At 38.9% G+C, this 288176-nt stretch overlaps 11 protein-coding genes and 1 long non-coding RNA gene across 13 annotated transcripts; 7 read left to right on the top strand and 5 right to left on the bottom strand.

Moving 5' to 3' along the window:
* The first annotated feature begins 3305 nt into the window (after window positions 1–3305).
* Window positions 3306–4899, top strand: creld1a (CRELD disulfide isomerase 1a). The gene is made up of 5 exons (XM_084745022.1): window positions 3306–3508; window positions 3619–3702; window positions 4114–4209; window positions 4335–4481; window positions 4589–4899. The coding sequence occupies exons 1-5, from the start codon at window positions 3328–3330 to the stop codon at window positions 4807–4809; spliced, it is 729 nt and encodes a 242-aa protein (XP_084601148.1). The 5' UTR covers window positions 3306–3327; the 3' UTR covers window positions 4810–4899.
* Window positions 4900–14385: 9486 nt separating this feature from the next.
* On the bottom strand, window positions 14386–69942 carry erc2 (ELKS/RAB6-interacting/CAST family member 2). Its single transcript, XM_084734824.1, has 21 exons — window positions 69806–69942; window positions 61573–62388; window positions 47181–47204; window positions 44210–44644; window positions 42704–42778; window positions 39012–39167; window positions 36795–36962; window positions 35820–35987; window positions 34224–34361; window positions 32909–33049; window positions 32545–32685; window positions 30287–30322; window positions 26803–27005; window positions 24758–24880; window positions 21568–21579; window positions 21029–21152; window positions 19423–19583; window positions 17524–17671; window positions 15215–15829; window positions 14638–14705; window positions 14386–14524 (listed from the first exon to the last, which is right to left on the bottom strand). The coding sequence occupies exons 2-20, from the start codon at window positions 62245–62247 to the stop codon at window positions 14679–14681; spliced, it is 3570 nt and encodes a 1189-aa protein (XP_084590950.1). The 5' UTR covers window positions 62248–62388; window positions 69806–69942; the 3' UTR covers window positions 14386–14524; window positions 14638–14678.
* Window positions 69943–84886: 14944 nt separating this feature from the next.
* Window positions 84887–92126, bottom strand: LOC146331730 (uncharacterized). The gene is made up of 3 exons (XR_014771793.1): window positions 92006–92126; window positions 91314–91525; window positions 84887–88275 (listed from the first exon to the last, which is right to left on the bottom strand). It is a non-coding gene; the product is annotated as an uncharacterized LOC146331730 (long non-coding RNA).
* A 177-nt stretch (window positions 92127–92303) lies between these two features.
* On the bottom strand, window positions 92304–184787 carry bsnb (bassoon (presynaptic cytomatrix protein) b). The gene is made up of 10 exons (XM_084734842.1): window positions 184509–184787; window positions 171429–171819; window positions 147021–147839; window positions 109314–110105; window positions 101065–107379; window positions 95800–97894; window positions 94598–95451; window positions 93937–94048; window positions 93689–93835; window positions 92304–92421 (listed from the first exon to the last, which is right to left on the bottom strand). Exons 1-10 carry the CDS (start codon window positions 184685–184687, stop codon window positions 92381–92383), a joined length of 11745 nt encoding a protein of 3914 aa, XP_084590968.1. The 5' UTR covers window positions 184688–184787; the 3' UTR covers window positions 92304–92380.
* A 2832-nt stretch (window positions 184788–187619) lies between these two features.
* bap1 (BRCA1 associated deubiquitinase 1) lies at window positions 187620–201325 on the bottom strand. 2 transcript variants are annotated; one of them, XM_084734860.1, is made up of 17 exons: window positions 201115–201325; window positions 200777–200806; window positions 200605–200659; window positions 200087–200219; window positions 198991–199110; window positions 198797–198858; window positions 198496–198638; window positions 197218–197296; window positions 196990–197113; window positions 195930–196071; window positions 194789–194973; window positions 193052–193185; window positions 192464–192927; window positions 190476–190714; window positions 190193–190285; window positions 190009–190081; window positions 187620–188635 (listed from the first exon to the last, which is right to left on the bottom strand). In XM_084734860.1, the coding sequence occupies exons 1-17, from the start codon at window positions 201149–201151 to the stop codon at window positions 188502–188504; spliced, it is 2247 nt and encodes a 748-aa protein (XP_084590986.1). In that variant the 5' UTR covers window positions 201152–201325; the 3' UTR covers window positions 187620–188501. The 2 variants fall into 2 exon arrangements, with proteins under 2 accessions (XP_084590986.1, XP_084590978.1); XM_084734852.1 differs by having other exon boundaries at window positions 190476–190717.
* A 1392-nt stretch (window positions 201326–202717) lies between these two features.
* Window positions 202718–217274, top strand: rad54l2 (RAD54 like 2). The gene is made up of 22 exons (XM_084734873.1): window positions 202718–202940; window positions 205122–205320; window positions 205540–205849; window positions 206469–206605; window positions 206717–206857; window positions 206943–207175; window positions 207289–207471; window positions 207975–208108; window positions 208205–208401; window positions 208555–208897; window positions 209000–209177; window positions 210032–210262; window positions 210518–210636; window positions 211505–211623; window positions 212086–212185; window positions 212272–212477; window positions 212739–212908; window positions 213710–213906; window positions 214232–214416; window positions 214523–214612; window positions 214699–214791; window positions 216096–217274. Exons 2-22 carry the CDS (start codon window positions 205173–205175, stop codon window positions 217088–217090), a joined length of 4509 nt encoding a protein of 1502 aa, XP_084590999.1. The 5' UTR covers window positions 202718–202940; window positions 205122–205172; the 3' UTR covers window positions 217091–217274.
* A 5639-nt stretch (window positions 217275–222913) lies between these two features.
* On the bottom strand, window positions 222914–225164 carry cyb561d2 (cytochrome b561 family, member D2). Its single transcript, XM_084745034.1, has 3 exons — window positions 224774–225164; window positions 224651–224688; window positions 222914–223870 (listed from the first exon to the last, which is right to left on the bottom strand). The coding sequence occupies exons 1-3, from the start codon at window positions 224904–224906 to the stop codon at window positions 223367–223369; spliced, it is 675 nt and encodes a 224-aa protein (XP_084601160.1). The 5' UTR covers window positions 224907–225164; the 3' UTR covers window positions 222914–223366.
* Window positions 225165–229347: 4183 nt separating this feature from the next.
* rassf1 (Ras association domain family member 1) lies at window positions 229348–239313 on the top strand. Its single transcript, XM_084745047.1, has 7 exons — window positions 229348–229467; window positions 231634–232152; window positions 235008–235132; window positions 237142–237246; window positions 237373–237661; window positions 238448–238563; window positions 238685–239313. The coding sequence occupies exons 2-7, from the start codon at window positions 231861–231863 to the stop codon at window positions 238832–238834; spliced, it is 1077 nt and encodes a 358-aa protein (XP_084601173.1). The 5' UTR covers window positions 229348–229467; window positions 231634–231860; the 3' UTR covers window positions 238835–239313.
* Window positions 239314–240836: 1523 nt separating this feature from the next.
* Window positions 240837–245742, top strand: tusc2b (tumor suppressor 2, mitochondrial calcium regulator b). The gene is made up of 4 exons (XM_084734885.1): window positions 240837–240993; window positions 242745–242991; window positions 244706–244826; window positions 244936–245742. Exons 2-4 carry the CDS (start codon window positions 242843–242845, stop codon window positions 244999–245001), a joined length of 336 nt encoding a protein of 111 aa, XP_084591011.1. The 5' UTR covers window positions 240837–240993; window positions 242745–242842; the 3' UTR covers window positions 245002–245742.
* A 4250-nt stretch (window positions 245743–249992) lies between these two features.
* hyal2b (hyaluronidase 2b) lies at window positions 249993–257468 on the top strand. Its single transcript, XM_084734897.1, has 4 exons — window positions 249993–250179; window positions 252290–253269; window positions 254038–254127; window positions 254210–257468. The coding sequence occupies exons 2-4, from the start codon at window positions 252319–252321 to the stop codon at window positions 254597–254599; spliced, it is 1431 nt and encodes a 476-aa protein (XP_084591023.1). The 5' UTR covers window positions 249993–250179; window positions 252290–252318; the 3' UTR covers window positions 254600–257468.
* Window positions 257469–258259: 791 nt separating this feature from the next.
* On the top strand, window positions 258260–264025 carry abhd14a (abhydrolase domain containing 14A). Its single transcript, XM_084734909.1, has 5 exons — window positions 258260–258694; window positions 259941–260221; window positions 260427–260542; window positions 261161–261396; window positions 263007–264025. Exons 2-5 carry the CDS (start codon window positions 259959–259961, stop codon window positions 263187–263189), a joined length of 798 nt encoding a protein of 265 aa, XP_084591035.1. The 5' UTR covers window positions 258260–258694; window positions 259941–259958; the 3' UTR covers window positions 263190–264025.
* Window positions 264026–269429: 5404 nt separating this feature from the next.
* Window positions 269430–285274, top strand: LOC146331739 (aminoacylase-1A-like). The gene is made up of 14 exons (XM_084734922.1): window positions 269430–269827; window positions 273439–273503; window positions 273614–273718; window positions 273812–273906; window positions 274106–274182; window positions 277200–277289; window positions 278657–278713; window positions 278816–278889; window positions 279002–279051; window positions 280730–280874; window positions 281345–281413; window positions 281502–281581; window positions 284432–284492; window positions 284630–285274. The coding sequence occupies exons 1-14, from the start codon at window positions 269701–269703 to the stop codon at window positions 284792–284794; spliced, it is 1260 nt and encodes a 419-aa protein (XP_084591048.1). The 5' UTR covers window positions 269430–269700; the 3' UTR covers window positions 284795–285274.
* Window positions 285275–288176: the final 2902 nt, after the last annotated feature.

The raw sequence follows: 288176 nt of genomic DNA on the forward strand, positions 1-288176 counted from the left end.
TCAGCTGGGTGCATCGCTGCGGAGGAGAGCAGGGAAAAGAGGCGTGCTTACCCATCTTGGATTTAAGACTGCATCTGGATTATGTTGGGAATGGAACAGATAAAACTGCCAAACAACAGGAAATCAGAGACTGTTGCGACCACGTCTCACAGAAGTCTGTTCCACCACAACATCCCAGAACAGGCTGCTGGACTTCATTAGAGGATGGCTCATACCCTGAGCTGACAGGACGCAACATGGAAGACTCTGCAAGGACGAGGGGAGGAAGGTTTTGTGTTACATGTTTCATGCTCAGACTCAGACAAAGTTCAGCATTTCCCAGACGTCGAACTTTTTATGTGAAGATGTCAACCATATTATTCTTTATTCTTTATTTGGATGCCCATTAGCTTCCAGAAAACAGTTGTTAGTCTCCCTGGGGTCCACATAAAATTACAAATAACATTAAATACTGACAGCACACAGACATAACAACAACACACAAAGATATACTGAACATCGTTAGTCTAGCCCTAATTTACATATTAAGAGCAGGACTATAAAATATTAAATAACTTCATCAGTGTATGTACAGAAATTATCTGACAAATTGTTGATTAAATCAACACATCATACAAAACATCAGGCAGCCTTATTCCAGTTTTATAGTCTGACTCACTAGTTTTTGTTTAAGAGATTTTTGAACAGATATTTGCTATTGGTTTGTTTACTGTTTACTGTATGTATTGATCTTTAACATTTTGTTTTATATTTTTAACCTGTTCTATTATGAATTTAATTTATTATCTGTATTACATATGAGTAGCATGAAGGAACTGCTAAGTGTCATTTCACTGTGCAAACCCGTGTTGAATGATGTTAATGAATTACCCTGACACCTCCATAAACATAGGACACTATTAAAGGATGGATGGCAATAATTTATAGTATTACTATTGGAAATGCCATCAAATGACCAAAACCAACAATAAGTTAGCCCGTCTCTCAATGTTTTCCAGCTTCACTTCCCTGTCTCCCCCAGTTTCCAGCTCCAAACCAGTTTATTCATGCTGGAGATGTTAAATTAAAGCTGCTGGGAACTCCCTGGCTTGCCCACAGAGACTGAAGACTAGCTATCATGATTTCAACATTTGGAATTATTCACTGCTGGGAGCTTTTTGCCCTGCAGCTGTGGAACTGTCTGCTCCAGGATTAGAAACTTGCCAAATCAGTAACTTCTTTTAAATCACTTCGCAAAATTTACCTCAAAAAAATCCTTCTATTAACTCAAGCACATCACTTTCTTGCATTTTCTAGCACATCACTTTTTTCTTGTCTTTTCTGTTTTATTATGATTTGTTTTGTGTTTTTTTTTTACCCCAGTTTTATTCTTTTTTTCCACTTCAACATTTTAATTGCCTGATTTTGCCCCACCCTTGAAATGTTTTAATGCTACCATGTAAAGCACTTTGTAATTTTGTTTTGAAAAGCGCTGTATAAGTAAAATCTATCATTATTATTATTATTATTATTATTATTATTATTATTATTATTATTATTATTTAGTGTTTAGATGTGGCCACATGACGCAGAGAAATACGTTATATCAGTACTGATATCATGATAAATTATTGTTTACTTTGGTCTGTTCGTGGGATTTGTTGGAAAATACAGAATACGACCAGATTTATCCTTTGCACCAACAAATGTTTCACCTAATTAATCCTACAAACGAATTATATCCATGTGCAAAGAGTCTGTCAACACTTGTCTATAAATAAATGTAACTATTTTTGTGCAGCCGGCTGTCGGATTGTGATTGGTCAGCTCTCAGTGAAGAACGGTGAATCTTATTGGTGGAATCCAGCGTCAGTGTGCGGACACAGAGGAGCGCTTGTTTCATTGTTCAGCTCATGCTAGCGGAGCGGAGCGGTGCATTGAAGCCGTTGCACACTCCGCTCGCTCGGGATGTTTGTAACTTATAATCAAACATACAGGAGTCTAGAAATGTGACAAACGCGTCTCAGCTGTGCTTGATGCGTTTAAAGTTTACTAAAGACAGCTGACAGTCAGTCGACGCTCAAAAAGGAGGTAAAGAAACATCTTAAATCACGTCTAGATTTTGTTTTTAGGTTAAGTTTGTTCCTTATGGAATATAAGTTATATAATAATATCGTATTAGTAGATCAGTTAGTTGGTCTCCTCTTTACTTATGAAGACTTTCTGTTAAATATAATATTCCTGTTGGGATAATGCAAAAGTATTTGGTGCGTTACCCTCTGGAGTCAGGCTGTTTAAATTTCAGGGGTTAATTTCTCTAACAGTTGCCATTGTTATCTCATTGTTATTCTAGTAATAACAACAAATATATAAGAACTTTGCTCCAGAGAAATATTACTACATTACTATATGTGATTTCATATTGGAATCAAATTGCATATGATTTAATGTGGCAAAAGGGATGACCTCTAACTGATCAATACTCAATCGCCAATAAAATTAAGGGAATTTCTTTTAAACTCGTTCATAAATTGTTTCCAGCTCAAGACTATGTTAAAAAAAAATAAAAATAAAAAAAATAAGCGAGACATTGTAGTTGTAGTTTCTGTTATGGTTGTCCATAATCTGTTGTGCATTTCTCTTAGCATTGCCCCTTATGAAGAATTTCTGGCAAAACTTGTGTTTTTATTGCTGAAAATACTGATGAGGGTTTTTGCATGCTCTGGAAGACTATGGTTTGAAGAGTGTATGGTTTGAAGAGTGTATGGTTTGAAGAGTGTATGGTTTGGTCTCATGAAGGATGGTGCACAGTGGGACACTTACAGTGTATTTGTTATTAATCATTTACAGGTAGAGTCATGCTTTGTCTCCTTTAGTAAGGAATTCAAACGAAACATTTATTCAGTTTTACTACACTCTGAAACTAAAAGCAAATTAAAATATAACAGTTTTTAGTATGTTAAAAATATAGATATATATCTTAGATTTTTATATTTTATGTATGTATCCCCCATAGTGTAAAAAATGTATTTTTGTTCTTAAAAAATCATACTTTGCCCATGTGTGAGGTCCTGCTCACAGAGCCATGCAGCAGTGCCTGCATGTACCACGCTGCATTGCAGACAAGCAAGGGTCAAGGGTCGATAGAATATAAACTATATAATTATATAATTATATAACTATATAAAGCTATGTTTTTGAATTTTCAGTTTTTTTTTTTTATCCCTCATGTATGTTATTTTGCCAGCAATCTGTTCCTAGTTCTTATGATCTAAACTTGCAAGCACCATTTAACAAATTTGGATATGATATTTTGGATTAGATAAACAACTTTATCGTGTGGTCTTGATGGGGCAGATGGGAGTGAGGATGCTTCACAGGAACCTGCTGCAGGCTGCTTGGCTGTGTTGTCTGCTGGTGGTTCAGGTGCACAGCTGTCCAGATGTCTGCAGTAAGTGTTCAGGCCCAGAAAATGACCAGTGTGAGGAATGCAGAGCAGGATGGATCCTCCATAATAACACCTGTGTAGGTACTGTATACAGAACTCTGTGCATGAGACCAGACATCATCATATATATGTTTGTATACACTATACATGTTTTCAAGCAGACTAATCATGTATATCTGTGTTTGTTTCAGACATTGATGAGTGTGGCACTGAGTTGGGTATCTGTCCTGCAAACACCTACTGCCTCAATACAAAAGGTTCCTTTGAGTGCAGAGGTAAGTGGTGTAGAAATGCTATAAAAACACAATACAGTTCAGTTTTTCTTACAAAATGACCAATACTCAAAAAGATTTATCAACTATCAAAATAGCTTGTGATAAATTAATTGGTTGACTTTATTGGTTGATCAATTAATTGACTTATCATTGCAACTCTAGTTTGTTTGACATTATGACAAAGGAGATATTACATCAGAAACGAACGAAATATAGAGCATAACACTGTAGCCCCAGATGAAACGTTAACGAAGTAGCTCCATTGGAAAGATTAAATATCACATATTACTCCCTGTCTGACTGATCTGATCATGTTTTGTAATATTTTTTACTCATATAGAGCTTTAACATTGACTGAGAACACAGTGCAGGCTGTAAATGAAGAAATTAAATGTTCACTCTCTTCCTCAGACTGTGATCCGGCCTGCGTGGGCTGTATGGGTGGCGGACCAGCACGCTGCAAGAAATGTGCCTCTGGATACAGATTGACAGGGTTTAAGTGTTTAGGTAACTGCACAAAAGAGAAGACTTTTATTTCATTGGCATGCATTAATGATGTGCATCTGAGGAGCAGCAGTAATCTATAAGATTATGATGAGTTTACATCATGTGCCTCTGTTTCTTTCTTTCAGATATCGATGAATGTAGTGACAGGGTTCTCGCCTGTCATGGTCTGGATGAGATTTGTGTGAACACAGAGGGCTCCTTCCGCTGTGACTGTGCCAAAGGATTCATCCGCAGGGACCGTGTTTGTTTGAAGAAGCAGCAGCAGCAGCCGAGTGAGTTTCATCACATACACACACACACACACACTCACACAGAGGGATGTTTGCACCCACAGTCATAACCACACTGCAGCCTTTCACATGTCTACCTCCCTGTGCAGGTGTTGAGGAGAAAGGTTTGTTTGAGGACATCCAGGATGATGAGGTGGAGGTTCTGCAGCAGATGTTCTTTGGGGTGGTGCTTTGTGCTCTGGCCACGCTGGCTGCTAAAGGAGATATGGTTTACACATCTGTGTTCATTGGAGCGGTGGCGGCCATGGCAGGGTACTGGCTGTCTGACAGGGGAGACCGTTTGTTAAACAACTTTCTAAAGGTACGTTAAAGCTCAAAACTGCTGCAAGAAGAACATTTAAAATGGCAGATGCACAAATGCATTTACCTGTATTTTGCACAGTATAAATTATTGATATGAAAAGACATTTTGAATGTGATACTTGTCCATCTGTTAGATAAATTATCATTTTATTCTATTTAAGGGGAGACAGTACAGGTGAATAGGGTAAAACGTTTTACTAATAAACTTCCCCAGCTGAATACTTATATTAAGAAAATAATTTTTTGTATTATTAAGTTTTCTTAAATGTATGTTTAATTATGCAAATGAGGCATTATCTCATGCTAACTCACAGATGCAAATTGATAAAGTGTAGTAAACACCTAAATGTGTTATTTGAATGTTTACTTTTTACTAGTCTGAAAGACAACTGTAAGATTCATGTTGCTGTGTATCACCATCCTGGCCTATACCCATTACTTTTTGGCCAGAACATGGCATTGGACAAGAAAAATACTCAGCTCTCTCTAGAAATCCAAGCTGAAATAGCCTGTAGATTTCCTTAACACCAACAACGTCACTGTGACATCACTGGTGCAGGAAGAACAGATTTTGCAGCAGGAGAACTCAACTTTCTTGGTCAATATAGCACATGCAAGGAATTTATTGCTTTATTTGATTACATTTACAGTCAACACTGATTCCACATTCACATAAATGGATGCATTTTTCCTTTAAAGAGAAAGAAAGACACTTTAAGAGATTCTAATGATTATCCAGCTGTAACATTTTCCTGTTTTGAGCTGGGAATAATCTTCTGAACATCTGGAATTTTTATTGTGTTCAAGTTGCTACTTTGTGCTGGTCGTGTCTAGGAGGGAGACTGATCATTTTAACTAAAACCGTGGTCTTCCCAGAACCCTTATCAGTGTGTTTTTGTCCCTAAATCTCACCACAACACATTTTCACATTATAAAACATGATTAGTTTCTCTCCTTTGTGCACAATGAATAAATAACGCATACAAATCTAGTGAGAATTTAACAAATCTGTTTCCCTTCAAAACATGACCCTTTGCTCTGCCTGCATACAATGTAGCAAATTGCATCTTGATTAAAGAATTTACACCTTGCTTGTATTTAAATGTATATTAATGTGTGTGCAGAAACCCTGTTTTAGATTTGATTTATACTGTATGAGTAACACTGTGTTTGCACTCGTATACAGTGTAGCATATAAATAAGATTTTTAATGCCCCTTTTCTTCAAGTGCACATTTATATGTATATCTTAGGAGTTAGAAATAAATATGTCCAGTGTTAACAAACATACACAGGATTTCTCTTTTTTCACTTTAAAGGCTGATGCTGATGTTAATGATAATTTTTTGTTAAGTAATATAGCATTACTGAAATTTAAAATCCAGCACTTTTGATGATTTTTGAAAGCTTTTAATAAGACAAGAAGACAAATATATGAGTTAGAAGAATTGTATACACACAAAGTGGAGCTTAAAGGGAGAGTTCACCCCAAAATCCAAAATACGCTCTAGATGACACTCGGCTTGTGTTGCTCAAAGTGCCAAAAAAAAAAAATACATCTGAAAAAACTCAACAGCAGTGTCTCTTCACAGAAAGCAGACCCTGGGCGCACAAGATAATCCACAGGCTTTGTTGTGAGCACTATCATGTATGAACTATTTTTTTTTTACACTGAACAACTGTCCCATTACTTAATGAGCTTAAAGGATCTGGTTGGCAGATTTTCTCACATCTTACATCATGATTTTAATTTTTTTGTGGAACTGTTTCTTTAAGTAATGTAAGTAAGAATATTAGTAGAAATTTGAGAAAGTGACCATGTTTGCTAAATTACTACAATTCTAACCACATAGTGTTATTCATACGTACTGTTTTTTGCATCACTGAGCAGAAATAGATTATTGCAATAAATTATTTAAATGTGCTTGCATGCATTATGTGACAGTATCATACCATGTTTTCAAGTCAGACATTAAGGTAGGTAACAAAACAAAACAGGCTATATTAAGTCTGCTAGTAAGGTGGTGTCCTTATGTTATATAGGCCATGTTTTACAGCTAAACTAAACCATTCTGGCTCAATTAGATTGACTGAAATGTTCAATATAATCTGATGATTAAAGGAGACAAAATGTCAACAGCTTCCATTGTTTAAAACTAGACTAAAACAGAAACAGTTGTGTTTGACAAAGATCAGACTAAACTGACCAAATATTTAGTCAACAAAAACTTGACCAAGAATGAGGTTGACAAAATATGATTAAAAACTAACAAGGACTGCAGACAGAGGACTGCAGACAAAATAAACACTGGTTTAAGTTTTATACAGTGATTGTATTAGTACTAATGGAGTATAAAATTACAAACAGAGACAGAAAGAAAGTCACCTTTATTTGATGGATATAAACAAGCTGGCCAACACTCAATAGTAATATTCTGATACAGCACATACAATAGCAAACTGGGGCACTGAGGACAGCCTCCTAGGTTTAAAAAACAAAAAACAGTACAGAGTATCCATGCTTCATTCAAAACTTTGACTCAGTCTCGCTTTTTTTCTCTAGGGACTTCCTCTGATAAAGTTCTTTTTTTAAATAGATTTTTCTCTTGTGCAATCATAACACAGACACACACACACACACACACACACACACACATACTGACACACAAACACCCCCCACACCCATAAAAGCAGCTTTGCGCACACACACACTCTCACACAAAGATGCACACACACACACACACACACTCACTCTCTCTTTTCTGAATACGTTAACACAAGCAACCCCAAATACATGCTGCACTCTCACAAAACTGCACAGGCTGTCTACTAATGGGACACAGTAAGTGAGACACACACATCACTCTCAAACACAACATCACACCGTCACAATGCACGATGCAGATGCAAGTAATGAGTGAGGAATGATGCTTCATGGGAGATTAGCTCATCACGTTCACACAAGTAATCATTCAGCATGCTGGACACTCACATTTAACTTGTTCCTAGGTTTTTACTGTACAGCTCAAAACATTTACTTATACAAATAGTACAGTCTCAAACTGGCATATTCAAGAAGCTGAAACCATAGAAAAAATAAAGCTCAAAACTTAAAAAAAAAAAAAAATGAACAATAAAAAAGTAAACACAATATTTGTTCTGTCAAACAAAAATGTTTCTGGCATTGGTCACAGTGATTTGTTTAATCCAAAGTTTTCAGCAATGTACAAGAAAAGAAAAACAACCTGTATACAACAATAAAGTGAAAATGTATGTTAGGCTTTTCAGTAACACTTTACAATAGGAGTACAAATCATATACTTAATGCTTAACTAATGCAAGATTAATAGTGATTTAATGAATGAATTAATGCAGGATGTATCAAGAATTCTTGTTGTTGTTCAGCATTGACTCACTCAAGTCACCACAACTTTCTGTGGTTTGTTCACACTTAAACATCAGTTGAGGAATGTTAATTCACAGTTACTTCATACATTCATCAATATGCATCAAGTTAGACAGATTAAAGCTAACTGAGAATTACGTCACCCCCATTAGTACAGATGCCTACTGTTTAATAAATCTAATGGAGGTGATGTCTAATGAAGATGTTAATATTTTTTTTTATTTCACAGTAGTGAGTGGTTATTTTATTCAGTTTTCTAAATGGTAATGAAAATACACACTTAAAAGGTCTACACAGTTGACATGTTATGACTGAGATACATGTGATGGTTATACTATTGAATGAATTTGTCAGAAAATAGAAAGTAAACATGCTTATAATAGCATATTACACCTATGTTAGGAAAAGGTATTCTTAGTTTTAGATTTTGAAGGCTTTTAACACTTTTTTTTAATATTGTTTGAACTTGTGAATTCTTGGGTGACATGATTTGTCCCAGTTCTCAAGAATGGGTGTAGTGATTAATGTGCATCAAGTTAGCTGGATTTCAGTTACATAAAACTGTATTCATGTTTATTATGTAAATGTCTGCATCTGTTGACCAGTTTGATTAAACACAAACTTCATATTTCTATGAGAATGGGTATTGTTCTGCTTGGAGAGGCTGAGTGAATACATGGGTCTGAAATAAAGTTTTATGCAACTGGAATCCAACTAATTATGTTGCTTAATGCACAAAGTAATGCTGGATAACATTTCTTAACTGATGATCTATTACTAATCACACAAAGTCATTGTGACTTTATAATTTGTTGATGGGGAGCAACAAGTATTCATTATACTTCCTGCATTAATTTGTGCATTAAAACAATACGAGTCATGCATTAGTCAAGTATTACTTAAGTGTGTGATCTGTACCATTATTGTAAAGTGTTACAGGCTTTTCATACTTTTTCTCGAAGGCCTTTAAGAATTACTGGTGAATCTACAGGCCTTTCAGCTCAAGTCTTTCTACACGGCTGCTTCTAGGCACAGATGCAGACTTGACTTTTTGACTCCACCTCACACTGAGCGCGACGTCAGTCATCCACAACCAGGATTAGTCTTTTAGTCTAAGCCCAGAAAACCAGCCTCTAAGCCTCTAAGTGTCTCCTAAACTTTTTGACACAACGGTTTGAGAAATCGCTCTGCATAGAGAACAGGAGATTATCCTTACATCATCACTTTCAGTTGGCACATTATGTAAAAATCAGCATGCATGGGCACAATTGAAATGTTTCATGTTTTCTACCATGTAAATCATATATATGGTATTTCATGGTAGGAGAACCCCCTACTTCAAGTATTCAGTAGATTAGGACCTGAAAATGGAGGATTCGTACTCACTCCGCCCCCCTGATGGTGAAAGTGAGAGGATTTTTTTGCTCCTCTGTCTGTTTGCATTGTCTTCCCTTTTTGTTAAAAAAAAACTCCAACTCAGGACCTTTCTCATAACATTTGTAAACACAAACACCAACGTTTCACACTTCAATCTGTTGATTCTTGGTCAGTGACAGGAGCTGTGAAGCAGACACGTAAAAAGATGACGAGTGGATCACCTCGATTTGTGAAAGATGGGGGAGATGGAAAAGACATTTATATACAACAATACAACACTTGGCCATACAAGGGAGAGACACAGGCACCATGAGGGGAGGGAGGAGAGGAAAGTGGGGATAAGTAACAGTCTAATTCAATTTTCCACTATACTGTAACAATGTGTGTTGGTTTTTCTACTTTAATCAGCTGTCACGGTCACATACGTCACCACTTCTGTTTACAAGACGACAACGACAACAAACACGCGAAAGAAATGCATCCCGACAGAGTCACTCAAACCTCCACTTCTTGGATGTTATAATAGTGATAGTCCTCGCTCACAAGTGCAAGTTACAGACATAATCTCGTCGCTACTTTTGTGAGCTGCAAAGTTTTTTTTTTGTTTTGAAGTTGCCACCCCAAGCCGAGTGGTCTTCAACTGAATGTTTTCACATTAAGAAAGGAATGTAATAATGTCATCTTTTCTAGACTTTTCTAGATAGATTTGGATACACTTCTTCTTCTCTGTTTCCCATAAAGCTCTTATTTTTTTTTTCTTCTTCTTCTTCTTCTGGGCTGTCCTGTGTTTTCAGACAGGGAATGTTACTTGCTGCTGAGGGGTTTTCTCACAATGTATATAAATCAGAGGAAAATCACACCACTCAACACTCTTAATTAAATAAGACATCTCTCCGACCTCCAGCCAGTTAGAAAAATAACCATGAAGAAAAAACATATATTATCTCGTCAGTTTGAAACGATTTTCTGACCACGTATAGACACACTCTATAGATTTCTCTCTATATGTATAATATATGCATATCTATCATATATGTGTACAGTTTTTACGAGGCACAGACCACCTTGTTGAGAAGGAGAAAACAAGTCACTATGTTTTGGGGGGAGGTCACACAGACTACTGCTGGAAGAGGAGGAAAATTACAAGGGAGGGGGGAGTAGGAGCATACTGTAGGTAAGAGACTCGGGGTGTCAATGGTACAAATAGACCTGCAGGGAAAACATCTACTGAACTCCACTTTGTATTCTATAAGGGTATTTATAGTAGCAGTAATCACCTCTGTGTGGGTCTTTTAAAGTGCCCCCCAAGGTCAAATCGTATGTACAAAGCAGTCTTTACAGTTGTTTGTGAAGCCCGTTGTGGGATCGAGTCCCTCGACTGTAAAAGGACTAAAAGATGCTCTTGACCAGGTCTTCTGACACCATTTAGTTTGAGCACCAGCAGAAGCACCATTAGTAAAAATTCCTGCAACATGGAGGAGGTGCATAGGTGCATAGTCTCAGAACCTCAAAATAATCTGACTGATGAGCATTTTCTGACCACTCTCTTGGCCGCTCTGATTGGATGGTTAATTACACTTTGATTGATTAATTTCAATAAAAATGGGAGGGGGGAAATAAAATTTCATTCACTCTACGTTGACACCTGCATAGATTGATTTTTTTTTGACTACTTAAAATGAGGTAACATGAAGAGAAACGTCGATGGCAGCCACAGCCTTAAGGCTAAAACACGCCCGAGAACTTGGAGGGCCCTGCTCATGCAGCCAAGGAAACCTCAGATGCTGCAGGCAAGGCTGAAGGCGTACTATCAGTAAACTCTAAGCTCTTCCTTTTGCAAACAAGAAATGACAAAAGAATCACTCAAATCTGGTGTGTGCAACATGCTATACTCAGGTTTTCAGGAGAAAGCAAATGAATGGGCCACTACATCACTTTAAGAAATGCTGAACATGAGGTTCTCCAGAAATGGATGGTGGGTGGGGCATGTATAAAGTAGAGCCCGACCAATATCGGCCTATCACAGCTATATTTGTCTATATACATATCAGCACATATGTTGTCTGACATGTCTGGTACATTGAACAACTCAGTAGTAAGTAAATTATCTCACTAAAAATCTGCAAAAACTTTATTTCAAAACTTACAAGAGTGTGAGTTTGATTCAAAACTCAAAAATTGTAGTGAAGGTTGCCATGAAATTGTGAACTTTTTTACAGTGTATATTTTGCTCTTTGTGTTTTTTTATTTATAGTAGTTTCTGTTAAATACCTGTGAAAGTTTACTGCTTCATTGCCCTGATGTAATATTACATAATAAAGTGTATTGTTAAACTAATATCCAGCCTCCATTACATATTATATCATGTGTGTGATAACCACATTTGAGGCATCACTGCAAAAATACAAAAATATGTTTATGTATGTATGTATTTATGTTCTATATTCTGTATTTTATGTTCTATATTATATATTCTAATATGTTCTATTATATATGTGAGAGATTCTGTATAAGAATATCGGACATTATCGGAATCTTTTCACTCCCTAATATTGACTCCAAAAATCCAGTATCAGTCGGGCTCTAGTATAAAGGTAAAACGAGGTCACTGTGTGACAAAAGGGTAAAATAGCTCATCGACACGATCAGATGATTAAAAAAACAGAGGAGACTCTGCACACTGAGGATCATGAAAGCCAGGTAGAGGGGTCAGATGTCACCAGGTGGATCAGCAGGGCAGTGAGGATCAAGAAACCATGACAGAGTCAACCAGAGCCAGAGGAGTCAGTCAGGCAGGTGAAACAGACAGCAAGACAAACCATGATCTTGAAGCAGTCAAAGGCAGAAAGATGAAAAAAATAAATAAATAAACAAAATACTGGGCTGGCAGACAGTCATGAGATCTCTGCTGGGAGGATCAAGAGGGGCGTTGTTGGCCTGAAGAGGTGCAGCGTCCAGCAGGCGACAGACAGGTGAGGTGACCGCTGTGAGACCTCTGGTGCAGGGCTGCCATGTTGATCACATGGCCTGTCCACACAAGAATCTGACATCTGTCTCTCCATCAAAAACATGTGTCTTTCTTGCCACTTCAGTCCTGTATCTATGATCCCATATGGAGGAAGTAGATGACATCAACTCCTGTTCACACAAAGAAGAGGTCCCAGGTCACCTTCAGCAGAAAATGAAGAAGAGCATGGTGTAAGGTGAAGTTTGGAGATGTATTTGAAATTACTGGATAAATCAATAGTGTGTTCCGTTACACATTATTTGTCTAAGAGGCTGTTTATACCTAGTTTTAATGTGTCTTAGGTGATCCGATCATAAGTCGACAGCAGTATGAGTTCATATATTACAATGCATCAAGAGTGACCATTTTTATTGGGGCTCACTTTGCTCTATATACAAATAAACACAAGGGTTGTTTTATTCATTACTGATCATTTGGCCTTTCAATACAAAGAGTCAAATATTCATTGCTTTTTTTGCTGTTGTTGTTGGGGAGAGTGAGTGCATCCCAGTGCACAACGGAGTGTCCCATCTGCTCTTTACAGCAACACCATGTTTTTTGCAAGGAAAGAAAGAAGGTATGAATATACTGTATGTAATGCAGTTTAAAGTTTTCAAGAAAGTGCAAATGATTAAACATTTGTCTTAGCCTGTTTACTTCCCCACTCTACATGGAAATAACACGTTGGCAAAATGCATTGTTCTTTTAATTATGTGGACCAACATTAGTGGACCAACATTAGTAGCCAGCATGCTGGGACTTGCTGCATGAGCAGCATGTGAGTGTTGCTCAAACCTGTTGGTTTTTATTTTGGGACCCGTATTAACAATTAAATTCTCCACAGAGCTCATGCATCTGTTACACGCAGCTGCAGCCACGCTTCATCCTTTCACCTGTTTTTTCCCATGTGATGTGCTGGGCTTTCAGCAAAAATACACAGAGAAAATGGTCTGTTATCATCATACCAGCAACATGACACCTTTCACTTCAGTGTGAAACAACACAACTCAGTGTAGAAAGATAAGGCTGGCAGTAGCAGCACTGCAGCAGGAACACTGCCTGTTTGAGTGTGACCCAGAGCCCAAACACATAATTTGCATTACAGTGAACCAAATTATGTATGTACAGAACCTGAGCAAAGTAGGTGGTCCTTCAGTGTGACCCAGGATTAGAGCTGGGTATTGTTTAATTTAGATATCAGTACCAATACCAGTATCCTTGAAGTGATACTAATACCAATAGAGTACAGACAGAAAAAGAAGAAGTAGCAAATGCAGTGATAAACTACATCAAATACACCATGCTCAACTTCATTCCACCAGACTGTATGGGTTGTAGCTGGGGTGTAGCCGCCACTCACACGTCACATCAAACCACAGAACGATTGAAGGGACTGGCTGCAGACAAAACCATATTAATAAGTCTTTTTTTTAGATCCGGGAACAAAAAGGATCATTTGCAGATGTTGTTTGACTGAAGAAGTTGTTTCAGTCGATACCTTTAAGGTATTGAGTACTGATACCCAGCCCTACCCAGGACAAACTGAGTACACACAGCTGAAATAATGTGGTCACGTGTGACCCAGACCACCTCCAAATGTAGTCTGAGCGATCAGATCGGACTTTAGATGTGTTTTCAATGTGTCTTGGGTGCATTCACACCTGTGCTTAGAGCTGTCCACTTGTGATTGGATCACTCAGTATGCGTGTTAATACCAGGTGGAAACAGGCTCTCTCATGAATTGCGTGGAATTACCTGCTCAGCTGTCAGTCTCCCCGCATGACCTGCACACCCGAGTGTCCTCTCCTCTTCACCGGAAAATAAACAAAGGTCCCATTGCTGAGTGTTGATTGAGTGGAGGTAATAAATGTTTGGTTGGGTAGTGTTTCAACATCATGGCATGGCTGTGCTCCTCCAGTAGTGACTGAATCATCTGAATGTGAGAGGTAACAAAACACAAATATCCAAACGTTATAAAATACAGCAGACAATGCAGTCAGAGAGAAAAATGAGAAATAGAAAGTGGTAGTCTTAAATATTTCTCACCCCTCAAAACAACATTAGAGCTTTGGTTGTCACAGCAAGGATTATGCCCAAATGCCCTCATCGTCATCCTGTTGTTGACAGTGTTTCCGGCCGACAGCAGTGATGTGCAAGACGGAAAGAAAGCAGACAGAAACCAGAGTAAGTGCAGATCAAAAGACACGACTGGAACACCAGGCAGTGTGACAGAAAAATAATCACTGTTAAAAGTAACAGAAGCATCAAAGAATGTATTAATGCTCTAAGTAGTTACAGTCCTGATTTTACGGGGCTACACTTTACAGTGTATGGATTTGCATCGTCACATGAGAAAAGAGAGAAAGAGTTGTTTTCTACAGCAGTTTTTTTTCCCTCAGTGGGTGCAGTAGCACTGAGGGGAGGAACTAGAATCAGACAGTATAATGAAAGCAGCACGGTTTTTTATGATAGCGGAGGCCTGATGTTGCACACAGCATGTCTCATCTGCAGAACATTTGGGAACCAGTGTTCTTCAGTTTGCACCACTGAAATCTTTTGGCAATGTGGAATAATGTAAGACTTCATTTAAATTCTAACACAGATAAAATGGGAGACATCTAACCTGGTCCGGGGCAGGGCGGTGACCAGCATGTGGGGGTCCTCGAGCCGACCCTCCACGATGATGGGGCAACGGGTGACGTAGATGCTGGACGTGGTGTGGGTGCTGTGGGTGTTGAGGGTGCTGAGGATGCTGGGGATGTGGATGTTGGGGGTGTGGTCCTTGTTGGGGAGGGCCGTGTGGGTGCTGAGGGTGAGGGTGCTGCGGAGGGGGATGTCCGTGTGGGTGCTGTGGAGGATGCTGTGGGTGCTGTTGGTGAGGGTGTTGGGGTCCTGGGGGACGAGGGTGCTGTTGGTGTTGGGGAGGCGGCTGCGGGTGCTGAGGGTGCTGCTGGGGGTGCTGCTGAGGGTGCTGCGGGTGAGGAGGGTGAGGATACTGGGGTTGTGGCTGCTGTGGATGCGGGTGCTGTGGGGGGGCCTGTGGGTGCTGCGGGTGCTGTGGGTGTTGCGGATGCATGGCGTGTGGATATGGAGTCTGCTGGGCGTGGGGAGTGTGAGGGTACTGAGGCTGGGCCTGAGGCTGAGCATGTGGGGGCTGAGGCTGCGGGTGGTGTGGAGCGTGTGGATGATATTGCTCATCTTCGTAGTTGTCCGCTATCAGCTTCATTCTGCTTTGTGTCTGTAGAAAGAGGAAACTGGTCAGTGCACAATGATCTGCAGCTGTTAAAACGAATATTAATCCCTCATAATGAGCATCAAATGACTCTATGACTGGAGAAAGACCATATTTTCAGTATATGTAGGTGGACACAAAAACACCTTACAGTGTAATACAATCCAGCGCAATAACCATACAACCAACACTGAGGCTTATACAGTTCAGACTTCAGACTGTGTTAATTTAATCACTGTGGTCATTTTAGGGTCATTGACTGAGCAAGGAGTTTTCAACTCATTATGAAACAGTTTAATACTGATGCCTTTAAATGACCTACATAAACAAGACTCAAGGAGAAGACTGGCAAATGCTAGATGTTCTTAATGACTGCCACTGAGTCAGACTCTCCTTGAAACAATTTACAGTATGCAGATGGGAAGAAACTGTGTTTACATTCTCCAAGGCAAAATTACATTGGCCAGCTAAAAATAAGCAAGAGGAGATTTTTCTTTGTTATATTTTGAGGTTATTACAGTGGAAACACCACCTCTTCTGTCCGCAGAGGCCTTCAAAATCAACACATTATGAAAGTTCCTTAAAGAAGCCATAAGAACGTCCACCATTAAAGGAAAAATTAAAAACTCTGGAGGAGCACATTGATACCACCCGCACACCAAATATGAGTGAATGATTAGCTTAGCTTAGTATAAAGACTGGACAAAGGGGGGAAAAGCTAGCCTGGCTCAGTCCAAAGGTAACAAAATCTGCCATCCAGCACCTCTAAAGCACACATATTAACATCTTATATCAGTACAAAAACAAAATGTTAAAACTGATATGTTCTGGTTTAAGGTGAGCTACTTGCTACTTGCAGTGACTTCCTGGAGTCTCCACTGTTTGCATGGGGATTTGGGATGCTAGGTTAAAATAACAGCCTGTTCTCATCCCAAACGCATCAAATACAGCAGCTTGGTTAGTGCCCCTGGGTGTCAAACTATGACGATGACTGGATGATTTAGGAGTGAGACCATGTTCAAAATCTCCTGGCTTTACTGTCATGTTTTTCAATATTGTTGTTGCCTAAATTCCTGGTGTATAATTTATACCAGAGCTACAGACCTGAGACTTCGATTTGAGAGACTCAAGTAAAAAACATGACTTGAGACTTCACTTGGACTTGACTGCTGCAAGACTTTACTTACTTGAGACTTGACTCCTTGACGACCTGACATGACTTGAGGATTGAAAGCAAAAACATTTAAGACTCAAGTTTTAACCTGGTAAACACACCTTGAATATTACATTATAGGCCTATGTATTGAATGGATTTGACCTCAGCTGTGCACATGGACAGAGCTTTGATAGGAAAAATGACTGGCATGGAAAAGCACAAATGAAATTGCAATTGACTTGCAATTTGCTGACAGAAATTTGACTTGGAATTGCGTGGAATGACTTGAGACTTGGCTAAAAAAAAAAACGCACAAACAACCCTGACCCATACTGCAAAATGAGACACTGCATTTGGGAAAAGTGCCAAAATTGAACTAGCAGCGAGGATCAGTCGCCATGCGTGTGCACCACTCCCTGTAGATGAAATGGAGAAAATGGCTAGTTGCCTTGTGCAGCTATATTTCTCATTTTGATTAACGTTGCCTTGACAACCAGCGACAGTGCAGACAGGATTTTCTTTGACATTGTGCTGCAGTACTAACGTGTTGTTTGAGCTGGTGCATCAGTTTGTCCCGCTCCCTCTTGAGGGACAGCACCTCCTCTTGAGTCTTCTTTTTATTGGAGGCAGACAGTTCCAGCAGTGCAATATTGGCATCTTTCTCACTGATGGCTGCCAGCAGAGCTTGTTGCCTGATGAAGAAAAAACAATATTATGGCATCAGCACTTATACCATTCTATAAAATAGAAAGAACATTAGATAAATGGTATAGATAAGCCATCCCATGAAATGTTTTTAACTAAGCAGCACCAATTCAGTTTGATTAAATCAATTTTAATACTGTTTAAATGCAAGTAAAACTACTTATGGCGACTTATATCAGAAGATGATCAATGACACGTTCTTATTTTTTCAAGAAAAACATTTATTCCACTTGTAGATGCTCAAGTGAAAAGACACGTCAGTGTCACTTGCTGTCTAGACAGGTCTTTAAACAGACAACATAAAACAGTTTTTCCCCTAACATAGCACAATAACTCAATTCTCTCTCTGTATTTTATGATGCTGCACTGTCTTGTCAATGTTAAGTGTATTTAATATACCACTGGTAAAAACTTATTTCAGTAATTACCCTTTTCCGAAATTAACTTCGCAAAGTGATAAGCTAACTGGCTAGCCTAGCTAGCATGCCCTATGAACACACAGTTAACATGGTCACTGAAACAGTTGTTTAGTATTCACACAGTCACACAGAGAGCACGCTGTTCTCATTTTTAAGTCCGTAAATGCTTTTAGTTAATTATGGCTATCGCTAACAAGTCACTGATATGCAGAAAAAGAGCTGAAATCCAACTCATGACTCTGTTCTTTGAACTCAGTAGTATGTATTGTATGCATGTTGAATTAAAAGTATGTTTTGTACAACATTGTGTTAGTGTGATTGATGAAGCCACTGAGATTGTTCCGAAGCAAAGCAAAGACATGTGAATGCAGCATGACATGAATGCATAGGGGAATAAGAGCAAGTGAATCGTTGTCAGAAATGAGGTTGTTAGAAATGAGGTCATTTACATATATGAATCGAGATTGTGATTTTTTTGACGATTAGTCGTGCAGCCCTTTTGTCACTTGTCTTCTTTTTCCTGTGATTCTCTTATATTTTACCCTTCTCTCCCGCTGTCTTCCCATTGAAATTTTAAGCCGCATTAAGGTTGATGCGTAAAAAAGACGTGTGGTTTTATGGGGGATTATGTTTATGTGTGGGACTGTTTCTTGGCCAGGCAAAGTTTCTTTAAGTCTGTAAAAACATCTTCTGACAATCAATAAGCCTGATCATAATCTGCAAATAAGCAAATTATGATGTGACTATAAATTTAAACTTGATATAAAATGAATTATGAGCTGTCACTTCAAATGCATTTGGTGTGGTCCTTGGTGAAGTGGTGTTATCTGTTGCCCAGTCAAATACCATAGCCTTTTCATCACTGTTGCTCAACACCTGGTGCAATTAAGCTTGAAAATTTTAAATAGTCAACCAGGGGACCCACCCAGGGATTTTGCAGGGTCTGGCAGCCATTTTTGGATTACTTTGACTTAGAATTCCCTGAAACATGGTACTATGATTTAACTGACTGATAATCTCTGAAATAAGTGTAACAAGTTGTATTCCTTTTTTGTAAGCCTTTTTTTTTCATTTTCTCTATATCCTGTGAGTGTTATTTATGGTCAGCTGTATGTAGTGTATGTGTTTGCATTTAAAAAGCAGATACAAATATTTGAATGATATATTCAGAACTTATTTTGTTGGATATTTTGGGGAGAATCAGACTACATTAGTAAAGAAATGAATCCTTAGTTAGAAATCAAATCAAATCAATCAAGAGAAATTAAGTAATGGGCAGTCTTTGTGAGGCTGACGTCAAATATCATGTTGGCACTAACTTCATCTCCAGGATCTCCTCCAGCTGTTTCCTGCGCTCTTGTCTCATGTTGGTCAGGTGGGTGTCCCTCTCCTGCAGGGACTGCTGTGTGGAGGAGAGACGCTGCTTGGTGGAATCCAGCTCCTGCCTCGTCCTCTCCAGCGTGTTCATCAGCTCCTCCAGCTGATGGACACCAAGCATTATGGGAATACACAACAAATGTATAAATGAGATGCAAAGACATGTATACACATGCTTCATTGACTACAGACAGAGAGATCAAAGCCAAGTGCATTTCTGAATTAATTTAACCCTAATCCCACCTTTTTTTTCTCTTCTTTGCTGATCTGAAAAGTGATTTGATCTGTGATTCAAAATCATGATGTGATCCAAACTGTGAGTTTTGTGATCTACTGCACCGCCACAGCGCAATATAACATAATACACCGTTTTTGCATGATTACTTTTGAAACATAATAGGTTACAGATAAGTAGTTATCCTGTTAACAATGTAACATAGGTAATAAATAACTATTCTAACTACTTCAACAAAGTAACGTATTATTTTTATTACTTTGATTACTTTAACATCTTGAACACATGGTGGAGTGGGAGGCACTTTATTTTATTTATTTGTGACTGAACTTAGGCCACCTGTAGATGTTTCCTCAGGTTTGACACTGAGCATTTCAGTATTGACATCATCTGTGCCACTGGTAAACAAGCTTTACACTGTACAGTAAAGCACCTTTTTAAATAGCCTTTTTCTGATTTCAGAAGAAAAATATTGTTGAATTTCTAGCACTGACAAGCATTCCTGTCCAACAACATGGCCAACTGCCTTGACATGGTCAGCTGGTTGCCGGCATGGAAGAGTCAGGTTAGCTAGAGACAGGTGATGCAAATCCAACCAAGAACCAATCAACTGCAACGCTAAAAATTTGACCACATACCGCCCAAAGAACCAAGCCTGTCTACATGTGGAGACAGCTCACTGTAAGCCATCCTACCCTGGATGGTATCACACTAAAATTTGTCTAAGCAACATTGTCCTGAAATAAGCCAAGAGAAGGAATTCCTGTACATTGAAACGATGCAAAGCAACAGAATAGATGTTATATTCTATGCATAAAATTTTTACTTCAAAAATATATTTGTCTGTAACACCTTTGTAATCACCAGCATTTTGCTTAGAAACTAACTGTATTTTTTTCTTCAAAACAGTGACAGATTAAATTACATTTACTGACTCATGACAGAGTCTTCTAAGTCCAAGATGACAGCGGGGCAGGACTGAGACAATAAGGTGAAATTACAAATCTGTCTGATATACCACAGACAGCTTGATATTTCATCCATGGTCGAGGCCATAGATCCTCACTTATACCACCATAAGTCAGAGAAAGTATTTCTGAGTAAGGCAGAGTAGATTAACTTAATCAACTAAACAACACGGCTCTTAACACTGCACTCTCTCTGTGGAGGGATGGCAGGTTAATAAGGGGGAGGCAATTTTTGGTCGTTTTACTATCAAGGGGGATGACATCCCTCATCATCCCCCCCTCAAATCACCTACTGGATGTACCTAAACTGGCAACTGAGTGCATTTCTCAAGATTAAATCCGCACCTTTAAGTGGTGGCCACTGTCCATGGAGCTGTCCTTACGGGAGTCTTGTCCTAAGCCTTTCTTGTCCCCTTGTGGTCCCAGTTTGATGTTTGAACCCTTCTTAGTCTGGTCTTTGCCTCCTTGTCTGTAAAACCACATAAATGTGAGACCTTTTCCATGCCAATCACTTTTCTGAATTCCATTCTGTAGTTAGTGAACTATTTATCTATCAGGCAATGCAAAATACATTCTCGAGACAGAGTGTTATTTAAAAAGCAGGTACATGTGTGAGTAGGGTACCATACATACCCATATACCACAACAAACATTAGACACAAACAAGTTGAACAAGTAGATCATAATGGACAATCATGTCGGGTGTATTTTGAATTAGTCTTTTTTCAAAATCGACTGGACTGCAACAAGACATGAGCATCACAGATGAACAGATAGGTTCATGTTAACATGACTCTGCTGAGATGATTCACAGGTTTAAGCACCAGAGTTAGGATGGATATGGGTAGAGATGGGTGCTTGATGGGGGGAGGGACATTACTTACCTGGGAGCTAGACTGCAGATGGGGAAAGGAAAAGGTAGAAGAGAAGGGGATGACACGACAAGTGGTGGAGACGAGAGCACACAAAAGAAAAAGTAAAAAAAAAAGAGACATTAGAACCTGAACATAAAGAAACATCCACAAGAAAACAACACAGAGGACCCAGAGGAGATCACAGTGTTTTCATCGTCAAACAACATGGAAGATTAGAAGGCGCCCGTGACAGCCGCTGCAGCCTCTGCAGCCTGACACAGTGAATGCAGGATGCACCTTCTCTGAAAACACGGAACCATGTGCATCTGCTGCCAAGCCTGGGAGTGGCAGACATGCAGTCGGACAGGCAACAATCAGCCGGGCAAAAGAAGAGGGGGGAGGAGGAGGAGAGGTCTGAGTGCCGAGCAAAACGAGGGGAAGCCGACAGTGGATTGACCAATAGAAGGAGTGAACTGGTGAGAGAATCAGTTATGGATGCAGGGTTGTTCAGACAGAAGAGACCCGACTGAATTGACACAGTTCAGGACCGAGGGTTCAGTCCAGACCCTACCTACTACAGCACCTCACTTACTGAGCGCGTGTAGACCGGGAGCACAGCAGCTCTATTCATGCAGGCCACTAGGCTGATCATTTCCCTTAGTATCTGGTAGATCAAGCTAGGCAGGGAAGGACGGGGCGGGGCAGGGAAGGTTGGGAGGGAGAGCAGGAAGGTGGGCACCGGGAAAGATCACTAGAGAAGAGAGGGGCTGTCGGGTGATGTTACTGGAACTATTTGAAGATGAGAGGGTGACTGAGAGTTACAGAGAGGGGAGGGTGACGAAGGGTGAAGTGGGCAGATGGGTGGATGGAATGAGTAGGGGAAGCGTGCTCACGGCAGGAGGAGGCCTCAGCTCTAGGAACAGAAACTTTCTACAACAAACAGCCAACACCATAAAAAGACACAAAAAGTGTGTGTGTGTGTGTGTGTGTGTGTGTGTGTGCGTGTGTGTGTGTGTGTGCGTGCAAGTGTAAGTGTGCATATACAGATATTTCAACAAAGGACACAGAAGGACAAAAAGTACAGTATAGTCAACAAAAATGGATGAAAGAAGCGAGAGCAGTTGGGAAAATCACACCAAGTTCTACAAACTCTCAAGACTGCTAAAAATACAATATATAACGTACTGTTTACAGTGAGGTTGCCAGAAATATTGATAATTCAATACTTTTCAAATGGTTAAAAAAATAAATAAATAAATAAATAAATAAAAATCTAAGTGCATTGAAGATTTAAGTTCAGTTCAGTCTTTACTGTCCTGCCTGAATTTGGCTTTGGTTTGGCTTGCAGCAAAACTAGACAGTATTTTATCAAAGTTTAAAATTCTGGCACTCTGGACAACTCTAATTTACATTATTGCTTAGAAATTAATATCTATATACAAGTGCAAATTTTGATTCACTTACAACTGTGAAAATTGCTGAGTTCTTGGTGTGATTGGATTTATTGTGTGACTTTACCATGCAATTTTACAGAAACAGGCCACAACAGAAACCCCAGAGTGAAATAAAGTCCACTGTTATGAAAAATAGCACAGAATATATGACCACTATTGAAGTTTTGTACTCATGAGCTAGCTGAGGTTCAAACCTTAAATTTTAAGGTTTGAACTTCATATTAACTTCCATTATTTAAAACATACAGTATTTGAGCCACATGTAGAATTAATCATACTCTACAATGTGGTGCTTTAATTTGCTCTTTAGAGATTGTAGTGTGATTTCACCAGTGTTGGGGAAACAACTTGTAGACTTAGAAACTGTGGTCTACCATACCACTAGCAACCTAACAAAGAAAAGTAGTTCAACTACATATTACCTACTCTTAATATAATTTATCTTGTCAAAATAAAACCAGTTCCAAAAAGTAGTTCAACTACATCCAAACAACATCATGGTAAATTATCAGAATCAAGTCTGGAATCTCATTGCTACATGGAGGTATGACTGAACTCACACTGAGTAAAGTGTAGGTGCACATGATTCAGGGACTAGGAAATCCTCAGCCGAAAAAGTTGTTTTCAACAGAAAATAGGGAGCAATCGTTGAGGTAGAATAGATTGCAGATATCTTTGTTGCAAACCACAGGTGATTAGGATCAGGATCAATAGATATAATTGGGTGTTATCTGCATAACAATGAAGGTTTCTGGAGTGTTTCCTTATTATATTGCCAAAGGGAAGCATATATATAGCTGGGACCAAGTCAAACTATCATTCAGATTTATAAAAAAAAAAAAAAAAAGCATAAAGAAAGGTAGGCTAAGTTATGTTATTGCTGATCATTGTGATAAACAATGATGACACAGGTGACATAAAGCTATGTACCAAATGTAAATAAAGTTACCTTAAATCCACATTAGCTAATGTCAGCTGTGACATAAACGCGACATGTTGCGGTACCATTCCCTCACTTGGGTAAGAGAGCTAGAGATGTGCCAGAACTTGACCTTGTCTTGGCCTTGATATTCTCTGGTCCTAGAAATGTCTCAGTTTTGGTGGTCTTGACTACAATTATGTCATATTGTACAGCAAAAAACATAATGAAAATACTATGAATGTACTTTTTAATTAACTACCTAAACTACATGACTCAAAGTAGTGAACTGAAAAAAAAGAAAAAAAAAACAAAAAAAAAACACTGAGATTTGAATGCAGTTGAACTACTACCCAATGACAGCAGATTGTAATTGAACTCCATGTAGTTACACCCCAACACTGGCTTTCACTCAGACAACAAAATCTTTGATGAGTTAATTCCCCATTCTGTTAGTGCAGAGATATATAGCGACTAATGCTGGTTGCCACATGCATTCTGAAAAAAACTAAACATGCAGATAAACTCTCACACACATACAGTCGCTCACACAAGCGGATCAAAAACCATTCATGGCACATACACATACAGCTAACCACAAAGCAAACACATGCTAAAGAAATAAAAGCAAACATTGATCCAGGGATCTTTGTATCATGTGTATGGGTACAGCAATAACATCACAGACTAAAAACAGAGCCCGTCACTGTGATACAAAGATCTTTGAATCCTTTAGATTATAGCAGGCAGACCCAGACACACAGGTGAAACCAGATGCAGTTGCAGCAGTCGCAGTCGGAGACTTTAACCACGCAGCCGAGCTGAAGTGCCAGGGCAGAGCACTCACTTTCCCAGGAAATCCCACACCATGCCCCCTATCTGCTGGGGAGCAGCGGACACAGAAGGGAGCGGGTCAGGGGGAGCTCTGCCACCGGGACGAGGGGTGGGGCGAGGGGCAGAGGGAGGGGGGCTGGTGTCGGAGGGAGGGCACAACAGAGAAAGAGTCGTGTGGGAGATGGGAAAGAGGTTTTGAAAGCAGAATCGGATTTGAGAAAAGAAAAGAAAGAAGGTTGAAGACGGAGGTGAAGAAAGGGACAGGTGGGCATGAAACGGAAGATAGAAAGAGGAACGGGACAGAAGAAAGTGGGTAAAGATGGCAAAAAAAAGGACAAGAACACTCAATTAATCAAACACCACTAACAAATTAGCATGACACTGAAACACTAACTCACTAAGTGGTAGGGGAGAACAGACAGTGACAAGTGTTTGTCTCAGTCCCATCCATTTATATTCTTGTCCAGGTGAATGCCGATGGTCTCCTCCATCAGACAAACCAAAGCCAAAAGCTGCTTCCAGTGCGGAGACTCTGGACCACATACCACACTAAGAGGTGAGCCAAGAGCTGATGAGGCCACCAGCTTTATTTATGTGCTCCATTAACTGAAACCAGTTTGACCTCCTCCATTAACAGGGTGACTGAGTAGCAGTTTGTGCTCTAATATCACAGCTAACACAGCGTCACAACTTTTGCAGAAAGCCTTCTGGTGTATCTCAACATGCAGCTGCAACTACTGTCCATCAAGAGGTGTATTTCTGACTGTATTAAATAAGACCATGACTGGGATCCAGAACAAAATTGAGCTGACACATCCCCATGACATCACACTTGCACATAACAACAGGAAAATGACAGCACAAGTATACAAAGGAGCATTAAAACATGGAGACCACAGTACAGGAAACTTGCAAAAGTGCTATTTGAACTTTGCTGTCCTGTATTGTCTAGGATCATAACATTAAAGGGTGAATTCACCCAAATTGCTATGCTATGTGCTAGGCTTGTCTATTTTGAAAAGAAAACCACATTTCCTGCAAAACCCACTTATAGTTGCATCTTAAGTTAGCTAATGTGAGCAGAATCTAGCTGAATGGCTAGGTAATGATTAACGTTGATTAGCTAATTAGTTAGCTGGTGTTTTGCTAACTTTAGCTTTCAGATGTAGCTAGCTGGCTAACGATTGATTTAGACTACCTAGCTAACTACCTAGTTAATAATTGATATAAGGTAGCTAGCATTTTGCTAACATTAGCTTTAGATGTGTCTTTTATAGGTCCACCAATAACATCTTTTACCACCTTGAAAATTAGCCTTATCTAAGTCAGGAAACAGGAAAGGAGAAAGACCGATTTTTCAAAAGGGGTGGGACTAAGGAAGGGTCAATTAAATAACTGGGGGGAGGGGGGGGGGTGTTGAAGAAACCTCAGGGACGACATTTCAAAATTTCATCAGTTAAAACACAAACTATCTGTTTGGCCACAGCACACAACACAGCACACAGTGAAGAAGGAAGAAGAGTATACATTGTACATTGTATATGTATATTGGTTGTATTATTGTAACCACTTTGGTTTAGTGATAACGGTGCTCCGACATGATTTTTAATTTAAAAATCATGTAACAACAAAGCTCCATCATATGTTTTTACAAGAAGTCCCCAAATACCTAAATATACAATGTTGTTAAGAACAGTTAAATAAATGATACGGCACGAAAAAAGTAAGATGGCTTCAAATAGACCCCATAATCGGTGATCAGTATTGGCCAATACTGCTTCCAGTGATCATCCCCAAAATTTCTGATCAGAGCACCCTTATTTAGGGACATTATACAGAAAAACCAATAAACAGAGTGATAACAGCTCTTGTTCCTATCAAGTTTGAATACACTTAGTCGCTTTGGACAAAAGACAAATAATGTCACAATTTACTATAACAATAGAAGACAAGATATACTCAAAGACAAAAAGGAGTGATTCCATCAGGGTAAACTGAGGGTTGATGTCTTTGATTACTTTAACAAACTTGTCTATAGAGTCAGTCAGAGTTAATTACCTTTCCAGCTCAGCGATCTTCTTGTCCTTATCATTCTTTTCTGTCTCCACCTCCCGCAGGATGTCCAGCAGTCTTTCCACCTCCGTCTGAGCCTTGTTGGCCTCATCCTTGTAGTAGCTCACCTCCTTCTCCAGCAGCTTTACTCGGTCCACATACTCCGGGTTCCCTCTGGAGCCGGACTGCTGCTCCACCTCATGGGCTTTCTGCATCCACACGCCAGGGACAGACACGAACAAACATGCACACATGCACGCACACACGCAAAGATACACTCAGTTAACATTATAACATCAGAATAAGAACCATGCAGGTACAGCACAGGGTGTTTTACTGCCAATGGAAGAGAGATACATACAGTACACTACAGTCCATCAGTGTTTCATATTAACTAATCCCCTCACTCTCTTTCTGAATGAGTGAATGAAGCAGAGTAAAATGTTGTGGACAAGGGCATCATTACTGGCACTGGCTCATTAGCTTTAACAGAGCTATTATTTAGCTCCATTTAACGGCCCTCTGAGACTCCCAGTCACTTCACACACTTGGTGAGTATGCAGAATACAGTGTGTGTGTATGTGTGTGTTTGTGTGTCTCGTGTTTGTACGGCACTTTAAAAATAGCAAAAAAAATCATTGGCAGTAGGATGCTAAATCATGATTCTGTCTCACTTGTTGTCTGTCACAAGCTGATCAGAGCTCAATATGGACTTCTCTCACCATTATTGTAACAGTTTGTAACTCTCCATGAAGTACATTACAGCGGTACACATCACCCTCGAGACAATATGCAGCCACACATGTCAACACAGGTCGCAGAAGTGCAAGATCTGTACAGAGCCAGAGAGCATCCACCAAAACACTGCAGTGATCTCCAACCACGGCTGATACCTCGGTTAACCGCACGCACGCACCACACTGAGATGAAAGAAAAGCGTGGCAACACTGACAGTCACAACATGCAACAAGGTTGACCATGTCATGCACACCCAACGAAGCTGCACAGTCTCTGTGAGCGTCAGTCAAAAGAATGGAGGAACAGAAGCAACAAAGACCAAGTCGATATGTCGGCTAACAGTAAGTGTCATATTTTAAGCATGAGGAGCAATTTTAGGATTTAAATTATACAAGAATTTTGCTCAATTATTCAAATTGTAAAATGTGCATTAAGTCATTTTAGATCCACTAATCAATGTGGAAATATATTTAAAGTACATCTTCAAAAGGAGGTTTATTGGACATACAATTAAGCTCCAGACTGTGTTTAAATGTGGATTTTGATGTGAGCATTGTCCTAAAAATGTTAATAACTGATGTGTTTGAGCGTTGTAGGAACTCCACTTTATTTTACGGGTCTGATAGCTTCCTGTATTGATTTATCCTCTGTCTTTGTGATGTATTTTATTTGTTCATGAAAGTATCATCAAAAAATCTGTGACATCAGAATAATTTCAGGACCACTGTGTAAGATATGGCCACCTGTCAGCGTTCACTTCAAACAAATAGGGGGCAACACATCACCAAAGTAACTATGTTAACTATTGCTCACTATACTACTAGCTATCTGGCTGTAGTGACTAGATGCAGTTTGCTCATTCAGTCAGCCGTGCAGCTAGTGGCCCCTATTAGCTGACTCAAGTCTGTGCAGACCTGGAGTTTGGAGCACCTGCGGGCAACAGAACTGGTTTCAGCAGCCTTCTGGTGAACACGGCCTGATCAGAACTAAACACAGCCTGCGAGACCAACAGAGATCAGTCTGACAGTAGGGAATACTGTACAGAGGTTATTTACAGTGGCTCTGACCAGAAATCTGCCTCCAGGGATGACTAAGACACAGCAGGCAGGGGCAGGAGAGGCATGAAGCAGAGGACCAAGAGGGAAGTTGGGCATCAGCAGCATGTAGAGACAGAATATTTTCACATCTGACGCAGGGAAATTAAGTTTGACCAAACCAGAGTGGGGTGACTGTTGAATAGTGGAAAGACTAACCAAGGTGGTTCTGGTGAGTTATATCATTTTTCAGTTTGAAGTGTGTTTTACGAACAAGTTTGTCTTAGTTCGCTAAAAGAGAAAAACTTAACTCAGACAGTGAACTGTTTAAGAATATTTGCATTCTTGACATTGTGTGAGTTTATTTTGTTTATTCTCTAGGCTAAAAAAGCTTAGAGAGCTTGTGAAAAGCAGCAAACTCATCATACAAATACATAAAGTAAGGCGGGGAGGCCTGAGCTGTACTATCAGACTATCAACTGTTGAGGTGGTATTACCTGACAGGACAGGCTTGGGGCTTTCTCTCTGGAAAAAAAATAGGCCTACACAGGTTTTCAGCATCAGTGCGAAACAGAGTTAAAAAAACAACATGCCTGTTTAATTTGGAACTGGATCTCATCTGGAGCAGGTTATCAATTCCCATCTCTAAATATTTGTATAGCATTCGTTTGCACTTATATTTTGTTAGTCAAAGAAAACATCTGCTAAGGCTGCTTGCACGGTGCCAGTATTGTTATGGCAGGGTATTTGTCCAGTGGCACTGGTGTGTAGTGTCAATTACATGGAATTTTTATTTTGATGTTGCATTAAAAAACATTTCAGCATCCACACTTACTTGAAATGATCATTTTACAGATTACTCAATGATTTCTTCATGATTTTACTGAGTTTAGAAAAGCCTTTTTTCCATTGTGCACTTGCAACCTGGAATGACTTGCAGAACAAGCTAATATTTCACTTCCAGATGTTTTTGTTTTGGGTCATTCACTTTGAATTTTAACTGTTTTTATTCATTACTTTTTTTGCCACTTTTATCAAAGTATCTTAATGGTGTTTCTCTTTGTCTAAGAGCACATTTTTACCCTGCTACATTGTAGGTGAGTGTCAGTTTATTCCCATAGAGACCTGAGTTTAACATCATTATTTTGCAATGCACAACAGTCAGAAAAACATGCCGGCATCAATAAAGGGATTCGATAAGGTTGAAGGTATTTGTTTCCGATGTACCAGACAATTTTGAACCAGTTCTCAACTGGAACCGCTTCTTGATTCCCATCCCTTCAGAAAACTTGGCCTAGTGTGCAGGGCCTTGTGCATAAGAAGAAGAAAATCTCACTGTAGTTAAACAAAGGAATCACAGTCAAATCAACTACAGAGCCACAGTTTAAGAAAAGTTACAAATAAATTCATATACTGCACACTATATAATTCCAACTGACCAAATAAAGTGAACTTAAAACACTGTATATGTAGCACCAGTTTCACCACGTGTCACAAACACAAACAGCTGCAGAATGAGCACGTTGCACAGGACTCTGAGTGCAGCATAAAGCTCAGTATATCAGTACAGTGCGATGACCAACATGCATCTGGGTGGGTCGGTGGGTGGAAGCAGAACCTGTGCCGGGGGGGCTGGCATGATCACCATCTAGCACGTTTCAAAGAAGTGTCCTCATGCTTTCAATATGTGCCTCAGACAGCTCAAGAGAGGGACTTACAGGATTGTTCATGTGACTGAATAGCTGCTCAGCTTGCTACATTGCAAACGGAGAGGTCGAGGAGGGGAGTGGGGTGGAGGGGGGGGGGGAAACCCGGGAGAGTAAGTGTTAGGATTTAGTTTGAGCCAGAGGAGAGAACAGCAGGATCAGACATGTTACAGTACATGTTTGACAGAGAGCAGTAACACAGTCACAGTAAAGCACATGTTGTTACAGGTTAAGGGAAACACGCCACAGACAAATGCAGAGGAACAGACACAGGGAGAGTCTGTGGATTATGGACGAATAGGAGGAGGTGGAGGGGGGGTATCTAATGGACTGTCTGCTCCCTGCAGCGGCCTAACAAAGCAGTGCAGCCTCTTACAGCAGAGAAAGCATGATGGTAGCCATTATCCTGATTAAATGTGTTTTTTAAGAGCCAGGTTTACATTCCCAGATTAGTGATACTTACAGAAGTTTGCTTTTTTCAAACAAGAAATTAGTTTGATTTTCATATAAAACAGAGAAAAACACTAAATCCAGTATTCAAGCTCTTTTAACTCTAAGAATAAAATTAATTATTTGTTACTTATGAACTCTTCAATTATCTAACACTCTCCATTCAAGTAGTCCCTGGACTCACAATGAGCTAATTCCTGTCTTCACAGCGAACACACAGCTCTGGCTTTTTATCTACAGTTCAGTTCAATTAATGATGGACGTCTCTACAGTCTTCATTCAGGGCAGACAAGCTCTCCACAGTTCAACTAATGTTCAAGCATTGATCAGAAGATATTCCAGTGTTTCACTACTAAAATAAGCAAAATCATCTGTGTAAATTCCTTTTCACAGAATATGGATATTTCCTTTTTGTAACAGCTTGAATGTTTGAAACACAGGATAATACTTTTATAATAAATTGATTTTCTTCTGCTTCATATCTGATTTATTTGTTTATTCTTTCTTTTTTGCAGCCAAGTAATTATAAGGGCATCAGAGAAAGGTGGTTCAGGTTTAGCTTTTAATTTTGGTGAGATGATGATACCTCTTTGTTTGTGATTAGACGTATCTGGGTATTTAATTATAGGGTCTATGTTCCTTGTATAAGCATCCTTGAATATGCATTCAGTCAACTGTACATTTGACAGTGAAAGTTAATTCTTGACCTTGGAAACATTTTTTTTTTTGCAAAAAAGGCGATATTTGTCATTTTATTTTGCCCGCAGAGCTGCCCTGCACCGTGCTCTCATCCAGCGGCACAGCACACACCCACTCACTGGACTATGAGCGCTCTGAGCTAGGTGAGGACTGAGAGATAAACAGCGTGCAGAATTAGGCTCTTTGCATTCTTTTTTCCCATGGTGAATTAAGGATTTAATTCCATCAAACCACAGTTGGTGGTTGTTGGAAGAGTGGACAGACTAACAAAGATGGTTTTGGTGAGTTTTACATCGGTCGAGTTTGAATGAAGTGAATTTTCCAAGGATTTAACGAGCCAGTTAAGTTCATCTTAGTTCGTTAAAAGAGAGAAGCTTGAATTTGGAAAGTGTATGGTTGTATTTCTCTGTTTAAAAGGAAAATAAGTGTAAGAATATTTAATTTCTTGATACTTTGGAAGTTTATTTTGTTTATTGGACATAGTGAAGATAAATAGTATGCATAATGCAATGCATTTGCCGCTTGTTTACACTCCCAGTTGAAACCTGAGAGGACGGGAGGAAGGATGAAGATATCAACAATCACCAATTGATAGCCTGATTATGGCCATTTGGAAAATCTTAACATATCGCCCACCTCTTTTGTATCACCAACAACTGTACATTTATATGAACATCACTATGATAGACTGCTGTGGCATTGTGTTACTGAACTGTGGAGGTTTTTTGCCCTGTTTTAGGACTGTGGATTTTTCCCTTTTTAACAAAACTACTGACTGAATGATAAAGCTTTGAGTCTAGTATAACAAAAAGTAGGCAAGATTGTGACAATCAAACACCCCTGTGTGAGTTCTGTGTTATATAACCGTTGAGTAAAAACTACGGACCAACTTTAACAATCCTGAATAATTGATGTATTTGAGAGTTGCAGGCAATTCAGCTGATTGTTATATATATAATCTGTGTATTATTTCTTCTGAACTCTTCCAAGACTGCTTACTGTGCTGACACTACAATAAACTAAACACAAAATATAGATCTAGGTTTCCTAAAGTCAAAATCAAATCTACACATTATCTTGCGCTCATATGAGTGTTTCTGCACTGTGGGACGCACACCTACCTTCTGTAACTGCGTCTCCAACTTACTACACTCCTCTTTTTTCTGCTCGATGGCGATCTCCAGTGACTTGAGCTTTGAATCCTTCTTTAGGCCTGAAGACGCGAGCGATGAGGCGTGTTCCTTCAAATCGATGAGACTGGACTGCAGGTGGAAGGACAGCACAGACAATTAGCAGATTTAAACCAGGAAGTCTAACTAGGCCACAGAGCCAGAGGCAGCAGCTTAAATGTCATATAAAGGCCTACGGAAAGAAAGAGGTACAATATATGCTGTACAGTACAGTAGAGTAAAGAAACATAAAGGCGCAGCATCTATAATAATATGCAGTCATGTGGACACACCTCTACACCGTCAGGTCACTGACCTCTTTCTCTGTTAATTCTATCTGCAGGCTGTTGACTTTCTCCTTCAGATCCTTGTTCTCCTTCTTATAGGACTCCACTTCTTCCAGACGTTCTCTGTCTTCCCTCTCTCTTTGGTCCTTTAAGCGCTCTATAATCCTCTCCTAATGCACACAGAGACACACAAAATCAGAATTAAAAGGATTACGCTTAAAAATGCCAAACTCAGCAGTTTAAAATGTGGCTGAGTGTGAGCAATAAGACACATCTATCAAGCGACACACTCACAGTTACTGTTAGGTGTAAGAGTATTTCTTTCAGGGCCAATACCAATATTCGCAATACCACATTAGTATTAAAAATGAACATTTTGGTGTCAAAATTTAGAACGACCATTTTCTGAGGCTTTATAATTCCATTCCACTACATTTTGTAGGCAAGTATTTTTTAACTAGGCCACATTTATTGAATAACTATCAATTTGCCGTTTCCAATTCTTAATACAAAATATAAACATACATTGCGAACAATTATTATGTATTCTTATGGATTAAGCTCCCCAGCAGCATAGCAAGTAGCACTGTGGCTGAGGTACTGAATGAGACCACAGAGAGGCGGTTGCATCAGAGCCAAAGTAACACATTTTTCAATTAATTTATTTTATCAGATTTTCAAACTGTTTACTTGGACAGCAACATGAATCGTCACTGGGATGGCAGTCTCAGCCAAGCCATCACGCAGAGTTCACAACAAGCACAACAACCCTACCCTCTGTCCACAGTACAACTTAAAAACTCACAAAACTGGAAGAAAGACTTCCCAATTTGTGAGATGGAGCACGAGAATGCTCTATCTGTCCAACACTCTGTTAAAAATCTACCACCCAGCACCTCTAAAGCTCACTAATTAACACATTATATATCTAGTTGTACGAAAACGCAAGCAATACAGAAACAACAATTGGCCATTTTACAGGGGGTTGTGTGCTTGACTGTTTCTTCAGTAACCAGTACCTGCTGGTTGCTGGCAGTAGCTTCATATTTACCAAACTAACATGGCACTCGTATTAATATTCTCATCTAACTCTCAGCAAGACAGAAAAAAGTGTGTTTATTAATATGTTGAACACTTCCTTTATATTTCAATTTCAGCAGTTTGACAAATACACAAGCTCTGAAGTCAAACCTAATCTGTGTCAGTGGGACAGACACTTCACTGTATGCTCTCGTTAAAATGACTTCCCAACGAGGGAGAATGATTTAGTTGTGCGGCAGCTGTTCACATCTCAACCGTGAACGCTTATTTCATGCACCCTGACGCTACAGCGCTGTACCGCACCTTCTCTGACAGCGCCTCCTCCAGGGTGGCCAGGGCAGTGTCTGTGTTACTGGAGTCGGTCTGCAGAGACTTGACCCTGTCTTTCAGGTTCCCCAGCTGCTTGTCTTTGTCCCGCAGCTGCTCCTGCAGGTTCTCAATCTGACACAGCGAGGAGGAGGAAGGGGAGGCCAAGAGGATGGACGTGGCACAGTGGGGAGAGGGAAGAAAAAAAGCAGAGAAACAGAGGTAAATACTATGATCTCAAAACCAAAGCTGTGTTTAAAGTTGGTTTAGTTGCTGGACTTGGAGATTACAAAAGCCTTTGAAGATTAACACCCTGAACATCATGTTCATAGTTTGGAATGTGCTGCGGCTTTACAGGGAAGCGTTTTCCATTTCAGGACGAAATACATCAAAAGTGTAAGACTTTAAAGAGTTTGTGAAGTAGGAAAAAAGAGTGGAATATAAATTAAACAGTGAGTGAATAGGAATTGTGCATTAAAGGGACAGTTAACTCCAAAAACAAAAAATCATATTTTTCCTCTACCCTGTGGTGTTAGTTTTGGTGTGAGTTGCAACAAAGTCTGTGGATTATCTTGAGTAACCGGTTCATGATTTCCGTGTTTCTTGAGTTTTTCAAATGTAGTTCCATCATATTCATATTCTGATATCTCCAAAACTCAAAAAACTCAAAAACAGCACTACAGGCAAGAAGAGAAATATGCATTTTTGATTTGGAGGTGAGCCGTCCCTTTAAGACGCATGTAAAGACGATTGAGAGCAAAATACACGCACTGACCTAATAAACTATGTGACTGACACAACAGAGAAACAAAACCAGGTAACCAGATGAGAGGAAAACAATGATGTAGAACTCACGAGAGATGCCAGAGAGAGATAAAAGTGAACAGATGAGCGAGAGGAGGTGTGATAGAACAACAGAAGAGAGAAAAAAGCAAAGACAATGAGAGAGCAGGCCAGGGTGAGAGAGGGAGTAACACTCTGTGAGTATTTATAGCACACACACACACACACACACACAAACACACACACACACACACTAGAGCCAGTGAGGCAGAAATATCTTGCTTGTCTTTCTATGGACACTTTCCCCTGAGAGCAACAGACACTCTCACACTCTTAATGGAGAGAGTAACCACTCTGCTGTGTATTTTCAGAGTGGCCGACTGGTTTAGTCCAGGACACGAGAAGTATCTGACAGAGCAACCAGCTCCACTCATCGTTCATTTCTAATTTCAAATTATAGCTGGAGTAAACCTACAGAGATGTCCTCCTGCACATCATGGTTTGGTGAAACCGATATATAATAATAAACATTTTCCTCAGTTTGTATTCCCACCTTCCAATTTTAAAGCCTCCAGAAATTTGGCTTGAAATAGTAAAAATTCATCTTAATGAGACATTCAAAGTTGAATGTCTCATTAAGCATCCACAAGAATCTGAGTGGAAATAAACATTCAGAACTATTAGAAAACCAGTTTAAAAAAAACAGTTAATTTAGCTATTTAGACCATTTTTCAAGACTGTGTAACCGGCAGGTCACGTTTAATTGACATCTTCCTCAGAAGTACTGTTAAGGAACCCTAACCCTCTCACCTTCTTCTGCAGGACATTGATCTTCCGCTCTTTGACCTCTAGCATGTCCTTCATGTCCCTGATTTCTCCAGCGAGAGTGCCCTTCTCCTCCGTCAGGTCCTGCAGCTGCTTGGTTTTCTTGTTCAGGAAGGACTCTTTCTCCTCCAGACGAAGACGCAGAGCATCCACCTTAAGCATGACACAGACGATAATAATATCTTTATCTTTGTATAGCACTTATCAAAACATAGTTACAAAGTGCTTCAAATAGCAAGCAAAGACCACATAAAACATACCATAAAAACACATAAAATCAAAGCAATAAAAAAGTACTTAGTGTTCTTAATTAACCACATAAAACAAATTAAAAATGGAAAAACATAAATAAAATCAGATCAAATCAAGGAAGGCAGTAGGATAAAGGTGTGTTTTAAACTTAGATCTAAAAGAGGACACCGACTTAGGCTACTGTATTTCCTCAGGCAGGATGAAAACACCTCAGAGAAAAAAGTCCATATGCTGTAGTGAGCCAACTTAAAAGAAAAGAGCTTTATATAACGTGGATGAAGAAGTTATTAAACACAAAATTCAGTTACATATTAATTCGTCTTAACTTAATCTCCAAGCAAACTGTAGAAAAACACAGTGCTGACTGAGTATTTCTTCGTGTGGTGGTATTCTCCAGTATCTGTAATGCTTCCACAGTTATTTATTTATTACTGCAGCTTTTTGATGTTTTTGATCTTTATTGGATGTGCTGTGACAGTACACTGAGCATTACCGTTTCTATGGTGGAGCCCTGAGTCACAGCTCAGTTAGTTCCAACTCCCAAAGTAAATAAAGTGCTGATATGATTTGCAGTAATAAGCCTCAGACCCGGGAAAGCCTGTTATTATTTGCTCAGTGTGGCTCAGGAGTATGAAAATGTTTGCGAGACGGTGTATTGTTAGGTTGATTTACTGCATGTGTACAAACAAATTAAGGGTTTTTCATTACCTCTGTTTGCAGGATGGCAGCACGTTGCTCCTTGGCAGTGAGAGACTCTTTGAGCACCTCGATATGCTGTTTGCAGTCGGAGTTCTGGTTGTTGAGGGTCTCTAGTTTGGTCTGCAGAGCCAGCAGCTCTGACTCCTTTTTTGACAACTCCTGCTTCAGCTGGTCAATCTATACATGTGTGAAACAGACAAGAACCACCACTTACATAAGCAATGTAATGTTTTAAAGGGATCGTTCACTCCAAAATCAAAAATACATATTTTTTTTTTCTGACTTGTAGTGCTCTTTATCCATCTAGATTGTTTTGGTGTTAGTTGCAAAGGTTTGGAGATGTCAGGTGCAGAGATGCGTGGCTTCTCTCAAATACAATGGAACTAAATGACATTTAGCCTGCAAAAATCCTACATTTTTTGTGCTTTTTTTCATACAAAGGGCTTGTACGAACATGCCATGTCAGATACAGCAAACACTCGTGTAACTTCAGATACTTATGCAACTGATCTGCCTGTACGTAACTGAGTGCATGTGTATGAGAATTGTAAATTAGCATAATTAATGCCCTTATAATACCAAATAAGGCTATACGTCCTGTCTGTATGTCAGGAAGTGTGTTCATGAAAATGACATCAAAGAGTAAAAAGAACTTCATGAGTTCAGATATGTGGAATTAAGGGACCTGCTTAACCCAAATAAAAAGAAAAAATTTGTAGTTAATGCTGCATTACCTGAGGGTCATTCTGTCACTGAAATAAAGAAGAAATGGCTCAATATGAAAATGGATTGAAAGAAAGAAAACACCTTGCCACAGCAAGCCAATGGATGACTACAATGAGAGGAGGGAGTCAAGGTGAAGTCTCATTCACAGAGATAGAAGAAAAATACATGCCATAACAGTTAGAGATGATGTTGCAATGGAGGATCACGTAATTATGAAGTTTAATTATTTTTTCCAAAACAGTCTAGATGGATAAATAATACTACAGGTACAAGGAAAAATACACAGTTTTGATTTTGGAGTGAACTGTTCCTTTAACATCACGGTATATGTATGTGAGAGAGACAGAAAAACAGTAAGAAACCTCTTTTTACCAAACAGCGAGCTAGTCAGTGCAGCTTTTGCACTATTTTCATCAACGCGCTTTTCTCTCATTAAAAATGCATTTGGGACTGACTCCCCTGCATTCATCATATATTATACATCATCTCTATTCATGATTGATGAAAAGAGGTCTAAAAATAGAAGAACAAAACTGTGGCTGGTCTGTGCCTGGTCGACTAATACGCAGAGCGGTATGTAAACACAGAGCCAAAGCTACGGAGAGACATATGAGCCCAAGAGAGCAGCGGCAGACGCATACACACACCTTAACACGATTACAGATTTCAAGTCGGTATGCTGGTGTTTTGACAGTGTAGCTGCAACTACTGACACGCAGCAGCAGCAGCAGCAGCAGCAGCAGCAGCAGCAGCAGCAGCAGCTGCTGCCAAAAATACAAGTTATCATATCGTCACGTAGCGTGGGCAAGAAGAAACACTGACTGGTCTGAAAATTAAAGCAGGTGAAGTCGATTCAGTCACTTTGCATGCAGGCGTACATTTTAGTCTTTGATAATAATGTATATCAAAATGTCTGTTGGCAGGAGAAAAATAAAATAATTAGAACTAATGATTATTTCCATTATTGTTTAATCTGTTGATAATTTTCTTGATTAAAGGATTAATTTTTTGGTCTATTGATGTAGTTTACTGTTTTAGAAGACTAAAATATTCACATTTGAGGAACTGAAATCAGAGAATTTGGACATTTAATAAATATAAAATGACTCAGAAGTGATCATCAATTACCAATTATCAAAATAGTAGGAAATTACTTTTCTAAACGATAACCCATTGGAGCTCTATAGCTTTTATATGTAATAAAGGAAGAAAAGTTTATTATGCCAGAGCATGCACTTGCTGATTTTGCCTTTCTTGGTATCCTTGACACTGAGCTCTTCTCAGGCTTCTCTCAGATAGTTGCCAACAGGACACTTTGCTGATGACACTACATGCTAAAGCAGCTAATTTAAGTGACACATCAGCTTCATTTAGTATTCTCCTCTTTGCACAGGTCTGCCTGTACGCCAAACAACACAGTCGTGTTCGTTTCAGAGCCATATTTCCACAGGATCTGTTTTTCAGCAAGCGCATGCATCAGTGCAGATGGACAGCCACTACCTTGGTCTTCATAAACTTTGAGTGGTTCTTGTAGACCTCCATCTGTTTGATCTCCTCCTCTCTGTCCTCTGTGTTCAGTAAGCCGTTCGCCTTCAGCATTTGGATCTCATCCTCCAGATCTCGGATGTTGCGCTCCAAAGAGGCAATTTTGGTGTCCTGCACAAAAACATGCAGAGGAGACACACCTCAAAACCCTGACTGCCATGTCCACAAGTTGCATGCTGCAGAAAATAAACCTGAACTAAAGACAAAAGTCCAGGACAAACAGACAACAAAAAAGATACAGAGAGCCAGAGGGAGAAAGACGGAAAGACAGAGATGTAGCGAGATAAAAGAAGCTCTTTGGTGAGGCTGAGAGAGCAACTGCAGTATCTGTCGGTGAAATCTTTCTACCCAGCTCCTTGCAGCAGCTCAGAGGATTAATCACCATTGGGAAATATTGAGCGCACATCCAGCACGGAGAGATCAGCCAGGACCAGAGAGAAACGTGCAGAGGGGGAGAGGAAGAGGAAAAGTAACAAGCCGTAGCTTTTTGCTGTAGTTGCTTGCAGATCAATGCAGAATCCAGCCTCTGGACTGCGACTGTGAGTGCAGCTTTAGCTTCACGGCTTTTTAAATAAATAATACAACGTCTTTAAGATTAGCCATGGTCCATCTCCCTCTCCAGCAGAGCAGAGAGCAACCTTGTTCCTTCCTGTCTTTCTCTCTTTTTGTGTCCCTCCTCCTTTGGCTCCAAGTGGCTCTGAACTTATGAACTTGTGGCCATTGGTAGGGTCAGTCCTAGCCCACTGCAGAGGAGTATGGGTAATGTATCGTGATGAGGGATGATAGGCTATACGAGAAGGATCTGAGGGGTTAACGTGTGCATGCACTTCGCCCTGCCGTTGCATCTCACCTCAGTCTCCGCGTTACGAGACGAACATCAATTAGCTAACATCGCGGCGACAGATACAAGATACCGTACCTTCAAAAGAGGGAGATTTTACTCCATCCACATGGAATCACTGGTACACACCGACCTGGTCAGTAAATCCTGCTCTTTATCTCTCTTTCCCTGCCGCTGTGTGTCTCTCTTTCTATCTATCTCCCTGCACACTGGCCTCTCACTGTCATAAACAACCACACCTGTTTCCATGGCAGCAGCAGGCAGGCTATATACTGTGCACTGTCTCTGGTGAGTGAGGAGAGGAGGAGAGGGCGGGAGGAGAGATGTAAGGGGAGAGAAGGAGGGAGGGAGGATTATTCGTGCTTCCATCAGCATCAGCAGCAACACAGCAGAGGAGGAGAGGAGAGGGGAGAGATGCAGGGTCTTCCGGCACAGCACAGGAGGAGGAGGAGAAGGCGGGTCTTCCCTCGCTCTGTATGCAAATCAACAGGATCCCAGAGCACAGATGTCACATGACCGTGCCGGAGGGGGGGGTGGGGGGCTGGGGCCTGCACAGCGCCGATCCAGCTGAGTGAGAGGGGCTATGTCAGCTCAGCGATGATGTCATGATTTATTTTGAGGAAGTGATGTCAGGGCTCTGCAGTGAGGCTGGTGGTGTCTACGGCGGTCGATCAACACAAATCAGCTGTACAACAAGTGTTGATCCAGACGGATGCGTTCACCCTGAGAATTGAATTTAGGCAGCATGTTTGCATGTTGCAGCTGCATCACATTCACAGAATGGAATATGGATGTATGTAAAGTGCGATTAGCTTGAGCTGGAAGCAAAAAGCAGTGACGCTTGATGGTGGTGGTGGGTGGGGCCTTAAAAACTGCAATGAAAGTCTGTTCTGTAAAATATTTGCTAATGTAATATGGCTTTACGAAAGGTATTTCACTGTTATATTTTAAGTGGGTTATTCAAATCTGACATGCTGTTTTAAAACATGCATGTTCAGCTTACATCAAATAGAAAATTCTAAATATTTTAAAAGATGATCATTTTATCGGTAGGCTAATGAGCCCATTCATTGGTTATGTCTGTTGTTCGTACTTTGCGCATAATTTGTATTTTCCAATTGTGAAAACTCATAAACTGGAGAAAAAATATAGAGGTACATTGCTTTATAAATTTATATTCTAAATTCACAGGTCAGAGGAAATAGGAAATGTAATGCATCGCTTTACTTTATTTGGCCATTTAAAAAAAAAAATTGAAAAAACCCAACCTAAGGCATCCATTGGTACCAACAATGTCATGCCAACTTGCCAGTCAGTTGGTAAAATGATAGTCTCATCTGAATAAAAATGGGTTCTGTGGGTACCCAGGCATCTCCCCTTTACAAACCCCACCACTTTATGTTAATCTCATGCAGTTTTCATTTTCGTTTGCATACTAGAGGCCTTTAACAGTACTGGAATTTATATGTATATAATCACAGCCTAATGAGACTTTGCAACCAAAAGCTAAAGACTTTGGCCATTCAGAGAATGTATGGCTTTTCCTGGGTATAAGGGGTTTCTGAGAAATCTCTGAACAGAAGTTCCCACCATCTAATCTCAGAAATTACCAGTTCTTACAGAAATCTTCATTTTTAATACCAAATGTCAACATCAAATTTTCTATGGTGTTCTTCAATGTCTTGGTGTCTTTATGGTGCATTTTAAAGGGAATTTATATCAATTCCTGAGTGCCCAAAAATCCGTCTAAAAATGGTATCAACCCACAAACTTCTGAAATAACTTATGAGAATTACTGAGCATAGAAAAGGCCATCAAATACTTCCATCATAATGTTTCAGGCCTCACACCCTAAATGTCCAAAATCTGGATTGGTGCCTCACCAAAACACAATGTTTATTACAGGTATTATGATTAGAAAAAGTTAACGCACAGTGCTGACCTGCAAATTTATTAAAATTAATTCAGTAAGTCAAATTAATCTTCAGGTTCCCAGCTTTCAGATGATGTATACCAATCTAAGTGCCTTATACTGTTGACCTGCTATTTTCCCTGAAAGATCACCTGTCACCTCTCTGCAATTTCAGCTGAAATGTCAGCCCTGCAGCCTGTGATTTGTTTGCAGACAGTCTGTGATGCTGAAGAATTGATTACTGGCATTAAATGTGCCATTTCTTGTCATGAAACAAGTGTGACGCAGCCTGGCATGACCAGCTACTGCTCCTCTCCAGCGAGCCACGACAGCTGAAATGTTGAACAGTAATATTGATTCTTGTTGATGTTTACACAACTGCTTTGAGAACGGATACACAGTGTGTCTGCGTGTGTGTGTGTGTGAGGGAGAGGTGGAGAGATGTGTCAGTGTGTTTACTATTGACTCAGCTGCTGATGATCACAATGACAACAATAGATTCAGAAGAATACACACCAGCGTCGGCCTCTGTTTAGACATGCAGCGGTTCACAAAATACAAGGCCTGTAAATGTCACTGACTCAAACACATATATACAACATCTGTCTTTCAACATCTATTTTATACAGATAATTTGCTTGTTTGCTGGTCTATAGTCATACTTAGAAGGGCCTTCATAAAACAATGAATAAAAAAAATTACTGTATCTGATTTGTTCAAAGGATTTTCTTTTTTTTTCAAGACTTAACGTAGCTGGATTAAGAAAATCACTAGCTAAAAATTACTCCAAGAACCGTTACTTTGAAGAGTAACGCAGAATTGAATAATTATTTTCTAATGCTGACTGTTGCATGTGTTTATGGCCAGGCTGTATATTGTGAGTCAGGTTCTTACTTTCATCTCTATGATGGTCTGCAGGGCCTTGGTTTTGCTTGGATCTTGATGCAGCTGATTTCTTCTGTGGAGCTCCTTTAAGAAAAGACACAACATGATGTGACACCAGTCCAGCAGAATCTATTGAATCTCTACTGAAAGCAAGATTATACTGCATGACCCCACCAAAAATGAAGATAAAGTCTACACATGTAAAATGTTTCATGCAACTGATTTGCAGTTTTCAGTTTATGCTCAGCAGCACAACTGAGCATATTGATTATATGACACATAACACTGCCATCTAGTGACAACAAAGTAAAAAACAGTGAATTCTAAGTCTTGAATCCTTAAACTACAACTAGGTGTGGGAAAAAAAAACATTTTAACTAACTGAAATCAATAACTAGACCCAAAAAAAGTAAAAGTAACTGAAACTGTATTGTTACTTATCAAAATAAAATAAACTGATAAAATAAAATAAAATAAAATAAAATAACAAGAAATGTAGATTTAGTCTGTCACTTTGGTCAAATTTCTCAACACAACAAGTATGAGGAGGCATCGGTGCACGCCATAATGAGATCAGGACATCTACATGACTCTGAGTCGACTGCCTTCACAAAGTGTTGTCCTCATATCATAACGACAATATTGAACTTCTTAAATCTTGCCTCTGACAAATACCCCCCCATTTTATAAAAAATAACTCAACGCTTTTAAACAATAAAAACTAAACTGAAATGAGCAAACTCACTCTAGAAATTAAGTGAAATTAAACTAGATTGAAATTAAAAACAAAATCAATAATGTCAGTGATGACTTTAACTGGAACAAACAATCCCCTTCTTAATCACATCAATATGTCTGGTTTTGTCCCAAATTAACAAATTTCTAGTCAAACATATTTGAAACTATAAGCCGGGCTTATGGTGTGGTCATCACTCCTAACGCTCTATCTGCCATCTTTGGCACTCCACTTGATGATGGCCTCCCTGTTGCCACACAACAAGCCTTAGCTTTCACAACTTTGTTGGCCAGGCATTTGATTCTGTTAAAATGGAAGCACAATTCTTTCCCCCGGCACACGACTGACAGATTAGTAAGTTTTATGCAACACCTCAAACAATTTTTTGGAACATGTTGACCATCTCACCAGACACAGGAGAGGACTGAACAAACCCCTGAATTCCTCGTTTCCCTTCTCTGACTTTTTGTTCATTTTTTTTCTTCAAATTTATTCATGTATTTATTTTCTTCTCTTTCTTTTTTGCCTTTATGTATCTCATGACCCGAGCTGGGTGAGGTTGGGGTGGGGGGGTGACGGAAAGAGGGTTCTGTGTTGTTCAGGAAATGCCCTTTCATTTTGCACGGTCTGTGTTTTACTAATTGTCAAAAGACTTTAAAAATCAATAAAAACAATCTGAAAAAAAGAAAGAAAGAAACATAAAGACTAATGAAAAATATGAAACTCTAATAACTGTGATCAGTGAATCTCATATATTATTAAACCTGGTCATAGAGTACCTCTCTCAGATGAATGTTCTCCTTCTCCTTTTGATCCAGAATGACCTCCAGGTGTCCGAGCTGGGCCTCCGCCTCTGCGATGCGCCTGGCTCTCTCCTGCTCCTCTTCCTCGGAGGCCCTGCCTGGCCCCGGGGGCAGCCCTTTACTCTGAAGCATCTCCAGGAGCTTCTTGATAGATTCGTCTCTGGCACCCAGGGTCTGTTTCTGGGTCTCGATCCTCAGCTCCATCTCTTCCAGGGTCTTCCTCAGCAAGAAGAGCTCCTTGGCCTGCCGGTCGTGTTCGGCCTGCAGCCGACGGAAGTTTTCCTCCGTCAGCTCGATGGTGGTGAAGTGCTCGGAGGCGGAGCGGTTACCACTCTCCTGCTGAAGCAGGTGGTTCAGGTCTCGCTGTGTGCGTAGCTCATCCTGTAGAGCCTGGATGGTCATCTGGAGATGCTGACCAAGTTCAGACAAAATTATTAAAATTATAATCAGGAATAAACGCAATGCAAAGTGTTCATGAAAACACAACATGAATGTCACCACATATAAACACACTTCTGAGATGCTGTTGCACGTGGTTCTGTGGAAAAATGCAAGTCAAACATGGGGAAAATATCACTTACCAAAAACTGTATCTTTAGAAGCAAACAGACTGTAAACTGATATTGTCAAAAGGTTGTGGAAGCCCATTGACTGCAGTGTGATGGAAACAAGATCCTGGTCATTATAATGAGAAACTTTCTCAAAATAATGATTTAGTATCTCAAAATAATGAGGAAGTCTAATTATCTCATTGATTTAAGCTAGTAAGTAATTTCAAGAGAAATAAGACATTTTTAATATATTTCACAATATTTTGAGATGCTAAGCAATTATTTGTCAGATTTTGGGAAATTATATCATCATTTTAGGATCATTAAATCATTTTTTGACATACTTAGTTATTATTTTAGGAAACTAAATCATTATTTTAAGATGATTAGGTGCCCCTAAAGCTCAGTTGGTAGAATGTGTGCACCATGTACTGAGGCTGTCAGTCCTCTGCAGCGGCTGCTGGTTTGATTCCCGCCTGCGGCCCATGTACCGCGTGTGATCCCTTCTCTCTCCGCCCCCTTTCCTGTCATATCTTCAGCTGTCCTATCACAATAAAGGCAAAAAGCCCCCAAAAAATAATCTTTAAAAAAAAAGATGATTATTTTCACTTTTTTTCTTCATTGTAAGTCCAAGTTTATTTTTCCTTATTCAACAAATGGCTCCAGCAGACAAAACAGTGTCAAAATATAATATAAATAACCATGAATACATTTTTAATTTTTTAAATTCTTAACTGCAATTCATTGATTAATGCTTAATTATTAACCTCCTACTTTCAAATGTGTGTTGCTGCAGCATCTTGTTTCATTTATCACTTTTTTCATTGGCTCATTTGTGATCAGATCACCTGACTGGCCACTAAAATGCAGATGAAAGGTTTGGATATTAATTCAAATTGTACTCAATACTCAACTATGGGTTTAAAAGTAACTAAGTAGATTACATCTTGTAATGCATACATAAGTATGTGTAAAAGTTCAGATTTGAAAATCTACCGATAAAAGTACAAGTACCCAAAACAACTACTTAATAGGTTAAACAAAGTGTATCCATTATCAGGTATTAATAAATTAATGGTATTATTAACAGCTTAGTTGTTTAAGAGAGGGGGAAAAAATGGTATTAGTTTGTATCAGTAGATACTCAGTGTTGTAGTATCGATATCGTTAGTGGATATGAAAAAGTTTTAATGCGACGTCCCTATTATTTTTGTAATTCTAAGTCGTTATTTTAAGGGAGCTTCCCATTATTTTATTTTAAGGATGTTTCTCGTTATGCTGCAATACTAGGTCATCATTTTGATAAAGTTTCTCATTATAATAACTTATAGGGTATTTTTTCATCACAGTGGTGGAAATGGGCTTGAATAAAATAGAGCGTGTCTTATTTGAGGAAAAATATGAGATTTTTTTTTCTTTATTCTGCAACAAGAATCAAATTTTCTGTCACACCTTTAAGTGTATTAATGTGCTGTGAATAGCTGCTGTGTTTTTCAGTATGTGAGCAGAATGGAGGTTGTTAACTTGTTAATCAAAGCAGAATACCTCCCTGATGCTTCCCTGCAGTGCAGCAGAGGTCTCTGCTCTCTGACACTCAGCCTGAGACGCCTGGATACAAATACTGTGTTTCAAGCCTCAGAGGAGGCATCTGGTTATAATGAAAAGGGTTCTGCAAGTTAATCCAGTATTATGTAGCAAAAGGCTGTATGATTATGCTTATTTATTAGATGAGCTATGCCACCTGTGGACATACAGTAGACTGAAGCTCAATTATGTGTGTGTGTGTGTGTGTGTGTTAGGGCGTACTTGTCTGTGCATTTGTGTGTCCAGAATAAAATACAATCAAACACACACCACTGAGCTTAATATATCTTAGTGTTTGTAGGGGTGTTTGTTTTGTGTGTAGGGGAACAATGTTAGGGCTGAGTTTTTGTCACACACTGACTAAAGCTTGGTCTCTTGCCTCTTGAATTTTTCTTGCAGCAGGAATCTCCAGAGAGAAATTAATCTGTAATGTCCAGAAAGTGTCCCAATCAGGATTTATAGCAGAAGAAACTGAAATAAAACCCACTTTACAGGCAGTCTGGGGTTGTAGGGGTCTAGGTTTGTGGTTCTACAGAGGGATGGAGCACCAGACACATTTGGATTGACACAGTTGAACAAACGACTCACTCTTTATAGTTTTACAGCGTTTATAGGGGAAGATATGAGGGTTCAGAGGAAAAGGAGGCAGACTCAACTGCTGGAAATAATTCACTTTCTTTTAGAGGTTCATTAGGAGAGGAGGTTATACATTCATGGTGCAAAGGGATTGCCAGGTGTCTGAAAAATACACGGCACACTGCAGGTGACTCTATGTTGTGCACACAGCAAGTGTTGCAAACATAGGGACAAACCTTGGTTCTCCTGGCATCCAGCAGCTGCAGAGCATGGGCAGAATGAACAGAAAAACAAATGTATGGTAAAACAGAGCGTCAGAGCATGATGCAACAGAGATGGATGATCAACACAAACCAGCAGGCAGAGATTTCAAATGAGAGCCACCCATTAGTCTGTCCAGCTGTCTGCATATCAGCCTCCAGCCCTCAGTCAGAACATCATATTCACAATATACAGACAGAGACGTGACTTACTGAGAGTACCTTTCTGGAAAGAGATGAAGACAAGGGTTAAAATGGTTGTAAAAATGGTCCCAATCAACGAACATGATATATATGTTGTGTTGCATTGAATTAGAGATCAGGGTTGAGTGAGCGCTCCGCTGAAAAGAGGATGATTACCATCAGAGTAAAATGTGTCAGTATCCATCAAATGTGCATTAGGTAGCTAATACTGCATGTGTTATGTCCACTGATTCACTGTTTCACAAGTTTATTCATCCAAGTTTAGAAAAGAAATTGTTCCGTAACTAATTCTCTTACTTATGTGATCAAACTTTGGCCTCAAACTCAATTCTGAGGCTGTTTTGTAAATAGTTTTCTAATAAATACATCCACTTCTGATAAATCCATATCAATTTCAGGCTTAAACTTCCTAATTTTCAAATTTCCAGTTAGTCCCACTCACTCTCAGTTTAAGCATCACCCGTGAACTTTTTTTGGCTTCTGGGGGCATCCCATAAAAAGAACCACTGTATTAGCCTAATAACATTAGTAGTAGTGTAGTAGTGATAACTAATGATGAGATGATATGATTTAAGTTATTGAGGAGCAACTGATAATCAATAAGTTGATCTGTAGCAAATTAATCTGCAACTATATTTAGAATTGATTTGTAATTATTATTATTATATAAGTAATTTTTTCAAGCAAAAACTCTAAACATACTGGAAAAAAACCCTTCTTTAAATATTTGTGACTTTTGTTGTCTTATGTGAGGTTAACTTGAACATATTTTAGTTTCGGATTGTGGTTCTGACAAAACAAGACATTCATAGATGTCACCTTGTACAAAAGAAGTATTAGAGCCAGGTTTAAGGAAAAATATGACTAATTTTTTTTATTTTGCCTTCCAATGAGCAAAGTGTTTAGAATTAAGTCAAACTTTAGTAAAAGTGCCAGGCCTAAGAAGAAATAAATCAGGAGCTTTTTTTCCTTTTTCCATTTTGACAATAAATAAAATTGCTTAAAATAAAGTTGAAATGCTGTGAATAATAGAGGACAAAGTTGAATTGTTGAGCATAAGGTATACTATTTCAAGAATAAAGTCAAAACTGTTTTCAGCTTAATTCTCATTTCTGATTTTATTCTCAAAATGCAAATGATGCAATAGATCTTCTCCCTCTCTTTTTTCTTTAAAGTGGCCCTAACACTGTCATGCAGCTTGGCCTCTGGAAAACTGTAATGACTGAATGTTCTTCACTATTTTCTGACAATAACAGATTTACACACACATAGGCAGACTAAGAACAGTCATTAGCTGCAGCTCTGATTTATCGATGATATTAACACAGTGGATAAAGACGAAGCATACTAATTTTGAAACATTTAAAGAACAAACATAAAAGTAAAAAAATAACCCCGCTTTTCATCCCTTTAACATTCCTTATTGGTTCACTTCCTCAGTGCAGAACAGATAGGATCCTGTGAAGCTTGTGCTCTTCCGTCCACCGGGGGGCAGTGTTTGTGTTAGCAGAGGGAGCTGGTGAATTTTCTGCTGACTGCAGGACTGCTGCTATCTTCAACAGTTTTGGTCACACTCCTTAATGTGAGTCAGTGCTATTTGGTAACAGAAACGACCAAGTACATCTCAATTTCACACTGAGTGTAGTCCAGCCATTTACATACACACTCACACCACATGCCACATGCTGACAGTCCGCCTGTCATCTCTTGGAAACATAATTTACAGTAAAGAAAACGATCTGTACCCTGAGCTTCAATTCAACAGTCACCTTCCTCACATGTGGAATAATCCTTGATAAAACAACGCTGTACTAATACTTTGAAATACCTCTTCTTAATCATAAATAAATCACGCAGTACATGCTGTAATCAATCAAAAAGAGAAATGACTGGTTTCCTTTATGAGTTACGACCATGTAGAGATTAAGTATTGACCTGCCGCTACCCTGCTTGTACCAAATCCATTTCATATGGCCCAGAGCAATATTAAAACTGTTAAACTGAAACCTTTTTTTCTCTCTCCTCATATCCTCTCTCTGTAATCTCACCTGACAGTGCTCCCTCTGCCTTCCCCATCAGTGCTCCCTCGCTCTGCTCTGATCAATAACCTGCCGTCTTGGAACTAAACTGCAGGAGGCACTCCAATGATTCCATTTACATAATTGCACTGTGGGTTAAAATGACTATATGGCCAATCCTCCTTGACATCTACAGCAGAACTAGTTGGGGTGAGTCAGTCATGACTCAGCAGATATTGGCGCTGTGGTCACCGTGCCTCCAGAGGAAGCTTCTCTTTCGCTGCATATCCTGAAAATGAGCTTCCAGAGGTTTTCACAGAGTCACGGAGAGATGTTGAGCTACAGTGCTCCCGTCTCTAACCGACACCTGGGGCAGTCAGGGGTAACTGCCTGTCAGAAAGCCTTTTGTGCAGAAACACAAAATCCTTCTGAGAGCTACAACAGACAAGGAGTCACATTCTGTCATTTTGCCCCCAAAAATCAAACTTCAAAATGCCAGAAGCCATGTCTGCTCACACACAGGTTAATTACACATACAGAAGCAAACTCCAGGTACAGTACTTTGTACAATGTTTGTTTTGTCACATGGGTAAAACTGTGAATTAACAAGACAAAAAGTCTACAGGCGTGCTAACAGCTCTGTGAGGCTGCATTCAGGACTCAAGGCACAGCGCTCCCTAAAAACTTCGCCTGGGTGCGGTGCCTCATGTCGCGTGTCACACAATGTTCAGTGCCTGACACGTGTTCTTGTCAGCTTGCTCAGGGTCTTCTCATAATTTTCTGGATGTGCTAGAACAACCATAGCCTAAAAAAGCTGTTTATTAACAAAATATTTGCCCTAACTGCAATATAAAACCACAGAAGCCACCTCATTGTAACTTCAAGCAGAGATGTTTTTACTTTTTTTATGTGTGATCATTAATTTACAAAGATACACTTAAGATTTTTACTCCTTCAACAGCTGGCACAACTTCCACCATGACTAAACAACTTACCTGTAGATTTCAACTGTTTCATTTTTACCTGTCTGTTGATAGATTCTAAAACTGACCATTATAATGTTATATTGGAAATATGCACAACTAAACTGTCTAAACTATGATGAACACATGACGTCTTCAGACGGGGACGGGAGGTGTGAAGTGACTGAGGAGTGAGTTTGTACTGAGTTAATTTGTAAGTATACATCATCCGTCATGTTGATAAGTCAGAAAGTATTTGTTTTTGTTACGTTTTAAGTTATTTATTCTCATATCTTGAACAAAGAGACTTGTGTGAGGTTATACTGTGCTGAAATAAACTAACAATATGTTCAGTCTAGTTGCTGATTGTTCCAACACTTTCAGAATCATTATTTCTTTTTTTCATTAGCATTTAACAGGCAGTTCAAACATATATATAAAAATAATTATATTAAAGCTACTACAAAGAGTTTTAACTGGTTATGAAACGGTCTCCATTTAATACGGATGCCTCTATATGACCTAGTTAAAATTAACGAGAAAAAATATCTTGTGTTTCCATAAAGTTATTCTTAATTTAATGCCTGCCACCGGGTCATATTCTTTATGAAATCACATATAACAGCCTGTGTTTCCATTTTCACAGCTGAAGTTAAAGGGGTCGTATGTTTGGTAGTTCAAAGGAAGAAGGATGAAATTTTTATTTAGATAACTTTATTTTTTGATGTTATATTTTGTGGTTGTTATGGTGGAAACCCTATGGTTTTTGTCCATAGAGGTCTCCAGAATAAAATAAACATGAGAGTTCAATGTGGTAGCTTTAATATCAAAAATGTGCAATAACTAGTTGACTAAGGGCTTTAACTTACATACTAGCCTGACAAGGAAAATCTCTAGGCGGGTGCAGCCCTACCTTGTTCAGTCTTAATTTATCATGTTAGCAAGATAACATTTTCTAATTAGCACTACAGCTGAGGGTGATGTGAATGTAATTAGCCTTGCAGGTAATTGGTTATAAACCAAAGAATTGGACAAACTCGGTGGTAGATGAAAAGTCAGGGGATCATTAAAGTTATTACAGTTCCTCCTGTGGGGGATGTAAATGTCTGTATCAAATTTCATGAGAATCCATCCAATACTTGTGACATTTCTCTTAAAACCACAAATTTCAATCTCACGATGGAGCTAGAGGAAATGTCAGGAGATCGCTAAAGTCATTAGGATACACCGTTTTAAGACCATGGAGGTCTTGACAGGATTTTGTGTTAATCTATCCAGGAGATGTGGGAATACGTCACTGAATTTCACAAAACAAGATGTAGAAAATTGTGACCCGCTGGTTGCGCCTAAGAAAAACCGAGGGGATCACCAAAGTCATTAGGACTCATCCATACCATAAATGTTCCAGAAACAGGAATCCACTCATTGAAATCAAAGTTTGCAGGTTTCTTCATCTGGTGACAACAATTATCCAGACTTTCATGGCGATTGAGATATTTCAGTGTGGACCAAAGTGGTCAACTGACCAACATCTGTAGAACCTCTTCACTGTTCTGTTTAAAATGTTTTTAAAGACATAAACTGTTAACACATAAAGCTATTCTGTACACAGATTAAAACTCAAAGCGGGCACCTATAGAGCAGCTATATGTGTAGCATACTGTATGTGTGTTAAGAGAGAGTGGGTGTTTGTGTCTGACAGATGGACAGCTCCAAAGCGCTGAGTCAGAGCAGCCTACTGCTTACTACATTCCTAATCTCTGTGTTGTATGTCGTGATGGCTGACAATATACAATTACACCCACAGCAATGGCAGTGAATGTAGCATTTATTCATCTCCGCTCAGCTAAAAGGAAGGTAGAAAACAGCACGAAGGCAGAAATCTGAGAGTTAGGACAGCACACAGGAGTTTAGAAATGCTAAATGCTGAATTCTGAATATTTTCTTCAAAGTACTTATGAGCACTCACCCAGTGTGCAGAAGGTCATTTAATATCTTTTATCTATATTGCTGTTGATCAAAGAGTTTAGGACGTGCCAGTGCAGATATTAGAAGTCCTTCTCATATAACAGCACAGTCGATTGTGATACTTGATCATTATTCAGTTTGATAAATCCAAACACTGTTCACTGACCTTAGGCTTCCTTTAATCTGCTGAGTGTCACTGTTAAAGTGTTTTTAACCTCAGCATTTACAGCATCAAGTCTCTAAAAGATGAAAAGGTGGCAGTCTCTAAGCAGTACTAATGTACATGGGAAATACAAAGTGAGTTGTATAAAGCTTTTTCTGGCTCCAGAGGGAGCTGCCTCAACGGATGTCACTTAAGACAGCGTCAGTTGGGGATGAAGACTACAAGTTTGAAAATGAAAACCACCTGCAGGTGTGGAGTTAGAAAGCAGCAGGTTTACAGCCTGCTTCTCACCTCTGTTCGAGGCTAGCAGCTTGAGGCTAAATGAACTGCTAATAGCATCACACACCTGAATGTTCAAACCAGATGGAAAGCAGTCCAGTTACGTTGTTAGTAATGAATAGGCGGGGAATAAAAAGACAATATCTATTTGTTGCATTAAGCTTAATATATGTTATATATATGTTTGGTTTAAAGAGCAACAAATACAGTCGTCATCTTTCAAACATGCAGTCAGATCAACTGGATGCACCGCAGTGTGTGACCACCCCAGGTGGAGAGGAGCTGGGACTGCTGGAAAATGAGATGGACGAAATGGCACTCAATCTGACCAAACAACAGGAAACTAGAGACTGTTTGTGCCCACACAAAGGGACCTGCTCCACAACATCCTCGATCGGGCCGTTGCATCTGAGGAGCAGGTCACACTTCGAGCTGACAGGACACAACACACAAGACTACAGTAGGACAAAGGACAGGTGAATTCTGTATTTTTACATCGGTGATCCCTCATAAGTAAGACGCTTCATGCTCAAAACAATCAAAGTTAATGAACAATGTTTTCCCAGATGTTGAACTTTTAATATGAAGATGTACACCATATTATATCACCATTTTCTTGCTGCTGTTTACATTCAACTTGGTGTAAATGCAAAAATTGTACTACAGAATTCTGAATTTAATTAATCATCTGTGTTGTATTCTGTGTGTATTATGAAAGAATTGTACAACACTGTGTTGTATAATGATAATAAATGTGAGATCTGAGTGCTCTTTCGGGACATCAGTTCAGTTCAGTCTTCGTTGTCATGCCTGGGATCTGGCACACAGCGTGGCAAGACCAGACAGTGTTCAGTGACTTATTTCTGCCAGCACTTTGTGCAGATGGTAGAAAAAACAGAAAGAAAGGAATTGTTCTACTTTCTTACTTTCTGTTTAGTACTTTTTTGTTTTACAGTGGTATTGAGGGAGTTATCGAGTATTGTTTTCTGTTTTTTAACTTTTACATATGTACTTGAAATTCTGGTATCATGACAACTCTAGCTGTAAAGTAACCATAATGGACAGATCACCTATTTCCACTGTAAATTTATGTTTTAAATAACATGCAAAATAACGTTTTTCTTCAAGATGTGCAAAATAATTTGTGTTGTGACTGTGCACTACTTTTTTTCATTTTTTCTTTCTTCTAGAGATGTGCAATACATTAGTGGAACATTTAAATATACTGAAACCAAACAGATGTGCAATGTGGAGTACTCTATTAAAGATAGAGCTGCATTTTTTCCATTTAATTCATATTATAAGGTGCAGAAACAGTCTTCAGCTGTGAACGTGGGATGTTATTTCTATTTGCTGCATTGTTGGTGGAATATCAGTCACTATATAAGAGCTGTAAAAGGACACTACAGGCTGCACACGCACCACTACATCTGCCATATGTTCTATGAATCACATCTACAGTATGTGATTTAATGCTATATACTAAATCATTCACTTCCCACTGATGCAAAATACTCAGTGGTACACAGCTTCTGGTGAGGTAAAGCCATAATTTCACAGTGATTTTGCATGAAAACCAGACAGCCAGTCTACCAGAGCAGGTAATCAATAAACTATTAAAATAAATACAAAGGCTGAGTTTTATAGCAATGTCACCAAATTAATGCCTTTCAAATTACAAAACTATTCTTGTAAAGAGTTAATTAAAAATAGGGTTTGAGGTAAACAACCTTTTGTTCAAGCAGTATTTATTCCTATTTGTGGTCATGAGAGCATGACGCAGTGGAAAGTTACACAGCTCCAGACCGCACGGAGCAGAGGAACAAGGACAATGATCCTTAATGAGCTGCTACATTTATGTACATATATACTGCATACATCAGCCAAGATACACAGATACACAAGACAGACCATCAGTAACACATACTCTTCTTCTCAGATCTACCTCACTTCATCATTCCTGCATACCTTGTCTACTTGTTATGGAACGTATAAATGACATGACAGGGATCATGGCTCTGATGCGTCACCGAGCCATATGTCAGGTCAGGTCGGCCCGAGAAATCCTGAACACAGAAATCATGAACAATATTTTAATGGTCTAATGACACAGTTCTCTGTCTTTTCACATGTTTTCACAAACTATTTTCTAACATATAAAATGTGTTTACAAGAAAAACAGAATTTTCTCTGCACAGACTTGAAAATAATAATTTGGTCAATAGCCGATACTGATGTTTTTGATTTTTTTTGTTATTTTGCTGTAGTTTATTTGTTTTTTTGGTTATTTATTCCCCTTTTGTGCCAAAAAATCTTAACTATAAAAATAACTTTACTGTTTTAAAGTCATTCAGTCTTATATTACACAATATTTGAATGAGCAAATCATACATCATGTCGTGTCTGTGTCCAGTCAGTGACTTCTCCAAATCAGCAACTGGGTATGCTAGCAACTGTTGTCTGAGTCGACCCACAAATAACCAGCACAAAATTCATCATTCAATTACAGTCAGATTCAGCATTGACACAACAGATAAACACAGGCCACTGACACCGGTGAACATTAACATTATTTGCTGAAAGGCTGGTAGTATTCAACAAGACGAATATCAGCTGACACCTCTGTTCAGCCAATACAGGTGCATCCCCCCAGAATATCAGAGACCAGTGAAAAATAGCTTTGACACATTGACATGTGGACACGAAGAACCAGGCATCAAACTTCAACCTCGCAATCAGTAGGCGACCTTTCATGAGTACCTCCTGAGCCACGGTCACCCCTGAAAAGACGTAGAATTTCAGTGTTGTTCAATTCTTTTTTTCCTGCTTCAAAAGCAGAATACATCTTTATTATTGGATTCTCACTTTACTTGTTAAGATGGACATTTTTGCACCGTTGGCTCTGATCTAATCTGAAACTGTGCTGTTCTGGAGAAAAAGACACCAGCAGACTTATCCGCTTTGCTTTGTTCTTCCATCCTCCACTCCCACCTTAATCTCACCAGCACTGCACTCAGTAAATGTTCCCTGCCTCTGTGCATTTCATCTCTGCGTTGAGATGAAGTGAGGAGAGAGACTCCTCATTTCATCACCCTCCTGTCCTCCGGATGAAGCCATTATGTGCTCAGACGAGGGGGTGGCTGCCACAGGAAGCTCCTTTGACTGTTCACATGATGCATCCTGTGTCCACATGAGCTCACTGTGTCACGACATCGCCAAATACGTCAATACCTTGGCTCATCGTATACGTTTATATGATAGCTGCATGCTTGTTTGCCACCAACAGAACAGACATACTGCGTTAATGTACACTGTGTTGTGTACACACCTGCTGAATCATCTGTGCAAACAAATAATTGTGACTCTCACACAAAATACAGACTGGTTCTGATGACTAAACCTCTGCACACATTAGCAGCTGGCACAGCTACAAAGGGAAGAAATGTCTAATCTAAAATGCTCCCAGTTCACACACATACAGTACACACCACAGACTGCATGGTGCACACACACACACACACACACACACACACACACACACACACACACACACACACAATCCACACTAAAGCTCCAACTAACAATTATTTCTATTGTTGATTAATCATTTTCTAGATTAAATGATTGGTTCTTTGGTACATAAAATGTCAGAAAAAGGTTAAAAATGTTTGATCCCTGTTTTCCAAAGCCCAAGGTGACGTCCTAAAATGTTTTGTCCACCGCCCAAAGATATTCAGTTTTCTGTCACAAGTTATGTTTAGATGGACATTATTTCTTCAATCTGATTGAAATAATCCTGTTTAGAAAATTCAAGTTAAAGGCATAATATGCATAATTTTCCTAATTAATAATGTAGACTCATATAAAGGTAATCACTTTTAATCGTCACTTATGACTCGGCTGTTTTTCTGATTATTGTGGAATATTAGGGTTCATTTGAATGCAGCTATAGAGGCAGGGTGGAAGATAAACTGTTTTAAATGTGAATATCTAATAATCTCATATCTAATCTAATAAATCATTATTTTGTGTCTGAAATCCCACCAGCTGCTTCCGTATTTTACCAGCATTTGGCTGTTGCTAATTTCCCACCCCGCATAGAGACTAAATAAACCAGAAAATATTCACATTTCTGGAGCTGAAATCAGAGAATTGATATAGTTTTTCTTAAGAAAATAACTCGAAATGATAAACTGCTACAGCCTTACAGCCTAAATTTTCATTTTCACTGAAAAAAGCTACTGAAATAATGATGATGTGATATTTACTTAATTCTGTACCAAATAAACATTTCCTATGTCTGGAGAACTAGACTGCCGGCCAGGGTATCTCTACAGAACTACAATACTTCATTATAATGCTTTTTTTTGTCACAAATTTTTCCTTTAGCAAAAAATTGCAGCTTCTGCAATTTGGATATTGCACTTGGCCATATTAAGATTTTGATAATATTTCAATTAAAGGCGTAATATGCAACATTTTCTTTAAAAAACAACAACAACAATGTGCACTCATTTAAATATAATCCCTTTCATTCATCACTTCTACATGTGTGTGGTGATGTCTGTATCTGTATCTGCAGAAACACTCAACAACCAGTTATCTTTCTGGTGTGTTTATGAATAGCTCAGACAAATCTTACCTCTAACTGTACAGCCCTAATGGTGAGTAATGCACATGCATCCACATTTGCATATGCATACACCTTTATTCACAATATTCTCCAAATATATCCACCCTGTTCACATGTTCACGATTTTATTGCTGCTCAGCGACATGTAACAATCTGCAGCTCACAGTAAAGAATTAAAAAAACATGTCTGAGGTTCAGTCTCCATGCACAGACAGAGCACTGTGATATGGGAAGCTCAGCCTCCATTTTGGGGATTGCATTGATGAGGGCTGACTGGGTGGCTGAGCAGCAGTGGTCATGACTCAGTCAGATATGGTACGCTCTAGCTCACACACTTCCCTCCAGCAGCAGTTGTCCAGCTTCAGCACGACAAAAAATTCTGCTTAATCCAAGTCAAACGGTTCAGCGTTATAAGAGCCTGGGCCGGTTGCATTAAAAATGCTCTTCACAAAACCGTCCTGAGCTAATCATCACCTCCAGTCATGACCATCGACTGTGTTGATTAAAGCTCTGCAGGCTGTGGCTGGTATTTCACTCACAGCTTTCCAAATCAGACGAAAGACAAACACTAATGCCTGAATGGTTTCCCCTCTTTTCCTAAAATGTGGTAAAGAAAGAGGAGCACATATTCCCAGATCTTATTTTTCAGTAAATAAATAATGCATGGCATTTGCTCAAGCTAATAGAAGCCTGAGGCACCTGATGCAACTGTGAAGGGTGCTACAAGACAGATGTAATGATTGGCCTGAAATTACTCCATTATTAATGAGGCAATGTGCCCCTCAGTCAGCCTCTAAAACCATCCCACCGTAAGTACATACTTACGTAAGGACGCCTGCCTCACAGCCCAGAAATCAAGATAGAAAAGACCAATTATAGTAACAAGGCACATCTGCCTTTTATTAGCCGACATACTTCATTAATGAACCCTACCAGGAGGGATATAAATATAATTCAGTGCAGCAGAGTCAGAGCGAACGCTGATGGACAAGGCTGGCAATAAAAAGAAGAGTCCTCTCTTTGTATCGAGCACAAAGGCATGAAAGCCCACACTGTACAGCTTTCATATTCAGCTGGACACATTCAGCTCCTACAGTGGATGAAGCTGAGCTAAAAATATATACAAGGATTCACACTGAGTGTTAAATCGCACTCAACATAAGGAATAAGTGAAATGATGAATGGCTAAGGCCCTGTCAGTGGCACATTCTCCTCCCAAACACTGGCCCTACACATTTTCATGAATCATAAAGATATAAAGGAGTGATGACAGCACCTCTGGCTCCCCTCTGGGGGATCACCAGCAGGTAAAAACCATCCAATCGAAAAGCAGAGAGCTCGACATTCTTTCCTTTAGCAGCATGGCGCCGCTTTAGGCGAACTCTTTAAATTCCAGTCGAATATGTGATTTTTTTTTAAAAGGGAATGTCCATCATATACACAAATGCACGCAGACCTTGCACAAAGACATTAAGACAGGTCTCATTTAAAGGGTCACGCTAATGGCACCCTGTCGTGACCTTGAAGGGTGGAGTGACAGTGTCTGCCGCTCTGAGTAATGAGTGGCCTACTGGCTGCCCGGTGTCTGACAGCATCACTCAAGCAGACAGACAGAAACGCTGACAGACTGGCACAAAGACCACAACCAGCTGGCAAAATTCAACCTTTACGTTGCTTCAGACGTTGTGCAATTAGCTTCATCATGCCACCACAGCCTGCCTCAAAAAGAAGAAATAAAAGGAAAATGGTGTAAAGCCCAGTGAAGCAATACGCTGACCTATTCCACAATCTACCTGTGTGTGTGTGTTGTACACTTTTCCTTGCAGCTGAAATATCAAACTAAACCAAATGATTTATCCAAACATTGTCAGTACTATAAGTCAGCCAATTATTTGCTGTTTTACTTCATACATCCCATAGATGGAAACAGGCTGACGCTAATGTAATTAGGGCTGTGGCTAAACCAGGGGTGTCAAACTCAATCACAGAAGGGGACGAAATTTACAACACAGTCTAAGTCACGAGCCAAACAGGATTAATATTTATTGAACAGTCTAAAACTGACTGTTTTTTGAACGGCCAAACTGCAACAACTTTATCCTCAATAAAATAAATACAATTTAAAATATTTTTTTTCTTCCACAGTAATATAAAGTAAAATGAGAACATCCCACCTCAGAATATTTAAGCTCACATATCCAGTCAGTATTGACAGTATTATAACAGTATTTCTGCTGAGACTTACATTTGAAAATGCTTGCTTTTTGTCTGGACACAAGACGTCGCACACTTTAATCATGCATTGTTTCAAAAACTTTCCCTCCGTAAATAGCCAGGCTCATTTGACTGATTTGATCTCTTCTGCTACTATAAAACCAGCTTTCACGGCAGCTTCACTTTGTGACTTTGCTTTTGTGAACATAGCCTGCTGTGACACCAGAATCTTTTTAAACTCTTCTGTAGCTTCTGCTGTGTGTCCAGGTTTTTGTACTCGTCCTGATGTTATGTCTCATAGTGTCGTCTTATGTTATATTCTTTAATTATGGCCACATTAGCTCCACAAACAAGGCACACAGGTTTACCTCCGATGTCGACAAACAGGTACTGCTTTGAAAGTCAGTCCACTTTTTGTTTGGCCATTTATTTGGAGGGTTAGCTTAAGTGTCACTGTAAAAGCGCTGACCGATGCATTCATCTGATCACCACCGATCAGTGTGTCATCAAAGCAATGGGAGGAGGGGTTGGTGCGCAGGTCTTGACTTGCGCAGCAGCTGTTGCATTGTGGGCTTTGTAATGAGTGGTGGGAGTGCTATTTCTTTTGTCCATCCAACAGCCCAAAATCCAAAGACAGAAAAGCAGCAAATCCTTACATTTAGCTGGAACCAGCAAATGTTTGACAATTTGCTTGAAAAATGACACAATGAAACAATTAATCAACTCAAGATAGTCAAATTAGTTTTCTTTCTTTGACTAATTGATTATTGACTAATTATTGCAGCTTTGAAATAATCTACATCTGAGATCAAACATGAAAATCAACTAAATTAGAGTGACACAAAGTGCATTTTTCCACATTGATCATCAGTGCAGTAGATGATGTTTGTGTGTTTTGTGTGTGTTGGGGTCTGTACCAAACAAACACGTTTTCTTACATCTGAAGAACAAGATCTGTAGCCAGGGCATCTCTGCAGCACTACAGTACTTCAATATAATGCTGTTTAATCACACATTTTTAATTTATGAAGAAAATCAAGAAAATGCAGCTTCTGCAATTTGGATATCGCACTTGGCCACATTGCGATTTTGACTTTTTTCTGCATCGAGTTGGAAGCAAACGACAGATTTTATATGTACATGGAGATAGTGAAGACCATATGAACAGACAGTGGGAGATGATCAAAGTCAGGGTGAGTAAAGGAAAGACAGAGGAAAAGGGAGGAGAGAGAAAGAGTAAGACAGAGAGTGTTTAAGCATCCTTGACATTCGTCTCTGGGCCTTGTGCCTACCCTTGTCAGTTACTGATGTAACTGGGCCATGACTACACACCCACATTGAAACATGCAGAAAAACCTTTTGACATCTCACAGTCTAGGGCCTGTCTTATAATATTCTCTGAAAATAAACTAAAATAAACCAATGTTGTGACCAGATTGTGTATACACACAATCGGTATGCAATTTTTATACAGAAGTTACATTTCACCTGTTGGCAGTGTCATTGAGCAGATTTTCATTGTCAAAATGATGGTTTATAAGATGATTTCATGCAAGGCTCAAGGCTCAGATTTCAAAAACTAGATTATAGACGACTAGATTAAAGGGTTTTGTATTTCCTGCGGCTCAAGTGGTCTCTGACATTGATTCTGTACTGGAGTACTATGTGAGTAGAGTGTGTGTTAAATATTTATGCACACAAAGAACTCTTTCCAGAAAGGTTTCCACAAGTATTGAAAAACATGACTGACTGCAATATTTCTCTGAGTTCTTGGACTGAGGATGACAGTGGTCTATTGCAGAGGAGAGAATGGTGAAAGCAGAGACACACAGATCCAAAAAGACAACAGAAAGACAACAGACTATAGCAACTGAAGCTCACTGCAGTAATGAGTGGATTATATGAGAGATGAGAGGGCTGGTCTCACCTGGTTCTCCTCATGAGTCACTCTCATCTGCTCTTTAAGGATGGACGTGCGTGCGGCCTCCTCCTTTCTCATGATCCGCTCCTTCTTCAGCTCAGGACTCCAGAAGCTTTTGATGCTGTTGGTGGAAGATCCCAACTTACTGTCCTTCAGGTCAAGCTCTCTGCGCAGCAGCTCATTCTCCCTCTGCATATCCCTGAGCTGGGCCTGCATCTCCAGCAGCTCCCCACCACTGCCCCGCACCGCCTGCCTCAGCAGGGCGGAGGGCACCCCCTGGTGGTGGTGGTGGTGCAGCATGGAGAGGGAGCCCAGGTCACTGTAAGACAGAAGGTCAGCGTGATGAGGCAGCCCCACTGAAGCGATGTTGGGACTGCTGCCCATGGCTGTGACGCGGCCCCCGTACATGGCCCGGCTGGTGGCTCGACCCAGAGTCATAGTGCCTTTTGGGTAGGTGGCAGTAGAGCCCACGCCCTCGTGGTCGCTCAGGTACATGGGCCCCGAAGTGGCGTAGGCAGCGTTGAGGGACTGGATGTTCTCCATGGAGAGCGTCTTGCCCCCCGCACCACCCCCGCCCCCGCTGTTGGCCCTCCGATGGCCCAGTCTGGGGGACCTTGGCAGGCGCGGGGACCGTGCGGGGCTGCTCTCTATATGGCCTACAGCTCTGGCACTGCCGTACATGTCCTGTGAATCGGCGGTGTAGCCACCAGTGGGTCCTTTAACGGGAGCGCGCTGAAATGAAGCTGCTCTGACTCTCTGAACTGCACATGGGTGACTTACAGGATTTCATGCCTTAATAGGTGAAGCACATCAAAGTCAGATCTGAGGAAACAGGAGAGAAATACCTGTTAGACAAATAGAAACCGTTTGTACGTGTCAGATGAAAAGCACAAAAAAAAACATTCACTTTTTAAAAATACACAGTACACTCCCCTCAGAAACTGAGCATGTCTCAACAAAACTCATTTGTCCACAAGATGCTAGAGCTGAAGTTGGCTTTAAGACTATTAGTGAACATCAGCAGCAAACTGTCACATTTTATGTGACTCCTATTTCAAATAGCCCACAGGAATTTCCAGGCATCATCCTGGATTTCCCACTGGCCAACATTTATCTACATCCCATTAATGCAGCTGATACAGTCAGGACAGACAGTGCAGGTTTACAACCACACAGTACATCAGCTAAATAATAGACTAATGAAAACACAGGCTACAGTATTACATGTTATATCACATTTGTCTGTTCTGATCAGTAATGACCGATTCGTTCGTTTTAAATCAAATAATGATACCCATTAAGCGATGAGATGCAGGGCTGAACAATTAATTAGAATATCATCAAAATCGAAATACAGCTCAGTGCAATATTCAGATCGCAGAAGCTGCAATTTTTGATAAAGGTAAAATGTTCCATAACATACCATCATAAATGAAACATTTTGGTGTTAGAGGTATGCTGCAGCCTACAAATCATATTCTCCATACGTAAGTGATCACGCTTGCTTTGTACAGATCCCAGAAAAAGTCACATCATCATTTTTACAGCTACAATGATTTGATTCATTGATTAGTTGTCAAATATCTAATTAAACACCAACCATGTTTTAAGGATGTCGCTTTGGGTTTTGGGAAACAGTGATCATCAACATTTTTCACAATTTTCTGACATTTTATGGACCAAACAAGAAAATAATTGACAGAATCGACATTGGAGGTGATTATTAGTAGCAGCCCTGAAACAATATCTGAGTATTTTTAGGCTCTGCTGCGATATGCTTTATATATCTCAATATACACATTTTCTCTACAATAACATACTGTAAATTCTCAAATAGTGCAAACATATGACCATCTTATAGAATATAATGCACTGATAAGGACAAAATCAAACATCATGATTAATATTTTAGTGATAACTTTTGATGCTTTCTCAAAATATTATAGATATTTCATCAATAATCATCAGTAACATGGATATAATAACTTAGTGGGTTAGGGCCAGTAATAGAACAACCAGACTAATCTGGTAAATTCAGAAAATTAAATCACTTTACTGTAATGCAGCCTGTAAAATCAGGAAAAGACAACACTTATAGTATATCACAATATGATACATGATTGATGAATATATTGCCCTGGCCCTGACAAAATGTCTAAATGAATAAGATGTTCACCAAATTGTTGTTTTTTTAAGTGAATTCCCTGCAAAAAGTTTCATTCAAATCAAATTCAACAGCTTTTTGTGTGAACGTGTTTCTTTGGCCTTCTACTTGATCAACAATTTTCTCTGAACAGTGGTGTTTGGATACAGGGTTTATTACTGCAATAAGTGTTAGAAACTGAACCAAAGTGAAAGATTATACCATATCACTAATACACAAAAACACAGTGCTGCTGTTGAACTATAAAGAGCACCAGAGAACATCAACATACACCACTGTGTTGCACTAAACAAGAGGATCAATGCAATATCCTCAACTCACTGCAATAGAATCAATTATAAAGGACAGTGAACATAATCAGGTCCAGAGCAAATCACATAAAGTAATCCTCTGCTGCATTGTATTGTCTCGTAAACACATAAAACTTACAAATTAAAGCAGACAAGGGATGCAATGATTTTACAACCGCTGACGTTAAACCATTATGCTATAGCTATTCTTTCTACAATTTAAATTAAAATGGCATAAATGAGAAGATTTTAAAAATACTGAAAAGCCTGCTGGCTAACAAGTAGAAAAGGATCTGTAAGCCTGAATTTTTAATGCTGTGATAATGGTTCTGTCACTTTATCCCATAGATATATCATAGTATATAATATATTTAAAGCTTTAGGTGACTCATAATTGTGGTGTCATCGTCACATGATGGTAGATATTTTTTTTGGTAAAATAAAGAAAGCTGTTGAACAACAACTGTTGAAGACAGAGACAGGCGTTGCTAATGTCACAGGCTGTCTGCTGATGAATAATATTGGACCGTCTGTGAGAAAAAAAAAAAAAATTAGCCTCTTCCATCAAAGTGAACTACGGCACTTTCTCTCCTACGGTGACACTTGCTGCTCAGACCCAGTTGCCATGGTGACAATGCCTGGGCTAACAGAGATAAAGCACCACCTCATAACGGTAGCATAAGTTTCCCAAAGGTGAGGGGGGAAAAATTGTGGCCAAATGTGGATGGCGTGTGTTGCAGCAGGTGACGTGACAGCCCCTAGGCTTTATGGGACCTTTCTCTCTTTTTTTTTTTTCCAAATTCATGCATATCTTTTTATTTTTCTTTGAGGGACAGATGAAATGAAAATTCATGGCACAGACAACCACGTGTCAACAGGTCTCCCCTAAGATTTTGGATGACAGGACCCCTCAGATGCACTCACTGAAGCATCATCTGTGGCCAAGAGGCAGTCGCTGCATCCTGGCAGAGGAGGTCAGACAGGACGCCATCAATTCTCTTAGCTCTATTAAAGCTGGGGTAGGCAGTTTATTTTTGGCGTCGGTGGGAAAAAGTTCCATTATAACCTTTAAGCATAATGAAATTTGAGTGGACTGAGGGAAAATTAGACTTCTGCTCCTCCTCTTGGCTCTGTTTTCAGGCTTTAGAAAATCTAACCTGTGACAGGAGACTTTGGCCAATTCATTCAGTAAGTGACAACCTGGGAATGAGACTCAACAATCGAACATTTTCGAGCCACCGATCTAAAACGTCTGTAATTTGACAACTTATGAATTAGACTCAAAAGTCAACTGTCTTTTTCCAGAATTGCTTCCTGTACTTTTAAGTAAAAGGTGCCGAGAAATGGGATGGGAATGTGCACACATAAAAGGGCTAAGGTGTAAGAAAACATCTATATGCTGGAGTACTGCAATACTATCCCATATCCCAGTTTTTCCCATACTGTATTGATTCTCATGTACACTGTATACATTTTTAATCAGATCTGTGACAGTGGTTCATTTTGTGTTGTGTTCAAACGCCCTGACCACTAGATCGCAGTGTTGTTATCTGTACTCATCAAAAATGTAAACGCAACAGTTTAAGTGAAAAAAAAAAAAAAAAAAAGACTTCTGTGTACAGAAAAGGCTACTTTCTTTCAAATTGTGCTCACAAATTTGTTAAAATTTGTGTTAGTGAGCACTTCTCCTTTGCCAAGATAATCCATCCGCCAGGTTTTAGGTTTGGGCACGAGGAGTGGTTGGTTCGTTAGGGTGAGGCTATCGGGGTAAGCCAATCAGAGGCAGGTGTGAGTACGGCAGGTTGTGATTTTGCCCTACGAGGGAAAACAAATTGGTATCTGTAGCCTTATGTTAAACAGCCATAGTGCAGTGCCTCATAAATATGTTTTTTTTTTCAAGATTAAACAGCACATTTTAGAGTGTCCTTCTATTGTGACCAATTCAAGACACACCTGTGCAATAATCCTGCTGTTTAATCAGTATATCTAGATGCTACATGGATTATACTATATGGATTATCTTGGCAAAGGAGAAGTGCTCACTAACACAAATTTTAACAAATTCGTGAACACGATTTGAGAGAAATTAACATTTTAATAATATAATAATACTAAATGCAATATATTGGGTTGCATATAGTACAGCACTGCAATATAAGGTAATATACTGTATTTTAATCTCTGTGCTGTGATGCATACCAGATTCTTGCCAATACATAGCCCTAAAAACTGCAGAACAAATCAACCAGAATTCGATTTAGAGGCTTGGACAGAACAAGTATTCAGATTTTGCATTCATAACTTAAGAACAGTGTAAAATAATATCTCCTTTTTCTCTTAAGTCCCTCTGAGAGACACGAGCAAATTAAATTCAAATTCTAAATATGCAGACATATTCAACAACAAATACTGCAGCTCTTATCTACAGTGGTCAGCCTGCTATAGCAGGTCTGTGAAGTCTGCTGGGTAAATGTGTTCAGAGCAAAACCAGCATTCAGGCAATGGGCAGTACAGCCACATAACAACAAAAACATCGGATGATAATTAGGACTGACCAGCTGTATATCTAGTCTGGTGAGAATCTGTGTTTTTGTTGATGAAACTGCTGGTGAGGATGATTCAACTCAGTGGTATTTTTCTGAGTCTGGGCTGTACTTTTTGCACCATTAGATTCTCTCCATGTCACAACTGTTGTATCAGTGATTCAGGCAGTGACCTTAGGTCTTGTTTAAGTTGACTTACCTTTACTTGAAAACTTATGTGTAAAAATTGGGTTTTCAGCCCCCTTAATAAAGCTTTCTAGTAAGTTTTCTTCAGCTTCAGCTTTCATAAGCTTCACTTATGTAGCTGCCTTTGTAGTCTTGAATTATAGGAAAACTATGAAATGTGATGTGGGGGAAAGTTTCAAACATTATGCCAACTGTGCCATGCTGCTGGTGCGCCAGTGATCTGGGATGTGTGCCATGTGACCGCAACTTCCATGCTCTGATTCCAGCTGGGGATCTTTGTTGCACGTCCTCCCCCTCACTCCTCATGTTTCCTGCCAATCTTCACTGTCAGCTGTTCAGTAAAAAGACTCACATGCCAGACATATTTACTTTAAAAATCATGATGACATACAAACGCTTAACACTAGAGACTTCCACCTCAAAACTCAACCTGTGCCTCTGACAGTCTAAAGTCAAACATCTTCACTTACACAACTGATACCCGCTTGCTTTTGTACTGTGCAGTAAGGTGTTTCTGCTTTTCTGTCCACCCACTGGCGTACACTCTAATCACATGGGTGTGCCACAGTCAGAGATCTTACAGATTGATTGCCTGGAGCTTGGAAGCACTGGGAATACTGAAATGATCCATGGGGTTTGATCAAAGTGCACAGTGTAGAGATGCAACTGGTGAACATTTTCATTATCTGTTGATTATAATTAGCAAATGCCCCAGGTGATGGTTTTAAATTAGGGTTTTTTTGTCTCCTGCAGTCATAAACCCAAACATATTCAGGTTTAAATTATATGAAAAAGAGAAAACAAGCAAATCCTCTCATTTTAGAGGCTGAAATCAATTATGTTGTTTGATAAATGACTTAAACATTTACATTATGGATTTCTATTGACTAATCAATCAATTGAATAACTGTATTAGCAGTGGACAGTGCACATCTAAGTCAGATACTGAGTGAGTTACGCGCACTGATGAAGGCTCTGTGCCAAAACATGTGAAGCCAAATTAAGCTTGAACTTAAACAATTTTATACCAGCACACACGTTGCATTTTTAATTTAAAAAAAAAATCCAAATGCGTGTGTCTAATGTTTAGTACATCTTTTGTGTATTATAGTATATCTTTTATATTGTGTATTATATCGTTATTCTATGATCTATGATCTTATTAGTACCTTTAGGGTATGCAAAGGCTTTGTATTGAGCTATTTCTACTGATGTTCTCTCTTCTTATGTTTACAACTATCTATCTATCTATCTATCTATCTATCTATCTATCTATCCCAGTGAAATAAGAGGATTTTGTCCTCCTTGATTTGAAAACTTGAGATGTGCTTTTCTTTTTTTTGAATATGCCATTCACATGACTATGAATATGACAATCATGCTCTACAGAAGTTTAAATGAAAAATGTTCCTCTGATCCTTTTATTCTTCTTTTAACCCTGTTCTTAAGTAAAATGTCTTATTATCGACATTAACAGATTTCACCCACACAGATCCACACAGCACCAAAGCACTTTTCTCAGAAGGAAATGACCAGGCTGCAGTAAGAGAGGATCATATTATTGCAGAAACTGTGATAATATTGGACTACCACAGGGGATGCCAGCTGAGAATGCCAATTGTGGCTAATCCTCCACCCCACCCCCACTCCACAGTTACATTTTAACTTTACAATGGACACACATAGACAATGCATGAAATACCATTATTTCTTATTTTTAGAATGACACCAAATGTGTGTTAGCACAGATTTAAAATCAAAAATGAATTTCTGTTCTGTTTTTTTTTTTTTGCAGCTTTTTGCACCTCATGGCCATGCTGTCACTTCCAGTCATTCCTGACCAGACGTCACACTCATACCGCTCAGGTATTAAAGGAGCAATTACAGTCACCAGGACCTGAAAACCTGCCAGCAAATGCCAGTTATAGGCCAGTGAAGAAATGATCGCTGGCAATTCAGAGAGCAGTGGTGCGTTAACAGCGGAGAGGATACAGATGTTCTGAAACAAAGATTTCACCACCGGCCATGCTGCTGCTGCTGCTGCTGCTGCTGAGTGTATCTGTGGGGTTGAGGAGGGGGGCCTGTTTCTTACAAGGCTATATCATGACATTTTAAAAACCAGCATGCATGCAGGCATTTTGCTCTCACTCTGACAAACTGCATCAAATAAGTCAGAAACTGAGATTTGAGGTCAGAGCGCATGACTAGGGCAGACATATAAAGGACATTTTTTACTATAAATAGCCTTTTCAGTGGGCTGATAATGGAGAAATGTGCATGTGAAAAGAAGTACCAGCTCATTTAGTGCGGTGCAGAGCCACTTGAGCAACACATGCAGCCTCCTCATCACGTATTCTACTACAGAGTCTTAACGCCCTCGTGCTTCCCACTGACTTCAACGGTTGGTTGATTGGATGAGAAGATGGAAATGTGATATCCCAAATGGCCTGTCCACCAGTCCACCCAGTCCCAGTGTTCAACCTGCTAAAAAAAAATGGCTCATAAGAAACATGTGAAACATCCTCTCCAGATGTTGCATCTGAATTACACACAGGCCTCTGCTTTCAATTTAAATATAACCTATATTTTGATGTAAGTGACCGGCGTGTGGGCTGAATCGCATTTGATGCAGCATAGGAAGCACGACCGAGCAATTGACAGCTCATTGGGCCTACATTTTCGACTGCTCCGGCGTGCACGGTGTGCGTCGAGCACCTGAACACACCAATGAAATATTAGTCTAACCCGCCGCGGGGAAGCCGACTCAAACCTTTATTTTGAAACACGGCGCTGCTCAATCGCTTCAACGCGGCTTTTAAAACGCAAATTCTCCTGTATCAAGTAAGCACTGACCGGCTGTGTCTATGCAATCACCGACACTCGGATGGAGAAAGGGTTTTTTTTTTTTTTTAAACGCACGTTAGCCGGAGCTTTTTTCCGCCAGGTCGCTCACAAAACGCGCAGAAAACGACAGGACACCGGGCTGATTTTGAGTGTCAACGCCTCTATAATGAACCGCAGATAGAGTGGGAGTGAAATAAAAGGATAAAATGTACCTTCATCGATGTTAATTCCTCTCCTTCGCCGCTGTAGACGGCATCTTGTCGCCTCCATTCACCCCAGCAGCCTCTCTGAGCATCATCCTGCGCTGTCATTGGGCAGCGGACACGCGCTCTCTCTCCTCCTCTACACACCAGGGAGCAGCAGCACCACTACTGCAAGTGGCAGCTGGCAGGAGGAGGGGATGCAGCGAGCGGCCTGCACTGGATTTCACTGAATGGGAATAATTGACCGTGTCACATTAGTTGGAGATGTGTGAGTTAGTTTTATTCCCTTTTTATATGCCCCTTCTTTCCCGTCATTCACTGTGGTTTACACGTGCCTGCAACACTATGATGTAGCTGCAGAATATTTCAGGAGAAGGAGGGTCTAAATCAAGATTATATGTATGACTTGGATCAGCAGTCAAACCTGTGGGCAGAGCCAGCAGCAGTAGCACAGTTTCTGTATAAAGGTATTCTTTGCCCGGTACTTTGACTCTCAGGCAGCCCTTCCACCCACGCGGTGTACCACCCTTATCAAATTATTCCTATTTAAAGGACCAGTGCAAACTATGTAGTGGCATCTTGCAGTGAGCTCAAACATACAGTTTGTAAGTGCTGCCACTAGGGCAAAAATGACATTTTTTTCCAATAAAAACTGACATGGTCTGATGACACCATGAAGTTGCATGGAGCCATTAAAGTCGTTTTCTTCCCTTCTTAAAAAAAAACACCATTGATGATTAAAACCTGACATTACTCAGGCAGAAATCTCAGTCATGGATGAGGCAATATTGATATTTTATTCATGTTGCGTTGAGTCATACTCACTAGCGTCTTTCTCGGTTTTATCCCAACTAAGTATCCCATGTTTTCCCAGTTAATAATACCTAGCTAGAAACAGCTAGCAGGATATGCAATGGTGTCTTGAATAAATTATGGATTTCTCAGTGTTTGAACATTGTTGAAACATTTGTGGTAATGTAAGAATACAGTTCAACAAAATATAACATATGTCATGCCTATTTTGGACATTTTAATGCAGGAACATTATATTACAGATTTAAGGTTTGGGCCCTATTCTGCCACTCATGCTGCATGTGTGCTGCTGAGAGAAGGAGAGGTCTAAAACAAAATCAATGCTCTCCTTGTTTGTTTGTCTAAAAATACCATTTTAGTGTCGCAATGTCCAGAAGATGTGTAGTTTGTGAAAAATGGGTTCAATCTTTACTCCGGTGACTATGGGGCAGAAAAACGAGTAGTAATCTGTGGTCACATTCACTTCTCCTATTGGTCTGAATAGACCTTTCCAAACTGTCTCTGGTACCACCTTATCAAGCTATTCCAATTTAAAACACCAGTGGGTAGAATTTAGTGGCATCTAGCAATGAGCTTGCAGATCACAAATACCACTCATCCTACATTTCCAGGTGTGTAGGAGAATCCACAAGGCCACAAAACTTGCACAAATTGGGAAAGGCCATGTCTAGAGCTTGTGTTTGGTTTGTCCGTTCTAGGCTAATGTAGAAATATGGCAATGGTGCAAAATGGACTCCATGAAAAAGAACACATGCCCTCTTTAGGTTTCATTCAAAGGTGATGAAAACACAATTATTCTTGTTTTTGGGTGATAATAGAAGTGTAAGGCAGTACTGTAATTGCATTATCTTTAGAGGTGACTTAGCAACTAATTACTTTTTGCAAATTACTAACACAATTCCTAGGCTTGTTACTTGTTACTTTTGTCTTACCTAAAAATAGTGGACACCTGCAGAGGACAAAAGACAAACACAGCTTGGTCTACAATCCACAGTCTAATGTCATCCAACCTTATTGTGGCACAGGACAGTTCATAGTTCATAGTAATAAATAAATGGTTATATATTGATCCCTCACTACAGCAGCTGTCCAATCATAGGTTAGCAACCGTAACTAGGGCTGTCAAGTTTTCCATTTCTCTACATTTTGAAGCAGTGCGTATGGGGCTCTGAGAAATGCCTGGACTGGAGGAATCACAGACCTCATGTTTCAATAACTACTCCCAATTTTGATGTTAAATCTGCCACTGTTATTACCAGAAACTGCATAAATGCAGTGCGAGAATGAAAAACTTGGCAGGCTAAGCAACAGTAACTAAGGAGGTCGGTGCTCAGTGAAGCGTCAGTTATTTATGAGCTACTGTAGCATCACTTAGTTAACATGCATTTTCTTCTTCTACCACATTCTATTAACTAAATCATAAACAATAAAAGTGTAGTTGACACTAGGAAAGCAAATCATTGCTGCCCTCTGTTGGGCAGGAGTATTAATAACTCCTATCTGTAATAATGGGTACTATAAGAGATAAAAATTTGACAGTTGTCACTAAATAATATAGCTACACTAAAATACTATAGTTATGTGTGCATGAACAAGATCATTAAAACAGACATTTAAGTACTGCATTAGTTACTTTCCTTAGTAACTAATTACTCTCATATGCAACATGTTAAAGGCTGTCTATGGAAGACCCGTACCGACTGTAGATATAAAGGTAACGAAAACACAAAGATTCTTATTTTCAGGGGATTAAACACTAATTGAAACCTATCAAGCCTAAATATTAAATTTCTGACATATTCTGGCATTGAACCCCCATAAATCTTACACTTACACCAATCTGGACCTTTAACGCTAATCAGTGATCCAACTAGGATCACTATAAATTACAATCTACAGTCAACATTATTCCTTGTTTTTCCATTTTCCAAAAAATGTGATAAAAAAGTAAAATCTTCTATTCCTCCATTTGCTGGAGACACCCTGCAACTCTGTCAAGGACCCCTGTTAGTCCCAGTTTGAAAACTACTGCTTAGGATAAATATGGATGGGTAACGCTGAGGGATGGGACCGTACCCTGTCTGCTAATCCTGGCAGAGGAGGAGGGATTTGCACGCCTGACAGACTCAGCTCTGGGTTAAAGACCCCTCTTTCTTCATCTGCCGTCTGTCCTGTAATTTCTTGCTCCTTCACTTCTCTTGAACATCTGATCCAGTTAATTCTTATTGGCTGGGCAGAAGAAACAGAATTACCCAAGACTCCTTGCACAAAAGTGGATCGAGTGTGCAGGAGTCAATGAAATAACGGCTTGTAGAAGTTCAATACCACCCTCATCTGTTAAATATGAAGCCATAGCCAGAAGCTTAGCATAGCTTAGCATAAAGTCTGATGCAGGGGAAAAAGCTAACTTGACTATGTCCAATCTTAACACAATGTTTCTACAAGCACCTCTGAACCACTGACACGTTATATCTAATTTGTTTAATATGTGCTAGAATCAAAGTACAATAAGGTTTCCCTGAAATTTTCATCCACGGATACCTTAGGAAAAAAAATTGTTGCATAAAATTACTCAAACCATTTCCTCGGGGTGGGAAAACTCTTTCACCTCTAAGTATTTGCCCCCAGCTCCTTAAATATTCGCCTATGTGTTGCTAGAAGCTGGTTAGTGAACATTTTCCTCATAAAACTTTAAGGGACCCTTAAAAGAAAAAAATATTTGTGAAGCATAAAACAATGATTGCATTCATGGTGACTGAAGAGGAGGAGGAGATCAAAACACATTGTTCAAGACAGGGGAAACCCACGGGACACTGAGCGATGGGCAACTTGTTAGACAGCGGAGATTTGACATTAACACTAGCAACTTGTAGATATTACGTTAATGTTAACATAACTCTGTCTCATATATTAACATGGTTTTTTATTGAAACTGGACAGTTTTTGTCAACGTTTGGCCCTGTCTGTTCTTGGTTTCTTTCATGTTTTTTCATTAGTTCATCTATCTACCAGATTTCTTACACTGATTTTTGTGAGTTAGATCACTTCTTGCTAACTCTTCTGCTTTTGCATACTTGTTATAGCTGGATTATATGTACTCTGGATTATTTGCTTGTATTTTCCATATTCTTCCAGGAGAACATTCTCATCTTTTTGCTTTGGTGTCTCCTTTTTGTCCAGGTTGGAGAAGCTAGCCAACTAATTGTGTTAGCTAGCCAACAACTGAATAATGTCAAATTAAAGAATGCTGAGTAAAGTGTAACCATGGTCAAATCAATTCTTTTTACATGTATAAATAGTTAGAACTTAGTCTGGCTAGCCTCTATTTATTTTGGCCTTATATCTTATTTTAATTATTCTTTTCTTGGCACTAGTTTGCTGCATTAACAGCTAAGATAAAGAAAAGAAAAGAAATAAAAGTGACATGTGATGTGTGATTTTTTTGGAAAAATTAATTATGATATACAGTCTCCAAAAGACCTAACCGTTTTCCCATGGTCTAGTGTTAAAAAAGTAAATAAAACTTACAATAAATCATAATATAGAATCACAATACACATCAAATCAGCACTAAATTATCATGATAGTGTCAAAACAGGAGAGAAATGTATCATCCCAGCCCTAGGACTTTTTGCAAAAATAAAGACATGACATAAAAAGATGTGAGAACAGTTATTCTGTTATTACTTAGAATAAGTCACAAGATAAATTAATAACTAAATTTCTACATTTCGCTGTATTTTCATCAAATTTAAAGTTTTGCCAGGTCAGCTGTTTGTGTAATATTTCATAAATAAAGGCAGCAGTAGCATTAGTCTAGAGACTTATTAATATTATTGGTGCTGACTAGTCAGGAACCAGTTCTCAACACCTTTGCCGGAAATAAGACTCTTTGTCTCACTCTCTGCAAGGGAGCGAATAAGCGTATTCCTCAAAATGACAAGCTATTCCATCAAGTTTGAACTGTAAGCGTTAAAGAACTGGGGCTGCTAGTCTCTGGTTTTAAATCAAACAGTTGGAGGACTGATGCAGCCAGTTACAGCAGTGACATATTGTGATGTCTTTTATAAAACAATGAAGCGGCTCCTCTCCTGCATTCAGCCAACATTATAAATCAGATTTGCCTGAGGGCAGCCACAGATCCAGCGAGCAGCTCTGACAGGGGGACTTCTGTCGCAGCATGAATCAATCTAAACTCATGACATCACACACTGTGACTTCACCATGAGGTGCGTGCGTCCTTCAGACGTTCAGCCCTGCAGGCTTTTCCAAAACAGAACAATGTCCCCCCAGCTCCTGTCTTCCCCCTGCTCGTGACTGCCTTCAGGCCTCCAGGAATAACTGGGACTTTCTCCCATTTTGCATTGTAAACACTGACGCTAAGTGTGCTTGACAGGGCCCAAAGGAGAAGCATCAGCATTTCTGTGTCCTCAACACAAACACACAGGCTCTGTCTCACTCTTTCTCTTTTTCTCGTGCGCACATACAAGGTTATAGGAACAAGAAAGAGGTAGAATGTGTACAGTAAGTTGATTGAATTCTACTGCAGCTTGTTCCACTTACATTTCTGATATGAGAGCCCAGTAACAGGCAGCATGTGTCAAATTACACTTTAGGTAAGTAGAAGGTGATGATGATGTTAGAACCACCCACTCAATTAACCTGCAGACAAATAAATAAATTAATAAATAAATAAATGTGAAAATACAGGAATAGTCTTTGCATGACCAAAATGCATTTATATTTCATTTCTTTCTGCGTCCTTGTCAGAAGTAATCAGAAATGAAATTTAAACACACAAATCCACAGATGTATTTTCAAGTAAGTTGGTGCCCATAATATTGTCTAACAAATGATGATGTTACACAATGAAAAGAAAAACATCTAATAGGATCCAGTTTACATAACACAGATGTTCACAGATGATTCTTTTATCTGCCGCACTTTTTTATAGCCTATAGAAGTGTTCACTATTAGATAGATAATTAAGTAATCATGAAATGAATCACAAATATAAATTGTTAAATATTTAAATGATATTTAAATAATTTGAGAAATTATTAGTTTCTCATTATGATGAAATGCTATTCTTTTCTTTTTTTTCATAGTGGCATTTTCCCTACTTACACTTTTATGTCATGCACATTTTACTTCATGACATCACTTTCCCTGACAGTGGAATCACTGCCGCCTCACCTTTCAGCCAATCACATGCATAGAAGAATTTTGATGAAAAAGATTCAGGAGAGCATAAAACAAACTCCAGCTCTACTCAGCATGCAAGTCAACATTTTTGAGTACACACGCGCAGATTTGAAAGAGCCATCAGAAAGGATTCTCCCGCTGATAATGATCAAAGCTGCTCGTGCCGAGTTTTGGCAGTCTGATTCCCCTGAGAGCAAACTAATACTCAGATCAATTTATTGGGACATCACATTATATTTACACAGCATCTTAAAGTGCAGACATGTCCAGATTTGTATTTGTTCAAACAGAGACACAGTCTTAAATACAGATGAACAAATGAAGACACAAATAACATAAAATTAAAATTAAAACCCAGACTCCACTTGGTCCACTTTTACAAGAAGACTCAGTGTTTTGTAGCGTTTAACTAACAGGGATAATTAGATCATCTTGAAGACTTCAAGTCAACTATATAACACCACTACAGAAGTACAGTTGGATACTAAAAGATGTGAAAGTGCATTTCTAAGCAATGAGGATGGCAGATACTTTATCAGAATATGTGAGGGCAGGTTGCTATGCAATATAAAATTTCTTAGTTGACCCACTAATAGAGAATTAGACTTTTCCAGTTTAAGGAATGACATCAGATCAGTCTGCCAAGAGCAGTCTGCTGAGGGCCGAGGTGATTTCCAGTGGAGGATTCATTACGGATGATGAGCGAGGCAAAGGACACTACATTCAATTTCTTTTTAGTAAACTCAGGGTAATTAAGGGCACTGCAAAGATGGCAATGAGCGCACATGGTGCAATATCTTAACCCCGGCCCTCTGACATGATTCTGAAAAAGTTCTTCTGAAATGCTGTTAATTTTTAACATGACCAGAGGGTATGTACTAGATGAGAGGTGGTAGCAGTGGATCTATTACAGGCTGCAGTCGTGTCAGGGAGGTATTTCGCTATTTTTATTCTGTCCTCAATATGTGTACACAAATCAACACTGGTGTAAAATACAATGTTGTCATTCTCATGGAAAGATCTTTGTAAAACTGATAATAATAGATGGAGAAAGAGAGCATCAATTAATGGATGCTATTTAAACAACAATATCTATAAAGTTATACTGTGCAAATACCATATTAAAGTGATATGTAAATAGCTGTACATAAGTTGTATATATCTTGTAAATAATGTAAAGTGCCCACATTTAAAAACACTAATAAAAACTGGCATACTTGCAGCAGGAAAGTAATCAAATATTGATTACAATAGGAAGCATCTTTGCTACTTTAACATTCACAATATTCATATGAGAATAAACTCAATATTCAAATGTATATAATACATAAAAGAATACATTACACAATGCTTGTGTACTATTATAAAAAACTGTAAATGTAAATGTAACTTACAAGCAGGGCTTTCCAAGACACAAACAGAGGAAGAAAAGATTAAAGAAGCTGTGGTTGCAAACTGACCACATGTCACAACTAAAGCATTTCCTGATTGAAACCCCTGAATGATCACCTGGCTGTGTCATGTGATTAAACCAACCAATGAAATCAACAGCAGGGAATAACAAGAGAATCATTTCTCCCAAGCCACCACTAGGGGCAAGAAAATACTATAAATGAATGCAAAGTTCTTACAGAAGATGACAGTTTTAACTTATACGTGCGTTCAATGCAGCACTTTAAAGTGAGACATAAGATTGTAAGATAAGATTGAAAAGGGCATTTAATTAGATTTTTTTTTTTTTTTCCACAAGTGAGTTTGAAACTGTGTTCCCAGTTCAGTTTTGTGGAGAGGAGTCAAATCTAAGGATGGGGTTGTATATATATAGATGTCAGCCCTGTCAACTTTATTGGTTTTTCTAAAATCTTTGAAAAGACCTCAGGGGGCGAGTGAGGAAATGTTCAATTTGAAAGGTGATCCTGTGAGACTGTTCCTTATACTAACAAAATAAAATCTAGACCAGTGGTGTTTTAGTATTTTTAACCACTAGATGGAGACAAAGAGCAGTATTTTCTGTCTGTGATATCTTTTTTTTTTTTTGAATACATGAAATTACTAAACTCCCATTAAATTAGTTGGCAAATAATCTACTTTAACCAATTATGGCCAAGTAATTTTTTAGTTTAAGTATTATTTTCAAAGTAATTAATATCTATTTGTCATTGTGGCCGTGTTAGCCTCTATTTCTAGTCTTTTTTTCGTAACCAGATGTAGGGGTGTCTCCTTTCTAATTTTTCTGTTTTTATGAATTATTTGAATGAATAATAACTGGTTTGATATCATTTTAAAAACTAAATTATTTTTTTGTTTTAAAAATTATTGTTTTAGTTTTATTATTTATTTTTAGTATATGATCAGAACTGCATCCAGAATAATGGCAGTGTAATTAAAAACACAAATATTTTCTCGCAGGCTGTCATAATCAGGGTTTTCGAGTGTGGGCCGGCCAGGGACTGACAAAGCTGGGAGATCTACTTGGTGGACAGAGTTAATTATCTTTTCAGCAGCTACTGCAGAGTAATGGCATACAAAAATTTGACTTTTTTCGGTATTTGCAAATAAGACATTTCATTACCAAAGATACCACCTTAACATCCAACAGTGCCACTTCACATGTAGACAAAGCCCTCTCTGTGTAAGTGTCTAATAATGCATTAGAATATTTTAAAGGTGCTTGTACATTGTCTACTGTGAAACCAGGGTAACCTCACTATCTATTGACTGACTTATGCATTTCATGTCATCTATTTCTGCGATGGGGGATGTGGAGGGTCTTGTCATGTCATCTCTGAGCTGCTTAATTCAGTGTTGTTTCTGGAAAATCTAATAAAAAAATATTATATATATAAAAAAAAGACATAAATTCTGGTTTTCACATATACCAGTTTATAATGGTTTAAATCAGTACAACCAGATCTTAACAGAACACACAAGGACAAATAATCAAAAATTAAAACCTGTTTGAAATCTTGAAAATGAACTAACATAACTTCCCCAGTGGATCAAAGTTGCACAAAATCATAGCTTGACAGTGAATCCGGTCATTTTTCTTCTTCTTAGACATGACAGCAATTTACTGTTATTGACCTCTTTTTGTGGTGAAGCAGCAATCGTCCACAAACAAACCCTTTTAGAGAGCATAAAGGCCTGGAAAAGGATTGTTTCATTATTAAAGGGGCTGTGTATTGATTATGCAGTCTGTAAGATTCGCAAGCAAGTAGATTAAGACTGTGAGTGACAGGTGAGGGAGGAAAACTTGTGCAGCCAGTTCTCCCTTGGCTCCGTTCATTTGTCATTTTGCCCGGCTGCCTGATGGATCTCGACATATTTAGGGCTGGTATAGTTGTGGGTCTGCTCTCTGCTGGCCTCTCGTGGCGTGGTTATAACACATCAAAGTCATGTTAAGTGGCTCCTCAATCACTTAAAAGACTTGCTTATAGATCACTTCTTACATCAGAATGGTTTCTGTTTGTCATGTGCTTAGACAAAGTTAAAATGGATGGATAATCACAAGAACGGTAAGTGTCTCCTCTTAGTAAAATAATCACATTGGGTGCTTACAGCACAGTGAATCAGTTTACTGTAATTCTAAGAAATACGGTCCAATATGCTAATGCCCACTTTGGCTCTAACAGTGACAAATAATTAATTGCTTGGATGAGTTTTACTTGCTTCTGGTCACCCTTTGCTTCCTTACTTCCTCTACCTCGACGTGTCACACTTCCCACCACTTGAGGATGAGTCACGAAATGCTCCTCTGAGGTCATCGCTGATGGAAATAACTGGTTATTCCACAGAGGCTGGGGCTTCCGTCATGGCTTTCAGGAAATGGATGAATGCAAGCATCGCAATTAATAATGCACATTTATGTCCTTAACAAGAGGACATGTAGGTCAAGTGACCTATAACTGAGGACAATAATGACAAACCATTAATCAGTCTGCTGCTGTACACAAGCTGTATCCAACTGTTCTGCAGCGTGAGACGGGACACTGCTGGCTCAGGGAAGACTCTTAGACCACTGCTGCAAAAGAAAAAATATAAACAGAACAATGTCTGTTTAGTAATATCAGCCAGGTCGCATCAGCAAGGATTATGTGGCACCAAACTTTTCAACTAGCTTGACATAAAGAGTGATTAAATTTAAACTTCTCTTTAAACCCAAATTAATTTCAATTCTGTTGCACCAGCTTTTCAAACTCCCATATAAAATATGGTCCAATATTAACTTCAACATTACACGTGAAGAGGTTTAACTTTTAAAATAGCTGCCTTTTGAGATGAATTGAACAAAAAAAATCAATTTCCTCCAAGAAAGTTAATAGACCAACTCAAACCAGTTGAATCAGTCGGCCAATTGCTGCCAGGCTGTCTTTAGTCCTCACTATGCTTTTTTGCTTTATTGCTCCATTAATTCAGCCAAGTATTTCTAAGAGGAGAAATTAGAGGAGTTCTCTACCGAGCCAACAAGTGTAGGTTAACAATGCAAAGTGATTTTTCAGGTAGCTAGCAAACAATGTAACATTTTGATAACTTTTTAGTTAGCTAACAAACAATGTAACATTTTATTATTTCGGCTAACTGGCAAACAATGCAATGTTCTATCAACCTTTTAGGTAGCCAGCAAATAATGTAATGTTTTGTTAACTTTTTAGCTAGCTTGCAAACAATGAAACATTATGTTAAATTTGCAGCTTTCTAGCAAATGATTATCTTTATATTGATTTCTTGTAAGGTTTTTGTTAACTTTTTAGCTGGCTAGGACTCAGTGCAATATTTTATTAACTTTCTAGCCAGCTGGCAAATGGTTGTAGCTAGCTTTTTTTTTTTTTTTTTTTTTTTTACTTTTTAGGAAGCTAACAAACAATGTAACATTTTGTTAAGGAATACAAGGCAGCTGAAAGAAATGGTTTCCCATCTCTTTTATACTTTTATTACTAGGTCCAGACAATGCTTGAATGTATGTATGTATGTATGTATGTATGTATGTATGTATGTATGTATGTATTTATTTATTTATTAGCTTGTTTATCTATCTATCTATCTATCTATCTATCTATCTATCTATCTATCTATCTATCTATCTATCTATCTATCTATCTATCTATATTATCTTATCTATTTAATTTCTGTTCAAATCACTAAAGATGGATTTACTAAATGGAGATTTAGTTTTTAATTGTGAAACAGAGTTCTCATTTTAAACCTAGTTTTGCTAAACTGTGAATAGTACTAATCTCAGATTAAATTAATCCTTGTTGGTGCGACCCAGTTATAGTAAGAAACCTTCAACAGAGAAAAAATTAGGAAGGGGGGCTCAGCAGTGTGATATATCATTATGGTGTTAAATATGCTCTATTAGAGGGACCTGATTAGAAAAAAGATTGGAGACCAGTAGAGCTGGCTGCTGCAGGTCCCAACTATAAATCCTCATTGGAGCACAGATTGAGCACTTAAGACGTCTCAACCCTCTCATTGATGGGTCACATCAGCTCATAGAGAGATTTTAGTGGTGTGTTAACCTTTGTGAACCTCCATCTCCATCAAAAAATATATCTTGTTTGAAATTCACTACTTGCTTCTTCCGAAAATTGCTAGTAAAACGTCATTGGCTATGGTGTGGTACAGCGGGGTCAATTGCTCTCTCAAAACTGACACTTTCACCTTTTAAATCCCAACAAACACTTTCCCCTCTCTAAGATTCTGCTCATATCGTAGGCTTTGGAAAGAGATGTTTCACGCTTTCATGAATCAAAAGATCAGTGTGCAGTTCAGATACTGACCTCATTAAGGAGGACAGTGACCTTCCTCTAGCTGTAGAATTAGGTGAAAGTTCAATTTGATCCTCTCACATCTTAGTGTAGTCTTTGAATATGTAGACCGTGCAATTATAATTGACCACTTTAAACTCTGGATTAGCATCAAGGACGTAGCACTTGTAAGCCTCATTCTGTTTCGCATTTACATTCTTCCTCCAGGCTACTGTATATTATTACTATTCTGACAATTCTCTGACTCTCTACAGCCTGAATTCATTAATAATATTTGCCAGAGCCTTTCCCATGACCACCCCAAACTCAACACTTTAAGGCCAACTAAAATGAGTGCAGCTTCAAAAGATTTAGCAACAACAGTCTTTTATGAGAACCATTTTATTCATTTACCAATCTGAGAAGACAAGCACAACAGTGTTACATGTGACAATTAACAGTTATGCATAAACCTACTTTTTTTTAAAAGACAGAAATGTTTAATTTTTAGAAAGCATATGTTTTTGCATAACAGTACAGTTAAGTTATTTTGGCATATTTGCTTTGGTGCTTCCAGTCCTGTACCTAACCAGATGAGGGCAGCCTAGATCTGCAGATGTGACCACTGATGCTTGACTGCGAGGGAAACGGGAGCTGCAGGCTGAGCTGTGCTTTCATAGTAACCTGGTGTCCCATTCAGCTTTGTTACAGTAGAGTAGCCCTGTGCCACACATTCGAGCACAATACAGGAGCAGGACACCATGTGGGCTCAGAACTGCTGGTAAGTTAATACCAGAAGTGCACTGCATGAGTGTACTCAAAGTTGTCTTCAGAAGGGAGTAGTTAGTCAGATGGTCCTGTTGTGCAATATTATACTGCACTGTCACTGTTTACCTGCCTCTGGTGCCTTTATTTATAATACATAGAGTAGATACAGGACGCTACCTCATCATATTTATCTTGTTACCAGCTCTGACAGTTTGTGGCTGGTGTTGCTTTCACCTCGTGAGACTGTGTGTGTGTGTCATTATGGGAAATTGTGGTCTAGGAGACACATAGGAACTGCATGTGTGAAGCAAGTATTTTGCTAGGTGGGTATGTCTGTGGACAGACTTTGTTAATAAGATGGTGTAACAACTGTGCAAGATGCAGTTACAAAGATTCACAGGTGTGTAGTTGAGATCAAAATGAAGGCCGAATTCGAAGATGGGTGTGGTCCAAGTTAGGGCGCTGGAGGTAAGGTGGGTTTAAAATGTGGATCAGTGTATCCCAGTTTCAATAATCTCCAGACTGAAAACAGATACAGTCTGTTTCATACCTTCATAACATCCTGACATTTCACCATGGTATATGACGGTACTTGTGTGAAAAAACAAATCAAAAGATTGTCATACAAGTCATCATAGCATTTATGATGTTGTCTTGATTACAATACTTTGTGTCTAACATGCAAATTATTCTTCTCAGACAAGTCTTGCTGGGTTTTAATACTTATGACTCATAGATTAATGAATACATAGGAAATAAGCACCCTTGTTCCAGAGATTCTTGGAAGGACAAAATGACGTTTGTTGCCACGGATACCAACACATAATTTGGCTGGACGTAGATGATTTACAGATGTATCATGTGGCTAATAGGCTGCTTTTATAGTTGGAAGAAGTCATGTTAAAATAAAGTTACATGTGGCAATATTTTCATGGTTCAGTACCTAGATAAATTTGATCAAGAGACCAAGATTAGTGAGTAGAAATGACCAACCAATTATATCTTTTGTACCTCCGAATAACTCTTCTGTTGGCTAATTTCCTACTGTAAAAAATAAATGTCATTTTACATTGCTACTTTCCATCAATCACTGCCGCCCAACAAGTTCTAGGTTTCAGACTTTATTCACAATAACAGTATTGAAAATCATACCTACGGGATTTCCAAATACCCTGGTATACCATAACTCCTTACTGCCCAAGCTTACACTCTAAATTTCATCTTGTGTGTGTGATCATGGCAAATTGATCACGCAGACAAGATGGTCCTGGAGAAACATACTGTATTGTTGCAGGAACTACCACAGAGATGGTTTTGAGTATTTTGCCAGCTGTTACAGTATGTTTGTCTGAAAACCCTGTTGCCATGTGAGAGATAGTGACACACATTTACAGTCTCTCCTTAAAGGCAAATATTCTAAGCTGCATGCTATTGCATGCAATATGACATACTTTATAAGGTCAGCGGCAGTACATAATAAAAGTAAAAATAAATTGATTGATTGCACTGATTTTGCTACTTTTTAAAACTGCAGATGCAATACATTCATGGTTTTGCGTTTGGTTGTACTTGTACTTGAAAGATGTGAAAATGATAAAAGAGAGCTTGAGAGAGGAGTTAAACCTTATGTACTTTCAAAACCCCACAAAATTGGCCGATTGCTCTGTAAATTGGGTTTGATTGTTTTTCAGAAAAGTAATGCATTGCGAGACAGTGCCTACCCAGAATCGATTGCTGGAAAGGGGGTTTCATATGCTTTTAGAAGCACTGACTTATAACGTCATAATATCCATCAGTATAACATAAATGACAAAAAAGCCTTTATACACTGCCTTCAGTTCAGTTCAGCTGTATTTGCTTTGGTATTTACAATACTGTAGCAGCAGATAAATACTAAATGAAACTGGAGATGAATTGATTAGTCAATCCAGAAATTTAATCGGCAGCTATTTTGATAATTGATAAATCATTATAGTCTTTTTGTTTAGTTGCTCCTTTTCTTTGTTGTAAATGACAATAAACTGAATATATTAATAAAATAAAGAATTTGAGTACTCTTACAAAACTTACAAAGGTGTAAATGTGTGAAAATGGGGAAAATTAGATAAAACATTAATATATTTTATAACATATTATACAGTACTATACACACAGGGTAAGATTTTAAACTGCCTGGAGAATAGTGAACAAAGAGATGAGCTACAATACAAACTATTCATATTCTCTTTCTTTTCTTGACACACACATGCAGATTCAGTAACACACACATGCACTCACACCTCCATCCATCTCTCCTTATGCATTGGCAAACACTTCTCCTCTCGCTGCTCCTGCCTCCCTGCCACCCACACTGGGATAAGTCATCACTGCTTCAGCGCGTAAAGCCCGGTCTTATCTGAACAGTCGCTGCGTTGCCTTCAAGGTCTTATTCTTGATCTCTCCTCTGACTGCAGCAGAGCTACAGTGCGACGCAACTTACCAAGTGTCTCCATCTCCAGCACTGCAGGAAAATAAACACATTACACATACACAAAGACTGAAGACAATAACCACAATATATTCCTTTTCTTTTTATTCTTCTCTCTGTTTGGAAATTGCAGGGTCAATATTTTCATTAATCACATTACTTGACATGATGCACCAAAATTTACTCTATCTGTTTACAGGAATACACTGAATAGAACACAAGGTTTCACAATGGATACACGACTGACGTTTTGCCCATTGCACTTACAACAGTGAATGACATTTCCCAGATTTTTTGTTTCATTTTTTTTTCCTGCTGCTTCCCTTTTACCCTCATCATCACCTCACAGATCACACCCGTCAACTTGAAGACCTCCTGATAGTCTGACAAAGGCATTCTACTCTGCAAATTGCTGTGGAGGTTTTTTCTTCTTGTTTTACAAGCACAATATGTATAGAAACTATACACAGACTGGATATGTTTCTGAATACGAGTTTTGTTCCACTGTTGTAAACAGTCAATACAAGTCAGCCACATACACTATGCTTATGCAATAATTAGAATAATCATCATCATTAAGTTTCATCATCATCCTCATTATTGTGGTAATAAATATTCTTTTTATACACAAAAGTTGGCAGCAAATACGGCATGGGGATGCACATGACAGCCGTACTCAAAACTCAAAAGCTGTACAGAAGAATGACTTTGTATTTACAGTAAGAATGTGTGTCTGTCTGCCTTTCTGTCAATCGGACGGCTGCGCTGAAGGCTGTTTTGTCTCGTGTCACCTCATATCGACCAGGCGGCATCTCTCCCACCTCTTGTTTTGATACAGATCTTACACTGTTTCAGTTGGAGGCACCGCTGTTACGCAGCCTCCACCACATTTCTGCGCGTCGTCGAGCAGCAAGTGCTACCAGTCAGGCTTGTGCTTTCAAAAATGACATGCCCTGATTTGTGAATGACTGGCTGAACATTTTTTACTCATCAATATTCTCTACATTGGCCTGTGAAAGTCAAGGCTCGTTAGGCAAACCTTGGTGAAAATCATGCCTTACCTTTTTTTTTTAAATTCTTCCAAGAATATAAGATCTAATCATGCACCTTTCCAATGGCTTGGCTGTTGAGTGGTTTTTAATCAACGATGAAATATCCGATAGAAGCATTCCATTCACCCCACAGGTTATACTGACACCCAATATGTACACTGACAAGTATTAATGAGAAGTGCTGACCATCTGTATCACAGGTTTTTATAGCAGCACGGACAGTCACTGCAAGCCAAACACTGAGGAGCCCAGGTCAGCCAAAAAACGCACGAAAACTGAATGAGGGCTTACAAACAGCCAGACAAAGCCAAGCAAACCCATGCTTCAAAGCAACATGATGGTGGACATTCAAAAAACCGACAGTCTACACAGTTTACCCTTTGGCAACGAGTCCCCCATGTTTGCGGGGGGAGTGAGGGGTCAAAACATGCCACGAAAATAAAAACAGTTCTAGTTCAATATTCAATATTCAAATTCATACAGACAAGTTGCTAAGTAAAAACATTTTCATGACCTTTTTTTCTTTTTTTTTTTTCTATTTTACTTCATAATTTTGTTGTTTTCTTGTGAATACAGTGATGATAATAAACTGTTTTAGGCTGAATCACTTCCAGGTTCAAAATGAGTCATTGCATAGAACGTTTGAATTGATAATTGCTTTCATCCTCTCCTATATCTGTATGCATGTGTGTGTATGTGTGTGTTTATGTGTGCATGTGTGTGTCTTTGCACAAATAGAGGCAGTGGGCCCAGCTTGTTAGTGAGATCATCTCGTAGGTGAATCGGTAACCTCATTAATCAGCAGGAGGTTAACAGGTCTATTCGGTGAAGAACACAATTAACCTTGGCTCTGACGAGTGTAACTAGGATGCAAAGTGTGTATTGTGTAATATATGTGCATGTGTGTGTGTGTAGATATGTGTTTGCAAGAGATAGAGAGAGATCGAGTGTCTGTGTGAGTGTGTTTGTACCTGTCTGCATGCTTTTAACATGCACATCTGGACATGGTACTGTGGTAGTAAACCCTCTGACAAATTGTATTACGGCTATTTATCGACAGATGTGTTTGATATTTCCCGTCACTAAATTTAAACAACATTTATACGATTGTGCTATATACCATTTTCTGCATGCTATTGCTTTTTAAAAATCAACAAGCAAATTATTTGATGCAAGAAAACAGATTCAAACAAACAAATAAATAAAAAGTGAAAAATATAAAGTTTTACCAAAGATAAAACACAGAACAACAAATAAAAAGAAAGTCACTGGAGAGTGATTCCATAAATACACAAATGACAAATTTACATAATTAGATCTCTGATTTGTTTTATGTACATACAATAGTACAGTTGTGTAAAAAGAAATGCATGACGACATGGACGTTTCAAAACATGTGAGGTATACAAGTAAAAACATGTACTGAATAAGGCTCTTCCATTCAGTGAATATCAGGCAAAAATGAAAAGAAACTAAAAGATGAGACAAATAAATAAAAAGGATAAAATCCCAGGTGGGACTTTATCCTTTTTATAGTCAGCCCCAGAGCGTTGGGGTCAGCTCTGGGGCTGACTATAAACGATGGCTTTGCGATGGCTAATAAAGAGCCGTGGCCACTCTTTCATTTGGTCCTCTCATCTGTGTGAATCTCACACTTTGTGGGCACACTGGTAGTAATTCCCTTCCCTAAAATCCTACAGCTAATGACTAGTGGCATCTCATAGATGGTGGAAAAGTATTGATATGGGCTTCTTCTTCTTCTTCTTTTTTTTTTTTTTCAGTTTTTTAAATATTTGTGCGTGCATTCTCATGTCCACGGTCACATAATGCATTCTGTAGACATCGAAAAACAAAAAAAAAGAGGAGAAATAAAAACACATTCAAAGAAAGGGTCAAATTCCCTAGACTGGAATGTACTGTAGAGATCAGAGAAACCAAGCATTCAAGAAGGATTGTGGTGGAGTCATCAGGTTGGTTGTCATTGCCGTGATACACCTCGTCTGCTCCAGGTGTGTGGTGTCATTGTGAGATCAAGATCAATCGGTATCTTTAGTACCAGGAAAACCTATGAAAATCTGTCCTCCTCTTTCTCCTTTTTTGGTGTTTTGCATGAAGAGGCTCTGAAGACATTAACATAGAATCAAATATCCTTGCCAGATGTGAAGTCCTCAGACAAGAGTGGTGTTCCATTAAGATCCCTGTAGAGGGCGCTGTGAGGCTTCCTTTATTGAGCTGTTGAGACATGCACGGCCAAACACGCTGAATTTCTCCCATAATATCCAGGTGTCTCCGCTAGCGAAGCCTTTTACTGTCACACAGATCCCAGGAGGCTTTTTTCCAGAAAAGGAGGAGAAGCAGGACTCAAGTCCCCCTTCCCCCTCTCTCCTCTGCTTCACTGCATCCTCATTATTGACTGTTGTTGTCCTCCTGAAATGAAGACAGTGGAGATGTTATCAGAAATAAATTAGTTGTTAATGTACAATATCAAATTATCCCATCAGATACACGCACAAAACGAATGCTGTACTACAGACTGAACCAATACAAACAAAAGCAATAAAAAGGACCTAAAAATCTGATTTAAAAAATCTTAAAAATATGCAAGTCTGCTGTGTAATGGCCGGTAACACTTTAAAATAACCATCATTAAAGATAGTACAAGAAGTTTTTAATTAGTTATGAAGCAGTCTAAATTTATAACTGATGTCTGTATATGACCTACATAAGCAAACAAGACCAGCAGTAAGAGGACTGGCTTTTTCTATACGGTTATGGCTGGTCTTAATGCCAGCCAGTGGGGCGGAGTCTCCTTGAAATCAGATGAAATGAGCCTATGTTTACATGTTCCCAGCCAAAGTTCCAGTGGGAGGTATATCAACCAATAAAAAAGAATATGGATTTTTCTTCAGATATTTTTATTTTTGACCTTCCTTTTTGTTGTTATTATAGTGGAAACACTGCTGCTTGTGTTCCAAAATCAACAAAATATTAAAGTTCCTGGTAGTAGCTTTAAAAAATGGTAAATCAATTGTTGATTAAACTGTAGTTTATAATAATTTTAGTATTAACAAACATTCAAATGCTGTTTATATATGTTTTATCAACCATTTATTGAGCAATTGGTAATGGTAATAAAGTGTTATAGTATTATAGTGCTGCAATTTAATAAAAGCCACACAGACGATGTTTATTGATGGTTTTGAGACTAAATATGAACCATTAACAAAGTGTTACGAATATACGGTCCATTTCTCCATGTAATGATTTCTTGAAGGTTTACAAATTATTTTGTAATCATTAAAAAATACTTAATACAATACATAAAATGTTAGAATGTCTGTCTCATATCATCTTTGATGCAATATATAATTTACAACCTAATTATTTTATAGTACAATAACTAATGATAAAATAATATAAATTATAACATTATTAATTTTTTTGCTATGGCTATTGCCCAGCGTACATACACTGACTGAAATCTTTTGCAGTGTTTATGTTGCCGCTCTGACAGCCTACTCTGATTTACATCCCATGATACTCCAGCCAATCACAGCCCTTCTGCCGATACCAGCAGTAATCCACTGGGCTGAGCAGGCCGGCCTGCTGTTCAAAGAGGCACTGAGTTGGGTTTATCTCCACATTGCCCCACTGAATCCTGAGCCTGTCCACAGACACAGACATGACTGACTGCTGATATTAATCAGAGTGTCAACATAGACAGCTTAACAGCTGACTGATTAGACCTTCATTCAAATGAGCCACAGCTTCATCCTGTGCAAGTTGCAGCATGTGTTTTGACAGCCGCTAAATAAAGTGCACAGAAATCTACTTTATTTGCGCTTCTGTTGTTCTGCTCCATTGAGCAGAATTAGTTGATTAGCTCATTCTAGCATGTAATGAGTGATGCTTACCATGAGTCATGATTCTGTGTAGCTGCATGTGCTCATGTCCCTGTGTGTGTCTTTGCATGTGTGACATTAAAGCAAAGCCACAGTTAGCCTACTCAGGCTAATTATAGCCCCGTGTGCTTGCTTGGCCCAGATTATTAGACGTGTATGGAGTCAGAAGGTAAACTGTACTAGTGCTGACATCCCTTGTTCTTGGCTTTGGCCTCTCACCTCTGTAGCAGAAAGTTCAGGTGGACTGTGCCTTTAATTGCCTGACCTGACACAGCACTGAACCAATCAAATGAAATGCTGAAGCAAACAAAACAAAACCAACAAGAGGAAAACAAACAACAAAACTAAATTCAGCCAGCCCATAATCCAGCAACACAAACATACAGCACATGGGAGAAGTTAGCATTCAGGGCTATCTGCCAGAAACCCTTTGTAACATGTGGTTAACCTTCTACTTGAACCCAAACTATGATCTTTTCCTAACCTAACCAAGTAGTTTTGGTGCCTAAACCAGACAATTTAAAAGAGGGAGGCCTCAATGTATGTTAATTGTTAAAAGAGACAGTTTGGAAGTACAATAGTTTGGGAGATTTTAGCTGTTTTTCCCACTTTCCCAGGCTCACACTAAAAATGCCTTGGTGGTGTAGTCTGAAGCTGTCAAACAGCAATATTTAGCTATCTCAGTTTGACTGTTGAGTGTCTATAGTAAGAAATAATCATGACTCTTTTTCCAAGTTTTGTCTGAGGGGAATCCCTTGGTTTCAGACTTTTAAAAAAACCCAAGCCTAAACATAACTGTTCCAGAAAACAAACAAACAAACAAAAAAAATAATTTGTCAACTATGTCTAAAATTAATAGGTCAACAACAAGCTTCAGATGGGAGTCAAATTCCAGTCTCCTGGCTGGAAGTCTTAACTAATTTATCCAACTTAGCCTACTCCTAGTGTGGACTGGCTCTCATTACACTGTCACCAGACTTCCTAAAGCCCTTTCTGGCAGAAAGTCCTGAAGGCCAACTTCTTCCATGTGCAAACATACAGTGTACATAGTGAGGACCTCAAAAGTATTGAAGTGTCAGTACTACATACTTAAAACTATACAATATATGTGAATTATAGTCTAATTATAGTCAGTCTTTATTGTCCTGTATCAAAGTTCTGGAAATTCTGGCTTTGAATGACAAATAAAGACATCGACAACATGTCAGCTCAAATCAAAACATCTCAAACACCCCCTAGCGGCTGGCTAAACCCTGCCCCTTCCATTTTAGTAGGTAACACACTGGTCAAACTAATGCATCAAAGTATACATCTACTTTTGGTTTTAATAAGTTACTTGATGCTATAAAAAGAGGATTTCTTGTCATGATCAACAGATGTGTGGGAGGGAACTCAAAAGCAAACTCTGGCTCCAAATGATGTCACCAGCACAAGATGGAAGCAATTGTATCCGAGATATTTTGGCTTCATTTTTGTATAGTGGGAGGAAGTGGAGATGTGGCATCTGTCTTTATTTATGTCACATACACACACAAATGTATGTGATGGCTTTTAGTTACCTACCACTGATCCAATGAGGCATCAGACGTCTCCATAATCATTATTCTGGGACTGTAGCTCTGTCAGGGCATCCACTTACTTTCAGGCCTCCTCCGTCCTCTGCTCATGTCTTGTAACACCATGCTGACGAAGCGTTCACCCTTATTTAATTCACTTCAATCGTGTGCCCATGTCTGGGGAATTCAGTGCTGACAAGGCATCCTTTGATTCCAGCTCTGTTCAGTAATTTGGGGTAAGGGAAAGGTACAGCGGATCAGTCCGAATATACAATCACAGCATTTAATCAGTCATCACTTCACTTGAGTCTTCTCATTATGCAGACACGGACTATGCTAATCTATGTAAATATCCAGCTGATAAAACACTTAATCCATTAATCAAAGTGTGACAGCATTCTGTGTTTTCACAGCTTGGTGTATCGGTGTACCTAATAAACCAAAAACTAACGAGGTAAAGCGGAAAGCATCATCAGCAATCAGCAGTTTAACAAGTTACTGCATTACTGCTTTTGTTTAACATGATCCAAGTGTCACAAAAGTGAATAAACACATCATTACATTTGTTTTCACTTGCTTAGTGGAGCAGGTGACACAGTATTTATCATGAAGACAATGCCCCGCCGCCAAAATTAAACATATCCAAAAAAGTATCCATTTCTCAAGGGATAAAGAGTTAAGAGTTAATGAGATACTCACTGATGCACTCAGGATCTCGCTCTGTCTCTTTCCTTGGTAATGTGAAATGAATTTAATGCAGTTTCATAGGTTTTTCAAGTACAAAGGTACCAATCCATCTCATTTTGACTCTGCAAACCCTGAAAAAAAGAGCAAAACTGATTCAAAATAAACAAGTGCAGTGATAAGCACATTTGTTATCATTTTCCCAAACATCCGTAATTTGCAACGAGGAAGCAAGTCATAATTTCTGTTGATAAGCAGGGCGCCATCTGTTGCCTCCCATCCCAAAATTAATCCAGGCTTCTAAATTAAAAGTTTGACTGAAACATTTTGAATTGCTAATGCATGTAGCATTCATAAAACACTTTATACACTTACCCTCCTCTCTTTAGTTCACCAGAATGAAGTGAACTTCTTCCCAAGGCCAGACAAAGCTGCAGGAATGACCAAGAGAAGCAAAAGATAAGAAAACAACCCAAACAACGCAGTGCAATACCCATCCAAGGAGTATATTTTTGCTGAAATAGTAGATGCTACTTTCAAAACAAAAACTGGACTGGGTTGTACTAACAAAGAATTTAATTTAAGATGAGATCTAATCAGAGCCTAGCAAAACGAGATTTAAAATAAGTAAATTCAAATTTAAAATTAAGCAGAGCTCTGTTGCAAGATTTTAAACAAAAAATGGAATCAAAGTTTATTGATGTAAACTGAAATTAAATAGACTTTAATCAGTATGGTGCTTGATGCTTGCTTACCCAAATGTTAATGCTGCTGGGGCCTTGTAAGCAAATAAGTGAAAATCCGCAACATAACATTCAGCTGCTCTGTATTCCTTAAGAAAATAGTGAGCTAAACAGTTAACAAAATGTTAAAATGTTTGATAGCTAGCTAGAAAGTTAACAAAATGTTACAGTGCTTCCCATTGAGCAAAGAATACTTTTTTACTTTTTAACACTTGTCTTTAACACTTTACTTTATAACATCTTGTCATACATTAAAGACATCCCATGAGGAGCGGTAATGAAATTTTCATCACATCTCCTGAATGTACAAAGTTGACATTCACAGGAGAGAGATGTAAGATTTGTATATTGTGCAGATTTGATCCTGTACTGAAGCAACATAGACATGATCTGTATGTCTGGCAGATGTTGGCCTAGTTAGCCTACTTATGATGACTCAGCAGAGAAGCTCTAAATTCTCCTCCTTTGATAAAACCTTGTTGGTCGAAGTAATAGAGCAAGATGGCCAAATAAATGAAAATAAAAAATATGGACAAAAGTAAGGAAAAAACAGGAACTAGCAACTAGCAGATCAACTGGAGTGAACATGGATAACTTTTGGACGGATACATTTCTTCAAAGGACTTAACTGTTTTGCTCAATCAATCTCACAAAGGCAGCCATTTTAAAAATTAAACCACTTCTGGTGTAACTTTAAAGTTAATACTGGATGACATTTTAAATTGGAGTTTTAAGTTTTGGTGCAACAGAATTAAATTTAATCTTTAATTAATTTTACAGTAGTTTTGAAGTTTGGTGCAACATAATTTTTCAAGTTAGGCCATGATTTAATTGGGTTTAAAAAGTAACTGTTGTTGGTACAACCCAGCCTAAAAGACAGTGGCTTTAACATTTTCTACATCCAAAGCTGAGCTGTATTTCAGTTTATTAAACATTTATTTATTCATAACCATACCATCTCCCAGTTTCCCCGCCTGCTCTGCTGCCCCTCCTTGCAGGATTTTGGTAAGAACATTTTCCCCTTCAGCAGGTGCCTGTCCCGCTGCAGCGCTGCCTATACCTCCAGGTTTGCTACCGATCCCAACAGGGGCGGCCTTGGAGCCTGAAGACGACAAACAACATAACCATCACCATTGTCATCATCGTTTGCCATTCATTGCTGGTCATCGCGTGGTTTACGGAGATGTTGGAACTGAAACTCACCGATGCCTGTTAGAGGGGGTGTAGCTATTTTGGTAGTCTGAGGTACTGGTGGGACTCCTGTTGTAGGTTTCATTCCTGTGGCTGCTGTTGCAGGTGTAGCATCCATTTTTGCCTGTTGTTAATCAGACAGAGAAAAATGTGGCGTTAAAGTTAAGTTTACTTTTGCTACTAAATACTATTTTTGTACTATATTTGAAATGTAATCCCCTTTGAAATATAATAAAATATAACTAATCAAAAAGCTTTCTATTTTATGCTTTTTTTCCCCACTAATTTTCCCTAACCTACCACTGTCTGTGCAGTTTATATCACTGTTAACAACCTGGGGGTCCTAAACCCCATGAGGGGTCTCACCAAAGCTTGCCACAGGTTTGGGAGGCCTTCTTGGTTTTAAGGGATTTAAGAAAACTTTTTAAACATATATATAGTAAGCTTGTATCTCAACATTTATTACTATAAACTGATTAATTTGTGATTTTTAAAGAAATGAAAGAAATCTAACAGGATAAGGATCATGACTTGACCTGTCTTAAGTTGGGACTTTGTTACTCCCCAGGTCACCTCTGTAACACTTCTGGTGTATTTGTAATTACATCATTTTATGTTTTATTACAAAAAAACCCCATAAAATAGAAACATTTAATAACTCAGGTCTACTCACAGCTGCGGTGGCTGGCTGTCCTGCTGCAGACCCTCCTCCTGGCTGGCGTCCCTGTGGTGGGGCTTGGCCTGATTTGGGCTGCTGCTGTGCTGCTCCAGCTCCTGTGGTGGTTGTTGTAGGCTGGCTGCTCTGAGGCGCCTGGCTCTGCTGCAGTGGTTGTTGTTGTTGTTGTTGCTGTTGCTGCTGTTGCTGTGCACTCTGTTGATGCTGTTGCTGCTGGGCCTGCTGGGAACCATCAAGTGGTTCAGAGCCCGGATGTCTCCCAGACTGGCCCTGACCACCTGACCGCTGCTGCCCAGCATGGCTCTGAGGGGGCTGCTGCTGCTGCTGCTGCTGTTGTTTAGGCCCTGCTGCAGAGGGATCCTGCCTTCTGGAGGTTGTACGATCTCCTTGGGGTCTCTGGCTCCGTCCTCCAGTGCCATGGTGATGACCAGCGTCTCGAGAGAAGTCGCCTGAGTTGCGTGGGCTTGCTTGGGCTGAACGGGAGTCTGGACCGCTCCGTCTTTGCGCTGACGTGGAGCTTCTACCATCAGAGCGGGCATTTGGGTCTTTGGGGTGTGTCCTGGAAGAACGGGAGGATCTGGGATCCTCTGAGGAGTGGCGAGAAGAGCCGTGTCTGCCAGAGCTGCTGCCGTGGTGACGGTGGTCCCGTGATGATGTGGAAGAAGAGTGGCGCTGTTGGTTGTACTCGTCTTGGGGGCCATATTCCTCCGGAGGTTCATCATAATCATGGTAGGTGTGTTTACTGCGCCTACCTGTGGAAGAGTGACCTCCACTTCCATGATGTCTTCGATCAGAACGGGCCTCCCTTGGCTTCTCAAACCAATCAGTCTCCTCTTGGCCCAAATGATAAGCTTTTTGAAACCAAAACAAACATTATCAGTCAGTTGATTTATGTGATGAGAGGAGTAGCATGCAGATTGAAGCCATGCAAAATAACTGGGAAAACATGCTCCACATCCCAGAGCCATGCACATTTTTGAGAAATCCAACACAGAAAAAAAACTACTCAAAAACAGACACCATGCGCACAAAACAGAAATACAAAACAGGCATTTTTGGCTTGATTTATCACACTGAATCCATTAAAAAAAGTCAAGACAAGCAAAGTAATGGTGCTCCTCTCAAAAATCCACACTTGGCATGCAGTCCCTTTCCAGCACATGAATGTCAGGCAGCACAAATGATTCAGCACCAGTTACCTTCACTGTCAGAAACAGCACAGTGCATGTCATCTACGAGGTAAGGGTCATCTGGTTTATAGACATGACTCCTGGGCAGGTCCTTCTTGTGATGGTCCTGCACGTCTGGCAACGAGTGGCTGGAGCCATACTGATTCCTCACATCATGGGCATCTGGTATACCAGAGCCTCTTCCCATTCCTACAGGCTTCCCCACAGGACTGAGCGGGCTTTCCTCTTCTGAATTCTGGTTGCGCATGGGAGGCCTTCCACTGCGGCTGCTCCTCTGAGAACGCTCCATGGTGTCCCTCTCATAGGATTTACTCCTGTGACCTGTGGCATCTCTAGAGGAAATCTTGTCCATACCATATCCAGTAGACCTGGACCTACCAGAGCTGTACATGCGGTCATCCTCCTCAAGACCCTCACGACTGGTGCCATAATATTTCTGCTGGTCGTATGCATTCTTCTTCATTCCATAGGTGCCATCGTCCTGAATCTTCTTGGATCTGGACACGACTGTACAGCTGCCTCCTGTTGATGTTGTCATGGTGTAAGAGGCGAGGTCAGACTCCACATCCCGTGCTTCCTCGATAGGGGAGAATTTAGAAATCTTCTGCTCCATCCCCTGCTTCCTGTGCTTACTACGTTTAGAGGAGACTACTGCGGGGGCGAGATTCTTGGATGTGAGTTTGTGGCTACTGGAGCTGCTCCGTGATGAGTGTTTATAATCATCGTAGTAATAGGAAGAGCCACTGCTCGCTGTGGTGCTGGTGCGACTGTCCACTGTACTGTAACCTGTTGTGCCTGTAGGTCTTCCATAAGCATCGACAGGCTCATCTTCAGGTCTTCCATACCCACTCCCACGTGCAGGGCCATTCTCACTGCGATACCGCCCTCCTACAGGATGCCCTAGAGCATCAGTGGGCTGGCTGGTGTTGTCTTTTGTTAACTCACTGATGTCATCAATCATGACGTAGTTGCGAGGAATATTCTGCTCCAGGTTGGAGGTGTAGAGTCCATCTGAAGGGTAAGCAGAGGTGGGGCTCTCCACTCCATGAGTTAGGCCAGGCTCAGGAGGGCGGTACTGTCCATATGCATTGCTGTAGACTGAGCCAAAGTTGGTATCTGGAGCTGATGTGGCCACTGACACTGCTGGGTTGCTGATGACCTCATAGTTTGTGGGGAGTTTTTGCTCAAGATCAGCCAAGGATGTTTGCCGGGGTCTTTGATGGACTGTGAGGATCTCTGCTTGGGGCTGGTAGGAGAGACCAGGCTGGTAGGAGCTGTGACTGGGGTAAGGAAGGCTCTGGCCTGGCATGGGCTGACCAGGTGGATGGAAACCCTGGTGACCATGTTGCTGCATGCCAAGGTCTGTTTGGTAGGAGGACTGGCCATACATGCGAGAGGAATAGGTTCCCTGGTTCTGGTAGCCAGGGCCTGGTGGGGGATGAGGCTGGAAGGTTCCTGGCTGGGGTGCAGAGGATGATGGGTACTGGGGAGGTTGGAAACCTATCTGTTGGTAAGCAGAACCTGGCTGCTGTGTTGATGGCTGAGTCTGAGGGTATGGGTAAGACATGTAGGATGAGGTTGAGGGATACTGGGAGGTTGCATTGAGGTCATTAGTGAACTGACTCAATGGTGCAGTGCTGGGCCTCGTCAGCAGACCATTAGCATCAAAGGTTCCTGTAGCAGCTGCCATCCTGAGGTTATTGAGCTCGCTGTCTGACATGTAGTCCCGAGCATCACCCATACACCTCAGATAAGCCAGCTCCCTCCTCTCCCTCTCCTTCACCATGGTCTCCTTACGCTGGGTGATGCCCAGCTCCAAGTAACGTAGCTTGGCGTCAATCTCTTTCTCTTCTTCCTCCAGTTCGGCCTGCTGCTTTCGAAGCTTCGATGACTCTTGTTCCACAGCTTTCAGTTCACTCAGCAGCCCGGCCTTAGTGACTCCCTGGGCAGGTCGGGGTAGGACCCTCTGGGGCATGCCGGGAGAGCTGTACATTTGTGCTGGAGTAACAATGGGGAGCGGAGTCTCCTCTGGAGGGGGGCTGGGGAGAGTCCTCTTTACTTTCCTCATCAGAGAGTTCTGCTGCTGCTGCTGCAGGGAGGCCATCTGCTAGGAGAGGCAGAGACACATCAGCAAACACTGAGCTATAAACAGAATGTGTTTATGTAAATTAGTCTCATTACTGTACACTGGGTACTCACACAGAGGGTCTGCACATTTCTTCATCCTTAGACCTAAATGAGGAGCTATGCAGCCTGATATCTTGTCAGACGTCTTGATATTAATTAATCTATGTACTACAGGAGCAATGGCTTCATCTGTAGTTCAATTAACAGAGCCTGATTTCATTATATTGATTAAAATGTTGATTCAATGAGGCCAAAGACACTAAGTGACATTTTTCATTTTATGACTGATTAACAATGTTAAGTAAAATGTTTAGTGGTGGCAGTCAAAGCACCTCTGCCACATAATAATACAGCAAAGTGGCTCCACTTGGGGGCAAAATTTAACCATGTTGCTTGTTGTACTAAACAAGTAACATAATATTGTTACTGCAGTCAATTTAATATTAACTATGTCTCTACCAGTACTGATAAGTGTTGCAACCATTAGTCGATCACAAAAAAAGTTATTTTGCAAGCAAAAATGTTAAACATTTGCTGGTTCCTGCTTCTTAAATGTAAGGATTAGATGCTTCTCTTTGTCATTTATGATAGTAAATAAGGAGTCTTTTGGTTTTAGACTGTTGTTTGGACAAAACAAGCATTTTGAAGAATTCTCTTTAGGAACTGGGAAACTGCAATGAATACTTTTCACATTTTTTGACATTTTATGACCTAATCAACTAATTGATTTATTGTGAAAATAATGCAGCTCTAAATAAACACATTTGACCAAGTAGTATTTATGTTTTTTCTATTGATATATAATTTGCTAAATGTAGGATTTTGATGTCAAAATATGTTTTTAGTGAAATAAAATACTTCCCAAATGATGAGTGTTTGAATAGCTTAGCAAATGTAAACATAAGCATGAAATTGTCAAGAGACTAATATAAAAGCAACTGTGTCTTTTGATTTTGTCCAAATGTATTTTCAGAAATATGTTAATTTTCTCTTACTCATTTGATTAAATATCCACAGTATCTGACCTTTTTTCATGTTGCTCAAAATATTTATGTATTTATGACATGCAGGTAAGAACAGTCTAACATTGCAAATAAAAACAGAACTTAAAAAGACAGCTATGCTAGTCTAATACTCACAAAACAGTTGTGTTGAGTAGATCCATGGTGATAGTTTTAAAGTATCCACAAGAGAACCGTGTATGAAATGCTAAGAATAAAGATTAGAGCTATAAAATGTGTGAAAAGCCTAGAATCTGATTTCTACGTTTGCTTCTCAGACTAATTTTGGTCTAAGTACAGAGCAATGCTAATTTACTTTGACCAGCTGCTAACAATCAGGAAGACAGCAAAGCACCACCACATTGTATGTCCCCCTGGCAATTCTTAAGGGTTTGCTGGATATAGAAGACATGACAGAAAAAGAGTGTGTGTGTGTGTGAGAGAGAGAGAGAGAGAAAGAGGAAAACAGTGGAGAAAGGGGGAGATAAGGGAGGAGATACAGCAGAAAAGGATGATGGGAAAAGCTTTTCTGGCATGACCAGCTGCTCTCATGAGAACATTCTGTCACCTTCTCGTTGCCAGATCCTGTGTGATCAACTATGTCCTCACAAAGCATATTCTGCATATAAATATATTTATTTCAATTTCAATTCTTTAGTCTAATCCAATGTCCTGACAAGCACTATCTTAATTAAAAGGTATTTTATTAAGGTCTATTTATGCATCTCTACATGATGATGATGCTCTTGTAAATGCAACATTTATTTATCAGGTTTGGTTTTGGCAAAAAAACAAAACAAAAAAACATACAGCTTAATACTTTATAATAAGTATAATTAAAACATAGTTACAAAATTTTACTTGATTGTTATTTCACTGTTAAAAACAATGAAATGCTATTCATTAATGTTTACTCATTATTAGTGATGCTAGAATTTGTAATCAGAACTGTAATAATGTAACCAGAATGTTATTATCTCTTATCAGCCATGATACAATATATACTTTATAAACAAAACAAACTAATGATAAGAGAACAGAAAATATAGCATCATTAATAAGTAGTAAACATTATGGTCATGCCATTTCATTGGTTACAGTACGTTATTAACTTAAAGCTAATTTTTAATAGGTTATGAAACAGTGTCAAATTAATACTGATGCCTCAGTAGAAGATTGGCTATTTTTTATGTTTGGTTTTTTTTGGTTTTTACATAATTTTAGTTTTTACTTTATATATTGTGAAATAATAATAATTGCAATATCTGTCCACGAGTACCCCAAAATCAACAAAATACGAAAGATCTTCATAGTAACTGAGTTTAACTGTCAATTTACCATTTATAAAGTTATTATAAAGTTATTATAAGTTATCATAAACTAGACATCACTTCATACTGTATATCAGCAGCAAAAGACTCCCACAGAGATGTGAATCTTTTGATGAAATAGATCAAAAGATTCATCTCTACAGGGGACTTAAGGCAATATCACTGGTTTCAGGATTTTTATAGACACTAGTTTTAGCTTTTATTTATGCACTGTAGATTTTTTTGAAGAAACTACTCTGGATTTTGTGGGGTCTTGCATTTCTAAAAGTACTTCTTGAAATGAATACTTGAAATAAATATATTTTTTATATTCTATTCATTATTATTTTGGTAAGCCTTCATTAATTTAGATAACTCATGAATTATTTTCTAAAGAAAAACACAGTAAAACTGCAAATTCATAATTTCAAGGCAGCTCTCTTCAGTATAGTTTTAAATCAAACCCAAAGTCTTAAGAAATTAGCAGCAAAAAAAGTTTTGCCAACCTAAACTTTTTGTTGAGACAATTTACTTCTCTTTTTTAGATAAACTTGAATCTTTGAATGTTTAGAAACAAAATATTCTGTATTTCAAAAATCATTTGCAGTAAGCTATGAACCCGATTTGTCATTTTGGGTGCTTGAAAATCAAATGGTTGTAATTGAAAATTAGTACTTCAAGTAAATTATCTCAACAAAAGAATATAGGTAGGTAAAACATTTTTGTTTATTTCGAAAGAAGAAGTTTGATTCAAAACTCAAATATTTTGTAAAGACAGTTGCCTTGAAATTATGATTTTAGTATATTTTTTTTATAGTAAAGGGATGGTTTCGTACCTGACTGTTGGACACAGCTTGCTGATGATACGGGGAGAACCTGTTTTTGGCGGGGTCCTCTGATGTGGGGCTTAGAGGCTTGGGGTCCGACATGGAGCGCTGCACACTTTTTATAGGTCTTGGTAGGGTCTGGTGGCGTTGGGGTGATTCAGCAGTAAAAGCCTTCTGCTGGGGTGTCACATGGGCCTTGTTTAGTTTCTCCTGGGAGGCAAATGTTGTCTCCAGCATACGATGAGGAGACAGTGGAGATACCGGGGAGTAGAGCACCTGGGGAGATTTGGGGGGCTGGCGGGACGGAGACTCATTTTGCTGCTGATAGCCAATTTCCAGGGGATCTGGTTTCCTTCTCTCAAACTTAGCAACTCCTTGGAGTCTAGGAGAGGTTGGGTCAGATGTGTTTGCACCTACTATGTGCAGACTTGTGGAGTACGGACTGATAGTTGTAGGGACACTCAGCTGAGGGGCGACCACACCCTGAGACTGAGACTCTGGTTCTGTCTGGCAGGCCAGACTCTCTCCTTTGTGGGTCCTTTCAGGGGCTGCTATATAATGTAAAAGGTCAACCTTTGAAGTCTCTGCCATGGTAATGTGGATTGCAGGGGAAATCCTGCCTAGCTGGTCAGACTCTGTTTGGCATGATGAATCATTTGTGGTCTGAATAGCTATACTTGCAGAAGCTACTTTAGATTCTGATTTAGCCTCACCACTGGACTCAGAATGCTTGGATACACGGGATCGCCTGCGCCTCACTGGCTGCTGGTCCCATTCTCCCTGGTCCTCCTCATCAGTCTGCACACTGCAGTCAGCAATACGCCTTGTTCTCCTGCGCCTGTTCATGAATCTCTCCTCTCCATCTTCATCGTCTGTTTGTACACAGCTGTCTGTAATCCTCTTCACTGAGTCCTCCTCGGAGCCATCCCTTAGCCGAGGCATGGAGTTCTGCTTTTTCATGATTTTGGAATCAGCCTCTTTGTTACTGGTTCTCAAAGACATTTCAGAGGCAGAACTATGAATAGGTCGAGCAGCCACCACAGCTTGAACCACTTGACCATCCTGCCAAAACTGAACACTTTGTCCATCTTGCTGAATAACTCTACCACTCTGGTCACAGATAATGAAGCCTTGAGGGGCCCCTCCTCCAACAACTACCCCTTGTAGAGAACCCTGTGCAGATGTTGCTGCTGCTGCCGCTGCTGCTGATGCTGCCGCTGCCTCTGCTGCTGCAGCAGCAGCTGCTGCCTCCACTGCTGCCGTCTTTTGCCTTTTCTGCTCCTCCAACTGCTGTTGAAGCTGCTGTTGCAGAGACTGAATTTGTTCAAGCTGCATCCTTTGCTGGGCCAGTTGTTCTCTCTGCATGATGAGCTGTGTCTCCCGTTCTGCTTGCTGTTGCTGGAGGACTTGCTGTTTGATTGTGTGCAGTTCTTGAATCTCACGCTGAACGAGCAGTTGCTCTTTTTCTCTGTGTCGCTGAAGCTCCATACGATCTCTCTCAAGCTCCTCGTGTAGGCGTAGCTGGCGTAATTTCTCCAGTTCAACACGCTCTCGCTCCAGCTGTAGCATGTGCTCTTGCTGCTGACTCAGTCTCTCATCTTCCTTACCTTTCTGGGCATCTATAGGAGGAGAAAGTTTGGAAGTTGGTGCTAGGGCAGGTGTCACTTGTTGCTGGCTCTGTGGCAGTGCTGATGGTTGAGGTTGACTAATGGGTTGAACTTGAGGCTGGGTTTGAGTCAAAGATAAAGGTTCAGTTTGTGCGGGTAACTGCTGTGGCTGCATCGCAGCCTGCACTGGCTGGACATTTGGAGGTTGGCCTTGAGCTTGAGGGAGAGATGTGACACTCAGTGAGGTAAGCTGAGCTGTCTGTTGATCTGCTGTGGTTGGCATACCAGTCACAGGTACATTTTGTGCTCCTAGGTGTGCTGCAGGTTGGGTTGGTGGAATGGTTGCAGCTGTTGGTGCAGCAACTGTTGTTAAAGGCTTTCCAAGGTAGACAGGAGTTTCCTGGTGTAAGCTGCTCACATCAGGCATACTTCCTGATGGCGTGGCTGATGTGGGGTACTGGTTTGGAGAAGGGTAGGAATATGGTCCCTGTGTGGACAGAGGCATTCTTGGAGTCACCTGAGGCAACCTGGTAAGACTAGCCAGTGGTACAGCAGTTACTCCTGTAGGGTATGGTCTGTAAATTCCTCTAGGCATGGGACGCAGGACAGAGGCAGGCTGGGTGGTAATTGGCAAGGTGGAAGCTATAGGTGTATTTATGGTGGAGTATATCATGCCATCACCTCCTCTCATAGCAGCAGGGTACAATGCGCGTATACTTGCTTGTCTAGCATTTATTAGGTTTGTTAGGGTTTGGCCATTTGCTGTTGGTCTTCCGTCTGGGCCATACAGTAGGTTTGCTCTAATTGATGCTAAGCTTTGCTGGAGATTAAGCCTAGCTAAAGGTCCACCTCTTCCAGCTGCATATGGCACCAGTTCAGGGTTATTTGCAAACCGGCTCCCAAACTGGTCCACTGAGTTAAGAGCTGCACACATGCGACTGATCTCCCTGGCAGTGGTTGCACTGTACTGAGCCAGATTGGAGTCCTGTGAAACTGTTAGGTCACGTGAACCATAGGCATAGTCGGAATTGATATTTGACATGGAGCCATATCGGCGAAGGGGTAATGAAGGGCCTGCAAAATCTCCTTGATGACGCAAGTCTGTGTAAGATCCATACTGTGCTCCCATGCCAAGGTATCCACCATCATAAGCCTGATTCATGCTGCTAAGATCTACTGCCAGACCCCCCTGGACATTACTTGGATAGTGACCAGCATCAGTCATGGAAGGCAGATTAGTATCAGACATGGAGGGCTGTATTCTTCCTGAGGGGACTATGGGTTGTTGATATGGTTTATGCTCCTCTGTTGCCCCTTGTGGAGCTTGAGGCTTGTGTTGTTGTTGTTGTTGTTGTTGTTGCTGTTGTTGTTGTTGTTGGCTGACACTGTAGTGTGGTGAAGGGGGAGCGTGGGCTGCTTGAGAGGTTTCAGTGGTGGGATTACTATCTGAGGATACTGTTGTAGGCTTTTGAGTGAATGACCCTGAACAAGAACCAGCAAAGGGTAATTTGTAAACAACATCACAACAAGCCACCTGGTTTTCTGGTTTGATCTGGCCAGTGAGATCCAAGACCTGAGGAGGGGGAGGAGGTTCCTCTCGCTTTACCAGTTGAGTCACTGTGGTCCCCTGTGATGTGTTACTCTCATCAAGTTGCACCATCATAACATGGGGCTTACCCGTCGACAAGTTCATTACCGTTGGCTTGTTTTTTAGCTCTAAGGCAACTCCACCATAGATTTCATGGGGAGCATTAGAAGCAGGAGCCCCAGACACCGATGGTGGTGCCAGAGGGGATATTCTAGGAATGGCACTAGCAGTCACTACAGCCTGGGCACTGGTTGTCTGGCTCACTACAAGGTCTTTCTTCATCAGCAGCGGCTGGACCTGATTAGCTAAGTTGTAACGAGCAAAAGAGGATTGCTGTTGGTGCTGTTGGAGCTGCTGCTCAAGAAGCTGTTGCTGCTGCAGGAGCTTCTGCTGCTGCAGCTGCAGTTGTTGCTGTTGTATACCCAGATTCTCCAGGCAGGCATCTATTTTGGGAATAGATGGGTCAGTAACTATTGGCTTAGTCTGAGTTAAACACACAGCTGATCCAACACCCTGCCCCAAATCCACACGGTTTTGCAAAGGATCTCCGTACACAACTGGTTGCTTGGGTTGAGACATGAACATAGAACCTGCAACTGTGACGCTAACTGTGGTAGGTGTTGATACAGATATGTGTGGTTGCTCCTGTGCATTTAGGTTCATAATAAGAGGTTGCACTGCTGTGTGTCGACCAGATGGCTGCTCTGCTCCTAAAGAGTACCTTCTCGTGTCAGAGGCAAGGGAAGTTAGATCCATCCCCTGGTCTGTCATTATAATTGGAGCTGGCCTCATTGGGGCTCTCAGATCCACCACATTAGTGCCTGGTTGTATTTGGCCCTGACCTAAAACCACTGACGTGCCTTGAATATTAGAAATTTTACATAGAGATATATTTTCCATAGATCCACGACTATGTGCAGTTGTGGTCACGGTGCTAATACCAACATTTACTTTTTCTATCTGTGAAGAATGTTTAGGAGACTGCTGCGATGGATGCATTAGTGGCGACGTTGGAGAACTTGTCGAAGGGGGCTGGGAGCTATACAAGGTTTTACAAGTAGCCTGTGTTGGTGATGACAAAGGGGAAGTGGAAGAATTTACAGTCAGTGGCTTAGCAGGACTTGTTATATCAGAGGCTAGTGTTATCACCATCACTGGTGAATCTTGAGAGGATTGCTGTCGTGCAAGACGTGGTGAAACTGCCCTTTGAGGTGTCTGTGCAGCCGATGTAGGACCACCAGGCAAAGATGGCAACTGCCTGCCACTACCACCAGTTGGTCTCACAGATGGTGTATGTGTGGGGCTTTGTGCTGGAGAAGCAGTGGGAGAGACTGGAGGACTGGGACTTTTGAAAAGGGAGAAGACTTTGGAGGTTAGTGAGGATGCTGCAGGGTCAGGTGATGCCTGTGTTGGCCTTTGGGAGCCTGTTCTGCTGCTGGCAGACACTGAGCTACCTGCCTGTCGAGGTGTGGCAGTCTGACCCACTTGGGCTTTGGTTGTGGCACCTCCAACAACACCTTCAATTTTGGCACTCTGTGTCATCATTCTGTTTTGTGTTTCTTTTGATAGATGCTGTGCAATTCTTGGATCACTGCCTGTTGAGAAGGACACAGGTGCAGTAACCTGTGTTGGACTTGAGCCAGGGGTTAGGGAAGTTCCTGCTTCAAGATGATGTTTACTGTCAGGCTGAGAGGCACCTTTCTGCTGACTACCTGTCTGTCCTTGCCTTTGCATAAGCTGTGCTTTCTTCATCATCTCCTCATAGACCTCCTCTGCACTTTTTAGTGTTTTATCAGATGGTGACATTGCTGAAGTCTTTTCTGTGGGGGAGTAGAGTGAGGTGAAGGTTGGAAGGTTAAATTCATTTCCTGATTTATAAAGCTTTCCACCAATCATTTCAAAGCCTTCTGCCTCCGAGTCCATAGATGGTGAGTATTCAGAGCATGATGATCTGTGAAGCTCCTCCATCTCTGCAGCTTGCCTCAGCTCTTCTGTTGGTGATGCATCCTCAATAGGAGAGAGATTACTCGGGGGAGTTTTGGATCTTTCCCTGCGTCTCTGCGCCCGTAGCTCTTCTTTATCCCTCTTTGTTTTCCGAGCAGTACTGCGGATCCTCTGTTGCTCTAGATCTCTCATCTGCTCCTGCTCTCTAAGTAGTTCTTCTTCCTCTCTGAGCTCATCCTCCTCAGATGAGTCCTCAATAGTGGGCAGCAGTGGCCCATGGGACCGATGTCGAGCTTTCCTCTGCTGCTTTGCCTCCTCTAGTCTTGCCCTACGACTGGGGCTGCTGTCACTGTCATCCTCCATAGACGACACAGACGTTGGGGATGTTCCAGAGGTGTAGCTGGGAGTAGTGGCTGGAAGGGTGGATGAATATTCTCCCTTGGACCGCTCCTCAGGAGAACCAGTTAGACTCTCCATCTCTAGCTCGGGCTCTCGTAGGTCATGCTCAGTGCTAAGCTCCATGTCTCGGTTGTAACTGTTGGTGTTATTCAACTCAATGGTCTTAAAGCGCCTAAGTCCACCAGCCATTACAACATCTTCCTCTTCATTTGCCTTGTAAGCCCCCTCTGATGTCTTGGTGTCATCCTCAAAACTATTAGAATGATGAGAGAGTCGCCGTCTCTCTTTGCTCAAATCCCCACTTTTATGTCCCCTTTTAGTCTTCGGGGTTCCCTGTTCTTCCAACTCCTCTTCATCAGCACTCATCTCCATAATTTGCCTCCTCATGAATTCCTCATCTGTTAAATCTTTATGTGACTTCTTCTGTCTTACTGGCAGTGGTGACAGACCACTTTCACTGCTGTCTTCCACGTAATCATGGCGAAGCTTACAACTGAGGTCATCCTCTGATTCATCCCTTGCTGCATCGTCATCAGGACTGTAGTCCCGCTCCTGTCCCACAGACAGTGAATGTGGCCTGTGCTTCTGGTCTGCAGCAGTCTTTGACTCTAGTAGAGGCTTCATGGAGCTCTCGAGCTTGGTGATTTCTGAAGGGATGGCTCCTCTTTCATTGAGCTTGATTCCCTCTTCTCGAATCTGTCCTGTAATCTCCCCATGAGAGCTGGAGATCCCATCTGAGGAGTATCCAGTGTCACTTAAACTTTGTGTACTTGACTTGTTGTAATCCTGAAGAAAGAGAGAAAGACAAAGAGAGGTCAGAAGGAAAAATAGTTTTTTCCACCCCTAAATTAACTCATGACAAGGTCTATTACAAGCCTCAGTGCACATCTTGAATCCCACTTTTTCATTGAACTCATCAGCAATGACATTTTCATGAGCATTCTTAGATAATAGGGAATGAAATTAATGCACTGGACCTAACACAGTTGAAAATGTCTAACACTAAGATATTCCATAATAATTACATTAGAGATAACTAACTCTTAATCAAACAACCAGATATAGTAACAGTTTTGGCTAAAATCAACCCAAATATTTACAGTCTATTACATTTAAGATTATAGATATCAAGCAAATTCAATATGTATACATTTGATATCCTGAAAAACTTAATATCAACATGGTATTTTTTTAAATATCTGTCTGAATCCTGATTAGAGTTTTTATTTCAACTTGTTTGTGCATAAAACCTTATTCTGTGGCTTATTAAAGCTCTTGATCATATTCTATCAATTTGGGTTGAGTTTGCCTTTGTAGTACACACAGATGGATAAATACACTGACACACAAAGTGAATATAACAGACAGTTGAACATACAAACATCTACAGACAAATGTCATTTGGGTACATGCTTGATTTGCCATCTTTGACGCATTCTCCATTGCATTCTTCGAACCGTTGAAGAATAACGAACATGCTCAGAATGCTTAAAGTATCATCACGAGGTGTCACATTAAACACAAAGCTTGCGTTTGATACAAATAAAGTAAAAGGAACAAAAGCAGATGGAGAAATGGAGGAACAGGCTGAAGATGAGGATTGGGACAATGACGTGATGATATTGATAAAGATGATGATAGGGATGATAAGGATGATGATGATGATAATTAGATTATAATTCTGAAGATTGTGTTGGTAGTGGTAATGATGATGATGAAGATGATGATAAGCAGGAAGATGGTTGTGATGATGATGATGATGATGATGATGATGATGACGTCGACAATGATGATGATAAGTAGGAAGATCGTTGTGATGATGATGATGATGATGATGATGATGATGATAAAAATGATGTTATGTATGAAGTATGAAGGTCAAAGTAAAGAGGAGTTAATAATTTCAAGGCAACTGCCTTCGCTAGTTTTTTAACTCAGGCTCTTAATTTTTTAAAACAAAGCTTTGCTTTCTTCTTGAGATAAATTTCAATCTTTGAGCTTTAGGAACCAAAAAAATGTTTGAAAATTAAATGGTTGCCATTGAAAATATTAAATTATTGACCTCCATTTTTGAAATACAATTGTTTGGATTTCTAAAACTCTGACTGAAGTTTATCTGAAGAAGACAGTTGCAAGTAAGTTGCTTTGAATTTTTTTGTTTTCACAGTGTTGTGAGTGGTGATGATAATAAAGATAATAAGTATCAAAATGATGGTGATGATGATGATGATGATGATGATGATGATGATGAGTAGAAGGATATTGTCATGATGAAGAAAGTTACACTGATACATCATATCAATAAAAGTGTGATATGATTAAAAATACACAATAACTATTATAACATCAGTGGTAGCAAGTTGATGATAACCACTACTCACTAACTTTAATAGTGCTGAGAATGAACAAAAATCTAAAAATGATGACGGTGGAATGATGGAACTAATGATTATAAAGAGGGAAAGAACACAAAAAGTTTGGATAATAACAAAAAACAGACACTAAGAGATGTGTTAACTACAAAAAAATTGATTATGAGATGAAAAAAACGAAGCATAGATGATAATAGGATGATGGCGACAGTAGTGATAAGGAATGAGTGATAAAATGATGATGATAAGAAATGGTTACAATTATTTGAATGGAGCAAACTAAAAATAAAAATCATAATGGTGAATCAAGAGTAACAGGTGAAGGCGAAGAAGTTGCAGGTAGCTCACTTCATGGTGTCTTGACCTCTGTGCATCTTCAGCTATCTTCATGTCTTTTGGTGAAGTGATAGTCTCTGACAATGCCTTCTTTGGTGAGGCCTTGACGTCTTCTTTTAGAGATTTAGATGTGACTTTAGTCTTCTCCTGGCTCTGCGGCTGTTTGCGGGCCTGGTTGTTACCTGTGGGTTTAGACTGAGCGGGTGCTGTTTTTGATTGGGTGGGAGAAGCTTTGGGTGCGGCTTTACCAGGGGTGGATGCTGCTTTGGCACCAGAGGGATGAGAAGGGCCCTTAGACTGAGCAGAGGGCTGAACAGATCCCTTTGTCTGAGCCGGGCCTTTGGCCTGGCTTGGGCCCTTTGTTTGGTTAGCAGACTGAACAGGGCCCTTACTCTGAGCATGTGACTGAGTAGGACCTTTAACTTGAGGTCCCTTACTCTGAGCTGAGGGTTGTGTTGGACCCTTTGTTTGGGAAGGTGGCTGAGTGGAACCCTTAGGCTGGGGAGAACCCTTGGTTTGAGGGGAAGCTTGGCTGGGCCCCTTGGTTTGAGGGGCAGGCCCAACCTGTTTCACAGGAGAGACAGGGCCACTTACTTGGGGACCCGTTGGTTTCTGTTGTTGTTGGGGACCTGTGGGCCTAGGCCCTGAAAGTTGATTGGGCCCTTTCTGCTGAGGTGGTTGTTGATTGGCTGCAGTAGGTGGCCGGGGGGATCCCACTGGCTGTGCAACAGGACCTGGAATATCTCCCAAGCTTCCTGACAGAGCCCTCTGCGTCTGGCAGTTCAAGCACAGCCATTCTTTCTTCTGGAAAAGAAGCAAAGAGAAAACAATAATCAGCAATGGTGAAATAAGGCAAAAGCACATGGTTGCAAATGCAAAATCATCCATGAGTATACAAGAGTGTGCCTAAGCAAGACATGAAAACCATTTAACCCTTGAGCCATCCTAGGACTCTAGTGTAGCCAAATTAGGGATGGGAAGGGTATGTTTCTGCCATTCTCTCATAAGTCTGGTGTGGAAGTGTGTGACTGTCTGCAGCTGCATGCTCAGCAGTCATGTAACACGGCAGCTAAATAGAAACATCAGCATTTGGATTATTGATAGTAGTTGAAAGGAATCAACACCCAGTGAGCAGCTTGTGAGAATCGATTTATCAATCCTGCAGAACTGATCTAGTCCTCCCTAAGGCAAAGCTTTGCCAGCAGCACCAGTGTGAGTGTGGCAGCATTGGTGTAGCAAGGATGAGTGAGGAGGGGGTCATATTTAAATGGACTGCGTCTTTGTGAGAATGGGCCGTGATTGGTGTGTGACTGATTATATATGATTCAATCAGCAAGCTGACAGCTGGTAATGCTTTGGGGAATATGACTTCTGTGTCCTGCATGATCTAACATGATGCTTCATTTCTTGTAACTCTATTACTCATGTACATTATCCAGCAACACACAATTATGATTAATAACTCACACTTGGTGTCAACAAGAAATAAACGCATAAAGGAAAACCATTTAAATGGGCAGCAATCTGACTAAACACACAAAGTATGTTCAACATTGGTATTCGATATTGACACTGTCAACACATTATTTGATGTAATTCATAATGACTGATGGGTACTGAAGTATAAATGTCTCTGTTAGTTAGATAAATTAAATCAGAAAGTTGCTGCTTTATAATCAGTCATGAAGTGCCAAGGACTCGGTATAGCGAGACTGAACAACTGACTATTTGAAAGCCTGTCCAAACAAGGCCTTTCATCTCTTGGTGAAGACTTAATCATTTGACAACATTAAGCACTCTTGAACAGGGTACACAGAGGAAGAGTGCCATGTGAATACAAATTAACACCTCTGTTATTAGATTGGAGGGGTGCAACTGTCATTAGACCTTTTATGGAGCCCACAGCAAACCTTCTATCTGCAAGAGGCGGATTCGTCCTTCACAGTCATCCTCCCTGAGCCCTGTGTTTGGAAGTAGTTATAGATTCTGACACTGCTAAAAATCCAGAACAAACCCCATCAAAGACAGGATATTACCATAAACAGATTCAATTTCAGGTCAATGCAGCAGATCGATGAAACAGCTCAATGGAAAGAAATGGTTATATTACAGGTTATGAAAGCTGAAAAGAGAGGTGGCGACACCATGTTTGTAACACAGCCCTCCATTTCTATGATAATCATCTGAGCCTGAGGCCTGAAGACGGAGCGTTCTTGTGTCACAGACTCATACAACAAAACAAATAACCTCATAAACATTTCTATTGCCGATTACCATCTGCCCAATAAATAATTTCTTTTATTGGAGTCATACTTCAAAAGCATAAATACAGAAGATGGAATTCAACAACATGCACAGAAAAGAGTTCAGGTGACTGTATCAGAGGACATCTTTACTGCAGTCCAAAAAGTCAAGATGCCAGAGAAGGCTGCAAATACATGATTTACTTTTGACAAATGCCCTTACATTTCCCCTCACATGCAACTGCAATTCTCAAATATGTTGTACAATCAGCCCTCAGAAGTTATTGTGTCACTTTTGTCATGTCCATAGACAGCAGAGGAAGTGGAGTGTTAGTTTCAAGTCTTCTTCTCTACGGCATGGTTTTAATTTAGCCAGTTATGGTCCCATTTATAGTAAAATAGACAATAAAGCTGGGGATGCTTTAGGGCGGGGTTATTAGCTGATTAACAATTAATTCTCAGTGAGTCTGTCCAGGGTGGCACAGGGCTCATGAAACTCAAATCAAACTGCCAAACTAGACGGTATTGATCAAATACAAATCAAGATTCTGTTAATACATTGTATATTTCTCACTTTTTAGAAACATAATTAAGTGTACTATTTAGTTGTAAGATGAGAAAGTTGGAATATCAGAAAGATTGTGACCAGGTGGCTGCATCATGTCTAGAAGGGAACCCTTGATTTCCGAAAATGTTATGTTATGTTTATCTCATGTTAATATAACATAATCTTATGTTATCTTATGTGTATAATATAACAATGTTGTGGTTAAGCTACTGCAAGAAGATTGGCTTTTTCTGTACAGTTACTCTTAATAATCGCCACCAGGTAAAATTCCCTGTGAAATTAGATGAAACAAGGCTGTGTTTACATTTTCACAGGCAAAATTATAGTGAGTAGTACTTTAGCCAGTTAAAAAGAAACATTTCTGACATTATATGTTGTGGTTATATGGGGGAAACACTACCACTTTTGTCCTCAGGGGCCTCCAAAATCACCAAAGTAAGTTCATTGTAGTACCTTTAAGACAAAAACACCCAGTTAGGGTTGGGGAAAGATCATGCTTTGGGTTAAAATTATCACCATAGGGAGATCTTTTATGAGACGGGGTTCCCTTCTAGACACAACCAGGTGGTTGCCATTGTGTTTCAGGTTTCCAATGGAGCCTCCTGAAACATATATCAAACTTTAAAATTAGGCAGTGCTGATCGAGCATGGATCAAAATTCTCTAAGTACATTTCCTATTTTTCACTTAAAATATTTCCAGAAACATATCTTAGTGACTGTTTAATTGTAATACAAGAAAGATCACGACAAGGCAGGATGATATTATTTCCTGCCGAATGGACAAGCCCACACCAAGTACGTCACCCACCAGCTCCACGACAACTCAAGGCTTCAGAACAGTAGCCCACAAACAAATGGGTGACATCACAGTGGCTCTGTCCACTAATTTACTATCAATAGTCACATCTGACATAATGGGTAGCCTGAAGACGAACAATAAATCTACCTGACTGACATAAATAACTGAGGAAAATCTACATTAATACGCTTGAGACAACGAGAGATAGACAGAGTGTGACAATCAGTTAGTCAGCAAAGTACATCCAAACTGCATGACAGGGATCTTAATCGAAAGACCCCAGAGACCAGCGTTTGACAGACAAGTCTCCAATGATAAGGTCTGGGTGTAGTACACAATCTGTCTTCTTTTTCACTTCATACTAAACCTGTGTGGAGAAATTGATCACGCTCTGGTGACTAGAAAGGGATTGATTATTTGGGCTCCTGGATTCTCACTCACTGGTCATAATGAAGGGTGGATTCAGACCATCACAGGCCATGGCTACTATTAGTCCAGTAAAACTGATTTGTGGAGGCAAAAGAATCTTCAAACAATGGGTAACCACTTGCTGTTGTGGGTGGTAGGAGACAAAGCTTCAACCAAAATTTTATAGAAGTGGATGAAAAGGGATGAGGAGGAGGAGGAGGAGGAGGATGGAAAAAAAAGATGATGAGAGGAAGCGAGGAGATGGTGGTGAAGATGACAGCCACAAAAGATGAAATATTTACTATGTGTGATGCTATTACTGTATATTGATTCTTATCAATAAAAAGAAGGCCTAAATTGCTATTTATAGGAGGTCATTGCAGGTAGCATGTTCACCTCATTGACAAACAAAACAGAGAATCACAAATAAATATTTCTCTGTCATGTCAACATTTTTGTGGTGTTTACAATCTTTTGAGAATCACCGACAATTTCCTCAGTAATTTTCTCGACTAATAAATTAATTATTTGATTTATAAATGTCAGTACATAGAGACAAATGTCCATCACATGTTCTCAAAGTCAAATGTATTGTTTTGTCTGACCAATAGTCAAAAACCCAGAGATAACAGCCATAGAAGTCTAAGAGAACAAGCAATTATTTACATTTGACAATCTTGAACCTGTGGATTTTCTCCATTTTTGCCCTATAAGATGCTTTCACAATTATCCAGTTATCAGAATTATTGCCTATTAGTCAATCTACTAATCAATTAATCAACTAATTGCTGCAGGTCTAATTAAAAGCTCCGTTTATCATTTATCAAAAGAAGCTGAGAGACACACAGCCCCCATCTTGGTAAGTGGTCTGAACCACATACATCACTTTCGTCAGATGAAAACAAGTGCTGCAGTGCTGGGCCAGGCAGTAGGTATAGAGTATATCTGGGGCAAACACTTAATCACAGGTTAGTTATGATTTTACAGAGTAAATGACATGTGTGCCAACTGTGCCTGTGGATTGAAGTGAATCAGAAAAGAGTCGTAGCGATGGTGTAACTAAAGTTATTACTGTGAAACAATACCATAAAACATCTGCTCTTAGAATGGAGTTCGGTTTAACAGTCTGGCCACTTGAAAGACTGCTCGGAGCAGAAGGTATTTTAATGTGAATAATTCACATAAATCAAGATCTAATAAATTATATACTACTGGTAATAATGAGCATTTTCAAAAGAACAAAGTAATGTATGAAGTTCACACTGCTCTGCTACTCTGCTTCATTCCTGAGCAGGTAAGTCCAGGGCTGAATTTTACCACTGCTCCCTCCTAAATTGTACTTACTTGGCACTGATTGTTACACAAGCTCTGGAAAAATATGAGGTCTTTTACTATGTTTGAGTAAAACTGAGATTTTTTACTTATTTATTTGATTTATTTACAATGTGTAGAGATGCAGATTAAGAAAAAAATTATCATGGAAACTTACATTTTTTCTAGAGCTGTATAATTATTATGGCGTTTTAAGTTGTTGTGGCTGTCATGTTAGCAAACAAAAGCCAAATTACACATTACACAGACCAACATTATCATTCCATTGGAATGTTTCTGGTCACCTGACAAATTAATGTAAATATGTGTAAGTGTCATATTAACTGGACTTTTAGCGCTGCTTTGCTAAAATATTTGGACTACAACTATTAACTATTTATTTTTCTCAGTTAATATGAAACCTTCATATGAACCCTTCAACTTTCCTTAAAAAACAATGTGTAGACTCATAGAAACATAATCCCTTTGATTCATTACTTATCCAATAGAAGTGTGTGGTGGTGGCTGTATCTGTCTTCTGCCTGTATTTTCTTATCTTCTCCTGATTTTTTGTGTGGACGCTTTATCGACCCAAAATTGGCATTTGACATCCAGTTAATGACACTAAAAAATCAGCTATCTCTCTGGTGTATTTGTGAACAGCTTGGAGAAATGCTACTGTCTCTACCTTTAAGTGTAAAATGATATCTTAGTTCAAGGTCTTTCTTTGTCCCACCAACATCCCAAAATCCAAAGATATTCAGTTTACCAAAATAAAAGACAAGGAAAAGCTGCAAATATTTACATTTGAGAAGATGGGAGCATCAATGTTTGTAATTTTTTGGTTGAAAAATTACCAAAATTCTAATTATCAAAACAGTTGCCAAGTAATTGTTAATCAGCACATTGTTGGAGCTCTTTGGTCTTTGTTAGATGTTTTTCATCTGCTGTCTAACTGTCTGCTGCTGTGTGCTGCTGAACAGTGGGTATACAGCTGTCCAGCTGTGGTGAGACTGTCATGAGACTTAAAGCTCTTTGGAATAATATAAAAAAAAATGTGATTAATTCATTTCTGGTACCTGCAGACTCCAACAGTTCTTCTGTTAACAATAACTCAATTAGAGCCCTTATGCAACATGAGTGTTAAATTATGCAACTCCCTCGTTCAGAAACGATGCCATTTGAATCATGACTACTGTGAAAATATGCAGTTCAGTAAGGATAGTGCTGGGATGGTGTGGGCAGCTACAACATTTTTCAGCATAAAAGGAGATAAAATAGGAGTGTGATAAACACTTGGCCAGTTTCAAGGACAATAAAAACCACAGTGGCTATGAAAACTGGAGGCTACTACTCTTAACTTTACCCACAAAATGGAATTTCTCAGCATAATAGCTGCCAAATGTAAATGTAATATAATAATATGGTATTAACACAGATATGGTGGCTACATTTGAAATCTAAGTGTGACATCTATTTTTACTGATGCTATTTTTCCGTTCAAGATGAAACCTTTCTTAGCGTGCCCAAATCCTACAGGAATCTGTTGTCTCAGCTGAGACCACGAAGCGTGGATGGAGCCATTGGCATGCCAAACAGACAGACTTGCTTTGTTTTCATCTCTCTCAAGTGCTCTACTGAGAAGCTATATATAAACAGGTGCAGTACTCTCAGAACTAGCCATCTGTGCCGGTTCTATCACATGTAAAAAAAATAATAAATGTAGAAATGTCAGCGTCTGTGTGTTTGTGGACAGCTAGTGTACACTGGGACTGACAGAAAACCACCAAAGCTATGCTACAGTATAGACAGTGAAGACATACCATGTGTGTTCATACAATCACATAATCATCTGATCTAAAGAAACTCCCAACCTCTGAGGTCTCGACTCACTTCCAACTTCCTCAAAAACACATCACATCCTCTTTTTCTATTTTTTGGGCATGTTCAAAATAACAGAATTTAATTAGAAAGCTAAATTAGATTCTAATATATATATATAACATTTGTCCTCCATGGAGGAGCTTTCTTCCTGCCATTTTGGCACTGCCAAACTCCCCTCTTTGCTCCTGAATCAGCATAACACCACTGCGTGGGTGAAAGGGAGAGAGGAGCAAGGCCAAACCAGAGCTGGGAGTAGCAAATTATTCATGTAGAGTGTTTTAGCTTGTACAGCAGTGAGCGATGTGGGCCGTGCTTCCCACCTCTGCCCACACTGTGTGGAGAAAATCAGGTCCATATAAAAGACCGAGCCTCTGTGCTTCTGAGACAGGCCTTTAATGCACCCTGAAAAACAGAGCAACCAATTCTCTGTGGCAATCCCCTTATACTTTTTAACTGCCCTCTCAAAGATCACACTTCAACAGCTCAATACACAGAAATTACACTACAGTGAAAACTACAAAAGAGACAGATAATGAAATGTTTTCTTCAAAGAGAAAATAATTAGCTTTGAAAAACACTTTTTTGTTATTTTCAACACTTAAAAAACTGACTTGGCTCTGCATTGTACTTCTGTTGTTTTTTTATTATTCACTTGACATATCACATTTTGTGTTTTGCGGTTTCATTATGTGTGTTAAATGTGTGTGTGTGTGTGTGTCAGCTTGTAAGTGACATCATCTTGTTAGTGAACTGGTAACCTCATTAAATGGCAGGAGGTTAACTTGTCTGCTCAGTAGAGGTGACTTATCCTTGGCTCTGTAGACTAACTCAGATGCAGCAGACAAGACTACACACTGACTGTAATCTATCAATTACTTCTGAAGCATTGGCTGTCTGCTCTTATCCACTGCAACATGTAATGAGTCAACAGTAGAGCTAGTTTTCAGCATCCTTGAACACATAATGACAGGAAACATGACTCATGAACACTGGGACTGAACCTCTAAATCCTTCTAACAGTCTGCTGTCACCAGTATGTTTAATACATGAATGTCAATATGTCAAATTTAACACTTCAAATATGACTTGAATCTTTTGGGTCTTGGCACATAAGAGTCACTTTATGGTTAGAAGACAAGCTGTGCATGTCTCCCTCTGCTTTTTGTTCCTTTTCCTCTCCTGTCATTTCTAGCTCTGTCCAGATGTGCTATATCTGATTGTTCAATAAGATGCACCTGTCCTGGGAATTAAGCGCTTAAAAACTCCTGTGCCGGCATCCGAGGAAACTCAAAAACAGAAAGGGTCGTTACATCATAAACCAGTGTTGTAATACCCTGCTTGGTGCCACACTCTGGAGCCAGTTCTATTAAAGCCTATGAAGAATCACACTAAAACATATTTATGTCGCATGACCTTTGATAAAGAAATATGCTTTTTCGAGATTTGCCAGGCCTGAGGCGAACTGATCACCCAACATCACTGTATGATGTATGCAGGTTAGATTTGTGTCTCGCTTGATCCCAACTTTATCTTATGTCATGCATACGTGAGCAACGATAACCTCACAAGATTTAGGTGGCTGCAGTTTTTATAGCCAGGTGTTGCAGTTGCTCTCCATTGGCTGCAAGAAACAGGGCATGACAACAAATATCACTTTTTGTAGAAAATCTCAATTTTCAGTGTAACTGTAATATTTAACCCTAGATATATTAGTCTTATGTTGCACAAAGAAGGCATGATCTAATACAAACATATATTGTTGTATTTATAATAATAATAATAATAAAGGTTATTTATATAGGACTTATTAAAACATGAAATTACAAAGCACCTTACAGTGGAACAGAGGATCATGGAAAATTAGGGCTATCTCTTCTGTGATCAAGAATGCATACATGATTTCTTCAACTACAGCTGTCCAAACTTGGTCTGCAATTGACAGGTAGCCTACAGAGGTATCTAACAAGATGTAAATATCTCTGTGACTTCCTGTATATCCTTTCAAAGGCTGCTGGAAACAATTCTGACTGACTCCGACTTGACTGTGGCTTTTTGTCACCGCCTCCTGCTGCAGCTGCCTGATCTCGTTTATACTTTCCTGAAGAGTCACAGTTAATCTCAAACAAGTCTAACATATAAAAGGACACACTTCTTTAGCATGATTGATGGGGCTGATATAGCTAATGTTGTACGAACATCATGTCTTCAAATGAAATTGATAGGCAATAAGCTAACTCTTAGCTTTAAAGCAACATGCACACTGTATATTTCATGGCTATCACAAGGTTTTAGAAAAATCTCTGACAACAAATTTGATGGCTGATGCCCTGTTGCAATTAATCTACGTAATGCCTTGTCACAGTATGAAAAACGGTTGATTATGTTACATAACATTAGCTAATAGGCTCAAAGTTAATTTAGTTAGGGTCTTACCACAGTTTAGCTAACTCACTAATGTTAGTCTGTTACTAACCTCATTCACATATGCATAAGAAGCTTCAGTCACAGGGTTTCCCCCAGTGTATTCAAAGCCCACCAGGCCTAAGTTGACTCCCCACCAGACATAAACACTAAGGACTTTTATTTTCAGGGGATGTATTTTTAAGATGTTTTTAATATAAGGCCTTTTGAAATCTAAGGTATGGCTTTTTCTCAATTCTACATTATCACAGAAACTATAGAGCCCTACCTTAACGCTGCCATCATTCTGTCACTGGCCCACTCCTGGCCCCCCCTTCAAAAAAGACACTTCACTGCCAGCTCCAGTTAAAAGATACTTGCCACTGGACCTAACAATTTTGCTGGGGGAAACCCTGAGTCTAAAATATTATTAATGAAACTTGCATGCAAATAAATGACTGAAGCAACACATAAATCAAAGGAAATATACCTTGAAAACACAAGAAACATTCGCCAAATAACAACATATCAAAATACCTCCATCACTCAGATTGACAAGGTAGAAACTGAGAGTGGAGAGATGAAGGAGTGGTCTGGCCATTCTTTTCTCCTTTTTATTTTCCCTGCCAGCATCAGAAGAGAGGCCTCTGGCGTCGGAACTGTAGCCTTGCTGTCTCACAACCTGGGATTTTGTGCTGCTGTTGTGTTGTGTCTGCTTGTGTGTCAGCTTGTCTTAAAGGTATTTTTCTGTTGTTAAATTGGGTCAGTGGTGGAGTGTTGTTTTCCTCACAGGGCCCCCTAAAGGTTGGGACACCTGTCCAATGTTTGGGTCCTTAAATCGACCAGTTATTGCTACTGTGTATATATATTGTGTGACTATGAAAATTAGTAATTTTACAGTGTCCTTGGGAGTTCAAAGCACTGCAACTTGACAAAACACATGCAAATAGACAAGAACAAATTAAGAAAATATCTTAACCAATTCAACAACACATATGCAGTATAACAACACGCAAAAATGGAAATGTTTGTGCCAAAATTCGGCCCTAAAACTATATATTTGGAAAAGCAGAAAACAGGTCGGTTTTAGCTCCACTTCCTTTGTTACTTTATGATGTTTACAAGATTCATCATTAGAACACAGGTCAGCTCAATATATATTAATTATTCATGTTAAAATATCCATTAAAATATATGATTGGACAGTCTCTCAAGTAGGCAAACTGTTCAACCAAACTCCAATTTAAAAGCAGGTGTTTTATGGTAGGGCTGCATTTTTTACGGTAAAAACTTTAGTTACAAAACAACCAAGACTCGTTTCTGTTTCACTTCTATCTACAGGCACAATCGGCACACGTGTCCTTTACTCAGTAACACCATTAACTAATCTGTGATGAGGTGTTTGCCACAGATGTACTCTACTTGTATTGAGTGGCCCGGCACTTCACTGCTCGTTTTCATCAGGGGAAAGTAACATATGAGGTACACAAAACATTTTAAATGTGTTGTACTTATATGTGAATTGTTTCAAAAGTATATTTTCAATTACATCATTTATTTTCTTTATGTTTTTCAGAAGTTTGGGAGGACAAGTCCCCTTTATCCCCCATGAGATCTGTGCCCAAGGATTGTTAATCTATTTTATTTTCCTCTGGAAACTTAGTTTTGTCAGTGTTTCAGCATCAGTTTTTCAGCAATTTATGTTTGCTCTGTTTGCTTATGTTTTCCACATATTTTTGTGTTCGCTGCTTGTTTCTGTATTTGTTTGTTCTCTATATCTGCTATGCTGCATATGTGTTGTCAAATAAGTGAAGATGTTTATGGGGGTGTTATTATAGCAATAAAAAATCTTCAGCTTAGCTCCTCCATGGTTGTACATCTCTGCAGTAAATATTACACCATATACCCAGAAAATGATCTTGAGGGCATGGTGTCCGCAATGTCTGAATCATAAAGTAGTACAGCTGAAGTATACAGTGTGCTGAAGTGTTTGGTGTGTTTGATGCAATAGCAAATGTGCATTCTGTTTCAGGAGGTTTTCACCATTCAGTTGGCAGTGTACCAAGAGTGGAGTTGAGTGAAGAGAGTGAACCTGAATCTGCTAAGAGAGATAAAGGTGGATAGTGTGAACATCGACAGTACAGTGATGCTCCATCCAGTCAGCTCAGAGCCGGAAAAGCTGCCCTTTCACTGTCAAAATAATGAGAGATTGAACACTGCAGGTTACCACAAGGAAAAGGTCAGAGAGATTGATCCCATTCTCATAGATTGATCCCACTCTCAGAGGGACTTGCTGAGACATTACAGCCCTGATCACTCACACAATGTGTGTATGCATGTGTGCACATATGTATGTGTGTGTGTGTGTGTGCATGAAAATATGACTGCATGTACATCTGCCCATGTCTATGCATGTGTGGTTGGATATAAATTCACAGAATCATGTGATGCAACAAGGGAAGTATATTAATTATCCAGCCTTCACTAATGACGACTCCGGCTAAAAGCAGGTATGTGAATGACAAATTAAAAGCGCTCAGATGGGGCTTAATTTGATTAAGGTATGTACCTTCCTGAATTAAAATCCAACCATGTTTACTGTCTCTCTCAATTTGCAATGATCCAATAAAGCCAAAAATTGCTAAAATGTAGTGAAGCAAGAAGAGCAAGCAGAAGTAGCAGATGAACTCCAGGCTATTAAAGGTGTTCTTCAAGTTGTAAAAAAAACAATGATGTAGTACAAAATGGAGTCAGCTTACTTCAGGCAAACTTGCAAAGAGAAGGTACAAATAAATTGCACACCTGCTGCAGAATGGTCTTCCAGAGTGTGGTTCAAGAGAGGATTTCAAACTGCTATGATTGTTTATTTTCTATAGTTTGCATGCAAATCAATCAATTACACTGTTCCACGAGTAGAAACTCAGTAAGCATTTTTGGTGGAAAAGACGTAAAAAAAAAATGTGTATGGCCACCGGTTATAAGACATTCAGAACAACTTTAAAGTGAAAGTGGTTTTCTTTAACTATTTGAAGGTGACTGGACCTTCACATTTAGACCATATTTCACCAGGACTTGCACTGCAGAAATAGTACCCTTTTGTCACTGTGGACCCTCTCTAAGATCTAAATACATCCAAATTTCCCAAAATAAATACCACACACTGGACTCAGACCCGAGTCGTCTGGATGAAAGTGCTGTGTTTAGCCGACTTATCTACCACATCTTCCTGTTCAACTAAGTTTCTTTTTACAAAACACATTCAGAGTAGTCTTGTGTGTGCATGTTAGGCTACAGCAAAAAGCACAACTTCTCCCATTACAATGTCTTGGAAGCTTCTTATTGCCAGCGCACAGCCTATACTTCATATATTCATATATGTCTTGCGTAGAGGGTGAAAAGAGTTCTTCAGGCTGAATATCAACCAGTTTTAAACTTGAAATCAACACTGAAATCCTGGTTGGTGCTCGCTAAGAGAGTCCTAACAAGATATCACAACTAAAAAAACATGAATTGGCAACAGAAAATACATAATGTCTCACTATATTTGTGAATCAATATGGCCAATCTACAAAATGGCTTCAAGGCAGTACATTTTAAGTTCATTTGCAGCCGTGTTTCTGGCCAGCTGACGACTTAAAGTCACTCTCCTTTTATTTTAGCTCTGTTTTGGTCTCCACCAACTCTTGAGGGAAATATCTGGCTCTCTAGATCAGAAATGTTGCAGTATGTTTACCTACTAGACTCTAACTTTGTCTGCACACCGTTGCATGCTGTAATCGGGGAGTTTCAACGTTTATTACATATATTGCAGTGAATACTTTTGCTCTTGAAGGTACAAAACAATCCATTATGGCTCTCAGGAATGTCTGTACAGACTTGGGATAATAATAAAGATAATTGGTCAATATTTTTTTTAATAATGTGTATCTAGCTTGCTGTTATGGACAGATGCTGCACGTTGATTTAGTTGATTGCACAAGGATTCATGGGTAGCTTTTAGTTATTGATGTGTAAATTAAATGCTTTTTTTCTTTTTATTAAGAATAGGCTGATTTGTCTTTGCTAGTAGTTAGTTCACATTAATGTGCATTTCCAGACATATCTTAACTTTAAACTTTCAAAAATGTGTCATGCAATAATTTGGCAGCCCCCCTGCAGTAACTCTGAAGATCTCCTAGGGTTGTGGACCCCCTGTTGAAGACCCATGCTGCAGAGTAATTTATTAGCTCCAACAACATCTTAGAACCGCCTCTTGTTAAATCAAATATGAAAAAGAACATGGTAATTTGAGACAATACCTTGTAAATTTATTGTTCCAGGTAATTAAAAGTTTATTTGTGTGCACCTCATTTGTCTTCACTCCCTTCTTTTAAATAATACTGAACCAGAGATTGCTTTACTTTTGCATAAATTTTAAACTCCCGGTGGTCTGTGACTCCAGCTTCTAGCTGAAATGCAGCTATGCTGTCTCTCTTTATAAAAGTAAGAGAAGAGGAGACTACTGGAAAATGTTTTCTTCAGGGAGAGATCACTGCTACAGTAAGAATGCCCCCAGTGGACTCTGTGATCTACCTTAAAAACTACACTGCACATCACATCTTTTCCTCTACAGGCTTTAAATAAAAGGTCACATTGCTCAACAGCTCAACTCAGAATACTAGTTATAAATCACAGACCTTCTCTTTGAAATAAAGGCCAAAATGCACAAAAGTATTGTTGACAAGAAATGTGCACAGATAACACACCTATGAATCCTAACTGCTGTTGAAGCACTTCCTACCCATGGAGGGAGCCAGAGAGCAAACAATTTCATGGAGCGGTATGAAGCCCCGTGGGAGCATACATACCCACACAACAACATGAATGCACAGCACACAAAAACAAACACTGACAAGAGTCAAATTCAAGCATCCTGCTAAATATTGCATTTGGAGTAGGCTGCTCATTTAACACCAACCTTTTTTATTATGATCTTAGCTCTAATTCCCTGCACTAATGGTGGTAACAGTCACACCCACTTGTCCCATATTATTTCTGACACACACACACACACACACACACACACACACACACACACATACAGATACACACTAGGGTAATTTAATATGCTGATCAGCAACATGTTCAAACACGCGTGCATGCAGACATACTGTGTGTAACCTACACAACCTCAGTATCCTCCTCTCACTGTCAGTCAACTCACAGCAAGAGTCTGTCCCCCGCATGGTTTCTCTGCCAGGAACCAGACCTCAAGCTGTGAGCAAGAAATGTCAGCTGTCACTAAATGCCGTCACATACCTCACAGAGATAAAAATATTTTAGGTGTTTATTAACAGGAAGGAAAGGAAGATCGCTTCCCACTAAATAGTAGTTTTAATACTCACAAGAGAAAGAAAGAAAACTGAGTTAAAAAGACAGCTACAAGCTTTCTTCAAGGAAATGGAAACGTGACAGCAGTGCATGTCAACATTAAACATTTGCAGCAAAACTGTCATGCATCATGTATAATCTTCTCCCACAAAGTTTCACTTCAGAATGCCAAACTCTGCTCTTCTTACATGAGTTGTCCCAAAATAATTCAACAATAGCTTTCACATCTTTCCCATTAAAACAGCGTTGGTCATTACCTGAATGTAAATCATTTTTGACAATGCACAACAAAAGCAATGGCCACGTCAACCCTCAAAGTAAGAACAAAGAGCTGGAAACAAAAAAGAGAATAACTACGTAGCAACAAAGGCAGAAATCATCATAATAATCCTTCAAGTTCTGCATCTCACAGAGATTAATGAGGCATACGACAGAGGAGGTCATAATTAATTCTTAACAAGTGAAGGTCAGGGGAGCAGAGGGTCAGTGTAAATTATTAACTACCACGTGCATCGGGGCGTGCTGCCAAGCAGGTGTGAATGGGGTGAGTTTAAGGTGAGTGGGGAAATATGTCATGCACAGTTTGGTGCCAAGAGACGTCTACACACACATTCAATACCAGTAAAGGAGCATATTCAACACACTGCATGTAAATTAGGTGCATAAACAAACAAATATGCAACAAGCTGTACTCTAAAATCCACTATAACTAATCATACTCACTGTTTTCAATCCTTTCTCAGTGCAAAAATATTCACAATAAGAATCAAAGATCAGCAGAGCAGGTTACTCTGTCAAAGTCCAATTAGTGCCCTTTAAACCACTGTATCCATTTCCATTATGCACAGTCTGAATGAACAGTGCTTTAGGACTACCAAGTGAGCAGTACGAAGCATGAGCGAGCACATGTCACAGCAGTATGCCAGGCTGTGCCACGCCACACCATGGCTGTGACAGGTCAGTAAGAGTCAGCAGGTATATAGGTCAATCCCCTGGGACTCCTTCAATGGGGACACGTGGTCAGGCCTGTGGATTAGAGAGGAAATGAAGGATCATCCACTGAGCAAGCAGGACTCGACTACAGTCACTAATAAAGAGGTCCACCCAGTATATTCAAAATGAATATACAAGATATAGCAGGTGATCATCACAATAAGTATTGCATGGCCAAATATAGTCTCCACATTACATTGTTCTGAATAAATACTACTCCTGCTTCTACCTCAGGATCAGAAAACAATGTCATGTTCAATATGCCAACTTGCAGGTAGACAAGCCAGTTTACTGAATAGATACTTAAAGTATTTTTTATTACAGTAATATCAAACCAGTTTGAACAAGGTCACATTCATAGCATAACGAATCTTGCTCCTGTGAAGACCTATTCAGATCTGAAAATAATACAAACATACAACAGTAGTAGAAAACAAGATGGATAACTTGAAGGAATTGTGGGAGACATTGCAATCACCTCTACAGCAAGTTCTATGTTAAAACTGTTTAATATAATATAAATATAATTGAAGCAAAGTAAGCTTTAACTACAAGCATTTGCACACACTGGCTGCCTGTTTCAGGCAGCATCTATGGCATCCACTATGTGCGTTTTCAAATTGCCACCTACCAACAGCCTCCGAGCTAGCAGCCTACATGCTGAAAAAGGAAAGTTAGTACCTGGTCAATAATGGTACAAACATAAACAAACTACCAGCTGTTGCTTTTGCTTTTGCAGGAATTTAGTAAATTAATTCCAGGGCTTGCACCCACGTGCAAATGCTCTAACAAAACAAGTTCTTTTTTGCAGAGATACTGTCACTGCATCTTTGGCTATTTGCCACCCAAGACGATTGCGACTGGTTTAAAGAAATACAAACCCAGAGTTTTTAGCGCTGTCGAGGTCTGGCTCTGTTACACTAGCAGCTATGTAACACTGTACTCAGACAAAGCAGTGCTTTGTGCTAAATGCTAAAGTCTGCATGCTAACATGCTCAGAATTACAATGCTAATATGCTTCTTTTTAGTAGATAAAATGTTTACTATGTATGTAATTTTTACAAAACTAATGTTCATAAACAAACACATTACCAAAGTGTTTACAGTAGTATTTTTTTCCAAAACAATAGCAGTGTACATGTAAAATAACTTTTTCTCCAGCAGAGTGTGTTGCTGCAGGACAACAGTATGTCATCTGCCATTAAGTGTGTGTGTCTCTGTTGTCCCTCCAGGGGCTGGGAAGCACAGGGTCAGGTCATGTTTTCTGCTCTTTATTTACTTATTCTGTCTGAATCTATTTGTTTCAACTGGAGCAACAGGTACCCCTTTTTGCCCAGCACACAGGGGCCAATCACATTGGTGAGACTATCCTACCTCAGTAGGGGGCTTGGCAGGACATTCAGGTGATTCCTTAAGATCTTTTTGTGTGGAAGCCTGTTTCTAAACACACACTGTCTGTTTGAAGTTGTGTGTGGCTCATACACAGGTAAGTAACCCTTTCTACTACATGTCGACAGGTTCACATTTACAGGAGGCCTTTTTACCTTTATAACAGCTTCAAAATAATTTTGATGGTACACTGACTTTACTTGTTGCTAAAACCACAAATTCCTGCTAACTGTAGTTTCCATTAGCTAATTAGCTCAGTTAGCTGACTCTGCCTTGACCCCCAAGAAAAGCGCCATGCTTTGACGCCAGTTTGATATAATGGCCAAACCATGTAATGACAAGATGGTGCTCTGCTCAGCCAAAAGACTTTCTCCCCATAGAGAAAGAAATGAAAGAAATGGGGGACATCTTTTTTTTAGCATCACAACCACTACAGCATGACCCGTTTTACAATCAGATTTCAATGCATATGGTCCAAAAAGATTTTGAAAATCCAGAGGAGCTGCACAATTTTATAGATAGCAGAGATAATGTGACTTTTAAGGTAGCAGAGGTAAAAGCAAAAGCGAGAAGGAGGTTTCTACTGTCCTTGCACTGTGTGCTGCCCAATGAGCAGATCTGATAGGAATGAAGGGAGACACACCTCCAATTCTGTACCCCATTCTATATACTACTACATAATACATTCCTGTCTGGACCAGACTGGCTGTTCAGAGCAATCAGGGAGTGTTGGTGTTTACACCACTAACACAGGAGCTTTGGACTGGCAGGAGGAAGTGGTTTTCTACCCAAGACAGTGGGAACCCAGCAGGGAATGTGTTAGCAAAGTTGCCGACTTGCTATTTTTGACCAGAAGCAATGTAATCATAGCAAATGCATGTGTACAACTGTCCATATTCACTTCAATGGTGTTCTAAAAAACAAAAACAATTATTGCATCATTGCTTGCTTGATGCTTTAAAATGACCCAGAAGTAGTCTAAATCCATATAGATGACAGGTACCAAAGAGGTACCAAACTACGAAAAAGGCAGATAATAACCCTAATCCATCGCCTCCACCATGCCTAAATATAACTGGATATTTAATGGAGATTCTGTGGATCCACCTCCGTCATCCCTCAAAGAAATCTTTCCTAGAGGCCAAGAACAATCCAATATCCCTCTTCACACACTTTAGGACATGTAAAAGAGCGTTCAAAGGACAACTGAAGTTGTTCTGAAGGCAAAGGGTGATATTTAACTGTTTCCTTTTCCCTTATATTCTTGGTAAGCATTTTAGCCCAGCTTTGCTAATTTGCCCTGAGAATATTCAAGATGAATTGCGGTGTTTATCCCCCTGCAATCTTGCTTAAAAAGCAGCCCAAGCGGCAGCACACAACTCAGCTTAGTTTAGTGGATGCACTGCTCACTGTGGTCGAACTGTCTAATGCAGTCAGTATAATAAGAAGTCTTTGATGTGTCTTATTTTCACCTTCCTACACTACGTACCTCATTGACTGTGCAGTCATATTTCCTGACTCATTCGCTCTTCTCCACCTTTTCTGGCTTTAATCAGCATACAGGCTTAATGTCAGCAATATAATGAGACACCGAATTCCAGTGTGGCTGGATGAGATTAAGTCAGATGTATGCACTCGTCAACAACAGTATAGTTTATCTGCAGCATCATACAGACGATGGCTGATGCCATGGGTAATTTGCTTACTCCCATGGACTCACAGGATGATTAAACAGTCCGATCTGCAAAACTCCTCTGAGGCAAAGCCAGTATAAAAACAGTGGCAAACACAAAAGTCAAACCTCTAAACAACTTACATCTGTTTCCCAAAATGTTAATCAAGCTGCAGCCAAACAAACCTATTTTACACTGTGGTTGGCAGCCGAGCCAAAACAAGTCATGTGTCTTGTCGCATATGTCTGTCCCCAGGACAAGTTAATCAGGCTGTCTTCTCAGCCCTGTTTTATTTTAGATGAGTTTCTAATACTCCTGCCAGGCAAATCTACAACTATCAGCCAAGCAAATACAATTCATGTATCTTACATTTATCTTTTAGACAAGTTACTCAAGCTATAACCCATCATCAACGTCTAGTCAGAATACTATTTTACTGGAGAAAGCCCAGGAAAAATATATGTCTGCTAATGCTACACATTAGTCTTTCAGACACGTTGTTCAACATAGACGAACATACATCCTTGAGTGACTGTGGGACCTAACTATAGGCGAGGTAACTAGTGACATAATCACCTATAAAAAATGCCAATTACATACCAAAGCAGTTACAAGACTGTGGTCACACACAAGAAGATAGTAAAATAAGTCTATAAATCAATATAGCAATTCATCTGATACAGCTGAAACAAAGAAACTGCTTCAGGTGAACTAAAACCTACACAGGAGAATCACATTCTTTAAAACCCCTGAAAATATCAAAAATATTTCTCTGTGATGTTAAATATTAGATTCACTGCTAAATGCTATTTAGTATAGTTTAACACACAACTAATTTGCTTCATCGGGACTGTGTGGGCGTGGATTGGCTAGATTTGATTGACAGAGGCCTGGCAACATGCAAAGAATCCATAACTGTCATCATATTTGCAATGCCTTTTATACTACCATACTATGTAGCATGCCAGAAAATTATTTACTACATCCAAATACATAACATGGCAAATGCAGTATGCCAAAAATACGAACATATCCTACTACTCCCGTTGCATTTTGCAGCATACAAGCAGAATAGCCACCATTTCCTGGCTATTCTCACCCACAATCCTCTATGCAGTGGAAGATACATCACATCGACTAGCACAGACACATGACAGCTCATTAACCGCTTTTCAAATCAAATTCTTTTTCCTTTACTTCAAATGGATGTATGGACAAGAGGGTCAAAGTTTAAGGTGCAAAGTTATGACTAAGTGGTGTCCCAATTGGATGCATACTGCATGCAACAGTACATACTTTGTGAGGGCAGCTGCAGTAGATACTATAAGTAAAAAGAAAAAAATATGTGATTTGGAACACAAGTTGAGTCAACTGTTCCTAAATCCTGACTGCTGCACAGAAATATGACATTGTTGTTTCACAACTGTTCCTCACCCACTTCTAACCACAAAGAAGAGCACAGACAAAAACATGAATACAAAATCTCTCATGTAAAATTGCTGTATGTCATTTGAAAAATGTGATCATGTCTTCTAACAGTAAAACACTAATTTAAAAATTTTATGTGGGTCTTACATGGACAAGAAATCGTAAAAACCTTGCACAAGTGGCAACACTTCCTAAAGACAAAGTTCATTTAAGGATAAGCTGGCTACAACTTTGGTGTTTGTCTCGTACTTGGAAAATCATACATGATTTGTTTTCTAGTTCCATTATATTTGAGAGAGGGCAGACTCATGCCAAAAATGGCATGTGACTGATAATACAGGAATAAACTAACTCATACATGAATGGAGGCTATTTGAGCTATTTAAGCATCTGACAGGTCAATGGGAATTATATTTTAATTCACTTCTTTGTACTGTGGTCATTTTATACATTCGATTTGATAATGGGAGGCTAGAAAAGTTGGCAGACCATGTGGTGAGTTGTGAATGATTCTCAAGAGAGATAACAAAGTTCAAAATGCATTAAGTGGAGTAGATTGATCTCTGCTGCATCTTTTTGTACATTAGCTGATAAAAAAAGACAGGGATCACTAATCCAGCTTGTTTTTTTTTTAAAAGGAACTATACGTTTGAGGCAAAAAAAAAAATACCTTTATGTGTTGATTTGTGAAGTGAGATGTTTATGAGAATGCAGGTAACTGACAGTGACCAAGTGAACCCATTAGGAACTATAACCCCTCTTTAGTTGTTGTGTCACGCCCCCAGCAGCAAACTGCACTGCCAGTGGAGCCAGTGGAGCCAGGCAGTGTCTTCACTAATGGAGGCAGTGGGAGGACCAACTCCCTGACTGAGTGTAATGGTCCTCATGCTGCTTTTGCTATTGTTGTTACAGGTTGTCGGGCGGCTGCTCAGACCCTCACTCACTGATCTGGTCATCTCTACTGCTGCATGACAGCTGCAGCACTGAGAAGATTAGCAAGGGGTTAAATGTAATATCTGAGCGATCAGTGAGCTTTATCTCTTTCATTTTGTCTCTCAATCTCCTGCTCCCTTTCATTATAGCTCCCTCTGTCTGGCTGTGTTTTTTTTCTGTTCCCCTGACATACAACTGCACGTCTCCGTTCCATAATCTCACATTTGTGTTGCCAGCCTTTAGTATTTGCAGCCTCTAAGCATAGCGCACACTCAACTAACCCCCTCCTTCTCTCCTAATGCCAGCATTAGGGAATAGTCGCATGCCTGAGGTGCTGCGGGGAAGAGAGAGCGGGAGCACCGATGAGGCGGGTGAAGTGATGTGTAGAGACAGGAGAGCCCAGTAGCAGGGGTGGGAGGACTGCTCCGCCCCACCTCTGTGCGTCTGACAGCAAGGATAGACACAGCACTGCCAGGGGCCCCCGGAGCATCGCTAAAGCTCGTTAGCATAGCCACCAGGCCTTGAAGATGATGAGTTCTGAAGAGGTGATTAAGCCAATGCTGAGGTTCCTTGTAGGCTTCAAAGCACATTGCCACACAAGGTAGGAGAGGAAGGGCATTTGAAGACAGAGCCACAGAAAAGGACTGGAGGAGTAATTCAAGTTCAATATGGTCACTGTGCTCCCAGATAGTCATTCATCAAAGGAGCTGATATTGCTGCTGGTGCAGGCAGGGCTGGGAACAGGTCGAGGTTGACCTCAAAGACATTGCATGAAAAATGAACACTAGTGGTGCACAAAAGCTTAGCAGAATAAGGCACATATGAAGCAATCCCAGAGTCAAAAGGTGCAAGTCAATGTAGGTTCCTCTCACCCCTTCTCTTACAGTGTTTCCAGTCACCCTCTAGAGTGACATCGCCAGACTAATTCACAAACTTGAATTAGGCTGGAACCTCTTCGCTCAATTTCGATTTCCAAGGGCTGTTATCAACACACACAAGCAAAAATGCCTCTGCGCGCAATTGGATAGACCTAGTAGGGCTGGGCAAATATATCAGCTATCGGTGACTGGCTGAGTCCAACTCAGTTTTTTGTAATTTTATGTTGTGCTGCTCAGCAACGCTGGATTCAAAAGGTGTATGGTTGTAATGGTTGTATCTTTCTGTTGGATAAGGAAAATACATGTAAGGCTATTTTGATTTCTTGACACTCGAACTTGCACACATGTCCAAGCTGAGACTCGGGAGGATGGGAGGAGGTGGGGACGACTATATCGGCAATTGCTGATTGGTGAGTGACAAAATGTGTGATAGATAAAAGGGAGCTTGGATCATTTCCAAGCAGGGCATGAAATGATGGCTTCCTGGTCACAATACTTCTCATATTACAGCTAAATTGTACACTAAAATGTGTGTCTGAAAACATTTTTGCAGAGAAATAGACAATGCAGTAACAGACTCTTGACGCACATTTGATTAGCACTACCAAATTTGACAGCTTTTTGTCCTGAGTTTTATGAGCCTGAGGTGTTGCACTGGAAGGACTTGCTGACTAGTAGTGACTGGATAGACCTACGACCAATCAGAGCAATGAAACACATGACTGATTTGTCAAATCTGGAACAGTGACGGGCCTCTGTCAATCAGTGTATTGATAACATCCCATATTAAATAAACAGTTGTGACTGGCCTGACCAGATCCAAGTGTGGTGGAATTCTGTTCTGCTAGAAGGACGGCAGGAACTATCTGCCAAAACAAATGAAAACATGAGCTCAGCAGATTTCCCTGGTTCCCAGAATATACATTTAGGCTGGCTGTTAAAAAAAATTACAATACCAGTACCAATACCAGTACCCTTAGAATGATACAGATACCTATGGAGTACTTAACTAGATCCCTTTTTTCAAAGTTTCTTCTTTTTGAAGAATGCTTGTGGTGACAAGCCAAACAAGCCAAAGTGGTCAGTCCAGTGTTTACGTATTATATGTCTATGGCCCCCAGGCTAGTCACCCTTTAGAATATGGAAAAACAGTGCTAGCAACAACATTTCAAAGATATTCAAAAGTATTGTAAGATGGATGTAAAAGCAGTCTTGGGAACTTTTGCCCTGGATCTCTCAGACAGTCTGTGATATACAGTACAGTAGTTTAGACTGTATGTAAGCGTGTGCAACTCCAGTTCAGTCTGAGCCCAGAGCCTGCTGCCAAACACAAAGGTCCCAGATATGAGAGTGAGTGGCATTTAAGCCTCCAAACCAGCGAGCCATCTGTGCTGGGCGCCGTATAATCTCAACAGGAAGCAGTCATTACTTTACATCACACATCATCTTCCTGTCTACAGCAGCATGGGCACACGCTGAATTTAATCAGTGGGTATGTTTTGGATTGTGGACATGTACTGCCTCATTAGAAACACAGGATTTAGGTGGAAAACCTTTGTTTCATCATTTAAGTCTCTTCAATGCTAATTTATTTATCAGACAAAGTCAAAATGGCATTGTCTCAGTTTAATCATCCAACAAGGCTCACTATTCTCAGAGGGCACATTGTTTGTGGGTGGATCTTTACGATGGCGTGTTGGGGTTAAGCACTGTACTCAAGGGGATCACTACACTCCCTCAACATGGATTAGAGACCCTAAACTATTAGCTTCTTCTACGAGACCACCCAAACACAGACACACACACACACACACACACACTTGTTTCTCTGTCTAGGTCTGATTGTGTCTGTATCACCTCTTAGAAATACTCTGTCTTATTATGTGCAGGGGTTTTAAAATGCTCAGCCTGCTGCCGCCGCTGCTAAATCAACAGAGCGCAGACTGAATCAAGAGGGCTGAGTACCCGTGTTGCAATGTCAACTGCGAGCGATTCAACCAGAAGTAATTGCCAATTCAATCAATGTGTCAACAGTAAGCAGTCTCCAACTAAGGCATGTAGACAGGAGGAAGGGGAATGCAAACGGAGGGAGAGGAGCACTGAAACATGCAAAGAGATGGAGGGTGCATGTGTAGATCCATTTTGGCTACAACTGAAACGAGAGAGACAAGAGAACAAAACGACCACAGTGTCACATTAAAGAATATCAAGGGAAACGTTTTATGTATCTGGCACGGCCCATAAATCTATATAATGTAAGAGAGCTACAAAACATTGTAGCTGAAATAAACTAAGGCACAAGCCAACAATTAAATATTTCATAAGAATATATTTCTGTTTTTGGCAGACTGGCAGTTTTACAGCAAGGTGAGTACACCCATTTAATACATTTGAAAAAGGAGAACAGGAGGATGAAGTACAGTGCGTGTCCATACTGTTTGTAAGTGTGTATGTGGGTGTGTGCAAAAACTTAACTTCGAAAGCACCAGATGCTACATTAGAATTTTAAATGGTATTCAGTAGCATAACTAATATAAGGATTCTTGAAATAACTAAAATCACAAAAAGACGCTGTTGGTCATCATGGTGGTAATGGTAACCATTATTTATTAATTGGGTGTGAATGCTGAAAGCATTCAAACCCTATGTTCTTCTACTACCAAAATTCTTTATTATTATTATTATTATTATTCTTCCGTAGCGTTTTTTGATCTTCAATAACTTCAACATACTTCAACCGATTCAAACCATTCAAACTTCAACTTATTCAGCTTCATGAGGACATTATCGGAAACTTTCAGATTTTTCATCGCATTCATATTTTCCGAAATATTCCACGTTAAAATTCCCATCCCTATTAAATCCCATTCAAAAAAAGCTTTGTAATGTATCTAGTTCCACAAACTTCAACCGATTCAAACCATTTCAAGTCACAACGTTCATCTGAATTTTTACCAGAGCCATATGACTTTTCTAAGCCGTAACCTTCATATTTTCCGAGATATTCCAGGTTTTTTCCAAACGGCATTCCCATTGAAAATGAATTACGGAATGTTCAGAAATCTCAAAATTTCACCTTTTTTCAAACGTTGACTACCGATTCATACTTTGAGCTAGAAACTCCATTCAAACTGGAAAATATTCAACATTTCGCTGACTTTTTATATTTGTTTCAACTTCTTAATCCCATTCAAACTTTAAAAATTATTCACTGTTTTCTGAAACTTGGTTATAATGGAAGTCAATGAGAAAATCCTTCAAAGTCGCTCGACTTCACCCTGTCGCCATGGATTCATACATTCACATAGAAACTCCATTCCAACTCTCAAACGCTTACAATCATGTGGACTTTCGGTCACTAATTCAGATTTTCGATATCTCTTTTAGTTTTTCCACAGCAGCAGTTTAAAAAACATGAAATTTTCATCTCTTCTCAGACTTTACAATGGGTGTGTATTGCGTGCGGTCATTAAAGCTAGAGTGGGTGATGTCATCGCTAGAGTGGAGAGGGGGTACAAAATCATCCAGAAATTTTCTCTTCAACTCGCCGCTACGGCCACACCGTTCGCTCTACATACACAAATTTTACAGCATTTTGTAGGAAAAGCCGTGCCGGTCGCAGAGGTGTGACCGCCGAAGCCAACGGACAAAAGGTTTGGGCTGAGAGGGGTCTGAAAGGGCGCCAAGTCAAACCGGCTGCCCCATTTGCTCCCATGTTAAGCGAGAGCCCAACATTTCTGGAAGAAAGCAGACGATCCCTGTTTTTTCCATCGCCCTACCGGCCTCATTTTTCACACTACAGAAATAAAATTTGCACTATCGCGTTCGCCATCTCGTCCTCTCGCTCACCGTATCCCGTTTTTAGCTCTAGCAATTATGGTTGTTTGTTAAACGGCTGGAGTTTGAGTGGTACGTTTTCTCAATTTTTGCGTTTGTTTGGAGTATTTGAAATTGAATGTGTGGTTGCTTGCAGGCGATTGGCTGATTCAACCAACAGCAGTTAGGCTGAAATTGACCAATCGCCTGTGTGTTACAGAACATTCAAATTAAAATACTGAGAGGATCTGAGTTCTTAAAACCTCATGCAGAGACAATTACACCTGAAGCATCTCAAGGTTTGAAATGACTAGCAGTTTAGAAAGACTGTTTATCTATCTCTGTCTGCCACTCTCCATACCTGTCTGTCTCTCTGTCTCTCTAGAATTGAATGTGCTGTTGCTTGCAGGCGATTGGCTGATTAAACCAACAGCAGTTAGGCTGAAATTGACCAATCGCCTGTGTGTTACAGAATATTCAAATTTGAATACTGTGAGGACCTGAGTGAAAACCTCATGCAGAGCACCTGAAGCAGTTCAAGGTTTGAAATGACTAACAGTTTAAAATGACTGTTGGTCTATCTCTGTCTCTCTATCTCTGTCTGCCTACAATTGAATGTGCTGTTGCTCACAGGCGATTGGTTGATTTAACCAACAGCAGTTAGGTCCTCTCAGTATTCAAATTTGAATGTTCTGTAACACACAGGCGATTGGTCAATTTCACCAGCCCGAGTTCTTAGCAGTTAAAACCTCATAGAGAGACAATTACACCTGAAGCAGGTCAAGGTGTTTGAAATTAACAGTTTCAAAAGTCTGTCTGTCTGTCTCTCTCTGTTGCTCTGCATGTCTGTCTGTCTCTCTCTGTCTGTCTGTGTCTTTCTGTGTCCACCTTGGACATTTTAGACTGCAGTCTTTTTTTAACTGTCAATAAATTCAAAGTTTCAGTTGCTTCATGTAAAATTATTACCCTTCTTTCTTCAGATTTAGTTCTTTCAGCTTTCTAACAAACATTCAAATTTTCTACATAATTCTAACATTATTGTATTTTCATGCCAGCTGTTCCATGTGGCGTGAGCCTTTCTTCAAACACTCAAACATTTCACATATTTCAAACTTTCTTATATCATTCAGGCAGTTATTCAGTGTGGCGTCAGCCTTTCTAACAAAATTTCAAATATTTTACTAAATTCAAATATTAATTTATTTTCATGGCAGCTATTCAGTGTGGCGTGAGCCTTTCTTCAAACATTCAAACATTTCACATAATTCAAACCTTCTCATATCATTCAGGCAGCTATTCGGTGTGGCGTCAGCCTTTCAACAAACATTCAAACATTCAAATCTTTCAGACTTCATTTTATTCAAGGCAGCATTGCAGTTTAGCTTCAGCTTGAGGCATTCACACCCGCAATTTCTTCAGAAATTGCTTTTCTAGTTAACTTGGTTGTTATCAGTTATTTGTATCTAACTATAGTAATATACAGTGTTATTTTTAAAAGTCTTTATTAACTACAAAAACATCCTTAGAGACTGAGCGCAATTAATTTCCACCCACACTGGAGGTGAAAAGAATGCATTTCTCTCCATTGACTTTGTATTGCATAAAGGTGCCTCATGCCATTTATATCTGCTAGCAAACAACAGAAAAACACCTAAATGCTGCAGTGTGGTTGTGTGTCACTGCACAATAAACACACTGGTTTATTGTTGCTGCTTGTTGTCGCTGTCAAATTAAATAAGTACTTGTCAGTCCATTCACATTGAAATTGTTGATTTTCCCAATCAGCTTTATGTCTCTTTAAGTTTGAAAGAGACATTTTGAAGCTTGCTGTTAGAATAGTTAGCATGAGTTTCTCTGTGGTCCACCAGCCCAGTGTGCAAAAGCATCAAAACTTTACATTTAAAAAGATGGAACCAGCAAATGTTTGACATTTGACATGAAACAATTAATCAATTATGAACATAGTCGGCAACAAATTTTTTTTGATCAACTAATTGCTTAAGAGACTAAAGGCCTCCCACACATGATGTATACTGCTGTGCTTTGCCTGTCTGTGCCTCACCTCACAGTGAGCCCAATTTCTTATCATGTGAAGGTTCCTTAATCATTGCAGCACTAGTTGTAAATATCAAAGTATTTCACTTCTGGCCACTCGATGGAATCATTTTTCCAAGAAAAGTGAAGTAAAGAGAAGGGACACCGAGATAGGCCGACAATACTGAGATTGTCAATATAACTTTTCCTCTCTGATAGACATAGGGTGTTAAAATAATCCTACAAGCATTTTTGTTAGCGTTTCAGCTCTTGGCTGCATATTGTGCTGCCAAATATTTTCCCCTCCGATGGGTGTAGTTTTCAGACTGCTGCACTCGGTCGGTATTTTATTTTTGTATCTGTATTCAGAAATTAACCCTGCACAATCTTTTTGAACAGTGAACTGACAAATATTGCAATCTTTGCTGCAATATTACTTGAGTCCCTCTGAATGGAATCTGTTTCCAGTACTGTGTGTCAGTGGGTGTGAATACATGCATCCTGGCATGTGCAGCATGTGTAAACTGCATGTGGGCGTGTGAATCTTGTACCAGTACTGTATGTGCTCTGTGATTCTACAAGCACATAGTAGGTCTCTGTGCAGTGCAAAGGAATATGGAAGTATTAAAAGGCGGCAAGCAGCTGATTGAGGCCGGGTGGGTGTTTGAATCTGTGGTGGTGTACCATCATCACTTTGGGAGCAGCCAGGCTGAGCACGGCAGGCTTGGATGCATGATGCCGGCAGCCATCTGGCTTTGGATGGGACTCCTGAGGGAGACACAGACTGGTGCCAACCTTCAGAAAACACTTCCAGCATGTTTGAGAATGAGAGTGACATGTTCATCTATACTGTGGCACTGTGTGAGAGCGGCAACTGTGTTCCTGCAGAGCTGTGACACATTCACAAATACTACATGTTCTACATATGTTTACTGCATGCTGCATGCGTCCACAAGGGCACTGACGTCTCAAGCAATTTGCAGTTCTGAATGGAGAAATAGACATTATTAGGATTCCCATCAAGAGTTTCTATAATTCAAGATATGGATTTAATCTGTGTGCAGCTCTCAGTGGCTGTTGGATAGAAACAAATCTTCAGCTGAGTCAACACCATGTTTCAGAATTAAACATCATTTTTAAAGGGTAAACTTTGTGCTAGACTATGCCTTATGTGCAATTTCTCATTATCAACATTTCATCATGTGCTAACGGCATAGTTTATTGCATCCAGTATGTTATGCACATAAAAGTGATCCAATATATAGTTACTGCAGACAGTGTTATGGACTGTTAAAAGGTCGCTCTTTGCACAGTCTCTGACTGTAATTGCTTTGTCACAGCTGAGAATATTACAGAATGAGACTGCGAGATGGCCCTTCTGTGTGTGTGGGTGTGTATATATGTGTGTCCCATGGGTGTCTGTGGTGACATAATGAGTAGGTAAATAGTAGTTGGAATGTAAAATAATTAGTCATTTGTAGGTAAATATGTTGATGAAAACAAGTTATTTCAACACTGGCCTCATTTTAGCTCTGTATTGTTTCTGGCAGACTGAATCTTTGTGACCAAGGACCAGAGCCAGGATCGACCACAGCTGCTTTGACACCAGGATATGCTCATATTAAACTGGGTGTATCTGATCATCTAAATATTATAGAGGATGAGAGAGTCTTATTTAGCAGTTAAAAAGGCATGCTTAGGCATGTCTATAAATGTAGGAATAAAACTTCATTGAGTTGCCAGAAAAGTTTAAGAATCTGTTTGATATAAAGGACCAAATATGTGTAGAGTAAGTAGAGGTTTTGTGAGTAAGGACAGTATTTAATTCCCTAATAAGTCATATCTGTTATAACATCTCAAACACAGACAGCTTCACACAACTAACACATATTCTGTGCCTTGAGTTTTCTAAAATATTTTCCATATTACCATTAAGCCTGACAGCCGCATGCTAACACTTGTAACATTGATGGTGACTCAGTGGATGTTGGATGGAAACTCAAGTGCTCATATTTGTACTCTGAACATTGTTCTATACATGTCAGGATTCACACTGATGTCATGATTATTACTGAAGTCCATTAAAATGACAGTGGTGTTTGGCTGATTGGTATGATTTGTAATAAGAGTGACTTGCTAATTAGCAGCATACCTTCTGACTTAAATGTCATATTGACTCGTGAGGTATGCTACTGACATTTGTTAGCAGTGGCACTGTTTAGTGATTATTGTTAGCAATGTCATGCTTGTGCGCTAGTAGAGTACCGCAGGAATGAGTCCTAAAATCCAGAAATGAGATAGTATATTAGCACTTCTGGTCCCCTTGTCTTGAAGAAATTGGATTTTCTGAATGGATTTTTGGTTAAATCTCTGAAATAAGCTCTGTGGTTAACACAAGTTTAAGAGATTTTCATGTTTTGTTCTGCAACATAAAATATGTCAGTATTGTAAATACCCCAATTGTGAATTTTTAATTTAACCTGTCTCCATAAAAGTGATTGCTAACTAGTGGCTAAATGAGACTACAGAGGTTGTCTCGGACATTAATCATACTGTCATGACACCAAACACTAGGCTCTTAGGGGTGGTGGAGTGGTGGAGCTTTTTACTTCTGGCGACTGCATAAATGCTTCAGAGATCCTAAAAGTGGTGTTCCTGAATTAGATTTGTAAATATCAAACTTTTGTACGCCACAGAGATTATTTTTCTGCACTACTCCAAAATTCAATGGAGAAATGTCATTGGCTTTTTGTGGAGGGAATTATAGTGATGCTAACCTTTAGGTACAAAAAGCATTATCCCTGCAGCACTCTATGTTGTTTTGTTCTTCTTTTATTGTAGAACCATACACACCTAACTGCTGTCTTTAATCAACATTATTTAAGATAAAATTCCAACATCCCTTGATTCTTACCAAAGCACCACAGTTGTAACGTTCTCCTAACCAGCTACAGGCACAGTCTGAGCTGTCAGTCCCTCAGTGCACCTGCAGTAAAACTAACATGCACTTGCATGTATGCGTTCCTCGTCTCGCACACATGCATGCAGATGTATACACACAGACATCGACACACACTGACCTTATGTGACACAAGGAATCAAACACAGCTCTCTCACTGCTCCACACCGCATGAACTATTTATGATGTTCTCCCTCATTGAATTATTGAAGAGCTATGTTTTCTGTTTCTCTACACTTTTTCTACAGTTCTGTGAGAAATTCAGTGCTTTTACTAATGATCCACTCAGGGCCTCCGTCTTGTTACAAACAGGGCACACTTTTATATCATAATAATAGACACAGAGTCAGATGAGTGCGCCTGCTCAACCGTGGGAACGAAATGTTCGGCATATGGGAAACTGGCGATGGAAGAATGATGTTATAGCGAGACTGCTGGGAAATGAAACACAATGCATTGTGTCAAACACACCTCCGTCTGTATTTACAGTCGGAAAAAAGCTAAAGCACAGCTGTGTCTGCTTCAATAGGCTGGAGTAGCCCGTGCTAGAGGAAGGAGAGATAGAGCGATTGAGGAATTAGGATTGACATGCAGTGTACAGTAAATCAGACTGAGCAGCTAGACACTCCAGTGAAAACATTTTATGTTCTATTTACATCTAAACTCTGGGGAGATGACAATGACACATGGTTGGTTTTAATCTCCTTGAGATGTGTAATGGGGGAGGAAACAGTCCCAAAACAAGGACATCTTATTTACTCAGAGCCACACATGACTTTCAGCACTAATTGATGTGAAATATTGTGCGACGTAACAAACAGTTGGCCTCCTCTCACTCATTATCTCTCATTCTCACTCTCTCCCTCCTCCTCCTCCTCCTTCTCAATCTATCACCTCTTTCCTGTCTCTCCTCCTCCGTTCTTCCACTCATTCTCACACAGACGCTGGCACCCATCGTCTCATCACAGATTAAAAAGGGGCTCACTATTTTTTTATATGATACATCTCAGCCTAATTTGTTCTCAATGAATTATGCATTGTGTCACTCATGGGGTGACATAAAATGTATTTTCATGAATATTTCCAGCATTTTTATGATTTTCACAAGCTACAGATCTTTTTTAAAAACTTCAGAGTGCTGTTAGAGAAAATTTCATTATGGAACATCTTTTATGCTTTGGGTGTGATACAGTAAAGGCAGCGAACACTTAATAATTCAGAATTTTGTATTTGTAATTAATTTAGGTCAGTTTGTAGAAATGTTTTTGTTTTTACCTTTGTCACAGTGTTATATTTTCTATTGTCGATTCAAAGTGGTAATAAAATAAAACCTGAAAAAGTTCAAGGTAAATCGCCACTGTAGTTTAACCACTTATTGTTGTTTTTTAATTGCTTTAATTACCTTGGCACATAATGAGCAGTTCATTTGCATTTTCATCCCTGTTTGCGTTGTCACTTTATCTATTATTAGAAGCTTTTCCTCAGCTGTCAACATTGCAGGACTTTGTTTACTGTAAATCATTTCTTTTTGCAGCTGGAAAAGCCAAAGTGAATGAATATAATATACAATCTCAACAAAGATCATTCATATGTATTTGGTCCTTTTCAAAAGACTTGAAAAGGCTTTTACAAATTAAAAAAAAAGTTTTAAAAAAGAGCCTTTAAAGTAGCTATAATTTTAGCTTCAAACATTCAAAAATTAGCCTAACCAACATTATCAAAAGAATGTGAAGAAATAAAAGTTTTAACATTTTGTGAAAGACAAGACATTTGTTGACTTGCAGAGATAACTAGTGATGTTAGCATGCTTATGAGCTGGCCCCGGCTCGTCCTGTCTCATAATATCACTTTGGACCTCAAAAGGCGATAGTGAGCCACTGTAGGTTCCAGTTTGCCTTCAGTCAAACATGAGAGGATGAAGGAGTAGCACTGCCCCAAGGGCAAGAAACTACGTTTGGCAGCAAAGAAAGAAGTGATAGAAATAGAAGCAAAACTAGACTTAACACTGGCGTTGCTTTCCACCACTGGAGACAGCTCTTGACGGGTAAAGGGATGAAGTTTGATCCTAACATTTCTTCTAGACTGATATGTAAACAGCTGTTAACGCTGGCTCTTATAAAACTTATGAAGTAGCTAATTGTACAATTTTTCTGATTTTGTTAATATGGTTTCTAAGTTCACAGTTTGTTAAAACAAAAAATTACCTGTATGAAGGACTGTGCATTTTTTTGTTTCTTACAGTAAGGGTGGCCAGACCAACTTTCTGGTCTTATGCAGTGTAGGGTCATATGATTGGGCAAATATATATATTTTTTTATTTGGCTAATTTAATGTTTTGCAGTATGAGTAGAGCCAAAGCTCAGTGATCACTCTCATTCAGGTGCACAGTACACACCCACTAAGCAGGAAGAAAAGTGAGAGGAAAACAGCCTGTAGAGTCAGACTATTTTCATATCTAACATGGTGAATTAAAGATTTATTTTGACCAAGCCATCATTGGTGATTGTTGAAACAGTGGAAAGACAGACTGACCAAGACAGTTTTGGTGAGTTTCATTTTGTTTTTCTGTCAAGTCTGAATGAAGCATGTTCCATGATGAGTTAACAAGTATATTACTTTTGCATCTTAGTTTGGTAAGAGACAGAGAGAGATAGGATTCAGAAGGTGTATGGTTAAACATATTTCCTTTCTTGACACTTTGTGAGTTTATTTTGTTTACTTATTAGATGTAGCAAATATACATAGCCTACATAACATAGCAAACTTGCTGCTCACACACATCCTCCAGCTGAGAATCAGGTGGATGGGAGGAGTTATGGGGATGGGGGATGTGCACACACACCTGCACGAATATATCAGGAATTGCTAGTTGATAGGCTGATAGTGGCCAGTTGGAAAACTCACTCCTCCAACCCTATTTCTGGACCCAATTTTTGGAGGTATGAATTTGACCATGTCCATGAGATGTCCAGTGCAGCTCTATGTTTTTACCATTTATTAACAAGTATTGTCTGCGTTGCCAAAGGCACATATAGCCTATTCATCATGATTACGTGGTGATCACAAGCTCATGGGCACCATAGTTTATTTTTTGTGGATCCTACATACATTTTCCTGTAGCTATAAATAAACAGTAGAGCAATAACTCTGCAACTGAAAATAGTCCCCAACAAAAACATGACATTTGCAAAAAAAAAAAAAAACTACAGAGCCCAGCTGTTTTAAGAAATTATTTATCTTTTTTTTAAATAAATGAAAGCATATATCCATGACCTGTTTTTAAATTCACATCTTCATTAAGACCCAATGAGCTTCAGACTGAGAGCCACAGACAGGGCAGGGAAGTCAGAAAGTACAGAGACATGGACTAAGATATTGTTTGTTTTGGTCTTTTCGCAGGATTTGTTGATACAAACAGAAATATAGAATATGTAGCTAGCCTTTCCCTTTCACAGATTTCATATAAAGGCACTATGAGCACTACAGTCAGCAGCTGCTAGTGCTCGCACTCTGTAGGTGCAAGTGAGCAACATGGGCATCAGCCAAAACATTAACATGACATACAGAAGACTGAAAGTGATTGGCCAGCATCATGTTGATAAATGAGGTAGGCTAAGTAAAGTTAGGTGTATGCTGTGGTGGGTGCAAGTAATTTGTTAACATTAGCAGACTCCATTTCCAAGCTAGCGTTAGTTTGTGTTTCACATTGATGAGGCTGTATGGGAGCTCAAGATAGGCAAGGTACTTAGGAACATGCATAAATGTTATGTCACAAACTCTTTGGACTTTCCTGGAGAAACTTTGACACAGAAACCAGTCATATAGTCATATAGTCTGTCTATAGTCAACTGTATAGGCTAAACAGTTGTTTAGTCATAGATCACAGATTAAACACAAAATGCTTTTTAAACTATCATCCAGACTGAAACTCAATCAGTGAGGAAATGATGCACCTACAGGTTTTGCAACCACACCCACATGAAAACAGGGAAGGGTAGTGATTACAATTCTGCCTGCAACACGCAGGAAAAGACAGAGAAAAAGCAGACATGGAGAAACAAAGTTTGGGAAGATTAGGAGAGGATGAAGAGGAAGAATGTGCTAAACAGGCTGTGGAAATCAAACTGAGAAACCTAGATTCAAAGTACAAAGCCTCACACCATGTCCAAATGGTTCTCACCTACTCCGGAGCTAAAAAACCTGCCAGCTTGGATGGAATGACAACAAAAACTGTTCACAGGTTTGGAACAAATGCACCTTACACCAGCAGAGGAGAAACGCACCTAATAACAGAGTCTCTCACATAACAGAGCAACAGCAGTCTGAAAGTTTTTGTAGACTCTCAGCATCTTCGCAGCCAAGCATGAAAGGGACGGCTGACAAACAAATTATCTCTCTGTTTCCATAGCGATCTATGAATGGCCTGCGCTAGTGCCTGTGACAACCAGATGCCTGGGAAGACAAGGCTCGCCCATAAAAAGCCAGCGCTCTGCAGAAAGCCTGTTATTACTGCTATCATTCAATTGGACTTGATTTGCATAATTAAACTCTGTTATTGCCTGGCTCTGGAAGCCACTGCTAGTCCCTGCTCTTACCAACTGGATTACAGACGACAAGGGGGCACTTAAGGGAGGAATATACCCTCAGCTGACCCCTGGATGTGACTAATCAATACTAAGATTATCCATTAAATTGAGCTTGATAAGGCTCCGTTTCCTGAGGATTGGTCATATATTTCTGTGCAGCTTCAGGGCAGAGTGCACCGTGATGAGGTGAGTCACAGCCGAGACTTCACTCTGCTAACTACAGTACATGAACGGCCCTGACAGAGCAGAACAGAGCAGGTCCTGACAGTGCAGAGAAAGGCAGGAGAGAAGAGAAGAAGCTCACATGCTTACGTAAAGTTTCAAGTGGCACTTTTAAAGTTCAATTCTATAAAACACCTTTTGCTCAGACAACTTTTTCTGTGAAAAAAGAAAAGTCTTGGAACTCGCTAATCATTTGAAATCTGCTACAAAACATTTTTAGTAGAGCTATGGAGTCCTGGTTAAATCAGTAACAAACATGTACTCGAGTGTCTAGCATTTAAAGCTATTACATGGAGTTTTTATGAAACAGTCAATTTAATACTGATGCCTCCATATGATCTACATAAGCAAACAAGACAATTCATGAGAAGATTTTCAGATATTTTTATATTTTTTATATTTTTTCCAGCCAAAACTACAGCGTGTAGCACATTAGCCAGTTAAATAGAAGCAGTAGGAGATTTTTATTTAGATGATTTTGTTTTTGAAATTATATTTTGTGGATATTACATTGGAAGAACAACTGTATTTGTCCACAGAGGCCTCCAAAATCAACACAGAATGAAAGCTCCTTGTAGTACCTTTAAATGTTATGTCTTTTGCTGTACTCAATTTACCATTGTTTTACCTTGCTGTTCCAATTTCTTATTTTCATAAAAGCCCATCTAGAGACAGATGTTGCAAATTAGCATACGCTATAAACACTATGATACTTGCACTGAACAGCTGCTTTCATTTTTTTTTATGTATACTCCCAATCAAATAAACCATAAATGAAATTAAATTATATTGAAGCATCATGTATTCAAGCTTTAATTGGAATAATGTAAATATCAACCATTGTTGTGCAGAAAAAAGACTCCAGTGCTTAGCAAAACGTATATCATAGTAAGCATGAAAAATGTGCATTTTTTTACGCAGTTCATACTATTATGCTACTGTAATAGACAATAAATCTGCATGTTTACCTATCACACTTTCTAGAGTGGCTGTAAATGAGTGTGACTAATTACTTCTCTGTATGATTATTTTATACTTTTCATGTTATGTCGGTGCACCATATATAGGTATCCACTAGTGGTGTGTGGTTGTATCTGTATCTTCTATCTAATGTTGTGTTATCTTATTATTTTCTTATTATTTTGCTGTGCTTTTAAGACACTTTACCAATTTAAAGCATGGGTATTTGATGACCTGGAAATGAGACTAAACACTTAACAATCTGGGCCCCATTTCCCAGAGCCTTCGTAGCGCTACATGCATCGTAAGTAGTGTTTTAAGGCCTCCCAGGCTGTTTCCCAGAGTTGGGAAACAGTCTGTAAGCTTAAGGGAGACCTTAAGATACAGCTTACGACGCACGTTGCGCTACGAAGGCTCTGGGAAACTGGGCCCTGTCTGGTGCATTTACAAACAACAACTGTCAAATTCTGCATTTTGTACCTTTAAAGAATGAGAAAGAACAATAATGGAGCATTCTTTAAAAATGCTAAGAAACAATAAACCCTGCAGAGGCATACAAAAAGTGGACCATGAAGAACCTCAGAAATGAAGCAAACAGAGGCAACTGTTGGCCATTTGAGAGCACCTGAAGCCAAATACTTGATTCATGCATGCTGGAATCCTCTGTAAAATGCAGCTATTCCCTCCAAGACCAGACAGCCACAAATGGATAACAACACAAACCATTCAACTGCACTATGACACAGCATTTTTCACAGAAACACGTCAATAAATCATTTCATTTAGCAAATCCATGGAAGCTGGAAGCCGTTGCAGACCAGTTGACACTTTGTTAGAGCCAGCCAGATCAAATCAAAGTCTTACCTCGACGAGATGTGGAGTGGGATTGAATCCACACATGTTGCACACTTGTTGGTGGCACTGTGTGCAGGTGTTGTAGTTGGGTTGTTCTGCTGTGTTGCCGATGTTGAGGCTCGTCTTGCAGAGAGGACAACAGGCTTTGGGTTTAGAGGAGTCTGGGGGGACATGCTGTTGTTGCTGCGGAGCAGGGGCTCGAGGCCCCTGTTGTGCAGGCTGAGGTCCTGAGGGTTTACCTGCTCCGGGTCCTGGGCCAGTAGGACCTCCTGGTTTGGGAGCCGGTTTTGGGGGCTGTTGTTGGGGTTGAGTAGTTTCAGATATGAGAGTACTGGCTTGGTTAAGAAGAGAAGCACCAAAGCCAAACAACTTTCCAAAAGTCTGCTCCGGAGGTGGAGGCTGTCGTGAAGGGGAGCTCCCCGCACTGCGAGTCTGGTCCTGGCGGGGGTGGTGGGGTTGATGGGCAGGAGAGCTGCGGGACAGATCAGGCTGGGATGGGGCCTTGGCCATGCCCGGGAGAGGGACTGCCCCTGGAGGGACCTTTGCTTGTTGCTGACCAGGGCCAGCTGGACCAGTCTGTTTGGTAGGGCCAGGTGCTGGATGAGCCTGTGTTAGATGGGCCTGCGCTTGGTGGGGCTGTGCCGGAGGCTGTGTCTGAGGAGGGGTCTGGGTCTGGGGTGCCGGCTGAGTTGAAGGATCAGATTTAAGTTCTGGTTTGGCTGGATGAGAAGGAGAGTGTATCTGTTGCTGACTCTTTGAGCGTGGTGTGGTCATGTCCATCCCCAACGCTCTCTGCATCTGACAGTTCAGACAAAGCCACTCCTGAACCTGTGACAGAAAAAGAAAAAGAACAATGACCATAAGGTACAGTATGTAGTCTTCATCTGTCAGAATATAAATAACCAGAAATTGATGAAGTAGTTTGGCATTGTGGAAAATATGTGTAACACTAAATTTGATATTTGATATATAATGTAGTGTTCATTAACATAATTTAGCTTTTTTATGTAATGATAATGTCAAATTGTCATAAGAAATAAATTGTTGGGTTGTTGTCAAGTTGTCATAACAGACATCTCAAATTGCTTTGACACATTTGCAATAAATATGACATAAATGACCGAATAACACTTATGGACAACAGTCATAAACATCCATAAAGACTCCTTCGTGTTTAAGATGTGTCCTTTCAGTATTATGCATACCCTTTCCAGAAATATGCTTATTCACTTTCATGCACATTTCAAGTGCTAGATGAGAGGATTCTCATGTCTTTGCAGCTCTGCTCACAGTGACTTCACAAAGTGACTGCACCCAGCCAAAGACCAGTCAAGCACATAATTCTCTCATAAAACCACAACTTGTTGTTTTTACACTTGAATTTTGTCCAGATGAAAGAAACAAAATAAATGTTAATTAGTGAGCTGGTACTGGTAGGCAGATTTTGTTGTCAGTGGACAGAACCAGGTAGGCTGTTTCCTCCTGTTTTCAGATTGTATACTAAGCTAAGCTAACCAGGTGCTAATTGCAGCTTCCCATTCATGCTGCAGACACAAGAATAGTATCAATCTTCTAAACTAACTCGACAAGACAGCAAATAATGATCATCCCAAAAATGTCAAACTATTCCCTTTGTAAAAAAGTAAGTACAGTAGCTAATTAAGTGACTTAAATTAATTAGAAACTAAAAACGTTTAGTTGGTGAAAAAGTAACCCAAAGGCCAATAACTATCAAGAATGCCAGGGCTGCAACAATGTGGCAAACATTTAAGAAAACATCAGGGAACATTAAAAAATATATATATAACTTATACTTTCCCACATTCTCCATATATTTCAATAACCACTTCTGAGATTATATGAGAAGGCAACAACAAAATATAAAAATATATGTTGGAAGGAATTCATTAAATTCATTCATAAAAACTAGGGGTGCACAATTAATCCACATATCATCGAAATTGCAACATAGTCAAGTGCAATATCCAAATTGCAGAAGCTGCAATTTTTTCATGAAGGAAAAATCTGTGGCAAAACAGCATTATAATGAAGTACTGTAGTGGAGATGCCCTGGCCTACAAATCTTGTTCTCCGGATCAAAGAAAATATGGTTGTTTGGTACAGACCCGAACAAATGTTACATCATCATGATTTTTAGTGGTTTTTACCATATTGTGCAGCCCTTTGACTCCTCACACCTCACAGTTCAGGAGTCATAAGAACATGGTTTAATGGTGCAACAGCTAATTACATAATGGGCCATCTTCTTCCTTGGCCACCAAATTTCACTGAAATCTATTAAGTGACATGGCTATTTTAGGTGATAAAAATGGGTTAATTATTGAAATAAGTCTAAATGTGTTATGAAATATACAGTAATTTGGTTGTGGTGTTTGCATGTTCATCCTTCATCCCCCTGGGTTCCTACTGGATGCTCTACTTTCTTTCTGCTGTCCAAAAAGATTCAAGTAACATGAACTACAAACTCTAAACTGCCTATGGGTGTGAATGTGAACATGAGCGTGTTGGTCTGTTTATGTGAAGGACTGGCTGCTTTCCCTTCCCCTCATCCAATGCATGCTGGGATAGCCTCCAGCCCACTCTGAATAGGGAAAATGTGTATGGAAAATGACTGAATGAAAGAATAACTGTGAATGATGTAAAATATCTCATTGAGGAAGGATTTAAGCATCCACGGGCCTCCGCATGGGCGTTTATTGGAAAACATCATTTACCCATAAACAAATGTGTGGGAAATAAATGTGACAGACGGGGTGAACTCTGGATGTCTTCAATAAATCATGGCTGCCCCTGATTTTGTATCTCCCCTCACGTCTTTTCAGTGTGTCTGGTCCCGTCTTGCTTTCTCTTACATGCCCTCTCATTACACAACATGTTCCTTTTCTCATTAAAATCCTCCAACCATTCTCCTCTGGTTTCTCCTGCTGTTGTCATTTCCTTTATGTCACTGCTTCTGTTATCTTCACTCCTGTTCCTGCACCGTACAGGCACATAAGAAGGTGAAAGTCAGAAAGAGGCCCTAGTGATGGCACATGGCCATACGTGGTAATTGGCATCCTGGTGCTTTGACAGCTGCCACACTATTGTAGCTGTCTTGGATTCGTGGTCATTACATAATGCCTTAATGCATTATAAATGCAGCCAGGGAAAGGTTGTGTGAGGGTTGGAGCTGGGTTGAAGGTCTGGGCAAGAAAGAGTGAGGTGGGAGAGCTTTTTCCGTTATATACCATTGGGTAAAAATTCCCTTTGAGCCTGTAATGGTGGAGTCATGACGATTGTGGTTCAGCTTCATCTGAGAGTTTTTAGGAGTGTGAGCACTGCCAAAGCCAGGACTGAAAAGTCAGAAAGATGTCCTCTTTTCTGCTGTGGAATTAAATATCTCTGCAAGCCTGTGGCCACGGGAGACTGATTCACACAACACAAACAACACAGACACACTCATGCATATACATGGTCTACGAGTTACTATGAAGTGATGTGCATAATATGATCCTATTAAGGTTAATGCTCAAACCGTTGCCCATGACGCCAACACAGTTTTACTAAACACATATGCAGAGGTGGAAAGAACAAAATACAGTAACATAGTGCAAATATTTCATTACTGTTCTTACGTAGAGTTTTCAGGTATCTGTACTTTACTTGAGTACTTATATTTCTGACAAATTTTTACTTTTTGTCCCTAAATTTTAACACAGATATATGTACTTATATCTGTACTAACAGACTGGTTACTTTAGTTTTAATGCATTTCAGGGGAATTATCCACTATTTTCATTTTGCATTACACAGAAAAAAAGATTCCTAGGTGAGTCCATCAGTACATATCATGAACAAGATACGTAACAAGACAAAAACGGCAAAAAAGATCTAAAAGATGAAATGGACAGGAGAGGGAGATTCAACCACGGAAGAAAAAATTAAGTTAAGTTACCTTTGCACAGAAACAGCCAGTAGAAATGTCCTTCAGGGGGTGACATTTTACTTTTATACTTGTGGACATTTCAGAGTCTGTAATTTTACACTTTTTCTTAAGTAAAGAAGTTGAATCAGCACTTCTACTTTTACCAAAACAAAAGTATCTGTACTCCTACTTAAGTAAAGAATATCTGTACTTTTGCTGCCTCTGGTAGCTATGATGTTATATGATCCTAATAAGATTATTGATAATTCTTGTAAAGCCTATATTTTGCTGCTCAAGCCAATAAGCCATTATCTTTCGGTCTCCCTCTAATTGGAATACATTACATATAAATAGTAAAGTGTGTGTCCCTATAAATCAGTTCTTTTGTTTTCTCATCTTTAAACAAATTTCCTTTTTTCAGGAATGCTAACACTGTCTCATGTGTATTATTAATTTATCATTTTCTTTCTACTCTCTTTTGTTCTTTTTTGATTTGCTATTTAGTTTGTTGTTTGATTGTTTGTGGTTGTTATTTTTGTCATTGTTGTGTTATACAGTATATTGTGTGCTGTTTTTGTTTAGGATCCCCTTGCAAATGAGATGATAAATCTCAAGGGGTTTATACTGAGATAATACATTTTTTTCATGTATGATCCAAACTTTACAATAACTGTATACTAATACTACTGTATAAAATAATACATTCATTCATTCATTTTCTGTAACCGCTTATTCCGTGAGGGTCGCGGGCTGCTGGAGCCTATCCCAGCTGACATTGGGCGAGAGGCGGGGTACACCATGGACAAGTCATCAGTTCATCACAGGGCTGACTTATAGACAGACAACCACTCACACTCACATTCACACCTATGGGCAATTTAGAGTCACCAGTTAACCTAGCATGCATGTCTTTGGACTGTGGGAGGAAGCCAGAGAACCTGGAAAGAACCCACGCAGACATGGGGACAGAAAGGCCCTACCCCAGCAAGCCGGGGATCGAACTCAGGACCTTCTTGCTGTGAGGCGGCAGTGCTAACCACTGCACCACCGTGCCGCCCATATAAAGTAATATTGATGATAAATTTCAAGTGGAAAGTAATACTTACAATGTCATTTAAATATGTTTGGCTTTTGTAGTTGTGATTGTATGCTGATTTTATGCTGAATTCTACTCATGCAATAACTTGAAATAGTTGTAATACTTCTTAATTAGGTCTTAATTGCACAATATTATTGACTGCCTGGAGCATTGCTCCATATATTATCTGTTAAATACAGTGTCACCACATTATATACAAGCTAGCGGGCTCATTGTCACTTCACACTTTAGATACAGTAGTATGAGTCACTGAACCTAAAGTGTAGTATTGCTCCACGTATTGCAAAGCGCTGACTCACTGCTGTGTTTTGACTTTTACTTTGACAAGAAGCTCTGCTTAACCCCAGCTGATAACATCTCATTTTGCCATAGCCTGATAAATAGACTGAATTGCCACTTTGTTTCACTTCATTATTCATTAATAATCATTCACCATTTGAATCACTGAGAAAATCGAGATGTGGGTGATGATTCAGAGGTCTGGAAGCAGGCTAATTTCTCTGGCCTCAAGTGTTAAGAGTCATTGATGAAGTGATATCGAAATGTACTTACCATTAGGTGTGGCTACAGATGCAACAGAGCACACAGCAGACCACACTGGTACAGTTAATCCAGTTCCAGACCTCTGAATCACCACCTACATTACTGGTTTCTCCAGCATTTTCAATAGATCTTAGTGTTGTGCTCACTGCCTCCTCTGGTTGGAGGAACAATCAACCAAACAGAGAGAATTCCCACGGGCTCACCACATTAGTGACATAAAATAGTTTTCTGATGCAGCTCCTCTAGACTTTCCAAATTTTATTGGACTGAATGGATCAAGTAAACTCAATCAAATTCTCATTATACAAACAGTAGTTTTGGGGTGTTTGCAACTCTCAGAAAATGCCTTCATCATTTCACAGCTGTTTTTTTTGTGTTGTGTATGGGAAAAATTCTTTTGGGGGAAGTGTGCATCATGTGTTGCTGCAATAACAAGTATCGCTGTGGAGCCAAAATCACCTCATAAGCACTGTTTACTGGGGCTTGCCCTTAACAGCTAACTTAACACCTAACTACATTAATAAAAAAAAGTAGATAGAAATAATGCAACAAAAATGGGGACAAGAGTCGATGACATTGGCAGATTGTTGTAAGCAGGTTTACAGATCAGCTTCAGTCATCATTGGAAACATTAAGTGCTCCTAATTACTGCTACCACTGCTTCCAGGTACTGAAAATGACATTGGCAGGAAAGATACGACATGTCAGTGTCAGTTCCACAAACATCCCGATTACTCTGTGAATAGTACTCATTGTTGGCTAGCTACAGATACGTTGGGGCTACTGGACTATGGGCTTACTAAGCCTATTCAAACTGCCACCACGATCCTTACAGAAACTCAAAAGGCAGACAATAAAAAAATGAACAGCAACAAAAATGTAGGAGTGAATGGAGGCAGAAGATAGCTACAATATGACACATCTAAGTGAATAATGTATTATGGCATGTGCTGCCAGTTTCCTCAGCTAGCTGAGAAGTTTGTCTTTTTTATCAGAAATAATGCCTTATGAAATACCACATCATGGGAAAAGTGGACAACACAAGTGTCGCAGGTAACACAGGAATCCTGTGTTAAGTTGTGTGAAATGACACCAAATTTAGGGGCTTCTGGGCCTAGGCTGACTTGAAACTTTCAGCGATGTGAGTGAAGCAGTGCTTGCTGACCTCCAGTGTGTTCACCTTGCTGCACACAAGAGTGCACAACACTTGGGCGTGGTCAGAGAAGAGACAGGCTTGCAGACGGGGCGGTAAAACACTGTTTTTCAGCCTGCTGTTAAGTTACTCTTTCATGTAACACAATGTTTAAATGATATAACTGAGATATTTTCTTTGACCGAGATCTTTGCTGTATGTATTGTAATATTTTCATTCAGAATTGTCCCATTCACTGCTTTAAAGTGCTCCACTCCACCTGCCTTACAGTATTTCTCAGGCGCTCTCTAAGTCAGTCATTTAGTCGGTCAGCCAGTCATTCAGTAAGTCAGTACAGAGTAAGTCACAGGCTCAGCAGCAGCCTTGTGTTTGGCCCCCTGCCAGTCCTCAGTATAAGCAGTGATGAGGCCATGGTTTTCACTGTCAATCAGAGAAACTGAGAAGCCGGGAGCAGAGGTGAACCCTGGGGACACTCAGAGTAATGTGGACAGTGAAATCAGCCAACATTGGAGCAACACAACACCATTCAGCACTGCACTCCTCATCCAATCAGGGACTCACAAGCGGAAACTCCTCTTTCCATCATTATTATTGTCCTTGGTTTCTGTTTTTTTCTTTCCAAATTACAGTTAGGATAATCATATTAAGCCCATTGGGAAAAAAACAAACAGGAAAAACAAAGAAAGCAGCTGCGGGGAGGGCAAGCAGCTATTTATCAATTTCATCGTGTCTCTGCTTGCCTCCGCCTCATCTCTCCTTCTCATTCCTCTTTGCGTCCCCCTTGTTATGAGGCAATCATGTGGATCTTTATGAAATCTGATCTGTATCAGCAGAAAACAAGCACACTGCACACTCTGTCTCCTGCCCTCCTTCTCTATCAGTTCTCTATTGCAACCCTCCATCTTGTTCTCCTTCACCCATCTTTATTTTCTCCTTCTTATCTGCATCTCTCACATCACATCACTCTCTAACACTCTTCTTCCATCTCCATCTCAAGAATACATTTTTGATGGCTCTCATCCGGCTTTTCTTTTATACATGGATCCAATTCCTGACTTAGCTTGCTAGATGTGTAGGTTTGCGTGTGTGTGTGTCTGTGTGTGTGTGTGTGTGTGTGTGTGTGTGTGTGTGTGTGTGTGTGTGTGTGTGTGTGTGTGTGTCCCTGAGTGTTCAATGGTATGATGCACGTCAAAGGTCATAAGCCGGGACCAGAGCCCACAGTTCTGCGAGAACGTAGCAGCTGCCAACAGGATGCTTGAGCTCCGTGGTTTCATGAAGAACAACGACCTGCTGCCAGAAATAGAACCTTTTAGCAGCGAGGGCCCACAGAGACCTGGATACAGATCAAATAATGAGTGCAAAGCATCCTTGGCAACACACACACACGTATTTACATTTTGAATATTATGCTGATTTTGGTATAGTCTGATACTTTTAATCATATCAACACAGGTTCCAACTACCAATTATTTTTTGATAGGGGCTGCACAATTAATCAAAATATTACTGAAGTCACAATATGGCCATGTGCAATGTCCAAATTGCAGCAGCTGCAATTTTTGAAACATTTGTGACAAACCAGCTTTATAACGAAGTACTGGAGATGCTGCACAGATGCCCTGGCCTACAAATTCAGTTCTTCAGGTGTTTGTTTGGTACAGACCCCAACAAATGTCACATCATCATGATTTTTCTTTTTCAGTGAGAATTAAAATTGTGATGCATAAATGATCATTCCCACTAATCATGAATCATGTCGCAATCTTAATAATAACCATATTTGTGATTATCGATTAACTGGGGGATTTTTTTAAGGACCAGCATGTAGGATGACGAGGATCTACAGTGACAGCAAAACTCACAAAATCATCTATAGTGTTTGGTGTTTGGTTTAGATCATTCTATGGTAACTTCTTATTTTCTGATGATTATACACTAACGAAAACATACTTGTGAATATTATTTTCCATATCATCCATATTCTGCCAATAAATAATCCTGAACCTTCACACTAGCCCTTTAATTAACAGTCTGTGAAATGTCATAAAAAAGTTAAATACATTGCATCACAACATCCTAAGGCCCAACCTCATGTCTTCAGATCTCTTGTTTTGTTCAACTAACAGTTCAAAACCTAAAGATATTCATATAAATATCAAATAAGTCAGAGAAAAGCAGTAATTCCTTACATACCAGAAGGTGGGTTAAATTGGCATTTCTACTCAGAAAATAATTAGATGATTAATTGATTATCAAAACAGTGGCCGATTAATTTTCTTCTGATGAACTAACTGATTAGTCAACTGTTAGACCATTTTCACAGCAGCCTTATTGTAGGTAAACACAGGTGTTATCAATTATACTGATTAAGGTTCTGTTCCATTCAGGTCAAACAGAGTCAGGGTGCTGCTGTTGTGCATGTTGGCTCACTCTGCTACAGTAAATTTAATGGGATCTTAATCAGTATCACTGGTAACACCTGTGTTCACCCCACTGTTTCATATGGCTGCAGTGAAAAATATCTATTGTTTCAACTCAAATACAAACTAACATGGGTGCAACAGCAGAATAATCTTGAATCCCTACAGCTATGGTAATAACTATACAGGTGAGACATGGAGGTTTTTTCCACTTTTTTGAGACTTCCATGCCATGGCCTTATGAGGTGAAATGTTTCTATGAGAAAACAATTTCATCACAGCATTCATTTATTTTGGCAAAATCTAAAACTAGTGCTTTCAATCATATCACATACTTTCATCAGCAGATAGAATTCATCTGGTTGTTGAATTGTAAATGTTCAAAGTTTTTACTAAAGTAGACATCTACACTGTCACACTGTCATGTGACAGTGGGACACTTGAACTGAGCCCTGTGTTTTTCCTGGTCAGTTTGTCTGCTGTGCAGGAAGCCTAATGCTGGCAGCACCAATCATAGCAGCAGCACATTTAAGAACATTTTATTACTAATACTTGTGTGTACTTCTTTGAAAATAAAGGCTTTTAATTGAGTAGTCTTTCACTGTGATGATTTGTTTTTGATCACATATTTTAGGGATATTTACAGATTCTGAGTTATAGATAGAAAATATGTATTTTGTGTGTTTTTAACTGATCATAATTGAAAATATCTGAGTTAACTCTTGTGTTTATAGGTGTGACTAATATAACAGCATCAGAAACATCAATAAATCAGATGTGGACAGGAGTTCACTCCAAGTATCGCAATGAAAGACCTGTGAATCAATTAAGCTGATAGCTGATTCCAACCTGTGTTTTGATTTTTGATGGTAGGACAAAACATTTGTTTGAACAAGATAGATCACAAATTGTGTCTTTGTTATGGATTTGAGTATTTTTGCAGCACTGGTCTGAACAACATCCCTGTGACCACAGAATAATCTGAATTTTTTTTTAGAAAAAGTGGGGAGAATAGAAGAAAAAACAATGATAGCTAAGGGGAGAGAAGGGATTTTTGCTTCTCACACACACACACGATAGAAGATTTAACACTGCTACATCACACAGGTGCACAAAGTTTCCCACTTTTTCTCCTCCAGTTTGCATTTGTTGACAGGTATGAGACATCATGCACTCCATCATTTCCCAGGAAAGCTGGGTAAGGAACGCGTTAAGAGACAGAATCAAACTTCAACCCAACAAGAATGCAGACAAAGAGAGAGGCTCCGTCTCGCAGATCACAATGCAGTATCACCATGCAGTACGTACAGCAGCTGAGCACTGCAGTTTGGGGATCAGGATGCTCGGAATGCAGCGGTATATCAATTCCTTGCAAATTGGGCCAAAAGAAATTGAAATTCCTCCCGATGCCTCTCTCTTTCTCTCCTCCTCTCTTTGTCAGTTCTTTGTGCCTCTGCTCAACCTACACCCGGTCAGTGCTACAAACAACCACGCAAGTACAATCTCAATAAAACACAACTGTTTTACTCCTCGTAAAGTACTGTAGAATTTATAAGTGGCGGTGGGAAAATCACTGTTAAATTTCTATTCACACTGCGTATTGAATATCTCTCACCAGGTGTGCTGGTGCAGTGTCAGGCACAGCAGGAAGTGAAGTGTTACTAAGGATTCTAAGAAATGCTAAGAAAGTAGTGCAGAGTGCTGGATAACATCATATCTTGATATATAATACAAGAGATGGACACAATGTAATGGACACCTGTAAAAAGATTTACAATAATGTCTGCCTGCAAAAGATGCTGCCACCTTTGTGGAGCTTTTCATATTAAATTTTTGTTGAGACGGTACCACAGGGTAAGACTTTATTTAAAGGGGTACGTGTATGAGACATAACACTGCCATGACACTGTCATAACATCACATGATACCTGTCAGGAACATGAGTGATTATGAATGTTTTTCCGAAATCACATATTATGCACTACATACCCAAAATCTGCACTATTGCTCAACATACGTCTGTGTAAATAAACAGTATGTATCTTTCAGACGCACTATTCAGAGAGTATAACATCACTTCCTAAGAGACTCCCTGCCAGTTGGAGACACATACCCACGTATCTGTGCCAATGACAAACTAATTTTAAAAAATTTACAGTGTTTGTGAATCCCAAGACATGAACAAATTACCCTTACTGACAACAGTTTTACGTGAGTCACCTTCATGTTCATGACAGGTGTCATGTCATGATTATGATAATGCCATGTCAGTCTTTTGAACACCCTGTTAAATAAAGCGCTACCCACAGATATTTATGGCTGCATTTGTGCCATTAATGTTTTAATCATAAACATTACCATAACTTTGTTTGTCTTTCACAGTCTCAATAACAAAAAATTAATTCATAAGAGTAGTATTACAGATATAGTTATTTTCCCAATATTTTGTATTAGATTGCAGTAGACTTTGCAGGTGTTTTTGTTCGCCTATGATATTGGGAATATTTTTCAGGTCTAATCAGCTATATGTATATAAAATATGCAATGACTTGGCAAAAAAAAGAGTGGGGGAAAAACTTGATACAGCATAATACTGTGATATTTTGCATGGTATATTATATAGATACATGGGCACCATGGAAGGATTAATATTTTATAATATAAATTTTAGTATTGCCAAGGCAAAATATTTTTTGTGCCAGAACAATAAAATCAGTTGTTTTTATAGTGCTGAGGGTTTTTTTATCTAATGAGGTCAGCAGATGTCATGGTGAGCAAATTTGGTAGGTTTTTATGTCAGTGCTAGTCAGTCTGTCAACCTGACAATCTCATTTTGTTGTAAAGGAAATGACTAAAGAGAGATGAACAGACTGAGAATGTTTTCTTTTTTAAGAAAAGAGATGCCAACAAAGTTTTGTTTTGGGGACATACTTTGCATTTAGTTAAATTTAATGAATCGTGCAACATAGTTTATGTTATTGCAACACAAAGCATAAGGCAAAAGCTCAGTGATATTATATCAGGATTTAAGTATTGGGATCATTTAGTAGTGTTGGTGCTGTCTTGATTCCCACCCCTAAAAGATAGTAGGAAGACTAAAAATTGAGTGTTAAAAAGTATGATCGTCTGACTTAGAAGAATAAAGAAAGCACTGACAGAAGAAAAGAACAAACAAATCACTTCAGTATGTCTCACAAGGTGTAATGGTGATGTTGCTGTGCTGATATACAAACAGCATGTGACAGGTACACTTTGGTTAACTTGTGAGCTGCATACAAAATAACTGGTGTCAAATAACTGTACTGTCACAATGTTGCATCTACCCTATCTTATTATATTACAGAGACTATGTTTGGATAATGGACTAAAGATACTCAGGTGCACGGTCTTAATTTTAACTATGCCTAAAACAGCAGTGATATGTATCGTCAGTAAAGACTTCATCAATAGCAATAAAGAAATTGTTCAGTAAAATGTTCAATGGTTTCATTTAAAGTCATTCAGTGCAAATGGTCATGAAAGCACATAGAAAATACACTCTGGCTCATTAACAGCCTATTATTTTCCATGATAATATAGAACGCTACGAGTGACATGCAAACAACCAATCAGTTAACAAGAACATTGTTAGTCACACCATTGACATATGACCTGACAACGGAAACAACATGGAGTGAAGGAAATGTTTTTTTTTTAGGTCTATTAGATCTAAATAAAGCGGTTAAATTCAAAGTAAAGTGGTTAAAGTCAAAGTAAAGTGGTCTTAAGTGATCTTAAAAATAGGTCATTAAAAATGATCAGTAATTAGTGATACCAACTGAGATACATGATTTTATTGAGATAAATGTTTCAGCTAAATTGCCCAACTGTTATTTAAACTACGTGACATGATTTGAAGAGTCCTATTATTCCTTACCGGAGAGTCGAGCCCAGCTGGCTATACTGAGCTGGGACTTTAAATGCAGTGAGTTATGGTGTAATAATTAAACTCAGTGTCCCAGATTTAGTCTCCGGCAGTTCTCGTTGCAAAATATTTTGGTATATGCAAAATTCAGCATGTAGTGTCTCAGCTGGATTCCTGACCCAGTTCATACTGTTTGTCCACTTAACGTCCCAGTCTGTGACTACAGCCTGCTCCACTGTGTGAAACTCTGTGATCACAACACTCTGACATTTTCTATACAGTGATTTGTAACATACATGTTTCCTGTCTCATATTTATATGAATGGATTTACAATAAATCACATTAGAGACTTCTAAAAACTTTACAAAACAAATATTGGGTGAGAGCTTGTGTGCACGCTTCAGACGTGTGCACACAGATCTGGTCTGAGAGGCTACAGTTGATATTTAGGCTAAAAACATGGTGTAAATGGTGTCTTTTTGGGTCAAATTTTAATGTTGTGGCTTACGGACACTTGGATTACACCACATGAGCAGTATGGGGACATTTTGTGGGGTTTTTTGTGTTCTTTTTTACATTTTAAAACTGGTCACCATTCACTTCAATTGTATTTGGTTGCAACGCTGTTTTCTACTGAAGCTCCGGGAGTGTTTTGTGAAGTGGAGATCTTCACCCATCCTCACATCAGCACAGGGGGGAGTAGATATTGAGTGAAATTTCATTTTTGGGTGAACTATTGCTTTGAAACACATGCACGGTTGTAATGTTTATTAATCCTTCTTTTTAAGAAAACCAGTACATTTCATTTCCAAATCAATAGGTATCATCTAAGATTGTTCAGGTGTTAATATGAGCATCCTAATTTAGCTGATCAAACTTTTTAATCTAAACTCTAATATATTTGTGTAATATCTACCCACCTGATGAATCAATGAAAAATAATATATTAAAATTTACATTATGGAAAGGTTGTAATTTTTTCCTCTAAGAAGATTTTTCTTTAACATTAAACTTATAAAGTCAGACTTCAGCTGACCTAATAAACTAAATACATAAGAATATAATGTAAATCAAATTTAGTAACAGCTTGCTTACTGTAGTTGACCATTTTCTGACACTTTATGGACCAAACAACTGATCAGTTAATTGAGAAAATGGTCAACAGAATAATTGATAATGAAAATAATTGCTAATTGCATCCCTAGATGGAATAAATGTGTGACAATATAATATAACTTATATTCATCAACAGCTTGCCCTTTTTAGGCTTCAACCCTTGGTAGCATCCTAAGTGAAAGCTTTCCATATTTCCATATATAAGCTAATGCTATAAAAGAAAATCTTTAGTGCCAAGAAAAAGTGCTGCAAAGTGTGCACTGTATCATAGGAATCTGTTTGCAGTAATATTGACATACTTATACTACTTAAAATGTTGAATGTGAAATGAATGTTTTTCTCAAAAAGAAAAAAATATATGATGTAATAATGACTTGAAAATATACTGTAGATTATGAGTGTCACAGGGAAATCAGCTTTAATTCATTCTGAAGCCTAGCTGCTAACTCAGCAAATGACACACACAGGCAAGCTGACTACTACTTTCTTGTTGGTGGGAAAACAAGGGTGAAACTCTGCTGTTCTTTGTCCTCACTAATAATTTAACAGCTAATTTTCCTGCAAAACCTCTGATGACTAGCAGTTGGTCTAATAAATAAAATTATTAAACTTCCATTCAGAACTTATTTAGACACTCATTAATTTCTTCACTATCTTCCAGCACACACTACACAGAAGACAGACTGAGTCCTTTCTCTACATTCAGTTTTACATACATCATGACCACCCATGCCATCCTAACATTTAACTTCAACTCAAGTCAATATTAGTGAGAAATCCACATAAAAACCACATTGTCTTCTACTTTGCCAGATCTGAATGCCATTGAATCTCTTGTGCCACATAATGCAAAGTTAGCAGGGGATTAGAGATGTCTGATGCTAAATATTTGAATTAATTTGAGGGGATTAGGAACAGGCTCTGGCTCCCTCGAGGTATAATGGACTTATCCTTCAATGATATGACCGCATCCTCTCAGTTCATATTTATTTTTGTTTATTTTTCACTTGGCTGTTATTTGTAGAATCATTCTAAGAAGAATCAGACCCATGGATAACGCTGAAATCTAAATGTGGTGACTTATATAAACAATGTGCATGCTATACAAAGACTCACAGAGCTCTCAGTTTGAAGCAACTCTTGAGGAGTTCAGAAGTAATCACAAGTTAAAGTTCAAACTAAGATCAATACTGTATTTCAGACACTCACAACCTACAATGTTGCATTCAAGCACACTTTGAGAAAAACAATAGAATGTTTACTTATGACACTATGGACAGCTTGTCCTCCCAGGTTGGTGTTACTGCAGCAGCTTGAGAAAATCAATTTTGGGCCTTGGGATTAGAACCTGGCAAACATTAAAGTACAAGTCAGCTGTCTCTGACAGAGAAAGTTAGAGGTATCTCACACTGAGTCTGTATCCCACTGCTGTACATGTGCAGGGATTTTTCCTGCAGGAGGAGAGGGTTGAAACATACGACTGACTGACCAGCAGAGTGACTCATACTATCTGCGAGTCACAGCTAAAAACCCTCTTTTACTAAAAGAGTGCTGTGGAAAACTATTTCTGGACCACACTCAAACTTCTAAATATACTCATAAAGAACAATCTTAAAGCAGCAGTAACTTATTTTTTGAATACATGGGGGCAGTGGAACAAGCTGTAAACACAACACTGACATTATATCGCCTTATACAGTGATAAGAGTAATATCAGTATTCATATGGATTTGTGTTTCTGGCCACCCAGCAAATATAAGATGAACATTCACTGGGCCTTTAGCTTTGTCTCCATCTCCTCTTGAGGGAAATATTTATCTCTTTAGCTGGTAAATGCTCCACTATGACCACCAGCTAGCTAACATTAGCCCCTTTTACACTGCCTGTTCTGCCTCTGTATAAAACGCTCGCTGGCAGGACGGGATGACGTGTTATGTGTAACCCACCAGCCACAGAGGGATTTAAAGAGCAGCTAGCAGCAGTTAGCAACTAACTTAAAGAAAAAGAGCAGCAAGCGAAAATATCTGCAAATTGGGGAAACAGCGAGGTCTGAGAGCTCCTTACCCTCCAAGCAGAGGATGAGATTAAACATCTTACAACAGTGACCATAAAAGCCATTATTGTTAAGAAAGCAATGCTGCTGATGTGAATTGTTATACATCACACTGGACGCCGATGGTATCGTGTTACACGTCACATAATAATACAATAGTGATATGTATCGGAAATAGATATTTTATTTATAGCAATAAGAAAACAGTTTGATAAAATGTTCGATAGTTTAACTGCAATAAAAGCACATAATGAATATGCCTTGGCTCATAAACAGCCAAAATCATATCCCTTGATAATGGAGTGTGCTACGAGTGATACACATACATAAAGTGGTTGAATTCAAAACAAAGTGGTGATTCCATTGTCAGTATGTCAGTGTGCCAATAATCAGATCACTGTTCATGTTTCTCCTGGTGTTTATTAAAAATATCAATACTGACTAAAATAACACATTTTATCATAATACATTTGTCAGCTATATTACGCCGACATGCTGTCTAAAATCACACATGGGAGAAGCATTATGCATTATGTCTTATTTGGTTCAGTATAAAAGAGCAAAGTCAACATAATGACAGGTCTTCTTTACAGTGGTGTTGCAAGATCTCTGTGTAAAAAGGGCTGTTGTTTGGTGCTGGGCAGGCAGAATACAGTGGTTTTATCTGATGATTTTCACTGAAAACACCTGCCTGCTGCAGCTGGAAACAGGAAGACTGAAGGAAAACATTAAAGTTGTGGGTCAATAAACCAAAACAATGAGCTTAAAGACACTAAAATGCTCAGTAGAACTCAAGGGAACTGGTTGATAGTTCTCAGTGGATTCATCACCATGAGCAACTCCTTTCACATGATTGATTTGCACAGCTTTAAATTACAAAATATTAATAGAAACAGAGCACAATTGAGTCCTGCCCACACCAGAGGGGAAAACAATTCATGGCTTTCCACTGACTTTGTGCTGTGTGAAGGTGCCTCCTTGTCATTTCTGTCTGCTAGAAAACAACAGAAAATGCCACAAATCTGCTGTTTGATGGGATGCACTACCATCAGGGTAGAGAATCAGAACTACATTTTTATAAGCTGCTAAATCAAACAATTGAACCTTTAAGAAGACAAAAGAGGATACAGGCAATAAGACAGGAGGCATCAGCAGGAAGAATGTTTAAGTTACAGTTGCTAATTTGCTAGGAAACTGTAGAGATTGATTTTTGTTTGATGATACAAATAATTGCTGTAAAATATCTAAGTATTTCACTTCTGGCCATTCAGTGGGATCATTTCTCCAGGAAAAGCAAGGTAAAGAGAAGGGACACTGAAACAGTCTGACATTATTGAATTTGCCAATATAACTTCTCTTCTTTCATAGACATAGGGGGCTAAAATAATAGTATGAGATGTTGAATTGTAATGATTTTTAGCTAGCTACAAGCATTTTGATAGTGTTTGAGGAAGATGCATCCATATTAATGAAATATTGACTTGTGTAATCTTAGTTGGAAATCATAAAATGTAAAATACTGTATTCTTGAGTCAAAATGAAACTTTTTCTTGGATTGGTTGCTGAATCTAATCCAGTTCAACTGTCAGCTTTGGCCACCTACCGGATATATTTTGATCGGGGAGGAGGAGATATATAGAGTGTCTCTGCAGAGTCTTTTGTGTGGGAGCATGTGTTAAAACAGTTCCTCAGCTTGTGAGATTGTTGGTTAAAAGAGACAGAGGCAGTTCCTAGGCATTCCTCAAACAATAGCATTAAAAAGTCATACCTTCATGATTTGTTCAAAGAACATTTTCAAATCAATCTCCAGAGTGTTGCAATGCAGGTGCCTTCATCACAGAGGAACACACCAAACTGCATATAGAAAATGTTTTGTTTTCAGAAGTGCCCCAGAATTATTTTCTGATTTATTTCTATATTTTGCATTTCTGTATTGCGGTGTTGGGAGCTGTGGTGTTGCGTTGCATTAGTATGACCACTGTGACTGTGATGGTTAATTTATGATGATGCTTTTCTCTCCTCTGTTCTGTTCTGTTTCCCCCATGCTACAACACAGCATCTCTCTCTCCCTCTCTCTCTTTCAGCTGTGGCTTCTCAGGACCGGGCCATCGTTGCAGACAGAAGGAGGGTAGAGTCTATAAATAGAAATTGGACCAATTATAAAGCAGATGTTCCCCTGTATGATGGTGGGAGAACACTGTCGGGTGGGGTGTCTGTGGTACTTTCAATATCTCTCTGAGCGCTTGTTCTCTGTTGTTTCACCCTCAGTCTCCAAGTTAGTCTTTGCCTGTCTCATTTTTCTGACTCCGTCTGGCTTTCTCCTTCCTGTTTTTAATTGAACAACTTTCTCATTACTATTTTTTCTGAAATACCAAGCTGTGTCTTTTTTATCTCTCTTATATCTACGTCATTCACATGCGCACATGTACATAGAAGCTCACGTGTATGATCGTTGCACGTTCTCTGCCGACATTTCTAAATAAACCTCCTCGCCTCAGCTTGACTGACAGCCCTGTAACAGACTGTGGCATACAACATCCATTTGTTGCTTGCTGTTTACATCTCTCTAAATTGCATTCCCATCACCAGGTTGTTTAACACAGCTCTGACTCGTATTTCAACAATTGTTATCATTTCTCAAACAATCCTACATGAGCAGATTGTCTCCATGAGAAATTCAACTGATAAGACGGCTTCTCGCTAAATGGTGAAAAAAAACATGCTCTAATTTATACTTTTGATTCCAGGCTGGAGATACCATTTGGGACTTTGTGGTGAATAAGCATAATCTAAAAGATCCAAATATGGAATAGCCCTTGGTTATCAACACTTTAATCAGCACTGCAATCTTTCTGTAATTTGAGGGGAAATCCTCTTCAATAACAGATTTTGTGCATATTATCCCTATAATCTGGGACAGTTCAATCAGTGTCTCTGAACTATTTGCAAACAGAAACACATCTGACATCACAAAGCAGGACATGAACCCAGACAGAGGTTGTGTTGTTATCAAGAGAGAATCCCAGAACTGCAATAGATGAGATACTGTTTTTAATAGAAAAATGCCACAGGTGGTTTTTCTATCAAAACACCAGATGTACAAACAAAAACAAGTAATATGAACATAGATAATCCCAAAAGTCTGTCTCAACTTTATCACAAGTATAACAATATGTGCTCCGGTTTAAAGGAATAGTTTGGATTTTTTTAAGTGGGTCTATATGAGGTACTTATCCACAGTCAGTGTGTACTACCTACAGTAGATGGCAATCACCACACACCCAGTATGGAGAAGGAGACAGGAATATCAATGTAGGAAGCTAAGGAATGTACTACTGTGGGCAGAATCAGCAGCAACACGTATCTTAACCACCTAAAAAAAGGCACACTTTTAAAAAGTCAATATCAGTTTAAGCATAGGCTATTTTTAGAATACTTTCACTGCGTAATCTTGTCATCAGATAGCCTTTTACCATGGGTATCCACCATTATGTCTTTGCATGCTCTCTCCAAAGCCACCAGACTCCTTTGGCAAAAATAGCAATTTTACCTGACAGAGAGCAGGAGCTGCTGATCTACCGCTGCCTCAATCGGTTTGATTGTATGTGACTTCAGTTAGGCTTGACCAGTATAAATATATTACAGCATAGCATGGTATTAAGAAAACCCCACAGTGATTTTCCATACTGTCAAAAATACACACACTCCTCTTTCTATTAAACTGGTATGGAGTTGCTGTACAGGGGCAGTACATCATGGTGCACAGCATGTGCCACCAGAGATCAGTTTCCCTACTAGCAGACAAGGCTGAGTTGAGAAATGTGCCATCTGGAGGATAAAATACAGGACTAACTGGAAAAAAAGAAAAATGTCTCTACCCCTGTTAAGGAAGATTTAGTCCTGATGACTGCAACTGTAACTTCAGTTGAGCGAGTGTGTGACAGACTAATTATTACAATGTCTGTGGTGGAGAGTGACAGTGAATTTGCGTTTCCAAACTGTGGGAATAGTGTCACCATGTGGATCAGTTCCGCCTACACTGAGGGCATACTATCTGCAGTACTGTATATATAAATGTCAGAAAGGTATGAAAAATGTAACTTGATATAGCCAAAGCCTAACTTCTGTGACTCCAAACTAACCCTTTAAAACACCAAAATCACACAATAACATAAACTCACTGATCGCGACAGCAGTAGACCAGCAACTGTTCTGTGATGTAAAATTACTGTTTTTGCCAAAGGAGTCTGGTGGCTTTGTGGTTTCCCCATAAGAAAAGACTGTCTGACAACATGGTAAAGCAGTCAAAATATTCTAAATATATGATACTTTAGATGGCTAAAACAACAGTACTCCTGCTGCTTCTCAAAAATGGGGGCATGTCATCTGCCATCTGCTATGGGTAATACACTGTCTATGGAGAAGTACCTCATACAAACCCATTTCAAAAAATCTGAAGTATCCCTTTAAGAGGAAGTTTTCACTCCAGCTTCTATAGCATGGCTATCATCTTCTTTGGCTCTGTCCTTGCCATCGCTGTAATCGTAATTCCAGTCATCGCCATCTTCAACGTTATTGTCACCTTGATCGGCAACATCGTGGCCATCATCAGTTTCCCTGATGAGTGATAAGGTCCTGTTAGATTCTGCTGCAGCGAGGCAAAAGCCCAATCCATGCTAAGTAGGTTAGGGGGGTAAATCTTCAGGTCTCCAGAGACCGAGCGCTTTCCCTCCGTGTCTCTCTCCCTGTCAGCATCTGACAAGCTCACCAAGGCTGAGCTGAAAAATACCCATAACATCCACCTCCGCAGTTCTCTTTACTGCCATGCTCTCCTTCACTCCCTGCCACGATCTATTCTCTACTGTCTGTCTCCACTTTGCTCCACGCATTTCTTTCTAGTCCTTCCATCTCCCACGACTTCCTCTTCTTTCCAACTTTTTGCAGAATCTCCCTTCTCATGCACACATACAAATATGCACACGTGCAAGTAATACATTTATATGCACACATCTACAGTTCAAAAACTAAATATTTTACTCCCATAATCCAAGCATTTATTCAGCCTACAGTTGCTCTGATAGCCTGTAGGCCAGCTTAACTGACAGTGCATCTTGGCTGCAATTTGCAACATGACTCACTGGAGTTGATGTGAAACTTTATGACAGATGACACAGCCACACTTGACTCACAGTAACAGTGAAGCATAGCCTAATTCAAATTAGGCAAGTGATTTATTTTAGGATGAAGGCAATAGGCTTTCTCAGCTACCTGTTAACAGTGATGATTGTTTGGATGTAAATGTGAATGATGTGTTGTGCTGCATTCAGAAGCGTTATAAAAAGCTGTGCTTGGGAGAGGCTCTGGGCAAGACTTGTATGCTCACTAGTGCCTGTCAGAATGGGTGGATTTAGCTTTGTTCAAGTGTACATTTACTTTGTAACATCAGCTGTAACAGCATGTAGTGCTTGCTCAAGATAAGAGCCTAAGATCCATTACAGCTAAAAGGAAGTGACCAATATGTAAGTGCACACTTCAGCTAAGAATTGTGTGATAACCCAGGTCTTTGGGGACGAGAGATCACAAGCCCACAAGATCATTAAACACTTCATCAATCAAGGCAAAAACAGTGGCTAGAACAAGTTCACAGTTCTCAACCAGCATGCAACTAATTCACATCCTCACTCAGTTTCACTCCAATGGTGCAATCCAGCCTGTGAGCCGGTCACAGCCAACTTGACAACAATAGTCATCACTGACATTACTCACAAATGTCAATGAGAAATAATTACCACAGGATGAATTAAATCAAAATGGAGCATCTGAATCATCAAAAAATGTACCCTGCTTATGCTGCGAAAGACTTTGTAGTACTGCTGATATGCTAGATCAGTATCAAGACACTGCATATATGAAGTTTGCACCAATGTCACTTTTTCACATGATACCATCTCCCTCAACACAGATGTTATGAATGGGCAGAGTACAGTTGACAGGAAAGAAATGGATATCTTGAAAAATTAAAGGTGATCTGTACACCAGAGGTTTTCACTGATCCAAAACTTTGTGCTCAAACCCAAAAAGATATGGAAATGTGCTACACGGAACCAAACCAGGCATGTCTATAATTTGAAAATTGGGGCCCCAGGCCTGACACCAGGATGAAGTGTCTGATAGGACTATTAAAAACTGCAAGACAGAATTTTTTCATAAAATAAAATCCACTGATTTTCCCATGCAATGGCCTCAGAAAGGTCTAATTAACAATAACAAAAGACTGCTGTTTGCAGCTTGGAACACACTCTATGTCTCTCTCAGAGCTATCCGTTGTTCTGAAACCACAGCGAAGCAGTAATCATGTATCTTGACCAATAATTTTGTTATTTTTGCCATTTCCCTATAGGGACATAAAGTTTAAACGGAGGGGCACAAAGTATGAGCTAAACCCCCTTAAGAGCCCTCATGGCTCTGGGTCTGTGGGACTTGCACTCATGTAGAACCGAGAAATGTTGGTCTGGAATCTGACCAGGGAACACAGACCTGACCTGATTTCACAGCTGATTGCTATCAACAAGTTAATGCTAATTTACAAGTTGTCAAAACAAAACTTTGCTGACTGAAACAGAATGACTAAGCCACTCATTTAAGGTTTAAAAGTGATGGATGATAAACACGATTTGTTTAGAATGAGCTTTTCAGTTTTGCTGCATCAAGCACAATAAAGACAACTTTGACTGTTTGCCCTTTTAAACTCTAACAACGTTTCATTTTTTGTTGCCATAGCGGCTAACGTTAGTATTGCTAATTTATCACCTGCTCTCTCCATGATCAGTGCTGAAAAGATAAAACAAAATGAAAATTGCATTTCCAAAACTGACGCAGTTTTCAGTGTTATTGTGATTTTGTTAGAATTTGCTAAAATGTTCAGCTACATTCAAAAACTCATATTCACACTGAAGTCATTTCTCTCAGTTTATTTTTCAAACCTCATTTTTAAAAAAGCAGCACTATGGGGGTTTTCTTTGTGCGTTGCACCTGTGTCTGAGAGAGTGTTGCTAACTTGGGTTGATGCTGGACAGTATTTACTGGGAGTTTTCAAAGCATGGTAATCAAACACAATTTTAATGCTAATTACATTTTCAAATGGTTATACTTACCATTGGGAATTTAACCCTTGTTTATAGTGAAATCGGTGATCAATTCATCCCTAATCACTGCAGTCTGATCACAGCTGGGTCTTCTCAGATCCATTTTGGTTTCACACATAATGTGAAACAGACCCAGTGCAGTAACAGAATTTGACCTAATACATGACTCACGTATGTTTATATACTATACATATATGCTAAACAAAGCCTGAAGACATAAAGATATCTGGTTTTAAATAAGGATTCGTCCGTTGATCACAATCACGAGAATGTCCATGGACATGTTTGTATAATATTTAGATTTAATTACATGTTTCATTTAGGAAACCGTGTGCTTGGTAAGTCAACGCCACACGGCCACCCCATCCCTTCTCCTCTCTTAAGCCTGCAGGCAGTCCATAATACTATATGCCTGAATTCATTCTGAATCTGTTTGTGCAGTCGATTGCACAAAAGCCTTTTCTTTTTTTACCATTTTAACAGTGTTTTGGATGTTTTTGTTTTCCATGTGAATGCACCACGGCAGATGCTGACTGCGTTTGTAACTCAGCACAGAGTGACAGTGGTGACTTCACATGCATACCATCTGTACTAGAGATGTTGCAATAATGTTTTTTCCTTCCAGATAGCGATTCAGGTATCTGAAGTTTTCATATCAGCCCAATACCACTGCATTAAAAATAATAATAAGAAGAAAATAAAAAAATATATTTTACAACAAGGATGTATGGATGTGATTGATTGTTCTATGGACCAGCTCAGGTTAAACCCTGTGTAAAAACAATTAAATACAGAGAATGAACAATGAATGTGTATGAGACCCTGCTGGGAAGTAGCAGGTTCCCGTTTTTGGGGTTAATACTACTACTGATAGCAGCATTTCAGGCAGTGTTGAAGGAATTTTCGGTATCGGAAAAACCCTGATGTATTCCATGTTTATGTATTAGGTTGGTTGCTGCGTAAACTACTAGAGAACTGGGTGAAAAATAGAAACATTTCCCTGCAATGAAGCAAGTGCAACACTGTTATTATCCTCTCAGACAAACAGCACTGCCTACCTCTGTGAGGTGAGGATTGGGGTTGAAGCCACACTGGTTGCACACCATGCAGCGACACTGTGTACAGGTGTTGAAGTTCGGCTTGTCGTCCCCGGTGCCCGTCAGGTCGGTGGTTTTGCAGACGGGGCACAGTTTGCTGCTGGGCATGGGGGCAATTTGTGGCACAGAGTAAGGAGAGGTGGGGACGCTGCCTCGGTCCGGGGACACAGAGGGGGACCTCCCAGTCCTGCTGCTACCCACATCCACCTGCAGACTCTTCCTGGCCACATGACCCTGGCCCTGTTCTCCTTGAGAGCCAGCTTGTTGAGGGGTGTCATGGGAGGCCAACCTATCCCCTGTCCCATGACCACTCTGGACTCCTGGTTTAGGCCCCGGGTCTGATGGTGCCGGTCTGGTAGAGATGATAAAGAGAAGACAAAAGTGGATATTATACCAGGTCCTGATTTTCCTGACTTTAGTTGAATTAATGAAAAGACTTAAATTTTGCAATTGTAAATTTTATATTTTTTGTACAGTTTGTCACAATTGTGACATACATACTTTTACCTCTATATGATTTGTTATTTTTAAATTCTTATCTGTTATATTTCTTTTCTTCAAATTATTATTTTTCACACTGGTCTTTTTGGCACAACATTAATCAGTATGCCACACTATATTTCAGTACATATGTTGCTTTTGTATATGACAAATAAAACCTTTGATACCTTGTACACTCCTTATTGTTATGCAACCACAAAGTTGAAATTCCCTTCAGCCCATGGCAGTCCCTTCATCACACACAGCAGTGTAGGAAATTAACTTACTGAAATATGAATATCTACCAGCCACTGACAAATAAATGTTTAAATTCTGCAGCCACTCAATAGTAAATCATTATTTTGTGTCTGAAATCTTCCAGCTGTATTCATATTTTACCAGCATTTGGCTGGTGTTCATTATGCACAACATTTCACTGACATCATCAAGAATTTTCCAGTTCAATTTCATCTGTAAGTCAAATGTTTTAACAAAAACTCAACATGTTCAAGGGTAATAACATATGATATACATGCAATAATAATTATAATAACAACAACAACAACAATAATAATAATGATAATAATAATAATAATAATAATAATAATAATAATAATAACAAATTAAGGGCCAGTGTGTACAATTTAGTGAGCTCAATGTGCGAACTATACGTACCACAGCCTTTGAGGGAGCTCACTTTTGACCTCAAAGAGGTGTTTTCTAGTGCCTCAAAGAAAGGACTGACCGTGACTCTTGTTGCAAAGAAACATTCATAGCTGTATGGTACATTCTTACCACATCTGCTATATAATAATCAATTAATCAGCCAGGCCCGTATCAAAACCAGACATTACAGTATGATACAATACAGTCAACGAAAGGACACATTGTTCTCTGCAGTGATGTACAATAGCTCATTGGCACAAAAAAGACATGGATAGGCCATATAGCTACTATGATATTTCGCCAACATATTTCAATGATGACGGCAAGAATCACATTAAAGTGAATTAGTGATGAAACACCCTAATGAATTAATCATACATCAATAATAGACTAATTTTACATGTGATCCATGATTATGAAGTAGATACAGAGAAAAATGCATACTGTCAACATTTTAACCCCCCTGTCAGTTCTGGGCTAATGGAGAAACTTGGTGGTACAATGCAGCACTAATGAAAACTTATTTAAGAATATTATATTCCATTCCTCCCATAGCCTGCCAATAAATCCTTCTAAATCTTACAAACTGGACCTTTGATATAACCAAAATTGATTTGCTTTTGCACATGCATTTCTGTAATATTTTCAAATATTTTTTGCAGCTTCATTTTTTTTGTCACTCACTGTAAAATGTAACCACAGGTGTGATTGAAAGGAAGACTGAGGGGGTTGATTAGAAGAGAATGGTGAGTAAAAATTAGTACGAAAAAGATGGAGTTCATGAATCAGTGATCAGTGAATTTAGGAGCTTTGCTCTGTTTTATTGAAGCAACCTAGTTTGTAGACCTCATAACATTTTAGCACTGCACTGTAAATATATGTAGCACATACGTTTTATTCTGAGTGTATATTTTTAATGAGGAGCATTTAATGTTTACCTCAGTAGGTTTTTATACCAGTAATCTTAATTTCAATAGGAACACTACTTCTTGCTGAGTGGTATATGTTGGAACCCTCCAGCTGTAAGATGCACTTGGTCCACGTGCCATTAAAAGATTTTATTGTTGTTCATAGTGTGATATCAGACTACTCAAAACGTTGGCCAACAGAGAGGCATATGTTGAATATTTTATATTGCCTCTATCAGTTTCTGTGAAGTGCTCCTTGTGGCTTGTTTTCACTCTTTGAAGCTGCTGTGTTTGGGCCTCTGTGATGTGTTTAGGGTGGAACAAAGGTAGTGTATCAGACAACAGTATTGTAAACTTTTTGGTTTTCTTGCTCATTCGGGCCCTCGGGCATTCACGCCAATAGTTAAATGGGAATGGAGGATTTCCACTGTCATAACAACTTAGACCTTGTTTTGTCATGCACATCATCTTCAAAGACAGTCTCAGCAGCAGCTCTGCACCCACAGAGAATGATGGAAATAAAGGGACAAATAAAGGAATTAAAATAGAGCATGTTACCTATTATGAGTCACAGCTGATGACTTGAGCTGCTGCACAACTCTAACCTTGTTCCACCCTCCACAGGAGTTCTGTGTTCATCGTGGTGAGCCCATCAGGAAGAACCTGCACTTCTCAAACCATTACTAGACTGTTCGATTTGATATTACACACAGGCCTGACAGCGTGTTTGACCAGCACTCCCACTCTATCACAGACTAAACTGGACTTTTGAGGATACTGTTAAAGCTACACTTTCAGAAATAAAGAACCTTTTATAGAGGTTCTTTACCTGGAGCCTGTTCAGGGGTTTCTATGTAGAACCAAGCATAAGGATTATATCAAGAAACATCTGTGAAAGGTGTAATGGTTCCATTAAGAACCCTTTCTGGGGGTTCTATCCCAAACCCTTCCACCTTCTAAGGGTGCTAACAAGAACCCACCAAGGGGATCCTACTGAGAATCCTAAACGTAACCCCTGACAAACTTCAAACTTCTTCAAAAGCAAATGGCTCTGGGTAGAACCCCCATCCTTTAGGAAGAACTGTTTTGGAACCCTTATTTCCAAGTGGACAGCTTAAGTATCTGCCTGGTATCCTCCCAAGGTAGAAGGTAGTTTCACACAATAATTATCACTTGAATGGCAAAGACACCAACTGGAGTCTCTTATGATGCATGCAAAGCCCCGGGCATGGCTTAATGATTTACAGTTTAAACTGAAAGCATCATTTCAAAAGATTTCTTTAGATATTCTCATCCATGAGAAAATGGGACTCCACTGTGGACAACTTGTGGCTTTGTGTCTAAAGCAGTACAAATTGCTTGCTTTATCACAAAGTGGATAAAGCACTGCCAGTCTTTTCTAATGGGAGGTCCCTGTAAAAATTTCTATTGTAAGGAGGCAGAAAGAGAGATAGTTAGATTCTCTGCACAACCTCAATAATACACGTGGCAATAGCCTACTGTCACTTAAAGGAATGGTTTAACATTTTGGTAGATTTGCTTATTCTCTGTCTTGCCGAGTGTTAGATGAGAAGATCAATACCACCAGCGGCTGGTTAGCTTACCTTAGTGCAAAGATTAAAAGAATGGAAACAGGCAGAACAGCTAGCATAACAGCTTGACTGAAGCAGCATGCTTCATGCTTAACCAAACAAGATATAATGTCTTAATTCAACCCTAAAAATAATGTTTGTATACTACAACATCGTTTTCGTGATTTGCTGTTGATAACTTAATTCCTGCCTGGATCATGGCCACAGAAAACGCTTCTTGGAGTGAATGAAACATATTTATGTAACTCGCTGGAGTCATTAAGAGGTGGTTGGGGTTGCTGGCGGTAGAAACCCTCCAACCCTGGACTCCAGTGTTCACTGTAACATTTTCGTTAAGGTTAGGTAAAGATCAAGTTTTTGGTTAAATGTTAAAATAACATCTCCCATCTCAAGCCACTGCTGACTTAAATAATGCTGTAGTTATTACAACTGGACAGTGTGTTGCAAGATTGCCTGTTTTTGACAGAAACCAAAATGGAATAAGTTGTCAGTGAACATTTTACTGATACATTCAGGATCAACATTTTTGTGTCTTGCCAGGCACATTAATTAGCAATGTTTCCATTTCCTCAGTATGTTATTAGAACATAATTCAGTCAGCTTTTCCCTCAAAACATCTTTGCTGTCACAAATTAGTTTTATATAAATGTAATTCTAAGAGACTGGTTATTTAATGAGCTTTAGAGATGCTGGTGAATTTCGTGGATAAGTGGATTTTGTTATCTTTAGACAGAGCCAGGCTAGCCATGCTAGTGATCTTTATGCTAAGCTAAACTAATGGGTTGCTGGTACAGACACAAGAGTGGTATTAATCCTCTCATCTGACTCTTGGCAAAAGAGTCAAAAAATATGTCAAACCATTCCTCTAAAAGACAGTGTATATACTGTTGTTGTCTGGTAACAAGCACACAGTGGACATCATGTTTTGGCAGACAGGGCAGGTGGGACAAACATGTCAGGACAAGCCAAAACAACATGTCTCAGTTGCATAGTATGGAGGGTGTCTGCAACCACAATAAATGTGCTAGTTTGGATAGATTTTGAATATCATTATATCGTGATATGTCAGAAGTGTTGTCTTTTCTTGGTTTTAAAGGCTGCATTACAGTTAAGTGATGTCATTTTGAGAATTTACCAGACTGTCCCAGCTGATCTCATATTTGCCATTACTCACTTAGACATTATATCCACATTAACCTCACATTTTGTGGAAGCACCAATAGTCATCCCTGTAATATTGTTGCGATATAATACAACAAACTTATTTTATCCCCTCGGCCACCAATGTATGCAAGTATCAGAGCGCCTCTGGCTCCTGACACAACAACTTTGTTATGTTCAAATCCATTTTCGTTTTGAGTGCAGAACACGGAACATATTCTTTCAACATCAAATCATAGGTAAGTTCAGTAACATCTCAGCAAACAAATTTCTCACGTCTCCTCCAGCACCGTTGCACCGATACCACATTGTAACTGACAATACAGAGTCTGAGAGTATAAATCAAAGTATTGGCTAGTACAAAGTTTAGATCCGTTAGACTACATTACTTCCAAACTGTTTGCTGTACAATAAAAAGCACTGCAAGTAAACAATTACCATAGGTCACTTTACAAATTAAATATGTACAAATCTACTATCCTTTAAAAAACAAACTACCTCACACTTAGATCTGAAAAATGTACGAGAAATTATCTGATACTCGGGTACTTAATTTCAGCTTGACAGAATATACCTGTATCAATATCCCTATAATGGAGATTCTATATGTTTCTTATTGATTTATGCCTCTGTGCATTGGAAATGATACTCGGTAACTCAGGCTTCAGAGTGAAACCTATCTCCTGCCATCCATTTAGTAATATTTAAAGGTCAAACCAGACAAGTAACGGATGCATCTACCTCAAATGCAGGTTCGAATGTGTTGTTTATTTGTAATGGCTAAGTGCATGTCAAAAGCATCAAGTGGAGAATAGATACACCGTGAAATGGGCATTCATGGTTACTGTTGTACCTCTGCCACATAGTCAGTGTTATTGTGTGTCTATGTATTGGCTTTATACGTCCTGTGCATATGTTCTTTTTTACTATGCTTGCCTCAGAAATTGCCCCCCTGGGATCAATAAAGTTTTTTTTTTTTTTGGCTTTAAATTGAATTTCATTTGAATTGAATGAAATGTCTGTTCATCAGCATTGGACTACTGTAGCACTACTGTTTCCACAAGGTTTCAGGAATGTCAGTGACTACTCAGTTTTTGGAAGTAAAATGGAAAAGAGGGAAATCCTTTAAACTTAATAATTATTCAGCAGAGTAGATTAAATTCTGTCATGCTGCAGCTGCTGGACACCTGGATTGTTAAATAAGAGGTTTGCAGTGTTGAAGTGCTTTCATAAGCTCTTATTACAAGGATTAAGGTGGAACAAAGGGGACTTGAAAGACACTGAAGTGATTTCTGTCAAGAATGATGACAAATAGATCCTTTTGAAGAAGTAGTAGCTATCGAAAATAAATAACTACAACTACTTTGCAGTGGCATTCACATAAAATGATAAGGAATCAGAGACAAAATTAACCTAGCAATTTTTTTCAGTTAGCCAAAACTGTGACAGAGGCTGCCACAAATGGCTCAAATCAAGGCTCTTGCAATATTTACTTAACTAATTACTGGTGGATAGCAGTGTTATAGGTCACAGCTCGTCTTATTTCCATTATTTGCAAACATGTCATCATTTAGACAAGACTCGCAAACACTCAAAAAACAACTGATGAGCAGCCGACACATGGATGAGGAAGAGCTTACTGTAGAGACAATACACTCATCATCATGTTGGTCAGATGCAAATGCAGGAGCTGTACTGCTGAAACTTTAAATGTTCCCAACCACTTGCTGTGTGTCACATGAGAAAAGGCTCATCATATGAACCAGAACACATCAAACTCACCACAACTGACCTTAAAGCTATGTTTTGTTTTATGGTAATTGAGTGTCACTCAGATGAGCTGCAGAGTGCACTGTGGCCTCAGTTTGTACCTCTTATATACTGCTAATACATTAAAGTCACAGAGCTGAGCATTTTATTTTCCTACAAATATAAATATGTTGATCTGAAAAAAACAGAAGTTCATTTAACAACACTTGCAGCTGCTCTGAAGGTATTTCCACAATCTTAAGAGTCTTAAAGCCATGTGGATTTTAAAAAAAATGCCTTCTGCACAACAAAAAGATTTTTAATCAGTTTTTCAAGTTGCATCTCTTTTTCCAAATCATAAAAAAGATAGTCAGAATGACATAGGTCTTTGCTCAATTTAAACAATTCTGACGCATTTTGAACCAAAATGTAAAAATGATCATCAGTTATATTGCTTTATTACATGGCTTTGTGAAGTACTTGATTATGATTAGTCAGTTTCGACAATCTAGATTGCTGTTATGAATAAGAGACTGTTGCAGTTCTGATTATAGACTTTGGAGTACTTAGCAGAGACAATGAAATCATTTTTAAATCAATAAAAGCATTTTTAAATCAATATTTTGTGTTGAGTCATTGATTCTTTTACTAATTGACCATGTAATAAGCAGGGAAATGTAGACTGAGAAGGTCGTTATTGCAAGATAAACCCTTTCTGGGTGCTTCAAGACCCCTCTGCCATCACCCTATTGTGGTTTATTTTGCGATAATAACAATGCACATTATCATTTACATATTGATGTTTCTTTCTTGGGTATTTTCATACAAAATAACATATTAATATTTAGTTTTACAAAAAGAGCAAGGACCTACCTGCATGTCAATTTTGGCTAACTATCTGGCTACCTTTCCTAGAGTAGGAAACAGAGTTACAACCTGAGAAATAGCTTAAAAATCTTTTTATCATGCCGGAGGCAACATATTGTTTTTCATCCAGATGGTTAATAGTCTTTGAGAATTGATGGAAAAACATTAAGGACAGCGACAGGTGTTTTTCAGAGACACATATATACTATATATAATAATTGGATGCCTAGCTCTGTGACTGTAATATCCAATGTGTCTGTACAATAACCACTGTTTCTGTTCTAACAAAACACACACAATGGCACAAAGAAGTTGAGAAGCATTTAGCCACAGTTTAGTTCCAGTATACAGATAGTGCTTCCTACCAGGCCACACTACGTGAAGAAAATATTTTATTTTTTTTATGATAAAAATGCCAAATATCCATTCATTCGAAAAATTAGTGATTTGCATTGCATGAATACAGTGTTCATGATATGCTAATGTTTTGCAAAGGTCATAAGTTACACAGCCTATTTTTTACAATAAATACAGCTTATTAAGTCATCCTCTCCTTGTGATCCCTTTGTTTGAAGTCTTGAATACCAAGCAAAGACAAATTTGATTGCAAATATAAATTGCAGACTGCCTGCTGCTCCATCTGACCGAAGTTGACCACAACAATATCCCGCATGCCTTGTCTATTTAGGGTTTTTTCGGTACGTACCACCAGGCCTGGAAAATTCTAGGGGAAACACTATGGAGCTATATTGGGGCCAAAAGTTTTGTAATTGAAAAAATAAAATTTGAAACTGAAAATTCAAGCTTTGATCTTGAATTTTGAAAAATACATCAGTGCATTCAAAATCAAAATATTGCTGAATTGTTTTAGTTCCTCTGAGGTCCCTAGCCTTTTTGTTAAGCTGTCTGTCATGATTCCACACCCCTCTCAGTTGATGCCACGCCCCCCACGCTAGATCAGGGCCAGAAGTCTGAAACTGAAAAGAAAAGATCTGATATATAAACATATATACACATACACATATATATATATACACATACAAGACTGGGACAATGTGGCTCACTGCAGAAGTGTGTTGAACTGGTCCAGTTGGCTTAACCGGTACGTATGAAGTACAAACATTCAATGTTTTTTGTGTGTGGTAACTTTCACAGGCTTTTGTGCCTCCTGTTTGTGTGTGTTGGACATCTGAAATATGCTACACTGCTCAGTCTCTCATGAGTAGCCATTTATTTTCCCTATCCTTAAGTTGCCATAATGTCATAGATTATAAGAAGTGCTTTTGCATTATTTGTTTGAGTTGTGATAACCACTGGTATGTGTAGGCTCCATCATGAGCAGTGCTTTCATTGCTGAAGCTAAATTAATTATGAGGGCACACTGTTTGTACACTGTGGCTAAGAACATGACCGTATCCATTATTTTCACGTTTTTACACAAACTGTGGCTTTGTTTAGATTTCTAATGGAATTTTGATTTATATTGATTGACATGACTTAATGATTTACATTTTTTGAAAAGAGCCAACATCAGTGGCATATGTTGAACAGACTGAATGAAGGAGCTCTCAGCGCTTTGTGCTATAACATGATGGAGTACTCTTCAGTAATTCAGTCATAAAACAGAAAACAATGACACAACAGTTTTTCTTGTAATTCTGAGCGTGTGTGTCAGTTATGGGCATCAGATTGGGATGACTGTGCACTTAGTCAAAGCTGTTACGATCAGAGTAGAAAACAAGCATTGAGGTGCTTTGTGAAGCAGAAAGGCAGAGTGACTCCCATAGCTTCATGGCTTCACATATGGGCTCAGATTTAGCTCCTTGACTGCAATGAATAAAATATAAAAGCAAAATCGCCCATATGGAACTCACTTTAGAATATGGTTATATATAGCATATTATGTCCCCATTCATATTAATAGGCAAACTCATGAAATGCGGCAACTCATTTTAATTAAGATGAAAGTCTCCTATCTACAGTCTCAACCCAGCCACCGTCTCATTGTTTCTTACGCTCTCACACGCACTTTGTGGAAGAGTATTCTAAGGCAAAGATTCAGACTGAATGTAGGGCCATGATCTGAAGAAAAAACATTTTAATCAGCCATATGATATACTCTCACCATACTGCTCTCAGCGCACTCAGTCTCTCAGCACTCACTATCACCTTATGAGACACCTCAGGGTGGATACCAGAGAGAAATCAAGATATAAAAGAATCATGAGGTTACATGGGAGCTATGAGCCTTTAAACCTGTCCCACAGTGAATAAACAGGATGAACACAGAGTGCTTTTCCAAATAGAACCACAGACAGGACTAAACAATATTAAAGGTATACAATTTTCTAGGTACAGTAGCGGAACACGTCTACAGCTCACCATCACTTTGTGTAATGGAACAAATGAAACAATAAGTCAATGACAAAAGCTCTAGCCTTGAATGAAAGGTTTGTAGAATGAAGAAATCTATACATAATATTTAATGTTGGCTAAAATGCACGTACAGACAGACTGTAAGCTGGTGAGGGAAATCCAAGATGCAGCTGTGCCTGCTTTCTCGTGCGTATTCAGGTCTACAACTGTTGAACTGTGTAATTAAGGCAATATCAGATCTTGTTGGAAGGGTAATCCCTCCCACACACCCACACAGTAAATACAGACCCACAGGCTACCACATGTGATTAAACACTAATGATTTTGGAAAAGGATAATATTTCATCAGCCTATATTGCCTTGTTATGGGATAACAATGGGGTTGTCATATGTCAACTGCCAAAATAATGGAAATATTGTCACATAAGGCTGCCACAACATGGTTAAAGGGACAGTTCACCTCCAAAAGTAAAAAATACATTTATCCATCTACATTGTTTGGGTGTGAGTAGCCAGGTTTTGGAGATATCACAGAATTCTCTCAAATATAATGGAACTAGAGGGTACTTGGTTTGTGGTGTTCAAAGCACCAAAAAAGTACTTTCCAGAAATCATGACCTGGTTACACAAGATAATCCATAGCCCTTGTTGTAAACAGTTTTTATGTAGGAACTATTTTTTTTCTACTAAGCTCCATCCGCCAACTGTATCACCACACAGAGGAAAATATCCACACCACAGACAGTAAAATTAGAGGACAGAGCCATTGTGACTCATCTGTTTGTGGACTACTGTCTTGACTTTGGCATTAAGGAGGCTGCCACCTTGTTTTTTGCAACCAAAGCATGGACAGTAACGACAAGAGTGTGCAGCTGGTGGGTAACGTACTGCAAATTAGGCAGTGCTTTTTGGCTCATTTGATCAGCAGGAAATAACGGCTGCCTCTAGGGCCACAATCTTTCTTGTATTACAAAGAGTAATACGAAAAAGTATTATTAAAAGGTACACCAAAATATGTTTCTGGAAACAGAACCTTGATCAATATTTGATCAGCACTGCCTAGTTTTACACTTCGACCTGAGTTTCTGGAGGCTCAGTTGGAACCGGAAACACACGGGCGGCTGCCTGGTCAGGACCAGATCATGATCTTATCCATATTACACTGAAACATGTTTCTGAAAATGTTTTAAGTAAGAAAAAGACAATGTAGTGACAGAATCCTAATCCATACTTGTCAAGTTTGACAGTTAGATCTGAGTTTCATGAGCCCTTTTTGTTGCATTACACAGTCTCACTGAGAATGACCTGTCAATCACACAGTAGCCCCGCCCTAAAGCATACCATGCTTTATGGTCTATTCTACTCTAAACAGGAATCTAATTTACAAAATAGACATCATGTTGTAGCGATTGAGACCATAAACTATTAAGAAACTGATTATTGAGTTATTGAGTAAATTAAGTGAGAAGTAGGGTCATTTTGCCATAATAGTACAGCCAATCAGACTTATTTCTGCAACCAGCGGAGACACGCCCTGCTGGTCATTAGAAAGAATGCCGCTTTCCAGGACATCCGCACCAGCTTGACTTTTTAGACCTGGAGATTCTGTCCACTTCTTCCACTATCTATGATCTACTCATGGACAAGATGCCCGTGCTCATGACAATGTAGGATGCAAACATTAATGGTGTCCTCCTCAGCTGAGCTGTAACCTCTTGTCCATGAGTAGATGCACGCTTCCTTCTGCACGGTGGTACTGTTGGCAAGTGTAGTTTGGCAGATGGAAAACAGTTCCTAAATGGATCTGTGGATTCAAAAAGTCACAAACTCTCTCTTTTAAAATGACTTCATTGTCAGGGCATGGTCAGGTTGGACCGTAAAATAAACTGTTGCATTTGGGCATCGAACATTTGCAGGGAGTCGAAACATTCTGACTCCTGGACCATAAAACAAACATTTTGAAACCAACATGCTGTAGGAGTTTGTTTGTTCTGAGGCCCAACATGACCATGCCACGACAATAATTGCAATAATTACACAATTTTGAGTACATATGTATCCCTATCCAAAGAGTGCCCCAATTTGAGTGCAGGAAGTGCTCATACTCAAACATTTTGGGAGCAACTGGCACATAACTTCTGGAAAGAAATATTGCTCCTGAGCATTTCAGGTGCATTTTTCTGGACCTTTAAGCCCCACAAACCACAAGAGTGCCATCTAGTTCCATTGTATTTTAGAGAAGGCTGATATGTCTATGGCCAATATATCCAAAACTCTGTAACTCAGACCAAAACAATCTAGATGGATAAACAGCACTACGGGTAAAAGGAGAAATATGTATTTTTAATTTTGGGGCGAGCTGTTCCTTTAATGTGTCTGGGCTCAGTGTCTGGATTTCTTATGGAGAGAGATGCAACACCACTCTTCCAGAAGAAATGAGCCTTATTTCTGTGCAGTTGACGGTAGCGCTGAAAAACAATTTCCACTGGCTGCATATTGATTTGGATTGAGATCTGATAAGTGAGACAGCTGTGGCATATGCGTTATGGTCCTGTGCTCACTCCCAGTGACGCTGATATCTCATGGTAGCATTGTCACGCTGTCATCAGGATACAGACGTCTCCTCATCATCATGAGGAAGGTGAATTTTTCCCCAGAATGACTTAGTATTTGCTGGCATTCATGTCGAAGCATACTCAGGAAATCAGCCCTTCAACGTAAGATCCACTTTGCATCATTTACTAATTTATTAATCACCTGAAGCACATTAATATTACTGAGATCCATTCCTATAGTATTCTTATTTACTTGGCAGTGCCTCGCTATGAGGAGAAAAACGTCGCTCTTCATTCATGATACTTAGCTGTACTGATGCCTGAGGACAGACACCGTGAAAACGGGCGTAGAAATGCCTACTGAGGCGTTTGAAAGCGATATTTATTGATTCTACATCGAAAGCGGTGCATATTAAATTTGACTTCGACCCACATTGACGTTGAGTAACAGGGTGGTGCTGCCAAAAAAAAAATAAGCAGAAACGGGTCTCAAAAAGGGGGTGGTGAATTGTGTTGACAAGGATATTGAAATAAATAATTAAGCGCCCATTCAAGTCTATCTCCACGCAGTCGGTTGATCCTATATCTACGCTCCACACCGTACAGATGTACCGTACGTTAACGGCCACGCCGCCGTCTAGCCTCCCTCATTTCTCCCCGGAGAAGCGTCCTAGCTACAACGGCTACCTGTTAATCCCCGGCCCGGCTGCAGCCCCACTTCCTCCGGCGGGCGCTCCATTGCTGGGCTTGATGAGCTGTCCAGAGTCCGGTGGTGCTGAAATGGAAGCCGGAGCCCCCGCTGCAGGCACGGCGGGGCCGGGCTGTCCCGCCTGGCCCTCCCCCTCCATGCTGGCCTCGTTCCCCATCGTGTCGGGCTTGGTGTCGACGGAGAGAAACGCTGTTGTAGGTGGTTCTACAGCTGTGGTGGAAACTCAGATGAAACTCAGCGCTGCTCCCCTTCCGCCATCATCACCTACAATTCAGCATCCCGCACGGAGCACGCGCGCTGACGACGGACAGGGCGAGGGAGCGCGCTGACGCAATGGGTGGGAACTCGAGTGGCTCGTACGTGCGCGTGCACGCTGCTCTGTTATCTCAAGTCACCACGCAGATACCGTTCAAGGCTCTGTGGCATATGACTGGGGACCACAGGGACCACCCTGATTCAATTCACGGATTTACTTCACAGACCGTTTGTTTTTTAACACGAATCGTGGGGCGTTGGTATCCACATGTTCATTGAGTTCATTTTTAAAAGAGGAAAGAATGGTTAAAAATCACCGAATTTGTATTTGTGGATGGGGTGTTTTGCAAGTAAAAGTACGAGGTTTAGTTTTTGAATATTCAATACAGCAGCCTGCTATAGGCCTATCACAGCTATATTGGTGTATCCTGAGTACTCAGTATATATGTTGTCCAACATGGCCCTATATGAAAACTTTTTTTTAACACAACATAATGCAGATAATTTTTAGCTGTTAGTTTTATAGGCAGCATTCCGAGGATGTTTTATTCTTTCCCTTAATTCAGGTTTAATACACACACACATATTTTGTTCTATTTTTGTTTTTTTCAATCATACAGTATACAATAAACAGTATTTATAATTATTAAAAAATATGAGCAAAGGTTTGCTATTTCAGTGTCCTCATGTCATTTTGGATAATAAGGTTTATTGTAAAACTGTAAAATATCCTGCCTCCATTACATATCTTTGTCCCAAGTGTTGACCACTATCCAATATTGATATATCATATATATATATATAATAACATAAATACAATGTTAATGTCAATGTCAACACATTTAAGAACAACCACAGCTGAGCAAAGTGCTGTACAAGCTTAGAATACACAAACAAATAAGCACAATAAGCATAATAAAAAGGCACATACACATAAATAAACTTTTAATGTAACTGGAATAAATTTGATTGCATATCAGTTAACATATGAAGTAACTGTGAATATAACAGGATTTCATGCTACTTCCTGTATTAATTCATGCATTAAATCATCATGAGTCATACATTAATCAGCCATTACTTATGTATATTATTGTACTTTTATTGTAAAGTGTTACTAAATATTTTTCTTCATTTTCCATCTTTAAGTTAAACACACCAAAGAAGACATCCTTAAAACAAAACTCTGTTATAAGATTTGTCTGTATGAACTGTCTGACCAAACCTTCTCTGTAATTCATAATGAAAATAACAGTAGGTTTCCTAATATTCCTAATTCTCATAAAGGTTTGATAGACTGTACTTGTGTATTTATCCAACTGTGATGGACATAATACCAATAAAAATGAAAAAGCGACAATGTTATCTGAATAATGTAAAGTCTATGCCATGTTATACGACAGCTGTAGACACTGGTCTGTGTCTCTAAACCAAATTACAGGCAAACAGTGGTGACATAACACCACGGCATGGTTCTATTCAACTCAAACATCTGCTCCACTGAAGATGTGTGGTGGAGGAGTATATATTTTTTTTTAGTTCCTACTCCCACGTAGGCTACTGTGTGTACTTTGCTACTCTGCCAGAGAGCCAGTGTCACTATAACAAGATCTTCTTACCAGGGCTCAAACATGCCCTCCAGTAAAGACAGACAATTCGAGATAAAATAAAACACAAACTGCTAACATATACCTGGCAAGATGGTATCAAAATTTCATGTTAAGATTGATGGCTTTACCTACTGGAAGCTCAGTATAATATCTAGCAGTGAAATGTGTTATAAAAACAAACCTGAATGTAACAATAAAGATGAGATTCATGTGGGTTGTTCTATTCAGCAGAATTATGAAGTATGAAGTGTATTTTACGACAAATAAAATACGACATGGAACATTTGCAGATGAAAATTGAACTTATCTCTGCAGATGCAAAATGTCAGGACAAAAACGCAAACATTTGTCTAAATACACATGTACATCACAGACCAACTACAGTGCCACATCACAATCCTTCTGCAGAAAGTCCATTTTATTGTGAATGATTCTCCTTACAGTGTAGTAAAGCAGATGATTCTGAGATGGTCCCACTCGTCTCTGAATGATTGCTCTCCCTAGTGTACACCAACTGTCACTACAATAAAACACTTCATCTAATACACCAAAGAAAATAAACCTAATCTAAAACAGGGTTTCTGCAGGTTTCAGCAAATTTCAGATTTTTCTTAATTCTATAATGACCATGTAAGTTAAGACTTATTTCATGTCAAATTTGGCCAAAAAAAAAAAAATCACATTAATTAATATCTAATTAATTAATAAATAGTAATTAAGCTCTTACTGTAATTTGTCAATCCATATTGTGTAATGTAAAACCTTATCCTTTCTGTGAAGGATATGGTGGATGAATTCCGATAACTTCTGACTGGGCAGCATAGTTAGTATTAGTGGTTATTGGTTCTATGTTAGTTTTGTTTCGTAGTTGACAGTGTGATCAATATTTTTTTTTCCTCAAAACACTTTTATAAGCAAGACTGGAGTTACTGAAATGTTAACTTCATATCCAATACATTTTTAAGACCTGTCAAACTAATATTTAAGACCCAGCATAAAATTCAGATGACTGGATTTTAGACTTTTTAAAGACCAGCAGATTTATAATAAATTTTGTGATTAACATTTGTAAATATGTTTTTGTATAATGAGATGGAATCCTAATCAATAAACTGCCACTGTAAAACACTATGTGATCCTACAAATATAAAATAATTCATACGCTGTAGTCTTGTCACTTTAAAAGCACAACCAAAATAAAAAGAAATCTGGACTATAACAAGATATTTTCATTACCTTTATTGAAGTATGAATTGGCAAGCACAAAGAACAACTGAACTCAGTGTACAGGTGAGCCAATGAACGGATACATATGTACAAAAAACACACAAGTGCACACATCCGACTTAATATTCACTCACTTTGAGATCCATTTCAGGTACAAAAATAACACAAAAGCTTGTTTTCCATTCACAGGACCTCAGGAGACAGACGTACACAGCGAGGGGCCCTTAGCTGAAAAGACATTCCCATGAAACAAACAAAAACCTTGATGCATCATGGCCTCTTCTTGAGTTTAAAATTGTCCATGAAGAATGTGATTAAAAGATGCTTTTTGTGTTATGTGGAGAATTACCACCGGCGAAGAAATCATAATTGAAATGCTATGGATGAATAAAATACATGGCCTTTTTGTCAAAACATTCAATACTTCATTGGCACCATAAAAACGTGAATAAGGATACACAGCTGAGGAAATATTGACATGTTACCAAATTGTATATTTAGTGACATATTAACCGTACTGACCACAAGACTGTAGGGAAGATCTTTCAGTAAGAATGAATACTTTGCAAGATGAAAAAGCATTCAGCTGCATCATTGGAAACATGCCTTTTTTTCATATTTACAATCTATCAATAGTCGTGGCACAAGAAAGAAGAAAATTTACATTGAGACTAAAATGGTATAACATATTTACAAGAATGATAAAAGAATCGACCATACAGACGGTCGTTTGATGAAGAAGAGGCTCCGACTAGAATACGACACTAAACTGTCTTTAGTAGACAGTTTCAGGAGTGCATAAGATTCTTTGTTTCCTTTGTGGTGATTGCTCGCTGCTCCCGGGAGTAAGTTACTTACAGAAGTTATGATTGTTTGTAATTACTGGCGCTTGGCTTTGTAAGGCCGGGAGCGTTTCCTGCGGTCAGGCTTCCTCTGTTTGTGCAAGCGGCCGATACTCACACCCTGCCGACGACGCACAGAAATGTTTTGCTCCACAAGGCTGGCCAGCATGCCTGCAGAGAGACACCCAGACAGAATGAATGAATGAAGGAGATAACAAATTATTAAAATACTAACAAAACGTATTTTCACACGTACACTATATCCGTATGTGTGGTAGTGAAAAATGTTCTTATGTTTTAGTCTTTTACTCTTTTCTTTCTTCTTTTTGAGAGACACCTCAGAGTGTGTGAAAATGTCATACCTGTTGTATTTTTGGGTGTTCAAGGGATATTTATTATTTGAAAGATGGTTGGATTTTTCAATACTGTATTACCTACAGTAGATGGTGTGTGAGTGTACTGCTGTGGTGCTATTTTAGCCACTCTCACACAACCAGACTTCTTTGGAAAAATGGTCGTTTTACCTCACAGAACTGGTCTACTAGCTCGGCCTGTTAGTTTGTTTGTGGGACTTGTGTGATTTCTGTGTTTTAAAAGATTATTTCTGACTCACCAAATAACACAAGCAAACTAACAGATCAAGGCAGCAGTAGACTAGAAACTCCTGTATTCTGCGAAAATAAAAATTACAGATTTTTGCCAAAGGAGTCTGGTAGCTTTGGAGAGAATGATATTTAGCTTATATAACAGCAGTTTTCCTTGAGCAAGGTAAAACAGTAAAACTACATCATTCTCTCCAAAGCTAACAGACTCCTAACTATAGCATACACTTGAACTGATATTGATTTTTTTTACGTGGTCCTTTTTTAGGTTGCTAAAATACATTTTGCTACTGACCCTGTCCACAGCAGCACATTGCTCAGCTTTATATGTTGGTACTCGTGTGGCATGTGGACCACCATCTACTCTATGTAAGACACTAACTATTCATAGTTACCTCACACAACCTCCATGGAAAAATGTGGCTGTGTGTTTTTCAGATTGGATGGATCTATTTTAATTGCTAATATTCAGAACATTCATTTAAAAAAAGGGATAAAATTGTTAATTCGTTTGTTATTTGTCTTAGCATGTATAAAATAATGTTCATGTGTGTGACATTTTCCCTGAGGGACTAGTGAGACTTGTTGCCCCCAACAATAGATATTGCTGCAAATAAGAAATCAGTTGTCTTGGTCAATACGGCACATAGCGAGGAATTTATTGTTTCCACTGACTACATTTTCAACATGCATACATTTACAACCAACTCTGACTTGACATCCACATTAAAATGGTGAATTTTCCCTTAAACTGACTTTGGAGTTGAGCTCAGGCATTCAGCATAAAATTATCCATAAATATGGTGTGATGTGAGTGGAGAGACATGAAATGATTGGACACTAATGATCCACCACAGACTATTTAAGTAGAACCTCAGAGAAAAGGTTCAAATGTGGATTTCATGGAAGGTAAAGGGCAAAAAAACAGTGAACAAGATTTACCTTCTTGGGCCAGCATTGATATAAAGGTGCAGATGAACTCATCATAATTATGGGTCCTCCTCTGATCATCAATCTGATCAAATGGGGAAAAAATAGATTTTGATTAAAAAAAAAAAACATAAAAAATAATAAGATTAAGATAGAAGATAAGAATTTGGATTGGTTCCAGGTAAACAACACCTACTTTGTATTTCTTTCTTTTCTCCACTTCTTCCTTTAGATACACTTCATAATTGGCAATGTCAGCCTCTACACACTTGAGCAGTGCGAGCAGCTCCTGCAAGAAACAGAAGATTAACCGCTCTGTGTGTTTGTTTATTATATATTTTTAGTACACAGCTTTGGAAACAACTTCCTAATTGGGAGCACAAGCCAAAAATGCGAGAGTACTGCGTTATGGCAAGCTGATAAGCATAGGAAGGCACAAACTACAGAGCATTAAAAAACCAGGAAATTCTCAGACTTACTTTGGGAGAGTACTTATCCCCAGTGGGCTTGGTGTCTGCAGCGGTTTCCATGGCATTGGGCTTTTCCTCGCCAGATCTCACCTCTGCTCTGTCTTTGCTCTCCTCCTCTTTCACCTCCACAGATGGTCCCTCGTCTCCCTTGTTCACGCCGTCCTTCTCTCCTCCTACGAGGCCTGCTTGCTCTTTGTCTTTTGTCTTCTCAGGAGTGCAAGACTGCTTTGTGCCGTCGGCAGCTGAATCTACTGTACAGAAAACAGGTAAAGCAACAATCGGGGTTGTCACTCTTTTCTAGAGATTGTGATCAGGACTTTTCCAGTACATTGTCTGTGATGATCTAGCTGGTATGATAGACATGAATGACACCACACTAATATATTCTTCTCTGTTTAAGTCTGATTTAAAAGACATGCAGTCTATGGCTGTAACTCACCCTGTCTCTCTCAGAATGATGTCAAAAATATAATATAATACATAATAATATAATCCAGCAAGCAAAATCATTTTATTCTAGCTATTTTTTTTTCATATCAATTTGAACTACCCCAAGTGAATACAAATGAGATAAAAACACAATCCCATTTTTAAAAATGTATAGCATATGTTTATTTATTTTTATTTTACCTTTATTTAACTGGCAAATCACTGAGAAGAAAGTGGGCCACAACTTACGATTATTTTCAATGTTGATTATTTTTTCAAGTAATCAGCTGCAAAGTTAATTAATCTTTAAACTGTCAGAAAATCGTAAAAAATCTTGATCACTGTTTCCCAAATCCCAAGATGACGTCCTCAAATTTCTTGTTTTGTGCACAAACCAAAGATATATATGAGTATGCTCTGGTTTCGTACTCCTCTGACAGTAAATTACATAACAAGCTCTAATCAGATAATGTTGATCCTTTTTTCAATCAATTAACTGATTAAAATAGTTGGTGATTAATTTAACAGGTGACAGCCAATCAATCAATCAATCAATGCAGCTTTACTGAACAATCTAAAAGTAGTCAGGGCTGTCCCCGAAAAATCAAGGAGACCCTGAGTCAACTTGTATTTCGTCAGTTGAATCTCTACACTTCTGTTTTTTAGCAGCATCACTGGACACAGAGCAATGCAGAGTGACAGCATGGCAGGAAGCAGACTTAACAAAATGAGTCTCAAAATTGCCATAAACCACAAAAGTAACTGTGATGCAAGAAAACAGCGTGAGGCAGGACAGTGAACTCCAGTCTGTTGGCTGCTGACTCTGTGGTGCACTGGGATTTTAGACACACACTTTTACTTTCTTTTCTTTGTTTGTGGAAATCTGATATTTTCAATCACAGATGATGATGTCATTAAATCGATTTAAATGACGTAAGCTAAAACATGAGAATTGTAAGACTTCAGTGTGACACTGTACTGGAAAAAAAAGGAACAAATAGCAATAGAGCTGCAACCATTAGTCAATAAATTAATTCATTGCCAACTATTAAATTAATTGATAACTATTTTGATAATCGATTAAAAATTTTGAGTCATTTTATCTGGAAAAAAATCCAAAGTCTCTGATTTCAGTTTCTCATGTGAACAGTTTCTTTAGTCCTCTATGACAGTAAACTGAATATCTTTGGGTTGTGGACAAAACAAGACATTTGAGGACATCACCTTGGTCTTTGGGAAACAGTGATTAACATTTTTCACCAGCTTCTGAATTGTATGGACCAAACAGCTACTCAATTAATCAAGAAAATTATCAACAGATGAATCAATAATGAAAATAATCGTTTGTTGATTCGACTGACAAAATTATGAGTGGGGTACAGCCCTAATGTAGACAGTCTCTCATTCTCAGGTCACCCCAACCTGTTTACTTCTACAGTCTACAATGATTAATGTGCTCTGACTTTACTCTAAATATCAAGTGACAGACTGAACTGCTTGCTTCAGCACAGGCTTTCAAAGCCCTGTTGTAAATAAAGTGGACAACAGAAACGATCACTTGTACTCACCAGATGGAGGCAGAGCGAAGATGACTCCATCCTCCTGCAGGTGTAACAAGGCTACACTGACAGAGGGACCCAGTTCTCTTACAGCACGGTTGTGTCTGGAGTCCAGCCTCAGCATCTCGTCTTCTCCGAACAGCACACGAGACAGATGGGATGCGACTGGACTGGACGGGCGTGTGGCTGCCTGGGAACGTGCCGGCGAGCGCAGCGGTGAGTTGAAGGCGCTGCCGATCTCAGAAGCTGTGTCTGTGCTTTCATTGCTGGGCGTCGGGGAGGGCTGTGAGGCAGATGTGATACAAATACCCCCAGTGCGTCCTTCTGTACGTACAGAGAGGGGGGTGTTCAGGGCGTCTTTCCTCTGGACCTCCTTCTTTAGTTTCTCAGCCAGTACAGTGAGTGCAATCTGGCTCTCCATTCCAGTTGTCACCCGTCCAGGTCGGGATCGCAGACTTGCCTTCCGTCTAAACCTACATGACAACAACATTTAAAACATAACTGACTAAAAATTCAAAGCGCATTACCTCCTTCAGTCAGGTCATAACCAGAAATGTAAAAAAGAAATAATACCTGTAAACACATTTTGCTTCTGACCTGTTAGGTGTGCCTGTAGAACCAGTTACTTCCTCCTCTTCATCCTCATAGTCATCTTCATCATCGGAGTATGTGGGTTGAGGAGGCCCTGGCACTCGAGTGCGACCAACTCCAGCAGCAAGATCCTCTTCTTCCTGTTAATCATAGAACCTTTACTAAATCTCCATAGATTTTTTTCTGCAGCCAAATAAATGATTTTATGGGCCAAGAAACATAAATTTGAGGTTTGTTTGCAACAGGAACTGAGTAAAAAATGAAACGGTATAGTGGTATACTGAAAAGTGCCACCTTTCTAAAGAAACATTTTACACCTCTGATGTGCAAGAGAGTGATTGAGGTTCAGAAAACCAGAGAGGAAAAATCATTTTCAATGATAAAAAACTGAGGTAGGTCACTGTGGGTGTTATTTCTCTAAGTCAGATCTGAGACTGACAGTCATGTTTGATCTGTCCAGGCTACAAAAAGAGTAAAATTTCCATATAATTCTTGATGCAACACCTGACTTTGTTCTAGCAAATGGCTGGAGGTAGATATCCAGTGTCATAAAGAGCTATATAAATAGACCTGACTTTACAAGAGTAGACAGATCAAATGTATTTCTATGGACACAAAAGCGGGAGCATCCAAAATGAAAACTGGAAAATTGACTCAGATGTTAAAAAAAAAAAATCACCTTGTAATTATAAAATATAGGCTAACAAAACCTGATACTTAGTTAGTATTCTGGTGTGGTTTGTCTCTTCATTTGTATTGTGAAAACTTAAAAAAATATTTGAATAATGTATTTTGTTAAAGCTTTAGAGGGAAACATTTCACGTGATTCTCTGCTGGAAAATGGAGCAGGAGTTCAACTATCTCAGGGTCTTGTTCACAAATGATGATAAAATGGACACGAGCTCAGCAGGCAGATTGGTGCAGTGTTGGCAGTAATACAGGCCTTGTGCCAGACCTGGTGAAGACATAGCTGGGCCAAAATGCAAACTGATCAATTTACCAGTGGATTGTACCAACCCTCACTATTGGTCATGAGCTTTGGATAGTGTCTGAAGGAAAGAGATCACTGATACAAACAGTCAAAATGAGTTTCTTCCATACTGTGGCTGGGCTCAGCCAAAGAGATTTTCAGGCATATCACACTGAGAGGAGACCCCAAGGTAGACCAACAACTCCCTGGAGGAATTACATATCCCCTATCCCTCCCCGCGAGGAGCTAGAAAGCGTTGCTGGGACGACAGACACCTGAATACTCTGCTTAACCTGCTGTCCCCGCGACCCAGACCCGTGAGTGGAATAAGTCTGATATAGAGGGCAACACCGAATATTTTCAAACACTCCTTTAAGTCCTAGAGGCTGAAATATTTAGTAAATTAGCGAATCAACAGAAAACTAATTGGCAACAATTTGGATAACTGATTAATTGCTTTGCTGCCTTTTTTTGTTGTACATGATAAATTAAAAGATGTTGGGACTGCTGGCTGAACAAAACAAGCAATTTGAAGATGTCGTCTTCAACTCTGAGAGAATTTCACCCTAATTTTTCACATCTTGTGGAGCAAATAACTGAGGAAATAATTGGCAGGATAACTGATAATGAAAATAATCAGTGCTTGCAGCCCTGAACACAACTCTTATCATACAATACAAGTAAACTTTCTGACAAAAGTCAAACTTAATGTAGAAAGTGATGAATACACACACACATACACCAGGACCTTTACACTTTATTTGTCCTCTTACCTGCATTGGAGACTTTGCGTAGTTGTGGTTGTCCAGGAAGGCAGGCAGGCGCTGAACGATGGGGTTGGGACTGGTGACTTGTTGGGGACCTCCTGCTGGGGGGACTGGTGGTTTGCCCATGATCTTAGGGTTTCCTGAGGAGCTGGTAGCATCTTTAGGCTGAGCGCCTGACTCGTCCACTGAATCTAAAACATAAGTCAAAGTGTATTTCACTTCAGTGTTTATGATTAAGTCAAGTCAAATTTATTCATTTAGCCCAGAATCACAAATCACAATTTACCTCATTTGGCTTTACAATCTGTACAGCATACAACACCCTCTGTCCTTAAACTCTTCTTACAACTAGATGTGGAAATCTCTTAGCACCTCATGATTTGATTCCAAGGGATACAATGTGGATATAAATGATTATAGTTGCATTTTGATGCACCAACATTTTTGATTTCTAAACATGATTTATTTTTTCTCACTGTGTAATTAATTGCTACTTTGATAACATAATTAGTTTACTTAAATACACAACTTGCATACAGTGTGGCTCTTGTCCCGTTTCTCCTAAACTTCATAGAAGCCAAAATGCTTCTATATCTTAACTTTTAAACCACAGGGTGCCGGTCAGACTGTATCCACCTGCAGTTGCTCACATTCAGCCATCCTCACCAAAACTCAAGAAGTAGCCTAGTTTAGAACGTAAACAAAATGCACATGTTAACGTCCATCATCCAATTGGTTGAGCTGTAAGGAAGGCACAGCCCAGTCTGACAAAATTTAATGAAGAGAATTAACTCTTAAATTTCTGATAATATACTTTTCTGCACTGATTCACAATCTTTCAAGAAAGAATTTTTCCCCACCCCTACTTACAACACTTGATTTGGTTAAGGAAAAAGCTCCCCAAAAAAACACTTTAAAAAGGGGGAAAAGGGCAGAAACTTGAGGAAGAGCAACAGAAGAGGGATCCCTCAATCTGAAAAGGCAGATATGCAATAAATGCCATGTGTACAGAATAGATCAGCAAAAAAAACTATATATACAAATTTAGATTTTTGTCAGAAATACAGATATATGTAGATGATGCACCTCACACAACTTAAAAGATATATTTTAACAAAAAATGGGCAAATAAAGCTGAATAAAGTACCTGCAGAAGCCTGATCAGTCCCCTGGGATGTAACTGGCTCTGCCTCTGCCTCCTTCTTGACTGCAGTGGTGTTATCATCCGGAGAGGAAGACTCCTTCTCCTTCTTGTCATGGACAAGCTCTGGCTGCGTAAGCCGGATCATCTGAAGACAACATACAAAAGATTTTCCACAAGACATTCACCTATGTCAGTAGACACGACTAAGGAGATCCTGCTTTAAAATGTTTAACATATTCTCACCATTTTTAGGAATACCACATTAGGACACCGAAATGAGTCTCAAATATAACACGCTGCAGAAAAGGCTGTAACAATGAATCTATTTTCCATTATTTTTGTTTTAAGTTAAAAAATCTTACATTTTAATGTCATTTCAATACCTTACCACTCTTGCTTATATCAAGCCTTTTTCACACATATTTCTCAGTAAATTACTGGGAAAACCTTTCAGGCACCGCTGGTGATTTTCACCATTCACACAAGCAGATGGCGGTAACCATGGGCTCCAAGTTATAGTTAAAAATGGGAGTGCAAGATTAGTGACAAGAAAGAAGCAGCATGACAGGGAATTTTCATTTACTGAACACCTGAAAGTGCCATTTCCTGCAATATAGAGGCTTCAGTCATGACCAGTGAAGCTATAAAGATCAGCTTTCACAATGTTAAGTACTTTCAGCAGTGAGCGGCAGATGAAATGTTGTCCCAGACTGAACATAATGCAGATATTTCTCTGGTCTCTTTCCTCCCCATGCCTACAATGTCAGATGGATGTAACCGTTTACGTGTTTGTCCCTACAATGTTACTTTTCCTGAATATCAATCCCTGCTCCTGTTCATACATAACCCCATGCAGGAAATGTTTCTGAATATTTAAGGGACAGACTGCATGTGTTAAAGGGGTTTAAGTTTGTCAGCAAACCGCATTTTGCTTCAATGTGTCAGTAGAAGAATATCTATTTTGAACCTCTGCGCAGCAACAGCCACAGACCAACTACTCCGTCACTAAAGGAGCTGCGGGATTGTAGTCAGCTGTGTGATGAAACCTCTTGCAGTCCCTGACCTTCTGTAGACCCTCCAGAACAGTCTGTCGATTCCTCTTTAGAATTTCCAGCTTGGACTCGTACTTCATCCTGCGGTCAGGCACCACTGCCATCAGGTTGAAGCGAATGTCATGGTACGGCTCACTGGAAAAGAGCAGAGCAACAGCATGAGAATGAAGCCTTGAGGGTGAGAGTGAGTGTGCGTACATAGAAGGTGAACTGCTCTAGCTACTCGGCTCAGGACTCACCCAGCAGTGGCCAGTCCAATCCTCTCCATGATAACTCGACGAGCTTTGTCAGTCCACTCCTCCTCCTCTCCCCAGGGTCCTGGAATAGAGTGAAATATGATACTTTATTTATGTAGCATTTCCCTAAAAATATGGAGCATTGAATGAAACAACACTAAATATCAATGCAATTCATAGATCATGCATCATAACAAGGTTCTGGTTTAAATAAATGCCTTCAGATAAATAGATTCTTGGTCATTTCAGGTGAAGCACTCCATTGTTTAGGGGCCTTGAGAGCAAAAAAAAAGTGGCTCAAAAATAATAACAACACTAAATAACAATATGTATAAGAGCCACTGAAACATATGCATACCCTTTAAAGGGATAGTTCAAATTATTTGAAGTGGGGTTTTAAGATGTACAATAGTCAGTGTATTACCTACAGTAGATGGAAATCAGCACACCCCCACTTTGGAGAAGCAGAGTAGTAGGAGTGCCAGCATAAACACTTAGCAATGAATACTGTGAACTAGGCCAGCAGCAAAATAAGTTTTAGCCACTTTAACAAGGGTCCACCCAAAAATATCTGTACCAATTAAAATGTACACTATATTCAGAATGTTTTCATCACTTAAACTTGTCATCAGACAGCCTTTACCAATAGGGGTAAAATTTATTCATTCATTTTACCTCACAGAACACAGAATAAGCTCATCTACTCCTGCCTCTTTCAATTAGTTTGTTTTTATTGTGTGACTTTGGAGTTTGAAAAGGTTAGTTTGGATTCACTGGAGTCACACAATAAACCAAACAAACTAACAGATTAAAGCAGCAGGAGACCAGCAACTTGCATGTTCTGCAAGGTAAAATGACTAATTTTAATATAAACAGTGACTTGGCTTATTTAATGCCAGTTTTCAGTCAGAAAAAGCTGTTAGACATTAAGGTTGTGAAAATATTCTAAATATTGTGTATCCTCAAACAGATACTGCTTTTTTTTAAGGTGGGCCATTTTTAAATGACTAAAATATGTTTTGCTGCTGACCCTGTCCACAGCAGTACATTGCTTAGCTTCCGTGCTGGTAATCCACTCTGCTTCTCCAAAGTGGGGGCGTGGCATTTGTCATATACTGTAGGTAATACACTGATTATGGTTAAGTACCTCATACAACCCCATTTTAAATAATCCAAATGATCTCTTTTAAGACAACTTAGTTTTCGTTAGGTTTCACAGCAGCCAAAATGCTACAAAACAGTGTGACAAGTACAAAATTCTTTGTCAGTATTCAGTCATACCGTGGTCAATGGGGTAAGCCTTGAGACCGTCGAGCTCAAAGAGGCGATCTTTGATGGGCACATAGCTAACAAAGTGGAAGGCTTCCATGGTCCGCACAGCACTGATCCCATTCTGCTTCTCTGGCAGGTGCCTGGGCTCCGGTCTCCATAGAAACACGGAAAGAGAGCTTGAGAAACTGATGAATGCACAAAGCCTGACATCTCCCACAGCACAGTAGACAAATCACAGAGGATTTTTTTTCCCCTCCGCAGAATCAGAGGCACCTGAAAATTTAAAAAGGAACCACTGACTGTAACCTACCTGGCATGGCTGTTATGTGCTCTGGCAAGCTCTGGGGCATTTCCTATTGCGTATCCTTTACTCTGAAAAACACATAAAAATCAAATGTTAGACATGACAGTGGGGGATGTTGGAGGGAGAGGTTGTAAAAGTGACTGAAGGAGACCAAGATGGAGGCTGCAGACATACATGAGTGAGTGTGAGAAACATCTTACCTCTGGACTGAAGCCTTTTGTGAAAGCCTTCATGCGACTAAGGGTGGTGCCGAGCTCAACGCCACTGCAGTTCAGAAGCACACTCAACAATGCGTGGGTGGCACATGAATTTGGTATCAGCTAGATAAAAAAAATTATAGCATAAACACAAGTCCAAATTAGAATATGGATTTTGTTAGCTATATTTATATGTACATTACTGCAAAACATCAATAAATACAAAAGAATTGTGAAGGGATGGAAGCCCCAAAATTAAAAGTGGCCAATGCTTCCCTCATTCTATGATACTTGTCATTAGATCCAACACTGCATTTTTCATATATGTTAGGATGATTTTGCATCATTTGATTATTACTGAACATTTTAAACAGTGGTTTTGCAAATATTTTTATTTAACCTTTATTTTAGAAGGACAATCTCTTAGGATTCTGACATTTCTTATCATAAAGTGATGCTGAAATCATCAGTTGAGAAACAGTAGTTCATTTACAGAATAAATCTAAATTATTTTAGTTGTTTCATAATTATCTTATGTATTATTGTATAGAAATCAGCTGGGATAGGATCCAGCCCCAACAATACTCTAAAGGATAAACATGTATATTTTCTTGACACTGTTGCTCAATGTACTCTAGAATTATTGATAATTTGTGTTGCAAAACAATAAACAAAGTTAATAAATAATGGGATAAACAGGCATAGCAAATGGACGGATGGTTGTGTACATGTACACATTATACAATATCCATTATATAATGTGAAAACAAAAAAAAACTGCATGTTAGAAGCACAAAAATTGTTTGTTGTTTTGCTTTGACAATTTCATACAATTCATGAAATTAATGCTTGTGGCTAACAGCCAAAATAAACCATTAATTTACATGAATAACTTTGAGGCCTGAATGACATTTGTCATCGATTTTGTCACTTGAATGAATGAACTCTCTTGAAAACATTATGGACTGCACTATTATCTAAAACATGACATGACAACAACAAGTTACATATATATATCAGTTGCTCACTTATCAAAAGACTTAACATCACAGCAATAACTACAATAACTGTCAACATCTATGATCACATGAACTCTTACCTGATGAGCAAAAAACATATCATTTACAATTTCCTCATCGATGACAGATGTCTCATCTACCAAAGTGTTGACTTTCCTCCTGGATCGACGTTCCTCAATCCACTTGAACAAAAAGATGAAGCCATAGACAGGACTACAAAATAAAATGCAAAACAATTTTCACATGTTGTTCCTACAGTCCCACAAGCAGCAAGAAAAATAACATTGAACATCACTCCCTGACATCCCTACGAATTAGTTACATTTTTGATGTACTTGCAACTGGAGCTGCAATTAATGGGAAGGCTTATGATGGTGTAATATTTGTAGGGGTCTGTATCAAACAAATATATTTTCTTGCATCTGACAATATTTGTAGGCAAGGGCATCTGCAGCATTACAGTAATTCATTATCATGTTGTTTTATCACACATTTTTCTTTTATCAAATCAATCAGTCACTCGATTTCAATTAATTGTGCAGCCACTTACAATTATTATTCACCAAACAGGTGACCTGTTTGGTTACATGTTACATACCTTTGAACCTTGCTTTGTAGATCATAGATTTCCTCTACTTGGACACCTTTGACACCTACAGAACACACACACACACAAACACATAGAAAGACAGGTATTAACTGACTTCCTTAGTCCTAATTACCTCTTAAGACTGAAGCACTGTGAGAGAGACCGAATATAAGCCACTCACCAAAATCTTCCACCAGCAAAGTGAAGAGTCCTGAAATAATAAAACAATTTCTTCAGGGTTCAATAAGTCACTAACAACTAACTAGAATGCACCAGAAAACAAACGAAACGCCATTAACGTTATATATTTTTGTTGATAATGTTACTTCTCGCATTTAGCCGTTAGTTGTTCGCTCAATCTCTTTCACAACAGCACACACTAACATTTAACCATATTTTAATTGTGTGTTGCATTTAAGTCTGGTAAGTCAAGCTGCTTATGGAAGCTGAACTGTCCATCTGGCTTTATGTGGAGGCTAACGTTAGTTAGCTGCTTGTTTCTCTATCGAAATGGCTCACCTGGATCGCTCTCGAGCTCCAGCCAGCCTTTATTCATTTTGGCATGTGTGCACAGCGCTGTGATATTTAAGATGTCTTCCAGTCCATGTCCAACAGAGGGGTAAGAAGATTATTTAACCATAACGCTGTATCCATTCACGAAAAAACTGTGCAGAGCTCAAGATAAACACAATAGACAGAATTAGCCGCCTACAAACTACGTCATCAAGAGTCGACGGGTGGTCGTTAAAAACCGTCCTACATTCAACTTCCTGTTGTCAGAATTAACAAGGAATGAATGAAAATCAGTCAATCAATCAATACGTATTTTTGTTTAAGTCTACATTTTTAATAAATGGTGATAATATCGATGTAAAACAATACATGAACATTTCTAAATGATATCAAGGGTGAAATCTTTGTGAGGTTAACGAATATAATAATTGTCGTACGTTACAAATTAATTACAATCATTTCTGCATTCGTACAGCCTTTTCCCCCAGACAGCTCCACAATATTTTCTGAAGGCGACATATTTTCTGTGAAAGAACAGGGCATATTTAATGCCAGTCGGACAAAATGCTCAACCTATGTCTATATTAATACCTGTAAACAATACCACACATGTAATGTGAGTCAATGTAATAATCAAAATACTCTCGCTTCTGCTAATATTAGTTATTTGTTTTCTTTCGGGGATTTAGTTAAGGAGGTCATAGAAGTGCCATAAAAAGAATAAATCTGTAAAATACATTAAAAATGAATAAATGTGCAAATATAAAAAATGAATAATTAAAATAATTAATTAAAAAGAAAATACACGTGGAAATATAACGAAAAATAAAATATAAAGAATAATAATTTGAATTACGAATACAAATTATTCTGAATTTGTATAGGAATTGTTTGTACACTTTTTTTTGTTAATTTATGGTTATATATATATATATATATATATATATATATATATATATATATATATATATATATATATATATATATATATATATTTAACACATATTCGTTTATTAATAGAATATAAATTATTTATTACTTATAATTCTGTGTTTATTTGTTGTCATACACTGTCTTTTATTATTGTTATCACTTTTATATCATTATCACGCACACACGTGTGTGTCTTTTATTTATTCCTTTTTTATACTTTTACATTCTTTTTCTTTTATATATTTGTATATCTATCTATCTATCTATCTATCTATCTATCTATCTATCTATCTATCTATCTATCTATCTATTATTATTAAAAAAGTATCACTTTAAGTTAAAAATAAATAAGAAATAAACTGTTTAATTCTATAATTTTAAAAACACCTCAAATCTTAATCACTTATTTTGCGTAATTTAATAAACTAGCTCTAATGGTGCTAAATAAATAAATAAATAACATTATTATTATTTTTATTATTATTATTATTAATGATGATGATGATGATAATAATAATAATAATAATAATAATAATAATAATAATAATAATAATAATAATAATAATAATGTTATTTATTTATTTATTTAGCACCATTATAGCTAGTTTATTAAATTATGCAAAATAAGTGATTAAGATTTTAGGTGTTTTTAAAATTATAGAATTAAACAGTTTATTTCTTATTTATTTTTAACTTGATTCGTTACCGGGCTGTTTCACGCCAGGAACCTTAGTTGAGGTACCTTGTACGGGGACGGTATTTATGGTCACACTGGAAAAAAATGGAAATTAGCAACGTTTATCTGCTCATTTAGTTGCACTGTTACCGCACGAGTTAATTGATTGATCGTTGTAAGCACAGCGAGGTTTCTTGAAGAGTACAGCGTAGCCGCAGACAAGGTAAGCTCCAACAACCGCCTGATGTTTGAGTTTAACTGACGCGTCTAAGCTAACCGACAGTTAGCCTTGGTCTGATTCAGGCTAGCGTTAGCTACGTTACACCTACACAATATAAGATTGTTATCTTTCTACGACAGTCAACAAAACAGTACCTAGGTCCGACAAGATAAGCGGCTTTTCTTCCAGCACAAATTACATCCAGCCATCCAGTTTTCCTGCCAGTAATTCACAATAAAAAAAATCAACAATTACGGTGTTTTAGCGTTTGAATTTGCGTTTATTGTTGTGTAATTAGCTAGCATATTGGTCTGCTGACTCAGCCTGAGAAACGGTAGTATTTACATGGTTTCGGTTAGGTAGTCCAAACAGCCAACTACCGGTAGTTGCTTGATGTGATTATTCACAAACACCAAACACCACGATGACAGATAAGCTGCACAAATAGCTTCATGCTACTTGCTAACTGCCTCCATCCTCGGCTCGAAAGCTTCTGGGTGAAATCCCTCCCATGGATCACGTCTTGTGTAACGTAAACTTTCCATTTTAAACATTAGTGAGTGTTTTATACTAATGTAAACATACTGAACATGCTGTGCGAGGACTTTAGTAGCCTAATAACCATAGTTTAATTTGAATAGACCACGAAAGAGACTAAGTTCTGTATTATACACCAAACTTTTGTAAGTACTCAGTGTAAAGGAGTAGTGAACTACATGTAATTTAAACTAGTATTTTAACAAGATTTTGCAGTAGTTTGATAGCACTTTAGCTACATTCATATTTGCATTGTGATTCCAGCAGTAGTTCTTTTTTGCCATTTGGTTAATTACTGAAACTACAAATAATTTTTTGGCCATAAAAGGAAACAATTTTCTTTTTTTTTATGTTTACACTTTATTGTACTTCTCTACTGACTGGTGAAGTTGACATTCCTTGCACTTTCCCATGAGTGGAGGTGCATTAATTTTTTTGGTTTATGCTGTGTGTTTTTATGTGTTTACTTTTATTTTGTTGTAATTTTTACATCATGTACGCTGTGAATTTGATATTTCTTTACAAAATTAATTAGTTTAAAATGTTTTTTTCTAAGTAGCTTTGTTAATCAAACTAGATTTCTTCTTAAAATAGTTCTGTGGTAGTTCAACTTCTTCCAGTGTGAAGTAATGGCTGGGATGCTAAGATGTGCTTTCAAAGTAGTTTCCTCAACACCGTTAGTACTTTGCTGTCAGATAGATTAGGCAGATTAAGTCTGCAGTGAAAACCTCACCAAATTCTTTAAATTATTGATAGATTTACTGTCTAGTTATGATGTTTGCAGTGTTACCAGTTTGCATATTAGGAGCATCAGCAAGGTATCTTTCCATCATCCTAGGAATATCTTAAACATTTATCTATGCTTTTTTTCATCAGTGGACTAGATTATTTCTTATTTATATCATCTTATTTTGATGTCACATAGTGTTTCCCTTAGCACTGCTCACCATTTTGGGGTCTGGGCTTAACTTTGAATAACAACAACGTTAGACTGCAGAGGTGACCATGTGGATTTAGAGCCAATGTTAAGTTCAAGTCAAGGTAAATGGGAAACGCAAATCAGTGGGGAAAAGGACTTCTACTACACAACTGCCATGCACTTTTCATTGATTTTCTTCACAATTTCAGCTCATTCTGCCATTAAACAGTCATGTCACTCTAGTTCTTGAACCTATCCGCTGGATCCTTGGTCATTACGGAACTGACTTCAAGATTTTGCTCTTGGTGTATGAAGCTCTCAGTGCTCTGGCCCCGTATTATATCTGATATGTTTAAAGTCTAATCCAAGAGATTGTTAGGCCACAGATTAAATATTGCCTTCAAATTTCAAGAGGACATTCAAAACCTGGCAATAGAAGCTATATTGTTAAAGTTCTTTTTCTCTTGTCATTGATGTGTTTATGAGTGTTGTTGTGGTTATCTATGTTGTAACTTCTTTTCTTCCTTTCTATAATCCAGTGACTAAACTATTTCACTGTTATTCAATTAGCACATGGGCAGAAAATTAGTCACTTGCAATCTGCGTAATTGACTAAAAGTACTACTTCACCTAGTATAATACCAAACTTACCTGGTTGTAAAATCTCACTGTCAGACAGAAATGTGTCCCATTTTAATGTGGCAGTGTAATGTGTTTTATTATTTCAGGGCTCCTGATGAAGGTGTGTAGGTAATACTTTGAGAGCCTTGTAAGACGCCATGTCTGAAGAGGCGATTTCAGAAAGTGACCTGGAGCCCAGCCTTAACAGCGAAGAGGAGGATTTTGAAAATGAGGAAGAGGAGGATATGGAGGACGAGGAGGAAGATGAGGATGAAAATGATGGAGACGATGAAGACGATAGTGTTGGTGAGTAACAAATGGACTCTTCTTACTCTAATTACATTACAGTGGAGAACAGCTGAAAAGAAAGGGAAGGGTGTTGTCTACTTAATGATGTGTAGTGTGTGTTTCATTTTGATGTCATCATGACTAGGACATTAAACATTTAATAGTGTATGTATATCAGAAAATAGTGTAACTTGTATTCAAAGTCTTCAACTGAAATCCTGTCTCTTCTCTCTCAAGAACGACCTGAAAGTGCTCAGAGCAGGACAGAAACAGCCCAGGATGGCAGGGACTCCACTTCATCTACCTCCGGAGAGCCATCCTCAGGGCCTCCATCTCGGCCTGGGTCTCAACCATCCTCCAGGCCGTCCTCCAGACCTGCCTCTCGCTCTCAGCCTCCAACCAGCCCTGAAAACTCGAGCAAGAGCAAGCCACCCTCCAGCAAAACAAAGAAACAGAAATCCTCCAAATTAACCAAATCCTCCAAGTCTTCAAAAGGCTCCAAACCTTCCAAGCCATCGAAGCCTGCACACATGAGGAAGAATATCAGGTCTGTGTAGCTGTTTCTTAGTTTCTGTTAGGGTTATTACATAATATACTTAAAAGGGATAGTTTCGATTATTTCATGTGCAGTTGTATGTATCGGTGTCAGTGTATTACTTAGAGTAGATGGCGGTCCGAACAACCCCTAAAAAAGTATCACTTTAAGTGTACACTATATTAAGAATATTATGGCTTTATCTTGCTGCCAGACAGCCTTTTCTGTCTGGACCAGCCATTCCCATGTTCTTAGAGGTAAAATTACAGGACACTGGTTGAGCAAGAGTGAGCAATATGCGACTTATATAATGGACATTTCCTCTATGAAAGGGCTGTCTGATGGCAAGATGAAGCAGTCAAAATATTCTAAATGTTGCAGACACTGATATTAATTTTTTTAGGGGGCTAAAATACATTTTGTTGCTGACACAGCAGTACATTATTTAGCTTCTGTGCTGGTACTTCTCTCTGCTTCTTCAAACTTGGTGCAAGCCGATTGCCATCGACTGTCGGTAGTATACAGACTTACTGATAAGTTCCTCATACAGCCCCACTACAGAAAATCCAAACTATCCCTTTGATGTTTGTACAGTAAGTAATCTGAACTTTTTTGCTTTATATGTTTACAGAAAGCTGCTGAAAGAGGATCAGCTGGAGGCTGGGACCAAGGCTGCTCAACAGGAGGAGATGGAGAGGCGGAAACGTCTGGAGCAGCAGAGGAAGGACTTTCCGACACCAGCCCCAGCTGTCCCAGACTCTCAGCTAGGTGATTGTCCCTCTATCAGTGAAGCTACACCTTTTCACTCATATTTAAGCTTGACCTTTTTTGTGCACTTTTGGTCCTAAATCTCCCAATACTTTCCCATCTCTTCAACAGTGGACCCTGCTTCGCTTTTAGGGGAGGTGTCTCACCTGGTCCCTGCTCTCCTGAGCAAGCAGGATGTGATCTGTCTTGATAGCAGTGGTGATGAAGATGAAAAAATGGACCCCAAGATCCCTGCGCTTGCTATTAGAGATGGTAAGATATATGATACTTTTTTCTCCTGGTGATTCCAAATAAAATGAGAATCTCTCACACAGAGTTTGCTTCTATGATGCTGCAGATATAATTGAGCTGAGTTCTGGGGAAGAGGATGCTCTGCAGATCAGCAGCGAGTCCGCAGATGAGGATGCTGATGGTGCCACCGGCTCAGAGGAAAGCAGTGGGGCGCACATCAATGATGCTCTGAACCTACCTGATGCCCAGGGTCGGGTGCTGGTTAACATCAATCACCCTGCAGAAGAGAAAGACCTTTACCTCGCTCCACAGCTGGCCAGAGCCGTCAAACCTCACCAGGTATGACCGCCGTCTCATGATTCTGTCCCAGACTCTCAAAACATGAACCCTCACAACCAGAAACCCACAATCCAGCTTGTTGTCTCTCAATCATTTATCTCCTGTTTTCTAAGATTGGAGGAATCCGATTTCTCTATGATAACCTCATCGAGTCTTTGGAGCGGTATAAGACCAGCAGTGGCTTTGGCTGCATCCTTGCTCACAGCATGGGACTAGGCAAGACACTGCAAGTCATCTCCTTCATCGACATCCTACTGAGGAATACTGAGGCTCACACTGTGCTGGCCATTGTTCCTGTGAGTAATCCAAGTGTATATCATGATAAAAGAAATGATGTATTCATTAGAGCACTCGTTCATCGATTACATTGACTTACACAATGTTGCGGTTTTGTCCTTATTCCAAAGAAACCAATGTTCCTACAATGTGATGTTCCTAATATTCCTGTTTACATGCATGACATACATTCTATTGTTTATAGTAGATGTCATATCCAAAGCATAACATATCCAAATCTTACATTTGTACCCCAAGCCTTGCAAACTGTTGGCTAGTTGGTTAGTTTAGAACACGCCGAGCTGATATTTATTTTGAATGTGATGTATACGTGTCCAAAGAAAATGTTGCATTTGTATAAGACCTAATTGGGAATATCCAAAAAGAACATGCTGTTAACATGACCTGTATCAAATTTGGAATATTTTCATATTGGGAATAAAAATGGAAAACTGTGCATGCAAATGTAGTCACTGTATTTTGATTAGATTAAATTAAATTAACCTCTTTTGTTTCCTTTAAGGTGAACACGCTTCAGAACTGGCTGACAGAGTTTAACCTCTGGCTTCCACCCCAGGAAGCCCTCTCCCCTGACACTGACCCTACAGTTGTCACAGGCCGCACATTTAAAGTTCACATCCTCAACGATGAGCACAAGTATGTCATGTTGGGTGCAAGGTTAAGTTTATATTAACAAATGTTATATTCAGTGTATATATGAGCTGTTGATAATGCTGACTGTGTGACCTCCAGAACAACGCTGGCCAGGGCCAAGGTGGTGGAGGACTGGTCCAGAGATGGAGGGGTACTGCTGATGGGCTATGAGATGTACCGCCTGCTTTCTATGAAGAAGAGCTTTGTGATGGGCAAGAAGAGGAAATCAAAGAAGCCTGCAGGACCAATCATCATCGACCTGGACGAAGAAGATAGACAGCAGGAGCTCATGAAAGGTCAGTAAAAGTCATTTTATTTTACAACCCTGACTCCAAAATAGTTGAGAGATTGTTAAAATAAAAACAGATCAGCATATATTAAATCAATCAGTGTAATTTACGTTTACAGACTCATTCACTCAGTCTTCCCTCGTAACTTTGTCTGTTCAGGTATTGAAAGGTCCATAGCGCGACCTGGCCCAGATGTGGTGATATGTGACGAGGGTCATCGCATTAAGAACTACCATGCCAGCACATCACAGGCTCTGAAGAACATCCGCTCCCGCCGCAGAGTCGTCCTGACAGGTTATCCGCTGCAGAACAACCTAATTGAATACTGGTGCATGGTGGACTTCGTTCGGCCAGACTTTTTAGGCACGCGTCAGGAGTTCAGCAACATGTTCGAGCGGCCCATTCTGAATGGGCAGTGCGTGGACAGCACACCTCAAGATGTCCGCTTGATGCGGTACCGCAGCCATGTGCTGCACAGCCTGCTGGAGGGTTTTGTCCAGAGGTAAAGTTTCTGTCAGTGCTGGACTTAAAAATTTGACACTGAAAAAAACCCTGAATAATGCTGACCTCTTAATGTTCTCTGTGGTGCTTTTCCTGGTTACAGACGTGGTCATGATGTGCTGCGAGACCAGCTTCCTTCCAAGGAGGAGCATGTGATCTTAGTGCGGCTCTCTCCTATTCAGAGGGCGTTGTACACAGAGTTCATGAAACGCTTTCGAGAAGCAGGGAACAGCGGCTGGCTCGGTCTGAACCCACTCAAGGCCTTCTGTGTGTGTTGCAAGGTGAGGCTGTATCCTTGCTGTTAGGTAAAACCCTCCATGCCCAGTTGCATAAATCCCATAAAGTTTTAAACTTAAATTTGTGCAAGACAGCACGCACTGTCCATTTAGTAGGTTTGCCTTAATGAATATGCAATATGGGGCATTTCTACCCTAGTGTGCAAAACACTGGGAGGAGAAAATGAAAATAGGTTTATTTAGCACACCCACTATGATTTACAAATCCTGAAAATAATTTTGGTGACTGCATCTGTATATAATGTGTTTGAAAGGAAAGTGTTAATCTGCCCAGCGATGCGCACAGATGACTGCTGTTATTGTGGCGTGGAGAGACACTGGTTTAAAGCCATCTCTCATGCGCTTTTTGAGGACTGCATTTATTGTTATTGTCATTCAGTAATTGTTAACGCAGAAAAACACCATGATTAAACATAAATTTATTGCAGCCAAAAGAAACTGAACATTCACAGCTACTGCAGCTCAAAGAAAACTAACACCAACCATTATTATGTCCTATTTCCTTCTTTTTACAAACATTCGGTTTCGAACCGAGGTTTTTGGCCCGTTGCACGTCTCTGACCTCAGTGCACTCCTCTTCTCCCTTTCCAGTTCCCAGCTGCTCCGCTGTGAGACCACTTTGATTGAGGGACCTCACCTTATAGTGACACATAAGTGAATACTTTAGTAGCTAAGTGAGATTGAACTTAAAGATTAAAGGGTTTTCCCTCACAACGTCCTAAGGAAATCCATGTGGTGATTTTATGCATCCCCAACTGTCTGCCTTTTCCAGAAATCGATTCCTGGGGATAAGTTTTGTTGCAAATATTAAAGTACTACCATGGCATTTATCCCTTCAGATCTGGAATCACCCAGATGTCCTCTATGAAGCCCTGCAGAAGGAGAATCAGGCTAATGAGCAAGACCTGGACCTGGATGACATCACTTCAGCTACTAACCCTCGCTGTCCTGCACCGAGTGCTGGCCTTAAAGCCAAAGTAGCCGACTCAAGCAACAGCAAAGTCAACAACGCCCTGCCACCACTCAATCCCTCCCAGGATAAAGCCAATCAAGTCATCACGTATGAATGGGTATGTGTCCTAACAACAGTCCATGTGAAGCTGTTTTCTCTGAAGTTTCATTTCACAGTTGAAAGAGTCCTCTTGTTTTGATATCTTTGTTTCAAATCTAAAGCACCAAATAAATTTCAAATATTGAAATATACTAAAGTGTTTTGTTTGCTGCTGCTGTCTGCACAGTATGTAATATTTGTTGTCATGTCCATATAGTGGTGTGTCTCACTGACTTTTAACTCAGCTTCTCGTCTTCCATTTATCATGTCTCAGGCAAAGGACATAATGTCAAACTACCAGACAGGAGTTCTGGAGAACTCTGCCAAGATGGTTCTGCTCTTCCATTTGATTGATGGGAGTGTGAGAAGAGGAGACAAGATTTTAGTCTTTAGGTAAGTCCTCTACTCAGCCTACATTGCTTTAAACACAAATCCACCATTAAGCAGCTTAGAGAAGAGGTAGACTGACTTTGCATTTCAGCTGATTAATCAGACTTTTTTGGAGTTTTTCTGAGGTTTTGCAAACCAAAGGGCATTAATATATTTTAATCCTCATACATCTTAAGAGGTTTTCCTCGTCTTTTCCGGGGTACTTTTGTAAGCAGGAATTTCACAAATAACACAATTAAGTATGACTTTTAGTAAAACGTGATTGATGTTTGTTTGTAGCCGTGCATGTATGCGTAGCAATACTGAGAATTAATACAGATATCTGGTGTCAGAAATAAGGCTGTAATAAACAAATATTTTCTTTGTTGATTAGTTGTTTGGCCTTTAAAATGTCAAAGAATGGTTAAAAAAAAAAGGTCAAGCAGTGTTTCTCAAAGCCTAACATTATGTCCTCAAAAACATTTTCAGTTTACTGTCATAGAGTAAAGATATAGAAATGATTCAAACTGATAAGTCAATTATCAAAATAATTGGTGATTCATTTAATAGATGACAGCAACAACAAATTGATTAATCATTGCAGCTCTGGTCAGAACTTCAGAGGGATTCTCATTTCCGTTCCTAGTCAGAGTGTTATTGACCGGTCATCTTTTAATGGACTTTGGTGGCATACAGGTTAACTGCATCTCTGCAGCACTACAGTACTTCACTGTGTTGCTGTGTAGTCACACATTTATCACAAAAGGCAGATTCTATGATTTGGATATTGCACTTGGCCGTATTGTGATTTAAGTATTATTTTGATTTGATATTCATTCCATAGAGCACTTCTTTTACCCCTCATTATGTGTTTCTGTTGTGTACCCACTAGTCAAAGTTTGTCCACCCTGAGCGTCATCGAGGACTTCTTATCAAAGAGACCCATGCCGACAGGCATCACCTCTTCTGACACCCAGAGCCCAAACTGGGTTCGCAACCTCAATTACTACAGTGAGTCGAGATCCAATCTGTCCCCTCGCTTCAAACCAGCAACTCTGCAGAAAGCGTGGCCATCGTCAGCACAGAAACCTCACAGCTCTGATAGTTTTTATTGATTTATTATCACTGGCTGCAATTTCTCGCTTTCTCCCATCTGATCATTTGTCCTGGCAATTTTACACTGTGCTCTGGAAACAAGTTTAGGAGCAATCTATTTGTGATTTGACAAAGATGTTTGAAATTGTTCTTTTTATATATGTCACACAGTTATAGATGTTACAGTTTCCTCTGGGCATTTTACTGCTCCGCCAAAATGAAAAAGTTATTCTCCTGTAGGAGTTTAATAGAATTGTCCATGATTAAAGTATTCAATGAAAAATATCACCATGATACTTTCTAGTTCATGTGCAAGTTAAAGTGTGTTCAGATGCTCCATTGTCTCAGTGTTAAGAGATGATGTATGTCTGTCTGCAGGACTGGATGGGGGTACATCTGCCTCTGAGAGGGAGCGACTTATCAATCAGTTTAATGACCCGGAGAACATCACAACATGGGTCTTCCTACTTTCTACAAGGTACTTTTCTCTGCTCTCGATTTTTTTTCATCATTTTCACACTTCCTGGCAGACATTTTATCATTCATTCACTGTGTTCCTTTCAGAGCTGGCTGCCTTGGGGTAAATCTCATTGGGGCGAACCGTGTCGTAGTGTTTGATGCCTCCTGGAACCCATGTCACGACGCCCAGGCGGTGTGTAGGGTGTATCGCTATGGTCAGAAGAAACCCTGCTATATTTATCGCCTTGTGTGTGATTTCACCCTCGAGAAGAAGATCTATGACAGACAAGTCTCCAAACAGGGCATGTCTGGTAAGAGATTTGTACATCTGTTTGTGATAAATTGCATTTATTTCGCATTTGTGCAATCTCTTTCAGTCAAATTGACACTTGCAGGTTTCACTTTGAAAGTTGTCACTTTTAATACTTGATTTGACTTAAATATTGATATTATTATGTCATGGAACAGTTATTAAGCAAGCATTATAAACACATACACTCAACCAAATCTAATGTGGGCAATTAACTGGATCATATCCAGTCTCAAAATGTTGTGTCTGTGTGTGTTTTCAGACCGTGTGGTTGATGACCTGAACCCAGTGCTGAACTTCACTCGTAAGGAAGTAGAGTCGCTGCTGCATTTGGTGGAAGAGGAACCTGGCAACATCAATCTGACATCCCGGGAGGACTATGAAGGAGTGATCTATCAGGCTTGTCAGCTTTACCCACACCTCATCACCAAGGTACAGTTTCATGAACTGCAAGAAAGCCAGTTTTGGGGGTTTGATGTTTAAATATATGTAATATTGTATAGTCAGAGCTGAACAAGAAGGATTTTCAGCTTGCCTGGGGCAAGTAAAATGCCATGATGAGCAAATAAATCTAGTAACTCACTTCCCTCTTGACTATGAATTTATTTGTATAATTGACTAATGATTTAAATCATCGTGCAAAAACAGCAGAAAATGCTGTTGTACAATTTGTAGTGGAAAAAAACATTCATGTTGAGCCCTGAGTATAATATAGGTATTGGCCTTCTGGTAAGCACTACCTCACTTTGTTGTTAGTATATGCTCAATTCATATCATGCCAGTAGCCTTGAGTACAAAATCATAGACTTCTGAATGGTTAAAAAAAAACAAAAAACACAAAAGACAAGGAAGGCTCATCTTCCGGATGACATGGCTGATCTGTGTTGAGGATTTGAACTGTGAAATAAGGATATTTATGGTGAGAATTTTACAGTCAGTGCATAAAAGTAGGATATTTACTTAATGTGAGAGCGCACAGCCACAAGAAATGGTGACAAGCCAATGTAGATGTGATGAAAATTAAACAGTCAAATTGGAGTGCTGTTCTAGTCTTTGTTTTTTATTATGATCTACAGTAAAGATCTAGTACCCAGCCTTCAAGGTTAAATGGTGGTATTGTGAATCCCATGTAAGTGAAGAGTTTCTATGACATGTTATGGATCAGCCTGTGTGGAAAATCCAATCCAATCTTGATCTGTAATTCAGTTTCTCTCTTTCTGTGTGTCTCATTAGCAACCTTTCCATCATGAGTCTCTGCTGGTGGACCGCAAGGAGTCGAAACTGACCAAAGCAGAGAAGCGAGCCGCTAAGAAGAGCTACGAGGATGAGAAACGAGCCTCAGTGCCCTACTCTCGTCCATCGTATGCCCCCTATTACCCAACCAGTGATCAGACGCTCACAAACATACCTGCATTTAACCAACGTGGCTGGTGGGGTTCAGACTACTTGTCGTAGCATGCATTCCTCTTGGGTGTCTCATTTAATTGTTTGCATAGTGGTGAACTGATGCTAATGGGTTGTTTCACAGTACAACTGCTCCTGATTATCTCAGCTCCCCAGCTACAACCACAAACCAACCAGCAGTGTTTTCCTGATATTCTGTGATGCACAGCATTTTAATTTACTTTTTCCTCTGCCAAAATATATAGATATCTGTGCAATCAGGCAAAAATTTAATTCCAAAAATAGAACCACCGTACACGACTGTTCGATATGTGTGTGAGCATCTCATGAGTTCAGCCCTCATATTTTCAGGCGTCCCATGGCACGGCCAGATGACAAGCCTGTGGCAAGTGTCAGGCCCATCCAGTCAACCCCAATCCCCATGATGCCTCGCCAAGTTGGCATGGGCATGGCTGGCTCCAGCTCTGCCGGCAGCCTGCCTGTCAACTTCCTGCAGAAAGCTGGAGTTTACGTGCAAAGGATCATCACCACAACTGGTAATGTCGTCTATTTAAATGCTTTAATCAGTCAAAGTACCACTATGTCTTGTCGTGAAATGTGATGACCAGACATTAACATCAGCCACTTTGTCTGGATCTACAGATATTGTAATCCCAGGAGCCAACAGCACAACAGATGTTCAAGCTCGAATTAGTGCAGGAGAGAGCATCCATGTTATCAGAGGATCTAAAGGTAGTTGCAACAACACAATAATTTCTCTCTGTGTACAGAGCATTTTGAATCACTGCCTCCATCACTTGATGTTTTCTGTGTCACAGGTACCTACATCAGGACGAATGATGGAAGAATTTTTGCTATCCGATCAGGAAAGATCAGTAGACCAGCAGTTGGGGGCTCTGCTGCTTCAAGAGGTACAAATTCATATTTATTGTTCTCAGTTCCTTCTAAATGGTTTAACTACACCTCAGACAGCTTTGAGGCTGGTGCTCTTTTACATATGAAGTTCAGGTTACTTGTTTACTTGTCAGTACTATATCACCTTATAAAAATGGTTGTATAATGACTTTTGTGGCTCTGAAGGGAGCTTTCTAAAGTCTGAGAAAATAAGATAAGATAAGATAAGATATTCCTTGTTTAGTCCCACAGTGGGGAAACCTCCAGTATTACAGCAGCAAAGTGGATAGCAAAAATAGAGTAAAATCAATAAAAAGACAAAAAATAGCAAACAAGCATTTTAAACAAGAAAATGTAATGGGGAAATATAAACCCAGGTGATGTCATTGTGATGTCATCAGGGTTATCTCCGTTTTGGCTTTAGAATTCAGTTTTCTAACAGAAAGGCTGTGTTACAGAGTGAAGTTTATGACTGTGTGGAGTTTTAAAGAGGTGCGGATGTCAAATAAAAGACGCTCTCAAGCTGTATTGTGGGACATGTAAAATGTAAGAGATTTTGGGGCTTGATACTAAAGGTGGTGATCAGTGGTAAATAATATTAGCCTCTGATTAGGCCCCACCTTTTGTAAGGTGTCTTTAAAAAATCTCAATGTTTTTTTTTCTTAATTTTTAAATGTTTATTTTTTTTTCGCATTTCCCTAATCTTCCTTCCAATTTGCTGAAGCCCTCCTACGGCCCCCACTGTGAAACTCATGGTCGCACACAACGTTGACTGCCACTAAATTTTGCAATAGAGCCTCAACATCTCAGACCAAAACAAATGGCCACATCAGGCCATCAGACCCCTTTGAAAAATATAGAATTTTGACCTCACAGATCATCATAAAACACACTTAACACACTTACAAGATGCAGAGGAGAGTGTGACTTCAATCTCTGCTCAGCAAACCATTAACCCACTATATGTTCACATAACAAATAGTTTGCTGCCAAATTAATGTTCAAAATCTTAAATCTTTAAGATGCTTTAGAAGAGGAAGACAGAAAAAGGGAAAAAAAAGAAAAGAGGAAGAAGTCTGGAAGAGGAAACACAATAAGGAATCTCTGCTTATCATTTGTGCAATTATTTCTTAGTTTCTAAAAATATTTGTACATAAGATAAGATATTCCTTTATTAGTCCCACACAGGGAAATTTGCGGCGTTACAGCTTCAAAGTGGGTGGCAAATTAAAGCATGTATTTGGCTACAGCATCTTAAATCCAAATTTTCTTTATTGATGTCTCCTGACATTTCGTGACTGCAATTCTCTCTCCTCCACAGACCCCCAGGGTTCCCTGATCCATCCAGTCAGTAATGGCTGTTCCTCCCCTGTGGATCAACATCAGCAATCCCCCAACGGGGAGCAGCGCTCCTCCTCTCCCTTAAGCTCTGAGATCCTCAGAGAGATCAGCCGCTACACCTCCTCCACAGGCGACGCCACCGCAGGCATGGGGAACGAATTGCCGTCACCGTCAGACGTGTCGGCTGTACCAGCAGGGGATGAAGGCAGTTCGCACAACAACGAGACTGGTGATCTCAGCAGGCAACTCGGTGACGACCTCCTGAGCTCAGCTTTGGAGATGCGCGGCAGCAAACGCAGGAGTACTGAAAGCCAGGGCAACACACAAATGGGAGGCAAACGCGCCTCAACAGCTGCAACACGTTTCCCTGGACTGTCCATGGGCTCCAGCGGGCTCAGTTTTCCTCCCGTGGGTCTGAACTCCTCCTCCCTACTGGGGAACCTTGGTCACATGAGTCACCCTCTCTTGATGGGTGGTAGCAGTGGATCGTCATTCCTTCAGACACCAGGACAAACACTCGCTGACCTACAGACCATGTTCCCCTCTGCTACAGGGAACGGACACCTCTCCACCCCCTCCTCCTCCTCTCTGCCCACCGTTTTCTCCTCTGCGTCCACCACCATCCCCATGTCATCCTCATCCTCGGCAGCACCTTCTTCCTCCTTGACGTCAGGGTCTTTGCCTCCGTACCTGATGAATCCCAACATGGCCGGCCTGCTCTCGTCAGGCTTCCCTCTCAACTACAGTCAGTCGCTGCTCTCTGAGCCGAGGATGTTCTCCACCCAGCTCCTCTCTGGGTCAGGGGGGTTCCCCACGTCTAACTCCAGCTCTACAACATCCAGTTTCCTCTCCCATTTCAACAATCCAACTTCCAGCCTGTTGGGGGCAGCCCTGACACAGCCAGACAGACATCAGAGTACAGACAATGGTGGCAGTAGTTCTGATGATGACGTCATAGAGGTGACAGGACAATAGAGGCAGTTTCACACACAGTTTTACCACTCATGGTTAACAAATTACATTAGGGATGGGAATGATTGCATGTTAAATTAACTAAATTAATTCTGTTATTGTATCTTCCCTAATGGTCAGATTGCATTGGACTGCATTGTTATATTCTGAATGTGTGAACACATCAGAATAAAAGAAAGGTCAAGAGAAAAAAGTGCGTTCTTCAACGATAAAGTAACTTTGTATAAAAGAACGAAGTCACACAGGTGACTTTTCAGGAGGTAAAATGTAATACTACTCCTGAACACATTCAATAATGTTGGAAAATACTGTGATAAGTTAAATATGGTTCGGCCATTTAAACAGTTTATATCATTCACCTAATCATCAGTGAGATAAACTGCATTCCCATTCCTAATGGTCTCAGTAAAGGGATAGTTCAGGTTTTTGGAAGTGGGGCTATAAGAGATACTTATTAATAGTCAGTGCACTACCTACAGTACATGGTGGTTGTCATGCCCTCAGTTTGGAGAAGCAGCAAGAGTACTGGTGTATTTTTACCGCTTTATTTTGCCATCAGACAGCCCTTTTCAAATGGAAACCACTGTTAAATAAGCCAACTATCGCCCTGTCTCCCTCAACCACACTCCTTTGGCAAAAATGGTAAATTTACCTTGCAGAAGACAGGACTTGCTGATCTATTGGTTAGTTTTTGTTATATTGTGACTTAAGCGAATCTGACCCTAACCCTTTAAAACAGCAATGTCACACAATAACTCAAAGTAAAATATCAGGGCAGCAGTTGTCAGGCATGTCCCGTGTTCTGCAAATTAAAATGACATATTTTGCCAAAGGAGTCTGGTGGCTTTGGAGAAAGCAATATTTGGCCTGTAACACAGCAGTCTCCTGTTGGATAATGCTGTCTGATGGCAAGCTAAAGCTGTGATTAATCAAATAGCTGTTTGGTCCTTAAATTGTTGGAAAATGGTGAAAAATGTCGATCACCGTTTCCCAACACGCAAGGTGATGTCCTCAAAATCTTCCTTTGGTCCACAACACAAAGATATTCAGTTTACTGTCACAGAGGACCAAGAAATCAGAAAATACTGACATTTGAGAAGTTAAAATCAGAGACTTTCGAGTCAAAGAGATTAATTGATTATCAAAATAGTTGGTGATTCATTTAGCAGTTGACAACTAATCAATTCATTGATTAATCATTGTAGATTTGATTTGCTGGCGAGCCTGTCGACAGCAGTTGATTGCTTAGCTTCCTACAGCAGTACCCCTGCTGCTTCTCTTAACCGGGGGTGTGTTGGCCGTCATCTACTGTAGGTAATGCACTGATGATGGATAATTGCCTCATATAACCCCATTTCAAAATATCCAAACATCTCCCTTTAAACTTCACACACACACCCAAATACACATACATATGGACTCTCACCTGCAAATGAGAGAATCAACTTGTACCTTAATGACTTTACAAAGTCAGAGTAACAAATCCTTATGCTGAATATCCCAGACTTGTTCAGCTGGAGCATCAGAGCAGTGGGAACAGACCTTTTTGTCATACGGGGACCAGCTGAGTTCTTTCGGGGGGCTTTCTAAGCACAGCCTTTCCTGCTACACTTTTAAAGCAAGACCTCGCCGTTCTGGTGGTTTAATTTCCTCTGATTTCAGGAGGAATAATGTGACGAAAACTTGTTGGATTGTCTCATAACATATTGCTGTGAAACAGTGGAGTGCAAACCAAAATCTGACTTGCTGTTACATGTGTCAGCTGTACTCACCTGCTGACCACCAATTTACTCGTTTTTCTTCAGCACAGTTTTCTAGTGAATTAGACTGGAAAACTACATCACAATGAATAATATCAACAGTGGCAACAGAGAGGAAATCCACTTGACGGTATATTTAGAGAAAATCCTTCAAGGCTTACCTTTAACAACAGAAATTTTAGGCTTACAAAGCATATTTTAGTCCTTAGCAGTTTGATAGACATTGTAGCATCCCCTGTTGAAAGGATATTATGTGTGATACTATAACTGAACATGTTGATACTTTGTAAATAGTCATTATCATTGTTTATAATGCAAGTCAATACTGTGCAGTGTGTAGATTTTGGTTGTAGGGAGATGGTTCATTATTACAGCGACTATCATAATGAGAAATGCGCCCTTGCATTGATGCAGGGGAAACAAAGTTACTTTCAACTTTATGGTTTCCTTTTTTCTCTCTCCTTTTTTTTTTCTTCCTTAAAACTAAAATGAATGTACTTTCATGTTAGCCTTTGGTAACACAGGGGCTGGGACAAAGATTCGGACTGTGTTCTTTAATTTTTAGCCTTAAATAAATAACACAACGGGGTCTTGAGTCTTAGCATTTATCTTAGTGCATCCTTTTACAAATCTGTTGGAAGAACTACTGAGCATTCAGACAGTCGGTGTCAAACTCTAAACCTTGGTTTGCGCTCCTTTTGGCTTTCACACTTGGTAATTTTAGTCACAATGCTGAACCTGCCCTAGACTTGTGTTTTAAGGGATAGTTCAGAATCTTTGAAGTGTGGTTGTACGAGATACTTTGCAATAGTCAGTGCATTACCTACAGTAGATGACAGTCAGCACACCTGCAAGCCAAATAACACTCTCTCCAAACCCAAATACATCATTGCAGAGCACAGTTGCTGATCTGCCACAGCCTCCAGTGGTTGGTTTGTTTGTGTTTATTGTGTGACCTAAGTGAATCCAAACATACCATTTAAAACAACAAAGTCACACAATAACACAAACTAAAAGATCGAGGCAGTGATAGATAAGAAACTCCTGTGGTCTGCAAGTTAAAAGAACTGGAGTCTGGTTGGTTTGGAGAGAGTGATATTTGGCTTATATAATGCTTTTCCTGTTAGAAAAGGCTGACAGCAAGATAAAGTGGTGAAATGATTGTAAATGGTGCATCAGGGATGTTAATGATAAGACATTCATCAATTAATTACAGTTAAGTGTATTAATCGATAATCAGTATTCAAGAAATTTCTGTAATTGCAGCTCATTTGACTTCAACTTAAAATGAGAAAAAAAAAAAGTTTAAAAAAAGAAAATGAGGGACAAAACATGTTGCTTCTCCAGATTGGGAGCATGCAAACCGCCATCTACTGTAGTCAATGCGCTCTCTATTAATAAGTTCCTCATACAGCCCTACATCAAATAATCCACAATATCCTTTTAATGTTGCTAGTTCTTTTACAAAAACCTGTCTTTTGTTGCAGTTTTAACTTAAGTGTCCCCAACATTGGTTGATATATCGTCAGTCAGACAAACTACACTCTACGTGTAGTTTCTTCTGGGTTATTTTCTGAGAACAAATCTTACCTAAACTGTAGAAAACATTGCATTCATGCAGTCTGAGTGTATAAAACCTGAAGTCAATGTAGCCACCAACCATCAAACCAGACAACGTTTCATTACAACCACCTGTGACTGTGACAGAGCCAGGTCAGGTGTTGTGGTGGCCTTAGAGAACTGACAGTGCCATCACGTGGTAGCTTTTCACAGAGGTGCGTCTTTAACAGCAGTGCAGTGTAAGTAGCTTCTGTCAGTCATGTCAGTCAGTCTCTGCAGTGCTTTAGGGAGTTTAGGTCTTTGCTGTTCTCTGTAGCCTTGTGTTTCAATGTTGTGATGACACCTCAAGGTATGTAGATTTAGGAAAGTCCCTTTCCTCCGCTGGTAAAATAGGCTAGACGCAGTGGTTATTAGCCTTTAGAAAACACTGGATAACCTGAGACAACAGGTCATTCCCTATTAAGTTTTTGTAGAGATGTTTTCTTGTGGGCATCTTTTGCTCCCATAGTTGCTTTTTGTTTTATTTGCTACTGGCACCTCCCCTGTTTTTGTTCTGGATGCTTCATTTCTCTCATTGAAGATGTCTCCAGTTTTCTTCAGCACATCTCGGGCACTTGTGATAGTTTGTTTCAGAACTGAAGGTGGAGCTGGCACTTTGGAAAAGGATCATATTTGCTTGTGAACTGTACCAGGTACATCATGCTGACGCCATGTCTTTAATCTCAGTCTTCTCAATCCGTTGGAAACACTTTGCATTTGAATCTTGGGAATCATAAGTTTGTAAAAAACTAAACCTGTCTGCCATTTCTTGTCAACTATGTGCATTTTTATGTTTCATGGGAATTTTTCATTTTTTAAAAACTGTTTTTTATAACTTCTTATTGGTGTTTGCTCACCTGGCAGTTGTTTCCCTTATTTCAATGTAAGTGTCTGAAATTTATTTATTTATGATGGAAAATATATTGTTTTTTGTAATTACATTTTTTAACCTTTTGTTCACTTTGACCCATTAACGGCTGATCCAGTAAGAATTTCGTACATGCAGCCTAGATTGAAGCAGAATATGACTGTGTTATCAATGTTATTTTAACAATAAAACACTCTTCTATTGCAGTGTGAATCATTTACAAATGCTTTTAATTTGCAACATATCTTCAGTATGATTTTTAAAAAAACATTCATAAATTTATTTAAACACTTAAACAATAATCAAAAGCAGCATAAATAATCAAAAGGCAGGATTGTAAGCAACCTGAGAAAATTCACAACATAAATTCAGGGCCGTAGCCAGGAGCTTCTGAGGTCATGAATCCAAACACCTCCTCAACAAGAGTAATTTATTTTTCATAAAATCATCATTTTAAGCAATTTAGTTTAAAACATGACTAAGAGTCCTTAGCCAAGCTAACAGCTCTGTGATGCTGCACTCAGGCACAGCAATACTTTGCTACATGCTAATGCTACCATGATAACATTGCTGATGTTTAGCAGGTTGAATGTTTTCCGTGTTCACCATTTAGTTAGACATGTCAACTTGCTATTATTTGCAAACAAGCAACTGACCGAAACTAGAGCTGAGACTGATGGGAATGTAATTCACTTTGCAAATATGTGGTCATTAATTAAAGCTGGCATGGCTAAAAATAGCCGCGAAAAAGCCCAACGTGAAATGTATCTAATTATCAAATAAAACCCCAAACTGCTGGGGAATAAAAGGAGAGACGACTTCATTGTCCTCAATGTTACGGAAGCCGTGCTGTGCTTGCAATCAATTTTTAAATGCTGTCAGCTAGAGATTAAGAGTTATTCATTTCATTATTTTGAAAAATTGGCCTTGTTTACTTGAGATTATCAACCCATTATCACAAGGAAACAAAAGGTTGTTTCCTCTTATTACTTGAAACATTAATCAGAGATCATGGCTGCCATGTCAGCAGGCACAGATGGCATCTTGACAACTGTAGCATCAGACTGTTCTTTAGTCAAGGTCTAACAGGCAGAGAGTGAATTCTGTGTTTTCTGCTAAAGAAAACATTCAGATCTGTCCTAAAAGTCAAGAGATAAATGTGTAGCTTTTTAATAAAACTACACATTTGTGCCTTGGCTTATTGAATCTTCGCTGACAGTCATGGCAGTGATCTTGAAGGCTGAAATCAGGTATGATCAAATAAATCAGACACTAATTTTTGAGGTCTCCATAAGCTTATTCGCACCAATGTAGCTCTGGTTCTTTAACTGGTTCTGTTCAAGATTCTTGCAACCTTGGTCCTATCTAACAAACAGCCCATGTTTCCACAGGTTTTTGAGTGGAGCCATCGTAACCAAGGATGTGTCATTAACAGAGGGCATTGAACAATACACAACAACCTGTGGACGATAACACACCCACCCACAAAACCTGCTTTTTTTCTTTTTTTTTGGTTTCAGCTGGGGACCAACTTTTTAGGTTCCAATATGTTAGTTCCAGTATGATTCAAACTTAGGTGCATGAACTGATATGGACCAGTTCCATGTTGGTAAAAAAGGCCTACAAAATTCTCTGATGATCTCAAGAAAACAAATGTTGTTGTCTCATGATAAATGATCTGATCATCTCAAGAAATCTGCCTTTTGTTTTCTCAAGATAACGAGATAAATTAAGCTTTGGTGATATTTTGAGATAATGGGATTTTTAAAAAATGGCAAGCACAGCCATTCTCGGCTTCCGTACAATGGTAACTACAGTCCTGTGTACGTTACGTATAAAACACAAGGAAGTATTTCATTTTCCACATTTAGCACTGGTGCTTCGTGACATGACAAGACCCTCAAGGAGGTGCACAGCACCAGAAATCAGTTCCTTTTTCACTTTTATGAAAATTAAATTGACTGGTCGTGACTAAAAAATGACATTTTGTAGGCAGACCTTGCGCAAGTATTCAGTCAGCGTTTCATTAAAGCGTTGATATTGTGTCTTCTGTCAGGACTGGAAGCGTTTCTTAGCCACGTACGCCCTGGTGACTTGGTTCATGATGACGAGGGCGGTGACAGCAGGGCAGAGGACTGACAGGTACCAGGTGTATTCCCTGACAGATGCAGTGAACCAGGCAGAGCTGAGGCCCAGGAGCAGGCTGGCACTGCCGAGCAGGTACGTGACGAGTCCAGACGCCGCATGGTAGCGTTTGAGTTTGGCCAGGGACCAGCCTTTGGCCAGAGAGTGGTAGATGAGAGGCATGGCTGCCACGGACTGCAGCCCCACCACACACACTGTGAGCAGGCCCAGCAGACCGTGCCAGGAGGTGAAGTGAGGTTTACCGTTCAGGTGTTTGTTGTAAGAGATGGCTGCCACACCCAGGACGGCACAGGACACACAGAGACACTGCAGGATCCAGTGAACGCGTCCTTTTGTCTTGTGTGGAAGCTTTTTGATGGGCGAGCCATGAGGGGAGAAGAGGAGGATGGCTTCTGTCATGAAGAAACAGAACTGTTGGAAAAAGAAACGATTAGAGGTATTAAAAAAATGTGGATTTTCTTGAATCATTGATTTATCTTCTGGTCTATAAAATATCATAAAAGATCACAACTTACCAAAGCCCATGTAGGCATATTAAAATTATATGTTTGGGAAGCCAGAACCAGGAATTTGGGCATTTAATTAATAAAATAGTTGTGACCCACTGCTATGGAGAAATTATGAGACATCAGACCCCTGGACACTTAAAAGAGACGTCTCTTTGTGGTTGTTTGCTTGTTTGTTTAGTCTTGCCTTGTGATAGTTTTGTGTCCCTTTGTAGTTGTTTTGTACTTTTCCGTAGTTTTTTTTATGTCTCTCTGAGGTACTTGTGTGCCTCTTTTTCATTTCTTGTCTCCCTTTAGTAGTTTTATGCTTCTTTGTGGTACTTTTGTGACTCTTGTGATAGTTTTGTGTCCGCTCAAGGTAATTTTTCATCTTCTATTGGTAATTTTATGACTCATCGTAATCTTTTTGTGTTGTTATTTTGTGTCTTGGAGGTACTTCTATGCCTCTTTATGGTCATGTCGTGTCTGTGTGTGGTCATTTTGTGTCTCTCTGTATTTGTAGGGTTGACTTGTCACTTCAAATAGACGCTCTGGCCCTCTGGACCCTCTGATGCCACGGGCCCCTGAGCCTTTGCCCAGCAGACCCAGTCAGTAATCCAGCTCCACAAATAAAAGCTGCAGGGTGTGATTTAACTCATTTCATGTGTTTACAGTGAAGAGCTTTATTTTGAAAGCGTCAACTTACCGCTAGTGTCATGAAGAAAGGATGCCAAGAAAACAAACCTAAAATAAAACAAAAAGATGAAATCAACAAATGTTTGGGCTGACAGTGACAGTGGCATGAAGGTGTTTGAACATGAAGACTTACTTGAACCTGGTCGACACAGAACTGTGATAAACACAGTGAAGGCGACGCAGATGAAGTGGGTCAGTACTGCGGAAGCTGATCTGATATAACCGTAGACCCGAGGCTCAGAGTCACTCTCTTTGATGTGAACCATGTTCAAAGATAACTTACTTGGACCGAGACGGCTCACCTGCAACTGACACCACCGTCACCTAAAGTGAACCCACGGTCAGTCCAGCTGAAACAGGAACTGACGGTGGCGGAAACGTTACCGTTAGATCCTCGTGTTCAAATGTTGCTTATTTACAGCTGCAAGACCGGACTTTGACATAAGCAAACATTAGCAGATCAAAGTGACTTTACGAATCATGAACGTAACTTCAGTCCAACGCAACGTTGTTATGTAGGCAGCTCAGCCGGCCAGAAAAAACTACAACTTCCGGTTAGGATTTTCAGAATAAAGATTTTTTCATACAAATTCGCTCTCACCCCAATGAAACCCCAAAATACACCCATGTGTGTTCCTGTCGTCATGTTATTCCAAGTTTTTGAATCGAGATGTCCATTTACGTGTAAACGGACGTACATTCAAATCTAGTTTAGCAACCATGCAAGCGTCTCAACTGCCCCGTGGCCCCAGATCATCAGGGGCCACACTTGTTCAGTGATTTGGGTTAATTTGATTACAGTAATGGCAAATTTGTTTGTGCCATATAAATACATCAAATGACATGTTAAGGGCTTTAAACTCAATTTTACATTAATATCTTTTTTGTTGTACAGAACACACGGCAAGCAAATGTATGGCAAATGTATTCATGTAGCACAGACACAATCTAATTCAAAGTGCTTTACAGGGGCATATAAATATACAAAAGTAAGACATTAAGAAAATATTAAAATTACATTTAAATTACCACAATGACAAAAAAGTGAAAACAAACAGATACATAGTTAAAGGAGGTCTATTATATTTTTTCTAGTTTTCTGTTACATATATATAATGTCGTGATGTTGGATGTCCATATTAAACATGGCAAAGTTTCAAGAAATGAGGTACCAGTCTCAGTCAAACCTGAGTGAAAAGCTCAGATTTGACTGAGACTGCTTTGAATACCACGCATCTGAGGGGGGTTTTTTTGTTTGATTTTTTTTTCCCTTTATTGGTCATCTTGGTCAAAGTACACAAGTCGGGCTGACAAACACTGGGTGCTGTCCCTGAGCAGGCTCCTGGAAGTTGGTCAATCAGAGGAAAGTGTTCTTTTCAGGAAGACCATTCTTAAAGAGACATGAGCTAAAACAATTTGATTTAGGCTGAGAGTGAATTGAGGGCCTGCAAAACAGCTGGATATTAGATCAATAAGGATGTTTTTGAACAGTGAAAGATGTAAAGCTACTGTAGTAGAGTCTCAGAATAAAAATATAGAGCTTAAATTAAGCATAATAGGTTTCCTTTAAAGGCCCTATGTACCTATGGTCATGGTCATGTGCTAGGTGTTTTTATATTATGCATGATTAGACCTCATTTGAAGGCAGTAGACATGTTTCAGCTGTGTGTGATTTACAACAGTCTGATATTGTTTTTTTGCACCTGTTATTGTGAGAGAGGTAACAACTTTATTGCTCTTGTTATCTCATGAAGTTTGGTACCTAAAGTAATTTGCATACCTCCATTAGACTGAGCAGAAGTTTAATTAGACATGATAAGTGAAAGCATGTTTACAAACCTCATTGCTACCAAACAAGAAAAACAAATATGGCTTCGAACCAGAAGCTTTGGAGGTCTCTGTTCACTGGCTCTCTTACTTGAATATGAAATAGATTCATGACACAGCTGTTAGTCTAAGACACAGGTGAATCTGCTGAGCTTGTGTTTTCATTTGCATTCATTTTGTGAATTAGTCTGGTGAATCCAGGCAACACAACAATAAGGCGGCATTTTAAAATTCCAAAAGGTGTGCATGAAACCAAACCATTTATTGTCTGTCATTTCCTGTCAGTTTTTTGTCACAGCTGAAAAGTAGTTATATTTGTAAGTCCACTCTTTAAATACAAATAGGTTTAAACCGGTTTACAAAGGGGTTTAACTTTTCGTGCTTTTATTCTGAAACTGCGATTCCCGGAAGTCTTCATTTAACGCACATAACTTTACTGCTGGCTGACGTGGATGCCGTCTAGAAAGATTTCGCACATGCATTCAAGGAAGACACATCGCCTGGTTGAATCCAGGCCGGTTTTGACCCTTGTTGTTGAACCAATGAGTCAGAATTGATTTAATTCAAATGTATAACTGTAAAAATCACAAACCTGTCAAACCTGTGCAGATAAACTAGCACAGATAAAGTTTACAGTTTGGCTGTGTGGTGTTGTTTGAGCCTGATGGTTCAGGATGTGATGTCTCAGACCCATTCCACACGGTCAGCTGTTGTTATTGTGCTTCATTTAGTCTGTAATAAGCTTGTGACTTAGCAGGGCCTCCACACACTGAACAGCAGATAGCAAGAGAAAACAACAACAACAACACGTTCATTCAGGACATCCCTCTCCTTCTCTCTTTCTGTCTCTGTCTGTCTATCCTCCTCTGTCTTACATTCACTGCCACTGTTCATTGACATTCTTTGTTTATTTTTTTTTCTGAGAGGAGTCAGACTTGGCAGATTTCCTTTTGCAGCCCTAACACTGGAAAAGACAGTCACTGCACTGTCCAGACGGTGGCACTAAAACATCACAACCAAATCAGACATGTTTGAAGCATCAGCAGAATTTTTTTAATACAAAATATACAATCCTTTTATAAAATAATGCATTGTTATAGGTATATCTATCCAGTAATATCTAAAGTGCTACATAAGTAATGATAATCTGATCAGATACATTCATAGATCTTATAATGCAACACTCACATTGGCTATTTTCCTGCATTATGAATATGTTCACTTTAAACACATTTTGAGAAAAGTAATACAAAAAGTTCTACTTTCACTGAAGTACTAAGATGTTGTGGAGGATTTACATTTTTATGTAAATAATTTTACATTGTTGCATTGTGTCTACCATGAGTCTCAGACGAGGCCACATATGCAGATACAGATTTAGTATGTGAATAAAAACATGTCTTTACTGTTACTCATATTATTACTAGGTGTGAAATAAACAATGTACCACAACCTCTCTCTAGGTTTACTTGCAGTTCCATCTACAAACCCAGACATTAGCTCTGTCACTACAAGATTTTGCTTTCTTCTGTCTTCAGAGCCTTAAAGAAGAGAGATTCGTCTGCCCTCCATATCAGAGCCTGGAGGCTTTTTCCTCACTGACTGATTTCCAAATGTCCCGTAATTAAACATTAAATAGTCTGTTCAGTCCAACGACATTATGTACTATTTGAGAAAAAAGGACTCTGTGTCAGACTGATCAATAATATCATTAATTAATTCTTAAATTTTACAAATGATGTGATTTTTATTTTTGGCAAGCTATGAAATTATTATATTATGAACCTTGCTATTATTGGACATTAGGTTTGACTTTATTGTTTCCAAAGAGAATTTGTCTTGCAGCCAGGTAAATGTAGAACACACACACATTTAAACATAAAAAAACAGAAAATATCAGAATCAGGCTTTTGCTGCCAAGTAGATTTTCACATACAAGGAATTTGCCTTGGTACAAGGGTGCATGACATGTTTGATAAAAATATAAATAAAGGTAAAAGCAAGTGTTGCATGTCAAGAAGCATGAAAGGAAAGTACAAAATTGATTTAAAAAAAAAAAACATAATGTAAAATTATTATAAAAATAATATTTACAATATGACTGTTATTTAAGTGAAAGCAGTGTACAGTTTGTGTGGGAAATGTGCAAAATAATGTCCAGAAAATGTGCAAAATTTACAGAATGAAGTCAGAATATTTGCAAGGTGCAAGATATAGAAATAGACATGTAATGCAATGTAACAGCCATCTAAAACATAATGTTTCTATATTGTATATGGTTTAGAACAGGACATCCAATTGTTGCCCGATTAGAAGCAGTAATAATAGATCCTTTATAAAGTGTTTATAAGTTGCAGCTATAATGTCTTTATATTGTTCTATTAAACCCTAAAATCTGCAGCTAATGTTAAGTATCTTAAAATGATAAACCAAAAGTAAACCAAATTAAATTAATAAGTAACTTAGCCTACCATATATTATTATGTATATTATTATCATATATTTATCGATTTATCTATTAAGGGATGGATGGACATTTACAGTAATCCATCAAGGAGATTCCTCATGATGTGGCAAAACAGAAGTTGTTTTTAATGTCTTCTTCAAAGCATTAGGACATGCGTTATTAACCATGAAAAAAGATATTTGTTACAATTTATAAATAGTGTACTAAATAAAGGGTATTAGAAAGTGGTGCCAAATGGACTGCAGGTTTTGTATGGTCATAAAATGTACTTCATCGGTGTACAAATACAGTAGTGGGCTGTGTTTGTGCTTCTGCGTGAGAACAGAGGGGATTCCTCCTCCTGTGGAGCCTCACTGACTCAGGATGCTTTAATACACAGACGGGATTAGACGGTAATCCCACACTCATAATGTGCATGCGCAAACTGAGGTGCGCGCGTCGGCTGAGGGGACGGTCCAGTGTTCATACAAACCATAAACTGCGTTCACTCTCCAAACATCCTCTACCGCAAGTGTCGGTGATGACTTAAACAGGTAAGATCACTTTTTTTAAAAGCCTAGTTTGCCAGTAAATCCTAAAATTCGTCCTGGGTGCCACTGTCATTGAGTTTGTCGTCCCGTTTCGGACAGGATTAAACCGGGCTGCCCCGCTACACGCTGAGCTGCATCCTGCAACAAATAACAGATGAAAGAATAATCTCAGCTCTTATAGATAAAGATATTAATACATAGTTTGACACGAAGATGATCCATGACAGAACCAGTGAAATATGCCTGTATGCTGCTGGTTACAATGTGCTCTTGTTGCCCTGCTGTGTGGATAATTGCACCGTGTGGTGACCCAGTTGGCAGAGAGAGCCCCGGGTTGTTCTTATTCAAGTCACAATGCAGCTCCACAGAGAAACTCATGAAACTAAGTTTCTGATGCACCTGTAAATGTTTTACACTTATTCTCTATAATGACGCTCCACGGGGATGAATTCAGATCTACAGGTCTGCAGCTGAGATTCTGTCGTCATACAGTGTTTGTATTGTTTGTATATATTTACTCAAGTAGCTACTGTAGGCTACTTAAGTACAATTTTGAGGTATTTGTACTTTACCCCACTGCATTTCAGGGGGGAAATATTGGTGTTTTTACTTGACAATATTTATTTGATAACTTAAGTTACTAGTTACTTTGCAGATGAAGATTTTAAAAACCTATGAGTATGAAATACAATGCATTGAAATACAGTAACTTAAACCACTCAGCAGTATAAAAATGACTAAAATTCTCCATTGCAGCCAGATACAACATTAAAATGCATCTTACACATTTCTAAATTAATGATAATAATCTAATAGTTGTTGTATCTGATCAGCTTATCATCAAGCCTCTGCAGAAGCCTGACAACAGCCTGATCATGTGAATCAGGTGTGTTGGAGCAGGGAAACATCTAAAACATGCAGGACAGGGGATCCTGAGGACCAGGGTTGGGCACCACTGCTATACAGTATAACATGATATATGTTAAACATGAACCAGTAAAAGTTGTAGATCAGATTTGCTGTTTAGGATGTAGAAAGGTGTTATCATTTAGAAAATATGATGGTGGCTGAGAAAATTTAGGGAAACATTTATAGCAGGATGTATATGAGTTATAGTACCAGGCTTGAAACTAACTTTTCACTCCTGTCCCAAAACTCACAGCCCAAACATCGACCCACAGTAGGCATTTTTTATTTATTGGCCTCCTGAGCACAGGCATTGGCTGATGCCAGTTCCCTCGAAATGCCAGATAACTGACCCGATTAACCAGCAGACCAATTAATCTGTGCATCACAACTCAGCATTATATTATTATTATATGTTTTATCAACTGATTACTGTCACTGATGTAGCATTTTGGTTTGTGATGAAGCTTGTTTTACTTGGATTAAACACTGCTGCATATTTTGATCTACAGCAATGCTTTATATTGTATAAAATTGAATATTTTTATATATAATCTTAATCTGTTTAATATCTATAGATGTATAATAAACAGTGGAGGAAAGGTACAATATTTCTCCTTGAATTGTAGTGAAGAAGAAATATTAAGTAGGATAAAATGAGAATACTGAAGTACAAGTACCTCAAACTTGTACATTATATGAGCAGATGTACTTAAGTCCTTTTTGCCACTGTTAATCATACCTTCAGCACCTGCTATAACAACTATTATATATACATACATACACGACATTATATACTTTGAAAAACTTAAAATCAAGGCTGCAGGCTTTTTTTTTTAAAAAACTTTGATTGTGTTACCAATTATTTCTGAAAAGACAGATGTGAGTCAGTTCTGTACCTTCTAAATTTAATGAATGAAATTGCATTGGCCCACTTTTTGATGAAAGTGTTTTGTCTAAACTATGCAGTTTTGTTTCAGCGTCCCTCACAGAAAAACAGTATGAGTTGTCTCAGGATTTTACAGGATTATACATTTTGACCCACATTTTATTCTAATCGTATGAATCCTGGCATCAGATATCAAATGTTAATCTGTTATTTTTCCATTTGTGAAGCCCATACCATAATACAGTATAGACTTATTATTTAACAGATACATTGCTTGAATTGAAATTGATTTAAATGTCAGATCATTTTAAATTAAACTACCCATATGTTATATTAATTAATATTAATTGTGTCTATTTCAAACTGTCTTGCAGCTCCTGAGTATTTAGCAGCCACCTGGTCCTCTGGACAACATCTGGAAGTGGACTAAATAAAAAAAACTGACTAATCACTGTACATCTCATCACAGCCTGACATTCTCATTAAGGATGCGAAGGTGCACGTGCTGATGCTGTCTCCTCTCATGGCTGTATGTACATCTAAACCAGCTCATGGACAGCAAATGCTCACCTGACATGTCAGTGTGTCCATCGAGGACAAGATGTCTAAATGTGAGTTGATTGAGCTGAAAGACCTCAGTGTAACCGATCCCATTGAGCTGGCTGCACCTGCAGCCCGCACAGCCCCTCAACCTGTAAACCCAGGTCAGCCGAGCCCCTTCCATGTGATCCGTCTGGTTGGAGACAGTGTCAGCATCGAGGCACCCCAGTGTCAGACAGGAGAGGCTGCAGTGGGTCATGAATTCCAGCCTGACAGCTACACCCATCTCACCTGGTGTGACCTGTGTGGAGAATTCATCTGGGGGCTGTATAAGCAAAGTTTACGCTGCACTAGTGAGTACCTGGTACATGTGAGCTTTTCTGAAGTTTGGTATTACTCTATATTTTTCTTATTGTTAAAAATCCCAGATAAGTATTACCTGTGTAGTCAAAGCCTTATTCCATTGTTGTTGTCAGAAACAATTAAAAGTACATCACTAATCCATATTATTGCACTGGCTAACATGTTTCTTCTATACCACCAACAGGGGCACTGTGGTTAACTTTTTTATTGATTGAACACGATGTACAACACTGAATCAAACAGACAAACAAGCAAAGAAAAAGCATTTCAATTATATAGTATATTTTCCAAATATGATCCAGGGTCCATTATCTCCGTGGTTATATTCAGAAAGGGCTGATGCTGCCCGTTCCATTGCCAATAAAGCCAAGTATTTTAACCAATTTTCAGTTCTAAAGCAATTTACTTTGTGTGATTTCCAGTTCATCATAATAATACGTTTAACTGACAAAGAAATTACAATAATACAATGATTCAGTATGTGAGCGTCAGCTGTATATTGTCTACTCTTGTGTCTCTGAGGCAGACTAATGGACATTGGTATATTTTCAGTTTCCTTAATTCAAAAGCTCAGACCAAGTGTTCTCACCTCTCTGCACCCATGACAGCACAAATGTGAGTGAGAATTATCCATTTTCCTTAAGCTACATGGCGTGATAAATGCCCTGTGCAGCAGTTTATCTGTAAAGTTGTGTATTGGATAAAGGTGATGTGCTTTTAAAATCGTCTTTCACTGTGCATTGGTTAGGGATATTCCCTAGTCATTCTCTCATAGATGTTCAATGAAAGAGGGAAGGGAGAACATCTTGTATAGTGCAGAAACTCCTCTCCTCTGTAGTTTATTCTGAGTCAGTCCCACATTCACTGACCTCCTCCCAGAGATACTCATTATAGTGCATCAAACATATTAACAGCTGAAAAAAGTCCCCATCAAATGCACTATTTACTCCTATTTGAGGAAGCTCTACTAAAAAAGAAATAACTAAACGATCCATCTGTTCCATAAATTGGTTTTTATTATAATTTTAAAATGAAAGTATATATTAGCTTGGTGCTGAGGGTCACAGACAGATTGGAGAAGTCGCAAAGCGCTGGGATATGAACTAAAGCAGTGCTGAATTTGTTAATAAGAAAAATAACTTTAAAGGTAGAATATGCAGGATTTGCCATTTGCTGTCTGTAAATTCACCATTCAAAGTTGGGCCCTCCTACCCAGCCTAATGAACGAGAGAAGGAGAGCTCAGAGGTGGTTCGGCAGAACTTTAGAGTGAATTAAGAGACTGAGCACCATTAGTGAGAACAAAGCAGTGAATCAGAGATGTGAAATGTTTCAGATTGTTTCACAGCAGTTATGTTCTAAAGCACAAATAAAAGAACCAACATCACTACACCATGCTGAACTTTGTGTGAATTCAGCAGAAACCTCCGTCCTGTCGCTGTGTTCTCAGTCTTCTCTCACAGATAGAGAGCAGAAGAAACAGATGTTTTTGTAGAGCTTAGGGCTACACATCACTGACCAAAGACTGATGCCCAGCGATATCCCAGACACAGGAAAATATGAGAAAATAAGGAAATACCAGCAGAGGGCAGGGTCTTTGTAGATACAGACACCACCACACACTTCCAGTGGGTCGTAAGTGATGACTGACAGGGACTATTAGCATATATGAGTTTATCTTTTCGTAAAGGAAATTCCCACATAGCATGCCTTTGATGTTTCTCTGCAACCGTTGACCTAAAAAGCAAAGACACACAGCCTGCGACTAAATCTTTATTGCATGAGACACGACATGATACAGTATATTAGGCCGTCCTGAATCATCATGTTTGCATGTGTCTTTAATAATAGAAATTGTGAACCAGTGTGGTTGCTTACTCAAGGTTACTTCCAGAACTCTGGAATGAAGACTAAACCATTAAAGGTGCAGTAATCAATTCTGGAGAAAGATAGTCGATGATAAAGTCTCATTCCCAGGTCTGGAAATACTTAAGTCTTCTTAATGAGACTCAACGATCAGCTATCTTTCCGACCTCTGCTTGGCCAAACTCTCCCGTCATGGGAGAGATTTTCTAAAGCCTGAAAACAGAACCAAGAGGAGGAGCAGAAGTCTAGTTTTCTCTTGAGACTACTTGAATTACATTATGTATAAAGTTTTCTATGGAGCTTTTTTCCAGTGGTGCCAAAAATAAACTGCCTACCACAGATGTAACTTTTCCAAAAAAAAATGGCTCAAATTGGGATAAAACCATTAAACTCATTAGAAAATGGCTTTAAAGGCCCTAAAATTAAAGTTCTGTAACCCCATAGTAACTAAGTCATGTCCGACCAAAGCTCACAGAGCTGTAATATGTAGTCTTCACTTTACAGTATCACTAGGATGCAGGCTGCTTCTGTTATTTTTCCATTCATGAGAATCGTTATCACAGAGTTTGTTCTAATCTGTAGGAAGGTCTGGAAAACTTCATGTTGGTACAGACCTTCACAGTCCCTGAGAATGTATCTGGTTTATCTTCATCATTTGACTTCAGGCATTAAGTGCAGTCTCACTGTAACAACTACAAAACAAAACCAACATGGTTTTGTGGTGGGCACTGATTTTATTTTTACTGCATTCATAATGTTCTTAAAAAGTCTTAAATTAAACTTATTGAAACCTGCAGAAACTTTGATTTTGGCTTGTTGTTTACGTGATGTAGATAATGCATCTAGGTTACTGTGTTTTTCAGCAGATTACTGAACAAAAAACACAGCAGAAGGCTTAACAAAACAAGCAATGAATGCAGGCAAAGCATAACCAAGAATGGAAAATTTGCACCCTCTAATGATGAACTCTCTGTTTTTCAGATTGTAATTATACTTGTCACTACCGCTGCCGACCGTTCATCCAGCTGGACTGCAGCACAGATGGAAGTTTGTTAACAGAACAGGAGGATTTGTCTGTCGACTCCATCGAGACAGACACAAATGTGGTGAGGAACAAAACTACAGTCATATATTTTATCCATGGAACATTTGTATAGAAGGAAGTCTTCAACTGGATTGTTTTATTAAAGACATCTAAATTGGGATTCAGTGATTTCACTGTACAACCAAGCAATAAGCATTATTTTAGGAGAAATGAAAAGTGGCTCTGTTCATATGGGGCAGGTCAAAACAGATGGAGGCTACCAGATTGTCTAGTGCTGTCCACTGAGTCTCAGTGTGCCATATGTCCTCAGAGATACTGGTTTTATTACCTCCTTATTGTCAAGGCATCTGTAGAGAAAGTAATTTAAGAGAGAGCTGAGGGGAGGGGTTTTTTAACAACTTCACAGTAAAACAGCTGTCTGAATTTCAGGACCACAAAAAAAAAAATCTGCCACCACCAGCACAAATTAAATAACTCGTTCACTGTTTCTCAGCTCCGAGCGTATTAATATGAAGTCTACCATTATGTCCAAAGGGACATGGAGGACCATAACTGTCACAGAAACACTAATAAAGCATTTCATTAATTGATAAGTAATTGTACAGTAGAAATAATATTAATAAATTCATAATTAATAAACTACTAAGAGGCATTGTAATAATTAATTACAATGTCACAGAAAGGCTAAAAGGAGACGCTAATTGACTGAGGCATAAAATAGCTCATTGGAAAAGGAAAAGTAGCAGTGAACTGCAAATGGGAAAGGAAATTTCCCTTTCAATCAGTTATTTATTTCTCTTTTTCTGTTTTCAAATAGATTTTTAAATTCTATTATTTGTTTATGCATTCAGTGATGTATTTTTAAATGGTGTAGTTATTGACTGTTTTATTTTGTAAATCCCTTTATAATTTGAAATTCCTCTTTTTAGTTTCTGATTTAAATATGAAATAATGATTTTTTTGTAATTTACTTAATTGATTTTTGGAGATTTATACATTCATTTGAAAACAATTGTTTTTATTGTACAGTTTTATTGTACAGCCTTAATTAATTTATTATTATATCCTTGACATTTGTGGTCCTCCACAGTTGCAGAATAGTGAGTTTCTCAAAAATAAAAAGCAGTGGCGATAATGACAACATAAATGATAGAAAACAGTCACCATTCTGTCACACCTTAAAACTTCAAAAGTGGTAAGGCTGATTCAGATACTTCTTCAATTAAGTTTTATTGACTTTGTTTTGCAAGCAAACAAGATTCCTGTTTCCAACATGATCATATCTGCAAAAATAATCAACAAAACCAGAACATACTGTACATCTGACTGATTTATCCTGAAACCTTAGATGATTACCCCGCTAAGTTATTTTTTTTTATTTAAGTGCATTGGTTTAAAATAAATGTGGTCAACATGATAGGATAGAAATGTATATTTTATTGTTAATTTGTGCACACACATACACAACAGCATTGGCTGAAATATTAGCATAATTTGAGCAGCTCTCTGTGGGAGTGGTCAGGCTCTTCAGACATCTGTGTGAGGTTTTATTGTTTGGGAGGAGCCAGTGGAAATGCTGAGGTCAAAAGAGCAGTAAGTAGAATCAGACCTCTGCAGACAGAAGACAGAAATTTCCAAGATACAACTCCAGAACGTGGTTAAGATTTTGGTGATGGGGGTAAAAATCTAAAAAACGTCTTCCAAACTTTTGCTCACCTGAACGTTTGAGATGACCCGGGGAAGCACAGCAAGTGATGCGTTCTGCGGCGAGGAGGACAGCAGCTCAGAGCTGGAACTGTATTTTACTGCGTATACGTCTTTCTTTCACAAGGTCAGAAGATCAGCAGTGAAGCTACAGCATAATTCATCAGTCCCGTAGGCACAAAGCTGTTTTATGTTTGGTTAATTATATTAAATCGTCTTTATCTACAAAGAACTTGAATTGATTTGACTTTTATTTTCTTTTGTTCTCAGTCAGTTTCTCTTCAACCTCAAAGCTCACTTGTGAAGATGTTCTGCTGACATTATATGGCCTGTTTGCTGAACTCTACCTGCTCTTTTCTCTTTTAGGATGAACAGATCGACTGGGGTAAACAGGAGCTGACTGTTAGTGAGATTCAGCACAAGGTTAAGGAGTATAACGCACAGACCAACAGCAACCTCTACATGGTGATTGTGAGTGACCATTGGCAAAATGTGGATTTAGGTGTATTTTAATGGAATTAGTATAATAGTTTGCAGACTTTGTTAATATTGTACAATTTCTTAAATTCTTACAATATAAATTTATCTACCTGGCAGAATAAAGACGGGTCCTACACTGGTTTCATCAAGGTCCACTTTCAGCTACTCCGTCCTATCTCACTCCCCCCCCGTCAGAGCGTGTGCTCCACACAGGAGGAGGACCAGCAGGGCAGACGGATGCGACGGCGGACGTCTTTCTACCTCCCCAAAGATACTGCCAAGCACCTGCATATAAGCTCCCAAACACGTGTGCGAGAAGTAATCGAGGCTTTGCTCAACAAGTTCACCGTGGTGGACAACCCGGCCAAGTTTGCGCTGTTTGAACGCACAGAGAGACAAAGTCAAGGTAGAAATCTCTAGAATGTGCAGTTACTGTGAAGCAAAGAATCAAAGGTAGACTGTGCAGGATTATTTGTAAATGCATCATTCAAAGTTAAACCCTCCTGAACGAGAGGGAGAGAGACATAAGCTGTGTCTTTACAGACATAAGCTATGTTTCCACTGCAGGAACTTTCTCCAGGGAGTAGAAACCTTTGGAGGTCTAAACTAAGCCCTGGGGACATATTTTTTAGCTCCCACCTTAACCTTTTGTTCATTGTGCTCCAACAACGGCTGACAACAAAGTCCAGGCTTTACTGAGCATTCATGCTGAAGATGAAATCTAGTTGGAATTAATTCTCTGTTGCACAAATAATGATACCTGTCCGTTATTTTATACAGCATGATCATTGTTGTATGATCGCACACAAAAAAAACAGCCGTCACTTCAAATGTCAGTGGGCTAATTTGTCTAATCACTGCAGGCCTTTAGACTGTAGTGTCTGGTCACTGTGTTTTTAAAAAGTACCAACCACAAAACCTGTGTTGGCTGGGGGTTACACACTGTTGCCAAACAGGCTGAAACCACTCGAGCACAGAAAAATACATAAATCTACAGGCAGAGGGCAAAGTCTCTGCAGACACCACACATTGCTAGTGGGTCACAAGTTATGACTTTTTTAGAGGGATTATTTTTATATCAGTTGTTACATTATTTTAGGAAAATCCTGAATAGTGTGCCTTTGATTAATAATAATTAATTAACTAATTACTTCATAATAAAGTGTTGAATTTTGTTTCCTTTTATTCTCAGTGTACATGCGTAAACTGTCTGATGACGAGTGTCCCCTCTACCTGCGCTTGTGTGCTGGCCCCAGTGAAAAAATCTTGAGTCTGGTTTTGAAAGAGAATGAAACCGGGGAAGTGAATGTAAGTTTCTGTTTGGCTCTGAAGATTAATCCATATAATAAATGTGTCAATACATGCTGAAAAGCCGATATATGAACTGTACATACAGCTGACTTTAATCTGCAATGTCTCTCCTCCACAGTGGGATGCATTTAGTTTTCCTGAGTTGTGCAACTTTCTGCGAATCCTGAAGCGTGAGGAAGAGGAGCATGTACGGCAGATTGTGAAGCGCTACGCTCTCGCTAGAGACATGATGAAGCAGGCCATGGCGAGGATTACTACTCCTGGTTGATTCTGAGAGATTCAAATGATCTTCATATTTAAACATGAAAAAGAACACTGACTTGTATTGTTGATTTGTAATGTAAAATGGAAGGAAAGAGCCTGAACAATGAAATGTTGTTGATGAAGCAGGAATACTGTTGTTACATTAAATGTGAACTACCTAAAGGTTTAGGTCCTGCTAATGTTGTGCAGGCAGAGACACTGTTGTCAACTGAATGGCAACAGATTATCTTGGACTTAATTTGATGCAGTTCTTTCTTGAAAAACCATGCTGCTTGACTGGATTATTTATAGATATATTAAAGATACAATTTTTAGTCTCTCTGGTCACCATTATCATATGATATCTAGTTTCATTTATATTCTGTGAAGCAGTTTTTAAAATTTGGCACTTTAATGAACCTGTGAAATGGATTTGGGCAAATTAAAATGTGAAACAATGTGTTTACATTCTAATTATCTAATAAACTGATGATAATAATAAAATGTGTCATATGGTGAATTTAAATTTCACATTAAGTACTAAGTTTGATAGACTGTGTGTTTGCTCAGTCGTCCACATTGTAGTTCTTTACGGCAAAGTACACTATATGGATTTAAGTATGTGGACACCTGTACATTACACAGGTACAGCCATATGTTAGGGTACTGTTGAACATCTGATGCAAAACCATGACATGACATTTACAGTACATGCTGTTATAACAGCCTTGACTCTTCTGTGTAAGCTTACCACAAGATTCTTTAAACCTGGCTGCACGGATTTGCCCTTAAAAAGTCACAAGATCAAGGTCAGGTACTGAAGGCCTGGTTTGTAGCTGGTGTTCAAATTCATCTGAACGTTGTTGGTGACAATAAACTCAGAATATTGTGTCTTTGTGGACCTTACTTTATGTAAGCTGTTGTTAAACCATTGAGGTGACATTGTTTAAAATCAGTGTTGGACTGTAACTAAGTACTCAAGTACTGTTCTTATGTACACATTTGAGGTACTTGTACTTTACTTGAGCATTTTCTTTTAATGCAACTTTATACTTCTTCTCTACTTTCTACTCTGCTAGATCTCAGAAGGAAATATTGTACCTGTCACTTCACAACATTAATCTGATTGCCTTATTTACTTTATAGATTTTTTGCATAAAAAATATATGGGGAGTTTCTAACATGTCATGATTTGTTGAAAAATAAACTACCCAAGTGTATGTTCAAGTATTGCTGAAATGATTAAGTTGATTGACAGAAAATCTGTAGGCAACTATTTTGATATTTGTAATTTTTCATGTAAAAACATTTCATGCTGAAGCCCCACAAATATGAGGATTTGCTACTTTACCTTTTAACAACTGTTAAAACAATTGTTGGTTGGATAAAACAGCACTGAGAAGGTTTCACTTTTGGCTCTATGTAATTGTGACAACATTTCTAATGATTTCCAGAATTTTTACAAACCTAACAATCAATGGATTAATGGAGAAAATAATTAAGCACATTTATGCATAATAAAAATAATGATCAAAACAGTCAGAATCAACCAATTACACTACAAGAGTAAAATCCTGACTTTACATTTATGCATGAGTAATATCAATCTGATGATATGATATATAAGAGACCTACTTTAAGTGTCACAGTGGACATTTCCATTGAGCACTTTTACTGATTGCACTTACATAATTTTACATAAAAAGCATTTTCAGTGCAGTACTTTACTTGTAATAGTATTTTGTGATGTGTTAAATAGTTATGATTTCTCTTAGAATTAAGGGACCCACCCCCAATCAAAAAAAACAGCTGTTAGTACACAAAGGTATGAGATATCATATGCTTTCGCCATATATATTTATATAGTGCTTTATGTCAATGTCTAGTTAAAAGGCAGTAAGTTTGTATTAGGTTTTTGCTCCTGCTCAGTACATTTTAGCTGCTGTCTTTCCTTGCACAGTTTTCAAGTTTCACACTCCTGTCCATGTGGGGGCGCTGGCTCATTATTATCTCTTTACCGGTCGTTAGGGGAAACAGGCGACGAAGAAGAGGAACGTTAGTTAGCATAAACAGCTAGCGTAGCTGTGTGTTTTGAGGGGTTTGCTTCTACAGATTGTTCAGACCACCAAGACAAATTCATCAAAGAACATTTCGTACCTGCGAACTCTTCAAACCCTTCTTCAGGTATGTTTTCAACCAGCTAAACTGAAGCGACAAATGACAGCGATCAGAGCAGCTAACGTTAGCCGCTGACAGCGTCAGTAAACGTAATTTTGTAAACCAGATAGAAACATGTTGACCTGGCTAATGCTAACTACAACGGAGTGCTAGCTAACTGTCTGTGGCTAATGGTAATGTTAGCAGCCAGGACAAAAAGTAACATAACAGCCAGTCTTCACGAACGCAGGCAGAGACAGTTTCTTAATGATCGAAACTAGCGGGATAGCTAGCTAAATTAGCTCTGCTGCCCAGTAAATCTAATGTCACCGAGCCTTCTGGACTCTAAGCAAAGCTGACTAACGTTATTCAGCATTTTTACCTACTAAATTTACCTGATTGCATAATGGCACATGGGAGAGGGATGGTCTTATCTGCGACTTTTGTATGCTTTGTGTTACTGTAATGTTGCACTGTCATGTAACTGGCCTGCTATATTTTGACATATGGACATATGACTGGAATTATAACCCTATTGGACTCGACATCAGTCAGGGCCTTGTCCTTTAATTGTCTCCTGTTCTGTGTCCTCCATGTCAGCTGTAAGCGAGATATAATTAGAAAACAAAATCTATGTTAAATAATGGCATCTAGATTACAGTATCTTTTTGAGGTGGCTAGTGGCTATAAATCCACATATGTTATAGTTTAGTGTAACTCATTTGTTTTGATTCAGGAAACTGGGTTCAAAGCAATAACTGTGTAACTAACTTGTTCTGTTAATCTGTTTGTTTTAATCAAAGACAGGATGTTAAAGGTGCAGTCTGTAAGATTTCTGTAGGTTTATTGGCAGATATTATTCAAAAGTATGTTTTCATTAGTGTATATTTATCTGAAAATAAAAATTGTTACGTTTTCATGACCTCAGAATGAGCTGTTCATATGTACAGAGGTTGTAGGTCCTCTTCCACAGAGGCTGCAATGTTGGACCACCATGGTTTTTTTTTTACAGTAGCCTAAAACTGTCAAACCAAACACTGGCTTTAGATACGACCTTTGGCATTTTCCATCGGTTTCGCAGCCACGTAGGTTAGTCTCATAGACTGTACAATAAATTGTGGGTGATGCCTACGTACATCAACCAGAGGTGTTTGAAGGGCTGTTTTGCAGCTCACAGTTCGGTGCCTCTGCCTGTCACCATCTTGGCAGTGCCTGACTTGGCTAACTCTTGGCTAATACAAAAATGGGGGTGGAGCTGAGGCTACCAAATGAAGCGGCTAATTGGCAGATAGCCACTTGTTATGGTACTTACCTGTCACTCAAAGGGGCATGCCTTTAATTGTTCATAACTTTAAGGTTAATATAATTCAAACATATGCGTTATATAAAACTTCAGCCTGCGTACAAGTTATGAAAGCGGGGAGTAGCTATGGAGACCAAAATCATGTTTTTTGTTACCAGGCTATAAAAATTTTCTACTGCGAAGTCAGATGTTGTAATATTGGAGTCAATGGAGATTGACTCCCTTTTGGAGCCAGCCTCAGGAGGTCATTCGAGGAACTTCTGTGTTGGCTTCAATTTTCAGCCCGGGAGGTTGCTGGCTGGTTCTCGTACAAGCTTGGAAGGGGAGGAAGAGGGGAGGTGTTAACAATCTGCAAGTTCACTGCCTAGATGCCAAGAAATATTACATACTGGTCCTTCAATTATAAAATGTTTTTGTTTGTGTTGTATTTTGTGAAATTACATGACTCCTCACTTCTTTGTGTCACTTTTGATAGGTTTTCATGTTCTGAAGGTCACATTTCATCTGGCACAGTAACACTGTAGCAATACTGGCAGTCCTGTGACCCAAGAAAATAATGTGCTGCAGCTGAAGATGGGTGGTAGCGGCTCCAAATCCAAAGGATTTTGGCCTTTTTCTGGCTCAGGTAGCACAGATGATCCCACCAAAGACGGAAATGAGCAGTCACTGGCAAGAGGTCGAAGTTTCCCAGGTGCAACGCCATTTGTGTTTACTAGACGAAGGTAAATATAGCCTCAGTATCATACCCTTTTTTGTTCCAAGTATGTCAGTTGGCATACTGAGTAGATATCCTGAGCTGTTTTAATAATTATTCATGTTGATATTCCTCTTAGTTTCTAGTATAAGCAGGCATGTTTTTGTTTATTATATTCAATTATTGAAATAACAGGTACATATAAAATAGAATGTAAATGCAATCAAATTGTGTGTGAGGTTCCAGCAGCCTAGAGACAGAATGAGACAGGTGAGCTTTCTATTTCACTCTGCCATCACTGGGAAGAGTTGAATAGCCAAATTTAGATTAGTTTCAGGTTTCTGTCCTCTTTGTCTGTAAGATTTTCTAAAGACTGGCCATCAAGAGATGTCCCTCTGTTTGCTCATGAAACATCGGCAAACATTTACACTCAGCCTGTGTTTTTGACACTGGGCAAGATGGAGACATACATTCATGTTGTTTGCACAACAGTTCTGACCATCTTCTGGCACAATATACCATAAACCCGGATTTGTCAGATCAGATTTCTGTTCCTTCAGCCAATATCCAGGATATGTATCCACTCTATTTTCATTCCTCTCCATTTGTTTCGACAGGAGTGGACACAAGCATAGTGCTGTGCTGCTGTAACTGATCTGTTGTGGTCTTAGCTGCCCTCTTGTACACCACTGTTGTACTGAGTTGTTATTTCGTTACCATACTCCCCTGACTTTTTAAAACCAGGAGTTTTACCCGCAGGAAGACAGCTGACTAAATGTTTTGATTTCTTACACTATTTTAGGTTAAAAAAAAAAAGCCAAAGCATAAACAATTATGTTGGAGTTTTTTAATGTTCACATGCTTGTGGGTTTGACACCTGAACGCTGGGTTCAGACAGGAGGCAGAAGCGCTGCCATATGCCAGCTCTTGCGTAAGCAGTAGCCTGGCTGTTTACACCAGAAGTGCATTCATCCACTCTCTGTTTAGACACAGCTGGTAAATATGGAGAATGAGTATATACTTAAAAATAACAACAATCACAAACAGCAAGAATAAATATAGTGGCTGGACAGATTTTGAAATGTCATCAAGCAGGGGGCATTGAAATTCCAGGAAAACAGCAAGGAAAGGAGTAAAAAAAAAATTAAAGGGTCGACTAGCATGGGATGCATGTTTTATCATTTATCAGAATCAGATCATTTTGTATATTTGTTATCATATATCATTTATATAGATTATAAGAAATTATCTTCATATTTTCTTGCCATATTCACTTGTGGTACAGGGAAAAAATAGACCAGTCATGCTGTTAAACTATTTTTTTGTGCCTTTCTCATTTACCAGCTAACAACAAATACAGTATGTGAGAAAATAATGTTTCATATTCACTACATTGTGTGATTAAAAGTACAGATAAAATGAGTCTTGAAGGGGTGCCTGGGTAACTCAGTTGGTAGAATGTACACCCCATGTATGGAGGCTATGAGTCCTGTGCAGCAGCCGTGGGTTTGACTCCTGCCTGCAGGCCTTTGCTGTGCATCATTCCCCCACTCTATCCCCATTTCCTGTCATACCTTCAGCTCTCCTATCCATTACAGACATAAAAAGTACAAAAAAAGAGTCCTGAAATATCTGTAGAATATCTTGTAATTTTGTCAACAGTTAGTGATTTTACTAGTAGGATTGGATACAAAGGGGCACATTATGTATGTACAGATAATTAATTTGTCTCTCTGCTGCAGCTCTATGTACTTTGATGAAGATGGTGACTTGGCCCACGAGTTCTATGAAGAGACAATTGTGACAAAAAATGGCCGTAAAAAAGCCAAGCTGAAGAGGATTCACAAAAACCTAACACCTCAGGTGAGGACATTGTAATCCGAACACCAGGGCTTTACTCAGCAACAGTAATTCTCTTATTTATTTTTTTTTTTGAAGCCAAATAATCTAAACCTCTTTTGTTTCCTTCCAGGGAATTATAAAGCTGGACCACCCTTGCATCCATGTAGATTTCCCAGTTGTCCTCTGTGAAGCCTGATGATGTCTGAGGAGAGTCTCAGACTGTCCACTGTGTCAACTCCGTCCTGTGGTTTCCCCTCCAGCTGGAAGCCTGAACCACCTTTTAAAAACACATGATCTCTTGATATATTTGATGCCCTTTATGTGGACAGGCTGATGCGATGTGTGCTGAGCCTCTGCATGTGATCTGTTTTTGGCTTGTGTGCAGTTAGACACAAAATAGGTCACCAGTGGAGATCTAGAAGGGTGCCAGGTTGGCAAATAACCCGCTCAGTTTACAGATCATGGTTTGTATGCATGTAAGTGTGAATGTGTGTGCAGACACAGGTTGAAATGTGACAGAGTCCTGAATTTATTGCTACAGATTGTTTTCTGGTGTGAATCATTGAGCCTCGAGGAGTTAAAGGAGAATGTGACCAGTTCTTCCCTCTGCCACGGTCATATCTAGAGTGGGAAAGTTTAAGTGCACACTTTAGCTTTTTGACACCATCATGACTTGCTTTATTATGCATGGAACAGGATCTGCTTATCAGTAATAGCCTAGGAAGTTGACAATCAGTGGCCCACAAGATCTAAAGTGGATTCATGTCATGTTATGATAAAATGTTGGATGGACTGGCTTCGATGACCTCAGAGCCACACATGTACACAGCAGCAGTGAGTCTAGTAAGAGATCCTGTTGTTTCCTTTGCTGCTTTGGCATACTATGTTTCACTTTTAATTTATTATAACTGTTTTTTAATTACAATTTAAAATGCTATACTGTGTCTTGGTATTTTCTGTTTTAATACATTATAATTGAACAGCATATTAAAGTCCATTTACTTCATAAAGGGGAAATAAAATCTATGGACATATTTTATAATCATTGCTTATAAAACTGAAAATATCTAGAATTATGTTGCAGGTGAAGGCTGGATAGTCTGAATTTGGACTTAAAGTGGGATTGTTTGTGGTACCTGTTTTTAGTCAGAGTATTAGAGTAGGTAGCATTTTATACAGCCCCAGTATGGAGAAGCAGCAGAAGTACCAGTGATGGAAGCTAAGCAAGGAACTGCTATAGACAGGATCAGTAACAAAACATGTAAAAAAATATATATATATCACTGTAAGTGTACACTATGTTTAGAATATTTTCACCACTTTACCTTGCTGTCAGACAGCTTTTTGGAAGATAACAATATATTAAGTTATCTGATGTGTAGAACAGCCGTTCAATATGTCAGATATCATCAGATATCACTTTGGCAAAACCCGTCATTTTAACTTGCAGAACACAGGAGCTGCTAGTCTGTTACTGCCTCCATTGGTTAGTTAGTACTTTGGTTAATCCAGACCAACCATTTAAGTCACACAGTAACACAAACAAATAACCAATCAAGGCAGCAGTAGACCAGAAACTCCCATGTTCAGTGAGGTAAACTTACTGATTTCTCCAGTAATAGATCGTCTGGCTGAGCAAACAAGAAAGAGTGATATTTGGCTTAAATAATGGTGGTCTACCCGGTCTGATGGCAAGGCAAAGCGGTGAAAAAATTCCAAATGTAGCATACACTTACTCTGATACTGATTTTATTTTTTTAATATTTTTTAAGGTGGTTTTATGCTGACCCTGCCCACATGTGTCCATTGTTTAGCTTCCTTTACCTGTACTCCCACTGCTTCTCCAAACCAGGGGCATGTTGACCACTATCTACTGTAGGTAATTCAGAGGACAAGTATGTCATGCAACCCCACTTAAATTAATGTGAACTATTCCTTTAAGGACTCTTAGCAACCTGTGGGTTTACACGTGGTGGGTATTTAATATGCTGATGCCTGTTTTTTAAAAACAATGGTTTCTGTAAACAATTTTAACTCGAGTTCCACTTACTAGGGAGTTTTTCAATGGTTACATTCTCATGTACCATATATCCTGTAGACTTAATGTAATGTGACCAAAGAACCACACTTTGGTCTAAGAGGTTAAAACTGCGTTGTGGGAAAAACTTATAGAAACAAGACAGTTTGTTTAACTTTAAAACAGCATTCCCCTAACTTTAAAACAGCAATCCCAATCAAGTCTATCAATCATCAATCCTGTCCTGTGAGCTCACCTAAGTGTATGTCACACTTTGTTCAAAGAGATAAATAATCCATCATCATGTCATAGCTGCAACAAAATCATTGGCTTTAAAGGGAGTCATGAACTCCTAACGCACACCATATTTTGCCATTGGATTTAAAAAATATTGTAATAATTTAATTTCAACCACATCAAATTATGTTATGTAGTGATTTAAATAATTTAAGTTCTTGATGGTGCCATTTCCAAAGATGAAAGACTTTGTGAAGACTAATTCTTTTGATAAACTTATTTTTTGATAGCCTGTGTAATGCTTACTCTGTCTGGAGTTTGTCCACAGGGACCACTAGTAATCTAAACTCAAATGCTAAGAAGGTGAAGAAGGTTTCTGGAGGAAATTGATTTTCATCAGTCAGATGTGACTTTATGAAACATTTATGTGACAAGTTTGTAATAACTATTTGCCACATCTTTTATATATAACAGACAATTCAGCTTTTTGGCAAAGGTTGTGAACACTAAAATGAACTGACAGAACCTGTTCACCCATGTAGTGGAAATAATGCCCCTGACCTCCACCTGCGATTAAATTAACCACCTGCAGAGGAAGTTGCCAATGCAAACCACTGTCGGGAGGTGAAGTGAGTGTGTGTGTGCGTGCACGCACTAATGAGGGATGGAGGGAAGTGAATGCTATCAGTGTTGTTCATGGGAAAAGGGTTTTCTATAAAGCTGTCTGTGATATTGTTCTCCTCAGAGGATAAAGACGTCTGTGCCAAAATCCACTCCACTTTATTGCTTCCATGAAATGATTTTACTCTACATGAGGCTTTGTGCTTTTTTACCTCTGGGTAAGTACCTTTTTCAGCTGAGTCTGGGGGAGACATGGCAGCACAATCACTTTTAGTTGTTTACTTTCCCAAAGCTGTAATAATATTCAAGGCCATGAGGTGAATTGCAGTATTGGGTTTAAAAGAAAAGATTTGACTCAGCAAACCACCCAGACCTCTGGCTTTGCTCACAAAAGACTGGGCACACAAGAAATCACAAAGAAAGGTTTTATTCACAGGAAACATCTTACTTTAGTACTAAAAAGAATGTGTGAATTATTTTTCTTTCTTACAAACAGTTTTTCTTTAGAAAAAAAACTTTGGAAACAATTAGACAAAACAAGAACTTCTGACAGTTCTTTTTTTTTTCTAAGGACCACCTTCCCAAATGAATGAGAAAAAAACATGATGTGACAAAAAATAAATACATAAAAAATAAACTGGGCTGTGACAGGATTTTTCCACAACACACTGCTTTTGGCTTAGCATCGCTGTCTGCCATTTTGGATCTTTAAAATTTAACCTATTAGGGGTCATGTTTACTCACCACATACTTTGGAACTTGTACAGGGTTGTCTCTCACATCACTGCTTCACTGCATCCCAGAGAATGTCAGCTATCATGGTTGACATGGTGATGGCCTTAAATTTTTCAAATGTATTTTTTAATTTTTTTGAGCAACACAAGCTGAGGGTCATTTAATCCCATTATATTGAAGGCAGACATCTCTATGTCTAATGTCTCCAAAACTGCAATGCACACCAAAAAATCTAGATGGATAAATAGCACTACAGGCCAGGGGAAAAATAAGATTTTGGGGTGAACTTTATTACTTGTCTCAGCCATCACCTGAAGATCATGAGTAGGCCTAAGCCACATCTGTCAGAAATCCTTTTTTAAGCTGTGAATTGGATTCAAATGCTTTCAGTTCAGTCATGATGGCAAAATCTAAAAACAAAAGTGATAATACCAACTGCACTTGAAAATATTTTATTTTGTGTTACCTGTCAAATACATCACAACAATGTAATTTTAACAGTATAGATTTAAATCTGGCTCAGTTGGGTGGTGTCAGAGAAGTAGGTAAAAACCTGTGGTGAGTTGTTTTGCACGTGTCTTTAGGATGGAGGTCAAACAGAGGTGGAGTCTGCTAGATATTTAAGTACTAGTCAGTGGTGGATTTCAACACAGAGCAAATTGGTTTTGTCCCTAGATCATCATAAAGGAGCAGAGTAACAAGCTGGCTTGACTTGTATGCTTCCAGATGCTAAACAACAGGAACAGTTTGATTGAACCACGTGCATCTGGAGTTTAAAGAGGAATAGATTCCTGGTAAGAGACATTATTTTAACACATTGTGAAATGATGGATTCAGAAATATTAAATTCTGCCTATGTAGACTATAAACGTTTGATATACTGTCTTTCTTGCACAGTGAGGACAAGTTGTTACCATCAGAGCAACCTCCTCTTCAAGCTCAAATGTATATAAGGATAACATGACAGCCAGTGACTCTCCCCAGAATAGATGTGAGAATCTGATTCTATTCCAAAGCTCTTTTCAGTACTAAAATGATGTCTTTGAGGTCAGGTCGTCAGGTTTTGGTTTATTTTAACAAGCCAAATGATAGTTCAACTCAATCAATGAAGTACTAATGGTCATAGAAAATGCAAATACAATATGGTCCCACATAACATAGCAAAACATTACATTAATTATTATTATTACCATTATATATTAAATGTGTAATAATAATTTGTTAATAATATAAAATATAATATAAGAAACAAAAGAAAAACAAAATTCTACATTTTTAGTCCTTCGATTCTTATCAATGAAACCTGCCTCTGCTGTCTGTTCAGAGCAGAGCTTGAAGAACAGACTACTTCGGTTTTAATTAAAGGGGGGTTATGCGGCACTGCTATGTAATTTTACCCTCAAAATTATGCCATGCGGGTTTATGATCATGGAAAAGTATTAAATAACTATCGTGTTAAATTAAAATTCCATGTTTGGCTAAGACAGACGATAAAACAAGACAAGTTATTTCTTTCATAAATTGATAACCCCCCTACTCAGGACCTGAATGCAGTGAACTGTTGTTACTCAATGGTTTTCTCGTCATCACCGCTCCCCCTGCTACAATTTGTGTTAGCCGTAGCTGCTGACATATTTGTTAATCATTAACATGGATTGAGCGGACTATTACTGTTACTTTTCACATGGCAGGGCCGTGGAAAAGCATTTTATCTGACGGTTACATGAGTGGAAGTAGCCCGTGTCCCCAGCTTCATCGGAACAGGTCAGTCTGGAGTGGATGGGGAAGAAGAAACAACACGTTAGCTAACTTAGCATGTTGGTCAGTTAGTTTCAATGAAACTTTTAGCTAATTTGGCTAGCTTAATTTACGGTAATTTAGTTCGTGGATGGAAGAAGTAGAAGTAGTCCGAGAGAACAGCAGTTAAATGTTAATAACTGACGTTTTTTTTTAGTTTTTGTTTTAAATTTTGTTCTATCCAAACTTAAACTAACTTGTCACAACTGATTTTCAAAGCAAAATGATTCATGCAGCGTCAATCAATGAGGAAGTTGACTGCTAATATGGTAACAAGCAGTCTCGATTTATCGAAGACATGCCATCATATATAGTTATTCTTTACGCTGTAACTCTTTCCTAACAACATGTATGGTGCTCACTCACACTCAATCAATCTATGAGATCATGTCGCTCTAACTACTACTATTACTACTATTTTGTACTATCTATCTCTCTCTCTTACACTATATACTATTTTACCATATACACTGTGTATACAATACAGTACAATACAATTATCCTTATATATAGCATTAGGGCAAATGTTGATACTGATATTATGGACTAAAAAAGTTATAATATTGATATATTGGCCAATGTTCTTTATATGGAATATAATATACACAACATGTATATAAACACTCAAAAGTGGTTATCAAACACTTGTGACAAAGATATGTAATGGAAGCAGGATATTTTACAGTTAAACAACAAATGTTATAGTCCAAAATGGTATCAGGGCACTGTAATTGTACACATTCAGCAGTGATTTTAATAACTATAGATAATTATGAATAAACAAACACTAATTGAGTAAAACATACGTTTATATTATCCTGCATTTAGAAAAAAGGATCAACTATAGTTAAAATGCTGCCTATAAAGCTTAGGAATAAAAACAAACTACTTTATGTTATGTGTTTGTACAGGTGCATAGCAGACAACCTGTATGCCAATACTGATATAATATTGAGTGACTGATACTAGGCCTGGGTGATTAGCCGAAAAACCTAGCATGATAGTGAAGTTTCATATCGGTCAATATTGATAATTATTGATCGTGTAAGTTGTGACTGATATGTTGTCTACCCCAAAGGGTGGAAGTGGCTGAGGGGATAAAATAAGTTTGTTGTATTGCAACAATATTACAGGGATGACTATTGGTGCTTTCACAAAATGTGAGATTATTTTATAAATAATCATCAGTAATGTGAATGTAATGCCTAAGTGAGTAAAGGCGAATAATAGATCAGATGAAACAGTCTGGTTAATTCTCAAAATGACATCACTTAATTGTAATGCAGCCTTTAAAACCAGGAAAAGACAACACTTCTGACATATCACAATATAATGATATCCAAAATCTATCACGATATCTAGTCTCATATCACAATACAATATAATATCATTAACAATAGGTATCATTAACTGATACATTGATCTGGCTCTACTCTGTTCTTATATACATAAATATTCACACAGTAAATCCTTTTATATCTCTTCTGTGTAATCATCCTGTGTAATTATATCTGTTCATAATGTACAAATGTCCTCTGAATCTCCTGCTGTGCAACCAAATCTCTGTGTAGTCATCCATTTTACAGGGCACTATTATTATATACATTGCTGATACTTTTGTGCAATTGGTAAATTGCTTCACATCATGTGTGTTCTACAACATATGTGAAATTTATTCTGAACATTTATCCATATATCTGTTTCAGTAATAAGATAGTACATAGTTATAGTTTATATATAGTTTGTTTATATAGGTTTTCAATTTTAATTTTATTGCATTTGTATTTTTATTTATAACCCACTCACTCTTTTTTACCTCTTCCTTTGTTCCTGGAGCTGCTGTAAACAGCAAGTGAATTTCTGTGCTGTGGGATTAATAAATCTTATCTTATATCATCTTATTGTATCTTATCGTATCTTTCTACACCTGAAACTCTATAAAGTATTAGCTCAAAGTTGATGTTAAGATTTCCTATTTGTATTTAGGATTTTCGACATTTAAATTTGCAAATTTTTGGATTTCAAGTGTTTTCTTTTTGTCTGAATTTCACAAAACAACTTTATTTTTCTTTTCTAGAGAAAGAGGAGTGAAGGTGAGCAGTGACAATGGAGGCTCTATTCCACTCTCTCTTCACCACAGCTGGCCAGCTGCCTTGGTTGCTTCTGACTCTCTTTACATCATGGACTGTCTTGTGCTCAGCTGATACAAAGCAGGCGAGATGGCCATTGTATTCCAAGAAGCCAGTCCTTCTTGCCTGGAATGCCCCAACACAAGAGTGTAGCCCGCGACATCGTGTAACTTTATCTTTGGAGCAGTTTGAAATTGTGGCAACCCCCAATGAAGCCTTTTTCCGGCAGAACCTCACCATTTTCTATAAGGAGCGCCTCGGCTCGTATCCCTATTATGAGCGTGGTGGTACTGCAGTGAATGGAGGCCTTCCACAGCTCGCCAGTCTCACTCAGCACTATGAAAAGATGCCTGAAGGTTTGCAAAAATATATTCGTGAACCAGAGGCAAAAGGTTTGGCTGTAATTGACTGGGAGGAGTGGCGCCCATTGTGGATCCGGAATTGGGACACGAAAGATATCTATCGAAGTAAGTCCCGTGAAATGGTGGCCAAAAAGAACCCCAAGTGGCCTCCAGAACAAGTGGGAAAAGTGGCACAGCAAGAATTTGAGCTCTCAGCACGCAAATTCATGTTGGAGACTCTGAAACTTGCTAAGAACTTGAGACCCAATCAACTGTGGGGCTTCTACCTGTTTCCAGATTGTTATAACCATGACTACAAGAGTGACCTGAAGAACTACACAGGCCGCTGTCCTGCTGTGGAGACATTACGTAATGATCAACTGAACTGGTTGTGGATGGAGTGTACAGCATTTTACCCATCTATATACATGGGTTCTGTACTGAGCTCCACTAAGTATGGGCGCCTGTTTGTCCGAAACAGGGTTAAGGAGGCGATGCGCCTGGCATCTGTTGGTGATGGATTAGCACGTCCCGTTTTTGTTTATACCCGCCCAACTTACATGAATGAGATGACCCTCCTAACTGAGGTTAGTTGGTTAGAGCAACTATTCAGTCACAATTTCAGGACGCTTTAGAGATACATTATGTTCAGTTGTTACATTATGTGCAGGATAGAAATGTCTTTGTAGTAGGGATGTAACAACATATATATGATATTGCAAGTAAAAAATGTCTTGATACTGGACTGTGATGATATCTCCTATTTTATTTATTTTTTTGTTATTTTATAACAGGACTGCTACTAATTGTTGCATTATTTTTGTTTTGCAATCATCCATACATGATTCAAGCATGCATTGCCAAGGACAAGTCATGCAATTTTTTTTGCACATGCTTAGGTCATGGCTGGCTAGTTCTGTTTTATGTTATTTTACTTTATCGAAGAAGGAAAGCAAAAGCACTTTAAAATGACATTTTTCAAGTAATCATTTCACTTTATTAATTAATATAGCAATGAATATTGGATCGTGGACTTTTGGTATTATCGTACCTTGAGTTTTTTGTAGTGCGTAAATGCCTCAGTAGCAGTGAATTAAATCACTAAAATCAGCAAGATTAAGTATTGTTTCTGCCTTGACTATGCATGACACTATAGTAACATCACTGTCAATGCCATGAGAAGGTTAGATAAAGTACAGGTTAACAATCATACTTTGTTAAAAGTGTATTTTCTTATTGTCGGTTTAAATCTGTATTTAGTAATTTACATTTACTTTAGTCCTTTTGATTTTCTCTGTGGTAATGTTTCCCTCGTTGTATGCATGTGCTGAACTGTTTGTGTAAATGTCTTGTAGACAGATCTGGTCTCCACCATTGGTGAGAGTGTTGCACTCGGAGCTGCAGGTGTAATCTTCTGGGGGGATACCTCCTATGCAAGCAGTAGTGTGAGTGTCAGACCCTCTCTACTTATTTGATGCTCTAGTGTTCAGTGGTTTGGGGCTAACATCCTTGCTTTTTTGCTCACAGGCCAGCTGCTCCACCCTAAATGCGTATCTTCAGGGACCGCTGGGCCGGTACCTGCTCAATGTGTCCACAGCAGCAGAACATTGCAGTCGGGTGGTGTGTAAATCCCACGGCCGCTGTCTACGCAAAACACCAGACGCGGATGTATACCTGCATCTCAGCCATGTAACGCACAGCATCGTTCGTGAGGGTGGCCAGCTGAAGGTTACAGGCGCTCCTGGCCAAGCCGAGCTGGCTTTTTTCCGCACACACTTCCAGTGCCAGTGCTACAGTGGGTACAGGGGTGAGGCCTGTGCTCAGAAAGAAAAAGGGCAGAATAGAGCCTCCTCTGTCTTCGGGACCTGGCCCCTTTGCCTTTTACTCCCACTAGGACTCCTCACTCTGCTACACTGAGGAAACTGAGAAGTCCAAACTATGCATTGCTTCTGCCAGCCCTGAAAAGGACAGCTCAACAAAAAGGTGGTAAGTTTCTGTGCACAAGTGATACTGGTGCATTGACAGCAGCAGACAGTCAGTCCTGTCACCAGAGAGCTCCCAGTATGACTGGAGAGTTTTATCCCAGTACATAGACCCCTCTGACAGGAACATTTGTGTCTGAAAAGCTGCACTGGCAGAGCTCCAACCTCAGGTCTGCCTCCTGGAGCTAATGTCCATCCATCAATATTTCAAGTGGTCATTAACTAATATCAAATAATGTCAAAAATCCGAACTTTTGATCTAAAGGTGAGGAGATCCTGTACACTATCAGTGGGCCGAAAGTGTAATAGTGGATCTGTTACCACAGAGGATATAATGCCTTATAAAAAGACTGATTAACCTAAAAAGTTTTTTTAATGATGGACACAATAGAACAACATAAGAAGTGGAAGAAAGGTACATGTGATGCCCCTTACAGTATTGACAAGTTGTTGGAGCATTACAACAAAACAACATTAAGCATTTTGCATTTGTATATTGATGCCCATTTACACTATAGCCTCATGTGTTGTGAGCCTCTTGAATGAAATACAGTGCATTATGCCAGACAGTGATAAGGACAAATGGATTCTTAAATCTCTTTGTTTTTCTCTAGCTCGTAGAAACAACATGGCTGGACCTGCCTGTTTCACTTCAAAATTGTGCCTTACCTGGGCTAGGAAGTGCTCTTTTTTATGGTTGCCTTTGTTTACAATATGTGATTATTGAGTTTGTTCATCTCAGCCCTCTGCTGGGCACAGTGCTTCATACTGATTTTAACTCCATATGCCTACCAGTTTGTTTTTTTTTATTAACAAAGAAATTGTATTTAAAAATGAAAGCGTGGAAAAACCTGTAAAGAAAAGAATAATGTTACCATTTGTTTGAAATTATGTCTTCTAATTCACATAGATATCACTGTGAAAACAAGTTACACTTTACATGTCAGAAAGTAAAATTTCAGCAGCCAGCATGCCAAAGTTTTGTTAATTTTCATGAAAACAGACAGCATTACCAAATACTAGCAGTAGAAATGGTACAGATACACAGTTAGACTCCAACAAATCATTACCCATTTGAACTTGTCCCACATAAATTGATCTTATTTATCTGTCAGCTAAAAAGTAACATGAAATGTTTGGTACGGAAATGCCAAAGACATGTTTATTTTTGTAATGTTACGTTCGGTACATGTCTTGGCCACAATCCTTTAATAACCAAATATTAGGGATACTCTTGAAAATATTTGTGTTTATGTTAAAAATATATGGCGGACTGATGTTTTTTTTAGTTTTTTGAACTCTGAAATATCTATATTAGCCTCAGAAATTTAAGTGTTGGTCAGGCTCTGTACACTTTTAGTTGTTCTTTTTGTTTTGTTTTGTTTTTCAGTGTGTAGTTTGACTTCCTTGCACAGCAGTTTGTGTCAGTGTTCCTGCCAGTGACACTGCATTGATAGCAACTACTGTAGCTACATCTACATGTTAGTCAATTGCGAAGTAAATATATTTGCTAGACTGAAGCTAGCTGAGCAGTTTCATATTTATACTGTAGGTTCTGTATTTATTCTCTATGGCATTTAGCTACCTAAAATGAGTTATGATACCAGAGAGCAAGTGTTAGGTTGTGGTGTTTTTCACAGACTCAAAAACTGAGAATTACACAGATAGTATTGCAATAGCACATTTTCTGTATGCTGCAAACTTCTTAAAAATACTGCACTTTAACTACTTTTTCGTTGAGGTGGATCGAACTTTAATCAACTTTGGAGAAAGGAAATTATGTTCTGTCGCTGGATACAGAAGCCTTTAAGATGTACTGTCGGTGCATTACAGTATAATATTTTTCCATTTAATGTGTCATGCTTGAGATATGTTCCACTGTGAATGAGTGCTTCTATGATTATTATACCTTGGCTTCCAAATCAGTTGCATTGTAAGAATATTGTATTTGTATATGACAAAATCTGATGTTGTGTTAGAACAAAGACTTGTGAACATAATCAGATTTAGAAAACCAGGTATAACACAGTGAGACTAGAATTAATGTGGTACAAAATTAGAAGATGTCACCCATGTATGATGTAGATTCTACTCCATTCTACTATTTTTATTAAAGTTGATGCCAAAGATCACCATTTACAGTTATAAACCAGTTGTTTTTGCTGTTTTAGCCCTTTTACATCAAGTACAGTAGACATACTGCCAGCCATTTTTGAAGGCATACAGTGTTTTTTTTAATGTCTTTCTCATCTTTCAGGCAGCCATTGCTTTTAATTTATTGTACATCAGTATGGATATCAATGCAAGACTTTGAACTTTATTGAATACCATTGCATGGTGTATGGTGAGGATGATGAATTACCTTAAACCTCAAACTAACTTCTAGGCTCTGAAAATTCACTTTCATACCATATTGAAAGCAGTGGAAATCTGTGGCTACCTGGAGGGTAAAATGAAAAAAAAAAAAAAATCTAAAATGTATGCAGTCTTTTAACCTTAATTTTGTGCCACGACACCTCTCTGTTTGAGAAACAGCTTCAATAATAATAATTTACAAGCCTTTTTCTGTCTAAATGTATTGACGTTATTGCTTGAAACCAAATCTGAAAAAAATCAGAATGTTTTGTATTTGATAACATTTAATATTCACTTTTTTGATCAGCAAATTTAATTATTTAAAAATGAACTTGAATGTATTTTTTTCTGTTTCTCTGTTTTCTGGGGACTGTAATCTGCTGGGATTCCATCCATTTAACAACACAGGTTTACTCTTTGTGCAAAAATATTAAAAGAATTTAAAAATATACTGACTTACACTGATCTGTTTTTAATATACAGCAAAAAGCAGTACATATGCTATTCAAAATCCATAACAAAGCAAGTTTAAGAGAAAAAAAGAAGGTATGCATGATGCTCAAAGAAAGAAGTTGTTATGGCCTTGCAGTTTTGAGTTCTGAAGTTTAAGGGTATCCAGATAGATACCAAGCAGTATTAAATATAGTGAAATGAGAATTTTCTGGTATGAATGTGGTACTCTTCAAAAATTAAAAGCGTGTTGGCAAAGTTTAGGATATCCCTCCTGACACCAAACAGCACAAATGTATCTTTAAAATCAGGATGTAAAGTTCTTTGAGGAAAGTTCATCGCATATTTTAAATTTCATGGTATTTTTACAAAAAGTTCTCAAAGTATTCATAGCTAAAACATTTTTACAGGATAAACGTGCATTATTTTAAGAGAAACGGTTTGTGTAATTTATGTGACAGATGCATTTACTTATTTATTCATTAATGCATTTATTTAAACGTTTTAACAAAAAAATGTACATACATCGTCAGTCATGCAACAATGCACCTAACGCTACAAGGAGCTGATAAAAAAAAAAAAAATCAAATAAATATTCCCAACATAAGGGATAAAAAACAAAAATCAAAGTAATTAGTGGCAAACAAATGTTCGAAATAAGATGGAAATTAAATAATAATATAAAACTGAATAGAAATCTTTACATAAATGAATAAATAAATAATGACTAGCATTAGAAGAGAAAAAGTATAGAAAAGAGCGCAGCTTCAGAAGGAAATGACGTAGTTGAGCTTGCTGTTGTTTTGTGCAGCTCATAATGTGCTCCGATGAGGAACAAGCGATTTAGATCGTGGTTGATTTGATATCCAACGGTTACGTTCATAACATTTTATTTGCATTACTCGACTTTTTTGCGTAATAGTCTGTATCCAGTTTTTATTGATGATCGATGGAAAGTTTTCTCTCTCAGTAGCGCTGAATAGGTAGCGTCTTGTCAGTAAAAAAAAATGTTTAGCTACCGTCTGGCTAACTCATAGTCTGTATAATAAATAGGGCTATTTTTTTCCTCTCAGTTTGAAAAGCTAGCTATCAGCAGCCTCCACTTGAAGTCTTTCAGCAATATTTCCCATCACTGGCAACCAGCAATGCAGAAGACATGAGGATAAAGCGGACAGCCTCGTCCTTCTGTCAGTGAACGTGTCCAACAGTCATCTCCTGTGTGCTGGTATGTTTCCTCTGCTGCTGCAGCCTGTCATCATACTGAGGTTTAGCTAGTGGAGGAGCGACACATCGTGCTAATGTTAGCTTTCTTGCATATTTTGGCTGAAATTACATTCGTGAGCTTCCTGTGTTTTTTTTTCACTTCAGCACTATAGATCTGTCCTCTTTCCTCTAACTGATTACATATCTTTGGTTTTTCTGCATTAATTCTGTTTCTTTGCACAGCCATCTAACATACTTGCCTGATTAACCATTTACACCACCTCCTGTTGTAACGCACTGTCTCAGGCATTGTGAGCCGGGATTTTTGTCTATGCTTTGATTTAAATGGTGTGGGACAATTTGACCTTATTTGCCAAAAACCAAACTGTCTAGGCCAGTGGTTGTCAAACTGTTAGATCACAGTATCGTTCCCAATGTATTTTGTGCCAGGGTCCTTCAGCTGGTAAGAATTTCTATTTTAGATGCTATATCACAGAAAGTGTATGAAATCCATGACCAAAATAGGTACACGTGCTGTCACTGTGTTATTTATGGATAGCATTACATCGAAATTATTTAGTGTCTTTTTTGCTTAAGACTGAAGACCAGAGACTTCCTCAAGGACCCCTGGCAGTTCCATATAAATAAATATATATATATATATATGTGTGTACATATATATATATGTATGTATATGTATGTATATGTATATGTATGTACACTTTTTTTCTCTCTCTTTTTTTTTTCATTTCTCTCTCTTTTCTATGTCTTTCCAGAACAAGAAGGGAGGGGGAACATATGCGAACATATATAGACAGACAGAATGGTCTTTTTTTGTTGTTGATGTTGTTGTTGTTGTTGTTTTTACATTACCCCCACAAAAAAAACATAAAAACATTAAATGTAGAAGGTGAGTTTAGATTCAATTAGCATCCTGTAAGCCATGGTTCAAATGTCCTTGCTGTCATCAGCAGGTGGAGGCGCTGCTGGGCTGCCATGTACACAGAGTCAGTGTGAAGTTGTGGTAACATAAGTGCATATGAAACATTTGTTGCTGCTCCTCATTATTTCAGCATACAGTTGATGAGTCTGTCATAAGAATGATGGTTAAAACTATGTAAATACATCTAGAAACCAAAGACTCATTGACTGAACCACAGCAGTTTTTATGGATGGGCAGGGCAGTTTCTATGATGCTGTCAAACAGAAATGTTCAAGATCAGTATGATGGGTTCTCAGACAATTCACTGTCTACTGCTTTTTTCTAGATCGTTCATCTTGATGAAATGAATTTCTTGCGTAATCGTCTGGTTGTTCTGGGCCTGGTGTTGTTGGCCACGTTACTGTTGTACCTGCTGCTGCCATCCATTCGCCAGGGCAGCATGGAGCCGTCTCTAGAAGCTCAAAGAATGGGGCTTATGGCCACCCCTCCTCCTGCGCTTCCGACCATCAACGTGTCCATCCGCACTGGACAACTACCTGGGGACCCTCCGCTGTTCTTCAGAGAAGCTTTACCTGTTGATGCAGCTGGACGACAGATACTGCCAAGGTCAGCTGACACAACTTTGGACATTTTGGAAGATAATAGAACTGAGAGAGTGAACACAGCAGACAGTGAGGATGGTCATTTGATAAGTGCTTGTTAGCTGCTGACCCACAGCTGCAACATGCTATATTTGCCAGGCCTGTGCTATTTATAGAAAAAAGAGAAACCTGCTGTTCAGACGTCAAACCAAAGTGATTTCTTTTTGCAGGCTGCAAGTGGTCCTTCTGCACGGCCAGGCTTTCACATCCAAAACCTGGGAAGAACTTGGTACGATGGCTCTTCTGGCAACTAACGGATATCAGGCCTTAGCAATGGACCTGCCAGGTAGGCACATAATTAGCACTAATGTTAGAGAAAATGATGATGATATCACCAAAAACTAGATTATACACAGTTACTTTCATTATGATATGTATGAAGGGTGTCCACAGAAATGTGTTGTGTTATGGATGATACGGTCACTGAGATGAAAAAACTAATCATTTATATATTGTTAAAAGTAGAAATACAGCAGTATACAGTGGGTTTGCAGTGTTCAGACTGGGTTATCATGTGTGCTATGCTGCGTTTTATTCTTTGCTGTGTAGTTTTATATGTGAGGATGTTTTTTGTAGCTTATGTGTGGTACAGGGTATCTTATTTATCTGTGGTGTGTATTGATATTTTGTCTTCCTTTAAAGAAGATCACAATGAAAATATTTTTTTATTAAGTTTATTGTGCTGCCCTCGACATTTTTGATGAATATGTATTTGTCACAGTTTAGGACTTAAAATATATATTTTGATATCAAGATATATCAACTCAAACAAGGCTTGAAATGTGTAATTAGTACACAGAGTTTGCTGACCTCTCAGCACAGCTCCACGACATATCAATCATACAGAGGTTTAATCAGCCCGTGTGCATTATTCCATTAAATGTTCATCATCTTCTTCTTGGAGGGTACGGAAAATCGCCGGACTCAGAGGCTCTGAAGACAGACCAGAATCGGGTGGACCTTCTTTCAAGGTTCATGGAGTCTTTGGGCGTCAGGGTAGCAGTGCTTTTGAGCCCCTCTATGAGTGGACATTACTCCATCCCCTTTCTCATGAAGAACAACGCTCAGCTACATGGCTTCATCCCCATAGCACCAGTCGGTACCCGAAGTTACACTCCGCAGCAGTACCAAAATATTCAGGTGAGGGACATAAATATTGTGGTGATTAATATATTAAAGCAGCAAAGCAGACATGATGGTGTTTTTATGAATCATGTGAGTAAACAAACTTCACTGGTGACATTCGTCTCTGGGTGAACTGTGCCTTTAATGGGGAATACATTCCACCAAGGCATGACCAGATGAACCCACTAGGGGGCCCTCGGACATCAGCGAACTGTAGGCCCTTATTGAACTAACACTGCCGTATTCATAAAGCTTCCTAGTGCTAACAGTTGTTCCTAGTGATGAAATTCTCAAGAAATTCACATGACACTCAAGACACAATGTTTATTACAGGTGTTTGACTAGAATGTCTTTACACAGAGCTGAACTGCATGTAAAATTAATTTTCAGGTTCAGAGCTTTCAGATGTTGTTTACGACCTCTATATACTGTTGACCTGGTGCTCCCTCTGTCCCCCGGGGGCAGAGTAGAAGAAGTTGAAAGAATTTAACATGTCTCTTCAAATACCAGTGCAGGTTATACAGCTCTGTGTTCAAGGTGACATTTTCACATTGCTTGTTTTGTTTAATTAACAGTCTAAAACCCAAAGATCTTTACATTACTGTCCCCTAAGACAACCAGGAAGGACCAAATCCTCAAAAATAAGAGGCTGAAATAAGGACATGTTTTGCATTTCTGCAAGAAAATGAAATTGCTTAAATGATTAATTCATCATGATAATAGTAACTGGCTAATTTTCTGTCAATTGACTAATTGATACAGTATTTAACTGTTTCAGTAATAAAACGTTTGTGTTACTAACTGATAAATATTTTACCGATTAAACCATTTAATAGGGCAAACATTTGCTGGTTATCACTTCATGAACGTAAATGATTGCTGCTGACTGCTGGTAAGACATCTACTTTTGCTTATCGTAACTTATGATGGGCATTTGTCATTTTTGTCATTTTTATCTTTATATATATACTTACATAAAACACTTTTTAAAACGTTCGATTAAGCTGGTAAGTGCATGAGGGTCCGCTGGGGTCTGTGTGATGTAATTTTTGTCATCAGAGGTTGTGGGCAGACATCCACATACCTGCCTAATTGTTGTGACCACACAGACTTATCTGGCTGTTAGGGGGTTTGAGGGGAGGGGGAATTGAATTTGATTCTGTGTTTTACTGAAAGCCAATTAAGAGAGGCAAGAACTAGTGTGACGTACAACTGGCGACTAGTATTTGTTAACAGCCTCGCTGCTGCATTTTGTGTCTTTTGGAGATGGGCTATAGAGGACTGAGCAATGCCTGAACGATCACAAATAGATGAACTGAAAGTGGAAGAAAAATCAAAATTGCGGTTGTATTTGAAACTAGATCTGAAGGTGGGGTAAACAATCCTAGTTGACTGTTGAGGCTCATTCTCAGGTATTCATGTACAGGCATTTTGGGTCGGTGGCTCAGACTGCGCCACTCAACAAAACACTGAGACTCAACAAAAAACACAAATTGTCACTATTTGACAACCTGGGAATGAGACTCAATCAACTATCTTTTTTCCAGAATCGCTTATTCCACCTGCACGCTGATATTGGTCTATACATGTGTGAAAACTTTTGTTTACATTGTGGTTTTTTTCAGACTCCCACTCTGATTGTGTTCGGAGCCTTGGACACAAACCTGGGCGCCCAGTCCCACAAGAACCTCATACAACTTCCACATCACTTTGTCCTAAAGTTAGAAGGAGCCCGCCATGCCTGCTACATGGACAAACCCCGAGAATTTCACCAAGGATTGATCGATTTCCTCAGCAAACTGAAGTGAGACGTGCGACAGAAGAGGAGGGTGAAAGATGGAAGGAAAGACAGAAAGAGAAAGTAAAGGAAAACATAAATAGAGGAGCAGTAGTCATCTAATCAGCGGTTTAGTATGGTGACAAATTTGCTAAAAGGTACTAAGATTAACATTGTTCTCATATTGTTGTCACCTGAAGCAAAGAAAATTGGCATGGACGTAGTTTTTAATACATGGAAAATGGCATGTAAAATCTTGTTGTGTCAGTCAAAACAGTATTTCAGATGTTTCCATTATAAATGTATTATTTTTTTCAGTTTCCCATAGTGTCATCCAAAAATAAGTTCACCTCAGCTGGTTTTAAAAATAGCTTCAGACTTGTATTATAGTGGTGAGGTTTGTTTCATGTGTTTCATGTCTCCCTCTGCATGTAAAACCATGGAATGTGTTTGCTTCACTGTTACCATTTTTGTAGGTGACATGTAGGTTACTGTAAATATGCAAATGTAGCAGCAGCCTGTGTTTGAATAGCTTCTGTTCACCTCATATTTGTATATGATGATGATCTAACAACCATTCCAGCTTCCAAGAAAACCCATGCTGTTCTCAACAAAAGCAAACCAGTTAATACACGCTGTAATAAAAAAATGTATAAAAGAATATAGACCATATAAAATGGTGAAAGAAAATAGCTCACAATTATTTATATAATGATTATAAAGTTGTATGTAATATATTTGCAATACGTTTGGACAATCATGCAAAAAACAAAGTTAAAATAAGATAAATACATAGCTTAAAATAAAAGCAAAAATTGTGTGTTTTGTATGTTTCAGTTGATAAACTGCCATGTTTTGGGAACTGAAGTTGTGTGGAAGGTTATCATACTGCTGCCTTTTGGTGACTTTTGTGACACTACTTTTTACATCCACCTTGTGCATTTTTTGGAGCTGGTAAAAATTTCCTTTAATTTGCTTATTTTGAGAACAAATACAGTTACTTAAGTGCTGTATGTAAATACACATAAATGCCAGGTGGATGTATCGGAGTGAAAAGCATAAAATTGTAAAAGAAATACAATACTTGCCTTTGGAATGCTGTGCAATTCAAGCATTAAGTAGCTTAAAATGGAAATTCTCAAGCAAAGAACATAGATCTTTATCTGCTATAGTTACTTTTCAGATTGTGGGAAGATTTTATATACAAAAATATGACCAGTTTACAAAATATGATGCATTGTTGAAGGTCAGACTACGCAAAAGTAGTTAAAATTGTCTCTGCCACATTAAAACACTGCACACGTTAGTGAATGAATAAATATTAAATAATACATTAACACTCTGACAGTAGTACTTTTACTCATTTGATACTCAATAGTGTATTTTTTTTTTTTACTTTTAAGTAACATTTTGTATGAAGGACTGTAATGAAACACCTCTACATTGTGCTGTTGTTACTTATCCTTATGTTAAGGATGTAAATACTCTCTTCACCCCTCATACAGCAACATGGTTAACTACTAAATCAATATTTCCTCACCCATTGACCCTTTACAAGATAGAAAACATTCTGGAGAATAACTTGATGTAGTCTTTTTTAATATTTATACTTAACAGTACTTGCACCTTGTCAACATAGAATACCCATTACACACATACACACACACACCAAGAAAGTGTGTTTCATCTTATTCCATACATAAATTCTGATTATCTTAAATAATATACAATAAAAATGTATAGAAGATACAAATAATAGAAAATACAGGCCTAATTAAAAAACATAAAAAGGTTTAGCCTGGAACTTCAATATGATAGGTCTGTTTGTTTGTGGAAAGGAAACTGTATATATATACACACACACTTATATAAATATATACATATTATTTTTTTGTAATATAAAGTAAATGAACAAACAAACAGTATTTAAATCATGCCACAGTACTAATACTGTAATGATTAAGTTGCATCCCATTACTTTTCTGTTACATCAGTTTTAACATATATGCCTGGTGACCTGAACAAATGGCCAGATATAGTTGTGACAGAGAAACGAGCACACTGAACAGGTAACTTTTTACTTTTTCTTAAAGGAAGAGTTCACCCCAAAATCAAAAATACATATTTTCCCGTCATATTATTATCCATCTAGTTTTGGTGTGAATTGCAGAGTTTTCGAGATGGCCGAAGAGACATCTGCGTTCTCTCTTCTTTTTGGTGCTCAAAGCACCAAAACATACATTTGAAAAATTCAACAGCAGTGTCTCTTTCCAGAATTCATGGCCAAGTTACTCAAGATGATTCACTGACTTTGTTGTGAGCAATTACTTTAATACTTTCCTTCCAGTATAAAGAAAGAAAACTGTAGGAAAACCGTTGCTAATTAAATTATTCAAATGTATTTTTATGGTGCTTTGAGCACTACAAATCAACTGTCATGGTCCCATTACATTTAGAGGAGGCAAGACATCTTTATGGCTGATATCTCCAAAAGTCATCCACCCCCACCGAAACTATCAAGATAAATAAATAGCACCACAGATAAAAGGAAAATAAGTGTCCCTTTAATTGTCTTACTGGTTACACCTGTAGAGTACATACAGCGTGCCATTTGTTTATTCTTGCATGTTGACAGAATGAACTGGTCCAGTCTGCCTCTGGCTGGTATCGTTGCCTTCAGTGGTTTTGGTTGGTTAGGACTCTCCAAAGCACGCCCTTCAGCTTAATGAGGAGGTTAGGTAAGTCACACAAAACAAGACAGTTGCCTTTGGTTTAGGGATTGTGTGGGGTTGTATCTTCAGTTTTTGGACCCAGGATAGCGCTGTGAAACTTTGAAACCCTTTCCACAGAGTTTGTGTGATATGGGTAAGTTAAAATCTACAGTCAGCAGTAGACTATGTATAATGGATAAAGTTACTCAGCAACCGCTAGCTGTTACTGGGAGTCAAAGTGTAGTTCATAAGCTGTGGTTTCTCATCTTTTCTTCTTCTTTTTTTAAATATACTTTTATCATTTTCCTGTCATTCAGCCTGTCAGCTCCTGTCCATGTCAGAAATGCATTGTTTTTAATTACTCAAACAAATACATGGCCAGAAATATGGCTATTTTGTAAAATAGCTAGTAGCAATCTCTTAGTTGAAAAATTATGTGCCTCATTGACATAAACCATACAAACTTTAAAAGAATTAAATGAATCATGTCTTTTTTTTCTTTGGTAAATATATATACTGTATTATACAGTGGTATGTATATGTATATATACAGTATATATTGTATGTATTAAAATCTATATATAAAAATCTGTCAAGAATGAAGAGCTGAGCATTCAGGCGACCTCCCTCTGAACACTAAGCAGCAGTTCAGCTGGTATCAACACTGCCATCAGTGAGCAAGTCATCCATGCAGTAAGCAGTGGTGGACAAAGTACTCAACCCCAGTACTTCAGTCAAAGTATAGATACTCCTGGTCAAATATTACTCAACTACAAGTGAAAGCTGTTCAGTCAAAATTTTACTTGAGTTAAAGTACTAGAGTACTTGGTTTTAAAAATACCTAAGTATTCAAAAGTGCATGTTTAGAAAAACACTTAAGTATTCAAAAGTACAAATTACAAAGTACATTTTCTAATATCAATACATGCTGTATTGTTTTCATGATGCATTTACAGAAGCTTGTAACTCTCTGAAACCATCTAATGATGCACTGATGCTTGTAGAACCACTCTGCTACACAAAGCCTATAGAAACACCTATAAAAACTTCAGCATAGAAATACAATCAAAAACAAAAAGGACAGTTATTGTCATTTTCTGATGCAATTGTATTAAAATCACTGCATAAAAGCAGATTGAAGGCAAGTATAAGGAGTTCTCCAAGTCTGTTAAATAACTGAGATTTCTTTCTGGCTTCAGAGGCAGTATATACATGAATTATGCTGTATTTTTCACCCCAATAAAAACAATCCAACTTTAAAAGCTACCTGGAATAATTAATAATTATAATAACATCTTGAGATTTAATTTAGTCTTTCTCCTGCCGTCACCATTACCGCTTTTTGTTTGAATGAAAGAGGGAGAGTTTGCTTGTTCTTGTTAGTGCGCCTGGACGTATTTCCACTTTTACATCAGTCCCATTTGAGAGGAGCTACTGTGATTGGTTTCCTTCTGTGAGGAACACAGCATGTGACCAATTGCATTTTAGAAAAGAAAAAACAGCAACAGCTGATTTCAACGATGTGCTCAGTCAAAAAGTAACAACAACCTTCCTAGAAATATAGTGGAGTCAAAAGTACAATATTTGTTTTTGAAATGTAGTGGAGTGAAAGTCAGAAGTGTCCAAAAAAACAAATACTCAAGTAAAGTACAGATACTCAAAAAATGTACTTAAGTACAGTACTCAAGTAAATGTACTTCGTTACTGTCCACCACTGGCAGTAAGTAATGTTAGGATACCAACATGATTGAGTGTGTGTGTGCACTTCATAACTAGGAACTAGCGTGCACTAGAGCCTGTCATAATAGTTTACACTGGGGCCCATCATAATAACCTCACACCACAGCACTGATGTATGACTATTAAAAAATAACTGGTTAATCTTTCATAGTTTAGAGATTTCTTCTTTTTGATACCATAATATAGCATATGAAATAAAAATAAATATTTTGTTTATTTCCAAGTGTTACCTTTTTGTAGTTAGCATGCTGATGACACACACACACACACACACACAGGCTGCTGAGCTCAAACCAAATTTTTGTTGAAATTATGTTCTGTATTCAAGTACAAGTACTGTTACATTACTAAAACATTATTCAATTAAACATTTAAGTACTGGTGTTAAATGATAATTATAAAAGTAGAAAGTATTCTTCTCAAAAACATCTCAGAGTATTGGTTACTTTTTAACTGTTCATGTTTCATATCAATAGCAGATATTCAATCAGGGGCTTCTGTTTCCAAATCTTCAGTTGAAATCACTCCAACTAGGGTTGTGAATTTAATGTATTTTCCCTAACCAACAGTTGAAAATTCTAGAAATTTCTTAATCAATTATTTATTCAGAATTAATAAGTTACAAAACGCATGTTTTTAAAATCTTTTTCAAATGTTTCCATATTCAAAAAATGGCTCCACTAGACAAAATAATGTCAAACGTCACACATTTACTGCCATTTCTAGACTATTGATTAATTAGCAATTATCACATTTTATTGGTTTAAATTCTTAATGGTGCTTCATTAATGTTTAATTAGTGACATCCCTACTCCCAACTCCTGTGTTGTTCTGGTCAGAGGTCATGATCACCTCTTCAAACCTGTGCCTGCTGCAGGTTATTGATTTTTTTCATCAGTATGCCTTTTATTTCACTGGCACGTTTGCAATCAGATATTGGCTACAAAAATTGCAGATGAAAGGTTTGGATATTAATTCAAAATGTTCTCATTGCTCAATTATGATTCTAAAAGTAACTAAGTAGATTACATGGTGCAATGCATACTTAAGTACCAGTAAAAGTACAGACTTGAGAAGATAATTAAAAAAATAGAAGTACCCCAAAAAGTACTTAACTACAGCAGTTTTAGTATTTGTAATTAGTTACTTCCACCCCTGGCTATTGGTGCATTCATGTGCTCCTCGGTTTTCAGTCATTATTCCGACTTTGATGTGTGTTTTAAGTCGTAAATTGAGAGAAAAACAAACACAAAAACATTAATGCTGTCAGGGTCCCCTACAGGGTACTAGTAGCACTGTAGGGGACTTGTTGACAGTAACATGTCTAATTTAGGTCATTCTGTGTTGACAGCAACTAACGATTAAAACTTACAGTGATTGATACGGTGAAAATGATTATACCACATCACAGGAATGCACTACATGGCAACAGACAGGGGGGAAATACTTTAGATTTTGTCCCCTTTAACTGTCATTACGGCCACAGACCTTTTATTTTGAAGGGCAGGAACAGGCCCAATCAGCAGCGGCCGGCTGACACAGCAGCAGCGAGTCTGCAGCACCTGACGACCAAGTTAACTGTAACGATTCGGGGGTGAGTGCTGACAGTAATAACTATAGCTGTTAAATAATCATTCAGTACATCTACGTTGTTCGGCGTGCTCTAATCCATGTATACTAACGTTACCACCGCTCTTAGCTGGTTAAATACTAATGGTTAAGACGCAGCCATAGCTTCTACCTCGGGCGAGGATTTAATAAGTTAACGCTAACTAGTAGCCTAGCTAGCGGTTAGACCATAAAATTAGCTCCGCAACAGTGGCGCTTACAACAGGTACCGACAGCTAATGTTAACGGCAATGTCAGGCTGCTGGCCTGCAGGCACCTAATGGACCACAGACATTTCTGGAGCTAGCGTTAGTTAGACTGTGTGGTTCGCTGTTTGTGTTTAAATGAAACAGCCCCGCCACATAAAAGACTTCTAATGATTATGAAGCATCTATCACCTGATCCTGGCAGGTCGGTTACAACGCCTGATTGTAATCTGTGGTTTTGTTTCTGTGTCCTCAGAGGAGTAAAATAAATCGCACCATGCTGCCTGACAAAGATGGTCCGGGGATCGGAGGAGGGCAGAGCTCTCCAGAAGGAGAGGACCCCTCTGTGAGTCTGTTCAGAGAGTACCTCCGCCTCAAAACTGTCCACCCGGATCCAGACTACGGTGAGAATATATCTACTTCACAATACCCTGAAATCAAGCAGTGCCCTTTGGAAATGTCAGCAGTGGATTTTTGGCACTTATCTTTGGGGTCTAACCCAATTTGGTAGGTTTCAAAATCGAAACAGATGTTGGAATATGCACAGTACATATACATTTAACCTAAATGTAATCTGTATTTTTATGTTACTATTATTTCACTTCAAATACTATCACTGTCGAGATTAATTTAAGGCTTCTAGCTGTGAAGTGTCAGATGTACTTGCTTATATCACCGGTATCATATTAAGTATCATGGTTTACCAAAGTCCAATTCTTATCTGCATCTGTTAGACATTAAATACTTAAAGTTATGCATGAAGCTTGTGGTCTTTAAAAGAAAGCTGAGCTGCTCAGCAAGGCTCTCACTTCACCTCACCTCACCTGTAGTAAGATTGTGGTAGCTAAGATTATTTTGTCTGCAGGAGGCCTGGCCTCGCTTCCTTGTCAGAAATTACCTCGCTAGTGCAAAGGAGGCTTTAAGCCCCTGTCCTTTTGCCCTCGGTCTTGACAAGTGCCCTTGTGGATGGTGTTCAATGTATTAAGTAGGGCTGGGAGATATGTACAAAATCAATTATAACAATATTTCTGTCACTATTTTTAGCGATCACTATTGGTGCTTTCACAGAATTATAACAAGATTTCTGACAAATAATCATCAGTACTGTGGATAGAATGACATAATAGAACAGCTAGAACAGGCCGGTAAAATCAGAATATTACATCACTTTACTGTAATGCAGCCCATGTCTAATCTCATACAACAATATCAGTATAGGGTAAATGTTCCTATTAAGCCCATGTACAACATGAGCCCTCTTTCAGCTTTTGAGTCAATTAAAAAAAACAGCAACAACAGTTCTTTTGCTGTGTGATCTTTCTTCAAATGATGCTGTTTGTTTTTGTTTTTTTTTATTGCAAGCCAATCTGATTTGCAGATGTTGAGTTATCAAAGCAAATGAGTGACATGTGCCCGCTGATCCCAGAAGAAGTTGCAAAAAAACGTATCAGAATTTAAGAGGTTAGAGTGTTCAATGAGATTTGTTACAAAATTACTTTGATTAGAAACAGTTTCTTTTTGAAACAAAATCTGAGTTTTATTCTGCAGAGAAACAGACCACGTGCTGCATTAGTACAGTTGCTACATAGAATGGTTCATTGGAATGACATAAAACATGATAAGCCTGACTAGTCTACATTATACTATTCAGTATTTATTAGTTTGCTGTTAAATGGACAATTAATGTGCATTTTTATCTTATTTATATATTTATTTTTTTGATTAACATTTTTACCTGCTGAGGAAAAATACAACACTGTCTTGGGTGGATGTAAATGAGTACAGTTAATTATTTTTCTGCATGATCAATTTATACTTTTCATGTTATGTTAGTGCAACATACAGCATGCAAACTAGATAATTCTCCAAATAACATTTATCACTATACCACACTGTAACATTTCGGGTGACATGTCCAGCACCTAGTATTTAACCATGTTTGGAAGTGCATGCTTTTGTTAACTTATTGCAAATCCTTAAATCCTAATTTACTCATTTACTCGCCTTAAGAGATTAGTATCTATTCTTTATTTTTTTTTAATTGCTTCATTCCATCTTGTTCTGCACTGGTGACAGAGCAAACAGGTGGGTCATGTCCAATGCAAATGCTATTTGCAGGCCATAGGACAGGACCGAAGACAAAGTGGAAATAGATTCTGAGAGCTAAAAGACTACATATATGAACAGTACAAGATTTCATTGTTAAGATTTTTTGAATATATATTTATTTATCAACAAAGTGGGCTTATTAGAAACACCCATTGGCTTAAAGGGTACATTTGGTACCCATTAAGCCCATGCCAGATGTTTGACATATTTTGACAAAGTAAACAATAAAAACATTAGAAATTGGTATAAATGAATTATTGACACTTCAATTGAGAGATTAGGCTTTAATTTCAAAGTGTTCTCACTTAAATTTGGGAAGTATATATGACTGATGTTGGAAAAGTGAATTTGTTGGGCTTGATAGGGATGTTTACCCTAATATTGAATTATACTGCCTTGCCCTACTATTAGGCTATTAGTATTATTATTCCCAGCAGGGTTCAGAATGACCTTTTTTTGTCAACCAGCCAAATAGCTATTGAATGAATGTTCTACCAACTACTCATTAAATTACCATTGTTTCTTTTTTGGCTGGTGAGTGAAGCAAATTTATCACCACTTGAATGTTTACCAGCATTTGGCTGGTGATAATTTCTGTCCCTTAATAGACACGCTCTGAGAACTAGGCTAGTCTGTTACGCCTAGGTGACTTGCCAGGATTTTTGTTGTCTAACCTGAACTGCCAGTACTGATGGCAGTTGACACTGAGTGTCTCAGTTTCGTATGTGGGAAAGCAAGGTCACTGCATTATTTTCCTGGATTTGTTTGGCAGTCCAGGCATGCATCTCTCCAAATTCATATAAATCCCTTCTTGAATGTTATGCTTGCTTGTTTCACATAGATGCTGTATTTTCCAGACAATAGAAATATCAAAAATAATATTTGAATTTGAGTCTGTGCAGGCTTAGATTAATGACTTGCCTCCATAACTGTCTGTGGGATTTATGACAGCTTTCTCTTATAGATTATTACATTGATAGATTACATTTCTACAGCCATCTGAAGGCAGCAGAACTCAAATGTCATTCTGTGTTGTTTGAGGAAGTCATGCACGTTTTCAAAGCAATGTACAGTAAGATACGTTATCCAGTGTGGACACTTAAATTCAATCAAATTGGGATCCACTAGTTGTGACAGCCAAGGAGAGTGGCTGGGTAATGGACCTCAAAGCTGCTTTTTTCTAAGGGTGTAACAATACATCGATCTGGATCGATATATTGATTCAATGTTCAGTGATCCAATATGATCAATGCAAAGTGAAAATGTCAATCTACATCAGCATCTTTAAGATACAACTTAATTTTGAAATTCCCATGACAAGTCTATGTCACAAATGTCTGGAAGTGTTTACTCTGAAATTATAATTTTATATAATAATCATAAAATATAATTTTGTTGCTTTTTGTGAGTTGATGTGGATGTAACTGAATGATATATTCAACTGAACTGAGTGACATACAGTGTGACATCGATTCCAGACCCTTGAATTTAATTGAATCAAAATCGTATCTTGGCATGAAAATGGATACTTATGTAATCAGGAGTAAAAGACTGATTTTAGGAGATTCAAAATCTCCAGGCCAAGACAGGTGCCATTACAGATAAATCAAACATAAAGCAGGATAAAATGAAAACAAAGAACAAATTGCAGAATTATACAGTATCAAAACATTCAAACCATCTACAGCCAGACATGCCAGTTTTCAAGTTCTTCAGAATCACTTTAGAAGTAACCATTGGGGCCAGCTCCCAAAGATTTAGGTAATTTTACAACTGATTCCAAGCCCTTATAAAAAAGAGCACCAGCAGCATAAATCGTAATTATGACTGTCTAGTGTTCTGGGAAGTTTTAAACAACTATTAATATTTAAACAGACTGTTATGTTATCTGTTAATTCATTTACAGATATTGCTCTTCGGTTCCTGGACAGGATGGCGGAGGAGCTTGGGCTGCCCATGAAAAAGATTGAGGTGTGTACCAGCGATGCTAATTTGATCCATGTTGTCTGCGCACATGCTGTGAATTCAGTACAGTAATTGGTAGTACAGCGAGCTTTATCTGCCGTTCCCTCTCCCTTTAGGTTTGTCCAGGCAGAGTTGTGTCGATCATGACATGGGAAGGGACGAACCCGACCTTGAAATCCATCTTACTGAATTCCCACACAGATGTTGTACCTGTTTTCCAGGTATGGCGTCTGTTTCTGTTTATGGCGTTACAATCCTGTTTTTATCTGTAATACACATGAAAAAAATAGATTTGATATCAATCTCTTCTCCAGGAACATTGGAAATACGATGCTTTCAGTGCTTTCAAAGATGCAGAGGGCAACATTTATGCCCGGGGATCACAGGACATGAAATGTGTAACTATACAGTGGGTATAAACTGCCTTGATAACTTGTTTTATTAAACAGGATTTGTGCTCTAGTTGTTGTGACCTTCACTTTTAATTATGTTCTATGTGTAACACCTGTTTTAACACCCACCCACCCACCCAACCTGCATACTATCAGTTCAGACTCCATTTCTTATTTCTGTCATAACTCTGCTGTGTCTTCTTTTGTTCTATGCAGGTACATCCAGGCAGTCAGAAGACTTAAAGCAGAGGGACGGAAACTGCTGCGCACTGTGCACTTAATGTTTGTTCCTGGTAAGTAGTTTGTTTTCTCAGCATCTACACACCCTCCATCCACACTTATTTTGTATGGTCAGGCCTCTTCTCAGGATGGTGAAGGCGTGTTCACACTTGTTTGATTGATTCCCACGTTCCTGGCAGCTGTTTTACACTTTTAAGGGTGTACCCTTCTGTTCAACGAAATGGGCTAACTAGTATTCCAGAAGCGATACTACAGTTTGTAGTATGGTAGTTTTTCCCTCATGTTTATGTCACCAAAAATGTGTGACCTTGAATATGGTGTCTCATATCTGTGCAAAGAATGTTACTAGAAAGGTGTTTTCACATTGCTCTTCTGAGGGGGGAGATGTCTGTGCTCCTCCTAAAACCTGACAGTCAAACGTACCCAGGCAAGCTAGATTTCGTACAAATTTTTTTTTTAAAAAGGCAATCACTGTCTAATACACTTTATGCAGGCAAAGGAACCTGAAACCTGAAGCACTGAGCAAACTTGTCAGTACAAGCCCATTTTACACAGTTTGTTCAAGGCTGTAATGTTGCGCCTTTATTTTGCCTCACTGTCTGTATAAAAGAGATGGAGGCGGAATGGACGTCATTTTTTCGTTCCGCCTCTGATCTGCCAAGGAGGGTAGTAACAGAGATGAGCTGATGCTGTGAACGGATGACCTGGCATGGCAGGACAGGACGCTGCTGCATTACATGTTCCATGCTGTGTTCTTTAAATTAAGAACTGATTAGACATATTTAGCTGCTGTTTTTAAGCAGAGGGAGGGTGAGAGATGAGAGGACACTTTCAGCAGTGCTGACACAGCACTGTGTACACTAAGCAGACACACACACACACATACACACACAGACAGGAGGAGAGAAATCTCCCCAAAGATTATCACACAATAAGAAGCAATGCTCCGTTTATGCAGGAATACATAAAAAACTTATAAATTTATGAGCTTAGCAGCTTTATTTTTGATAACAGACAGAATCACTTGTTGACCGGTGCCTTGTTTTGTTATGTCACACCTCTTCTGATCTCACAAAGCTGGCACACTGTACAAAATGACATGCTGGGGCAACTTAATTTTGGCGCTGTTTGGTCAGTGTTTTTACACAATGATGGTGTAGAGTTGAGCCTTCGCTGTGCCTATATTATGGGATCTCTGTAAAAAGGACCACAGGGCTTTTTTTTTTTTAGAAGGTATTTACATTTTGAGAAAGTGCAACAAGTTAATCACAACACCAGCTTTCACGAAACAGCACAGAACAGTTGGAATGGTGTAGAAGGTGTGGTGTGGTCTAGTTGGGAGTAAGGAAACAGAGGAGTGATGCTGATACCGGCAGGTGCCATTTTAAAGTAGGCGGCCTCAGTCTCCGAGTCAGTCATCAGCCTACACCCATACTGGGGAAAAAGCAACAAGCAACAACAAAGCAACAAGAGAACAGCACCACCCTCCGGCAAGGAGGGGGAAACCAAGAACAAACATATTGCCATACAATACAAAGTCCCTCGTGATCCAGGTCATAACAAAAGCGAGAGTTAACATTAATTGTGTCAGCCACTGCCAGTTACAAACTAAAAAGCTAACAAACAAAAGTTGCTAACTCTTACCATTCTGATATGCCTGCTTTGGTGCACAACCGACTCCTCATCTGTATCTGAGTCTGACTGAGACTTAGACATGTATTAGCCATCTTTTTTTTTTTTTTTTTTTTTAAGATTATTTTTTGGGCTTTTTGCCTTTATTTGGATAGGGACAGCTGAAGACATGACAGGAAAGGGGGTAGAGACAGGGGGAATGACATGCAGCAAATGGGACACAGGCGGGAATCCAACCAGCGACTGCTGCAGAGGACTAACAGGGGTGAATGCTCTACCAACTGAGCTATGGGAGCACCCAACATTAGTCATCTTGATGCACACTGCACTTTCACTGGTCAGTCTAGCCAGATCAAGCCACGTCTGGAATTTCTCAATGAGGAAAAAAAGAGTAGATTGTGCTTCCAGCTTCTTTTCCTTTTTTCACTTTTTCATGTGGGAAAACCATGTTAAACAAAATATTAATCATAGCAGGAGGGGAACTTTAATAATGTACTAAACATGGTGATGAAACATGCTATAAAAATAACTTCTCCATTACCAAAGACCAGCGGAGTTTCTCCCAGCCACCCGAGGCCATCAACTCAGTCAAGATTAAACAAAGTCTGACCAGCAAGTCTGTTGGGGCTGGCTGGAGATTGCATTAGACCAGGAAATGCATACTTGAATTTGTTTGTCATTCTGGCTTACAAAGGCGATCAGGAGATGGAGTGAATATTCATGGATAGAACTGTGGTGTGATTGTATCTTTAGGGAGAGACAAGTCAGACCTTTATCAGTGGGTGCACTCCATTTGCCTAGTGCCAGGGTGCTGCTTGTTACACAGTGATATGGGTGGAAAAAACTCGCTCTAAATGTAGTGCAAGTGACATGTCAGGCAGCAAATATGACACTGAATCACCATCAGCTGATAATCAAACAGCAGCAGGTGATAGAGATGAAACATGAACTTGAATCTTTTTACAACTTGTAAGAATTTGTCAAAACAGAACAGGACCCTTTTCCATTTAGATTTAGCTACAACAAGACATCAAATATGTCTTGAATACTCTAATAGTATTTTTTTTATGGCTGTTGGTACGTTTGGCATTATGTGTATTTACTGCACGAAGCCTGGATAAGGCCTGCATAATTGATGTGGACTCAAAATCCCAATTGACACCAGCCAGCACTGTGCTAGGATTTTGATATGGGGAGTTTGGTGATGTCATGTAATTTCCAGCATAGCTCAGGCCAACTTCAACCTGAGCAGAGGTCTAATCAGCCAGAATCACCAAAAACACATTTGAAGTTTTAATTAGAATGTAATGCATTCTCTTGTCCAGTCACTTGTTTGGCAGATGTTGAATTATATGGTTGTCAGCAACAAGCATTTTCAGCAAATGAAAATATGACATTAATGGCTGAAGTTTTTTTTTTTTTTTTTTTTTTTTTTCAGATGAAGAAGTTGGAGGTCACAAGGGAATGGAAACATTTGTGAAGCATCCAGAATTCCAAAAACTAAACATTGGCTTTGCACTCGATGAAGGTAAATCAATAACTGTTTGCAACATCTTCTGAAAGTTAATGAATAAGAATCTGAGCCCCGAAGGCCACTGAATAACTTGAAACTGCAGTCAGTTACTGAGTTTATATTATGACCACAGAAAACTCACTTGTCTGTTTGGCTGACAGCTGCTCTGTTAAAACTGTATATCGTGACACCTCAAAACATTACTGCCAATAGTATTATTATCACTCTGGATCATTGTGCAAGGTGCAGTATATTAAACTGCAGGTTACTATAGCAACAACACATTTGCTTCATGCTACACTACCAGTAAGTCACTGTTGGAATTAATATTTGATATTTGGTGTAATTCCCTCCTAGGTGAAATGAAAGATTCAGAGAAGGAAACATCACTTCACTTCATGTTCTAGCATCCGATGCCACCATCTTATTCCCATATCAAGACATCTTGTCAGGGATAATCACTTTCTTCTGGGTGATAAAAACACACTCAGCGAAGGCTGGATGATGTGACTTTAAATCTTTATAACTATTATCTGTCACATTTTCTTTGATAATCATGAACATTATAATCCTTTTTGTGGTAGTGTAAGTCTTAATAACAGACAATAGGGGCAGAGATGCAACAAAGACTTAAAACCTGGACTTAAAAGCCTGAAAAGTGTAGTGCTCCATAAAAACCTTTTTATAAAACAGCAATGCTTATATTTCATTTGTTGTCCTCATTACAATATGACCAGGTAAAGACTTCACTGTGAGCTGATGTTTGTGGATGTTTGAACTTTTGGTTCGATGTCATTGAGACAATTTATTGAAATTTGCAATAGGAATACATTTATGTCTGTGAGATGCTCATAGTGTCAATACTTGCATACGTTTCTATCCATCTCTCTGAGGCTAATGTTTGCTGTCTATGAAATGAATCTGCCTGCACAGTGGTAGCCACTATTTGATTTGATCTGATGTGCACAGAATCAGAGAAAGTAATCATTAGATGGTGGTCAGTAGGGTCAAAGTCTATTTCTATTTCAATCCAAATTTATTTTAAGAGAGTATTATAAGAGTATTAAATGTAGCCAAAAAAACGACACAATAAAAACAAAAAAAGAAAAAAGAAACATAAAACAACACAATAAAAGCAACAAAAGCATAAAACTAGAAAAGCAAATTAGATCATGCTTAAAAAGTACATTACCCATTTTGCCCAGTTACTTTTATTGATTTTGAAGTCACAGGCAAATGTTTGCTGAATTTAGTCCCTGGTTATGGAGGTTCATAAGTTCACTTGTGGTGTAGTTGCTTCATCGACCTCTGTCCTTTGTCTCAAAGTTTGTCCTTTTTTATAGTTATATTTAGTGTTTTATTTGTCTGCATTTGTTCTGTAGGTCTGGCCAACCCTGGTGAAGCCTTCACTGTGTTCTATGGAGAGAGGAACCCCTGGTGTGAGTAGAAAATACATACAAAAGACTTCCACCCTCTTACTTGACTATGGTTGACTTGTTGAAGACGATCTTGTATCAAGCAGAATGACTTCTTCTCTCCAGGGATCACAGTCCACTGCCCAGGCAGCCCCGGTCATGGCTCCAGGTTTGTGGAGAACACAGCTGCTGAGAAACTGGTAAGTGTCAGTGTCATGCATCTGGTTCCTAGAACCGTTAACTCACAAAAGCCTGGTTTTACAAGGGCTGAGAAGGACCGCATCAGTGACCATACTTTCTTTTCCTTCTCAGCGGCACGTCATGAACTGCTTCCTGGACTTCAGAGAGAAGGAGAAACACAGGTGAGAGGAAACATCTTAAACTTCTGAATGTATTTTGCAAGACAGATTTTCTCATTAATGCACACTTTGGATTTGAGTTTGATATATTTATAATATAATACCTGATCAGCTTTGTGCAGTTATTCTCCAAATGTGACTTTTAAAAGCACAAATGCAAGCTCTGCCTCTAGGGGTCTCTCTCACATTTAAACAGTAATGAAAGATATAGTTTGATGACATCAGAAATTGTGTGGGATCATGGAAGTTGTAATCTTCATTCTCAAACAACCCCCATTGCAAATAAAAATCTGTCTGAATTGACTCAGACAGAAATTATGTTCACAGATGAGGTAATGTATTAAGTTTTATTCACATTACGTGTAGTTATGTTCGGCAACTTCCTTCCTAACTCTCTGATGCATCCAACATATCTCATGTTTTCCTGGACATTATGGCAAGTCCCTACAGGAATTCCCATTATGAAAGTTCCGCTCTATATCACTTGCCATACAGTAGATTCAAATAATATGTTAAAAGCATCGTAAAATTGATATTGTGACTATTGCAAATGTGCACAAGGTGCTCTGAATTAGGGGTGTGCAAAATATTATTGAAATCACAATATGTTCAAGTGCAGTATCCAAATCGTAGAGCTGCAATTTTTTGATAAAGGTACACTGTGTGACAAAACAGCATTATAATGAAGTACTGTAGTGCTGCAGAGATGTTCTGGCCTACAAATCCTATTCTCCAGATGAAAGAAGACATGTCACACCATGGTTTCTAATAGTTTATTTTTTTGTTTGTTTGTTTTTTTTTCAGTGAACATGAAAATTGTGATGTAAAAATTATAATTTCAGCTAATCTAACAGTACTGAGACGTTTTAATGACCCATGTATATAGTAAAACAGCTGCATTCATGTTCAAAACCAGAGAATGGACGCAGTCATCCTGATTTATGGACTACACTGTTGAGACAGTAATCTGCCACCTGTGCTAAAGCCCATTTAACAAAATAGTGGCTCTAAAAATGAAGTTGCACTCCAGAAATAGTCTTTTTATACAAGTTCTGTGTTAAGCATTTGTGGGAGTTTTTGCAGATGTTCCACAAATACCTGAAAAAATAAGCCTGGGTTTTGTTTTTACTTTTTTGTTGTGCAGAAGGTGGGTGTAAAACGTGGGATAGTTAGTCTTATACACTACAGAGACATTTTGCATATCTTGTAATAATGCATGGTGATTCTTTAATTTCTGTGTAGTTTACATATTTTTCACCAGGAAACTTCCTTGGAAATTCTAAACACAACACAACCAATTTCAATGACAATAAAGTATTGAATTGAATTAAACTCTAACTAAAATACTACTTTTAGAACATTGCCTTTATGTTCCTTGTAATTAGTACCAAATTATATAATTCTCATCAGGGAACTAGTAAGAAAACATGGACGTGTAAAAACACTGTAAGAAATTTCATGAATTTGCCTCCTGGTCATTAAACATAACACATAATGGCTGATGAACCACATAACATTTTTTTGTGTCCCAGAGACATAAATTAATATGAACAGATACAGCAAGTTGCTAATTAGTTCTTTGGTACCAAGAATAACAGATTTGATGTAGATTTCTTTGATTTGAAAGTCAAATTAGCTTTCAGTGTTGGGCTTGCAGAAATTCCATGTGTGTGTATTTCAGGCTAAATACCAGTGAGTGTTTCACGCTCGGTGATGTCACCACAGTGAACATGACCATGGTTAAAGGAGGCGTGGCCTACAATGTCATCCCAGCTGAAATGGATGTCAGCTTTGACCTAAGAATACCACCTACAGTAAATCTACAGGTAAGCGTAAGCGTTCATGACTGTATCATGTGCAAACGTGTGTGTGTGTGTGTGTGTGTGTGTGTGTGTGTGTGTGTGTGTGTGTGTGTGTGTGTGTGTGTGTGTGTGTGTGTGTGTGTGTGTGTGAATGTAAGCATAGAGCATTATAAGAAAAATAGAAAATCTAAATAAGGACTGTGTTAAAATATGTATAATGCAATATCTAAATAAACAATAAAGCTGAAAATGGGTCTATAAATAAGTATGTTAAAATGCAAGAAAATTATACATGAGTCTTAGTTGAAGTGTACAGTAGAAATGCAGTGGATTATTGTACTGTAAGGTGAAGAGATAACTTCTAAATATATTATTGGTTATCGCTCTTGACAGGAGTGAAATAAGTCCAGGGTCAGTCTATTGATTCAGAGTGTCTGACCCTCCAGCTCAGTGTTACCTCTACACTAACTTATAAATTATTATCATCCTACCAGGAGTTTGAAAGACAGATCAAAGCGTGGTGTAAAGAAGCAGGTGAAGATGTCACTTATGAATTTGCTCAGGTCAGTGGACATACACTCAGTACTTCATTTTGAAAGTGCCGTTGGTTTCCATTGTCAATTAGTTTAAATTAGCTGCCATCCATTGCAGAAACACATGAACCAGACTGTGACTTCGACAGAGGAGAGTGATCCTTGGTGGAGCACCTTCAGTGCAGCCTGCAAAACAATGTGAGTGCACTGTACACACCAAAGCCCCTTTTATACTGGAAAAAAACAGTAATGTCTGGCTTTTGGCTCTTTATCCAGTGGAAGCAATGAAGGCTTGTCACCTGTTTGTAACTTGTGCGACTCTTTCGCCCCTTTTCCACGTGACACATAAGGAAAGAAAAAAACAACAACTGCATTTTAGTATAAAAAGGTATAATGAGGGTTCTACAATAAGGATTGCTCACTTGTCTGATTGGCCAAGCAGTAAAAAAGAATTTAACACTTTGTTTCACAGTTAACATGTCCATGTCTGGGGAGAAGGAGTGGGGATTGTCATACCATTTTTGATATGCCAGAATGTGTGCTTCACATCTATCACACACTGTGTCCTTGTCCCGACTAATTTACTCCCTGTACTTACTAAAACTGTAAACCTGTGTGAGTCAAGAAACTTTACATCTGGGAGAGCCCCGATGGCTCAGTTGGTAGAGCTTGTACCCCATGTACTGAGGCTAACAGTCCTCTACAGCAGCCTTGGTTCAATTTCAGCTAACAGCCTTTTGCTGTAAGTTATCCCTCCTAGCTCTCTGTACCTTTCTGTCAAGTCTTCAGCTGCCCTGTACAATAGAGGCAAAAATGGCAAAAAAAAAAGAGGCTTTACATCTGTTTACAGCAGCTGAGCAATCAGATAGTCAGCTCTCCAAAGAATCTAATGTAAATCTTTGTCTTCTGATGTAGTGGACCATAAAATAAGATTTTTTAAATCCTGTATTTTCGTTGATACAACCCTCTTTAATGCATTGAGATTTCACACCTTAGCTGTAATTATTCACACAGCTCCCACAACCCTCTTCTCATGTTTAGAAAGAGATGCATTGTTCGCCCTACAGTTACTTGTCTCAGCAGGAAAAATGTGATTTTCATTTGTCATTTACAATGTATTCTACTTAGGGGTGTGTATCTCACTGACTGAGACCGATTCGATTCGCATCTCGATACATGTTCAACGATATGATACATCTTATTTTAAAATCAAATTTTTAAATGGCCAACAATTCGGTTCGCTACAATTCAGCTCTGTCACGATACGATACGATATGATGCAATACAAGACAATGCAATGTGTCAGTCTTTACATTTTGATTCAGTTGATGCTACATTTGTAGAGTGCTAGTAGTTTTACTAAATATAGTATACAGAAATATAATAACATAGGAGACATTTCAGTGGTGTTAACATCTTATTATGAGTCTCGTGTAAATGAGATCCTGTAGCCTAAATGAGAATCTGTGAACAAACTTTAGAACTGTTTAAAATATTAGTATTTTTGCAGTAAGATGATCTGCTGCTCTGTTTCATATGAACAGTGCTGTGGTTTTGACTAATGCGCAGGAACAGCGATGCTCCTTGTTACCTGCTCTCACAGAGACATGACGTCTTTGACAGCAGAGTACAGAGCCACGAGTCTGACCCAAAGTTTTAAATAAATGATTTACAGCAGTGTTTCTCATCTTCCTTATAAAAGCCAAACTTATTCCACACTTGCGTGTTATGAAAGTTTGGTGGTGGAACACGGTACAATGTCACTTCTGTCGCTTTTTTCAGTGCGGTTTGTTTTGAGGAAAAGTAGAGGAGAGACAGGAGAGGGAGGAGGGAGTGCATGTTTTGTGTGATCGTGGCAGCAGGCAACCAGCGAGAGCGGTGCAGTCAGAGACAGGAGGAGAGAGAAAATGGTGGAAAGTTACAGCGGCAGCTCCTTGATGCCAAAAATAAAACGTATGTGCGTCTTAATGAGATGTATCGATACGCAAGTGCTACATCGTTTTGTTTCCAATTCATATTCAGTTTTTACCAATACAGGCCGTCTGATTCGATGCACTCATATCTTACACATTAAAGTCTGATGCATCAGATGCATGAGTGAATCATTACACCCCTAATTCTACTGGAAATGTATATACAGGCATGCAGGGTGCCTGCAGGTCCTTTTGAAAAGTCTTAAAATTTCTGAAATCCACATTTACTAATAAAATGTGTTACATGGTCTTACATTGTGTTTTGGAAGGTCATAAATATTATATACAAATATACACACCAGCAATGCAGCTGTTCACACCCAGCCCCTTTATTTTAACTATAAAGAGCAACAAATTCAGTGACAATAAGAGGCTGCAGTGGGTAGATGGATTAAATGCTGGGCTATCCTGCAGGAGAGTGCCCTGTGCAACTACAATTTGACTATAGTGTGAAATTACTTAAGTGGTGCCCGTTAGTAGTTGCCAGTTATTATTTTCAATTTTTCATCCCAGTTTAGTTAGGTTTAGGCAACAAAACTACTTTGTTAGATTTAGAGGAACATCATGGTTTGGCTCTGCCATGAAGGTGTAAATAGCCACACTGGCTATTCATACCCTGGGTGCAAATTATTGAGATTGTTGGCTACAAACACCTGGTCATTTTTGTCTGCCATTTGCTATGCCCACCTGGGCATAAATAAATATCATATGCCTTATTTAAAAACCATGTATGGTCAATAAAACAGAGAACCACAATAATAATACAGAGGTCTGAATGACTTCCATCATAGTAATTGGGGACTGTACTTTGATATAGCCTCATTTTAGACTCTGTAGGACAATTTTACTGATGAATATCAAATATCTATAATATTTAAAGAATTTTTTTCAGATAAATAAACATATTTGCACAAGTGTTCTTTAACTCAGTTATTGTCATTTTGCCTTGCTTGTAATTTGCTTTTTTAATTTTACTCAACTGTAGCAGACAAAAGCATGAAGGTACTGTAGGACTGTATTGAATCTGCCGTTGCACCATTAAAAACTAAGGCTAATGTTGCTGTTTCCACTGTAGGAATATGACTCTGGAAAAGGAGATATTTCCAGCAGCTACAGATAGCCGTTTCATTCGAGCTGTGAGTATAAGAACTGGATATGAGAGCATGAAAGACAGTCATTCAATTTCACTTTTCATTCATAAATCTGACATTGTTGGATGAAAGCTATTCCACTCCCTTCTGTGCCCGCTAATGGGTTTGTTTGTTTAATCTAGGTGGGTATCCCTGCTATCGGCTTTTCTCCAATGAACCGGACGCCAATCCTCCTGCACGATCACAATGAGTATCTGAATGAGCAAGTCTTCCTGAAAGGCATCAGCGTGTTTGAGAAGCTCATCCCAGCTCTTGCCAGCGTTCCTGCCTGTCCTGATGAGGCTTAGACAAGTCTTCATTTTTAATCCTCTCTAAAACGTATTTCACTGATGATCTGAATATTTAACTTGAAGAATTTGCAGAGATTACCAAAGAATAATATCATATATATATCATAAGCCAAAACTGAGCACTTAGTCTTTGGAACTATTGATTTATTTTTTATGATTCTCAGGATATAGGAGCAGTAACCTTTGCATTACTCAGTATTGCAGCAGTTTTTTAACAACATACTTACTGTATGTCAGCATTGTTGATTGAGTGTGCCTGCTGTGTGTGTGCAGTCTTAAAAGAAATATCACCTGTTATGTAAACGGTGTTTTCCATCAGTTTGGAAAAATCTACTTATTAAAATGTGAATATGACTTTGATTGCTAAACTCTTAGATCAAATGTCACTTAGATAATTGCCACTTTGTAGATTTAGCTTGATTTTAGAATTATGAATCCACAAGTATAATTTTATTTAATAAACTTGAATTGAATACATTTTTTTGTTCATTACTTTCGTGGTCATGTCATTGTCCTGTACACAAGTCAGAGATCTGTGTCTGATGCCACACTGATGAGCAGCAGGATTAGAGCTGTGTTATGGAGCATGATGTCTGACTGCCTTCGGCAAAGGCATTTCACCTCCAAACAACCTTCTGCTTCAAGGACAGGTGATAAAATTTACCATAATTACATCAATAAAAATGTCTCAACATCAGTTAAAACACTGAATCTATCAGTGCAGCTTTCAAATGATCACAAAGTGCACCTCAGAATTACCATCAGTTACTGTTTGAGTGTTGTAATTGACCACAATGAATTCCAGCGTTACGTAATAAAGGCATTTTGTCTGTTAATGAAGAAGCTAAATCTGGTATTACCAGAGTGGTCTGATGGCATGTGGCCACCAAATATTCCATGTAGGTGGCCACCTCGGTCACCACCAAGCTTCCCCATACTATGAGCCTTTACCAACAAAACAGTTCCATAAACACCCCAATGCCTTCACACCTTTTAATTCAATGTGTTATGAAAGATAGATACAGATACATCATGGCTACTGATTGGTGACCTACTCAAAATGAAATAAAATGTTTACATAAGGACAAAAAAACAAGGCATACTATAAAAAAAACTGGCAATGAAAATTTGAGTGAATGAAATGTGTGACACATCTAAGGATGTAATGTGGCCTGCTGCAGTGTGTGCTACTAGTTTCTATAACTAGCTGAGAAGTCTACTTAGTTTTTCATCACAAAAAATGCCTTCAGGAAACACTGTATCACAATTCAGTTCAAGTAAAAAGTGGACAACGCAAGTGCAGGCTCTGTTAAATGGCCTTTTCTATATTTCTTTGACATAAGTTTACTTATTTAGAGGCTTGGTGACTCATGGGCCTGGTGCTTTAAAAATATTAGTGTTCATCCTTGTATTACACAAAGAAAGAAGCGAAGAGGCTGAATACAACAATAAAAAAAAATAGACTGGTGGGTCAGTCCACCACTTTTGTTCTTACTAAAATATCCACTGACTACTGCCAGGTGGTTGACATTTCTGACTCATACTCAAAAATCTCATATACATACTGTATATTGCATTAACAAACTTTTGCACAGAGTCACCAGTAATTGTAATCATGTGATCCCCTGACCTTTCATCTAGCACCATCAAGTGGCTCAAAGTTTTAGTTTGTCTAATACTGAAATAAAAAAAATAATGATGGTCCCATCAAACTTTTCTTACTTTTTATTAATTTGATGCAACCAACACTGATAGCCATAGTTAGTTTTCAGTCCTTGTCCCTCATTTGGCTTTTAAAGAATAAAACACAGGATACAGCACTAATACAGACATCAAAACCAACAATAAAACATACTTAGACAAATTTTAATTGAGACATCACTAACTAAAATAAAAGGAAAAGAGAGTATGTTAGCATCACCTTTAACAAGAGGTTATTCACATTTATTCAAGACAACTTGCATTAAATGACTGTAAACAAAATGGAATACTGTTGTAAACAACAGTGTTGTGACATGGAGGAGCAACAAGGGAGTTGAGAAATTAAGAACGTCTTTTGATATGTAATGCTGTTTTCATGAGGTAAAGGTCGGTCTCATCTACAGTTCAGCTCCCTTTGGAGTTGTCGTCCAATTAACAGTGTATGGCTCTCCAAGGGGGACTGGCAGGAAGACTGAGCAGTCAGTAATTAGTCTTCTCTCTCCGCAGGACATGACAGCAGTATTAGCACATGGGGCCGTCAGGGAGACGACTAAAAGCTGAACCCACATCCTTCCTCCCAGAGGGGGCAGGAAAAGGTGCAGTCATCCTGTCGGCTGAGCTGTCGAGCATCTGAATGCCTGGCTGCATGCAGAAGAACACAGGTGCTGTTAACCAGTTCATCAAGGAAAACTTTTATGTTTCAGTGTTTCAGGAAAGCTTTTCATGAACCTGATGCAGCAAAAGAGTTTCTACTGTTTAACTGCAGCCATTTCCTTCTTTTCTGAGGCCAAAGTAGGGGAGACAGGGGGCAATTGTAACATTTTTTTAGATTTTCATTTCTAACTCACAGACTACTTGAAATATTCTAGTTGTCTTTTGATATAAGGAACACATATATGAGCACTAATTAATTATAAAATTGATATGTTTTTACTAATAAAGACAGGACTATATTAAGTTTAATCCAATTAAATCCATTAAATTTAATCTGAGTTGTACAATTGTCCCAATGGTGGCAGCTGTAACACCAAAAAAAAGAAAAAAAAAAAATCATATTAACCCTTTGTGTCTCAAATAAGTGCACACCTCACAGTAATCACATTATTACTGTAGTATAAGATTTTTTTTTCTTGGCCATTTATGGTTTCAATTCCTTTAGATTTCAGACATTGTATGCATTCAAAGCAGAAGTCTGTTCTTGGGGTGACCTGGTATTTCAGGTGGTGGAGTGTTTGCTCCATGAGCTGCGGCTGTGAGTCCTCTGCAGCAGCCGTGGGTTCAGCTCCTGCATGCAGTACTTTGCTGCATGTCATCCCTCCACTCCCTCTCCCTGCTTTCTGGTCCCATCTTAAACTGTCCTGTGAATTAAAGGCGTAAAATCCCCCAAAAAATATATTTTAAAAAGTCTGTTCTTTTTGCAGACGATCTGGCATTTTAGTGGTAACTGGTTTCAAATGTTTGAATTGTGTTAAAAATATTTTTTTATTTTAATTTAGTGATTTATGTTCATTTTCCAACAGAAAAATATGTCAACACAGACAAACAGTGTTTGTCTCTGATCTTGCAGCCATAATAAAATCTTGTATGCTTGCTAGCTACACCTCTATCAGCTAAAATTAGCAGTTTTCTGAAATTGAGAGCAGAAAAAAAAATACTCTACATCCAAACAGCGACCTTC

This window comes from Lutjanus erythropterus, chromosome 2 (assembly GCF_056507025.1).
Source record: "Lutjanus erythropterus isolate fLutEry1 chromosome 2, fLutEry1.hap2, whole genome shotgun sequence".
NCBI classification, from domain to species: domain Eukaryota; kingdom Metazoa; phylum Chordata; class Actinopteri; order Lutjaniformes; family Lutjanidae; genus Lutjanus; species Lutjanus erythropterus.

Excerpts from the sequence above, each read along its gene's own strand:
- abhd14a (XM_084734909.1), top strand. The coding sequence starts at position 259,959 with ATGAATTTCTTGCGTAATCGTCTGGTTGTTCTGGGCCTGGTGTTGTTG. Across the intron at positions 260,222-260,426 it reads GGACGACAGATACTGCCAAG|GCTGCAAGTGGTCCTTCTGC; the intron begins GTCAGCTGACAC and ends TTCTTTTTGCAG. Across the intron at positions 261,397-263,006 it reads AGCAGTACCAAAATATTCAG|ACTCCCACTCTGATTGTGTT; the intron begins GTGAGGGACATA and ends GGTTTTTTTCAG.
- creld1a (XM_084745022.1), top strand. The coding sequence starts at position 3,328 with ATGGGGCAGATGGGAGTGAGGATGCTTCACAGGAACCTGCTGCAGGCT. Across the intron at positions 3,703-4,113 it reads AGGTTCCTTTGAGTGCAGAG|ACTGTGATCCGGCCTGCGTG; the intron begins GTAAGTGGTGTA and ends TCTCTTCCTCAG. Across the intron at positions 4,482-4,588 it reads GAAGCAGCAGCAGCAGCCGA|GTGTTGAGGAGAAAGGTTTG; the intron begins GTGAGTTTCATC and ends CTCCCTGTGCAG.
- bap1 (XM_084734852.1), bottom strand. The coding sequence starts at position 201,151 with ATGAATAAAGGCTGGCTGGAGCTCGAGAGCGATCCAG. Across the intron at positions 196,072-196,989 it reads TTCTGGAGGGTCTACAGAAG|ATGATCCGGCTTACGCAGCC; the intron begins GTCAGGGACTGC and ends TGTTGTCTTCAG. Across the intron at positions 192,928-193,051 it reads TCTACAGGCACACCTAACAG|GTTTAGACGGAAGGCAAGTC; the intron begins GTCAGAAGCAAA and ends GTTGTCATGTAG.
- cyb561d2 (XM_084745034.1), bottom strand. The coding sequence starts at position 224,906 with ATGGTTCACATCAAAGAGAGTGACTCTGAGCCTCGGGTCTACGGTTAT. Across the intron at positions 224,689-224,773 it reads TCTGTGTCGACCAGGTTCAA|GTTTGTTTTCTTGGCATCCT; the intron begins GTAAGTCTTCAT and ends GTTTTATTTTAG. Across the intron at positions 223,871-224,650 it reads CTTTCTTCATGACACTAGCG|TTCTGTTTCTTCATGACAGA; the intron begins GTAAGTTGACGC and ends TTTTTCCAACAG.
- rad54l2 (XM_084734873.1), top strand. The coding sequence starts at position 205,173 with ATGTCTGAAGAGGCGATTTCAGAAAGTGACCTGGAGCCCAGCCTTAAC. Across the intron at positions 213,907-214,231 it reads GCATTTAACCAACGTGGCTG|GCGTCCCATGGCACGGCCAG; the intron begins GTGGGGTTCAGA and ends TCATATTTTCAG. Across the intron at positions 214,792-216,095 it reads GGGCTCTGCTGCTTCAAGAG|ACCCCCAGGGTTCCCTGATC; the intron begins GTACAAATTCAT and ends TCTCCTCCACAG.
- erc2 (XM_084734824.1), bottom strand. The coding sequence starts at position 62,247 with ATGTACGGCAGTGCCAGAGCTGTAGGCCATATAGAGAGCAGCCCCGCA. Across the intron at positions 32,686-32,908 it reads TAGAATTAACAGAGAAAGAG|TCCAGTCTCATCGATTTGAA; the intron begins GTCAGTGACCTG and ends TTCCACCTGCAG. Across the intron at positions 27,006-30,286 it reads TCAGTCACATGAACAATCCT|AAAGCCCATGAGGTGGAGCA; the intron begins GTAAGTCCCTCT and ends GTGTGGATGCAG.
- bsnb (XM_084734842.1), bottom strand. The coding sequence starts at position 184,687 with ATGGGGAACGAGGCCAGCATGGAGGGGGAGGGCCAGGCGGGACAGCCC. Across the intron at positions 110,106-147,020 it reads CCACTCCACATCTCGTCGAG|AAGAAAGAATGGCTGTGCTT; the intron begins GTAAGACTTTGA and ends CTTCTTTTCCAG. Across the intron at positions 107,380-109,313 it reads AGAGGTCAAGACACCATGAA|GATTACAACAAGTCAAGTAC; the intron begins GTGAGCTACCTG and ends CTCTTTCTTCAG.
- LOC146331739 (XM_084734922.1), top strand. The coding sequence starts at position 269,701 with ATGCTGCCTGACAAAGATGGTCCGGGGATCGGAGGAGGGCAGAGCTCT. Across the intron at positions 278,714-278,815 it reads TGGAGAGAGGAACCCCTGGT|GGATCACAGTCCACTGCCCA; the intron begins GTGAGTAGAAAA and ends TCTTCTCTCCAG. Across the intron at positions 280,875-281,344 it reads CACCTACAGTAAATCTACAG|GAGTTTGAAAGACAGATCAA; the intron begins GTAAGCGTAAGC and ends TCATCCTACCAG.
- tusc2b (XM_084734885.1), top strand. The coding sequence starts at position 242,843 with ATGGGTGGTAGCGGCTCCAAATCCAAAGGATTTTGGCCTTTTTCTGGC. Across the intron at positions 242,992-244,705 it reads TTTGTGTTTACTAGACGAAG|CTCTATGTACTTTGATGAAG; the intron begins GTAAATATAGCC and ends TCTCTGCTGCAG. Across the intron at positions 244,827-244,935 it reads ACAAAAACCTAACACCTCAG|GGAATTATAAAGCTGGACCA; the intron begins GTGAGGACATTG and ends GTTTCCTTCCAG.
- rassf1 (XM_084745047.1), top strand. The coding sequence starts at position 231,861 with ATGTCTAAATGTGAGTTGATTGAGCTGAAAGACCTCAGTGTAACCGAT. Across the intron at positions 237,247-237,372 it reads GCAACCTCTACATGGTGATT|AATAAAGACGGGTCCTACAC; the intron begins GTGAGTGACCAT and ends TCTACCTGGCAG. Across the intron at positions 238,564-238,684 it reads ATGAAACCGGGGAAGTGAAT|TGGGATGCATTTAGTTTTCC; the intron begins GTAAGTTTCTGT and ends TCTCCTCCACAG.
- hyal2b (XM_084734897.1), top strand. The coding sequence starts at position 252,319 with ATGGAGGCTCTATTCCACTCTCTCTTCACCACAGCTGGCCAGCTGCCT. Across the intron at positions 253,270-254,037 it reads AGATGACCCTCCTAACTGAG|ACAGATCTGGTCTCCACCAT; the intron begins GTTAGTTGGTTA and ends AATGTCTTGTAG. Across the intron at positions 254,128-254,209 it reads CCTCCTATGCAAGCAGTAGT|GCCAGCTGCTCCACCCTAAA; the intron begins GTGAGTGTCAGA and ends TTTTGCTCACAG.